Below are 246,520 nucleotides of genomic sequence, written 5' to 3'. Positions count from 1 at the left end.
CAGAACCCCTCTCTCATAAGCACAAGAATGAGAAATCATGTTGTTTGATCGTTTCATATCTGTGTATCAGCCCCAAAGCAGAGATGTTATTCTGGTGATACTCTGAGGTGGCACGGCCCACTCATTTACAACTTCCAGATTCTACTGCTGGGAGGGAATCCATATCAGCTCTATATAAGACTATATACAAAGTTGTCACTCATAATAAGGCTGGATGTGTTTTTATCCAACTGGATGTATTTAATATAATAATTATATTATCCAACTATAATACTTCCAAAGTCAATTATACCTACTTAAAATGACAGTACTTTGCCCTTTCCTACCCACCAGGCCCAAACGACAATGGCAAGCTACCAGCTAAGATGTATTTTAATATGGGTTTGATGGATTGAACAAGCCACATTGGCCAGAAAAGCACTGTCCCTACCCTAGATTCTTGCAGAGTAAATCCCACAACATGAGACATTGGTATCAGTGGTTCAGGGAAATTCTTCCATTGTATGAAACTTGTGTCCTCCTCCAGGGAAGTTTGTTCTAACTAACTAGTAGTCTAGTAATCTTGGCCCCTGCTCATTAAAATCCGTTGCCTGTCATTCTTCTGCTCATTTGTGAAGACAGTGTATTGAAGTCTGTGCTCGGCTCTCATCTTGTAAATAATGCTTAACATATACTTGTGTTTACATCGAGATCCAAAATAGTCCTGTTTCTGCAGTATTGCGTAGCCAATTTAAGCCTGTGCTTTTATATTTAAGAAACCAGAAACTGTGCCAAAGATCATGGAATAGTAAAACAAAATGCTCAGTACTGACCACCTGCACCTGAAATCTACAAGAGGACGATACCAAATGGTCATGTACACATAAAATATGGACCCATGATTCAATGTGAATTTTAACATTCAAATATCATGTTGTTGTTTAGGAAGTAAATATAAATACAGTTGAATCAGTAATTTATCTTGGGCTGAATGGTTCTACCCCCTTGGCAACCTGCTCTGATTTGAGGCACTGGAGTTGGCAGAGCCATTCGTGAACTGCAGGTCATCCTTATTTTGGAGTGAGTTTGTAACCAGCCTCTTAACACACTGTGCTGTTAACTCAAAAAGAGAACAATGTTCCATTTCAATCTCAATAAACATTTCCATCATTCTTTCCTCTCTGCCTTTTCCTTCCCTAACCTGTTCTTTTATCTCAAGCACTCCAATGGGTGTGGGAAGGGAGAGACCTGGTCAGTTGATAGTCACACGTGAAACATCTCATTGCCCTAGTAATTCCAGAGACTGCAGGAGGTCACAGGTTATATCTTACACTCCTTCGCATATCTCGTCCCATACCCCCAAGGCATAGTACAATACTGAGCACATAGTATTACTAAAAACAAACTGATATCTCACTGTACTTTTGATTTGCATTTCTCTAATGATTAATGATACTGATCATTCTTTCATGTGTTTGTTGGCAACCTGTGTATCTTCTTTGGGGAAATGTCTATTTAGGTCTTCTGCCCATCTTTGGATTGGGTTGTTTGTTTTTTTGATATTGAGCTGCATGAGCTGCTTGTAATTTTGGAGATTAATCCTTTGTCAGTTGCTTCATTTGCAACTATTTTCTCCCATTCTGAGGGTTGTCTTTTGGTCTTATTTATGGTATCCTTTGCTGTGCAAAAGCTTTTAAGTTTCATTAGGTCCCATTTGCTTATTTTTGTTTTTATTTCCATTTCTCTAGGAGGTGGGTCAAAAAGGATCTTGCTGTGATTTATGTCATAGAGTGTTCTGCCTATGTTTTCCTCTTAAGAGTTTTATAGTGTCTGGCCTTACATTTAGGTCTTTAATGCATTTTGAGTTTATTTTTGTGTATGGTGTTAGGGAGTGTTCTAATTTCATTCTTTTACATGTAGCTGTCCAGTTTTCCCAGCACCACTTATTGAAGAGGCTGTCTTTTGTCCAGTGTATATTCTTGCCTCCTTTATCAAAGATAAGGTGACCATATGTGTGTGGGTTTATCTCTGGGCTTTCTATCCTGTTCCATTGATCTATATTTCTGTTTTTGTGCCAGTACCATACTGTCTTGATTACTGCAGCTTTGTAGTATAGTCTGAAGCCCAGGAGCCTGATTCCTCCAGCTGTTTCTCTTTCTCACACCAGTCAGAATGACCATCATCAAAAAATCTACAAACAAGGCTTCCCTGGTGGTGCAGTGGTTGAGAGTCTGCCTGCCAATGCAGGGGACATGGGTTTGTGCCCCGGTCCGGGAGGATCCCACATGCCGCAGAGCGGCTAGGCCAGTGAGCCATGGCTGCTGAGCCTGCGCATCCGGAGCCTGTGCTCCACAACAGGAGAGGCCACAACAGTGAGAGGCGGGTGTACAGAAAAAAAAAAAAAAAAAAAAAAATCTAGAAACAATAAATGCTGGAGAGGGTGTGGAGAAAAGGGAACCCTCTTGCACTGTTGGTGGGTATGTACATTGATAAAGCCACTATGGAGAACAGTATGGAGGTTCCTTTAAAAACTAAAAATAGAACTACCATATGACTCAGCAATCCCACTACTGGGCATATACCCTGAGAAAACCCTAAATCAAAAAGAGTCATGTACCAAAATTTTCATTGCAGCTCTATTTACAATAGCCAGGACATGGAAGCAACCTAAGTGTCCATCAACAGATGAATGGATAAAGAAGATGTGGCACATATATACAGTGGAATATTACCCAGACATAAAAAGAAACAAAATTGAGTTATTTGTAGTGAGGTGGATGGACCTAGAGTCTGTCATACAGAATGAAGTAAGTCAGAGGAAAACAAATACCGTATGCTAACACATATATATGAATCTAAAAGAAAAAAAAATGGTGATGAAGAATCTAGGGGCAAGATCGGAATAAAGACACAGACCTACTAGAGAATGGACTTGAGGATACAGGGAGGGGAAGGGTAAGCTGGGACAAAGTGAGAGAGTAGCATGGACATATATACACTACTGAACGTAAAATAGATAGCTAGTGGGAAGCAACCGCATAGACCAGGAGATCAGCTCAGTGCTTTGTGACCACCTAGAGGAGTGGGATAGGGAAGGTGGGAAGGAGGGAGATGCAAGAGGGAGGGGATACAGGGATATATGTATATGTATAACTGATTCACTTTGTTATAAAGCAGAAACTAACACACCATTGTAAAGCAGTTATACTCCAATAAAGATGTTAAAAAAAAAACTGCACGCAAGTCTACAGAATCAGTTCAGTTAATTGTCAGAGCTGGGACCATATGACTCAATGAACAAAGGATGTCATCATTTGCCATTTGAACTCCTCTCATGCAAGGACAAACGAGCTTTCACGACAAGGAGTTCTCACCATGAATCCAGCACTGCCAGCAATGACACCTATTACACACAGTCTTTCCTGGAAATCGTCCCACTACAATAGGTGTGATATTTACCTCAGTTCAAGATATCAGTCTAAATAAGTGCCAGTTCCTGGAGGAAAAGGAACAGGGATATTGATTTTGGGGTGGGGGAAGGGGGGGTGGTTTCCTAAAAATGCTGTTTACAAACATAATATTCCAATGACAGGAAATGAGAGCAGAAAGCATCTCTTGTTGGCCTAAACAAGAAGTGGTTAACCTCGTCCCAACTCTTGTCAAGAGACCTTAGTTGCCCTGTCACTTTAGTGAAGAACTCTGAATTCATTTTTTTTCAAACCCTTGAGGTTGAATTATCCAGCATGCACCAGCCTCAGGGACAATCAGGTGACAACCAAGGGGTGGCAGAAACTAGCAGAAAGGTCATGAGGTTTGGAGACAGGACAGACCAGGGTTTGGAAATTGGCTCGGACACTCAGCTTTTCTGAACCTCAGTGTCCTCAGCAAAAAAAAAAAGGGGGGGGGGATGAGGGGAGGGGAATGTTTTCCTCAATAATTAATTGAGAGACAGGAGAGAAGATGGCGGAAGAGTAAGAACGCGGAGATCACCTTCCTCCCCATAAATACATCAGAAATACTTCTACACGTGGAACTGCTCCTATAGAACACCCACTGATCGCTGGCAGAAGACCTCAGACCTCCCAAAAGGCAAGAAACACCCCATGTACCTCGGTAGGGCAAAAGAAAAAAGAATAAACAGAGACAAAAGAATAGGGACGGGACCTGCACCAGTGGGAGGGAGCTGTGAAGGAGGAAAGGTTTCCACACACTAGAAGCCCCTTCGCGGGCGGAGACTGCGGGTGGTGGACAGGGGGAGCTTTGGGGCGGAGCCGCGGAGGCGAGCATAGCCACAGGGGTGTGGAGGGAAAAGCCGAGAGATTCCCGCAGAGGATGGGTGCCGACCAGCACTCACCAGCCCGAGAGGCTTGTCTTCTCACCTGCCGGGAAGGGCGGGGGCTGGAAGCTGAGGCTTGGGCTTAGGTCTGAAGCCAGGAGAGGACTGGGGTTGGCGGTGTGAACACAGCCTGAAGGGGTTAGTGCACCACGGTTAGATGGGAGGGAGTCTGGGAGAAGTCTGGAGCTGCCGAAGAGGCAAGAGACCTTTTCTTCCCTCTTTGCTTCCTGGGGCGCGAGGAGAGGGAATTAAGCGCGCTGAGTAAAGGAGCTCCAGAGATGGGTGTGAGCCGCGGACACCAGAGACGGGCATGAGACGCTAAGACTGCTGCTGCCACCACCAAGAGGACTGTGTGCGAGCACAGGTCACTCCCCACACCTCCCCTCCGGGGAGCCTGTGCAGCCCACCACTGCCAGGGTCCGGGGATACAGGGACAACTTCCCCGGTAGAACGCACGGCACGCCTCCGGCTGCTGCAATGTCACACCGGCCTCTGCCGCTGCAGGCTCACCCCGCACTCCGTACCCCTCCCTCCCCCTGCCTGAGTGAGCCAGAGCCCCCGAATCAGCTGCTCCTTTAACCCTGTCCTGTCTGAGCGAAGGGCAGACGCCCTCGGTCGACCTACTCGCAGAGGCGGGACCAAATCCAAAGCTGAACCCCGGGAGCTGTGCGAATAAAGAAGAGAAAGGGAAATCTCTCCCAGCAGCCTCAGGAGCAGCGGATTAAATCTCCACAATCAACTTGAAGTGCCCTACATCTGTGGAATACCTGAATAGGCAGCGAATCATCCCAGGTTGAGGAGGTGGACTTTGGGAACAAGATATATTATTTTCCCCTTTTTCTCTTTCTGTGTGTATGTGTGTGCTTCTGTGTGAGATTTTGTCTCTACAGCTTTGCTTTCACCATTTGTCTTAGGGTTCTGACTGTCCCGTTTTTTTTGTTTGTTTATGTACTTTTAAAAATCTGTCTTCTTAATAATTATTTTTTATTTTAATAATTATTTTATCCTACTTCATTTTACCTTTCTTTCTTCCTTTCTTCCTTCCTTCCTCCCTTCCTTCCTCGCTTCCTCTCTTCCTTCCTTCCTTCCTTCCTTCCTTTCTTTCCTATTTTTTCTCCCTTTTATTCTGAGCCATGTGGATGACAGGCTCCTGGTGCTCCAGCCAGGCATCAGGGCTGTGTCTCTGAGGTGGGAGAACCAACTTCAGGACAGTGGTCCACAAGAGACCTCCCAGCTCCATGTAATATCAAATGGCGAAAATCTCCCAGAGATCTCCATCTCAACACTAAGACCCAGCTTCACTCAACGACCAGCAAGCTACAGTGCTAGACACCCTATGCCCAACAACTATCAAGACAGGAACACAGCCCCATCCATTAGCAGAGAGGCTGCCTAAAATCATAATAAGGCTACAGACACCCCAAAACACACCCCCAGACGTGCACCTCCCCACCAGAAAGACAAGATACAGCATCATCCACCAGAACACGGCACTAGTCCCCTCAACCAGGAAACCTACTCAACCCACTGAACCAACCTTAGCCACTGGGGACAGACACCAAAAACAACGGGAACTACGAACCTGCAGCCTGCAAAAAGGAGACCCCAAACACAGTAAGATAAGCAAAATGAAAAGACAGAAAAACACACAGCAGATGAAGAAGCAAGGTAAAAGCCCACCAGACCTAACAAATGAAGAAGAAATAGGCAGTCTACCTGAAAAAGAATTCAGAATAATGATAGTAAAGATGATCCAAAATCTTGGAAATAGAATAGACAAAATGCAAGAAACATTTAACAAGGACCTAGAAGACATAAAGAGGAAGCAAGCAACGATGAGCAACACAATAAATGAAATTTCAAATACTCTAGATGGGATCAATAGCAGAATAACTGAGGCAGAAGAACGGATAAGTGACCTGTAAGATAAAATAGTGGAAATAACTACTGCAGAGCAGAATAAAGAAAAAAGAATGAAAAGAACTGAGGACAGTCACAGAGACCTCTGGGACAACATTAAACGCACCAACATTCGAATTATAGGGGTCCCAGAAGAGGAAGAGAAAAAGAAAGGGACTGAGAAAACATTTGAGGAGATTATAGTTGAAAACTTCCCTAATATGGGAAAGGAAATAGTCAACCAAGTCCAGGAAGCACAGAGAGTCCCATACAGGATAAATCCAAGGAGAAACATGCCAAGACACAAATTAATCAAACTATCAAAAATTAAATACAAAGAAAACATATTAAAAGCAGCAAGGGAAAAACAACAAATAACACATAAGAGAATCCCCATAAGGTTAACATCTGATCTTTCAGCAGACACTCTGCAACCAGAAGGGAGTGGCATGACATATTTAAAGTGATGAAGGAGAAAAACCTACAACCAAAATTACTCTACCCAGCAAGGATCTAATTCAGATTTGATGGAGAAATTAAAACCTTTACAGACAACCAAAAGCTGAGAGTTCAGCACCACCAAACCAGCTTTACAACAAATGCTAAAGCAATTTCTCTAGGCAAGAAACACAAGAGAAGGAAAAGACCTACAAGAACAAACCCAAAACAATTAAGTAAATGGTAATAGGAACATACATATCAATAATTACCTTACATGTAAATGGATTAAATGCTCCCACCAAAAGACACAGACTGGCTGAATGGATACAAAAATAAGACCCATATATATGCTGTCTACAAGAGACCCACTTCAGACCTAGGGACACATATGGACTGAAAGTGAGGGGATGGAAAAACATATTCCATGCAAATGGAAATCAGAAGAAAGCTGGAGTAGCAATTCTCATGTCAGACAAAATAGACTTTAAAATAAAGACTATTACAAGAGACAAAGAAGGACACTACTTCTTTGTCTTTTGTTAGGACACACTAATGATCAAGGGACCGATCCATGAAGAATATATAACAATTGTAAATATTTATGCAATATTTATAGGAGCACCTCAATACATAAGGCAAATACTAACAGCCATAAAAGGGGAAATTGACAGTAACACAATCATAGTAGGGGACTTTAATACCCCACTTCCACCAATGGACAGATCATACAAAATGAAAATAAATAAGGAAACAAGCTTTAAATGATACATTACAGAAGATGGACTTAATTGATATTTATAGGACATTCCATCCAAAAACAACAGAATACACATTTTTCTCAAGTGCTCATGGAACATTCTCCAGGACAGATCATATCTTGGGTCACAAATCTAGCCTTGGCAAATTTAAGAAAATTGAAATCGTATCAAGTATCTTTTCCGACCACAACGCTATGAGACTAGATATCAATTACAGGAAAAGATCTGTAAAAAATACAAACACATGGAGGCTAAACAATACACTACTTAATAATGAAGTGATCACTAAAGAAATCAAAGAGGAAATCAAAAAATACTTAGAAACAAATGACAATGGAGACACGACGACCCAAAACCTATGGGATGCAGCAAAAGCAGTTCTAGAGGGAAGTTTATAGCCATACAATCCTACCTTAAGAAACAGGAAACATCTTGAATAAACAACCTAACCTTGCACCTAAAGCAATTAGAGAAAGAAGAACAAAAAAAACCCAAATTTAGCAGAAGGAAAGAAATCATAAAGATCAGATCAGAAATAAATGAAAAAGAAATGAAGGAAATGATAGCAAATATCAATAAAACTAAAAGCTGGTTCTTTGAGAAGATAAACAAAATTGATAAACCATTAGCCAGACTCATCAAGAAAAAAAGGGAGAAGACTCAAATCAACAGAATTAGAAATGAAAAAGGAGATGTAACAATGGACACTGCAGAAATACAAAAGTTTATTAGAGATTACTACAAGCAACTGAATGCCAATAAAATGGACAACCTGGAAGAAATGGACAAATTCTTAGAAATGCACAATGTGCCAAGACCGAACCAGGAAGAAATAGAAAATACGAACAGACCAATCACAAGCACTGAAATTGAAACTGTGATTAAAAATCTTCCAACAAACGAAAGCCCAGGACCAGATGGCTTCACAGGCAAATTCTATCAAACATTTAGAGAAGAGCTAACACCTATCCTTCTCAAACTCTTCCAAAAGATAGCAGAGGGAGGAACACTCCCAAACTCATTCTATGAGGCCACCATCATCCTGATACCAAAACCAGACAAAGACGTCACAAAGAAAGAAAACTACAGGCCAATATCAATGATGAACATAGATGCAAAAATCCTCAACAGAATACTAGCAAACAGAATCCAACAGCACATTAAAAGGATCATACACCATGATCAAGTGGAGTTTATTCCAGGAATGCAACGATTCTTCAATATATGCAAATCAATCAATGTGATACACCATATCAACAAACTGAAGGGGAAAAAAACCATATGATCATCTCAATAGATGCAGAGAAAGCTTTTGACAAAATTCAACACCCATTTATGATAAAAACCCTGCAGAAAGCAGGCATAGAGGGAACTTTCCTCAACATAATAAAGGCCATATATGACAAACCCACAGCCAGCATTGTTCTCAATAGTGAAAAACTGAAACCATTTCCACTAAGATCAGGAACAAGACAAGGTTGCCCACTCTCACCACTCTTATTCAACATAGTTTTGGAAGTTCTAGCCACAGCAATCAGAGAAGAAAAAGAAATAAAAGGAATCCAAACAGGAAAAGAAGAAGTAAAGCTGTCACTGTTTGCAGATGACATGATACTATACATAGAGAATCCTAAGGATGCTACCAGAAAACTACCAGAGCTAATCAATGAATTTGGTAAAGTAGCAGGATACAAAATTAATGCACAGAAATCTCTGGCATTCTTATACACTAATGATGAAAAATCTGAGAGTGAAATTAAGAAAACACTCCCATTTACCATTGCAACAAAAAGAATAAAATATCTAGGAATAAACCTACCTAAGGAGACAAAAGACCTGTATGCAGAAAATTATAAGACACTGATGAAAGAAATTAAAGATGATACAAATAGATGGAGAGATATACCATGTTCTTGGATTGGATGAATCAACATTGTGAAAATGACTCTACTACCCAAAGCAATCTACAGATTCAGTGCAATCCCTATCAAACTACTACTGGCATTTTTTACAGAATTAGAACAAAAAATTTCACAATTTTGGGCTTCCCTGGTGGCTCAGTGGTTGAGAATCCGCCTGCCAATGCAGGGGACACGAGTTTGTGCCCCGGTCCAGGAAGATCCCACATGCCGTGGAGCGGCTGGGCCTGTGAGCCATGGCCACTGAGCCTGTGCATCCGGAGCCTGTGCTCCGCAAAGGGAGAGGCCATAACAGTGAGAGGCCCGCGTACCGCAAAAAAAAAAAAAAAAAAAAAATTCACAATTTGTATGGAAACACAAAAAACCCCGAATAGCCAAAGCAATCTTGAGAACAAAAAATGGAGCTGCAGGAATCAGGCTCCCTGATTTCAGACTATACTACAAAGCTACAGTAATCAAGACAGTATGGTACTGGCACAAAAACAGAAATATAGATCAATGGAACAGGATAGAAAGCCCAGAGATAAACCCACACACATATGGTCACCTTATCTTTGATAAAGGAGGCAAGAATATACACTGGACAAAAGACAGCCTCTTCAATAAGTGGTGCTGGGAAAACTGGACAGCTACATGTAAAAGTATGAAATTAGAACACTCCCTAACACCATACACAAAAATAAACTCAAAATGGGTTAAAGACCTACATGTAAGGCCAGACACTATCGAACTCTTAGAGGAAAACATAGGCAGAACACTCTATGACATAAATCATAGCAAGATCCTTTTTGACCCACCTCCTAGAGAAATGGAAATAAAAACAAAAATAAACAAATGGGACCTAATGAAATTTAAAAGCTTTTGCACAGCAAAGGATACCATAAGCAAGACCAAAAGACAACCCTCAGAATGGGAGAAAATATTTGCAAATGAAGCAACTGACAAAGGATTAATCTCCAAAATTTATAAGCAACTCATGCAGCTCAATAACAAAAAAAAACAAACAACCCAATCCAAAAATGGGCAGAAGACCTAAATAGACATTTCTCCAAAGAAGATACACAGGTTGCCAACAAACACATGAAAGAATGCTCAACATCATTAATCATTAGAGAAATGCAAATCAAAACTACAATGAGAAATCAACTCACACTGGTCAGAATGGCCATCATCAAAAACTCTAGAAACAATAAATGCTGGAGAGGGTGTGGAGAAAAGGGAACCCTCTTGCACTGCTGGTGGGAATGTACATTGATACAGCCACTATGGAGAACAGTATGGAGGTTCCTTAAAAAACTACAAATAGAACTACCATACGACCCAGCAATCCCACTACTGGGCATATACCCTGAGAAAACCATAGTTCAAAAAGAGTCAGGTACCAAAATGTTCACTGAAGCTCTATTTACAATAGCCAGGACATGGAAGCAACCTAAGTGTCCATCAACAGATGAATGGATAAAGAAGAAGTGGCACATATATACAATGGAATATTACTCAGCCATAAAAAGAAACGGAATTGAGTTATTTGTAGTGAGGTGGATGGACCTGGAGTCTGTCATACAGAGTGAAGTAAGTCAGAAGGAGAAAAACAAATACCGTATGCTAACACATATATATGTAATCTAAGAAAAAAATTGTCATGAAGAGACTAGGGGTAGGATGGGAATAAAACACAGACCTACTAGAGCATGGACTTGAGGATATGGGAAGGGGGAAGGGTAAGCTGTGACTGAGTGGCATGGACATATATACACTACAAAATGTAAAATAGATAGCTAGTGGGAAGCAGCCGCATAGCACAGGGAGATCAGCTCGGAGCTTTGTGACCACCTAGAGGGGTGAGATAGGGAGGATGGGAGGGACGGAGACGCAAGAGGGAAGAGATATGGGAACATATGTATATGTATAACTGATTCACTTTGTTATAAAGCAGAAACTAACACACCATTGTAAAACAGTTATACTCCAATAAAGATGTTAAAAAAATTAGTTGAGATGAGAATAATAACAGCTAACATTTACTGAGTGCTTGTTTTGTGCCAGGCACTGATTTGAAGGGCTTTATATGTGTCAACTCATTTACTTATAACAACAACATTATGAAATAGATGTTACCACTGACTCCATCTCACATAGACAGACACTGACGCACAAAAAATGGTTACGTTATTTGTCCACGTCACTCAGCCAGTAAATGGTAAACCAGGATTCAAATCCAGGTGCTCTCACTCCAGGGCCCTCAACCTTAACACCACCTACTAATGCCCTTGGGAAGCACTGGATACAGCACCTGGCAAACTAAGGCAGTAAATACAGGAATAAAAGAGAGAAAAAGATGGGGCAGGAAGAAGGAAAAAAACGTTTACTCCATTTCTCTCCTGGATTCCAGGTCTCCCAGAGTTAGTTTGTACGGTCTTTAGGAGACTGTAGTTCTCCCACAACCCTCAACGTTGCCCTTGTCCTGGCCTCCTCTGTGGAAGGACCTAGAATAATCCACTCCACACCCCCACCCAGGCTGAGCAAGTGACATACCTTGGCTGAGCCAAAAGCAGCTCCAGACAGTCACAAACCAAAGGCCCATCACATATGTTTCAGCTCTCCTACCTTAGAGCGAACTCTGTCCTGCCAGAAGTCTCCCTTCTTCCTCTTCATTTGAAAATCCTAATCCTGGAACCTGAGCCGCCTAGCAGCCCCCAGTGCCCCACACCATCTCTGGGCAGGCGTGGTGGCCCCCAGTGCTGCCATCTCAGAGCTCCTGGAATTGAGATGACACACAAAGCAAACGCTGCCACAGAACATGCTGTGTTCCTCCTGCGCACAGGGGCCTGGCGAGGCAGAGCCGTGGTCATCACAGAGAGCAAATAAATGAGCCCTGGCAGGTGATTCTCATGGTGAATGATGAGGAGAGTTGATATTACACTATGGGCTACAGGGTACTTTTAAGATAAAGATAAGAGAAAGTAAAGTACATAAATATACATTTAGGAATATAAAAATATATACTTACGGGGGTGCTGCAGGATCACTCTAAAAATACAGAAGCCCAAGGGGGAAATTTCGGACTGCTGAAGAAGCTCCGACAAGCCAGCCAGCCATTTGCACCACGGTAAAGCGCCTGTCCTAGGCATGACCCTGCTTTTGCCAAATTTCCTAATTTTGAAGGTGAAACCAAGCACAGGCTCTTTCCTCTGATGATCAAAGTAACTACTGCTTCCCCTAGGTCCCATGTGGAGGGGCCAGGGGAGCAGACCCAAGGAGCAGGAAGATTGCAGCTCCGCTCACTGTCAGCAGGGTTCCCACTCCATGGGAAGAGGGGACGGAGTTCTCTCCAAGACCTGCACGTCCCCAAGGAGTGCTGGGATGGGCCCCCCATTCAGGGAAGGACAGCAGTCCCGTCAGCCAGTACTAGCATGTTCACTGGTCACACATGGACTAGAGAGCACGTCCTTTCCTCGGGCTGCCCTCAGAGAGGTCAGAGGGCTCCTTTAATGGAACTAATCAAGAACAGCCATGACTATTAGTAAGAGCAGCCAGGCATTCAGGGGCTAGGTGAACTTGCATACATAATCCAGCAGTCCTCCCCCAATTATACATTTAAAACCGACCAACTTCTCTTATGTTAAACATATCATGTACACTCTCATTTTTAAAATCTTATTTATAATTCAGGGTCTATAGGCTTCAGCGAACTTTGGGTCAGTCAGGTGACAATAGGGAAATCGCCTTACTGTATGGTGGCTTTTGCTTGGAGGGCCCAGGCTCCACCAAGGAGATTTTCCCAGGAGCCTCTGTAAACCCAGACCCTGTGAAACACGTTTGTAAAATAAGGTCCAGGCTTTGATAGATCTGCAGCTGTGAAAGTCAAGAAAACAGTAATAAACTGAAGCAAGACAGGTGGGGATTTTTATTACATTTAATGACACAGATCTTCCCAAAGTAATCTGAACCCCACTACGTCACAAAATTATTCACATTTTTATATATTCCAAAAGCAAATCCTGCTGCAATCCTGGCCCCAATGTAACTCCTCAAAACTGAAATAACTCCTTGAGAAATAAAAAGATAAAATAGGAATAACTTAAACAATAGAGTTAGCAGATCAGAAAGCGAGCAAAAGGCAGATTGATTTGTGAAAGAAAAAAAAAAAGAAAAAGAAAAAAAGGAATGGGCATTTAAGATCTTATCCCTAAATTGAATTAAGGAGTTATGCTCAAACCATAAAAAAAGAAAAAAAGGACAATGAGTGTCACAGTGTGTATCTGAACAATAACTGCCACGGAATACCAATTCATTAGAACTCATTTCCTTCAGCTGCTTATATCCTTCCTAAGTGGCCCTTTTCTGAGAACTGTACCATAGTCTTAATGTAATACAGTATTTATTTATTATTGATGACTACTCAGACCTCAGAATAATAAACTGACAACTATAGTTTCAGACACACTGAGACCATACAAGCAGCTGTAATTTAAGCATATTGTCTGTCTTTCAAAGGTGGAATGCTTGTTGTGATATATACCTTTATTAGGCTGAAATTCTGAGAAGGGAATAAATTAATTTTGTTTTATTTTGGCTTTTGGACTTTTTTTCTCCTTTAATTTTTAATTTCGTTTTCTTAATTTACCTAATGAACCAATTCCTATGGTAATAATGAGAAAAGAAAACTTGATTCTCACTGAATCTTATAAAAACTGAAAGGGTTTTAGGGCATGGTAGAGGAAAACGCTCAGGTTATAGCATGAAGGAAAGACAAAGGTTTCCGTTTTCAACCCCTCTCTTCTCTGGGTCTGTAGACCCATGAAGACAAATGTCCACTTAAATCCAGCCCCATCCTCTTCTTGTTCCTCAAATTGAGTAAATATTTCATAAAGGCACCCTTCTACTAATTGTAAATCTGGTTTTGGCAGTCATTTCTGCCAAACTTAGTGTAGCTATTTCAGAGAAATATTTGAAGAAGGTTTTGTTCCTCATATAAATTTATTTAAGAATTGCTGGAAAAAAGGAGGGGTAGGTGACAGAAGGAGTGGTTTAAACTACAATCAAAAGAAATTAGCCTCTAAGAGATAAGAAAAAGAAATGAAAAAAAAAAAAAAAAAAAAAGAAATTAGCCTCCTCTTACAAATGTATCATAGAAATTAAACCTTTAAAGCAAGACCTGAATTCTCCAGAAGTAATGCTCCCTCTTCTTAGGTTTTCAGTTGATATCATGTAAATCAAGCCTAACACTAAAAAGCAAGCAAACAACCACAAAAAAACAGATTTACCAAAAATGTAAAATCAGGGTGACAGTCTTTTTCTAGAGGACATATCAGTTTATTCCTCTAGATAGCAGCTTCCTCGAGCTCATGGAAAATGTAAGAGGAAAGGGAAGGGACAGGAAGGGAAGGGAACGGAAATAGGTAGAGATGGGGGAGGGGTGAGGACAAGCGGAAAGGAGGAAAAAATGAGGAAGGAGGGAAAGAAAAGAACTTTTCAAGAACACATCCACTGCCAAAAATCAGGAACACCTGAAAAGGCATCTTGACATTTTCATCAGAATTTTAAGAAGTGCTTTCCAAACAAAAAAGCACCTGCCACCCAATTATTATTTTCGTTTTCAAGCTCAAAACAAGCATACAAACAAACTAAAACACAAATTTTCCACCTTGACAAGAAAACTTGAGCCCAAAACAGGAAACACTTTAATCAATGACTCTTACCTGGGTACAAAAGACTGTGTAGGTACAGGTTTGATTTAAAGGGGGTTAGACACTGGTGATTTGATACACAGAACAAAAACTGTTGTTCAATTGGCTTGATGAGTGAGCTCTTCATGATGCTCCTCCAGCTTTCATTCAGTCTCCCCTGTGAAATGTGAAGACACTTCATACACTACATGTGGTACTGAGAAAAAGGCAATCAATAAACACAACCAAGGAGAAGAAGATGATTTCCCTCTATCCAAATCTTGGCACATAGGAATGAGGCAATGTTAAGTTAGCAAAACAAACACTTGTGTGACCTTGGGCAAGTTACCTGGCCTCTTTGTATACTATCAGGATGATGACAGGCAGAGTATCTACCTACCTCTTAGTGTTACTCTGAGGAGTTAGTACAGTCCTTGGCACATAGTAAATGTGCAGAAACTGCTAGGTGTTATTGAGCCGAACTGTTAAACATGCCCAATTCAATTCTATTCCATGGAACAATTATTTTTGAGAGTGGAGGGGGTCAGTATAGGATTTGGGGGTGTTCTTAGTCCCCCATTCTCAAGGCATTGGCAGTCGACTGCAGAGATTCTCAGTGCTAAATGTGCATTAGAATCTCCTGAAGAATCTTTATAGAAATACCGATGCCAGGCACCACCAACAGAGAGTCCAATTAAGTTGGTCCAGAGTGGGGCCTGGGCATCAGTATTTTTCAGCACCCCCAGGTGATTCTAATGCTCACTGAGGATTGCTGACCCAGGAATTTTCCATGTGATTTGGCTGTATGGCCACTGCCTGTGTGGTCTGTCTGTTAGACTCTGCCAGGACCAGGAGCCCCTGGGATGAAGGGAGGTGTATCATTATCCATGTGCCAATCACCACAAGCCATCAAATGACAAATCCCTCCGAAGCTGGTGAGCAAATCAGAGAGGGAGGGCCTTGAGGTTGGAGCTTGGCATCTATAGGCTGGTTTGCTTTTTGCTTTGGTTGTAAGGGAGATGAAGGGGCCCCATGGGAGGAAGTAAAATGGCTCCCACCTGCCCAGCAGAGATGGTAAGGTTGGAAGCCATAGCAGCCCCTCCCTTTGGAGCTGGAGGCCAAGGAGCTATGACAGAATCAGAAACCGGCATTTTAATTCACTGCTGTCCTTTTCCTTTCCTTTTCTTAGTTTATTTCCTTTTTGCTATTCTTTAATTTTAGAGAAGTTTTTGGGCTACAGTTCTCGTCTGTGTCTGAGGACGTCTGGGCCTGGGTTCTTTGCCCTCCCTCGAGGTGGGAGCATTACAAGTGGACAAGCTCCTGCTGCAGGCTGGCCATGGCGGCGGCAGCTGGGATCACGGGAGCTGCTCACAGGGATGGAAGGGTCGGTGGGCCAGAGCTGGTGCCATCTTCTCAGTCTGCCATCCCTTTGCAGAGACCTCCCTCCAGTCCTCTGCCCTCTTCTTGGGAGAGTTTTCATAAGGAAAACCAATTACAATACAAGGCTGAAGGAACGAAGTCCTTAGTGGAGGCATGTGAAGGGGCGGAAGGCGGAGGGCCTGAGTCTGCCTGAGGGACCAGCAGGTTTCACAGAAGAGGCCTTGTAAGCCCAACCTTGAAAATGGAATCTCAGTGAGCACACACCAGACGTGGGCAATCAGCTCTTGATAAGGACGGTGACACCGAGGCAATCACACCTCACAGGAGAACCAGGGATAACGGGTGTGTGCGTGTGTGTGTGTGTGTGTATGTGTGCATGCTTATGGGACTTGTTTAATGGTAAAATTCATATAACCTAAAATTCACCATCTTAAAGTATACAAAGGATCATCTGTTTTATACCAAAAGTATCAAGGCCCAAACCATCCTGAGTAAGGAGAAACAGGTGTATTCCAACCCCTTCGACCCATCTCTTCCACACATTCCCTGGTCAGACAACTGGACTCATTGTTTCTGGTCCAAGCATCCCTAACTTAATCCCTAAGTGCTAAGAATCTACTTTTTCATTTCCCCTGAATCTTGAGATCACCAGGAAACCAGGAGAGGGAAAGATGATGAACAGTGAAAGAGCAGAAGTGCAGAAGGGAAGGACAAGCATTGGTGCTGTAAGCAGGAGAGTCCTTGAGAAGAACAGGGCAAGGGACATGGAGTGGAAACTCACTGGGTCTTCTGCCGAACGCTCCTCTCTGCTGCTGTCTACCCAGCCCATAGCTGTGACTGTCCCGTTTTAGCTGCCTGACCTTGCTTGTTTGGATCTTCCCTGGATTCACTGAGACAGCATCATTCTACTAAATGCCCTGTTTGCTTAAGACGAGTCAAAGTCACCTGGGTTCTTTACAACCATGAAAACTTTCACTGACACAGCCCTCCAGGACCCCTGCCTCACCAGTAATCCATGACCCAAATTGGGACAGGAAGAGAATGGTATGGAGAGCTTTCAGAGAAGGCCTATGAGCATATTCCAAACCACTGAGTGGGACATGTTACAAAGGAAACCTATTCACTAACACGGAATTTTTTTTCTTACCTTCTCTCTATCCCCTCACATCAGGGTCCACATATCTGCTGGTTCAGGGCTTTATGTGACTTAATGTTAGCCATGTTGAAATTCAACACAATTTGGCATTTGGTAATTACGTGGGCCACGTTCCCTAAGTGGTAATTAAGTGGGCTGTGTTCCGTATAATCACCTAATAAATGCCTAGATGACTATTTTGGCAACCAGAGATTATGTGGCCCAGCAGCCATCCTTTAATCTACCAAGCAGAACGTTCTAAAGTAGAAGCCTGCAAAATGGGAAATTACCGAGCTGTCCTCCACATTCCTCTGTGCTGAAGGCGGGAAGTCCTGGCCAGCCCTGGGCAAGGCGATGTGTGCCCTAAAGCATGAATGACCCTCAAACCAGAATTTCAGGAGCCTGACGACAGTGAAAACCTAGCACGTCATCCCACACTCCTTTATTGTTCAAAAAGATTCGTTAATTATCTTGATGTTGCTAGAATGAGGGACTACATGATACAACACCATAGGACCCTCTGGGGGATGTTCAAGGACAATGTCCATCGACTCTGCTTAGGTTCCAAAGGGCTCTGCTCTTTCTCCCCAGGGTTCTCCTATCACACACTCCAGTTTTGGAGAACAATGGAATGTAATGGTTAAAAGCATGGTCACTGAAGCCAGATCACCTGGGTTCAGACTGTAGCTGGGCCATTCACTAGCCATGTTACCTTCAGCAAGGCACTTAACCTCTCCTTGCCTCAGTTTCCCTATCTGTGAAATGGAACTGGTGATAGTACCTACTTCACAGAGTTGTTGTGATAATTAAATATTAATTCATTTAATACAAGTGAAGTATTCGGGCCAGTTCCTGGCACTCAGGAAGCACTTAATAAGGAAGAGCTATTCTTAGCTGGCCTGGGTAGGAAGGGAAAGAAGACAAAACCTGAGAAATGACGACAGCCCACAAAATGACGAACTTCTTACGACATATCTGAATTCCAGAGTTGCCTCATCACCTCATTCAACAGCCTCCCACAAAAAATATTTACTGAGCACCAACCACAGTGTAAAGTCAACTGACGCAAGGGTGGCGACAGAGTGGTGGGGGGAAGGAAGGCTCTTGTTCAGGGCACACACCTGGCATGTGTGGTGGAGTTCACCTAAGTTAAATGGGATCCCACTGTAATTCTGGCTGTAAAATAGTGATGAACAGTGAAATAGTAAAATAGTGAGCAGGATGGCAGAGTCCCTGACCTTGGGAAGGTGTCTTTCAAGTAGAAGGAGCAGACTTTTAAGCGATCAACCCACATAAAAATATAACAACACACTGTGTCATACTTTATGAAAGAAAACTGCAGAGGGCTAAAAAGGTGTACCTCAGAGCGGGAGGGGGTGTCATGGAAAGTCATGAGACCCAAAAGGTAAAGAGAAGTGACACATACAGGGTCAGGAAGAAGTATTCCAGTCAGAGAGCACATGCAAAGTCCCCACAGCCAGAAGGAGCTTGTGTTTGAGGAGCTGAAAGAGGGACCATTAGATAAGGGGAAAGGGGGAAGATACTAGAGGTAAGACTGCTGGCAGACCCGCATATGTGCTGTCTGAAGGAAGAATGTGGTTCTTATCTCCTCCTTGACTCCTGTTCGCCACATTTTCTAGGTACTTTATATTGTAGCAGGAAACTGAAATTATTTTAGCAAATCAACAAGAAGCACTTAAGCTGCTTACTTACATAGGACAGCAGTTTAAAAATATCTCTGTTCATGCACCGGATATTTCTTCAGAGGGTAGCTCGGTCTTTCAAGGATATTCTTTACTTCAGAGATGGAGTCTTTCTATATAACAAAAACAAATCCAGCAATTGCATTACTCATAATGTAATACAGATCAAGGATATCTGGATGTGTAGTTTTGCATTTAAGAGGTCTATGAATCCCATATATGCCATATATATTGTGTTCATGATACATGTGTGTATATAGATACTATTTCTTTTTTCCCCCTCCCTCCCTCCCTTTATCGCTCTTTTTCTTTCCTCTTCCTTCTTCTCTCCCACGCCCCCTCCCTCTTCCCTTTCTTCCTTTTTTTCTTTTTACATTTTAAAGGGATTCCCTTACTTGAAAAAACTACATATTAACAAAGCAAAGCAAATTACTTCGCAGACAGGCAGTAAAGTAATCCACGAGCTTGGTGATTAGGGTAATCAATATTCATTTAAATAATTCATTTCAATGCCAGCATTTAAATGTCAAGATGACCAATTCAACTACATGGTATAGTTAAATCCAAACAGAGGGGGCACTGTCAACCTTCTATTTGAATTTTTTTGAACTGGTGACAGGTCACAGCTAATGGCTGTACATCTGCAGTAGACAAAGTGCTGGGTTTATCTATCTATGGATGAGAAACACTCCCCTCACCCCCATAAAAGTCAAACAGTGAAAAACACCTTATTAACTTTGAGGAAAACTTTTTTCCATGTTGTGAGCTCATACAGACCACACACGTCCCTAGATTCTTCCCTGGACAGGGATTCCTGTCCAGAGTGGAAGGAAATGTGCTTCGGGCCAGTTGCACTGTCTTCTCTAAGTTCTTTGATAGGACCACGCTCCCTCTCACTGTAGGACCTCTGCTTGATGCGTGCTGTTCTCCAAAGTAGCTGCTACTCATCACTCAGATTGAAGCTCCACTGTCTCTTCCTCAGGGAAGCCTGCCCTGACTGCCAACCAAGTCAAATACTCCTTTTCATACACTCTCAGGATACCATGTAACCTCCTTGGTGAGCATCACAATTTTACATTTATTTCTGTGGTTACTTGATTAATGTCTGTCTCCCCTGCTAGACTGTGAGACCCAGTTCCCATATTATTTTGTCAGCAAAGATCTAATTCCATCAGAAGCCCTGACCTTGTTTAGGTGTTGCTGAGATCTGTGGGATGTCAGACAACTGCAGACCCTTTCGTGGATCTTCTTCCACATAGACTGGGACCCAGGGTGGAACCTGCTCAACAGAGTAAACAGGGTGGAGTATTATGCAACTGATAAAAAGGACACAGCATGCCTAACAATGAGGGTCGATATTTATAACTTAAAGGTGAGAAAAAAAGCAGCAACGTGCAAAATAGTGTGCATAGCATGGTTTCAATGTCTTTATTAAACCTAGGTATAGGAAAAGCACTGGGAATAAAAACAACCAAGATGTTAAAAATGGTGTGTGTCAGGGTGTGTGACTCTTTTCTTCTTTGTAATTTACTGTTTATTTTAGATATTTCTCTAAAGAACAAATCCTGCTTTTTTTTTTTTTTTTTTTTTTTTTTTTTTGCGATATGCGGGCCTCTCACTGTTGTGGCCTCTCCCATCGCGGAGCACAGGCTCCGGATGCGCAGGCTCAGCGGCCATGGCTCACGGGCCCAGCCGCTCCGCGGCACGTGGGATCTTCCCGGACCAGGGCACGAACCCGTGTCTCCTGCATCGGCAGGCGGACTCTCAACCACTGCGCCACCAGGGAAGCCCCCCTGCTTTTACTTTTAAAACATGTAACCCCAAAATTTTTAATACAAAATTTAATCCCAACTGTTTTCCACCACGGGGTATTTTATGTGTCATTTACTTTAGGCCACCCAGACCCAAACTTAACCACAGATCTTAGAGTGTCTTTCAGTTTCTCAAACAGGCTGCATTTCTCCCTTCCACAGGCACTTGCCAGCACTGCTCCCTCAGGTAGAATGCTGCTACCCCCAACCCCCATCCCTGCTCATGTTGAGTCCTACCTGCCGTAAGAGCTCAATTCAGTCATTGATTTCTCAGGAAGATCCTTCCTGTAGAGCAGTGGTCCCCAACCTTTTTGGCACTAGGGACCGGTTTTGTGGAAGACACTTTTTGGCACCGGGGTGGGGCGGGGGGGAGTTCAGGCGGCAATGCGAACGACGGGGAGGGGCAGATGAAACTTCGCTTTCTCTCGCTTGCCTGCCGCTCACCTCCTGCTGTGCGGCCCGGTTCCTAACAGGCCACAGACTGGTACCGGTATGTGGTGGCGGCGGGGGGGCGGGTGTTGGGGACCCCTGCTGTAGAGGAAGTGGGCTTCCCTATTTCATGCACTTGGAATCCATTCACGCCTCATTCACAGCACTTCCCCCAGTGGATATTTTGTCATTATTTGGTTAATGTCTGTCTCTCCTCCTAGACTGAAGTTGGGACTGAGCCTCTTGGGCTAATAGCTCATCTCAGGGCTTTGAATACCACAGTAGGAATTTAATATATATTTCTTGAGTGATTGAATTCATCCATTCATCCATTCATTTTGGGGAGGGAAGTGAGTACCAATTCTTAAGTTAAGGCAGAATTTCCAGTTTGATTATGGAAAGCACAGATATTGTTTTCTTAAAATGCCTAAAAATTTTAGCAATTTGGATAAAATCGTTCTCTTTAACTAATATACAGTAAACACTGGAAATGACAGAAACATGTGAGAATCAATCCAGTTGTTGTTATGGCCACCACACTAATGAGTCCCTGTGCAGTTGCCCCTCTGCTTGGTTTGGGACCCACATCCAGGCCACCCATCCTGGCTCCCTGTAACGAGCATGTACCCTCTGGTTTCCAGGGAGACAAGACCAAGAGAATGACTGGATCTACACAAATCCAATACCAACCCAGGAAAATGACTCACAGCAAATGAACGAACCATCTAAAGCACTGCCTATGTTTAAGAAAAGGCCAGGCACATCATTTCTACACTCCTCTTAAGAATTTTTAAGATGAAGGAATAGAAATAATTTGAAGCTATAAATGAAATTGGCATTTAAAAATAGCCACCACATGGACACTGCAAATGCTTTTTCATTGGTCTTGAGTAACCAGTGCCAGAATTATCTGTACACTTGTTACCCTTATTACTATATACAATCAACACTATATTTGAAGACCTCTGAGAATGATGAGTCAACAGGCAAGAGCAGTGCTCTGCCTTGATTATGGCCTTCTCCTTGTGCAGTGGGACGACTGCGGATGGATGCTGAAGGGATGTGACTCTATCCGGACACTGGAGCTAGGGAACTGGCTTGAGAGTGCTTCTCCCACGTTTGGGACTACCATTTCCCATGCTGCTACTTAAAAGGGTTTTCCACTTCCTCCATTAAAACCTTGGGCTGATTCTCACTCCAAAACTTTCCTCCCATCTCATCCTTGCAAACTTGGCCCTTGCTGATTTCCATATTAAGTCAGCAGAAACTCAAAATATTTCTCATGCACTTCTGTGATCTGAGCAGAGGGAGACTGGTCCCAGTGGCTCATGTGAAAAGAATGGTGAGTGAGGCAGAGCCTAAGCACTGGCAGTGAAACTATGCCCCTTATGGTTGACTACCAGAAATTCTTGAGCTTGACTTACAGAAGGAAAGGAAACAGCTTGTTAAAAAACCCCTCTTCTTACAAACTGCCTTTACTGATTAAGCTTCCTTTAGTTGTTTTTATTCTTTTTTCCCTTCTTTATTTGCATACCCTCCAAGCTTCACATAGCCTAGGGTAATATATCACAAGACTTCTTAACCGCCCCTATAGATAAAGCCTCTGACATCACAGGTCATTATAGTAATGGTGGGCTTAAGTTGTTTTACAAGAACGTGGAATTGGATCCTGTCTAGTTCAAGCTGGCTAAGACTGGTTGGGATAACTGACCCTAAAACTGTGTCTGCACAGTTATCTGATGAACAATTTTTTGACATCAGAGGGCCCAAAACTCCACCCTCAGATCATGCTAAGTACCTCCATCTTTGAACATGCATTCCATGATGAAGCATGTAACCCAGATATGCCTGGGCAAAGTACCAATTACTTCACCTTTTCTCTACCTCCAATCACATTTCCTCATGCCTAAGACCACCCTGCTTCTTTATGCCATAAATATCTCAAGCCCCTTGCCTTTGGGGAGGTGGATCTGAGACTTGTTCTCCCATCTCCTTACTTGGCTGCGTTGTGAATAAACTTTCTCTGCACCTCAGCATTTGGCTTGCTGTGCATAGGGCAAATGAACCTGGTTCGATGATAACAGTAACACCTAGTGTTCCAAGGGCTGCCTCTGTGAGGTCAATGGGGAATGGATTCTTCCACAGGGGCTACACTGAGGTCAATGGAGAATGGATTCTTCCCCAAGGATACAGAGGGATATCCTTTACTCAAAACAGCTGCCTTAAATATTATCTTCAGTGCCACTTCCCTGGAGGTTAAGGTGGCAAGCTCTCCTGGATGCCTGGAACTAAGAGGTTTCCCACAGTGCAGGACTTTCAGCGCTATAACCAGGACAGTCTTGGGCAAACCAGATAGCCTTTGTGTGACCATGTTATACTTTGTCACCTTATTTACAAATTCATAGTTTGATTAGTTCCAAACCTATCAGTTTAGAGTGACTCTGGACACAGAATTTGCTGACTCATCAGAGATAAATGATTAAAACTGGTCTGCAGCCAGAGTCATCATTCTACAGTCAATTGTGCTAATTCCTGTGAATGACTTGCAAAAGCTCCCCACTGCCTTCCAACTGAGGCCAAATTCCTTAGCTTGGTTTCCACAGGCCCCCTCAGACTCTCAGCCTTGGCACCCATTATTCCCCAAGGCTGCTCTAACTTCTAAAACCTGACAGCACCCCCTGCCTTCTCACCTTCCATCCCTCCCCTCCATGAACTATCACAATCCAATCCCCTCCCCTCTGGGCCCCCATGAAAATGCCACCTCCTCCATAAAACATTCCAGAGTACTTTCCTTCTCCTTTATACTCTGATAGCATTTGGTCTGTACTGTTCTCAAAGTTCTGCCTTGTAGAAAACTCTCTGTGTACATTTTTTTTTAACATCCTCTGCAAGTTCTCAGAGATCAGAAGAAATGTCTTAAATGTTAGCATTTCTATTCCAAGACTAGCAGGTTGACTATCAATCTTGTTTTCCTTCTGAGGCACTGTTCTTTTCCCTTGTGTCAGCAAGTATTTATTGAATGTCTACTAAGTGCCATGAATTGGTAACTGATTCTTCATGTATCTTTTTTAAAAACTGAGGTATAATTGGTGAGGCACACTTTTAACCACAGAGATTCTACATTCCCCTCCACACACCCAGTACTAATCTCAAGGATTCTGACTCAATATGAGGCAATTCTTCAGTGAGCCAGAGTTGAGAATTACTGTCCTGCTGCATAAAGATACTCAGGAAAGACTGGTTGAATGAATGCATAAACCATCTAACAAATTTATTTAAAAAGAAATGAGGCCTTCCTAGATCTCCTTCCTAATGGAATTAACCTCCTCCTGCTCTGCCTTTCCCTTACATTTCAATTATACTTCTGTTAAGTGCACATCATAATCCATCTCACATTTAGTGACATGGGGTGTGCCTGCCACCCCGTCTAGTGTGTGAGCCACTGGGAAGCAAGGATGTGTCACGATCACATACACTGCACATAATAGGTTCTCAGTACATGGATGCTCAATTCAGTCCCTCAGAAAAGCTTGCTATGCTGATTATAAGGAGTTTGGGTGATGTATGAAAACAAGGCACATGGGCAAAATCCATGAGCTTCTTCCAGTTCTGGCAGTAAAGAAGCACTTTGGGCTGTAAGAGGATGGATCTTTGATCACTAAACCCCTTTTACAGATGAGGAAACTAAGGTCTAAAAGGCTGAGTACTTGTGTGAGATCACAGCACTTGGAGACAGGTGAGCAGAGCTCAAGTGTCCTGACTACCAGTTGAAGGTTCCTCCCCTTCTCTGTTTAAAATAAATTCTAAGTCTTTACATCTGGGGTAACCCCCCACCTGCTCTGTCCACCTGTTAAGCTGCAGGCTGGTAGAAAGAGAAGAAGCCAGAAGGGAAGGGAGACCACGCCCAGAGAAGGGTGTATATGTGTCTCACCACCTGTCTCTGGGACCCAAGGCCAATTTTTAAAAATCTATGTTGTGTTATTTTCTTCCAACATAGTAACTAATCAAAGACTCACAATTACTTAGTAGATTTTATCAAAATATTTTACTTGGTTTCCTCAAGTCCATTTTAATATAAAGGTATTCTATCATTTCTGAAAAAGGTCTAAAAATGCATTGTCACTTTCTTATAATTCTTACTAAAATTTCAGTGCCACTTTTGTTCTGGGATATTTACTACAAGTCTCTGTTAGCAATTGTATTATTTTTATGTGGAGATTTCTTATTCTCATCACTAACAATGCAGAGAAAAGCAGACTGGCCTATCTTTCATTCAAAACAACTATCTTAAAAATATTATCTTTTGTGCTACTTCACTGGACTTGTGACCAACTGTCCTGGTTTGCCTGGGACCAAGAAGTTTCCCAGAATGCAGGACTGTCAGGGTTAAAATCAGAACAGCCTGGGGCAAACCGGATGGTTAGTCACATCAGCTGGGAGTACAGTTTGGAAAATAAAGGTTCCTGCTCTCAATCTCTGGCCTGCACTCCAGACATATGCAACTGTGGGTTTGTGTCTGTGTGTGTGACAATAATATAAACAAGCCAACAAACCATATCTAGAAAAAGAGAAAGAAAATACACCCATATGTTAATCATGCTTGTCTTTGGGTGGCAGGACTATAGGTGATTTTTTTTCACTACTTTTCATTTTTCTACAATTTCCAAACTTTCGATAGTGAGTTCTTTTATATTGGTGAAATCAAAAGCTTGAGTTCTAAAATATATGACAGATAATAATGGATACATAAATAGTACCTATGCCAAGTTAGCTGTCTGTCCCATTTTCAACAAGCATTCTGAGATATGCTTTCCAGGGTAAGAGAAAAGTCTCAATTCTTACTTTTGGGATTATTTTTCAAGGAATAATAATTTTTCATATCAAGGTGTCCCCAGCTGAATATTCCTAAGGAAGCAAACTGATGAAGTGACCTGACTTTACTCCTGCCAGACCAGAAGGCACTCTTCTAGCAAAGAGATGGGTGCTTGCTGCTGACCTTTCTCGGAGAAGGGGCTGATCCAGAAGAGGGCTGGGAGATCTGGAGTGCTGGGAGGTGGCAAATGAAGTTTCCCGGTAGAAATCGGCATGCCCTTGGTTACTGTAACTGGCCGAGGGCTTTCCAAACTTACTTGAATCTAACGATAATGGTGATTCATTCCTTAAAACAATCCGTTCATCTGGCTCTTTGATAACCTGAGTGACAATGTGCATTAATCTTTAGTTGTAGTTTTTGCTTTGGTTTGCTTAATTCAGAGCTGGGGGCCAGGTGGGACAGGGAAGAGAACTGGGGTCAAGATGATAGAATACCTGCCCCAGGGAACTCCTGCAAATAAAAGAGGGGTGGGAGTAGAGAAGACTAGAGACAAAATGCTCAGGAGTCAAGGGCAAGGAAAGATAACCAAAATTCTGTACATTTGGCATATATTCACAAGCCAAAATAAACTCATGCTCTGAGCTTTGGTTTGTGAGGATTGGAGATTATTGGGTTTGGGAAAGACATAATTTTTTAGACAAAATATTTAACTGCTATGGCAAAGGAAGCTCAGTGTACTCCATTTTCTTTGCATATATCCATTCTTATGTTGTAACATGGAAGTTTGCACCTTCACCTGCATAAACCAATCAAACTTTAAGAACAAGTGATTTACCACCTCTATATACAAAGGTATTCGATTAGAGAAAAGGTAATAAAATCCCTATTGATAAAAGTAGATATTGGGCCTACATACACCCTCACTGGTGATTCATCCTACAAATGAAAAGAGTTTATGTGAGGGGAATAAACCAACTAAAGCAAAGCAACTCAAGTTAAACTACAGCAATTCCATAAGCAGCATTAGCTAGAAATATACTTTCCACCACTTATGGGAGACAGCACAATAATTAACATTAGATAACTGGAAATAGATCAGTTTACAAATGCTACTTCTAAAATTACCTTTAAAAAAAATTACCTTTACTTTAGTTGCAAGTCTGTCAAGAGAAGAAGCTAGAAGAAAGAGGAACAGGTGTTTCAATGACTCATTATTACCAGTTACCCCTAAAGCTGCTGTTACATTTATTCCACAGCAGTACAAAAATATTACACAATGAATGAATTATCAGAGAACTTAAATGCTCCCTTGTAAATTATACCATCACCTTTAAGTCTTCCTGAAGTCACAGCAATTTATCTATTAGTTGTACTGTCCTCTTGAGGTCAACAATTAGGTTATATTAATGACAGCACGTATGGATACAGGAAGAGTAAATGGGAGTCTAAAGTGAAGCAATAAGTTCAGTAGCCCTTGGGAAGCCTGGAAAACTCTTATTTGCCCAGGTGCCCAGGGCCTAAAAGAAAGCCATTTGGCTCAATGTAAAATTCATACTCTCTGCCTCTTCTGGAATTCCCTTTATATTTGGTTTACATAAAATCCTACTTATGCAGAAACTCTTGAGTGTACTTGTCCAAGGTAGATACAAAAATGAATACATAAGAGCTTGGAAAAACAACACAGCAAAAGTGTAAATCATTATGATTACCCAAGTTATCATAATAAGTAAATAGACCTAATGCCAGAGAATGGTAAGAATTACTAGAAGTAATAAATACACACAGATAAAACCAAGAATAAATGGGATTTTTCCAGGTTGAAAAAAAATGCTTTTGAAATGAGTATTTGCAAGGCTATGCTAAGGCCACCGTGGCTTCCCCCAGCATGACTGGGGCTTAGGCAGTGACAAAGGACTGCTGATTCCCCAATGCCACTGGCAATAAGAAGGAAGATATAAAAAGGGATTTTTAAAAGCATGCTAATTGTCATATCCTCTGGGCATGCACATATGTGTGTGGGCATCTTATCCCAGAAGCTCTCTTCTACCCAACTCCCAGCTGAGGAGGGAATTAGTAATGCTAAGCCCCTTTTCAGCTATAACCATAAACCTGCCCTGTTGCCTAGGAACCCCCTTGTTACTGATTTTTGAATACTCCCTTTCACTGGGAGTTTGCCCTTGTTCCCTAGCTTCTCAAAGTGTAATCCATGGATCAGCTGCATCGGTTTCACCTGGAAGCTTGTTAGAAAAGGATTCCAGGCCCCACCCCAGCCTTACGGAATCAGAATCTGCACTTTAACAAGATCCACAGGTGATTCAAATGCACACTGAAGTTTGAGAAGCACTGTTTTATTCTACCTTAGGCCTGAATGAATGAGCTGACAGGTGACCTAAGGAAAAGTCTGGCTTGGAAGCTACAGTGATTCCAAGAATCTGAGCCCAGAGGGCTGAACGTCTTCTCTAAATGTAAGTATGCCAAAAACTTGGTGTGTGACCTGTACACACTCTGTAACCTCTCTGGAACCTTAGTTCTCCACCTGCCAGGATTAAGAAAGACAAAGGCTGAGACCAATGTGATATATGAGTCCCGTTGTAATTGAGCTAGCAACTGTCCTCCCTGGGAAAGGACATTTCCTGTTGCTTGATTTCACAGTAATGGGGAAGACAGTGCTGCTTTTATGGGCTACATGGGTGATTTTCAATCCAAAGGACTTAAATGTCAGAGGTGATGAAGCACTTTCTGCCTCAAACCCTGTCTTCTGTCCTTGGTTTGCTGCTGTAGAACAGTCACAGTGATTGAAGGCCACCGGCTTGAGTTACCACAAGAGAATGTGCAGCCCCTTAAAAGTATAAACCTTTCAGCCTAAGATAGGAAACCCTGTTGTCAGGGATGGTACAGGTCCAGTCTCACCAAGAGTCAAGAGAATGGGCCACCACCATCCCTTTCTAGCCTAAGAATTTTTATTAATTCAGGAATGATTGAAATTTCAATCATAAAGTAAAGGCCTCCCAGGGAGGCCTTAACCCAGTGCCTCTCAGTGTGTGATCCAGGGGCCTCCCCATGGGTCCCTAAGACCTTTCAGGAGCTCTGCAAGATCAAAACCGTTCTCCTAACTATATTAATCTCTCTTTCACTCTCTTTCTCTCATGACTATATAATGGAGTTTTCCAAAAGCTACATGATATGTCATTATGTCACCACTCTGATGGCTAATAGAATGTGTGCTTGTATATTCTTGTATTTTACAAATTTCTCAGTTTTAATTTCTAACACTAAATATTGATAGATATCATCTGCATACACAAAGTTCATTGGGGTCTTCAATAATACTTAATGCAAAAGGGTACTGAAATCTAAACGTTTGAGATCCCCTGCCTTAACCTCACTGCTTCAGACAAATTGCCTCTCCTCCTTGCTGACATGGAATCTTGTAAAGTAAGTGTTGCACCTCCTGATCGCCACCAATCACTGCTGCTTCCTATCCAGAGATATGGAGAGTCCTATACGTTAGCTATCAGTGGTGCCTTAGCAAGAAGATTGCACCAGGACAAGATGCTCCCTGCTTTTCCAGCCCAGCTAGGGAACAACCACAACCACAGCACACTCAGTGGTCACACTACTCAGAGCAGTCTCCTTCAACAGCCAGGGGAACTCTGAAAACAGCTTCTCAGCTAACTCTGCTCCTGGGAACTCCTTCCCTGGAAACTCCACAGCGGGAGGGCACCTGAGAATTAGGCCCTGAATTTCCAAAGAAACATGTGATTCCTCAGAATGAAAGAAGACTTAGAGGTAGGTAGGATGCATTCATTCCCACGAGGAAACTGTATAGGAATAACAAGAAACTCAAGTACCTCTTCTCTCTGGAAATGGAAAATTTGAAAAGTCAAATTTTGTTCTAGACTTCTGGGAATGATGCTCTGAACTGTTCTCACCAAAGGGCTTTGCACTATCCACCTGAAAGGAAAGGAAAGGAATGAGACTTGAACCCACTGTAGCTTGTATTACCCTCTCCTCATTACCTGTGATGCCTTTCTCCCCCTCAGTCACAGTCATGCAGGTGAGAAAAGAGGTTGGGAACAGATTAAATCACAGTCTCCAAGTATATAAAATGTTATACCCAGTAGGGAAACCTGTCTGTCCCTACCTTCACTGAGGTTAGAACACAAAGATATGGGCTAACACTAGGCACAAATCATATTCTAACCACTGGTAAGGCTCCAGTCCAGAAAACAGCAAGTGACATTTATCTCACATCCTTTTAGAACCAGACAGAGTTGCATGTTCCTAAACAGTCTGGGCAGTACTGGCCTAGGTGTGGTCCTCCCTAAAGACAAGGGATTTTCACAAGGTGACATTTCAGCCTTCCACATCCTCTTCCAGTCTGAGTGTCTATATCCTTGAAAAAAAGAATAGTGGTGACTGTATTATTTTCCTTAAGGTAACCATATTTTCCTACATTGGACAACATGATCTGCCAACATGTCAAAATACTTGAAATAGAGACTCTTCCAGAATATGTATGACATAGAGTTGCTGGAGTTTCTTTCTAACATTGTTTATTTGTGTTTGTTTTTTTTTAATTTCAAGAAAGCATGTTATAATATTACTCTTCAATCTACTTCAAGAAATACTTTGATTAGAATTTACAATCTTGACAACATCAGGTCCTCTACATTTTAATGCTGTTACTTAAACTTCAGATATCATCAGGAAATCTGGCTAAATAAAAGAGCACTTAGGAAAGAGCTTGGCACATTAGTAAAGACTGTATAAGAATTTGTTAAATAAAAGTATCAAGCAAGTTTTAATTCCCTAAGAAAACTTCGTAGATTTTAAGGTTATTTAGCCCATAATGGCATACACTAAAGTTGTATTTTATAAAAATTTATGTCAAATGATATAAATCAGACTCAATAAACTCAATTCAACAGTATCTGTATGAAGCCATGTTTAAAGAGTGGTTGCTAGATTTTGCCAGACATTTTTACCCAAGTCACCACGAAGAAAACAGCTATCCTGTACTTTCTAGCCAAACAACATCTCTGTTCTACCTACAAACCAACTCTATATCCAGTCATCTCAAAAGCACCTTGCCTTTGAGATTTACCATGCTTCATTTCTTGTGTCTAATGCACAAACATCATCACGGATAACTTTAAGTCAAATTATCAACTTGACAATAATATCAATAGTTAACATTCTGAAGAACAAGTCATGAACTAGAATGTGGAATGGTGTTCGTGAAAAATATGAACTAATACTGGAAGTGTTTTTAATGTAATATTAACTGTAAATATCAAGAAGCAAATCTGTATATACAGTATAATTACAACTTTGTGGGAAAAAATAAGGCATTATGAATACCAAAAAAAGGCAAAAGAAAATGTATCAAATTAAACAATGATTATATTATTCTGGTGAACCTGTGGGTAATTTTTGTCTTGAACTCTTCTACATTTTCCTTTACTTCTATAGTAGTCAAAAAATCTTGAGACTATGAGAACAAGTGTGATTAAATTTGCCTACTATTTCCTGAGGGCTAAATCTAAGATAACTTTAATTAACAGCTTTGACTATGGCACATCATTGCATCTTCCTGCAGACATATGTTTCCTGCTCTTAAAAGTGTGGCCATTAAGCAACATCCTCACTAAGAAAACTCAAACCAGTTTTCTTAAAACAGATGAGGCTTTGGTTTCAGATTGGTACAGAGTATATGCCAGCCTTTGATATGCATCTTCTACCACTGACAGTTCATTGATTTTTCTGGACAGGTTATCATATGTAGATAACACTCTCTATTAATAATTTTCAGAAATTAAAAATAGGGATGGCAGACATTTACTAAGCAAGTCTTCTGCATAAGACATCTTTACTGACAATGACTCTAGGAAGTGAACATAATTTAATCATAGCTGTCATTCAATTTGAATTTCCTCTATTTATTTACTTACCCATTTGTTTTCATGGTCCAACCTTCCTTTGTTCCACCCTCATTCACACACTCACCATTCCAAAGGACTGTGAAAAATACTTTTAGGCTCACGTGTCTTACTACAAATGGAGGTTTGCTTTCTCCAGGTAATTTGAAACTATCTCCAAGATTCAGTTGAGCTGGCTGGTCCTGAAAGAAACGCCTGGTGAAATATGGAGAGGGCGGCCTGGACTGCATGCCTTGGGGCAGTCTGTCGAGATTACTCTCCCTTGGTTTCATCATTATACTACTTAAGGGGAATTTTGGTCCATTTGATGTGGATAAAGGCCTTTGTGACTTACATCTTTCTTCCTGAAGACACAAAAAAGAAACAGTATTTTTAAAGAAGAAAACACAATCAGAATATAACTGTTTAACTGAACTTTAAGGTAGAAGATTGAACATCTCAGATTTATAAAACATGAACTTAAGGAAGGGCATTTTAAAATTTTTCTTCAGTTCAGGTTAGTATCACTAGTATATTTCAACTATTAGCAGTGAGATTTATTTGTATTATGAGAAAGTTGGAAAGTATCAGATACCCCCCCAATCCCATCATAGACAGATGATTGATAGATGTAGAAATATAGTGAGAGAGAGAGAGAGAGAGAGAGAATTTGGCATAAACTTAGGTCCAGCAATTTCACTTCAAGGTACTTATTATAAGGAAATAATTATGGCTATATGTATAGCTACAGAAATTCTTAGAACAGTTCAAAAATTAGAAACCAACTATATTGGTGAGTAAGCACTTTCCTTTCAGCTCCAAACCCACCTTTCTATTCTCTGCTTTATGATACTGGACCTGGCACTCTGCAAACCCCCTTCGGCTTTTCCAGCTCTTCTATTAGGCTCCACCACTAGAGGGCGCTAGAGGGAGACCGTAAGACTAGAGGAGGAGGAAGGGACGGGGGACTTCCAGTTTTGCATTCTGTTCCTGTCCGCATCACCCCAGCAACCATTCTTCACCTTGACAGCAGCAAATGGCTCCAGTTTATAGTTTTTTCCTACCATAATCCAAAACTAGCCTCACAGCACCAGGTGGCCAGAGCCCCTTGCTCAGAGATTTGAGTCTAGCCCCACGGGATCCTTCCTCCAAGCTCCTGGGACAGCAACAATGAGCAGTGTCCCTCCTTAGAGGTCTGAGTCCCAGCTCATCAGAGTCTCTCCTCTGAAATCATGAGGAAACACCCGGGAGGGCAGCCCCTCCCCACATGTCTGGGTGCCCTTTCTATGGGGTTTCTTCCTCCACTTCCTATGTTCTTGATGACCCAACCTCTTCCCTTTGTTCCCCCAACTCTAGAGGTGGAAGCTGCTTCCAGTAGTTACTATCTCCATCACTTCAGTGTTCCCCTTTTCCTTTCAGTCCTCCAACCCTTGTTTAGCCCTCTTTTTTTTTTTTTTACATTAAATCTTTCTGTTAAAGTAACAGGTATGGTTTGCTTTCCAGACTGGACCCTGACCGATATATCAGCTAAGCACCCAACAACAGAAAATGAATTGCCAAAAATTATGGTACTTCTGTATAATGGCATAGTATGAAGCCATGAAAAATTGCCTGGCTTAAGCATACTTAAGGACATGAGAACACGTTTATGACATTCAAAGTGAAAATATGATATGAAATAATATGCAGTGTAGTATGATCCTGATCTTCTAAAATTAAAACAATATGTGTATGTGTGTGTACAGAAGAATATATTTTAAAAAGTAGTCATGTTCATCTCTAGATAGTAAGAATAACAGGTAATTTTTATTTTTATTTTGTCTTTTTTTCTTATCTGTATTTTCTAATTGTATAAAATAAATGGGATACTTTTGTTACAGGAAAACAATGAAAGCTATTATTTTTAAAAGTTAACACTTAAAAAAGTTAATATAGGAAGACCTATATTAGGAGATTAAAACAAGATTAAAATGGTGGAGTGGAATAAAAAGAATAATAAACTGAAAAATCACTGTGCACACTTAAACAGATTGGAGAAAACAGTGGGTAAATAAGGAGAGACTAAAAAGCAGCTATTGCTTTCCTGAAAATTAACCACTGGTTTCCCATTTATGAGTTATGGTGCCCAGGGGATCGATGGATTTGCACAGATTAGTGACCCTTCTCATTCAGTACCTCTTAACCCAAAGCCCACATTTTCAAGGTATTTTCTAGGACTCCAGGTGAGGTCTACAAACTATATTCATTGATTCTCTATATCATCTTAGAAACGATTTTACATGGTTGCAAAATTATGGACAATAAGGTAAAACAAAAACAGAAAGAAATCAGGGTGAAGGAGAAATTAGTGCTGACAAGAGAGTAAAATGAAGGTAGTGCTCATGGATGTCCCAAGACCCTCACTGTTACCAAAGATGGCCCACAAATACAACTCTGAGTTTCAGCCTCAGCACAGGAAAGAAGGAAACACTACTGTTGATAAAATCAAGAGTAAAAGTCATGGAACAACAACAACAAAAGCTAACTAAATGACACATCAAGCTTGTGATCGTAGCTTCTGGATCATTCTGTTCCACCAATTATGCCATGATGAATACATGCCAAACATACTCACTCTAATGTGACAGGCTGAACAAACAGTTTGACTATGGAAATTCAAACCTAGCAATAAGTCTCCAGGTTTGTTTGTCCAGTTGCATCTAAACTTGGTAAACGGAGTTTAGGCTGAAATTTTTTTAATTTGTGGAGAAAATTTCTAACATTTCTATCACTGGATTCTCGATTATACTTACAAGAAATCTGTTTCTATGCAGAAACACACGTTCTCTGATGGCTGTCCTCGTAGAAAACTCTATTTTGGGAGCAATGCCCTGAAAATAAAACAGCATAAAAGAAACAAATAAAATGGAAAGAGGGTCTTTGCTCATCCTATCCTAACTTGAAATCATCCGAGAACCTAAATGCTCTTTTGTGTAGTTGGCATAATCTACACATATTATCTAAAATACATACATAACAAATATATATACAGTGAAATATTATTCAGCCTTTAAAAAGAAGAAGATCCTGCCATTTGTGATAACATAGAAGAAACCAGAGGACCCTATACTAAGTGAAATAAACCAGTCACAGAAAGGCAAATACTACATGTCTCACTTATATGTGGAATCTGAAACAAACTCATAGAAACAGCTAATAGAAAGCTGGTTGCCAGGAGCTGGAGGATGGAGGAAATGGGGAGACGTTAGTCAAAGGGTACAAAGTTTCAGTTAGGCAAGATGAACACATTCTAGAAGTGGAATGTACAGCAATGTGACAATAGTTAACAATACCATATTTTATATTTGAAATCTTCTAAAAGGGTGGATGTTCAGTGTTTTCACCACAAAAAAGAAAAGAAACAACAGTTTACAATGTTAAATGATGGATATGTTAATTAGCTTGATTGTGGGAATTCCCTGGCAGTCCAGTGGTTGGGACTTGGCACTTTCACTGTTGGGGCCCAGGTTCCATCCCTGGTCAGGGAACTAAGATCCCACAAGCCACACAGCACAGCCAAAAAAAAAAAAAAATTAGCTTGATTGTGGCAATTATTTTACAATGTATATACATATCAAAAATAAAGTTGTATACCTTAAATATATACAGGTTTTGTCAATCATACACCAACAAAGCTGAAAATAAAATACATACATAATAAGAATAGCTAAACACATATAATACTACATATTATGTGCCAGAGCCCAACCAAAGGGCTTTGCATATATTAACTCATCTAACCCTCACAATAACCGTGTGAGGTTGGTCCCAGTAGTATCTCCACTTTGTAGATGAGTGAGCTAAGGCACAGAGAATTTAGGCAACTTGTCCAGCTAGTACTGGCAGAGCTGGTAATTGAATCCAGGCATTCCGACTTGTGTCCCCACAGTTAGCTACTCTAATGGACCATTGAACTGAATGAGATTATCTAGGGGGAGGGATGGATAGAAGTTCTCCTTCCCTACCTACCTGCTTTGAAAACATGCTTGATAACTCATACAAAATATTTATATTCGTTTCCAAACTCTTCATTTTGTTTCATTGATCAATACTTCTTTTTCTGCTCAGTACCATCCTATCTAAAACATTGTGATACATACATATATATATACATACATACACATACATATACCCTATCCTACTTAATTCTCATAGTGCTATAAGGAAAGTACAATTATTAACATCAACCCATTTTATAAATGATAAAACTGAGAACTGGACAAAAACTTGAAACATCTCTAATGTTCTTCATAGGTGAATAAACTGTGGTATATCTATATAATGGAATCTACTAATAACAAGCAACAAGTTACTGATACACACAACTACATGGATGAATCTTAAAAACATTGTTCTAAGTGAAAGAAGCCAGTCTTGAGTGGTTACAGAAAATATGATTACATTTATGTGACATTCTCAAGAGGAAACAAAGTTTTAATGACGGAGAACAGATTAGTGGATTATGGCGGAAGATGTGTCTATAAAGAGATAACATGAGGGAGATTTGGGAAGTGATGGAACTGTTCCGTATCCTGATCATGATGGCGGTTTCACAAATCTATACATGTGTTAAATTCATAGAACTGATTATCAAAAAAAGTCAATTTTACTGTACATTTAAAAAATACAATTCTTTTTCTTTTTTTTTTTTTTTGCGGTACGCGGGCCTCTCACTGTTGTGGCCTCTCCCGTTGCGGAGCACAGGCTCCAGATGCGCAGGCTCAGTGGCCATGGCTCACGGGCCCAGCTGCTCTGCAGCATGTGGGATCCTCCCGGACTGGGGCACGAACCCGTGTCCCCCACATCGGCAGGCAGACTCTCAACCACTGCACCATCAGGGAAGCCCTATTTTTCTTTTAAAAAAACTGAGGCAGAAAGAGATATTAAGCAATTTTCCCAAGGTCACATGTCTTGTAAATGTCAAAACAGGGATAGGACTTGGAGCTGAATTACACTGTCTCCAATTGACACCATCCAGTCACCTGCAGCCCCTCTGAACATGACCCTTTGCTCTCCTCTCCCACAGAGAACACCACCTGGCCAGGTTCCCCTTTGTCCTGGGGGCACTTTCCCTTTCTTCTTGTTGCCCATCCAAACCCTACCTGTCTCTTGAAGACTGGCCTCACCCTCTTCCCTCTAGACACACCCATAGTGACTTCTCCCTCCAGTTGCTAACAGCTCATTTCACTTATATAATATACTCCAAGTACTCGCAAGAAGAATTTGCATCGGCCGAAGCCCTAGAGGGAAAAGAAACCAACATGCACTGCATGTTTAGACAGGTACCAGGTGCTCCTAGAGGCTTTCACATGTGCGATCTCATTTAATCCTCATACAACCTGTGTAGCAGACAATTGTATCCCACTTTAAATGTGAGGGAACAGGCTTGAAGAGGTTAGTCTGTCCAATGTCACACAGCTGGGGATCAGTAGAGCCAAGAGTTGAAACTCTGTTGGACAGCAAAACCCATCCTCTTTCCGTTACCTCAGCTACCTCTCAGGGGGCCTCATGGATAAACTAGTCAGCTTGATTCCTGTGCATTCATTCATTCCGATGCACATTCAGTCCTGTACATTCATCTTGTCTACAGAACAGGTCCTCACAGGCATAACCACCTCCTCAGCTCCCCTTCCTCTTTTTTTTTTTTTTGCCTCTAGAATGAGAGCCCAGTTGCTGCACAGAGTTGAATAATTGGGGTGGGGGGGCGGGGAGGTGGTGTTTCATAAAGAATGCACAATAACATGGCCGGCACAGCCTCACCTCCGGTTATCAAATCCAAAACCTCATGGGTGCGCAAAGTCCCAGGTCCCCAGCGGCCCAGCTGCCTGAGCCTGAACAAGTCATCTCTTAAGCCATGGACTGGTGTAGTCTTCTTAATGCCTCATGGAGAAGTAGTATTAACCCTTGAATGACAGTTTAATAAAAATATAACAGCTCACATTTATTGTGCACTTAACTATACACCAGATACTATGCTAAAGACTATACATATATTACCTCATTTAACCCTCCTAATAACCCTATAAGGGAAGAACTATTACCAGTCCCATTTTACAGATGAAGAAACTAAGGTAGACGGAGATTAAGTAATTTACCCAAAATCACACAGTCATTCAGTGACAAAACTGGGCTTGAACCCAGACCACCTGAGTCCACACTTAACTGCTATACATGAAGCTCCACTTTGCCAGGAGAAGAGGAGGAGGGTCCCCTACCAGTAAGGAATCCACAGCCTGTAACACCACCTTGTTCACCTATTTGACCTCCACTCCTGGCAGTGACTTCCAGACAATACGGAGGAAGGTATTTTTCATAGAAGTACTGATTTTAGCATAACAGTTTAGAGCTGAAATTTACAGGCTCTATCTCATGCAATCCCCTCAGCAATGGGATGGTGGTGATGATGGTTAGGTCAATAAATGGATTTAACAGTAGGATTTTCCTAGAATCACTGCACTAAAGAAAAATGGAAATTATTAACTAAAAATTAATAATTAAAAAATAATATTGTTTCCCCTTAATTTACAAATTCAGCCTTTACCTAACAAAAAAACAGATTTTATTCCCCTCCTCAGAATTCTTGACCTCAGCAGGAAAAGGAGGAAAAAAAGGCTGTTAGCGTAACAAGTGAAATGATATAAAATATGGAAGTACAAAGAAAAAGTCACATTTTATTGGAGGAAATAAATCTAATTCTTAATGAACTAATAAATGAAGTGAATGATTTGCCTGACCCGCACATGTCATTTATTCTCATATCCTACAACATTAATGAAAAGAAATTGGACCCTGGGCTGAAATAAACATGAGAGAATTAGCATCATGCAGTGACTGAGTGCAAACTTTGAAGCCCGACAGGCCAGCATGAGACTGCCTGCTCCATTGCTCACCAGGTCTGTGACTATGAGTACCTTTGATAAATTCTCCATGCCAGCTTCCCTATGCCTAAGATGAGGAAAATAATAGTAGCCACCTTGCAGGGTTAAGGAGGATTGAACGAGATAATCCATGTAAGGAGCTCAGCACAGTGCCTGGCATCTAGCGAGCATGTGAATGTCAGCTATTAGTAAAGCTTCAGCAATTGGTTTTATTTTGCTTTATAGAACATAGAGAAATTGAGCTCCTCTACCTTTTTACAAATTGTTTAAAATATACTTTCATTAACTTCATTGTAAGAATTGATACTTTACCTCTAATGCATGAAGATGTTTCCCTGCAGTTTTAAAGTTCTTTCACTTATGAGTGACTGAATTTATGAATAACTACAAACACAACTTCCTGTAGGTTCTTCTCCCTACTTATGTCCATAAAGTTAAACAAAGATAACATTTGGTAAAATATGAAAAGTGTATTTCTTCTTGTCTTGATACTTAGCTGGATACCAGCTCAGTGTTTGTAGATAGAATTTATTTAATAGAAAACTTGGGAAACCAAAGTTAATATAAAGAGTATCTCCCATCTAATTCTTACCAGTTTTTATCCCTTTTTGCTTCTGAAGAGCAAGATCCCAATAACTCAACATAATAAAGACAAGCATCTCACAAGTACCATGGGTGTAAGTGATACACAAAGAACATATCTGAGAAAAAAAAAGTGATGTCAGTGATATTCACCAAACCTTCAAAGATTATTGGAGGACTTAAAGTTATGCTCATTAGGAATTCAGATTAGGAGAACTTTTGATGAATGCTTGCTGTTTGAAGTATTAGAACTAGAAGTCCTGTCATCATAAACATCCTAGAAACAGGGGTCCTGCATGTTATGTATTCTGCACAGTACTCTCAACAAAATGGAGACAATAACACTTTATTAAATTATAATAATGGTGATTCACGGGGCAGTAACAGAAAAGTTGAGTATTAAGTATGCTTTTTATAATTCACAAGGATGTGGCCCTTAAAACAGACGTCATCCAAGTGACATAAAAGTAAAGAAAATTGTTAGAGTTTCTGCAGTGTTAAAAATCATCCCAGATAACATCAAAATGAATATTTTGAATTTGGGTTCAGGTAATGCCCCCAAAACAGTTAGATAATCTACTAAATAACTGCTGTATCTTTTAAGATCCTTCAATATCATCAGTCTGTGAACCTCTGACAGTTTCCCCTCCATTAAGTAGAGAAAATAATATCTATCTGCCTTGGCTGACTTAAGAACTTTTATGAGGAAAATAAGATATCACATGAAAAAACCCAAGCACAAAATAAATGAGAGGTAGCATTATTACTATCACTACTCTATTTTACTATTATTATTACTAAAACAATAGCTATGATTAAATAAACTGATATTAAATCTTTCAGTTAGTCTGCATTAAGAGGAGATGAAAAAACAGACACAGAAAACAAATTTATGGTTACCAGAGGGGAAAGGGGGTGGGGGAGGGATAAATTAGGAGTTTGAGATTAGCAGATACAAACTGCTACATATAGAATAGATAAACAACAAGGTCCTACTATATATAGCACAGGGAACTATATTCAATATCCTGTAATAGGGACTTCCCTGGTGGCGCAGTGGTTAAGAATCCCCCTGCCAATGCAGGGGACATGGGTTCGATCCCTGGTCCGGGAAGATCCCACATGCTGCAGAGCAACTAAGCCCGTGTGCCACAACTACTGAGCCTGCACTCTAGAGCCTGCGAGCCACAACTACTGAAGCCTGTGCGCCTAGAGCCCATGTTCCGCAACAAGAGAAGCCACCGCAATGAGAAGCACACACACTGCCATGAAGAGTGGCCCCCGCTCGCCACAAGTAGAGAAAGCCTATGCGTGGCAACGAAGACCCAACCCAGCAGATAATAAATAAAATTAATTAATTCAAAAAAATCCTGTAATAAACCATAATGGAAAAGAATCTGAAAAAGAATATATATAAATAATAACACATTATTATATATAATATATAAATAATAACATATTATTATATATAATATATATATAAAACTGAATTATATATATAAAACTGAATCACTTTGCTATACACCAGAAACTAACACAACATTGTAAATCAACTATATTTCAATAAAAAATTTTAAAATTAAAAAAAGAGGTGAAAGAAGCAACCTTTTTATAGCTATGTGATGGTGTGAATATGGCAGTGACTTAGAATGGTTAGATAAGACTCCCACATCTCATGCCTGACAGACCTCCATGGCTTACGTTATACAAGGATAAAAATCTGAACCAGTGGAAGACTTCTGTGCATGGATTCTGCAAATTCCTTTTTCTAAAGTTTAAATTCCCTATTTAACAGAAGAAGACTATGTAATGCTTAACTCTTTCGGAAAACCTTCTTGGTGATCTCTTCTGAGTGGCTGGAGAGATCAGGGAGCCAGTGCTGAGTTATGCAGTGAATTAAGACATGGGCAGCTGATGATTAATACCTATGTGATCCAGTTAATAACTTGGAGCCATGAGAAGCACAAAACTAAACTGATTTGGCTGCTCCCACCCTTGGTAGCAGTAGTAGTAGGAGCAAGGCAGGCTCGGCCGTGACCAGAAGGGATGTGTGCGTGTGTATGAATGTGCCTGCTCACTGGCCTGCAGTCACAAAGTGACGTTCTTAAGTATGCGAGGTCTCACAGCCTGAGACCTGACCACATTTGGGAGGGTGAAGGTGAGCTGTGCTGTTTCCTTTTTTTTTTCATGGTAAATTGAAATTTATTACTGGGAATGGTGGAATGGGTTAGTAAGTATAATTGAACTATACAGAGTGGTCGTTAAGCCTGGAGATAATAGATGTAGTGAAAAGTCATATCAACAAGCCATTTATTATGTATATCTCTGTTCCCAAGCCATCTGTATATTTCCATATTTTGAATGCTCATTAATAGTGAGGGAGAACACTGACCAGAGCTTTATCTCATTCTTGTTGATTTCTTGGGTGTAGTTGTGACACAGGGGTAAACTCACCAAAACATGGGTAATCCAAGGAAAGGATATGGGGCTGGAGATAACCACAGTCTTGGCAATCTTTTTCCCAATAACCAGGGGTGGTTGAGCTTAATTCTGAACTTTAAAATAATTTTTTTGTACTTAAGACCTTTTATATAATGAAAAATGCCTTGATCTGTATTCTTATAAATGGTGCTAAAATATGGTACTCCTACAGGAACCAGGGCAATCCACAGTAATGTTGGTTACTTCGAGTATATCGATGTGGGAAGAAAGCCAAAATGAATGTATTTAATGAAAAAAAAAAAGGACTCCCACATCTCAGATCAATAGTGGGAATCAGTATCATTTATTATTTTGAGTGGGGCATCTAATCAGGGCTGCTGAAGAGAACAACAGGAGCACTAACCAAGATGAAGAGATCTGTCCACAAACTGGTCCTGTCAGGAATAAAATGTTCAGGTCCCAAGAATTCCTCTCCCAACAGAAGCCCAGCTGGGCACAGATCACTTACCGGAAAACCTTCAGCTGTCTTCATGAGCACCTCCCTACACATCCCAGGGTGTGAAGGTGTCAGCCTGGGTTCAGGGAAGAGAAAGTCCCGTGTGTTTTCTTCATAGTAGGCCAACTCTTCCCACGCTAGAAACAAAGGAAAAAAGGCATAAGTAGATTTATGTTCTGAAAATGATGTATCTACCTCCCTGAGTATAACAAAATAAAAGCTTAGACAAGTGATGGCAGAGACGGCACTCAGATAAAAATAGACATTTTGATCACGGCACCTGTTACTCAAGAGGCAACGAATGACTTCTACTACTTTTTGTTTCATGCATAATTTTTAAAAGCCTTCCCAAGTCACTGCAGAGAAAAAGGCTATCTAAAGGGTTGCTCCACAAAATAGAACAAAAGGGAAAAATCTTTCCATCCATCTCTTTCCATCCAACATCGACAAATGTTTTCAAAGGACATACGAGGGCCAGGTCCTAGGGATAGAACAGGCAGACAATGCCCTGTTCACTCAAAGGTTACAGTGTAGACTAGGGTTCCACGTGTTCTGTGATGCAGGAATGTCAGTGTGCCAATGGCTCAGAGAACAGCCAGAGCTGTGGTTCTCAGCAGTACTGGTACCAAACCCAGGGACAATTTGGAAATTTGTGGAGAAATTTCACAGGCAGGAACCAAAGTTCAAGGTATCCTGAAATGCTCAAGACACTCCTGCATGACTTTTTAACATCCTACCAGACATTCTTTCAGGCAAGAAAACTTTTTATAGTTATCTGAGCCTGGAATCTAACTGTTATATATAAACACAAAGCATTTTTTTGTACAACTTAAAAATACACTGAATTTTCAGGAATGCAAGTACCATGTAAATTAAAGAACTGTACTTTGTTTGGATATTTACCAAGACCCTTTTGGCATTTTTTTGTGTGTGTGTGGTACGCGGGCCTCTCACTGTTGTGGCCTCTCCCGTTGCGGAGCACTGGCTCCGGACATGCAGGCTCAGTGGCCATGGCTCACGGGCCCAGCCGCTCCGCGGCATGTGGGATCTTCCCGGACCAGGGCACGAACCTGGGTCCCCTGCATCAGCAGGCGGACTCTCAACCACTGCACCACCAGGGAAGCCCCCCTTCTGGCATTTTGAAAATCATATCACATCCAAATATTACATTTTGCTCAACATTTACATCTTAGTATACATGTCATTTTATTTGATATCATTTTCCTTTGTATTTCTCCTTTATATTATGGCTGGAATACTATATATTTTTTGCAGTGACCTATATAATTGGTTATATTAACTGTGAATATTATTTAAGTATGGTAAAAGGGATAGTATGAAATACTCATTGCCAAAAGATCATCTTGGGTGTAATATGATTAAGAATCACTGAGCTAAAGGATGGAGAAGGTGCCTTCCACAAAACAGGTGCTACACAAGTGGTTTGGACCAAGAGTGGCCCCTGTACAGAGCACCACCAAAAAAGTAACTGTAGTCAGTGAGGTAGCTTTGATACTGACCAGGGTTCCTGGCCTTTGACTAGAGGCCAGATAAGAAACTCAGACAAGGCTTTATTGGGGCCCCTGCAACCTCAGGAGGGAGCAAAAACAAATAATGTTTTCCTTGCTTGCTCAGTCCCGGAGGTGGGGCGAGCTGGTTCCTTATAAGGGGGTGAGGGTAGAGGTGTGTCCAGGGATCAGGCCAGAGGGTGGCTTAGGTGTTTTGCCCACCCCTCCGGTGGGGTGTATTAAGTGCAGACGGCATGCCCAGCACCTTGCATTTGCTCCCTGACACCCTGTTTTTGCTCCAGGCTCTTCAGAAGTGGAAGGTTGGTTTTTTGGTCTCTTTGTCTCTTTTGTCCAGAATTTGCCCCAACTGCCCATGCACGCAGTTATTTTTAGTCCCATATAGTTTCTTTGTATTTTGTTGCTGGAGGATAGGTGTGTCCAGGTGCACGCATTGTAGCAAAGGGTCCCAGGTCCCAGCCTGTCTCAACTTTACTGTTTTGTGACTCCTCTTTTATTTGTCTGAAGAATTCTGATGAAGGTATATTTTGGTGCATCAACTGTAGAAAATAACTGACCTTACATGAAATAATATGATGGATTAATTTCTTCCGACTTATTCCATTTAATATGAATGTTTGGATTCTAACAAGGATCAAAGTGCAAAAAGAATGTGTTCTACATTTTTCATCATATTTCTTTCTCTTCTTCCCTTCTCAGACATGCTCCAGCCACAAAGGACTGATGATGTGTCTTTCCCTCCTCTGCTCTGCACTTCCTCAGCTTATGCTATTTCTTACAAAACATCCTTTCTTCCTTCCCATCCTGCTGAGATTCTATTCATCTCTCAAGTTTCACCTTAAGTGTCTTATAGTATCTCCAACATAACAGGTCCAAAATAGAACTCTTGACTTTTTTCCACAAATCAGCTCTCCCCTACCTTCCCATCAGAGGAACCAGTACTAGTTACTCAAGCCAAAAATCTAGGATTTATCCTTGATTCCACTCTTACTCCTTACATCAATCCATCAGCAAGTTCTGTTGACTATATCTCCAAAATAAATCTAAATTTTTTTCCCTTCTCTCTATTATTACAGCTGCCACCATGGTCCAAGCCCCCACCCTCCTCTCTCCTGGACTGCTGCCATGACCTCCTAGCTGGTCTCCCTGCTTCCATTCTTCCTGAACTCAAATCTATTCCCCACACACTGTGAGGTTACATCAGATTGTGACTTTCACCTGGTTAAACCTTCCAATAGGCTTGCCATCATATTAGAATAAAATCTAAGCATCTTATCCTAGCCTTTAAGACTCTGTATAATCAGGGGGCTTCCCTGGTGGCACAGTGGTTGAGAGTCGGCCTGCCGATGCAGGGGACACGGGTTCGTGCCCTGGTCCGGGAAGATCCCACATGCCGCGGAGCGGCTGGGCCCGTGAGCCATGGCCGCTGAGCCTGCGCGTCCGGAGCCTGTGCTCTGCAACGGGAGAGGCCGCAACAGTGAGAGGTCCGCGTACCGCAAAAAAAAAAAAAAAAAGACTGTATAATCAGGCCTCTAATCACCTCTCCTACTTCCTTTATTATCACTCTCCTCCTTGGTCATTCCATAGCATCCCTCCTGCCCTTCTTGCTGTCCCTCAAACACACCGAGGTCATCTCTACCTTAGAGATTTGTCCATCTTTAGACTTCCCTGGTGGCGCAGTGGTTAAGAATCTGCCTGCCAATGCAGGGGACATAGGTTCAACCCCTGGTCTGGGAAGATCCCACATGCCACAGAGCAACTAAGCCCGTGGGCCACAACTACTGAGCCTGCCCTCTAGAGCCTGCAAGCCACAACTACTGAGTCCGCATGCTGCAACTACTGAAGCCCGCCTAGAGCCCATGCTCCACAACAAGAGAAAACACCTCAATGAGAAACCCACACACTGCAACGAACAGTAGCCCTAGCTTGCCGCAACTAAAGTAAGCCTGTGTGCAGCAACAAAGAACCAATGCAGCAAAAAATAAAATAAATAAATAAATAAATTTATACATATATTTAAAAAAAGGTACTGGATTTAGGGCTCACTCTAAATCCAGGATAATCTCACCTTGAGATCCTTAACTTAATTGGCATCATACATTCAATGATCTGTGATAGCAGCCCAGCAATGCTCCCCACACTACACTGGTCTCCACAAACATCGTGTGTTTTCGATTGTATGTTCCTATTGGGAACAAACACCTGGTATGATGCTCTACACAGTGGGCTTTTCCTTTTTCCTTTCATATGTTTTTGGCTAGTTCTTGTCACTGCATCCAAAATGATAGCTATTACTTACTATTCCTACATTTAGCAAGAATTAAGATAAAAATGAGAGGTCCGAGAATTGGAAGTGAGTTATCTGCTATCTTTGGAATCACCGGAATAAAAAAGAAACTGAAATAGGGTTAGAGAAACAGAAGGCTGTGAAGCTTCTCAATTCTGTCTCTCTGGTTTGGTCATTTTCTAAAGATCCAAACTACCACCCAGTGTGAAAATGTCAGCACACCAAGGGGATGTTACAGCAAGAGCCTAGGTTATAAATAATAAATAAACATGTGCACAGGCTGAGCAAGTCTCATAAGCCAAGTAAAATGCCTGAAAGAGCTCGGTGTTCTTAATAGGCTAATGGCACAGACAGGGACATCGTCAATGCCATTAGTGAAAAACTTCTCCCTGAAAAAGGAAACAAATGAGACTTTAAGAGAAATAATAATTTTAATAACGATACCGGTTCTAGAAATATCTAACATTGAGAGAGCATATCAGAATTGACAGCTTGCTTCCCCATATGGAGTCTCACTTGATTCCTTTTTTACAGATAACTGAGGCTCTATGAGTTGAAAACACTTGTCATGATGCCAAATGGCAAAGTAGGAATTCAAAACCAGATCATCTGAGGCAGGAGTTCTTTCTTGCTGATGCCTAGTAAACATCACTACAAAGTATAAAATCAAGCTCTGGGGCTTCCCTGGTGGCGCAGTCATTAAGAATCCACCTGCCAATGCAGGGGACACGGGTTCGAGCCCTGGTCCGGGAAGATCATATGCTGTGGAGCAACTAAGCCCGTGAACCACAACTACTGAAGCCTGCGTGACTAGAGCCCGCGCTCCGCAACAAGAGAAGCCACCGCAATGAGAAGCCTGCGCACCACAACAAAGAGTAGCCCCCACTCACCGCAACTAAAAAACGCCTGCGAGCAGCAACGAAGACCCAACGCAGCCAAAAAATAAATTCATTAATTTAAAAAAATCAAGCTCTGATTCACGGAATGGGTGCCCACTAAAAAAGGGCACTTTACAGCTGGACTGAGCATTTTACAGCTGGACTGAATATACATGACTTATCCCAAAGTAGAAGTTTCTGTGTAAGAGTTCAATTAAAAAAAAAAAAAAGTACCAAGCTCACTGTCAAACAGAACTATGCTGCCCCCCTGTGTCTATTTGCTTTTTCCCATCTTTGTAAACTGAAGACCCAGAGGAGTCTTTATTACTTCTAAGCCAAATCACTGGATCTCTTCATTCTTTAGAAGTAAAATCATATGCAAATCTGAGGTACTTGTATCACAAACTTAATGGTTATAATATGTCTTTTGATTATAGTAAGTGTGTTTAAAAGTGCTATGAAAAAATATCAAATACAGTAATATCTACAACAAAATGAAAAGGTAACAATTCGGCCAACGAAGAATTGTTCCCTGAGAACCTAAATGTGGCCCATGTGACCCCAAAGCACAGTCCACTTGAGACTTTAAGCAAATCATTTTTAATTAATTAGCTAGTATCAAGAGCCAGCAGATCAAGGCGGTTCACCGCCGCCACTCTGTACCTGGTGCCACCGGCATACCACCAGGAAGTGGCACAGTGTAGGGCATTTTCTAAGTACACCTTCAATAAACATATGTTGGACAAATTAATGGATCAATCTGTAATGCATCTGAAGCTAAACAAAATTAATTATATCAAGCAATTCAAGTTTAATTCTGTAGGGCCTTAACTATACTTACACCCCTACTTCCCTATCGATACTTTTGAGCTTTAAGCTTTTTCGGCTGGCAATAAGATACTGGAATGTCGTCCCCCCCCCGGGCAGAAACCGTTCCGAGCAAACAGGTATGGCGGGGGATGAAACCTCGAGCAAACCAGTATGGCGGGTGATAAGAATGATTAAGCCAGAGTTTAAAGGTCGCCCTAGCCAACCATAACTCATGTGACTCAACCCCCCACCACAAAAACACGAAAATGTAAAGTAGGCATCCGACAGCTAACCAATCAAGGAACTAGAGCCAAGACCCCACTCCGGTAAATGTAAAGTAGGCATCCGACAGCCAACCAATCAAGGAAGTAGAGCCAAGTCCCCACTCCGGTCCAGGAACAAACAAACCAATGAGAAAAAAAACCCTTGATATATCCACACTTTGCATAATGAAAAATGAAAGCTATAAAATGTATGTGATTCCGCTTGGGGGGGTTCCTCTTCGGCCTCCTGCGTGAGGACCAAGGAACCCCGGTGCACCGGCTCCTAATAAACCTCTTGCGTGTTGCAGCGACTCTCGACTCTTGGCGGTTCTTGGGCGAGCTGGGATCCCTCAGAGACCGTTCAGGTCTAACAATTCCACTAAAATTACAATCTGAAACTGAAGGATTGTACACAAAAGGAAGACAAGTACAATACAGCCCCCACTTTGTAGCTGATTAACTTCTGAGTTATAACCTGTAAGCATGCACTCAGCTTCAATATTCTCCAGTCATCACAATTTTGAACTATTCTTGCAATCTTCTCACAGATGGATTTCCGGTCAAGTAAAAAAAAAAATGGCAGTCAAAAAAATACCAAATTTTTTAAAGTTGCAGGAAATATATATTCAACCTATATATATATATACATATATACATTAAATATACATATACTAAATATTATACATATTTAAATTTAGGTATATATATGTGACTTTGTGTTTGTGTATATGTCTATATATTTTAGAATTGGTTGAATATACTAAATGCATTATATATATTAAATGCATTATAAAAGGCCTAAGAAAGATATACAACAAATTGTTAATTGTAATTATTGTCAGAAGTTATTGATGAATGTGGCTTTTTACTTTTTATTTTATATTATTTTGTTACTTAAAATTTTTACAGTGAGAATATTTATTATAGATATTGGGTAATCTTTTTAAGTCACGAAAAATTAAATAAGATCAAAATGGTCCTGCTTCTATTTTGTTAGGATACTAAAATATAACTTGCCAGTCAACAGTGACATATGTTTGAACATAAAATTGGGTCAAATAAAAAACTTATGGAAGAAAACTCAATGCCCTGATTTTAGCCTGTGACTTTTAGGCTAAAAAATATTCAGTGAGAATTGCTGAAAGGCAGGTAGGATGCATGTCTGATCTTCCCTCTGTTCTGCCTACCTAAGGAAGCACTGACATATACAAGTGTGTCCATCCCGAGACCCAACGAGAGTGGGGTTCTTATCTGTTTTCAGGACATGCCTCTGCCAACAAACCAAGCAGCAGAAGAAAGAACTACAGACTCCTGGGTCCACTCCACTCCACTGGGGCCCTGACCTGCTCCAGAACAGCCACAGTAGGCAGGGCCATGATCCTCATAAAAGCCTCCACAGCCACCTCTGCTTTAGCTGAGGCATCTGCCAGACTCACCTTCCTTCTCCCATGCTTTCTTAAGAAAAAGAAAGTTTCACACAATAAAATATCAAAATAATGCAACAAAACAGGGGAAATACATATGTGTTAAGCATAATTGATTTAAAACTTTGCTAAAAATATCAGGAATTTATACCAAAATGCAATGTTAATATGCAGACGTCACTCCACAAGTAATCAAAGGACACTGACAGTCATACTATACAGAAGGAAAGAAAGAAAACAAATTATAATATGGGAAAATGGAAAATTTCTGAAGTAAATTTAAAATGTTAAGGTTGTCACAAATCATATCTAAAAAGAAGGGACCGGAAAATATGGTGAAATATATTTTAAAGAATTATTACACACTTTATAAACACAAAAAATCCAAATGATAGCATCCAGCATTAGCTAGGATATGGGAAACAGGCACTCTACAGTGCTGAATGCAGTAGAAATAATGGAAACTTGCTGGGGATCAGTTTACTCTCAGGTTATAAGATATGGTTCAATCTAGCAATTCTATTGTTTACAAATATATCAAGAGAAAAAATAATTGTTATAAATATATGAAAGACAAAGAAATCCTAATGCGCAACAATATCAATGTAAGATTGGTAATAACACTATGGAAAATACATAGCTATTGAAAATGACAAATAAGTTACCTACAGGTAACAATGTAGAGTGAAAAAGTAAAACCCCAAATATTATTTACAGACTTTTTATAGACCTATAGAAACACATAAGTAAATTCATGAAATTCTTCATGATACCAAAAATAATGCTTTTCGATCTGTTTTTAAAAATTACAATATAACAGTAACATAATTGGGGAAGATAGTAAGAGAAGAAAATGTATGTGACATTATTTATGTAAAAATTCCATATCCATGTGTTCTTGTAACCACAGAGAAATAGCAAGAAACATGTTCACCAAAATATAGATAAAGCTTTCCTCATCATTTTGGGATGCTTTTTACAAGTTAAAACTGTGAAGCTGGGAAGGGAAAGGGCAAAGCATATGGTAGCAAAGATCAGAAGAGTATTAGAAATGTTTCTGAGTTTTAGGTATCCTCTCTCTCTCTCTCACATACACACACACACACACACACACACACACACACACACACACAGAGACAGACTCTAAAATCACCAGATAATCAGCCACATTGAGAAACTCTGAGAAGTGGTGTCACCAGGCGGCAGTTCCTACTTGCTCTCACTAGCTCAGGTCTCTTGCATAATACAAAACAAAGTCATCACAGAACAGTTTCCTCCAAAAGTCCCATGATTCCAGCACAGAGGTCTAAAACTTTTTCTGCAAAGGGCCAGAGAATAAATATTTTAGACTTTGAAAGCCATATAGTCACAACTACTGAACCCTCATTCCAGCACAAAAGCAGCCATAAACAATACTTCTATGAATGAGCATGGATAAAACATCACAGACCATGAAATGTGAATTTCATATAATTTTCATGTATCAGTAAATATTCTTCTTCAAAAAAATTTCTTTCAAACCATTTAGAAATGTAAAACCCAAAGACAGTTTGGCAGTTCCTTAAAAAGTTAAACATGGAGTTACCATGTGACCCAGCGATTCCACTCCTAGGTATATACCCAAATACATACCCAAGAGAACAGAAAACACATATACACACAACTTGTACATGAATGTTCACAGAAGTGTTACTCATAATATCCAGAAGGGGAAACAACTCTAATGTCCATCAACTGATGAATGGATAAACAAAATTCGGCATATTCATATAAAAGAACATTATTTAATCATAAAAAGGAAGGAAGTACTGATATATGCTTCAACAAGGATGAACTTTGAAAACATTTTGCTAAGTGAAAGAAGCCAGACATAAAAGGGCACAAATTGTGATTCCATTTACATGAAATGTCCAGAATGAGGAAATCAATTAGAGATAGTAAGTAGATTAGTGGTGGCCAGGGGTTGCGAGGAGGAGGGAATGAGGAGTGACTGCTAATAAGTACAGGGTAATAAAAATTACCTTTTGGGGATAATAAAAATTCTAAAATCAGATAGTGGTGATGGTCACACAATCTTGTGAACATACTAAAAACAATTGAATTGTACACTTGAAAATGGTGAATTTTATAGTATATGAAGTAAATCTTAATTCTTAAAAATGTAGAAGCCATTCTTAACTCACAGGCCATACAAAAACAGACTGCAGGTTGGATTTGGCCTGGGGGCTGTCGTTTGCCAACCCTGTTCTAGCATCAACAGAGAAGATGGCTTTGGGTTTCACACACACACAAACACACACTCTCACTCACTCACTCACTCTACAAATTACGATGCGGCCAAAGGCAAACACTTGAAAGAAGCTGAGACAGGACTAAAAAAATTATTTGATGATTATTAGATAAAATTATGAAAAAATGGAAAGTCAAAGAACCTGTTTAAGCTATGCTTACTGCTTTTTCAAACCCATAAAGTTACTCTTCTGAAAGTGGGCAAAATTAAACAGACCGGTGGGGGTAAAAAGCATGTGTTATAAAAAGCACAGCTTTTAAATGCCAGTCCCCATTTTGCCATGCCAAAATCCTTTTAAAATTAAATTAAACTAATTTAGAAATTCATTTATTGGCACATTACCTGGAGGCACTAGCTGTATTAACTCAAACCTGGTTAGAAAGCCTAAAAAGGAAAAATGAGATATTAATACTTTAGAATACTGTCAGAGTTTTTCATTAATTACTAAGTTTAAAACTGCCATAACACCCCTTTTACATTACTACTACTGATAGTAAGTGGCATACCAACAATGATTCAGGTATTTCTAAACCCAGTAAATTGGGGGCATGGGGTGAGAATAACTGAGTTATAAACATAGCATTTTGTCTCCTGAAAAATATTGACAAAATATGATATTTTCTCTCTTAAAGATGTATTCATAAATCACGGAAATAACAATATACTACTTTTCATTTTAAAAATTCAAAATACAACTGTTATCCATTAACCTATAAAAGCTTATCTTGCTTAAAACAGTATGCTATATGACTATATAAATTAGACATAAAACAACATTTTTTTATATTTCCTGAGTTCAAAATATATTTAGAAATAGTGAGCCCGAAGAAGATATACAGATTGCCAACAAACACATGAAAGAATGCTCAAAATCACTAATCATTAGAGAAATGCAAATCAAGACTACAATGAGGTATCACCTCACACCGGTCAGAATGGCCATCATCAAAAAATCTACAAACAATAAATGCCGGATAGGGTGTAGAGAAAACGGAACCCTCTTGTACTGTTGGTGGGAATGTAAATTGATAGCCACTATGGAGAACAGTATGGAGGTTCCTTAAAAAACTAAAAATAGAACTATCATACGACCCAGCAATCCCACTACTGGACATATACCCTGAGAAAACCATAATTCAACAAGAGTCATGTACCACAATGTTCACTGCAGCTCTATTTACAATAGCAAGGACATGGAAGCAACCTAAGTGTCCATCAACAGATGAATGGATAAAGAAGATGTGGCACATATGTACAATGGAATACTCAGCCATAAAAAGAAATGAAATTGAGGTATTTGTAGTGAGGTGGATGGACCTAGAGTCTGTCATACACAGTGAAGTAAGTCAGAAAGAGAAAAACAAATACCTCATGCTAACACATATATATGGAATCTAAAAAAAAATAAAATAAAAATGTTCTGAAGAACCTAGGGGCAAGACAGGAATAAAGATGCAGATGTAGAGAATGGACTTGAGGACATGGGGAGGGGGAAGGGTAAGCTGAGATGAAGTGAGAGAGTGGCATGGACTTATATACACTACCAAATGTAAAATAGATAGCTAGTGGGAAGCAGCCACATAGCACAGGGAGAGCAGCTTGGTGCTTCGTGACCACCTAGAGGGGTGGGATAGGGAGGGTGGGAGGGAGACGCAAGACGGAGGGGATATGGGGATATATGTATAGATATAGCTGATTCATTTTGTTATAAAGCAGAAACTAACACACCATTGTAAAGCAATTATACTCCAATAAAGATATTAAAAAAAAATAGTGAGCCCATGTTCAATGTCTATAAGGCCAAGAATAAAATTTAAATATTAAAAGTAATTTAAAATACAAATGGTATAACAATAAACAATCAGTAAAGATAATTCCCACAAAATATTAGAAGTAAAAACATTTTAATATAGATAATAATAGTGATTATAGTTAATACTGTACTTGAAAGTTACTAAGAGAGTAGATCTTAAATGTTCTCACCACAGAAAAGAAATGGTAATTATGTGATGTGCTAGAGGTATAAGCTAACACTACTGTAATAATCATTTTGCAAACTATCTGAGTATCAAATCAACATGTTGTTACCTTAAACTTACACACTGTTGTATGTCAATTATATCCTCAAATGAAGCTGAAAAATATATATACAATAAAAGTAAAATTCTCCCTTTGTAGATTTATGAAAAACATGAATACATGAGGACAGAATTTTAAATGCCAAGAAACTTAAAAGCCAAGACACCCCATAATTTTGGGTTTTCCAAACAGGAAGAAGGACTATATCCTTTCCAACCATCACCCCAATGGTAATGTAAAGGGTTTAATCTACCTTAGTCTCTAAATTCCTTACACTCAATTAATTCTCACCACGTGTCCTGTCATGAATTGGAAGACTTAATATTGTTTAGATGGCAATATTTTCCAAACTGATCTACAGGTTCAATGCAATCTATCATCGCCTATCAACATCCTAGCTGGCTTCTTTGCAGAAACGGACAAGCTGATCCTAAAATTCGTATGGCAAACTAAGGGAACCCAAATAGCAAAAACAGGCTTGAAAAAGAAGAACTAAGTTGGAGGACTCACACTTCCTGATAAAACTTTCTATAAAGCTACAATAATCAAAATAGTGTGGCACTGGAATAATGATAAATTTATGAATAGATGGAATAGAATTGAGACCTCCCCACCCCCCAAAAAACACCTCATGTTTACAGTCAATTGATTTTCAAGAGGAGTGCCATGACCATTCAGTGGGGGAAAACTACTCTTAGTAACAATGGTGCTGTGACAACTGGATATCCAGATGCAAAAGAATGAAGTTGGACCCTTAGCTCATGCCATTTACAAAAGTCAACTCAATATATATTGTGGACTTAAATGTAAGAGCTAAAATGATAAAACTCTTAGAAGAAAATATAGACATAAATCTTTGACTTGAATTACACAATGGTTTCTTAGTTATGACATCAAAGGCAGAAGTAACAAAAGAAAAATAGATAAAATATAATTCATCAAAATTAAAAACTTTTGTGTTTCAGAGAACACCATTTAGAAAGCAAAAAGAGGGCTTCCCTGGTGGCGCAGTGGTTGAGAGTCCACCTGCCGATGCAGGGGACACAGGTTCGTGCCCCGGTCCAGGAAGATCCCACATGCCATGGAGCGGCTAGGCCCATGAGCCATGGCTGCTGAGCCTGCGCGTCTGGAGCCTGTGCTCCACAAAGGGAGAGTCCACAACAGTGAGAGGCCCGCGTACCACACACACACAAAAATAGTCCAAAGAATGGGAGAAAGTATTTGTCAATCATACATCTGATGTGAAAGTTATATCTATAATATATAAAGAACTTACAACTCAATAATAATAACCCAATTAAAATATAGGAAGAGGATCCGAATAGACACTTCTCCAAAGAAGATATACAAATGGCCAATAAGCACATGAAAAAATGCTCAACATCATTAGCTATCAGGGAAATGCAAATCAAACCCACGAGGTACCACTTCATATTCACAAGGATGGCTACCAATCAAAAGGATAAATAATAACAAGTGTTGGCCAGGATGTGGAGAAATCAAATCTCATATATTGCTGGTGGAACGTAAAATGATACAACTCCTGGTATAGTCTGGAAATTCCTCAAAAAATTAAACTGAGTTACCATATGACCCAGAAAGTCTACTCCTAGGCATACACCCAAGAGAAATAAAAACATGTTTACAAAAAAAACTTATACACAAATATTTATAGCAGCATTATTCATCATAGCACCAAAGCAAAAATAATCCAGATGTTCATCATCAGATGAATGGATAAACAAAATGTGGTTTTTCCATAAAATGGGACATTATTTGGACATAAAAAGAAGTGAAATCTTGACACATTCTATAGCAAGGAAAAATCTTGAAAACATTATGCTAAATGAAAGAATCCAGTTACAAATGACCACATATTATATAATTGCACATATATGAAATATCCAGAATAAGCAAATCTATAGAGGCAGAAAGATTAGTCAGTAGTTGCCTAGGGCTGGAAGGGATGAGGAAGAATGGGTATAGGGTTTCTTTCCGTGGTGATGAAAATGTTCTAAAATTGATTATCGTGATGGTTACACAACTCTGTTAAGATACAAAAACCATTTAATTGTAATAAACAGAATCATACCATCCAGTAAATGCCATATATATCTAAAAAAGGGTTTGTAATTGAATCAATGACATGATTGAAATTTTACACAGACTATCTTGAACATAAATATGGGGTGAATATGGAAGTATCACAACTTAGAAAATAGAATTTTACATCTGTGAATTACATATACACAATAGTCTCTCTCTCTTTTGTTGGGGGTGAAGGAGGGAGTACCTACTTTCTAAAATGTCTGCTACAGCTCCAGGATCTATTGCATTTTCAAATACCTGCAGGAAAAAAAATGGGGAAAATAAATCTTCAAAGTTTTATTAATATATACTTATAGAAAATCTAGATCATATTCTTCCAAATAATTAACACATGTCAAATCCAGCCATATAATATTTTAGGATTCAACAGGAGTACCTTTAATAGGTATGTGGTTAAAAGTTCAACAAATGACTATAGAATAAATGAATGAGAATTAACACAACACCAAGTACGAGAAAAATTTAAGTTAGCTGAATCTACCACATGTTCAAAACGCCATCTACTTGACCTAGCCCCACAGTTTGTTGTTAAAAGCACATCTGGCATCTACCTGAAAGAGTCTTGTTTGAGTACTTAGAAAAACATCCTGAATACAACAGATACTCATTACATGTTAACTGAATGAATGACTTCTCTTCCCAAGCAACTGGTTGTGCTAAAAAGGAACATAAATAAAAATTCTATGTGCAACACAAAAGAAAAGCTAAGTACTCAGCTAGACTCTCACAGAATCCAAAAATAACGAGAGAGCCTCATAAGTTTTAGGTGTATCATGAAGCACAAGAAAAACACTGTGATACCTGTCTACCCACAGCCAAATAGGTTTATTTTGTCCTTGAGATAAAAGGGCCTAGAGGACTGAAGTAAAGGCATAACATGACCCTCTCCCTGAACTCTAGAACCCTGTAAGAAACACAAGTTTTCAGCAGAGTTTGATTTCAGGCATTAAATTTCTGATTTAAATGGTGTTTAACCTTAAACATGATTAAAATCTGCTCTTGATCCAAAACCAGGTCTGCTTTAACTACAAACTGACTACAAAATGGAGGCTGTCCCCTGTAATCCATTTCTGTCTTACTTACTTGGATTTAACAAGCAAATGTGAGTGAGCTGGGGTTTTTTCCAAAATTATTTCAGTAATATTAGTTCATCCCTTCTCTTCATCCATGTCTAAGAATTTTCTCAAGGATGATCGAGGGGAATAAATGATCAACATGAATGGGGAATAAATGATCAACATGAACTGCTCAAACACAATGGCTCATACATTCTTTATGAGTCATTTCTTGTTTATCTGAATGCTTTAGAACATTGAATTCTGAATTATACAGAAGGTCCAAGGAGGAGAAAGTGTTTTCGCTACTCCCTGCAAGTATTTGCAGCTAGAGAATGGAACAGATACAAGAAAGCTAGAGCCAACTGGTAGAAAGCTTGAATATGAACTCAAACAGCTCACACAAGAAGGCAATTTTTCAAAATTTAAAATAAAGCATTTATTTAATTGCACTTTCTAAAATGAGAAATGGTCTGTGATATCTAGTAATCTCAAATACACAGCTTTGTGACATCTAGAGTGTGACTCTGAAACTCATTCTCCTCTTCTGCAAGTCAGGGAGCTTGGACTAGATGACCTCCAAAGTCATTTACAGATTAATTTACAGCTTCTACAATTTTACATCCTTGGGCTTCTTATAAAAAGATTTTTAAAGTCTTCTAGAGAAGCAAATTTACAATTGATAAAACTAATAAGGAAATTCTTGGGGGAAAAAAATAGACTGGATTTTCACCACCCACTTTTTAACCAAGACCAACATTGAAATGGTTAGAACTAGGTTCCTTTGGATTTGGACTGTATGTTCCAAGGTAATATCCATTTATTCCTCTCTTAACCAACCAGTTTGGAAGACTATTTAAATTAACAGGCTGACTCAGGATGAGAAAAACAAATACCGTATGCTAACTCATATATATGGAATCTAAAAAAAAAGAAAAATGGTTCTGATGAACCTAGGGGCAAGACAGGAATAAAGATGCAGATGTAGAGAATGGACTTGAGGACACAGGGAGGTGGAAGGGTAAGCTGGGACGAAGTGAGAGAGTAGCATGGACATATATACACTACCAAATGTAAAACAGATAGCTAGTGGGAAGCAGCCACATAGCACAGGGAGGTCAGCTCGGTGCTTTGTGACCACCTAGAGGGGTGGGATAGGGAGGGTGGGAGGGAGACGCAAGACGGAGGGGATATGGGGATATATATATACATATAGCTGATTCACTTTGTTATACAGCAGAAACTAACACAACATTGTAAAGCAATTATATTCCAATAAAGATGTTAAAAAAAGAAAAAAAGAAACCAAAGACAGCAGTGGAGGATGGATTAAAATGTATGATGGCAAGGGACCAAAGCCTTTGGAAATGATGCCATAAATGTGTATTTGATCATACACAAAGTAAGTAATGATCAATATTAAGTAATAAGGCACATTATAACTGAATTAACAGATGAGAATTTTTTGGTGTTGTTGCCCTATTGTATGTGTGTTTCTATGTTTTAAGAATTGTGTGGCTATAGTTTGCTCTCTCCCCACTCCTTACATAATACTTATATTTTATCACATCTATAAAGTGCATTAATTGAGGTAAAAATAAAACAAGGGAAACATAAAAAAAAAATGGTACTGATGAACCTAGTGGCAGGACAGGAATAAAGACACAGACATAGAGAATGAACTTAAGGACACGGTGGGGGCTGGGGAAGGGGAAGCTGGGACGAAGTGAGAGAGTATCATGGACATATATACACTACCAAATGTAAAATAGATAGCTAGTGGGAAGCACCTGCAAAGCACAGGGAGATCAGGTGCTTTGTGACCACCTAGATGGGTAGGATAGGGAGGGTGGGAGGGAGGCACAGGAGGGAGGGTGTATGGGGATATATGTATACATATAGCTGATTCACTTTGTTATACAGCAGAAACTAACACAACACTGTAAAGCAATTATACTCCAATAAAGATGTAAAAAATTAATTAATTAATGGGCTGTGATTTATAAAAATATTACACACAGCCCTAGCCCTTTCAAAAATTAATCCTCATCTCCTCTGCTACTCTGTTTGAAATAGACAGGTCATTTTCTGGGCACAACCATCCAGACCTTTGAAAGTGACAGGCCTTACCCTGAAACCTTCCCATTCTCATCCCCTCCCCAAAAGAACCATCTCAGTGATATTTTTTGGGACAAAATCATAGGCTTTTCAAGGTTAAAATTGATTCAATCTCTAAATTCCAAAACAAAAACTTCCAGAGATTCTCAGTGATTGCATAGTAATGAAATTAATGTTCCATTAAATATGAAAGTGGGAAGAGGGTTGGTAACGTTTTGGCTACTTATATTATGATCTCATTCACTGGAATGGAATTTAGCTTTTATCACTGCAGCTAAATAAACCAGATATGACCTAAGGAAACTCAGTAAATCCCAAAAGCCTTCTTGTTTTGTTACAGGATTTCAGATACAGGATTTAAGTAATTTGGTTAGTCTGGGGTATTTTTCTTAGTCTAAAAAAGTTTGTTTCTAAGGTCTGCTAGTTTATTGATAATCTCTGTCAGAATGTAACGCAGCTGCCTCTAACACCTCCAAGAACATTCAGAAAATGCTCTCTGTTCCAGTTAGAAAATGCCATGGGAGTTCCAAAAATAGAAAACATCTACCAGGGTACTTAGCACTAGTTTGACAGAACTTGGCTCAGATCTGGGATGCAAAAGCAAGTCCTCCAACTATTATTCTGCACTGTGCTGAGTTGCCTTCATGTAATTTTTTTTTTAAGAAAATTTACAAAATAACTTTATAAAAGCTGTGTTCTTTATAAGAACCACTAAATGATCCTCAGACAACAGAATGTGAATTTCTCAGCAATGAGAAAGTCAAGATCACCTTTTCAAACCTCATGCTCCGCTGAATCATAATAGGGAACACGGAAGGAAAGCAGTGTGTCTCCAGGTACTGATTCAGGAGGTAAACCCCAAGGAACACATCTTGCTTGCCAGGCAGACACACCCCTGGGCAAGAAATCTTAAAAACAAAGAAAAAAATAGAGAACAGGGTTTGCGTTTTGCTTTATAAAGGGTCTACTTCCCCTAACCTCCCACAAACAATGTCACATTTCCCTCACCACCGTAACCCTCACCCCTCTCCCATAGCACTACCCTCCCCTCTCCCCTCCTTGCTCAAACTGGAAATTCCAGTTTCCTCCCAAGTCTCCGCCAGGTGTCACAATCATCCTCTCGCTGGCTCCTCTCCCCGCCCCTCTAGGATGGCAGTGCGGAAGCGGAAGAGGCTGTAGGGCCGGGAAGCCTCTCCTTAGGCCGGCCGGGTCCTGCGGTCCGGGCCGCCTGCCGCGATGCCGAGCCCCCGGAGGAACGCCGAGGGCCGCCCTCTGGCCGCCTGCGCCCCGAGCAGCAGCGGCAGCCCGGCCCATGGCGGCGGCGGCAGGTTCGAGTTCCAGTCCCTGCTCTGCAGCCGCGCGCCGGGCGCCGACCCCACCTGCGCCCGGCTCCGCGCGTCCGAGAGCCCAGTGCACCGCCGCGGCTCGTTCCCCCTGGCCGGGGCGGGCTCCTCGCCGGCGCTCCCGTCCCCGTTGCCCGAGGAGGACCGCATGGACCTGAACCCGTCCTTCCTGGGCATCGCCCTGCGCTCCCTGCTGGCCATCGACCTGTGGCTGTCTAAGAAGCTGGGTGTGTGTGCGGGGGAGAGCTCATCCTGGGGCAGCGTGCGGCCCCTTATGAAATTGCTGGAGATCTCGGGACACGGCATCCTCTGGCTGCTGGGCACCCTCTACTGCCTGTCCAGGAGCGACAGCTGGGCCGGGCGAGAGGTGCTGATGAACCTGCTCTTCTCCCTGCTGTTGGACCTGCTGCTGGTGGCCCTGATCAAGGGGCTGGTCCGCAGGCGCCGCCCGGCCCACAACCAGATGGACATGTTTTTCACCCTTTCGGTGGACAAGTACTCCTTCCCTTCGGGCCATGCCACCAGGGCCGCCCTGGTGTCACGGTTCATCCTGAACCACCTAGTGCTGGCCGTTCCACTGCGGGTGCTGGTGGTACTGTGGGCCTTCATCTTGGGCCTCTCCAGGGTCATGCTGGGGCGGCACAATGTCACCGACGTGGCTTTTGGCTTTTTTCTGGGCTACATGCAGTACAGCATCGTGGACTATTGCTGGCTTTCACCGCACAATGCTCCAGTCCTCTTTGTACTGTGGAACCAACAGTGACACCATCTCATTCGTTATGGCACCTGATCTGAAAGTTTCCACACGTGATGATGCTGACATAAACCAGCAGCCATCCTGCTTGCCCCCCTAAGGATTTCAGGCTTCCTTTTGGGATGTCAGGTGTCCTACAATCTTGATGGGTTGCTAGGCTAGAGCACAGTGCTGACCATTACTGATGACAGCCATATTACAGAAAGCAAAAAAAAAACCTCCTCTATTATATACCTATTCAACAACTTTTTATATCTCCAGGACAACTGCAAAGAAACAAAGTTGAGGTGATTATAATATTGCTGCTTTTTAAAAGTTGACATCAGAAAATTTTGTTTTGTGTAATCCTGTAAGTCAACATATTACTTGTAAACTGAACTTTGAAACAACAAATCACCTTCATTCTGTAAATATACAGGCAGATGAGCCACATACTAATCCTAGTTCTTTTCCTGAGATAGATTTTAAACAGTACTTAAAGAGTTTAAGACATAGGTTTTTCTAACTTATCCTCTGAAGATCTGTTACCACAGTTGGGAAGATTTATTCTTAATCCTAATTTTCTTGGTATGCTTTTTTAGTTTTGTCTCTTCCATCTTTGCAGATCAGGTAGTGAGAAGAGAGGTTATAGTACATATCTTTCTCTCCTTTTCCTCTACCTCTTCAAAAGATCTTTAGAAAGATATTTATTTCCCACTAATATTGTCTTTCCGCATTCAGAGAACAAGCCAAGAACTTTCTTGAAGAAGACACACTTACAGGCGGGCATATTGACAGTGCCCATAGAAAAGGAAAGATGGGACTATGGCCCCATGCTTAATTCTTTTGACAGCAAACAGCATGGCATGGCAGAGGACAGAAAAGCGAAGCTGCTGAGGAGATCAAAGGAACTGAGAGTCTGGGGGTAGGCTCACTACATACTTCATCAGTGGACCAACATGGAAGAAGATGGGCCCTGCTGCCTACCATCTCTACTGAATAAAGAATAATGCTTCTTTAATGAGGTAATAAAATGTAAAAATAACTTGATTCTTTGCAATGCAAGAGCATAAGCTTTCAAATATATACCACAAGGATGACCCTGTATATTATAGTTTTTCATATGGAATTCCATTTCCCTGTATACAGCACACTTTAGGTAACACTTTAGGTAACAGTATTTAACTTGAAATTCATCAAGTGGAGCCTACCGCTATACCAGACACAAAGTATAACTCCTAAATTTCCATTTATATTGACCCTCACAATTAAAGCAGTTTATCGATGGTGCCTCCCCAAATCACAAGACCAAAATCCTCCAAATGCAGGGTGGACTCTGCTCATTATTCTTTGACCAGGAAAGATGGAAGAGGGTGTGTGCTTTAATGCTGCTCTGCCTGAAAATATGAACCTTTACATTACCTATGGAACTGGTGTCTTTAGATAATCTTAACAACCAATTATTTTGACATTTATAAACAGAAAGGATTATGGCATTTGATCTGTCATATAGAGATGTACATAGGAATCCGGAGAATGGCTGTGACAGGTAGGCTCTGATTGGGTGGAAGTGTGAACTTTCTGAGCATGAGAGGAACACTGAAAAAGGAATAGCTACTTTTAAAAATGAAGCAAAATTATTTGCATTTCCACAACATCCTGAACACAGACTACATCTTCACTTCCTGAATCAGCCAAACTGTGACACTCTGTGGTTTCCTTTATTGTTTAGCCTTAGAGAGATCCTTTATTTTAATTGCAGCAATATTCAGGCCAGATATTTGGAAGCAGTTTTTCCTCTTGCAGCATCTACAAGTCTGAATACTGGGAGATCAAAATTAGGCTCACCTCCTTTCTGGTTATTTTTCTGGAATTCCCTATCTTGGTTGCTGGGGCCTGAGTTTGCTGGCTTTTAAAGCACAGATCAATTCACCTGATTTTTTTTTAAGCATCCTAAGTACTGTAGAGTAAAAAAAACTGATTCCACTGTTAATTAATTGTACACTGAAGAATGCCTTTTAAAAATCAAAATAAAATTAACTAGTAATGTTGAATGAAGTGAGATGAAAACTTGTTTAATTTTTGCCTTAATGAGTAGTAAGACAGATTTATCACTCAACGTCTCAAGAATTCCTTCATCTTACTGCACAATTGTGAGAGGTCACAGCTGATATAGCACAATTGATACAGTCTGGTCCTATTTGCTGTCAGCAAAATCGATCAAATCCAGGAAATTTCCATCTTTGTTTCAGAGCTGCATGTAGGATGAAATCACAGCATTTGTCACTTGTATGGAGGCTAACCAGATTTTCCACAGCCATAACCTGTTGGTGTTCTGCTTATAATCCTGGCCAGTAGAGAAGCTCCTTATAGCTTTCAGGCAAAGCTGCATGACTGTCACCAACTACACATGGAAGGGTTGGAAAATGGAAGCTGAAATAAGGAATGACCAACCCCAAACAGGACCAATGGAGTCACTCTGCCACAGCACCTCAGTTAAGCAGGATTCAGTGGATAATTATTAAACAGTTGTTGATTGATCCCTTTTGGAATTAGCAAGCCAGAGCCATCTGTAGGGGAAGTATCTTAGAAAATACTTGATTGGTTTATAGAGGTGGCAAATTATCAGGGAAGTGATCTGGCTTTTTGAAATTAAAATCTTCCCTGGTTATTTAAAGAAGGGGCTTTTTAATCTTCACAAATCTGTATCCTGGAAAAGAAAAGAAAATCCTTCTTGGACTTAATGCAAGGTTATTTTAAAAGAACAGAAAAATTCCGGATAAAGCCAAGAAACAGCTAGGTTTGGGGGCAGGACGGGGGGTGGGGGCGGGAGGGGTGGGAAGAGGTTGAGTTGAACTAAAGGTTAGAAAGTAAGAAAACACCAATGTAGAGAATCTTAGGGACAGAGGTAGGATTAATGATATGTGGGGGGGGTGGGGCGAGGGCGTGGCGAAAACGACCCAGAACCATTTAAGAACCCTGGGGAAAGAGTCTGATTTGGGCCAAAGAGGAGAGGTTCGTCGATCTCTCTTACCGCCCGGATCTGCAGTTCCACCACCACCTCCAAAGGCATAGTTCCCTACGTGGGCGAAAGGACTGGAATGAAAAGATCCTTTTGCGCTGAGCCTTGGACCGATTTTTCTTAGTTTAACTCAATCCTTGCAGCAAATGTTCCCAGTAGTTTCCCCAGCTCCCCACTCCCCTGTACCCCCATCAATTCTCCCACCAGCCCAGGTCCCTCCCACCCGGACGGGTCTCATACAGCGCGAGCTGGAGCCAAGGTTTCCAGAAGGCTGAAGCGTCGCGTTGCTATGGACACTCAAACACGCAACCTTCCACCCTGGAACGCTTGTGAGGCCCCGGGCACCGCCGGAGTGTGAGCCTCCTGTGCTCCACTTGGAACGACACTGGCTTCCAGACTGTGCGCTAGCGGGAGAGAATGTCTTAGTGTATATGCCCTGGTGGCCGGATCACGAGATGCTAAGAGCCCTAGCTTCCTTTCCACCACGCTTTCCATCCACTCTCTTTAGGGCCCCAATCACTATGTTAAAATGTTTACAGTGTCAATTCTAAAAGTCGAATTGTGATCATAGCTCCCTTACGATGTAAGCCCTGCCCATTTTTAGTATCTATACGACCCCCAAGCCCTGGAAATTCTGTAACAATTACAATTAAAATAGTAGTATGTCCCTAAAGGTACTCTCATGCTTATAAAAATCATGCTTATGAAATGTTATGTCCTCATGTTTGGTTCAGAAAACATGCCCACTGTCAATAAGAAATGAAACGTGTGCTAATTAAAAATAAAAGGACAATTCCTAAAGAGGTTTAAAAGTTAACATATCCTGTTTTAGCCCCAATAGAAATATTTTTTCAGTCTCTTTACTGGGGTTTAGTTAACTTAAGGGAAGCATTGAATTACATTATCTCCCAATGGGTAGTTACAATAGTTGCCAAAGCCAGGGTTACACTGTAAAAACCGTCAGAGGTAGCAGGCAGGGCAAGAGTTCTTAACCAATAGAAGAAATTGCATTTTTTTTCCCATTCACTGTATTTAACAGACAAAAATGAAGGAATAGAGGAGGGAGTGGCTGCTTCTAGCCGATCAGAAAAATCTGGGAGGGCCAATGCTGTCTCTAAACAAAACAAATTTTATTGGAATTAGTCATTTATTACTAATATTTTGCATTGGAGATTTATGCAGTTGCAGAAATGTGAGTGCAGAAAGATGTCCTGACACAAGAATTAGGTATTAATTTTGGCAACTGGAGTGCCTTTCTCTGAAAGGGAAAAACTCTGTGATGAAGGAAGATGTACTATGTCCTTATCCAATCCTCAATGATCTGTCTGTCAGCATAGCAAGAGGCACACCAGTGGGTGCTTGGCTCCCTACAGTATCCAGAGCACTGATTTGTCAGCTCACAACTTGCTGGCACCCTTACTAATGCATTTATATACAGGGACAGGACCTGCCTTGACCCTTACAAGTATGTCATCAACACCAATGCTAAGACATCAAGGATAGTGACAACCAAAACATAAATAAATAAGTGGTCAGACATAATGGAAGGGAGGAATCAATCTTTATTGAGAACTTACAAAATGGTAGGGATATTATATATGCTAATTAACTTCATCCCCACAGTAACTCTTTCAGGGAGATATTACTATTCTTATTTACAGGTGCAGAATCTTATTTACAGGTGCAGACAGTCTTTTGTCCAATACCACACAACTAAAGGGAAGGAGCCACACTTGAATCCAGGTGTGCCCTACCATGTCTCTGCCATTGCAACACAGACAACCTATTGATTCCGAGACACAGTGTCCCATTCTATGCTCTTACTAGCCTTAACTGGACTCTCCTTGCTTAACTGAACTCTCCTTGATATAACTGGAATCTCCTTGCTTGGCTCCTAGGGCACAGCCCTTTTCTGGTTTCCCTTCAACTCTCTGGCCATTCTTCTATCTCTATTCATCCTCCTCTCCCTGGCTAAGCAGTGTTTCTAGTTCTTTCTTTTCCTCCCTCTATATCCTTTACCTAGAGTTTCATCCAATGTAGGTATGGATTAGCAAACGTATAAAGATTTACATATCCCACCCAAGCCTCTCTTATACTTTCCCAGACAAGGTAGAATCTCACTACTATTTATTTACACACACACACGTATTTCCTCTTTTTGGCAACTGTGACAATGTGACAATAGCAGTTTTACATTTGCTCCTGTGATTGTTGATTACTATTTGTCTCTATAAACTGTAAGCTCTGCATGGCTAAGAGTTTGTATCCTAAATACCTAGCAGAGTAGATGCTCAATAATTATTCTGAATAGATGTTAATTTCAGAGATGGTCAAGCCAGGCTATAGGGTTTAATGTAAGGACATGGGTAAGGGGAGGTCCCACCACTACAGTGCAAACTAAATAGGCAAAATGAGAAAGGTCCAAGCAGAGCTACTTCTGCTAGTTGGGCATGGGGGTATTAACTGAGTTGAAAGGAAATATTTACACTCTGTTAATTTCTCCCACCCCAGTCACCTGAGGCACTCAGCTGCCAGGGAGATGCAGAAGTTGGTACATATACTGTGCCTCTGGCCCATCTTGCAAAGATTGAGGCTGCCACCTCCACTGGAGGCCAAGCAAAGCCATTGGACTGTCACCACTTACAGAGATTGGCTTTATTACCAGTGTAGGTACCTGTGTAGGTGGCAGAAAACAAATCTCATTAAACAACTCTTAGTCCCAGAGTATTTCTGCAGTGCAGGCTGATCAGCAGTGACAACAGCATTGCAGAAATAACACATCAGTCATGCATCCTGCTCACATCCTGGCCACTGCCAAGAAAATGGTACATGTCCCAGATGGGGATTTTCCAAAGAGTTAATTATAATGAGCAAAGAACAAAATATTACAGATAATTATAGCTGAGATTTTCCTTTTATCTAAAAAAATATAGGACACTAAATTGTAAAGATTTCTTTTCAAATAACATTGGAAGGAGTATTCATATGAGGGGAGGACAATATATTTTAAAAAAAGGAATCACTAATGGCAGGGATATGGGAAAATACATTCATACATTGTTGGTAGGAGTGTAAATACATAAAGTGTATTAATTTTCTATGGCTACTATAACAAATTACCACAAACTTAATGGCTTAAAATAAGACAAATGTATAATTTTTGATTTTGTGGATCAGAAATCCAACAGAGATCTTTAAAATCAAAATGTGAGGGCTGCATTCCTTGTCTTTTCCATTTCCTTGCTTTTTCAGCTTCTAGGGGGCTGCCTTCATTCCTTGACTCATAGCTCCCTTCCTTCATCTTCAAAGCCAGCAACATTGAACCAACTCCTTTTCATGCTACCATCTCTCTGGTTCTTTTAAGGACCTTTGTAACCATATAGAGTCCACCAGATAATCCAGGATAATTTCCCTATTTTAAGGTCAGCTGATTCGAAACCTTAATTCCATCTTCAAGTTAATTTCTCTTTGCCATGAAAGGTAACATGTTCCCAGGTTCCAAGTATTAGGGCATGGGTATCTTTGGGGGCCATTATTCTGTCTACCACATATAGCTTCTCTGGAGAGCAACTTATTAATATCTATCACAATTTTTCATTTGACTCAGGAATTCCACTGCTAGGAATAGGTATATATGGGTATACTTTCACAAGTACAAAAAACATATGCTGCAGCAATATCTGTAGTTTAAAAAAATACAGGAAGGGGCTTCCCTGGTGGCGCAGTGGTTGAGAGTCCGCCTGCCGATGCAGGGGACACGGGTTCGTGCCCCGATCCGGGAAGATCCCATGTGCCGCTGAGCGGCTGGCTCCGTGAGCCATGGCCGCTGAGCCTGCGCGTCCGGAGCCTGCGCTCCGCAACGGGAGAGGCCACAGCGGTGAGAGGCCCACGTACCAGAAAAAAATAAAAATAAAAAAATAAAATAAAATAAAAAAATACAGGAAACCATCTAAATGTTCATTAAGTATGGTCAGGTTAAATCAATTATGGTTAAGCCTCAAGATGGAATAGTATGCAGCATGGGAAAAGAATAAAGCAGAGCTCTAAGTCCCAGCAGTAAAAACTCTCTAAAATATAGAGCTAAGAAAAAAAAAAGCATGGAACAAAAATGTGTAAACTGTGCTGCCATTTGGAAGAGACAGAGAATATGATATGGACATATATGCTTAGAATATTTCTGAAAGAAAAAACTAGAAACTGCTAATGGTGGATGCCTCTGGGGAAAGGACCTAGAGTAGAGACACAGAGAGAAAACTTACTTTTCATTGAATAGCCTTAGATACTTTTAAAATATTTTTGCAAGATATTTGCAATATTTGGTCTAAAAAGGAAAACAAATTAAAACAAGTATAAAATATAAAATAATAGAAAGGATAAATCTGGGAGGATAGGAAGGACCAGGAACTGGCTTCTTCAGCATTGGGGCTCCATCCTGTATACTGCATACTGTGAGAATATCCATGCAAGTGTGTCTGCTACTTTTGCTTCCAGTGCAGGGTGTCTTATCCTGTGACCCCTGGATGTGTCAGGGATCCTAAAGGCCCTGAAATGATAGGAAACCTTTCATGCATGTGCATATGTACATTTTTCTGGGAAGAGAGCCTGTAGTTTTCATTGGAGTCTGGAAGGGGTAGAGTTAGTCAAATCAGGTTTTGGAACCACTGTCCTGCCATCAGTTCCCAGCTATAGCGAAAAGAAGGGCCACCCACGTTAACTGACAATGAAGCAGATAAGGAAAGAGGGGTTCTTCTCTCCATCATATTCATGCCCACTTATTAGAGCCAGTTGTCTCTCCAACGGTAGCTGGATTCAATAATAAGTGAGAAAGATCTTCAAAGTCCTGTTCTAGGCCATTATTTTATGTCTGGACTCAGACTCATTTGTTAAGCCCTACAATCTTTTGTGCCAGTGAATTATTCATTAGCAAATGTGAATAACACCAGCAAACTGAGTTTCCAAAGCCAGTTGTTCATTAGGATTTGGGAGAAATGCCTGGGGGTGGGGGAACCTAAAGTACCTGAAACAATCTGGATTATTTCAGCCCTAAAGCAATGACAGATTACTAATTTTTAAGTGTAGATCCAGCCTCAAGACCCAGGAACTAATTGTGTTTTATGTTTGGCCTTCTTCAATGTCTTTCTCTGAAATGTTCTTTAACAGTATAGTTTCCTTAGAGTCTGATATATGGAGGAGAAAAGTTTACCTTTCTGACTTTTACTATAAATGTATAAAAGACCTCAATGAGCTATTTTGGGCTCTTTCCTTGGTTCTCAAAAACTGCATAAAGATGAAGTTTATATTTTGTTAAAATCACATCCTTTGGGGGAACTTCATATTAGAGGGATCAGGGTGTCACCATATGAACCCACTGATCAATCTTAACATCACTAAAGATGACATCACATGTCTTCTTCCTATGTGATTCATAGGAAGCACCTATGAAGCACTTTTGCCAAGAAAGTTGAAGTTGAATCTGAGCCACTAGAGCTGCACGATCTAGTAAGGTAGCCACATATGGCTATTTAAATTTAAATTAACTAAAACCAAATAAAATTTAAAATTCAGTTCCTCACTCACACTAGTCACCTGTAAAGTGCTCAATGGCCACAATGGCTAGTGGCTACTGTACTGGACAGTGCAAGTAGAATATTTCCATCATCACAGAAACATCTATTGAACAGTGTTGTTCTAGAGCTAACTTCACTTCATAGAGGATAGAGAAACATGTTAATGACACCAAAGAGACATATCTAGAATGTGAAACATTCTATAGGACAATTAACTTAGTTAGCCTGCAACAAGTCAAACCCTGCAAATTAAAAAAAAAAAAAAAAGGAGGCAGGGGAGGAGAAATGTTCTAGATTAAAAGATACAAGCCCTGACAACCAAATACAATATGTGGACTTTGTTCTAACCCTGATTCAGACAACCAACTTAAACAGAATATTTAACACTCTTGGGGAAATTTGATTATGGTTTGGGTATTAGATAATACCAAGCAATTAATTAATTAATCAAAATTAATTAATTTTGATAGGTATGATAATGTCCCTGTGTTTATGGAAGACAAATATCAACATTGTTTAGAGATGCACATTGAAGTAGTAGCAGAAATGATCTAATGCCTAAGATTTTGTTTCTAAATACTCCAGCAAATTAATAAAAGAAATGGATAAAGGAAATGTAGCAAAATCTTGATAAGTGTTGATCTGGGTGATGCACATACGGAGTTTACTATAATAATATACTTTTGTGTATTTAAAAATATTTATAATAACAATTTTAAAATCTTTAAGACATACTTAAATAAGAAAAGTAATCATATCCTTATGTAAACCTCATTCTGTCTTAAGATAGCCCATCAAGAGGATTCTTGGTGGCATCACTATGAATTCCTTTGACAGAAGCCTTACATACATTTGGGACTTCCCTGGTGGCACAGTGGTTAAGAATCCACCTGCCAATGCGGGGGACATGGGTTTGATGCCTAGTCCGGGAAGATCCCACATGCCACGGCGCAACTAAGCCTGTGCTCCACAACTACTGAGCCTGTGCTCTAGAGCCCACAAGCCACAACTACTCAAGCCAGTGTGCTGTGCTCCACAAGAGAAGCCACCGAAATGAGAAGCCCGCGCACTGCAACGGAGAGTAGACCCTGCTCGCTGCAACTAGAGAAAGCCCGCGCACAGCAACAAAGACCCAACGCAGCCAAAAAAAAAAATGTCTTACGTACATTTAAAGAAAAAATATGGTGGATCTATTCAACTCAAATTCAGATAACATAAGAAAATTACTGTGCTGTGTAATACTTTACAAGTAATTCAAAAAAAGCAGCAGTGTATTATAAGAACTGTGGTCTCTGTATGAATATCCAAAACAGGAGCTGGCAATTTGCGTATTTCTTTAAGCATACATACTTCTTGAGAATTTTCCCCAAGTATCAGGGATGCTTCCAGGGAAGGAATTAACTTGCAATTGAACATCTTTTAACAATCTTGAAGTCATCTGGGATCTGGACCCACACATGAAATCTATTTCACAAACTTATATCAGAGTTCATGAGTCGAACTCATGTTACTCTGGCTTCTGCTTTGACTGACTGGCATCTGTAGGCTCAAAACTTACTTAATGATACCACACAAAACCTTCCACAAGGACTGCCCTTGGGCATTCTGGACTACATACATAATGCATATCCTTCCATTTTAAAGTAATTTCTCTTCAGGAAAAATTAATTTGCTTCTTTGCATTTCAGCTGGCTAGTTCTATGTCCATGGGAGTAGTAGGATAACTACGACCCAAAGCAATTTCCAAGGCATTATATTATCCGATATAAGACAGCAGAAAAGAGTATGATTTAGTTCCAAGGCTTGTAAAAAGTGTCCACTGTACTTGGGCACAGGATTCAGGCCCCAAAGTCAGCCATGGCTAAGATGAGGCTACTTCTGATATCATTATATCCACCCTTTCTTCTCCTACCAAAATATAACTCTTCCCATTCCCGTTTTACCTTCTTCTGTGTGTAATCCTACACCTTTCCTTTTATCCTTGTTTCCATTCATTTGTTCCCTATTCATCGATTCAACACATATTATTGAGTACCTACTATGTGCTAGGTACCATTTTGGACCATGGAGGCACAAGAGTGAACAAGAAACAATCTATGCCCGTGTGGACCTTACATTCTAGTGGAGTAAGAAATAAAATAAATATGTGAACATAGATAATAACAGTATGATAAATGCTAGGGAGGAAATATCCAGGGGGGTGAGATAGAAAGTTACAGGTTAGAGGGAAGAACCTAATTTAGACCCAGTGGACAGGTCAGCCTCTTTAAGGGTATGACAGTTGATCTAAGATCTAAAAAGAAAAGCATGACCACTAACAAGACTTTTAAAGAACAAAGAGAAAAGATACCCAGGCAAAAAGGAGCAACAAATGTAAAGGGCCATGAGTCAGGAAAGAAATGGATATGTTTGAGGAACTGAAAGGAGGTCAATGAGCATACTAAGAGAAAACTGGGCAGGGGGTAGAGGAAGTTAAGAAATGACACTCAGGAGTTAGGCTGGCACTAGATGGCACAGTTATAGAAGAACTTTAACAGTTATGGAAGACAATGTGATTGCCTCCCTAAGAGCCATAAGCTCTCCTTCCTTACCAATGGAATCCCGGTTTTGTGCGGGTGGCAATGCATTTAGGTCCAGGGAATGAATCAATTTATTTAAGCCAGTTCTGGCCAATAATATATAAGGGGAAGTCACTGGAAGTTTCTGAGAAATGTTCTTCAAGTAGTAAAAAGCCACAAGTGAATAAAGCTGTTTTTGTCTCCTCTCCCTTCCTGCTTTAGCTGCTGTCATATTTTCTCCTATGGATTTCACTCTTCAACTCAAAAGGTTCAGGCACAGTGCTCCTCAACTTTTATTTGTAATTAGTTACTAAGGTATAACATATAGTCACTGGAAAACACTGTAACAGCATAATACAGGAAAACTAAGAGTAGAAAGTAAAGATGCTCAGACTTCCTTGGCAGTCTGGTGGTTATGACTCCCCACTTCCAATGCAAGGGGCATGTGTTCAATCCCTGGTCTGGGAACTAAGATCCCACATGCTGTGGGGTATGGCGAAAAAATTAAAAAAAAAAAGAAAGTAAAGATTCTCAGAAACTTTCCTCCCCAGACTTACCCACCAGGAGTAATCATTAATAATTCTTCTTTACTTTCCAGGAATTTTCTATCACATGCACACACACACACACACACACACACAGAATTGTTTTTACACAAATTGGATTAGTGTCTCTCGATAAACACAAATAGTTATATAAATATACATATAAGGAAGTAAGTTGCCTTTTTTTACTCACACTTTGGAGATATTTCTATATCAGCACAGTTATATATACTTCCCGCTTTTTGTTCCTTGCCACAAAAAAAAAAGAAAAAAGAAAAAAGCTGCAATAAACACCTTTGTGGATAAATCACTAGTTATTGATGCAAAAATAACTGTTGGATAATTTCCTGATAGTTAAATTGCCGAATCAAAGCAATTAAACCTCTGATACTGTCAGGTTACCCCTCCTGAAAGGTTACACAAATGACATTCTAACAGCATCTCCTCACACCTTGCCTACACTCAGTATCGACAAACTTTAAAAGACTGAAAAAATGGCGTCTCGTTATTTTTATTTGGGCCTCTAATTATGAGTAGGGCAGCAATGCCTGATTGTTAAACGTGCACGTTTTGAAGTCATACGCCCTGGGGTGATCCCACCTCTTTCCCTTAAAATGTGTGACCTTAGGCATGTTGGGGTCTATTTCTTCTTCTCAAAAAAGGGGATAATGAGAGCACAAATCTTTACTATTAAACGAGATAAGTAGAAATACACTGAAGTCCTTCCTACACATCCGCAATTAGTGGTACTGTATTTTAAATTTATTTTTAAATAACTTTTTAACTTTATTTTACACAGCAGGTTCTTATTAGTCATCCATTTTATATACATCAGTGTATACATGTCAATCCCAATCGCCCAATTCATCACACCCCCACCACCCCCACCACCACCACTTTCCCCCCTTGGTGTCCATACGTTTGTTCTCTACACCTGTGTCTCAATTTCTGCCCTGCAAACTGGTTCATCTGTACCATTTTTCTAGGTTCCACATATACGCGTTAATATACGATACTTGTTTTCCTCTTTCTGACTTACTTCACTCTGTATGACAGTCTCTAGATCCATTCACGTCTCAACAAATGACCCAATTTCGTTCCTTTTTACGGCTGAATAATATTCCATTGTATATATGGTACTGTATTTTTTAAAGTCCTGCTCCTTCCAGTACTTTATCTTTGGCTCTTCTTCCCAGCCAGGTTTCGCAGAATCCTCGTTGCTTGTAACTCAGAACAAAAGGAAAGTTGGCTCTGTTTTTAAAACTTCTCTCCACTTCAACTGTCCGCACTCTCACCCCCGCTTCAGAAACTGGTTTACATATCAGTAACGAGTACAGAAATGAGCTGCAGTTTTTAAACAATACGCAAAGTGGAGGACAACACTTGGTCCGAACACCTCCCGGCCCCTAGTACCCACCGTTTACTGCGTAGGAAACTCCAGACAAGTATTTAATACTACATGACCCTCAGCATCGTCGAGGGTAAAGTGGCAGCACTGAAAGGCTTCAGAAAAAGAAGTTTTAAACAGGAAATCATTCCAGACCCACCCCCTCCTCCCAGGCCCCGGGACGCACCTCCCACGGTCACGCCTTCCAATCCGGAAGTGACGTTCCAAGTGGAGTACGTCTTTTTCCGCCGTCTGTCGGTTGCGCGGCACAGGCTGGCGCCGGGCGTGCGTCGGCGTCGCGGCCGGCAGAGGGATTCTGGGTAACGGCCCCAGCCGGCTGGGGCGGCTGGCTCCGCGCAGTAGGTTCTGCTCACGCGAAGTCTGTTGTCAGTGGGGATTGTAGGGCCGGGGGGAGCCGGACATGGAGCAGCCGTGGCCGCCGCCAGGACCTTGGAGCCTCCCTCGGGCAGAAGGTGCGGCTGAGGAAGAGAGTGACTTGGACGTGTCCCCTGGTTCTCCTCGCTACCCGCAGCTGCCGGGAGGCGGCACCCAGGTGAGAAGGGGCCCGTGTTCTGCGGGGGCATGGGGAGGAGCCGTCACCAGGCCCCCAGAGCCCTCTGCCTCTGCGACCCTCTTCTGTGCCCTGTTCTGAGCCTCCATCTCTCCCTTCCCCCGCCCCCGACCCCCGCCCCCCAACCCCCAACCTCGGGCGTCGGGAGCCTGAAGCCATCCTATCACTTTGTAGCATCTACTGAGGTCTTCGAAGAGGGGTTGGCCATATAGCCCCAACCTTCACCTCCACGCACACCTTTTCACCTTGGCTAATTCCTCACCCTTGGAAGAAGTTTCTCCCCTCCATCCCGCTTCTGACGGTACCCAGATTTGGGACAGCTCACTCTATAACATTGACCCTTTGTCCTCTTGTGCCTGCTGTTATCCGAGCACTTTCTTTTGAAGGAACTAATATTTGTGCACAGTTGATGGGAACAGTGAATGGTTGTATTTCAGTAATGCACTGAGCTCCTGACATAAAGATTTCAGATCCAGTTTATTTCACTGACTTTTAACATCTGAGCAAATTCTGTAAACCTTGCTGTTGATGCTGGCGTAAATCTCGCCCATTCGCGTGACCATTTTCCCCTTACGTTTCTGATTTTAGTTTTGCTTCACACCACTTTTCAGTAAAAATATATAGGCACACGTTTGCCTTTTCCTTCAGACTTCTTCCTCAGATTCCTGCCGCTACTTGTGGTTTTCAGCCCAGCGTTCTTTCCTCTGAAACTTATCCAAATGTGATATACTGCCACTTAGGATTTTCTTAGTCCTATATTAGGGAGTGCTTAGGTACTCATATCACTTTGTCCCGGCTTTTCTCCTAACCTGAGTGTTTTCGCAGTATATTTCAGGATCACAGACTAAACACTAATATGTTCAATGAAATGAATTATAGGTATTTGCCTTCTAGGCTTCTTGCAAAATGGGGTCCCCCAGGGCTTAACTGAATTAAAACAGTTTTTCTCTAGACTCATCTTGCTAGCTCTTAATGAAAATGAGTGATTTAAATTGTTTGCCAATAAGTGTAGGGTCATCGATCCTATGCCCAGCTCACAGGGTTGGTTGGCTGCACAGAGAAAAATGCTGTTTCATAACCACAGACTGTACTTCGGCCAGCCAGTTACTGGGAAAGTACAAGACATTTTTTTAGGAGGACAGAATGAGAGTTGATAGGTTGGTAGTCACCCACTAATTATGGATCACTGGTGTCATCTTTATATACAAAATGTGTCATATAAGCACATAATGAATGTGTTACAGAGATAGAAAAAGAATGAACAGCAGCTGCCATTGTCAGTTTTGAAGGAGTATAGAGAGGATAGAAAGGTCTCAAGAATTTCACTGTATTGTGGTTGGATCTAAAGAGTAACTTAAGAGAAACTGATTTTTTAAAATAGCTGTATACTAATTTATATGCTTATTTAGCTGAAAGGAATTTTAGAAATGATTAGGCTTAAATCCTACATTAAAAGTGATTTCCCTGAGGCCATGTAGCTAGGCAGTGGCAGAATTAAAACTAGAATCCACTTCTGACACCTAATACAGTGTTTTTTCCCACCTATTGTACTGCCCATCCTGTGATGTAATGTAAAATTTTATTTGGCTGAAACTAACTTGGAATGACACTAAGATTTGCAAAATGATTTCTAATCCTAAGTTAGTTCATATGTTTATAACAAACCTACTTACTTGTCTTGCTGGATTTAAGTTTTAGAACTTAAATTTTGCTTTTGGAATATTTGGAAAGAATAAAATATTTAATTCAGTTTATAAGCATTTTATAATCTTTATAAAAACAGCCTTGGTGTAATTTTACCAAATATAGGGAACCTAGCTATATTAATGTCGTATGTGATGTATAGTTCTGAGATCCAATTAAATGCAGTTTGGAACTTAGAGATCCTGTTAGGGAATTTTTTTTATGTAAAGTTACATTAGTAGACCTTAATGCTAACAGTTCCTTTTTCAAATCTTTGTTTATTAAAATATAATCAATCATCTCAATACATGTTGGATAGTTTACTCAAATGCCCAAACATAGTCTGTGTAGTCTGTGCAGAAGAATATAAACATAAATCATTTTTAGAATTTAGAAATAAGATTTCTATGTTTGATTTGAGAGGTGATTTGAGAATTTGCTCCCACATAATTTGACAATGCAAGATATTTCCATTTGTCCTTACCTTTCTTAGTATTTCTTTGTCTTTTCTTACAAAATAAATTTTATAGCTTCATTTCTCTCCTCTTCCTCGTCCCTTCTTAAGCATAGCTAGTCTGCAGTTATTCTTAACCCTATTCTAAGGTAGCAAAAAGTAAAAATAAATACCTTACTTGGTTGGTTAGGACCAAGTGGTATCTGGGCTCCAAACCTGCTAAACAAGTAAAATATCTGAATAGCAAGTGTCCACATTCCCTCCAATAGAAATCTAAGTTTGCCTGAAGACTTAGCTAAAAAAGGAGCCTTGCATGCTACTTGCCTTAGAATTCCTTACCATGACTAGTCTGTTCCAAGAAGTTGAGTCGTTTATTCATCTAAGATTTATTGCATTCTAGCTGCTCAAGAAGCTGATAGTTAAACAGATAAGCACAGTATTGTGTGAAAACACCACTGTAGAAATATGCATAACTTGGGTGGAGAGGGACAGGGTAAGAGGGAAGGGACATGATGCTGGAATCTGGGATGGAGATAGGAGGTTTAGGGATGGGGGAGTTGCCACATTGAATGGGGTGGGGGGGGGTGGGAAGGGGATGTAAAGAATAAGCAAACAAGTAGAAGAGTGACTAGGACTGAGTCTAGAGAGATAATAGGAAGTGAGATATCATGAGGGACCATGCCGTGCCACAGAATTTATGCTTTATCCCAAGACTCTAAGAATGAGTAAAATTATCATATTTGTTTCTTGGAGAAATCACTCCAAGTCTAGAAGAGTAGAGAATGGGAATGGCTTGAAATGAGAAAGGCTGTATTTATATAATTAAAGTGTGAAATTACAAGGGCTCGAATAGTGATGCAGATAAGGGAATAGATTGGAGTAAAATTACTCTGAATACCTAGTTTGAAATTGATCTACATTTTGGCTAAGAAATCATAAAGAATGTGCCTTTAGCTTTTGTTTGATAGAACTGAGGAATATAAGAAATTAAACATCCATCACGATGCTTTACACGTGGTGATTCAATAAATGTTAAAAGTGGGCTTCCCTGGTGGCACAGTGGTTAAGAATCCACCTGCCAGTGCAGGGGACACAGGTTCGATCCCTGGTCCAGGAAGATCCCACATGCCACGGAGCAACTAAGCCCGTGTGCCACAACTACTGAAGCCTGTGTGCCAAGAGCCTGTGCTCTGCAATAAGAGAAGCCACCTCGATGAGAAGCCTGTGCACCGCAATGAAGAGTAGCCCCCGCTTGCCGCAACTAGAGATAGCCTGCGCGCAGCAACGAAGACTCAATGCAGCCAAAGATAAATAAATAAAATAAGTTTATTTAAAAAAATTTTTAAATAAATGTTAAAACTAATTACTGAGGCTTCCCTTGTGGCGCAGTGGTTGAGAGTCCGCCTGCCGATGCAAGGGACACGGGTTCGTGCCCCAGTCTAGGAAGATCCCACATGCCGCAGAGCGGTTAGGCCCGTGAACCATGGCCGCTGAGCCTGTGCGTCCGGAGCCTGTGCTCTGCAACGGGAGAGGCCACAACGGTGAGAGGTCCGTGTACTGCAAAAAAAAAAAAACCCAAAAAACTAATTACTATTGCTTTTTAGTAGAACAGAGTCACCACCTAATGGAACTTAGAAGCTTTTGCACAGCAAAGGAAACCATAAACAAGACGAAAAGACAACCCTCAGAATGGGAGAAAATATTTGCAAATGAAGCAACTGACAAAGGATTAATCTGCAAAATTTACAAGCCGCTCATGCAGCTCAATATCAAAAAACAAACAACCCAATCCAAAAATGGGCAGAAGACCTAAATAGACATTTCTCCAAAGAAGATATACAGATTGCCAACAAACACATGAAAGAATACTCAACATCATTAATCATTAGAGAACTGCAAATCAAAACTATAATGAGATACCCTCTCACACTGGTTAGAATGGCCATCATCAAAAAATCTACAAACAGTAAAAGCTGGAGAGGGTGTGGAGAAAAGGGAACCCTCTTGCACTGTTGGTGGGAATGTACATTGATACAGCCACTATGGAGAACAGTATGGAGGTTCCTTAAAAAACTAGAACTATCATATGACCCAGCAATCCCACTACTGGGTATATACCCTGAGAAAACCATAATTCAAAAAGAGTCATGTACCAAAATGTTCATTGCAGCTCTATTTACAGTAGCCAGGACATGGAAGCAACCTAAGTGTCCATCAGCAGATGAATGGATAAAGAAGATGTGGCACATATATACAATGGAATATTACTCAGCCATAAAAAGAAACGAAACTGAGTTATTTGTAGTGAGGTGGATGGACCTAGAGTCTGTCATACAGAGTGAAGTAAGTCAGAAAGAGAAAAACAAATACCTCATGCTAACACATACATATGGAATCTAAAAAAAAAGAAAAATGGTCATGAAGAACCGAGGGGCAAGATGGGAATAAAGATGCAGACGTACTAGAGAATGGACTTGAGGATGTGGGGAGGGGGAAGGGTAAGCTGGAACAAAATGAGAGAGTGGCATGGACAAATATACACTACCAAACATAAAATAGATAGCTAGTGGGAAGCAGCTGCATAACACAGGGAGATCAGCTCAGTGCTTTGTGACCACCTAGAGGGGTGAGATAGGGAGGGTGGGAGTGATGGAGACGCAAGAGGGAAGAGATATGGGAACATATGTATATGTATAACTGATTCACTTTGTTATAAAGCAGAACCTAACACACCATTGTAAAGCAATTATACTCCAGTAAAGATATTAAAAAAAAAGTCACCAGGGTGGACTAGTGACTTTTTTTCTTAAACAACTTTCTCTGTTTTGATTAGGATTAAGTTAAAGGTTATCCATCTGATGTAGTCAGTTTTAAATAGAAATTTCCAATAATAACAACTCAGATTACCAAGGATTGGGATAACACAGAAAGAAAATAGAAACCAAGAAGTGATTACTTCTAAATAAAAGGTTCTTTGAGTGAAGAACTTGCAAAGCAAAACTCTATAAAGGTCTGCTTTTCAGCATGTTGAGTGATAAGATGATGAACTAGATTTAAGCTTTTGCTCTCATTATTCTGTTTCAGGATTATGAAGACTATAAATCAAATGTTTGTTGAGGCCCCGCTGTATGCAGGACACTGTGCTAGTTGCCAGGCTTTTTGTTGCTGTTAGTTGTCAGGGGAGAGGCACAAATTAACAATGAAGCTTAGAGTCTAGTTGATGAAACAAGGTCTATAATATAAAACTCTTAACTGCAAACACAGAAGGCTGGATACCTATGTATGAAAAACATTGTACAGAAATCCTTGACTGATAGTAATTTGAACTGTGCTACATAAACATATCTGTTTTGTTGCCTTCTTCATTTCTTAAAAATACTGTTTTGTTTTTTAATCCAGATGTATAGCCATGGAATTGAAATGGCTTGCCAAAAGCAGAAAGAGTTTGTGAAGAGCTCTGTGGCGTGCAAATGGAATCTCGCTGAAGCTCAGCAGAAACTTGGTAGCTTAGCACTGCATAACTCTGAGTCCTTGGATCAGGAACATGCCAAAGCACAAACAGCAGTATCAGAACTGAGGCAACGGGAAGAAGAATGGCGGCAGAAAGAAGAGGCTCTAGTACAAAGAGAGAGAATGTGTCTGTGGAACATGGATGCCATTAGCAAGGATGTTTTTAATAAGGTACTCTCTTTTATTGGACCATAATGAAAGAAGGAAAGACTGAAGTGTTTTTACAAACCAGTTGTGCATATCTGTTAACAAAGCAACAGAATCCTGTAAACAGTATTCAATGTTGACAATTTAGGAAAGTGATTGTTACAGAAATGTGTTATCCCCAGTAGTGTCTAATGTGGGTAGTCCTTAATCCAGTTATATGGCTATAGCATAGCACACTGAATATAAGCATGGGTTCTGGAGTCAGACTGCCTCAAATCTCAACTTTGTCACAGGCTGGCTTTGTGACCTTGGGCAAGTCACTTCTCTAAGGCTCAGTTTCATCAACTATAAAGAGTGGGTATGAAAACTAAATAAGGTAACATCTTAAAAGGAGATAGCATGGGGCCTGGTATGTGGTAAAGCTCAGATGTTACCAGTGCTTTCTGATGTTGCTATGCTTATCAGCTTGCTTTCAATTTTGTAACACTAATGAATAGGTCCTGGTTTTATCAAATAAAACAAAGTCTCTCACTGTTATTTACCAGTATGTATTTAGTAAACCTCAGATAGTAATCTGGTCTTAGTGTTATAAGCATTATTGCTGAAAGGAGTAGTAAAATACTTATGCCAAGTTAGTAGTTTATTAAGAGCAGTCTTCTGTTTCTCACTGGATTACACACATAGACCTTATTCTTTTTTTTTTTTTTTTTTTTGCGGTACGCGGGCCTGTCACCGTTGTGGCCTCTCCCATTGCGGAGCACAGGCTCCGGACACGCAGGCTCAGTGGCCATGGCTCATGGGCCCAGCCGCTCTGCGGCATGTGGGATCTTCCCAGACCAGGGCACGAACTCTTGTCCCCTGCATTGGCAGGCGGACTCTCAACCACTGCGCCACCAGGAAAGCCCAGGCCTTATTCTTTGACTTTTGTATCTGAAAAAGAAGTGGGCAATAAAATAAAGTCATTTTCACCTAATGTCTAAAGTAGTACTCTTTCTATTTGTACTAAACTTAACTCTCAAGACTCAGGTATGGACTGCTCATTCTTGTTGAAGTCCGCATTCAGTTTATCTTTAACCATCATTATTCTCTAGACGTAGTGTGTAACACTACTTGTTTCTGCTCTGGCATCCACTCTCAACACTCCCCCCCCAAGCACCTTTAATTTCCTTCCCCTGGACTAGCTCTAATCCTGCTACAGCAATAAGTAATACACACAGGTAAATGTCTAGTACCACTAGCCCTATCAGTACTTCTTTCTTCAATGGAAATAAATTGTAAGAATACAACATGCTTCTTGTAAAAAACAAAAACATAAACCCGTAAAATAGAATAACAATGTCATATCTTTCTAGACTTTTTCTGTGATTGTACTAATTTATATTTATATATTTTTCTTTTCCCTCAACAGAATAATTCTTTAACTGAATGATTCGCTATCTCTGTATATATTGTTCTAAGGGATGTGTCATCTTAAGTATTACTTTATTTCTGGTTTGCATTTATACCCCAAAACTATTTAAAATAATTTTTTTATTCCAGAGGGAATTGTCAAAACAATGTTTCTTTGTTTATAAAGTTAATGTCTCTTCTGTTAACACAGTGGTCACAAAGAAAATATTTTTGTCTCTTCTTTTAATTGCTTTTTTTTTAAAGTTGGATTCTCACATAGTGTATATTTATACCACAAATTAATTAGGACTATCTTTATGTTCCAGTCATTTGCTCAAAATCGTACATTGATTTTGTCTGGGAGCTTGAGACTTGAGAGGACTGGTCTAGGTCTGCGCTGTCCTACTTGATAGCCACTAGCCACATGTGCTATTGAGCACTTGAAATGTGGCTAGTCCGAATTGAGATGTGCTGTAAGTGTAAAATACCCGCCAGATTCAGATGGCTTAATACCAAAAAAAGTAAAATATTCCATTAATAATTTTTTTGTGTTGCTTACATGTTGAAATGATAATATGTTGGATATGTTGGGTTAAATAGACGTGTTATTAATTTTATCTGTTTCTTTTGCTTTTTAATGTGGCTGATAAGAAACTTTAAATTACATTTGTGGCTTGGATTATATTTCTATTGGACAGTGCTGGTCTAGATGGAGAATATATAAAGGAAAAAAATGCTTTTATTTTGAAATTTATAAACTTGTGTGTTTCCTGATTGTAAACTGGCAGAGAGCTAGTTTTCAATTTTCATTTTTGGCAGTGATGATCTCAAGGTTTAAACGTGATCACATAATGTTCTGAGAAATTGTTCTGCCAGTTTTTCTGGCCAGATAAAATCTTCATCTTCATCTGTTTTATGACTTATTTAACTGAAATGAAGCACTTCCTTAATAGAAATTTGTACTTGATTTCAGAATCAAACTGTTTAGACTCTCCTAAGAAAAATTTACAGCAAAGGTCTGTTTTAGGTTTATGTCTTATCAAAAATTTTGTTGTAAATATACTCTATATGCTTTGAATTTCTGAGTTTGTTTCCAGCAAGAACTCCAAAGATTACAGTAGAGTTGCAATTATTTAATGGAAATGAATAATGCAAAACATAAATTATGCATGTAAAGGATCTTTCTATACCTGCCTTTGATAGGGAAATTCAGTTTTACAGAAAGGTTAATTCATTTGTTTTTCTCTGTTGATTTCTAAAATAATTGTATAATTTTTTACATATATATCACTTTATTTTTTTTTTTTTTTTTTTTTTTTTTTTTTTTTTAACATCTTTATTTGAGTATAACTGTTTTACAATAGTGGGTTAGTTTCTCCTTTACAACAAAGTGAATCAGTTATACATATACATATGTTCCCATAACTCTTCCCTCTTTTGTCACCCTCCCTCCCACCCTCCCTATCCCACCCCTCTAGGTGGTCACTAAGTACAGAGGTGAACTCCCTGTGCTATGCTGAAGCTATATATCACTTTAAATAAGACTAATGAAACTTCATTACAAGAAAATTTTAATTTTTAATAGAGTTTTACAGATGAATTTAATGATATGAGTTTACTACATCACCTTTTTATAGTGTCTATAAGAAGGATTGCTAGGCATTCAGTAAGTGAGAAAGAAAATCCAATTAGAATATAAAATCTGATTTTAACTTCAAAATTTTTTCTTAGAGTTTTATTAATCAAGATAAAAGAAAAGAAACAGAAGATGAAGATAAATCAGAATCATTTATGCAGAAACATGAGCAGAAAATCAGACATTTTGGTAAGTCTACTACTTGAGTTTCCTTCTTCTGTAATGTTTGGTATCATAAATATGTGTACAAAAGGTGGATTTATAAAATGGGGACCAAAAAGAAGACAAGTGACAAACTCCAGTTGCATAGCTACTTCTGGTACAGTTGTATAGCTCTTGTTTTAGACTTTTTTTTGGTCGTAAAAACATAGAGTGACAGAGTAAACTGAATTGTGAAGAGAAGCAAAATTCAGTCTATTATTATACAATCCTACCCTCTAAAACATGGTCTTTTTTACTACCTAGACTCTTCATTTCCCCACTAGTCTTTGCTTTTGTCTTTTTTCATCTTTTGCTTCCATTGTATCTGATTATTTTATGGTTGTAAGATTAGCGTTCATTTTTTTCAGGTTTTGGATATGATGCTATACAATTTATGCAGATCCTTCAACTGTTATTCATATAAATAATAAGTAATAGAATATAATTTATAATAAATAATAAGTAATAGAAATACATATACAAAGAACTGAAAAATAGTTTTCTCTGTTGGGGAAAAGCAGTGGGATGGGAGTTGATTTAAGTGAAGGCTTCCCAGAGGAGATAACATCTGAGTTAGATTATAAGGAACATCTAAGAGTTCTCCATGTAGATAAGGGAGGCAAGGCAACAGCATGTCCAAAGGCAGAGTCGGGAAACAGTATGCTATGTTCTAAGAATTATAAGCAGTGACAATACTGTTGAAAATGCTACTGGGAAGTATATATGTGTCAATTTGGTAAACATAGTTTTTATTTGGAGTATGTTACTAAGCTTTTTAAATGACATTTTGAGACCTTTTTCCTATTTGTGTTTCTCTCCCAAAGTATTTAGAATTTCATTCATCCTTATGTCAGTACAACAGATACTACTTTGGATTTTTTTCCTTTTATTGCAGTTTATTCATAGAATTATTTCATAAAGTTTATTCATAAAATTTATTAATTTTTCTCATACTTTTAATTTTAAAATAAATTTATTTATTTTTGGCTATGTTGGGTCTTCGTTGCTGCGTGTGGGCTTTCTCTAGTTGTGGCGAGTGGGGGCTACTCTTCGTTGTGGTGCACGGGCTTCTCACTGCAGTGGCTTCTCTTGTTGAGGAGCACGGGGTCTAGGCGCACAGTCTCCAGTAGTTGTGGCTCGCAGGCTCTAGAGCACAGGCTCAGTAGTTGTGGCGCACAGGCTTAGTTGCTCCATAGCATGTGGGATCTTCCCGGACTAGGGCTTGACCTGTGTCCCCTGCATTGGCAGGCAGATTCTTAACCACTGCGCCACCAGGGAAGCCCTCATACTTTTTATTTTTAACAAGTGAAATAAGTTATGTATTCTGTTTAATTCAAGAATAGTGTCTGAAGAAGTAAGCGAAGTTTATCTTTGCAAATATTATCATTCCAGTATTATTTATAATAGAAAAAATGGATATACAGTCATCCCTTGGGTAGATATTAAAATCTTTAAATAAGCGGAGCCCTGAATTATAAGAATAAAAAGCAAAAATTTTGTAAATGAAGCTTAGTTGTGATAATGTGAGTTGCAGCTCCCACCTACAGTCCTTACTTCCCAGGTGTGTTCTATAGGAAAAGGAGTACCATGTACTGATTACTCTTTCAGAGCATGGTGCATCTGGTAGAATAGCATCCCTCAAGGTGCTTTCACACAGCTAGCATTCTGTAGGCTAGTTGCTTTGGAGCCATGGGCAACCTAGTGCATGTAAAATAGTTCCCTCACTTTTGCTATAAACTGAGTGCTGTGGTCAGAAGGAATTTTATTTGGGAAAATATCCCTACCTCACTAGGTGTAGTAACCCACCTGGCACTATAATTATGTGGGTCTTCAATAAAACATTTCACTATTCTATAAAACCTACTGCTTCTGTGTAGTAATGTTCATAAGACCAGTGAATTTCATGAGCCTGTTGTCTTCATTTCTTTTGCTGTAAATTGAGTTTTGGGGTCAAGAAATAATGTGGTATGGGGAACATCTCATTTAGTAAGACCACAGATGCATTACTGGTAGAAGCATGGCAAAGAGGGAGGGCGATACCAGATCTCAAATGGTCTTGTTCATGTGAGGAACCACTGGTCCCTCCAAAATGAAACGGGACCAAGATTATCAACCTATTACTTGATGGTTGACTGGTCCTTCCAGCTTGATGGTTGGCTGGCCTCTCCAGTATTGAGGTTTCAGCACTGGTTTCTGCTACTGGTAAATTAGGTATTCAGTGGCTAACCTGGAACACCCTTGATGAAGAGATCCCATGCTGTTGAATCTCTGCATAATCTCAAATCTACCACCATGACTCCTTAGTTTATAAAATATTGTACAAACAATCAGATGGCTGAGGAAATATGTGACTAATAAACAGTTGTTTTGCCATTGCATGAGTGGGCTTCCATGTCTCATCCTGTAATACTAACCAGAGCCTTACTGTCTTCAAAGCCAACCAGACCTGATAGCCATTCCCAGATTCACATTGTGCCTGTTTCTTACTGGAAATACACTTGACTTTTCACTTTGGGCAAGATATCCTACTTGCCGCAGCCCATTGGATCCTCAGAAATGTTACTAAGGTAGCAGGCTCCCAAAATTTTCCTGTGTTTTTATTTCCCACTTTCTGGCCTGTTTGTTTGTATCGTACCGAGACAAATGGGATACCTGCTCCATCTTGCTCACCAAGTTCCATCAGAGTGCAGTAGACCGGTTTGCAGTCATGTGGGATGATGAGATAGTCAAAGTCTCTGGAGACTAAATTATGGCACAGAGTTGACAGAGAGACCTGAGGCAAGACAGTGTAAGTTTAATATTGTCCCACCTGGGTGGAAGCAAATGTTTCTGTAGTTGTGTGCTTGTTGTAATAAAGGAAAAAAAGGCATTTGTCAGAATAATGACTACATTGATATAATCCCTTGAAGTAAACACATTTGGAATAGCAGCTGTGATTAGAGCTTCTAGCTGGAGGCTTTCCAAACTTGGTTTGCATTCCAGACTCTTAGAAGACATGGGCCTAGAACATGGGAGGTTGTGAAGGGCTGCAAAGGCTTGACACTGTACTTCTTTGTGTTCTCATGCGTATGTATATTCTTCAGACTTCCTCCTAACTTTCCCTTAGGGTATTTTTTGGTATTTTTTGACTGTCCGTCTTTTTTTTTTTTTGCGGTACACGGGCCTCTCACTGTTGTGGCCTCTCCCATTGCGGAGCACAGGCACAGGCCACGCAGGCTCAGCGGCCGTGGCTCACGGGCCTAGCCATTCCGCGGCATGTGGGATCTTCCCGGACCGGGGCACGAACCTGTGTCCCCTGCATCAGCAGGCAGACTCTGAACCACTGTGCCACCAGGGGAGCCCTGACTGTCTTTCTTATATTGCTTTTATTACCCCTTGTAATTAGATGGAATTTACCATCTAATGATTAATGGTACAACCATGTAATGGAATACTGTGAAGTATTGATTATTTTTCCCCCATATTTATGTTTACTTATTAATTTAGTTAATTCATGTTTTATAAATATAAAATACCAATTTAGAAATAGAGTCTGTTTTCTTTTAAACTTCACAGAACAGTTTTCTTCAAAGTCATATGCATCTTTGACATTACTGTTTTTATGATGATCAGAGCTGATTTTTGATGATCTAACACAGTTTTTTTTGTTTGTTTGTTTGTTTTGTGGTACGCGGGCCTCTTACTGTGTGGCCTCTCCCGTTGCGGAGCACAGGCTCCGGACGCGCAGGCTCAGCGGCCATGGCTCACAGGCCCAGCCGCTTCACGGCATGTGGGATCTTCCTGGACCAGGGCACGAATCCGTGTCCCCTGCATCAGCAGGCGGACTCGCAACCACTGCGCCAGCAGGGAAGCCCTAACACAGTTTTTCATGGCACATCATCTTTTCACTTCCAACCAAAGTTAGCTGTGGTTCAGCATTTTTTTGAATCTGTGTGGGATGTTGCCACTGGAGATTTTGTTAAAAGCTGTAAATACTTACATAGATACTATGTTAGAATCAGTTGTGCTATAGGTGGATATTCAATCTCTTTGATGTAATCACATATATTGCTTTTCAAAAACACATCAGTATCCTATTTTTGAAAAACATTTAATAAAAGTACTCTTAGAACAAAATGTGTGAAGTGAAATGAGTAGGAAATTAATATGTATGGTATGATTCTAATTTTCTTTCTCTAAAAATCATTAAAAAATAAGCCAGAGGGAAATACATCAGAATGTTAACATTCATTCTCTCTTGTAAGCATTGCAGGTGGTTTTTATTTTCTGGATTTTTCAAATTCTTCACAATGAATATACTTTATTTTTGTAATCTGAAAAAGAAATATTTTTAAAGGGTTTATCCTAAGAATTCAAGGATGGCTTAACATTAGAAGACTCATTAATGTGATTCAGCATATTAACAGATTGCAGTAGCATAACCACAGGACTTAGTGATAAGCTTGATGTGGGAGGAATGGAAATGTCAGAAGAATCTCTGAAATGCCTGATTGGGTGACATGGACCTAGGAAGCAATGTAGATGGGCAGGGAGAGAAGAATGGGTTCAGTTTCAAATAAGATGAGTTTATGTGCAGGCATGTAGGTAGAAATAGCTGTCTGGTGGTAGGTGATTGGGAATACAGGAGATCTGGAGCTCAGGATATATTGAAAATAGGTCATATATCATTCATTAAGGAATTCACAACCTAGTTGGGAGGTTCTTGGTACATTGAGAAATTAAAATACTTAGTATAATTCAAAGGATTGAACTCTATCATTCTATCAGTATAATGCAAAAAAGAAAGGGAAATAAATTATGATGTGTATTTGGGGACCATTTTAGGAATCATTTGGAATATTGAGAGCTAAAGGGTGGATTGGGATTTAGACGTTCACCAGAAAAAAAAATATGGGTGAAGATACATAATTAAAACATTTTAATTTGTCAAAGTAAGGTTTTTCAAGCATTCAGAGAAGTTGGTTGGCTAGTTTAAATGACTAGATTATCCTTAACCAAAAGATTAGCTTAATATTTGATGGATGAATGAATGAATGAATTGTTCATATTGTGTTAATAATACCTAGTATTTATCAGGTGTTTACTTTCTGTCAGGTACTGTTTTAAGTGCTTTATATGTATTAACTCCTTTAGTCCTCACAAAAATCCTATGAGTTAGATGCTATTTTTAGCCCTCTTTTACACGTGGGGAAATGTAGGCACAGAGGTATAATAGAACTTGCCCAAGCTGTGGTAAGGCCAATACTTGAACCTAGGCAGTTTAGTCCTAGAGTCATCATGCTAGATTGTGTTACTCTTCATTTAACTTTAAGTTTCTTTATAAATTCCAAAGTAATATGTGTACTTTCAGGTATGTTCTGTTCCACTAAGCCATTGATTCTCTTGATATATTTTGTTCATAAAATTCCACACTTTTCCCACAGAGGTCTTAATGGACTACCTGTAATGTAACTTCTCAATTTCATAATAATTTAGTATGCATTTTTGAAATCAAGTATTGACAATTATTTTTCAGGTAAAGAAAAGCTATGGTCATCCTCAAGTGTTAATTTTGTCTCAGTTATTAAGTAGATAGTTTAAAACATTTAACGTTTAGTGACACCCTTCTTCATGGCCCCTACAAGTGTCACTAACCCGTTCGTATATTATCTTTCCTGGAAAAGAAACCAGAACGGATAGGAATTTGGTGCCTGAGTAAGTCACAGTGCTGCCCATGGAGAAGTAAACGGAGAAGCAGTGATCTCTCTGAATGGTTGATAGAGTTGAAAATATTCCCTCTTCAGAAGTGTAACAAAGCTAAGGCAAAATTGCTTTATAGGATTTATATTATGGCTTCAGGTATAAGAAATAGAATTATGCTTTCTTTAGATCTGACCCACAGAAATTATTAATTAGATTCTTTATATAATTTGAAAAGTAGTTTAAAGTAACTTAAATAATCATTGTTTCTCAGAATTTAAAATGACCATGTCACTGTATCCAAAGTGTTGGGGAAATAACTCTATAAAGCTTGTAAAACTCTTCATGAGAAAATGCTAAGATGTTTTTTTCCAATTTTTTAAATGAGGAAAAAAATCATTATTTTTAATTAATTTCCATGTGTTGCTGTGTATTTCTCAGTAAGACATTTGTCCTCAGTTTTGTTTTTACTTGTGTTCTGATGTGGAACTTCAGAAGTTCATTTTGTGTCTAGAGGAAAGATTTATTGCCAGACTATTGAGATAGCCTTATAAAATTTCCATGATGACTCAATGACTTTCTTGGTTGGATGAGTCTAAATAAAGCTCAACACTTTGCTGGTTCTGTTAATTACTTGGGTGGTATCAACTTTTTGACCAAATTTCGTAACTAATTTGGGTAAAGATGACAGTACACCTTTAGTAGTATTTGGACTGGTTTGGTATGTTGAAGCAAAATGGCAGCTATTTTCAAATATGCTTAACTAATTTTAAAAAGATTTTGTTTTCTATGTATAAACAGTCATCATGACTAAATGGTTAACATGACTAAAATGGTTAAAGTATATTTACTATTATAACACTTACTGGATTGGTTTTCTATGCTGTTGACATTTTACCATATTATCTTAGACATATTTTAATAAATTAGAAGAAATGTAGTTTTTCTGAATCTTTTATTAAGTCTTTGTTTGCTCAGTGTCGTTTCTTGAGGTTTTGCTTTCTTATGCATCATTCTAACAGAAAAATCTGTATTCTCTGAATAAATAATATTGAATCTCCTGAAATTATCTGTACTTACTTTAGCCTAGAATGACCAGCAGTCTCTGTTTGCCTGGGACTTCGGGCATTCCCCAGATGTACAACTTACGGCTTTAAACCAATCACCCTACTTTAGCCTGACATTATTTGAAATAAAGTTTACTATGAATTTTGAAAGCTATTTCCAATATGCTGGGTATTGCTTTATTATAGCTCTTCATTTGCTCTTTTACCATAACATACTGCTATGGTAATGTGAGTTGTCTTTAAAGAGAATCATTTTAAAATACCATTTCTTTGCTTACAAGAGGAAAGTATTTGACATTCATGGTTTAATTCTTTTTTTTTACAGGTATGTTAAGTCGATGGGATGATAGTCAGAGATTTTTGTCTGACCATCCATACCTTGTATGTGAAGAAACTGCTAAATATCTTATTTTATGGTGTTTTCATCTAGAAGCTGAACAGGTATCATGTGAAACTTGAATTTCTGGGAACCTTAGTGGAATTCTGATTTACTTTTTTGTTTTGTTTTTTTCCGTTACTTTAAATGAAAGTAGGAAGGTCATTAAATGAAATTATAATTTTGTTTTGTTTTGTTTTCACATCTACTTGAGCTTAATGTTGGAATTTTTTTTAGTTATTTCAGTTAGCACAGGGAAACTGGTTTCCATTGTGCTTCCCTGCCTCCCTGCCCCCTCACCTCTCTTGTTCCCATGTATTGATACTATAAACCTTTTTCTTTTTAACCTATTTAAAAATCATATTTTAAAAATCCAAATAGTAATCACAATATTAAATATATTTCTTATAATTTTAATCTGTTACTTTCAGAAGGGGGCTCTGATGGAACAAATAGCACATCAAGCAGTTGTAATGCAGTTTATTATGGAAATGGCCAAAAACTGTAATGTGGATCCAAGAGGATGTTTTCGCTTATTTTTCCAGAAAGCCAAAGTAAGTAGCTATTTGGTATTGTTAAATGGGAAGGTTAGATTTTAGCTGAGACCTCTTTTGTCCATACACATCAATGGAAGCCATCCAACCAGGATGCCACAGGCTAAATTCTGTAGATTTTATAAGGAAAAGAAAAATTATATTGCTGTTTTCATGCTAATATAGATTTAAAGGAGCTATATAAGAAGATCTACTATACAGCATGTATGTGAAATTGAGAGCCATTCACAGGAATGTATGTATTCAGGAAAATTAGAGGAATGGTTAAAAAAAAAAACCCTGTAGTACACAGAATATTATGCAGCCATCAAAATTATATTTATGAAAAAATTTTAATCTGAGAAAATGCTTTGCTATAAAGTCAAAAGAAGTGATACATGTTTATATATACAGGATGATGTCAGCTATATTAAAGAAAAATAGGTATGTCTAGAAAGATTAACATTTCACACTCAGTAAATTTACTAATTTAAATTATTACTATAATTTAAAAGTTGTACAAGTAGAGCAATAAGAATTCACATGCACTGACTGTAGGAGTATAAATTGGTATAACCACTTTGGAAAATTTCCTTGTAAAGCTGAACAAGACAAGTGCTTACAGCCAGAAATTCTCCTAGGTATATACCCTAGAGAAAAACGTCTCAACATGTGGTCCAGGGACACTTGTGGGTTTTCAAGACCCTTTCCATTAGTCCTGAGTCAAAACTATTTTCATAATAATACGAAGATGTTATTTGCCATTTTCACTCTCATTTTCTCATCAGTGTACAGCATAGATTGATACAGAAGCAGATGTGTGAATACAGCTATCTTCTGTTAAGCCAGACTTCTCACTAAATTGTTTGTTTTGGAAATATAGTTTAAAAAAATATATGTTATAAATGTTAACATGTAATGAGTTTGTTATTATATTTCAGTTAATGTTTATTTAATTCCTCAGTTTTAATTTCTAACACATAAGTATTGATAGATATAGCCCACATAAACAGGAACTCTTTAGGTTCCTCAGTAATTTTCAAGAGTATGAGGGAGTCCTGCGACTATAAAGTTTGAGAACTGCTGCCCTGGAGACACTCATGTATGTGCTTAATAGAATTGTTCATAATAGCAAAAAGTCTGGGAACAACCCAAATGTCTTTTAACAGTAGAATGAATAAATTGTGGTATATTCATTTGGTAATATACTAATCAGCATTGGCATGGATAAAAAGACAAGAAAGCAAAAAAAAAACCAAGTCTCAGAATGATATATCTGGTATCATTTTTAAAATTTTACATATTTTTTAAAGTTCAAAAACAAGCAGAACTAAATATATATATATATATATATATATATATTTAGAACTAAATATATTGTTGACGGATACATAAATTTTAAGCAGTAAAACAAGAGGCAAAGGAGTGATTAGGACAAGTTATAATAATGGTAACTTCAGAGAGAGATGGAATGCTGTTTGAAACTCATGTCTAAGATACTAGTAATGATCTTTTTTCTAATTTTTGTGGGTACATAGTGGGATTTTTGCCCAATAAATTGTACAAAAATATTTTACATGCTTTTTTGCATATATGATACATTTTAGCATACACAATTAGAAGTTAGAAGGAAATATACCAAAAGTTTAATTTTGATTATACTTGGGTGGTAGAATTATAAGTGATTTCCATTTTCTTTTTTTATATACTACAGTGAACATATTTCCTTTTATAAATAGAGAAAAACATTGTATTTTTAAAATAAAAAAAATTAGTGTGGCAGTAGTCCTACCTTCTACTTCTACTGTTAAAATAGGAAATTTTCTCAAAACAGTAGTTTTAATGAGTAAACAATTTTTTTAAAAAATAAACTTATTTATTTTTGGCTGTGTTGGTCTTCATCGCTGCGCGTGGGCTTTCTCTAGTCACAGTGAGTGGGGGCTACTCTTCATTGTGGAGTGCGGGCTTCTCATTGTGGTGGCTTCTATTGTTGCAGAGTACGGCTCTAGGTGCACAGGCTTCAGTAGTTGCAGCGCACAGGCTTCAGTAGTTGCAGCACACAGGCTCAGTAGTTGTGGCTCGCGGGCTCTAGAGCGCAGGCTCAGTAGTTGTGGCACCTGGGCTTAGTTGCTCCGCGGCATGTGGGATCTTCCCAGACCAGGGCTCGAACCCGTGTCCCCTGCATTGGCTGGCAGATTCTTAACCACTACACCACCAGGGAAGCCCTTAATGAATAAACGATTGAGTTGGTATTTTAGTTAGGCTTCTGATGACTATTCTTAATTTTCACTTGACACATAGGCACTAAAAAAAAATCATACTTTCTTTTTCATCTTACATTGATGGATATGTTTGAACTAGTGCTTAGTAAGATAAAGGAACATAATCAAACTATATGTATTCTTTGAAATTTACTTTGACAAAATCGAACTGAACAGCTCTGCAGTCTTAGATCTTAACATTGTGTTCTTAATAATTTTTTTTAATGAAGGAATAACTTTTCATGAGGTGCTTGCTTTGTGCCAGGTATTATTCTAGGCACTTTACATGGATTAAAACTCATTAAATCCTCATAACATTTTATAAGGATTTTTATTTCTTTTTTACAAATGAGGAAATCAGCATAGAGAAACTGAGCAAGTGACCCATAGGTTGCTTAATAGAACAAAAATCAATCAAGTCTCTCTAGATCTAAATCCCTAGGCCTTAGGCATGAAGTAAGGTCAGCAGTTGCGTCACTTGATTCCTTTAACAGTTTGCTACATAACCATTTCAGAAGGATTACTTTTGGATATGAAGGCTAACATTGCATGTATCTACACGAGTACCATATATTGACTAAAGTGAAATGCTATAATATAATTAAGGAAATGATTCCTAAATTCTTAAAAAGATAGAATGGCAGCACAGAACACTGTCTGCATTATTTGTATAGATATTGATGCTAGTAACTAATCCATAGGTTTTAATCCAGTTACACAACGTAAACTACATTAAAGAAAAAAATCGCACTGCAGACGAATGGGCCCATTGATATTCAGGAATGAGACTTTGACAAAATCTCTTCCACCACTTGAACTTAAATTCTGTGATCTATTGTGTAGGATGTGCTCTGTGTCATTTTTTAATCTGCAAAGGAAACGTTTATAATTGGAGCCTACTGCCAAAAGGATGTTTTGCATCAAAAATTTTGCTTATATACATCTTGGGAGAGAATTCCCTTCCCTCAATATAACTCATTGTACTTTTTTCTTTCCATATCTTGAAAAGAAGGTACTTCCTTAACTAAAACACTAAGGTATTTTCATAACGAAGTTGAATGTTGAGTTTAATTGGTTTTCATGGCTTTTACAAATAGGGATTTTAGGGCCAGAGAATTACTAGTAACAGGTAATAGTGTTCCCTCATTAATTGGTGGAGAATTCGAAGGTTTAAAGAATATCCCTTGGCTGTTGCTTGGCAGTGGGAAGAGGAGAGGAGAACGTGAGAGGTTAAATGAGGACTATTTTGGATCCTGTCAAGAATATAGATAAATCAAGAGAAATACGGAGGAAGCCTACCTTCTTTCATTTTTTTCGTGTGTATGTGTAAAGAGGGGTTGTTTCTTATTAGTTTGTTTTATTTTGCTGAAGCAGAGGGAAATGGAACAAACCAATCTTTAATATCCGTATAAAACAGGCAGTTTTCAGAAATCTGACAGAGATCTTGGTGGTTTCTACATTTAAACTATTCACCTCATCTTTACTTCTTCCACTTCAGGCCTAATATATGCTTGCTAGAGTTTACTGTGTGGTCTGGAAGTCTTGAAAAACAGTCTTTATTTTTTGTGTTTTCTAGGCAGAGGAAGAAGGTTATTTTGAAGCATTCAAAAATGAACTTGAAGCTTTCAAGTCAAGAGTAAGACTTTATTCTCAATCACCAAGTTTCCAACCTATAACAGTTCAGAATAATGTTCCCCATTCTGGTGTTGGATCTATAGGTTTATTAGAATCCTTACCACAGGTAAGTTGGAAAAGTAAATATTTATTTTATAAATGTATTAGTTCAGATAATTTTTGTTCTTTTGGACTTTTCTTCTTATACATTATATATGTGTGGTCATTTTAAATATTTTTGCCTCAAAAGATAACTCTTGGGCTTCCCTGGTGGCGCAGTGGTTGAGAGTCCGCCTGCCAATGCAGGGGACACGGGTTCGTGCCCCGGTCTGGGAAGATCCCACATGCCGCGGAGCGGCTGGGCCCGTGAGCTATGGCCACTGAGCCTGCGTGTCCGGAGCCTGTGCTCCGCAATGGGAGAGGCCACAACAGTGAGAGGCCCGCGTACCACACACACACACAAAAAACATAACTCTTGAGTTTCATCTCATGCCATGTTTTGGCATTAAATCTTGTTCATCTCTTAGGTATTTAGAGAGATACCAAATTCCACTCCTTTAAATACAGAAGGGATGAGGACCACCTAAGCATTCTTACGGGCAAGTGTTACCTATTCTCAATCATAAACTCAAGATGGCTCCTGAGGAACATCTCATTCTAAGTAGAACTATACTGTTAAGAATTTATTGAGATGAATTAGTTTCAAAGCATATGTCCAAGTAGCAACCAAGGTGATCTGTTGCATGAGTTTAGTAGTATTATCTTTTTGAATGTTGGTGTTGCCTACCAGATGTAACATTTTACTACAAATTAATGTAACTTATGCTAAGCTGTTCTTTATGGTAATATTGGCCAACTCTTTGAGCCCCTTGGAAATCTTCTATTAGAATAAGATAAAACCATGTCACTAGTGTGAAAGAATTTATGTCAAAGAGGAAGTTGGACCACTGGTCTGCCTGATTCTACTTAGGATTACAATTTTAAGTTATTAAAAGTTACTGCCCATTTTGGTTCTAGTAGCATTTAAATTGAACCAGTCATCTCTCATTTTCTCATTTTCAGGCCCTAAGATTTTAGGAACAGCTTTAGCCAGTTTAGCCTGTTGCCTACACAGTGAAAGGGAAGTCTCACTCAACAGGTAATGTGAGGAGAGCCCTGTATTTATTTTTAAATCTCAGAGTGGTAGAAATTGAGATTTCCAATATCTTGACCATATGTATCTATAATTTCACTATTCTGGTTATATGTATTGTAGGCCAAAGGGACAATTTAAGGAAAGCAATTGATCATATTCAACTCAGCCAAAAATATTATTTTCAAGGATAGAGTTAAGGTCCGATTTTTAAATAATTAGTAATGTTAACACTTAGTTAGACATGTAAGAAATATTCCCTCTCAATTTGTCCTACATATTACCGCTTAATGCTGTTTAAATAAAATGATAATTTTCTTTTCAGTTCTGTGAGAAATAGCCCATAGGGACGCAGTCTTTCCAAAGGAATTTTATGACTAAGTCTCTGTAAGTTCAACATATAAACCTCCTAAAACTAATGTGTTACATAACGAATGCAGAGGAAAAAAGACTTTTGAAGGATGTTGTTAATTCTAAATGTAAGAGGGAAAAGATAAGATTTCAGCTAGATCCACAGAAGCACTGTTATTTGAGAGAAGGATAGATGATAGATAGGATAAGATGAGAGACAACCTGAGGGACTAAGTTGTCAACTGAGAGGAGATTTGGAAGAAGAGCTTACCATAACAATAACATCCCATTTTTATTACGTCAGTTTATACCCTGCAAAACACTTTTACATGGTGTCTCATTTAATCTTCTCAAAAACCCTGTGACACATTTTCATTCATTTTATGGATGAATAAACTGAAGCTCCTGGAGGTTAAGTAATTTACCTGAAGTCAATACAGTGAGTGATGGAGCTAATATGCTAATCGTGGATTTCTGTTCTACTCCATTGCTCATTCATTCTCCTACATCAGGGGTGCTCAACTCCCGGGCCATTGACCGGTACCGGTCCAAGCCCTGTTAGGAACCGGGCCACACAGCAGGAGGTGAGCGGCGGGCAAGCAAAGCTTCATCTGCTGATCCCTGTTGCTTGTATTACCACCTGAACCATCCCCCCACCCCACCCCAGGCCAGTGGAAAAATTGTCTTTCACAAAAGTGGTCCCTGGTGCCAAAAAGGTTGGAGACCACTGACCTACATTATAGACTATTGTTGAATCATATGCTAGAAATAGGACAAGACACTCAGTTGTGTGCTTTTGGGAAGAACTGGTCTCCGGGACAAGACATGTGTTAAGTATGTTATTAGATGAGAATATAGGGTAATCATGGAATTTAAGTGTACATTAGGTTAGGTATATTGATTGCTTTTTGTTTTTTTAAGTCTCCTCATGATGATGTCTTCAGTTTTTAAGGAGGTGGGTAGATGAATTCTAGAGAATCTCTTTAGCCAGTTCTAAACTCAAAATTCTCCATGAAAACCTGGAGCCTAGTCTTAATAGAGAGTAATTGTAAGCTCTGTTCTGAAGGCCTTTGGAATTGGGCCTGGATGGTCAGAAAAGATCTTAGCACTCTGTTTCTTTGGAGAATGGGATAATGTAACAAGATTATTAATAATTTTTTATAAAACTTAAATTTGGATAACACTTTAGCTTTTAATCTTTTTTTAAATTGACAACAGTCTCGTGAAATAAGCCAAATACCATTATCCTTAGCTTTGAGAGAACTAAACCAAGGCCTCTTGGACAGAGAAATAAGTAACAGTTAACCTTAAGCTTATCCTGTATACTAGCTTTTAATGCTGTTAAATTTTGATGAATTATTTTCTCTTTGAGGATGGCATTATACTAAGTGGAAGAGGCAGGGTTAGAACTGAGGTCCAAAGTTATTTTAGTGTTCCAGACCTCAGTCAGTTATTTGTGCCACTTCCTTCATAAAAACCTGATTGAGAATAATCCAACTAACATCTGGCTTACTTTTTGACTTCTACAATAAAAGAATCACAAAGTAGGGCTTCCCTGGTGGCGCAGTGGTCGAGAGTCTGCCTGCTGATGCAGGGGACATGGGTTCGTGCCCCGGTCCAGGAGGATCCCACATGCTGCGGAGTGGCGAGGCCCCTGAGCCATGGCTGCTGAGCCTGCGCGTCCGGAGCCTGTGCTCCGCAATGGGAGAGGCCACAACAGTGAGAGGCCCGCGTACCGCAAAAAAAAAAAAAGAGAATCACAAAGTATTGTACTTTATTAAGGAGACCTTTTGAAAACCCTGCCTCCCTTTGGTATGGTCAGGTTTAAGATATCTATGCCCTGTGTGGACTATTTTCCTCATTGATGTTTATTAAATACAATAAACAGATGAAAGTAGGTGGTACAAAATAGAACTCTTAAGTACGAGCAGATATTCAGAACAACTGATAAAACTGAATTCTTGGGGAAGAATTTCCTAAAGTTCTAGGTTTTAAGGGCTTATGTCTCTATTCATGATGCCTTAATAATAATGGGTTTATTTTTGCATTTATTGAATAAGGTTTTCTGTTCCTAGTTTTAGAAATGAACAAATTAGAATATTTTTGAGTTCTTCTGTTTAAAAAATAAACAAAACCTAAATTAAACTGTTCTTTTGTTTTCAACTTTTTAAATACTAGTCTAAGTACCTTTCAAAAGATTAACAGTTTCTCACTTGGGTTTGTTTTAACCTTTGAGAAACCAAAATAGACTCTGAAGATAGCTATATTTACTTAGTAAATATATTTTTTCCTTATTCAAGTGTTTTTGTAATTTTAGTATTTACTGTTATAATTAGTAATCTTCATAATACATATAATACATTGTTGGCTTAAAGCCATGTTTATGTTTTAAATTATCAATAGCTATGTACACATAATCTTATGGAAGATATAGTCTTATATGATTAAATAATTAAAATTATACAGTTTTGTTAAACAGAGGGAAAAAGGTAGTGTTTATTACATTTCTATTTTTCACATACATCATTTTCTCTTTATCACATCTCTTTGGATTAAGTGGTAATAATCTATTTAATTTTTTTCTTTCTTTATCTTCTTGGGTTTCAACCCAAGTCTGACTTCAAAGCCCATCTTTTTTTCTGTTCTACTATACTGCAGAGAAATAGAGAATGCAAAACTGAATATGCAACTGCATATACTGGCATAAAACTGAGTATCATTCATTCATTCTTTTTTCTTTTCAGAATCCAGATTATCTTCAGTATTCTATCAGTACAGCTCTCTGCAGTTTAAACTCAGTGGTACATAAAGATGATGATGAACCCAAAATGATGGACACTGTATAATTTGGTTAAGACTGCTGAAGCCAAGTGCTATTTTGTTACAAGAAAGGAAGAACTTGGCTATTTTCTTGACACTTTTATGGGTGCTGCACTTTATTTTTGTTCGGTTTTTGATGGGAGGGAAAACAAAGAGTACTGAAATGTTTTGTAAAATTTTTTTCATGTGCTGCTAGGTTTTTTTTTTTCTCAAGAGAGGAGTGGTACCATATGTTGCAAGAAGTCAAACTGGACTTTTTTTTGGTTTTTTTAGCTACTAAATTTGCCTTTAATCTTATTGTTCTTAATTTTGGAATCAAAAGTATGAAAATCTGCACAAATGCAATGTTTACAAGAACTGGTTGATTCTAGGAGGCATCTGCTACAGTCTTTTTATATGGATATGTACATGTCCTACTCTACAAAAATGATTAAAGATAAAAATGTACTTGCATCCTATTGCTAACTTAGCTGTCAAATCTGGTGTTTCATCATATTAAAAGCAATAAATCAGTAGTTGATAATCTACTTTACTAAGTAAGCGGGGTGGTACAAATTAAAACAAAATCTTTCCCCTTAAAATAATATTACATTTGTTTTTACGGCACCATCAGTTAAATCCTTGACTATAATATCAAGTTTTATATAGACAATAAATTTACCCCTAAGTATTCTCAGAACTATATTCCTTAGTAGTTGATTTTACCCCGTTGACATTTTAATATTAGGGTTATATAGTGATATAAAAAGTGATAAAGTTAATACAGATTTTTTTTTTTTTACTGAGAGGAACTTCAATCTCACTCTTAATTTCTTTATTTGACATAGTCTGGGATCTCTCAGGGAGCAAGTTTTAAAAGAATACTAATGGCCTGTAAGAACAAATAGGGAAAAATAATCTGATTTTTAAAATTGTGGTTATTGTTTTACTCTGATGTGGCCCAAAGACTTTTTTCAAAAGGCAAGAGAAATCTTTTGGAGCTAACTACTTATTTGTAAGAATTTGGTGATCCTTATTGGTAATGATGGCTTTTACTACATTTGTCATTCCTCTCTTTGGCTCAGTTACCATGGAATGCTTCTGAGCTTTACTACTTCCTATATAACTCACTTTAAATATGCCAGGACATTTGATTATTCATTTTATTTGGAATGAGATGACAATGTTAATTATTCTGTCATTATTTGAGGATTAACCTTCTGACTTATAGGAACATGAGCTTTGATTTGAAACCAACGTAGTCTTTGGCTCAGTCCCATTGAGACTAGTAGCAAACATTTAGAAGGTGACTAAATGGGATTTGGACTACACGTCTCAATTTGAGAAGCCAGATAATGCCAAGGGACCCACATGGTGATCAGACCTGTTATCTTGGCCTCATTTGCACCTTGTTTTAACTAATCTGAGGTGATAAGGCACTTAGTACCCATAGAAATGGACTGGAATTATTGAATCTACGTATGTAACATCACAATCTTCCTGGTTTTAAGAATAAAGCTGTTTTGTGCTTTTGATATAAATACATACTCTATAATAAAACGTTTGACTAATTTATATGGTAGTATTCATCAGCCTGAATTTTTTTTTTAACCAATGACCTAGTTATAGAAGTTTTTTTGTTGTTGTTTGTTTTTTTCTGTTTTGCAGCAAGCTCTTGCTTTTTCCTTCCTATCAAATGGAGAATGAACATAGGAATAAAATCCCCAGTTTCACAGAAATGTAACTTGAACCATTACTTTCCATTCTTCTCACTTTTCCCCAGGATTTGCCTGTAAGCTTTAAAATTGTTTTGAATTTCATTTTGCCTTAGTTTAGAGGTATTAAAAAGTGAAGACTGGAAGGAGAGAAATTATCAAGAAACTGAGTAAACTATTCCAGAAGGATTTTTTGGCTTTTGTTTGCTAAAACAGAAGAACTATTTAAAATTTGACTATGTGTATTCTTTTACTTTCAAAGGGAAGTGTTGTATGTTTTCAGTGTGAAAGTGATTGGATTTATTTTGGGAACTACTGACTGATGCCATAATTTGCACTTAAAGACTATAACTTACAATTTAGCAGTACTATAGTACTCAACAATAAATGGACATCCTTTTTATTTTTCTTTATTTTGCTTTACTACTAAGAACTAACTCCTATTAGGAGAAATGTCTACTCTTTCTTAAATAATAACAGTATACTAAGCAAAGGAATAATTTATATTTCATGTTGCACAATTTTCTCCAAACTATACAAACCATGGAAAGTCCAAACAAATAAGTGAAACATCTTTGACATCGAACTATCAGAGATTATTTGATAAAAATCTTCCAATAAAAGATTTTCTAAAAATAGTTTTCACTATTCCATGTTAACTTGGTGTCATTTTATTAATGGTGGTGGAAATAATACTGATTTAAGATTATTCTCTAGGAGAGATAGATGAGTAACATTCTCATCCAATTGTACCATTAGTGGGCTCTTTCAAATATTGCCTAAAAGCTCACAATCTCCTGTAACTTCTCTCTAGGAAAATTGGGACTCTGTCTGCCTGGCATTCCTATTACCCTTTGACAAGTGAACTAAGATGGTGCCCAAAGAACATGAATATAGTTTAGTAAGTAGATTCACTTACAGGATGAAAACATTGTGGGTTTAGGCAAAGTGATCCTGAAGTTAATCTTGGCGTATTTTCAGAGAAAAATAAAAAGATGTCAGTTTACTGTTCTCAAAGTCAGTCATGTATTTCAGTTCTTAAATTGATGTGGGACAGAAATGTCCTGGTCTCAGTTGAGGGCCAGGCTTTTCACTTCATTGCTACTATATCATATGCATTTTAAAAGTCTATGCATTCATTTCCCATCTGTAGTGGACATGTCCAGGTCTTCTAAGAAGCTGACTCATCTAATAAGTATTTATTTGCTTGCTTACTATGTAAGCTCATTGGGGGGGAGGGTACAAAAATAAATAAAAGTTGATTATGAATTGCTTACCATCTAATAATGAAACCATTCTCATAAGCCTTGAAGAATTAGATTTAAGGTTTGATCTTTTCTAAGTATGAAAATAATTTTTTAAAACTCTCACATATTTCACTTGTTTCTTTAAATGGCATGATTTGTCATGCTATTTACTCTTCAAACACTTAGAGTCCTTTGGTAAAATATGACATCACCAGACTGATTTACACTTTGTCCTGCAATTTGACATGCATGATAGTTTAACTTTTTACTCAATGCTATACGGAAAAACGTGATCATTAGTGAGCTAAAGAAAAAAAAAAAGCTAGAGCTGGGTGTGGACTCTACAAAGCATATGGGCTTTCACCAGAAGCTTTAAACACAGCTAAACTATTCTGTGTTTAAAATTTTTATAACCTCTAAAATCAGAATCTTGAATTGCAAAGATAGGAAGGCTATTTCTGAAGTTTCCCAGTGTCTTGGATTATTTTCTTCTGTTAATGAAAAGACAACTTATAAACATGTTTTAAAATACAGATTTATTGCTGTTGGTTACAGTATTACAGCAATTTAATATAATCTGAGGTCTGTAATTACCATGATTTGTTGTTAACATAGGTAAGTTTTGTCACAAAGTATGAATGTCCAAAATATTTTGCTCAAATACCATTGTAAATAGCTGGAGGGGAAGCAGCTGTGGGGTAGGGTTTAGAAATCTGAACTATTTCAAATGGAATTAAATAAGATTTCTGGATGGTACTAACTGCCACTTTGCATTTCCCACAGCACATTCTGCTTATGAAAGGTGTACCAGAATAACTTGTGGTACTCTAGAAAATAAGGTAATGGGTTGAAGTCTTATTAACTTTTAACTAAGGCATAGTAGCTTCTGGCCATGGCATTCAACTCCATGTGATACATAAATCATAATAGTTATAGCAGAAAACAAATTCTTTTTGTAATAGTGCAGGCGTTTCCCAAAGTAATGGATGTTATGTGCAAAACTTTGGGTTGTTTTGGGAGTGGGGAGGGAATGATCACAGGAAGAAGGGTCTTAATTTTCATAGCTATGTTCTTCTATCCCTTTTTGATATCCACATCTCCTGAAGGTGTCAAGAACGCCAGTTATGGCTGCAGTACTATGGCAGGAGATAAAGTGTAAAATGAAACCAGCCTATGTACCTAAAACAGTACTGTTTTAAGACAATTATTATTTAGAAAGCAGACACTAATTCAGAAGCAAATGAGACATCAGGGCAGCAGAAGGGAAGGTGAGATAGAGTGGGCCCTGTGAATTACCAAAGACAAAGTAATATCCACAGTTCTAAATTTTCATTTAATTCTAATACACTGATATTAATGTATGTTTGATAATTCATAAGTTTAGTAGTTTCCAACATTTTTAGAATGCACATAATATTAACATTCAAATAAGGAATTAAAGGAAGTTTTGTGAAGGATGAAATATTTACCATCATACTTTTTTAAAGCCTTGGTACATTTTTGAAAGATCAATATTGAATTTTTAAAAATCTAAGAAGAGTAAGGTTTTTTTTCCCCACAAGATATGTAAGAATCGCTTGCTGGCATTTGTATTTTCAATGCCTAGAATAAAATGGGCCAAATTTTCAAAGGCAGTTAATAATTGCTTATATGATGACTTGTTTCATTTCATCTAGCACCAAGTAAGAGATTGAAGATATCGTCGGATTTCTCCTTCACCTCTCATTGCCCTGCTCTTCCTACCAGGCCACCGTTTAAGCACGCATCCCGGTGCCCCACTAAGGAATCAAATCATTTTCATTTAAAAATGGCTGCTCAGATTACATTCACCGGCAGAATTCTTCCCCATTAAGGTAGGACAGCAGTTAACACTAGCAGGTGTCAACTTCTTTGATTAGGAATAAAGAACTCTTCCAAGCAAAATCAGTTTCCTGTTTTTTTTTTTTTTAACATGTCATGTAAATCCTTTTAATTGCTACACCTTTACTCATTATGATTGTTATTTATGTCAAGGGAATTTTCCCCAGGCAAACATGATTGATTTCCTAATGAAAAAGTATGCTTATTTTACGTAGTGCCATGGGTTTTCTCTTATGCTTCTTTCTTTCTGTCTCTCTCGCTTTCTCTTTCTTTCTTTCTCTCTCTTTATTTGTTACTCATCAAGGGAGATCATACATGTGGATCAAAAAGAGAAACTGGCAAGTAGATCCTAAAGCACACATTTCTTAACCTGAGTAACACCTGAAAACATGAGTTTACATATTCTATTGAAAATTCAACTTTGGTGCTTTTGCAAGAACTTAAGATGTCAATTTCTAACAAATCATATCCCTCAGTACACAACTATTTTCAAAAGAAAATAAGTCATAGAAAAATATTTTCCTGTATGCTGCTAATCAATACATTTTTATAGCAAATTGAAAATCTGGAGTAAACTGAAAGTATGTTTAACAACAAAATATAGCATATATGGCTACTATAAGTTTCCTAGTGTAAAGTGTAAAAAAATAATAGACACCTCAATTAGAGTCAGGAGACCGGAAGGGGGAGCTCTCATGACTTGTGAAGATACTAGAGCCCAACAGAAGAAGACAGACTCTCCTTTCCTGGCAAGGACTCAGCCAATGAAAAGCCACGGACTCTTCATTTACTATAGCCCTCCCAACTTCCTTTTCCCTCTATAAAAGCATTCTCCTTCCCTTGCTGTGAGGAGGACTTGCACATGGCTCACCGTGGTTGCAGACCCCAAACTGCAATTATCTGCTGATCTCAAATAAACGCATGTTGCTGGAGAAATATCTGCCAGTCTATTTGTTTTAGGTCAATAAAAAGCAGCAGTGAATTTGCATTCTGCAACTAGTCTGTAAATCCCGTTGCTTTTTTTCTGGAATTCTGTAGACAGTGTCCCACAAAACTGTGTACCACAGTACTAGAGATCTCTTTTTTAGCATCAGTTTACACAAAAGCCTCTTACAAGACACTTTGCACAAGTGACATGGAATTTTTTTTTTTTTTTACTTTTCAAGAAAAATAAGGAAACTATCAACCACTCCTCTTCAGAACAAAACTTAGATTATTACCAACTGCTCTTTTAATTATGCTCAGTAATTTTCAAAAGTTTAGTTAGATATCTCTGATGTTTTTAAATTGTGCATCCATAGAAGATAACTGGGTAAAACACAATAGACATTTCAAAAGATGAATCTTCACATCTGACTCATTTGGCACATTCTTAATTTCCAGAATAAAATCAGCAGAAATAAAACACAATTTTCAAAGAATTTATACATGCCAGAGTCTTAGGACAATGAACTTCTAAATGCACAGACAAGGAGCTTCTGCTTGTCTTACTAGTTATACGCACTTTTCCTCAAGGAGTAACTGATGCTTTCTGGTTTATTTGTGGAACTTTTGTTTGTAGGAAAGCATATACATATGGCCAGATCTTGTTGGTTTCTGTTCCGGAGAATGTTTCCAACACCCCTTTTTTCCTAAGGATGAAAAAAACAAACAAACAAAAGACAGGTCTGACAGCATAAAAAAAAATCACAGGCCAATATCACTGATGAACACAGATGAAAAAATCCTCAAAAAAATATTAACCAAATTCAACAGTAAGGATCATATGCCATGATGAAGTGGGATTTATCCCAGGAATGCAAGGTTGGTTCAATACCTACAAATCAATGTGATACACCACATTAACAAATTGAAGAATAAAAATCATATGATTGTCTCAATACAGGAATAGCTTTGGACAAAATTAAACATCTATTTATGATAAAAATTCTCAACAAAATGGGTATGGTGGGAACATACCGCAATGTAATTAAGGCCATATATGACAAACCTACAGCCAACATCATACTCAATGGTGAAAAGCTGAAAGCATTTCCTCTAAGATCAGAAACAAGACAAGGATGCTCACTCTCACTGTTTTTATTGAATATAGTATTGGAAGTCCTAGCCACAGCAATCAGACAAGGGAGGTGGGGAAAGGAATCCAAATTGGAAAGGAAGAACTAAAACTCATTTTGCAGATGACGTGATTCTATATATAGAAAATCCTAAAGATACCACCAAAAAACTGTTAGAGCTAATAAATAAATTCAGTGAAGTTGTAGGATACAAAATTAATATATAGAATTGTTGCATTTTTTTAATATTTAAATTTTATTTTTTTATTCAGCAGGTTCTTATTAGTGATCTATTTTATACATATTAGTGTATACATGTCAATCCCAATCTCCCAATTCATCCCATCACCACTACCACCCCCACCACTTTCCCCCATTGGTGTCCATACGTTGTTCTCTACATCTGTGTCTATTTCTGCCCTGCAAACTGGTTCATCTGTACCATTTTTCTAGGTTCCACATATATGCATTAATATGCAATATTTTTCTCTTTCTGACTTACTTCACTCTGTATGACACTCTCTGGATCCATCCACGTCTCTACAAATGACCCAATTTCATTCCTTTTTATGGCTGAGTAATTAATATTCCATTGTATATATGTACCACATCTTCTTTATCCATTTGTCTGTCTATGAGCATTGAGGTTTCTTCTATGACCTGGCTATTGTAAATAGTGCTGCAATGAACACTGGGGTGCATGTGTCTTTTTGCATTATGGTTTTCTCTGGGTATATGCCCAGTAGTGGGATTGCTGGGTCATATGGTAATTCTGTTTTTAGTTTTTTAAAGAACCTCCATACTGTTCTCCATAGTGGCTGTATCAATTTACATTCCTACAAACAACAGTGCAAGAGGGTTCCCTTTTCTCCACACCCTCTCCAGCATTAGTTGTTTGTAGATTTTCTGATGATGCCCATTCTAACTGGTGTGAGGTGATACCTCACTGTAGTTTAGATTTGCATTTCTCTAATAATTAGTGATGTTGAGCAGCTTTTCATGTGCTTCTTGGCTATCTGTATCTCTTCTTTGGAGAAATGTCTATTTAGGTCTCTGCCCATTTCTTGATTGGGTTGTTTGTTTTTTTAATATTGAACTGCATGAACTGTTTATATATTTTGGAGATTAATTCTTTGTCCATTGATTCGTTTGCAAATATTTTCTCCCATTCTGAGGGTTGTCTTTTCGTCTTCTTTGTAGTTTCATTTGCTTTGCAAAAGCTTTTAAGTTTCATTAGGTCCCATTTGTTTATTTTTGTTTTTGTTTCCGTTACCCTCGGAGGTGAATTTAAAAAGATCTTGCTGTGATTTATGTAAAAGAGTGTTCTGCCTATGTTTTCCTCTAAGAGTTTTATAGTGTCCGGTCTTACATTTAGGTCCCTCATCCATTTTGAGTTTATTTTTGTGTATGGTGTTAGGGAGTGTTCTAATTTCATTCTTTTACATGTAGCTGGCCAGTTTTCCCAGCACCAATTATTGAAGAGACTGTCTTTTCTCCATTGTATATCTTTGCCTCCTTTATCATAGATTAGTTGACCATAGGTGCGTGGGTTTTTCTCTGGGCTTTCTATCCTCTTCCATTGATCTGTATTTCTGTTTTTGTGCCAGTACCATACTGTCTTGATGACTGTAGCTTTGTAGTATAGTCTGAAGTCAGGGAGTCTGATTCCTCCAGCTCCTTTTTTTTCCCTCAAGACTGCTTTGGCTATTCAGGATCTTTTGTGTCTCCATATAAATTTTAAGATTGTTTGTTCTAGTTCTGTAAAAAATGCCACTGGTAATTTGATAGGGATTGCACTGAATCTGTAGATTGCTTTGGGTAGTATGGTCATTTTCACAATATTGATTCTTCCAATCCAAGAACATGGTATATCTCTCCATCTGTTAGTGTCATCTTTGATTTCTTTCATCAGTGTCTTATAGCTTTCTGAGTACAGGTCTTTTACCTCCTTATGTAGGTTTATTCCTAGGTATTTTATTCTTTTTGTTGCATTGGTGAATGGGATTGTTTCCTTAATTTCTCTTTCTGATCTTTCATTGTTAGTGTATAGGAATGCAAGATATTTCTGTGCATAAATTTTGTATCCTGCAACTTTAAAAAATTCATTGATTAGCTCTGGTAGTTTTCTGGTGGCATCTTTAGGATTCTCTATGTATAGTATCATGTCATCTGCAAACAGCGATAGTTTAACTTCTTCTTTTCCAATTTGTATTCCTTTTATTTCTTTTTCTTCTCTGACTGCCATGGCGAGGACTTCCAAAACTATGTTGAATAACAGTGGTGAGAGTGGACATCCTTGTCTTGTTCCTGATCTTAGTGGAAATGCTTCCAGTTTTTCACCATTGAGAATGATGTTTGCTGCAGGTTTGTCATATATGGCCTTTATTATGTTGAGGTAGGTTTCCTCTATCCCCATTATCTGGAGAGTTTTTATCATAAATGAGTGTTGAATTTTGTCAAAAGCTCTTTCTACATCTATTGAGATGATCATATGGTTTTTATTCTTCAATTTGTTAATATGGTGTATCACATTGATTGATTTGCATATATTGAAGAATCCTTGCATCCCTGGGATAAATCCCACTTGATCATGGTGTATGATCCTTTTCATGTGTTGTTGGATTCTGTTTGCTAGTATTTTGTTGAGGATTTTTGCATCTATATTCATCAGTGATATTGGTCTGTAATTTTCTTTTTTTGTCGTATCTTTGTCTGGTTTTGGTATCAGGGTGATGGTGGCCTCATAGAATGAGTTTGGGAGTGTTCCTTCCTCCGCAATTTTTTGGAAGAGTTTGAGAAGGATGGGTGTTAGCTCTTCTCTAAATGTTTGATAGAATTCACCTGTGAAGCCATCTGGTCCTGGACTTTTGTTTGTTGGAAGATTTTTAATCACAATTTCATTACTTGTGATTGGTCTGTTCATATTTTCTATTTCTTCCTGGTTCAGTCTTGAAAAGTTATACCTTTCTAAGAATTTGTCCATTTTTTCCAGGTTGTCCATTTTATTGGCATAGAGTTGCTTGTCGTAGTCTCTTATGATGCTCTGTATTTCTGCGGTGTCTGTTGTAACTTCTCCTTTTTCATTTCTAATTTTATTGATCTGAGTCCTCTCCCTGTTTTTACAGAATTCTGTTGCATTTTTATACACTAATAAACTATCAGAGAAATTAAGAAAACAATCCCACTAACAATTGCATTAAAACAAAAACAAAACCCTGGGAATAAATCTAACCAAGGAGGTGAAAGAGCTGTACTCAGAAAACTATAAGGCACTGAAGAAGACACAAAAAAATAGAAAGATATACCATGTTCATGGATTGGAACAATATTTTTAAAGTGACGATACTACGCAAGGCAGTATACAGATTCAGCGTAATCCCTATCAAAATACCAATGGCATTTTTCATAGCACTAGAACAAATAATTCTGACATTTGCATGGATACACAAAAGACCCCGAATAGCTGAAACAATCTTGAGGAAGAACAGAGCTGAAGGCATCATGCTCCCTGACTTCAGACTATAATACAAAGCTACAGTAATCAAAACAGTATGATACTAGCACAAAACATAAATCAATGGAACTGAATAAGCAGCCCAGAAATAAACCTGCACTTGTATGGTCAATTAATCTATGACAAAGGAGGCAAGAATATACAATGGGGAGAAGACAGCCTCTTCAGTAAATGGTGTTGGAAAAGCTGGACAGCTACATGGAAAAGAATCAAACTGGATTACTCTCTCACAGCGTTTACACAAAATCAAGGAGGATTAAAGACTTAAATGTAAGACCTGAAGCCATAACACTCCTAGAAGAAAACAGAGGGAGTATGCTCTTTGAAATCAGTTTTAGCAATATATTTTTTTGGATCCGTCTCTTCAGGCAAGGGAAGCAAAAGCAAAAATAAACAAAGGGGGCTACATCAAACTAAAAAGTTTTTGCATAGCCAAGGAAACTATCAACAAAATGAAAAGGCAGCCTACTGAATGGGAGAAGATATTTGGAAATGATTTATCTGATAAGGGGTTAATATCCAAAATATACAAAGAACTTATACAACTCAACATCAAAAAAATAAACAATCTGATTAAAAAATGGGCAGAGGACCTGAACAGACATTTTTCTAAAGAAGATATACAGATGGCCAACAGACACGTGAAAAGATGTTCACCATAACTAATCATCAGGGAAATGCAAATCAAAAGCAAAATGAGATATCATCTCGCACCTATTAAAATGGCTTTTATCAAAAAAACAACAAATAACAAGTGTTAGTGAGGCTGTGGATAAAAGGGAACCATCATGCACTGTTGGTGGATATGAAAATTGGTGCAGCCACTATGAAAAACTGTATGGAGGTTCCTCAAAAAATTAAAAATAGGGGCTTCCATGGTGGCGCAGTGGTTGAGTCTGCCTGCCGATGCAGGGGACGCGGGTTCGTGCCCCGGTCTGGGAGGATCCCACATGCCGCAGAGCGGCTGGGCCCGTGAGCCATGGCCACTGGGCCTGCGCGTCCGGAGCCTGTGCTCCGCAATGGGAGAGGCCAGAACAGTGAGAGGCCCGTGTACCACACACACACAAAAAAAATTAAAAATAGAACTGCAATATGACCCAGCAATTCTACTTTTGGGCATTTATCCAAAGAAAACAAAAACACTAACTCAAAAAGCTATATGCACCTCCATGTTCATTGCAGCATTATTTATAATACCCAAGATATGGAAACAACCTAAGTGTCAGACGAATGCATAAAGAAGATGTAGTATATATATATATAATGGAATATTATTCAGCCATAAAAAGAATGAAATTTTGCCATTTGCAAAAACATAGATGCACCTAGAGGGTATTAAGCTAAGAGAAGTAAGTCAGAGAAATATAAATACTGTATGATTTCACTTGTGGAATCTAAAAAACAAAACAAATGAACAAACATAACAAAACAAAAACAGACTCAGATACAGAGAATAAATTGCTGGTTGCCAGAGGGGAGGGATACAGGGGAATAAGGGAAATAGGTGTGGGATATTAAGAGGTAGAAACTTTTGGTTATAAAATAAATGTCATGGGGATGTAAATACATCATAGGGAATATAGTCAGTAATATTGTAATAACTGTATGGTGACAGTAATGACTTATTGTGATAATTTTCTAATAAAAAACTATTGAATCACTATGCTGTACATCTGAAACTAATATAATATTATAAGTCAATTATACTTCAATTTTTAAAAAATGAAAGAAAAAAATCCCACAGGTCTCAGTTTTCCTAATGAGCTTTTCAAAATGATTCTTAAAAGATGAGAGTGTAGATTTAAGGGTGTCAGTAAGTATAGGTCTGTGTGATCAAGAGAGGAAGGCACTTGGCTGGGTGTTGGAAAACCTAGATTTTGGTTTCAGTTGTGCACTCTGGCTAACACAAATGGTCACTTTTAAGATGCACTTATCATTTTTTGAGCATGTGCTAAGTGCTAATAATTCATTTAATCCTCTTTAAAGCTCAAGTTTCCTTATTTTACTGATAAAACTACGTGTTAGGGATGTAAAGCAGTAACCCAAATCACCAAAATGGTAGGAGGTTTCCAAACACAGGTCCTGCCAAACACCAGAACATCCTTGGCTTTCTTTGTCTACTTACCCCTTTGCAAGACAGCTTTCTAATACTTGATTATCCTTCCTTCTTTCACTTCGTTTATTTTTTCTCTATGCTCTCCTTCTGCATTTTAGGGAAAAGGGAATTTTAAAACGTTGTTTTTATTGTGTTTCCTATTGGGTTTCTCTATTTCTCCCCAGGCAGATTTGTCTGGCTTGTTACCAGGCCAGCAGGCAAAGTTTATTCACTCCAGTTTCCTGGGGGTTCAATGGTGAGAAGTATTAGAATCCAGGGGCTGCTTTTCAAAACAGACAGATTCCTGCCAGAGATTCTGGCATTCCTCTCATTTACCCTCCTCCTCCAGCAACTCATATACACACTGGCTTAAAGGCTGCAGAAGAGCAAATGAAGAACTCTGGTTTATTACTTTCTGAAAACAGGATCTGTCATACTTCTGTAAACTTTTCACTAGATTTTAAGATGTTTCACTGGGAACAAAAGTATTCCTTTCTGGATACCTCATAAGATTTGCCAGTTAAGACTAAGTTAAATAATTCCCACTGTTTTCTTGGTAAGAAACACCTGCTAAAGCCCTCCTGCTTCTAAATTCACAGACATCTTGTAAAACTTTCAAGAGAACAAGCTTCTTGACTGTTGGAAGCCTCTTGAAGAGCCACCTTAAAGTCAAGCCAATGTCAGAAGTGGGTTAATTACTGAAGGAATGACTACAGGCACCTATTCAGTCCTAAAGCTGTGTACCTTGGACGAACATGTGTCACCTTAATTTCTACGCAATAAAATGGAGCCAGCTTCAGCTATTGGTCCTCTAAAAAGTAAGAGCATCATGTTGCTTGTAAACACAGACTTAATTACACTATCAGATGTCCCACAGCTGAGAAGAGTTTTGAGCAACAATACAACTGTCGTATTCGGTATTTTATTTTATTTGGAAGTTCAAATTTTTTTTAAATTTAATTTTTATTTTTTTAACACCTTTAATGGAGTATAACTGTTTTACAATAGTGTGTTAGTTTCTCCTTTACAACAAAGTGAATCAGTTATACATACACATATGTTCCCATATCTCTTCCCTCTTGCATCACCCTCCCTCCCACCCTCCCTATCCCACCCCTCTAGGTCGTCACAAAGCACAGAGGTGAACTCCTTGTGCTATGAGGCAGCTTCCCACCAGCTATCTAACTTACATTTGGTAGTGTGTATATGTCCCTGCCACTCTCTCACATCATCACAGCTTACCCTTCCCCCTCCCCATATCCTCAAGTCCATGCTCTAGTAGGTCTGTGTTTTATTCCCATCCTACCACTAATCTCTTCATGACATTTTTTTTTCTTAGATTCCATATATATGTGTTAGCATACGGTATTTGTTTTTCTCCTCTGACTTACTTCACTCTGTATGACAGACTCCAGGTCTATCCACCTCATTACAAATAACTCAGTTTCATTTCTTTTTATGGCTGAGTAATATTCCATTGTATATATGCGCCACATCTTCTTTATCCATTCATCTGTTGATATACCCACACACATATGGTCACCTTATCTTTGATAAAGGAGGGAAGGATATACAGTGGAGAAAAGACAGCCTCTTCAATAAGTGGTGCTGGGAAAACTGGACAGCTACCTGTAAAAGTATGAAATTAGAACACTCCCTAACACCACACACAAAAATAAACTCAAAATGCATTAAAGACCTAAATGTAAGGCCAGACACTATCAAACTCTTAGAGGAAAACACAGGCAGAACACTCTATGACATAAATCACAGCAAGATCCTTTTTGACCCATCTCCTAGAGAAATGGAAATAAAAACAAAAATAAACAAATGGGATCTAATGAAACTTAAAAGCTTTTGCACAGCAAAGGATACCATAAACAAGACCAAAAAACAACCCTCAGAATGGGAGAAAATATTTGCAAATGAAGCAACTGACAAAGGATTAATATCCAAAATTTATAAGCAACTCAGGCAGCTCAATAACAAAAAAACAAACAATCCAATCCAAAAATGGGCAGAAGAACTAAATAGACATTTCTCCAAAGAAGGTAGTCGGTATTTTAAAATAACAATGCAGACTCTCACTAAGGCTGCTGCAAATACCACTTTTAATTGTTGGTTAAGTCTATTCCTAGTTCTATGTGCAGGAGCTTAGAGGGAAATGCTTTGATTGATGGCAAGAGGTAGCAAAAGCAGAAGCGGAGAAAGACTAGGATACTTCCTGAAATAGGGACCTGGGCCATACACTTCATCTCTACAGTCTTCCCATATTCCCTTCCCACATTTTAGATAACTAGTCCCTACGGCCACTGTATTTCCACTGCATTCTGTTATTACCTCTGTTAATAGCCTCACACTGTTTTTATCTGCTCAGCATCAATGTGTTCTCCCTTCTTCTGGTTACTTTTGAATGAATAACAAACGCCTTTTAGGGAAACAACCTTTTCACCAAACTCAGTCTGTGAGATTCAGATGGTACTGTCCCTACTTCCCAGACTCAAGGATGGACATGATCAGAGCTAGTTAGTGCCAACTCCAGGACTTTTGCAGGCAAAGAGGCTCTCTTTTCTGCTGGGGTAGATAAACTGGTAGGAGGTGAGCTGGAATGTTGAGGTGCTCACACAGGGAAAGCCCACCTGAGATTGAAGCCAACATAAGGAAATGGAGTGACTGAGGCCTGATGACACTGTTTGAACACCTGGATCCAAACCATCTACCTTTGGACCCTTTGGTTACATGACCTTTTGCTTAAGCTAGGGTGAATTAGGTCTCTGATTCACATAAGCACGTGTCACACTGTATGATGAATGTTGTTTACCCAGCACTTTTCCTCATAAAGAAGGTGAGTTTCTTTGGGGCTGGCAGGGACTGGGTCTAATTATCTGTGTGGACCAGGGGCCTAGCTAGCACAGTGTCAACAGAGTAAATTATAATCGTTACCACTGAGTGATTTAACAGTGCCAGGACTGCTGTAAGTCTTTATAGGGGCTCTCTCACTTCACTCCTTTAACAACCCTATAAAGTGGGTACTATTTAATACTGCTCTGATTTTACAAATGAAGAATTTGTGGCACAGAAGTTGAAACACCTTGCCCAGGGCCACACAGCTGGTAATCTGCAGAGCCAGGCTCAATCAGTCACAAAATTATAGTAACAGCTACTCCCTTGTAATTTCACCCTCCAGAAATAACTATTAAAATAATTTGGAGACTACTGCTTCAGAATTCACTGCATAGTTACCCCATTACAACAACAACAATAATAGCTAATAATCATATAGTGCTTAATATGTGTCAGACACAATTCTAAGAGTTACACATATTAACTCCATCTTTCAACCCTCTAGTCTCATCCCCCTTTTACAGTGGAGAAAACAGAGCAAGAGGTTAAGGTCAAGTTAATAAATGGTGAGCTGGGATTTGAACTTTGGCACTCTGGCTCCAGAGTCTGTGCTGGCTCCACAGCACTGTGGCTCCACAGCACTGTCCTGTCCTAATGCTGAGTCATTTTTTAGTAAGTGAATGAATGAAAGGAAAGTGAATGTAATCAATCCTCTGTTAGGAGAGGGGAAGGCTGAGTAAAGAAACGGAATTGTTTCTTAGCCTGAGTCAATTATTAATTCAGTAGAGTTCCCATATTTGTGGTGGGATATGACTTCCCTTAAGAGTTAACAAAACTATGCTTGAATATAAACTTCTAAAGACTGTTTGGCAAATAAGTGATCTGAGGGTTATGTCCTTTGAGAGTCTTCTGTGCTGTAGTGCCCTCTATTGTCACAGGGAGTGGGCACCATTAGGTTTGCCTCCCCGGCATTCATTCCAGCCCTCCCTCCACTAGACAACAGAGTTTGGGTGAGACTGACCCACTCCCTGCTCTGGGTGTGGACCAATGAGTGTAATCTCTCCCACCCCAGTGACTGGTTCAGGAATGGGCAGTAACCTAGGCCTAGAATACAAAGCATTCCCTGACCACAGTGGCTGTTCAAGTTGGTTCAATCTAAGGCTTTTGTTCACTGGGGGGAAGGCAACCCCTCAGCCTTTCATAAAGAGAATGCTGTGGCTGTTCCTGGCAACCATGTGTAACTATGCAGGAAGCCTAAAGACAGAGCCAATACAAAACAGAGAGAAGAGCAAAATTCTGATCAAACCTAGGGACAAATGAAGCCCAAACTACCTTCTGGACTTCTCTGTTACACAAGCAAATAAATGTCCTTTATTATTTAAACCAATCTGAGTTGGATCTTCTGGTATTTTAGCACTTTGGCTATAAAGCATGGATAATCAGAAAATGATTTAGTGATTCATCATACAAGAGAAGTTGTGAAAAGTGACCAACTCACCGGTAGTATTCCAGGACGGGCTCTGTTTGGGCTTCGTAAGCCTTCAGTCTCTTGACCACCGTCTCTGGTCTATCATCCTCACGCTGAACGAGAGGCTCCCCAGTCAGATCATCAATGCCCTAAATGGGAGTTAGAAGATGCTGGCATCAAATATCATATTTTTGAAGGATATTTTTATAGGTAGTTAACTGATTTTTAAACAGACATCTATGCAAGCACCAAACAAAAATGTGTTTTTAAATAAATGCAATCAAATCCAAATCCAGGTCATTGCAACACAGAGCCATGAGATCCCACAATCATTTCCACAGTGTCAATCACCTTCTCTTTAGAGCAAAAGGTTTTCTAAGCAGCCTCTAGATAATTTTATATTATATATTATATTTATGTTATATATTATTATATATATTATATTAAAAACATATATATACAAAAAGATTCAGCTACAGACTGGGAATCTCAACTGCAAGCCCTAAATAACCCAAGGTGTCATTAATCTCTACTGCCCAAATTTCTAACACACTCCCTGGCACAGAGTAGGAAATCAATATATGCTTTTGAAGGAATATCAAACCCCCGTTGCTCCTGGGGATGCCTTTACTACCAAGCTGACTGGACTAGACCAGTTGACTACACCAAGTAACCTGAGAACATGGCCTCAGGAGTTTTGGTCATCCAAGGGTATCCAAGGTCATCTGTGAGTGCAAGAGGACTGGAGACAGTTGGCTACACGGAAGGCCAAGTCAGTTGCCCCCTAAATACTCACCATGGTTTTGGGAGGGTTGAATTCGATGTTGTAGACACGGCCGCTGCCTGGATGGATCCAGCGAGCAGTGACGCGTTGCTTGATGACCTCAAAGGGCACGTTCAGATTAATCACTGTGTCTATCTGATAAGCTCTATCCAGGGCTTCTGCCTGTGGAAGTGTCCTTGGAAAACCTTTAGAAAGTAAATTAAAAATGAACAAAGGAAGAAAGAGCCATGGGGAGAAAGGGATGAAGGAAGAAAATTAGTTAATATTGAGCAATCTGAACAAAAGCAATAACTCCAGGAAGGCTGATGGCAACCTTGTTGTAGTTGTAGGGCAACCGTGATAGTTTTATATGTCAACTTGTCCAGACCACAGGTTGCTCAGATATTTGGTCAAACAGTATTTTGGGTGTGTCTGTGAGGGTGTTTGGGGGTGAGATTAACACTTAAATCAGTTGACTGAGTAAAGCGGACTGTTATCCCTAATGTGTGTAGGCCTGGACAGAATAAAGTTGCTGGCCTCCCCAGAAGATAAAGGGGAATTCCTCCTGCCTGATGGCCTTGCAATTGGGACATGGCTTTTTCCTGCCTTTGAACTCAAACTCAAACATCACCTCTTCCTGGGTCTTATCTGCCTTCAGACTGGAACTACACCATCACACCACCAGCTCTCCTGGGACTCCAGGTTCCTGACTCGCTTTGAAGATTTTAGGGCTTGTCCACCTCCATAACTGTGTGAGAGAATTCCTTATAATAAACACCTCTCTCTAGAAACTAAAAATCAACATATCCTCAAGGATCCCGCCACACCTCTGGCTGGGGAATGTTTACAGCTGATTGTAAGTTACTCTCCAGCCTTCCTTCTTCCTTTTGTGATCCTCCCTTATCCTAAATATTCTCAAAAAGCAGGGAAGGAACAAAAAGTCATATCTGAAGGAGCTTAGAAATCATGCAGTCCACTTCCCTCTGTGCATTAAAAAAAAGAAGCAGGCCAGAGAAGATGACTGGCTCCCAAGGCCCCAGGGTGGCGAGGGGCAGCACTCAGGCCCCCTGACCACCATCCATGTCTGTAGCACATGAAATCCTCACTCTCCTGTCTGCACGCATCCTTTTGGGTAGCTGAAATGTTCTCAATATTCCACTTACCATCCAACAGCCAGCTATACTGGGTGAGATTTTTCAGCTCATGAAGGACCAACCGAGTCATGACATCGTCTGGGATGAGCTTCCCTTGGTCAATGAAAGTCTTGGCTAACACACCAATTTCTATAGCAGAGGCGGGAAAAAAGGCAAGTCAGCAAGTGCATCTATTCTACCCCATTCTAGGCCTCTAGGAAATTGGTTACCTAAAGACGCCCCCTGGATAACACACTCATTTGAAAATGTGCATCATCAACTTTTGTGATAAAAACAGAGATTACAAAATAATCTAAGCCTATTTCAAAATCTCCATTACATAAAAATAATGGAAAGCTATAAACCAATATGTTAGCAGTAGTCATCTCTGTGATAGAATTATGTTATCTTTTTTTTTTTTACATATTTTCACTTTTCTGTGTTTTTCTAAATTTTCTATGGGAAAAAAAATATATACTAACAAATTATTTTCTTTTTAAATAAGAAACTGAAATAGTCATTATTTTTGTTTTTTTGCGGTAGGCGGGCCTCTTACTGTTGTGGTCTCTCCCGTTGCGGAGCACAGGCTCCGGACACGCAGGCTCAGCGGCCATGGCTCACGGGCCCAGCCGCTCCGCGGCACGTGGGATCTTCCCGGACCAGGGCATGAACCCGTGTCCCCTGCATCGGCAGGCAGACTCTCAACCACTGCGCCACCAGGGAAACCCAATAGTCATTATTTTTAAGTGGCTCAGTTTAAGTGCCGGCAATCATGTTACTATAGAGATTTTTCTAATCCTCTAAAAGAGGTGCTGCTGTCACAATTCAGTTTTTGACTAGATCAGCACTGTGATCATGTTACATTTTTATTAATAAAATACCTGAAAAGAATTTATGAACAACTTTTAAATGTTACCTATAATTGTATGTCATTCTTACACAACAGTATTTTCATTTCCTCATCTCTTTCCAAACTATTTACACACATTCAGAATTTTTAATGCCACTGTAAAAACCTATGTACTTATAGTTTTGTGTTCTTTTTTCACTTAGCATCATTTTGTAAATACTTTTCAGTGATTTTATATAGTCATTTAGTCATTTTTGGTAACTAATACTCCATCAATATATATCTATGTTTGATAAAAATATACTCTTTTGGACTTCCTTTGTGGCACAGTGGTTAAGAATCCGCCTGCCAATGCAGGGGACACGGGTTCGAGCCCTGGTCCGGGAAGATCCCACATGCCGCGGAGCAACTAAGCTCTTGCACCGCAACTACTGAGCCTGCACACTAGAGCCCGTGAGCCACAACTACTGAAGCCCACATGCCGCAACTACAGAAACCCACACGCCCTAGAGCCCATGCTCTGCAACAAGAGAAGCCACCATAATGAGAAGCCCGAGCACAGCAACGAAGAGTAGCCCCTGTTCACCACAACTAGAGAAAGCCCACGTGCAGCAATGAAGACCTAACACAGCCAAAAAAAAAGTCTTCATGAAAAAACAAAACTCTAAAAAAAAAAAATTAAAAAATATATACTCTATCATGGCAATATATACTGTTGAACATTTAAATTTTTAAATTACTCTTGATTTTTCCCTACCACTTCTGCTTTTAAAGATCTTAACACTCTTTCTTTTTTCTTTCTTTTTTTTTTGGGGGGGGGCTTCTGAGTTATTTCTGATGGATAAATTATCAGGATTCAGAGATTAAACAGTCAAAGTTTATGACTGTTTTCATGGATACCAAGCGGGGAGAGGGGGTGGGATGAATTGGGAGATTGGGATTGACATATATACACTGCTATGTATAAAACAGATAACTAATGAGAACCTACTGTATAGCACAGGGAACTTTACTCAGTGCTCTGTGGTGACCTAAATGGGAGGGAAATCCAAAAAAGAGGGCATATATGTATACACATAGCTGATTCACTTTGCGGTATAGCAGAAAATAACACAACGTTGTGAAGCAACCATATTCCAATAAAATTTTTTTTTTAAGTTTATGACTGTTTTCATAATTCTTGGTATTGATTGACATACTGACTTCAGAACATATCCTAAATTGTCAAATTCATGAAACTTTAGATTTCTAACTAAGCACATTAACTACATAGAAATTGGCTGCCATTTGGCAGGTGTACTGCTTGGGTTTATAAACAGCATCTGGAAGAGGCCCTGTGTTTTGAAAGCGCCCAGGACTCTCTAAAATACTCTCTTGGAAAGGTCCACATACTTAATATGTGTGCACCTCTCTGTTGTCAGGGTTTTGACCACTGCTCTGGGGGACAAAGAGCTCAAACTCCGTATTGAGGAAAATTGTAATTCTCCAGGGCTGAGTCCCTAAAACTAGAATTGATCCCTCCCCTCCCCTCTCATTCTTCAGGCCAAGCCCTCAACTAATGGCAACAAATGGATTGAGATGATGGGATTAACTAATAAAGTACTTAATTTTATATTAAGTATAAGAATAGCCTTAAGAAAAGATGATCTGTTCTTGCCATTTCAACACTGTACCAGAGACTGTAGCCAGGGCAATGAGTCCAGAAAAAGAACAAAAGGCATCCAGAAAGGAAGAAGTAAAATTATCTCTATTTCCAGGTGACATGAACTTGTATTTAGAAAATCCTAAGGAATCTACTAAAAAACTATTAGAACTAACAAATGAGTTAAGCAAAGCTGCAAGGTACAAGATCAAAAGTATACAAAAATGAACAATATGAAAATGAAATTAAGAAAATTCCATTTACAGTTGTATCAAAAAGAATAAAAAACTTAGCAATATACTTTTTTTAAAAAGCACAAACCTGGTAATCTGAAAAACACAACATTGTTGAAAGAGATTAAAGAAGACCTAACTAAATGGAAAGATAGTTTATATTCGTGGATTAGAAAAGTTAATATTAAGATGGCAAGACTCCTTGAAAATATAGATTCAATGCAATCCTATCAAAATCCCAGCTGGTGTCTTTGTAGAAACTGACAAAATGACTATAAAATTCATATAGAAATGCAAGGTATCTAGAATAGCTCAAAACAATCTTGAAAAAGAAGAACAAAGTTGGAGGACACACACTTCGGATTTCAAAAGACTGTTTGTACTGGCATAAGGATAGACATAATGTTACTATGAATATTCATATATAAGTTTTTGTGTGAACACATGGAACAGAAATGAGAGCCCAGAAATAACCCCTCATATTTACAGTCAATTGATTTTCAACAAGGATACCAAGCCAATTCAATGGGGGAAGAAGTAGTCTTCTCAACAAGTGATGCTGGGACAACTGAATATCTATACACGAAAGAACAGGTTAGGTTAGGTGGGCCTCTACCTAACACTATATTAAAATATTAACTCGGGGGCTTCCCAGGTGGTGCAGTGGTTGAGAATCTGCCTACCAATGCAGGGGACACAGGTTCAAGCCCAGGTCTGGGAAGATCCCACTTGCCGCGGAGCAACTAGGCCCGTAAGCCACAACTGCTGAGCCTGCGTGTCTGTAGCCTGTGCTCTGCAACAAGAAAGGCCGCGAAAGTGAGAGGCCTGCGCACCACGATGAAAAGTGGCCCCCACTCGCTGCAGCTAGAGAAAGCCCTCGCATAGAAACGAAGACCCAACACAGCCAAAAATAAATAAATTAATTAATTTAAAAAAAATAACTCAATATGTATATCACAGACCTAAATGTAAGAGCTAAAACTACAAAACTCTTAACTAGACTTCATTAAAATTTAAAAATTTTATGCTTCAAAGAACACCATCACCAAAGTGAAAATCCAATCCACTGAATGTGAGAATATTCCTGTAAATCATATACCTAATAAGGAACTTTTATCTAGACTATCTAAAGAATTCTTACGACTCAGCATTTAAAAAGGAAATCCATTTTTTTTAAACGGGCAAAGGATCTGAATACAAAAAAACATATACGAATGGCCAATAAGCATGTAGAAAGATGCTCAACACCATTAGTCATTAGGGAAATAACAAATGGAAACCACAAGGAGATATCACTTCACACTCACCAGGATGGCTGTAATCAAAAAGACATAACAAAAAAAAAAGACATAAGTGTTGGCAAGAATGTTGAGAAATTGAAACCCTCATATATTGCTTGTGGGATTATAAATGGTATAGGCAATCTGGAAAACAGTGTGGCAGTTTTTCAAAGGTTTAAACAGAGTTACTACATGACGCAGCAATTCAACTCAGGAATATTTTCCAAGAGAAATAAAAACATAAGTTCACACGAAAACTTATATGTGAATGTTCACAGCAACATTATTCACAATAGCCATAAAGTGAAAACAATCCAAATCTTCATCAAATGACAAGTGGGTAAATAAAATGTGGAATATCCATACAAAATTATATTGTTTAGCCATAAAAAGAAGTGAAGTACTGATACATGTTGCAAAGTGTATGAACTTTTTTTTTTGGCTGCATTGGGTCCTTGTTGCTGTGCACAGGTTTTCTCCAGTAGTGGCGAGCGGGGACTACTCTTCATTGTGGTGCGTGGGCTTCTCATTGCTGTGGCTTCTCTTTGTTGTGGAGCAAAGGCTCTAGGCACACAGGCTCAAGTAGTTGTGCAACACGGGCTCAGCAGTTGTGGCATACAGGCTCAGTAGTTGTGGCACATGGGCTTAGTTGCTCCGCAGCATGTGGGATCTTCCCGGACCAGGGCTCGAACCCATGTCCCCTGCATTGGCAGGTGGATTCTTAACCACTGCACCACCAGGGAAGCCCCAAAGTGTATGAACTTTGAAAACATGCTAAGTGGAAAAAGCCAGACACAAAAAACCACGTATTACATCACACCATTTATATGAAATGTTCAGAGTAGGCAAATCTAGAGAGACAGAAGGAAGATCAGTGGTTGTACAGGGCTGGGAGCATTGGGGGAAAATGGAGAGTGACTACTAATGGGAATAGGGTGTCTTGTTGGGGTGATAAAAATGTTTTAAAATTGACTGTGGTGATGGTTGCACAACTCTGAATGTAATTTTAAAAAAACACTGATTCATAGTTTAAGAGGGTTAATTTTATGTAATGTGAATTATATCTCAATAAAGATTATTTTTTTTAAGTAGGACTTCCTTGGTGGCACAGTGGTTGAGAATCCACCTGCCAATGCAGGGGACACGGGTTCGTGCCCCGGTCCGGGAGGATCCCACGTGCCGCGGACCGGCTGGGCCCGTGAGCCATGGCCGCTGAACCGGTGCATCCGGAACCTGTGCTCCGCAACGGGAGAGGCCACAACAGTGAGAGGCCCGCGTACCACAAAAAAAAAAATAAATAAAAAAATAAAATAAAATAAAAATAAAAACATGTTGAAACAAAATAAAATAAAACTAGGAAAACAACAGGAATGAGTCAAATGATAGCTTTACACCCAATCACGGGCTTAAAAAAAAAAACTTTCTCAAATAATAAAGACTGAGTCAACATAGTGGTTACCTCTGGGGGGGGCAGGAAGGAAATGTGATGGGTAGGCACATATGGGGACCCTGAAAGTACTGGTTTTCTGTCTGATGGTAGGTAACTGGGTGTTCATTTTATTCTTCTTCTAACCATCAAAGAAATTATAATACTTTCATGCATGAGATATTTCACAAGAATTATACTGAAAATCAAAACATCCCTTGACCCTGGTCCTCCCTCCAACCATCACTCAATCTGACTCCTCTTCAGTGAAGCACCTAGAAAGAATTCCCATTCCAGGTCTATATTCCTCCCCTTCCCACTGTGCTTCAGGATAGAATCTCAACTCAAGAACTGTGTAAAGGTCCAAGTGGGTCTGGCCTCATCTTATCTCTCCCCCACCTACCTCCCCACCGTTTCTACCCCACCCTCAAACCATGGCCCCAGCAAGGAGCTCCACATACTCTGGGTCCTCCTAGCCTTTGCACAAGCCTCTTTCTCCTCTCTGTTGCCTGATAAGCTCTCACTCATCTTTCAAGATACATCTTAAAGGGTCCTTCATGATGAGGTGTCCCTCAACCTCCAAGGCAACCAAAAGTTCCTCCTCTGGACTTCCATAATGTCACAGACTTACCTCTGTTTGAGCACTTATCACACTGCTGAAACTACCTGTTTATATGTTGGTATGGACTGCATTGTGTCCCTTAAAATCCATATGTTGAAGCCCTGACCCCCAATGTGGCTGTATTTAGAAATGGGGCCTTTAAGGAGGTAATTAAGGTTAAATGAGGTCATAAAGGGGAACTTTAATTCAATATGATTGGTGTCCTTACAAGAAGAGGAAGAGGAAAGACCACATGAGGACCCAGTGAGAAGGTGGCCATTTGCAAGCCAGGAAGAAAGGCTACACCAGAAACCAACCCTGCTGTCACTTTGATCTTGGACTTCTAGCCTCCAGAACTATGAGAAAATAAATTTCTATTGTTTAAGTCACCCAGTCTGTGCTATTCTGTTATGGCAGCCTGAGCAGACTTACGGCCATCGGCCTGTCCATGTTCCAACTGTGAGCACCTGCAATGAAATATATTTGTCTCTGTATCTCCAGTACCCAGCACACACTGGGTGCTTGACAAATCCATGGATGGATGAATGGATGGATAGCTGGAGATATGAGCTGCCTGGATTATCCTGGATTCTTTTTTTTTCCAATACATTTTTATTTATTTATTTTTGGCTGCGTTGGGTCTCTGTTGCTGCGCATGGGCTTTCTCTAGTTGTGGCAAGTGGGGGCTACTCTTTGTTGCAGTGCATGAGCTTCTCATTGCAGTGGCTTCTCCTGTTGCAGAGCATGGGCTCTAGGCTCGTGGGCTTCAGTAGTTGTGACTCGTGGGCTCTAGAGCGCAGGCTTAGTTGCTCCGTGGCATGTGGGATCTTCCTGGACCAGGGCTCGAACCCATGTCCCCTGCATTGGCAGGCGGATTCTTAACCACTTAACCAGGGAGGTCCCTATCCTGGATTCTAGCCATGGAATTTTAGAAAGGCCTAACTTACCTTGTTAGAAAAAAAGAAATGGAGCAATCCTCACAGAAAGCAATATTGCTAAAGGTAGAAAACTGTATTTACAGTTTACTATCACTTATGTAAAAAAGAAAAGAACAGAGGGAAGAATAGGTAAACTCTGGGTTGTATGTGCATGAAATAGCTCTGAAAGGATTTTTTCACTAAATGTCCTTTTAAATTTTTTGGAATTCAAAACCGTGTAAATGTATTGTCTATTTTCAATACAAATCAAAATTTTTGCCATTACAAAAATAATTTGCTCTGTCAATATCATTCTAATTAGGCACATCTACGCTGCCTGTGTGTACATACAGAAGTTTTGTTAGACATACAGAAACTTGGGAGCTGATAGAGGCTTTGAGGATTACCTTCTGAGTTCAACTTCCCCAACTTACAAATGAGAACAAATGAGATTCAAAAGGGGTAGCCATCTAGTCCAGAATTATGTCTTTGAGAAGCACTAAGCTGCAGTGCAGTTTCTCAAACTTTGGGCAATCCCATGGCAACCTTACAATTTCTGCCATAGCTGAACTATTATTTACTATATAATTTTCTTTAAAGTGACTCAGCTTTTTAATTTAAAAAAATTTTATTTATTTATTTATTGGCTGCGCTGGGTCTTCGTTGCTGTGTGCAGGCTTTCTCTACTTGCTGCAAGTGGGGGCCACTCTTTGTTGCGGTGCATGGGCTCTAGGCACGTGGGCTTCAGTAGTTGAATCACATGGGCTCAGTAGTTGTGGCTCGTGGGCTCTTGAGTGCAAGCTCAGTATTGTGGCACACGGGCTTATGTGCTCCGCAGCATGTGGGATCTTCCTGGACTAGGGATATTGAACCTGTGTTCCCTGCATTGGCAGGCAGATTCTTAACCACTGGGCCACAGGGAAGTCCAGCTTTTTAATTTAATGAGCTATAATGTTCACAAAATTAAAGGGTTGGTGTGCTAGTTATCATTTTTCAAATACACTTTGAAATAAAAAATTGTATTGATTTTTTATTTGCATTTAATTTTTGAGAAAAATTTTTGAGAAATTTTTTTGTCTACCTAAAATTATCTCATGAACCTCAATTTTGGAAATGCTGCATAATGGAGAGAGTAATTTAATTGGCATACAAGGAGACCTCGGTGTCCACTTTTGTCTCCCAGTGACTGCTTTTTATTATTATTCTTTAACGTCTCCTGAACTCGGTTTCCTCATCTCTAAATGAGAAGGTTGGACTAATGATAAAGGGGCAGACTCAAGTTTCCTGACTACAGGGTTCAGTGGTGGTCTACAGTTAACTACAGGTTTGCTACAGTCAACAGGTTCCCACATATTTCCAGTGTCTTTATCGCATCTGCTGGGATGATTTTAAACTTTAGCTATAAAATACAGCCATGGGTTATATAATACAGCATCATCATGAAATGGTGGTTGGAAAGTAAATTGGCACCATCCTTCCTTAGCATATTTGATGGTACTGTATTTATAGAAATTCAACACTAGGGAATTTATTTGAAGCAAATACGTGGAGATGCTGCCAAATGTTCGTGTACAAGGATAGTCATAACAGTATTAATTATAACAAAGAATGGTTAACCACGTAAGTGTATAATAATAGGAAAATGTTTCAATTAATAATTGTGCAATCTTGATGAAATTAAAAGACTGCTTAGTGATGTGTGAACATGCCCACATAAGTGTGAAAAAAGGTATCTAAGCAATCATTTAGACTATAACAAGTCTGCAAAGACATACAAATGCAACAGAGAAAAAAAGAGAGGGACTTCCCTGGTGGTCCAGTGGTAAATCTGCCTTCCAATGCAGGGGATACAGGTTCAATCCAGGTCAGAGAACTGAGATACCACATGCCATGGGGCAACTAAGCCTGCACACCACAACTACTGAGCTTGCGTGCCCTAGAGCCTGCATGCCACAACTAGAGAAGAGAAAACATGCACGCCACAACTAGACAGAAGTCCGTGCACCCCAAGGAAGAGCTTGTGCTGCAAAGAAAGATCCTGCATGCCTCAACGAAGATCTCACGTGCCGCAACTAAGACCCGACACAGCCAAAATTAATAAATAACATAAATAAATATACATTAAAAAAAACAAAAAAAAAGAAAAAGAAAAAGGAGAATGAAAAAAAAACAATGTAAGAAAAAGCACCAAAGAGTTAATTATAATTGTCTCTGGGTGGTAGAACTCTACAGAACTTTATTTTATTTTATTTTTATTTTTTATTTTATTTTATTTTTTGGTGGTATGCGGGCCTCTCACTGTTGTGGCCTCTCCCGTTGCGGAGCACAGGCTCCGGAAGCACAGGCCCAGCGGCCATGGCTCACGGGCCCAGCCGCTCCGCAGCATGTGGGATCTTCCCGGACCGGGGCATGAACCCGTGTCCCCTGCATCCGCAGGCGGATTCTCAACCAGGGAAGCCCAAGCAGTATTTTTTAAATAAAAGGTTACACCTCTCCTTTGGCTCTGATCCTGGGGGAAATAACCAATCCATTCACAAATATTTTTTGAGAATACAGTCTTAGTCCTGAGATACAGAACATCTGTAATAACAATCTCATGACACCTCCCTCAATTCCATTTTCTGTTTTCTTTGTTAAAGAATTGCCTGTAGAGACTCCAGAAAGAGCAGGCGTCTAAGGCAGGCTGCGCATCTTTCCCAGTGATCCTCTCCTCCCTCCCTTTAGCCTCTCTTTTCATGTTGTGGAGTCAGGAAGAGGATGGCGGGCTTGTCATGGGATGTTAAGGATAAACAACGAGGGTTGTTTCTTAATTTAAAATAAAAGTTTACTTAATTTGCTTTAAATTTAATTTTTTCAATGTTTTGTGTTTTCCCAAGTTAACATATCTTTAACTCTCCACTGAAGGTGTTCTCTAACACGCAATTATGCCTCACTGCTGAGGTATTTTTCAGAGAATTGCTTAAGTATTCTTTACTCCTTCCCACTTTGAATAACCTTGCCCCAAGCAGGTGCAGTACTGGGGATTGTTTATTGTTACCTAATGCAGTATGTTGCATCAAGAACACTACGAAGTGAGCCAAACAGTTTAACCTTCTGAAGTTTAATACTTTATGATTTTTTTAAAGAGCAATGTTAGAAGAGAAAAATAAAAGTAGTAATTCACCAGATTAGGTGATAAACCAAAGAACTCCATGAGACAAGCGAATGTCAGCATTCTGAAACAAACAAACAAAAAACCCACCTAGAAATTACCTATATAACCCATCAATAGGGGATCGGTTAAATAAACCATGGCAGATCGAGCAAATAGATACCTATACAAATGTTAAATAATGAAATGGATTTCTGTGTTTTTGTGTGGAAAAATATCCTAGATATAGTGAAAACACACTGCGCAGAACACATATTTAGCAGGATTACATACTGCATAAAACAAGGGATATACGTATACCCTGTATGTGCTTATACACAAATACAGATTTCTAAAAGCAAGCACAGGACACTGCTCCCCTCTGAAGAATGAGACTGAGGCAGGGAATGAGAGAGTTTTACTTTTAATATAATGTACTTCCATCCTGTTTCCAATCTTTTACCTTGTGCAAAGGGTTAGTCCTAATTTTTAAAAAGAGCTTCAAAATGACTTTGTTTTGGAAAGTAAAGGTCAACACTTTTGAGAGGAAAAAAAACACCTTGCTGTTACTTTTGGAAAACAGCTTTCTTAAGATATTATTTACACAAGATAAAATCCACCCATCATAAAGTGTACAGTTTGTTGACTAGATTTCATGCTGAGTTGCAAGATTTTTTTTGGCATGATAAACAAAACAATCTTTCAGATAACCATGCACAAGAACAGCTTTCGTGTTCTTGTGATCTAAACCAATTTTGTAACAGCAACGAGGGTAAATAATACTTGGCCTTCAGATTATGCGGGAAAGGTCAAAACCAGAAAATTCCATAGCGTTTAACAAACAAACAAAAAGTTAAGAAAGAAAGCGCTGGGCTTCCATGCTGGCACAGTGGTTAAGAATCCGCCTGCTAATGCAGGGGACAGGGGTTCAAGCCCTGGTCCGGGAAGATCCCACATTCCGCAGAGCAACTAAGCCTGTGCGCCACTACTGGGCCTGCGCTCTAGAGCCCGCGAGCCACAACTACTGAGCCCACACGCTGCAACTACTGAAGCCCGCGCACCTAGAGCCGGTGCTCCCCAAGAGAAGCCACTGCAATGAGAAGCCCGAGCACCGCAACAAAGAATAGTAACTAGAGAAAACCAGGGCGCAGCAACGAAGACCCAACAGAGCCAAAAATAAATAAATTTATAAAACAAGAAAGAAAAAGAAAGAGAGCTCTAACAGTTCTCCAAGTGCAAGGGCGGGCAGAGAATAAGCCAAACACAGTTCATGGACCCTTAGGAGCAGCTGCGACTGGGGCTGGACATACCTCTCAAAGCTATGTGGTTTTCCTTAATCTTTGAGCTTCGAATGTGCCCTAACTTCTTAGTGCCTTCCCTCAATAACCCACCTGAAGCTATCCACAGAGGCCACAGGTTTCGGGGAACAGTAGCTCAGCAGCAGCTCGAGGTCTTCCCACCCCCGGGCGGCAATTGGGAGATGCTGCGCCCGCACCCCTGGACCCGCATTCCTGGGACCCACTTCCCGAGCCCCGGTCCCTCCGCCCACAAATCCCTACCGGGACGACAGCGCACAGCCACCCCTCCCGCCCGGACTCCCACCTGTGCCCCGAAGCATATTGTCTCGGAGCAGGTCCCCGCTGGAGAGGTGCTTCAGCTCGAAGTGTTTGGTGATGCGCGAGGACACGGTGCCCTTGCCGGAGCCCGGCGCCCCCATGATAGCTGCGCGCACTAGCCGCGCAGACGCCCCCATGGCCGCCGAGAGAGGCCGGGGCCGCGCGGACAGTGGGGCTTCGGCCTGGCTGCGCGCCCACCCGCTCCGCGGGCCGGGGCCGGCCGGCCGGCAGTGCTGCAAGAAAGCTACGGCCTCCGCGCCCAGGCGCTCCCGGAAGTGAGGCGACAGCCTCCCGGCCAGCCCCACCCACACCCCGCCGGGCTGCCGCGCCCGCCCCTGGCGACCCGGGAAACCCCCCCTCCCCCGCGCCGGGCCCCGCCCGGCCCGCTCAAGCCGCGCCCCGTCGGCACTCCAGCAGCGACCCTTGCGAGCCCTCCGCCACCCCACATAGCCCGCGGCCCTCCGCGCCTCCTCCCCATCCGCCAGCTCCCCCCACATCCCCTTTGCTTTCCTCCGCCTCTGCGGGCCCTCCTCCGTGATCCCTGAATGCCCCCCACTTCCCTCAGATCCACACCTCGCACCTGTCAGTGCCCCGCCCCGTCCCGCCCAGTCCCAGCGGATCGACCGCGCCCGCCCGGGGCCCCTCCCAACCCCAGCGCTGTCCTCCGCGCGGCTCCTACTTGCTGCCCCCTCGCCACCACCCGTGCCCCTCGGCTCCCTGGGTCGTCAGAGGTCCCCCCCTCTCCTCTTCCCAAGCCCACAGTTCCCTCCCCTCCCTTCCCCTCTCCTCTGCTGCTGAGCGACTCTTCCTGCTCCCTTGCTTTCTCACGCAGGCCGTTAAGGTACGTTTGTCTAGTTAGAGTCCCAGTGGGTGGCAGTGAACCAAAAGGGCCTTCCTCCTCATTTCATAGAAGAGGAATCCCAGTTGAAAATGAGTGAGGTGCTCTAAGTCACAGGTCTCTTGAGGGGTGTCTCTTACTTCCCAGGATCACACTTTCGGATTCAAAAGGAACTGTTGCTTTTACGCAGACGAGCCTAAAAGTACTGGCTCCTCCTCAGGCTCCACTGTTTGTATTGATGCCATAAATATTTATTCAGTAAAATTCCTGCTCCTTGGATTTGAAAGTCTAGTGGTGGAAGCAGGTCATAACAAGGAAACATAAATGAGCAAGGTAATTTGAGATAGTACTATGAACAAAATAAAATACAATGTGTAGAGGGAGGCTGTCTTAGATTGGGTGATCAGTAAAGCTTTGAAGAAATGGCATTTGCTCTTAGCACTGAATGGGAAGGTGGAAGGAGAGGGACAAAGTCAAGGGGAAAGGGCCCCAACATGGAATGTTTGTCATTTTCCAGGAATAGAAACACAAGATAAACATTTCCTACCTATTTCCTCTGTAAAATGGTCATGGAAGATTAGTATGGAGTTGTTAAAATAATGTGTGTAATGCCAGCTACAGGGTAAGTGTTCAATATTACATTAAAGTCATCTACTATTATTATCATTTCTTTGCGGAAGGTCACTATGCTACTAAGGCAGAGAGAAGGCTCTGTGAAAATAAACACAGTTCCATCCTCCTCAGAAGTTGCCGAATGAGAGGCCCAAAACTGCTTTCAATTTAAAAGATAGAAATTATTTCAGAGTGAGGTGGTAAGGGAAATCTTGCTCCCCAGTGAATCTGAGCTGGGTGAGTGGATGGGGGGATTTAATATGTAGACAGTGCTGTACTTGGAAAGAAATTTAGTAGCTCGTACATATTTATTTATTACTAAGAATGAAAGAATGAAAATAAATGAATTAAGCATTCAACTCATATAGTTAGAAAAAAGACATCAAAATAACCCATGGAAAGCAGAGGAAGGGATTAAGTAAAGAAAAAGAACATAAATGAAAGGATCAGAGAACTTAAGAAACAGAACTAACAAAAGAATGAAAAGGTCTGGACAAGTACAAGTTATGAAACACTAGAGAACTAGGTGCATAGAGAGTCCTTCTAATCTCCAAAGCTGGGAACACTTGAGGGTTTAGCTGCAAAAGAAACCTGAAAGAAAATCCTGGGAATATTTGGCTTAGAAAGAAAACAAACAAAATAGGGGAGGAATCATCCCATCACTGGGGAGGAAAAGCTGAGTGTTGTGGTCACATCAGCAGGCCCCACAAAATGCCAACTAACTGCAGCTTTGCTAAAGTTTGTGGATTATGAATGAGGAATGAATGAGTAACTGCCAAACTGAGAAATCTCCTGGCAGCTGGGCTTAGTACAGTCATTGGGCCATTCACACACATTTGTATGGGCTGGTTCTTCACCCTTGAACTTGCCCCAGTGGTAAAGACACTGAGCTCAAATAATACATTAATACAACGGAAAGTGTGAGTCAAAAAGAGATTTAAAAATGCTTGTATGTTGGGGCTTACCCTTTAGGATTCCTGAAGAGGCCAGATCCAAAGAAGTCTGAGAGAAGACCCTGTGGAGAGAGGGCTAGTGATCTGAGTCGGTCCAGCCATTCCAGCTGAGCTGCCAGTTGTAGCCACAGGACTGAACCCAGGGGTAGGTGGATTAGAGAGTGGAGAAAGAATTTCTCCCTGAGCTACTAGAAAAATAGAACTGTCATTACCTGAGATTGGAAAAACTGTAGGAGAAACAGGTTTGGGGAGAATATCAGTGTTGTTTTGGGTGAGTTAAGTTGGAGATGTCTTTGGGACATCCACAGGAATTGATAAGGAAGCAGTTAGATGTACAAATTTTGACTACATAGTAGAGGTCCAGGCTGGAGATATAAAATCTGGGAGTTGCTGATATATTTAAATTCATGAGCTAGTACAAAGTCACTTAGGGAGTGAGTTTAGACGAGAGGAGAAGAGGTCTGAAATCTGAGTTCTGGGGTTCGCCAGCATTTTGGGATGAGGAGGAAACACTGAAGGAGCCTGAGAGGAGAGGCAAGTTAATTAGGAAGAAAACAGGTGAGTGCAGTATCTTGGAAGTCGATGGAATGTGTTTCAAGAAGGAGAGAGTGATTAAATGAGTCAGATTCTGCTGATAGGACTGAGAACTGACTGAAATTATTTCTAAGCATTAAAAAAATTATTTTTCATTTACAATGCATAGATGAAAATATCAGAGGATAGTTTTGCCAAGAATCCCATAGCTATTCAACAACTGTATTAGTAATTTCGAAAAATGTTAGGTGAAATATAGAAAATGCTTTCTCTGAGAGGGAATTCTCAGAGTAGAATTCAAACTGTCCAGAACAAGGATATTAGAGAAAAAAGAAAGAGAAGATCTAGACAAAAGTAGGGGAAGAGGGACTTCCCTGGTGGCGCAGTGGTTGAGAGTCCGCCTGCCGATGCAGGGGACACGGGTTCGTGCCCCGGTCTGGGAAGATCCCACATGCTGCGGAGCGGCTGGGCCCGTGAGCCATGGCCGCTGAGCCTGAGCGTCCGGAGCCTGTGCCCCGCAACGGGAGAGGCCACAACAGTGAGAGGCCCGCGTACCGCAAAAAAAAAAAAAAAAAAAAAAAGTAGGGGAAGAGAACAGAGGAGGCACAAAGAAATGAAAAATAAAGGGCTCTATTTAACAGCCCTTGAAAGAGCTGTATGAAAAGATGTTAAATCATACTTATGACAAAGGAAATGCAAATTAAAACCATAGTGAGATACTATTTCTCAACTATTAGATTGGCAAAAATCTAAGTTTGACAATGTAATGTGTTGACAAGGTAGTGAGGAAACAGGCATTCATATTTTGCTAGTGGGAATACAAAAATTGTACATCCATGGAGAGAGAAATTTGGCAATATCTAGCAAAATTTCATATATGTGCACTTGTCAATCCAGAAATTCCATTTCTAAGAATCTAACCTAAAGATACACTAGCAAAAATACAAACAGATATATACATAGGGTTGTTCAATGAACACTATTTGTAATAGCAAAAGAGTGGAAACAATCCCAGAATGGTCAAATAAATGAGGATCCACTCACATATTGGAATACTACGCAGCTGTAAAAGCAAATGAGAAATATCTCTATAGAGTGCTATGGCATGATTGCCAGTGAAAATAAGGCAAGGAGGCAAAGCTGAAGGTTATATACTACCACTTAACCAGAGTGAGGAGGAAGATATGAATATATCTTTATGTTTTAGAAAAATAGAAACAATTTAAAAAAATAAAACAAATTAAAAATTTTGTTTTATTTAAACAAACAAAAACTGATTACCTCTAGGGGAAGGAAGGAATGGAGCAGAAGGAAGGAATGGGGCAGATGGAGGTCAGACTTCTCTGTACTTTGGTTTATACCAGTGACTTTGTTAAGTATGTAGCAAGACTTACTTTTTTTTAATGTTTCCACAAGCAAGCCTTAAAAGTTAAAGGCAAAATGAAACAAATGAACATGGCTGTGTAATGACTTGGTTCTATTTTTATAAATTGCTACTGCTTTTTGACTAGCTTGCAGAAATCTGAGTTGCTTCCTTTGCTACTGAGGTAACGCATGTTCTGAAGTTTTATCTTGGAATTTTCCATACCATCTCACATAGCTCACCTAGTCGTTCCTGCCAGGTGACAAATACTGTAACTTGGCCATAGAACAAACCTCCTCACCATTTTGTCCTAGCCTGAGGCATTGCTTGTCCTTTGGGACAAAACCACTCCTATCAGAGCACTGACTCCCCTCCAGAGAGGAGACGCTGTGTTATTCCCCTAATAACACCTTGTCGGTTCTGAAGTTGTGGTCCATCCAGGGCATTTCTGTCCCAGGACCCAGGGATAGGGTAATCATATGCCCCTGAGGATAATCCTCCTCCTTGAAATTCAAGAGTTTTCTGGGTCACAGGATTTGGAGTTGCACACAGCTAAATTTGACTCTCACAAGCTGAGGGACCTTGAGCAAAGTAATTAACCTCTCTTAGCTTCAGTTGCCTCATTTATGAAATAGGGGGAGGGTGATATTATCCTATGGGGTCGTTGTGAGATTTAAATAGGATCATGTACATAAAATGCCAGGCGTATGCTAGGTGCTGCTTCTCTTCTCCTTGCTCTGCTTCCCTCTTCTTTCCCACCTTCTTTTCATTCAGTCTTCCCTCCACCCTTTTCTTCATTAAACAAAATAAATTAGACTAGGAAACTTTTAAGGTTCTTCTCAAACTCTGAGGTCCTTAGAACTATTGATGAAGTGCAGTGCATTCAGATGGAGGCTTGGCCACTAGAATTAGAAATTCAAAGATAAATGTAGTAGAAATGTGGGTGTAGAGGTCAATGGTGATTTTTAAGTGAAGAGGCATTTAGGGGTTAAAAGCACAGAGGAATGGGTTTCTTGGTGAAAATACTTTAGTCCCAATAATATTATAAATTGTGCAGATTTGTCCAAGGGAAGAGAGGAAGTAGGGAAATAAGGGAAGGACAGAAGGAAAGAGAAAAATTGTAAGGAAAGGAGGAGGTTAAAATTTTAAAGTCAGATAACAACAAGTGTGGGTGAAAATATGGAGAAATCTGAGTTTTCATGCACTGCTGTTGGAAATGTAAAATGATTCAGTCACTTTGGAAAACAGCCTGATAATTCTCAAACAATTAAACATAGAGTTATCATATAACCCAATTTCACTCCTAGGTGTACACTCAAGAAAATGGAAAACATATGTCCACACAAAAACTTGTACATAATAGCCAAAAGGTGGAAACATTTCAAATGTCCATCGATGGATGAATGGATAAATGAAATATAATATATTCATACAATGAAACTTTATTTGGCCATAAAAAGGAATAAAGTACTGATACATGCTATAACATGGATGAACCTTGAAAACACTATACTAAGTGAAAGAAGCCACATATTATACAGGTCCATTTATATGTAAGTCCAGAGTAGGGAAATCTTTAGAGACAGAAAGTAGATTAGTAGTGTTTGGGGCTGGGGAATATGGGGAACAAGGAGGATTGGATGGTAATAACTAAAGGGTACAGAGTTTCTTTTTGAGGTATGAAAATATTCTAAAATGGACTGTAGTGATGGTTGCACACCTTTGTGAATATATTAAAAACCACTGAAGTGTACACTTTAAATGAGTGAATTGTATGATGTGTGAAATATATCTCAATAGCCATTTTAAAAAATCAATCAATATAATTCACCATATTATCAAATTAAAAAGAAAAACCATATATTATCTCAATAGAGGCAAAAAATCATAAAGTTCAACACCCATTTATGATTAAAAACTCAGAAAACTAGGAATAGATGGGAACCATCTCAATCTGATAAAGGGCATTTATAAAAAACCTAAGCTAACATCACAGTTAATGGTGAATGTATTTTCCCAAATGTGGGGAACAAGACCAAGATATCTGCTCTCATCGTGTCTCTTTAACAGTGTTCTGGAGCTCCTAGACAGTGCAGTAAAGCAAGGAAGATTGAAAAGGAAGAAACAAAACTGTCTTATTCACAAATGAGCATGTATATAAAAAGTCATAAGGAATCTACAAAAAAGCTACTAGAACTAATGTGTTCTGGATTCAAAGTCAAATACAAAGCAACATTGGTATCTCTACACACTAGAAACAGACAATTGCAAATAAAAAGTTTTTAAGATGCCATTTGTAATAACATCAAAAAATATTTGGGGCTAAATCTAACAAATTGAATATGAGAACTGAATATTGAAAACTACTCATTTTGGAGAAAAATTATAGACTATCTAAATAAATGGAAAGACATACTATGTTTATGCATCAAAACACTCAGTTTGGTTACAATCTCAGTTCTCTCCAAATCATCTATAGATACAACATAGTCTCAATCACAATCTCAGCAGGGTGTTTTTAAAAATAAAAATTAACAAGCTGATTTTAAAATTTGTAGAAATAAAAGGAACCTAGATTAGCCAATACAATTTTGAGAAAGAACAAAAATGGAGAACTTTACCTGATTTCAAGACTTACTATAAGGCTGCAGTATTTAAGACAGTGTGGTGTTGATGTAAAGATAGGTATACGGATCAATGGAACAGAATAGAGTCCAGAAATAGACTCATACATAGGGTCAATTCATTTTTGACAGAGGAGAAAAAGATAGTCTTTTTAACAATGTTGCTGGAATAATAGGATATCCACATGGAAAAACATAAACTCAATTCTTACCTCATGCCATATGCCATAGTTAACTCAGAATGGATCATAGACCTCCATGTAAAAGTTTAAAATGTTAAAACTTCTACAAGAAACCTAAGAGAAAATCTTTGTGACTTTTGCTTAGGCAAAGATTTCTTAGATAGGACACAAAAAGAATGAACCATAAAAGAAAAACATTATAAACTGGAGTTTAACCAAAATTAAAAACTTATGCTCTTTGAAAAACAATGTTTAGAGAATGTAAAGGCAAAACATACACTAGGAGAAAATCTTTGCAAAATATGTATCTAATAAAAGGCTTGTATCTAAGATATGTAAAGACCTCTTACAACTCAATAATAACAAAACACACAACCTGATAACAAAATGGGCAAAAAATTTGAACAAATACTTCATCAAAGAAGCTACATGGTTAAAAAACAGGCATATGAAAAGATGCGTAATATCACTGGTCATCAGGAAAATGTAAAATAAAACCATAATGAGATACCAGTGTATACCACCAGAACAGCTAAAATATTAAAAACCAGGTCACACCAAATATTGAAGAGGATTTGGGATAACTACAACTCTCATACATTGCTGATGTGAATACAAAATGGTACAACCACTCTGGAAAAGTTGGGCAGTTTCTTGTAAAGTTAAATGCACACCTACCAAAAAAACCAAGCAGTCTCTCTCCTAGGCATTTACTCAAAAGAAATATAAACATATTTCCAGCATTAATCTGCCAGGGTGCTGTAACAAAATACCATAGACTGAGTGGCTTAAGTATTTTATTTTCGGGCTTCCCTGGTGGCGCAGTGGTTGAGAGTCCGCCTGCCGATGCAGGGGACACGGGTTCGTGCCCCGGTCCGGGAAGATCCCACATGCCGCGGAGCGGCTGGGCCCGTGAGCCATGGCCGCTGAGCCTGCGTGTGCGGAGCCTGTGCTCCGCAACGGGAGAGACCACAACAGTGAGAGGCCCGCGTACCACAAAAAACAAACAAACAAATATTTTATTTTCTTACAGCTCTGAAGGCTGGAATTCCAAGATCTAGGTGTCATTAGGATTGGTGTCTGGTGAGAGCTCTCTTCCTGGGCTGCCGATGGCCACTTTCTCACAGCATCCTCACGTGGCCTCTTTTCTGTGTGTGCATGCCATCATAACGGATGTGACATGTTGATTTTTTTTACTTTTCTGTTTCATTTGAAAACAATTTTAATGAGCATATATAATTTTTACCCCAAAAAATCACCTTAAAAAAACTCCCAACAAATCCCATCTAATACGTCACCTTAAAAAAAAGGGACAGGGCTTCCCTGATGGCACAGTGGTTAACAATCCTCCTGCCAATGTAGGGGACACAGGTTCGAGCCCTGGTCTGGGAAGATCCCACATGCCACGGAACAACTAAGCCACTGAGCCACAACTACTGAGCCTGTGCTCTAGAGCCTATGAACCACAACTACTGAAGCCCGCGTGCCTAGAGCCCATGCTCAGCAACAAGAGAAGCCACCACAGTGAGAAGCCTGCACACTGCAACCAAGAGTAGCCCCCACTTGCCACAGCTAGAGAAACAGAGAAAGCCTGCGCACAGCACCAAAGACCCAACGCAGCCAAAAATAAATAAATTTATTATTTTTTTAAAAAGTGGATTTTCTTCAGCTTTTTAAAACTTTATTGAAGTATAATTGATGACATCATGCTTTTATTATTCATGAATTAGATTCATTTTAATCCAATTAGCATTTACTGATGTTCTAGGAATGTAGCAGCAGTGAACGCAGCAAAACCTCTATACTCAAGGAGTTTTCCTTCCAGTATGTGGAAGGGAAAGAGGATAGTAATGAGTACAGTGAAAAAAATAAAGAAGAAGAATAATAAAGCAAAGGAAAATTTAAATCTGCAGGCAATTCTTTTAAATATCACTATCTCTTCAGTGAATATTTGCAATATCTGCCTCATCAAGTACTCTACAACAGAATGAAGTGACAAAGAATGAAGTGCAAAGAAGAGCTGGGTCCTAGTCCTGCCTCAGTCACTCATTAGCTCTGTAAACTTCGGCAGGTACTTGACCTTTCTGGCCCTCACTCTCAACAGTAAAATGGAGATCACGCCTGTCCCAGAGTGGTGGTGAGGCTCTTACTTAGGATCTTAGTGATGTGAGCACGTTTTATCATTATGTAAACAAAGGCTCTGTCTCCAAATTATCTCTTTAGGCAAAACTTGTGATTTGAGATTGAAATTCTCTTTCTCTTTATTCCCTACCACCCCCATTTTTGACTCAAGGTTTTAAAGATTGCTATTAAAAGACAAACGTCTTTTAAGATAGCACATTAAGATACTATCACCTAAAATATATTTATTATAAAACAGATTTATTAAAAAATAACTTTTCAAAAGTTATTCAAGTTAGTCTAAGCAGCAGAACTGTGATGCCTCAGGGTACAGTGAGATTGGGGTTTGGATATGGTGGGAAGTCCCTCAAGAACAACCTGGTTCCTGGTTCTTGGTGCTTTTAAAGAAAACCCCTAGACAGAAAGGTGAGTGGAAGGACCCTCAAGACAAACCCTGACCATCTTTGCAGTTTTGCTTTGGGCTTGTGGTTCACTTGTCCGGAGAACAATGCAGGATAGGTGGATAAGCAGGTGAAGACTATCTCTCAGCAAGCACTAATTGATGAGCTAAAAAGACATGAGATTAACTCTGTCAGAATCGAATCTGTCCTAAACATCTCACAGATTTCCTCCAGAAAAGGCCCACAGTGATGAATGGAGCTCAGCAGTGGGGTAAGAAATTATCACAGGTCAGGTGGAGAATTCTAAGCTGCTCTGAAGATCCTGTGCCCAGACTAAGCCAAATTGAGGGATGGGAGAGTGGTGACGAAAGAAACCAGGAGGAAAGTTGTAAAGAAGCTGATGATGGGAACCTGAGATAGGGGTAACCTGTAATGCCTGAGGCTCCAAATCCTCACTCTGGATGAAGGCTGCCCCTCAGTCATGTGTTGCAGTTCCTGAGACACACAGAAGGAGGCACCATTCCTGAATTATTCCTCCTGCTCCAACCCCCCAGTAATGAAGCTCCTAGTGATAGGACTTATCACTTATATTTCATTTTACAGTTATATGAGCACTTTCTCATTTGGTCCTTATAACTAGGTGATAATTAGAGGCTGGTTCTCTTATCCCCATTTTACAGATGGAAAACTGAGAGTCAGCCATTTTAAGTGAATTTTCAATGTCAGACAATTAGGAGGCAGAGCTAGTCTTTCAACCCCTGACCCAGTGCCCTTCCCACTCTGCTGTCTAGAGTAAAGGAGGATTGTCAAATACAGCTGAGAAATGGAGCTGTATTTTTTTTTATTCTTTTTTAAAAAAATATTTCATTTATTTTTTTATTTTTGGCTGTGTCGGGTCTTCGTTGCTCTGTGCGGGCTTTCTCTAGTCATGGCGAGCAGGGGCTACTCTTCATTGTAGTGCGTGGGCTTCTCATGTGGTGGCTTCTCTTGTTGTGGAGCATAGGCTCTAGGCACACAGACTTCAGTAGTTGTGGCACGTGGGCCCAGTAGTTGTGGCTCGCAAGCTCTAGAGCGCAGGCTCAGTAGTTGTGGCGCATGGGATTAGTTGCTGCATGGCATGTGGGCAAATGGATTGTTAAATACAAGAGCTCCTGACAAAGGGAAAGAAGACCCACTCTAGTAGCCAACCTATGCAGAGAATGGCTTTGGGAACAGTGCTGCTCTTAGGAGAGTTGGAGGTCAAGTTGAGCTCACCCCCAGGTTTCAAACATACAGTTAAATTTAGCTTTGTTGGGTCATTCTGTGGTCAGGGCCATGAGTTGAGCTTGGTCAAGGGGAAGGAAGGGTATAAGCAGAAGTGGGTTGGGCATCTGCCACTTTTCCGGCTCAGTGCCTCTCTTCTGTGTACATGAAGACACCCAAAGTAACCCCTCGGTGGCTACCACTTGGGAAGCCTTTAAAATGATTACTCTTGACAAAGGCTGAAAAGGCCTGTTATATTGTCAGAGATCTAGGATGCCTAGGCAGCCTCTGCTTGCAAGGATCCTAGTGCAGAGACACAAGAGTCTCTGAAACAGTGTAAAAGTTTGGCCAGAAAATGTTTTCCCACATCAGTGTATTAGTTTGCAATTGTTACCATAATGCTCTGTAACAACAACACTCATAGCTTAGTGACACACAACCAGAAACATTTGTTTTCTTGCTCACAAGTCTACAGGTTGGCTAGGTCCCCTCTGGGTTAAGCCTGCTCCCTGGTCTTCATCATTCCAGGCCCAGTGGCTAACAAGGTCATGGTTGGTGAATGGCATAAGCACAAAAGAGCAAGCCAAACCTCACAAGCACCTTTAAAGCCTCTGCTTGTGTCACAGTGTCACTAATACTGCACTGGCCAGAGCAAGTCATGGATGCCAAACAGGGGGATATACTCTAGCCTAGTGCACAGTCCTTTAGCAAAGGACATGAATGTAAAATTCTAAAACATGGAGAGAATGAAGCATTGGGAGCAATGACCCAATGTTACCACAATTAGTAATCTGGCAATAAATATTATTATGAATAATATATAAAAAGTAATAAAACAATAGCTAACATCTACTGAGTCTTATTAAGTGTTGGGCACTTTTGTTAAGTACCTTGCATGTATTAACTCATTTAATCCTCACAACAACCATTTGAGGTAGATACTAATTCGATCTGTATTTAACAGACGAAACAACCAAGGCTTAAGGAAGGGGTTAAGGAAGTATTAAGATCACACAGTAAACAGTGGAGGAGGGCAGTGACAATTATATTAGAAAGGGACACTGTCCATTTCCTCTCTCCCTTTTGTGTCTCTCCTACTCTTCCCTGCCCCTCCCCAACCCTGTCCCTCCCTTTCTGTGCCTTGTCTTGGGAAATGACATCTGTTCACCCAGACCAGAACCCTTAGTGTCATCCTTGGACCCCTCTCACCTGCTCCCTGCCCCGTGTGTCAGCCATTAGGTTCTACTGTCTGTACCTTCTTAACTCCTCCTGATCTGCTCCCTCCTATTCATCCTCTACCATTGCTTCCACTCACAGCCCTGCCACTTCTTTCCCAAGGGATGCCCTGCTTTTAGTCCTGCACCCTGAGTTTGCTGCCAGAGGGATTTTTGCAAAATGCAGATCTGGCCAAGTCATTCTCCTGCTTAAAAAGTTTCTGTATTCCCTGGAGCTTTTAGGATAAACTTAGCCTAGTATTCCAGGCCTTTCATTTTCTGACACTCTGTCACACTTCAAACTAGTTTCCCACACTACCTGAAGTCCCATGAAGTTTCATGACCTTTTGCCTTTGCATATACTGCCCTCTGCCTGGATCCTCTGCTCCCCTTCTTCAACTCATCAAATCCTATGTATCTAGAGTCTTACCTTTCGGAAAGCCTTCTCCAATCTATTCCCTATGCTAATTAGACAACTTTTTTCTGTGCCTCCAGTAGACCCTGCCATAGTATGTGGCTTTTACTAGGCTACATTTCAATATTAGATTCCACTGCCTGCTTCTCCATCATTAGTTTTTCTCAGAATATAATTCGTGGGCCCCCTGCTTCAGAATCACCTGGGAAGTTTGTTGAAAATTCAGGTTCCTGGGTCCTATCTCGGTTCCACCAACTCAAAATCTTCACAGGGTAGAGACCAGGAGTCTGCATTTAGAAATTTCCTGAGAAGATTCTGACTTGTGCCAGGATCCTGACCACACTAGACAAAACAGCGGCCATGCTTTCTTGTACTTCTAGCATCTAGCATAGTGCCTGGCACAAAGTAGGCACACAATGAATATGTTCCGAATGAATGAGTGAAATGGGCGGCACTGGTCAAGGCAACACAAATATAAAGCAAACATTCGGCTACTGCAATTCCAGATACCAGCAGATGGCGCTGTGACGACATATATGCTTTTACACCGGGGTTGGGGGGTGGGAGGAGGAAGATGGGAAATTTTGTTTTACAGGAATTCAAGACTAGACTGCTGAGTAATTGAATTTATTTTTTCCTACCCAGTTTGTCTACCATCGTCCCACTTGCATGAATAAATTGCTTTCTGAAGGCATGAAGGCTTAGACAAGAAAAACAAGTGGAAAGAGGCCGGTCACAGAAAGCTGAGCAGGTAATGAAAGAGAAGGGAAGGATATTCTAATTACCCCTATTCCATCCTCCTGATGGAAAGCTGCTCCCAGGGAGCGCTAAGTGTTGTGAAATTACCTAAAGCATTCAAAAGAATAAGCCATTTCAGGAAGAGGGTGGAGCCATCCTGTAATTCTGTTAGTCATCCACGTTTCCTTTACAGTCTGTCAAATGCCTATGTGAATAACCTTTTAAAATCGTTTCCCTTGCAATGCAACGTCTGAAAGCCTGAGTCTTCCTCCTGGGCTGAATACTTGATTCTCCCGAGATGTTGGAAGTGAGCCTCACAGTCTAGAAGCCAGGGGCCCCATAGCCCACTCTGGCTTCCCCTTTCAGCCTCCCCTCTCGACCCCCAGGGGCATCCACGTGCACAGAACTGATAGGGCTGGCATGGGGCCCTGGGAAGACTATCAGGCAGGGCCAGAGCTAGAGGCTGAGCTGTTTTCCTCCCAGCACGGAGCTTTCCGCCGCCGGAGGCCCTCGGCAGGGAGAGGGGCGGGGTAAGGGCTTCTGCCCGAGGCCTTCCGCAGGGAGGACGGCTGGGGAGGGGCTTCCCAGCGCTCTGCAAAGGGAGAGGAGCGTTAGACACGATAGACGCAAAGACAGAGAAGCAGAACCCCTGCCCTCAGCGCAGTCTCAGTCTTATTGGGAAGGCACAATTTAAAGGCATTACAGTAATTTCGACACGGTGGAAAGAACTTTCAAGTTTTGAGTGACCCAGCACAAACTAGATGGAAGTGCTTAAAAGGAATGAGAGAATATACAGTTTCCCTTTCTCTTTCTTTTTACTACTTGAACTGTCAAGTTCAAAACTCATTAGGTGGGGAGCTAAGCAAGTTGGGACTTCCTGGCTGCCTCCTGCTCGCAGCAGCAGGCGGTAGCATCCTCCCAGATCCCCCACGTGGGTTTGGTTGTCAGGCCCACAGCCACCTTTGGATGGGGCCAGTGGCCCCGGAGGTTGGAGAGCACCAAGAAGGAGAGTGTCAGGTGGCAGATGTTCTTGTCTTTGTCCAGTGTCCCCTCCCCCAAACTGGGAGGAAGGGCATGTCTGGGCCCAAGGGAGCTGTCCCCTGGAAGCAGCAGAGCCAAGTCTGCCCCAGCTGTGGACAGCACCGATGGTCTCTGGCCAGAGTGAGCCCTGGGCCTCAGGGAACATGTTTTACAGATTCTGGGCAGCCTGAGTGGTAAACGCAGCAGCACTACCAGTAATCTTTCTCTCCAGGAAGTCCAGGGTCTTGCCCTGGTGGTTGAGCTGAGAGTAAGCAGCTGGGGGAAGGTTTCACGGGCTGCACAACACAACACGTGATGCATCAAGGGAGGCAGATCTGGCTCATGTTGTCCAGGGAGGGCTGCCTGGACAAGGGCAGGAGGCCAGCCAGCCAGAGGCCCTATCCACACTGGCCAACGATGCCAGGACTCAGCCTCAGGACGGCTGTGGGCCAGTGAAGGGCTGACATTGACTCTCTCTGCTCATAGCAGGGAGAGCACATCCTCCAGATCAGAGAGAGGAAGATAACCTTCCTCCTGATAAACAGGGAATTGTGGAGAGCAATGCTTCCTCCTGGAAGGGATCCTACCCTTGGAAGGTTGTGAGGGAGGAGCTCCCCTTCTATTCCACAGGCAGTCTAGAGAGGGTGGCCCTGCTGGATGTGGGAGCCTTTAGAGAAATCTTTCCTTAAGCCAGGGGAGGGTTAGGAGCAGGTGCTGCAGGGGAAGAACTTTGACCAGATTCTTCCTGCCCTGGAGGCTGTAGAAGAGAAACTCACCACTCTGTCAAAGCTGCCCTGGGCTGGGTCCCCAGCTGGGATAAGGATCAGCCACTGGCTGCCCAGAGGATTGGGTTCTGTCTGGGAGATCTGGGTTTAAGGGATGGAGTCACAGGAGGCTGTTCCCCGGTGGCTGTTACTACTGTGATCCTAGGGCTGGTTCCTCCATCTTCTTAGATGGTTGAGTAGCTGCAACATGGAACTTCTTATTTTAATCCCCAAATCCACTCTTCTTTCATATTCCTCATCTCAGAACTGGTACCACCATCTGCCAAATTGTTTAAACCAGAGAGCTAGACATGATCTTTGATTCAGACCTTCCCTTTCATATCAAATCTGTTAGCAAGTCCTATCATTTCCACTTCTTAATCTCTACTATGACCACTTCCCTCTCTCTCGACTGCCACCACAATAATCCAAACCATTGTCATCTGCTGCCCAGACCATGGGAGGAGCCTCTTGGTTGGTCTCCCCACTTCCTCTTTCAGCAACCCCCTGCCCCCAATCAGTAGACCCTCCCTGTGATTCTTGGGCGCCCTGGTCATTTCCTTCAGAGCATCCGTCACAAGTTGCACGCTTATCTTGTCATGCACTTTATTGTCTGTCTCCCCCACTAGATGCAGCACCAGGGGGCAGGGAATCTTGTCTGTTAAATGCATCCTTGTATCCTTTCTGCCTAGCACAATGCTTGTCACAGAGTGAATAGCTTTAAAATGAATAACATTAGGTCAAATAGTTTAGATTTTTGTCAATAAACAATGAGGAGCTATCACACAGTTCAGAAAAAGTACCGGTAAAATATAAGGACGTGTTGGGGGAATAATGGAGGCAGCTGGATGGACATTAACGTGAACCCTCTTACTAACATGTTTCCCGTTGATGAGGCCTAGTGTGGTGTCAAGATAGAATTCTAGACAGTTTAAAGGAGAGTTCTTTTTTTCCCCCAGTTTTATTGAGAAATAATTGACACACATCACTGTATAAGTTTAAGGTGTACAGCATGATAGTTTTATTTACATATGTTGTGAAATGATAACTAAAATAGGTTTGGCTAACACCCATCTTCTAATAAAGATACAATTTTAAAAAGAAGAAAAGAATAAAGGAAAAACTTTTTCTTCTTGTGATGAGATAAAGGGAGAATTTCTATCTTTGTGAATATGTTGGGAAGAAAAGAGAGAGGCATTGATGCTGTAAGTCTGATGAACCAGAAAAATAACATTACTTCATCTCTTAAAAAGAAAAAGGATGGGACTTCCCTGGTGGTGCAGTGGTTAAGAATCTGCCTGCCAATGCAGGGGACACGGGTTCAAGCTCTGATCTGGGAAGATCCCACACGCTGAGGACCAGCTAAGCCCATGAGCCACAACTACTGAGCCCACGTGTCACAACTACTGAAGCCTGTGCACCTGCTCCACAACAAGAGAAGCTATCGCAATGAGAGGCCCGCGCAGGGCAATGAAGAGTAGCCCCCGCTCACCGCAACTAGAGAAAGCCTGCGTGCAGCAACGAAGACCCAAAGCAGCCAAAAATAAATAAATTAATAATAATTAAAAAAAACTGAAAAAAAAAAAAAGATTTTTTCCATGACTGGAAAAAAACCTCAGATTTGAGTGGAAGAGTTCAGTTTTAGACATGTTGAGTTTGAAATGACTATAAGTATTTCTTATGGGCCATTGAAAACAACCAAACTGGGAAACTTCTTTGACAGTTTAGTCAGCTGTGAAGTAGTCATCGGGTTTATTAAATTAAGGAATTACAATAATTATTTAATTCTAGCAGAAAGGAGAGAGTTAAAACTTGAATATTATGAATCCTGTGTTTAAGGACACAAATAATTTTGTGCCATAATTTTGTTACATAAAACATGACCATTAATAGGTATGCTGTTGTCTCTTGAATGTGGAAAGATTTTATTGTATGAGTACCTGTCACATACAATTTAATCTCTACTTATGTATATTTTTTCGTGTTTTCCAGGTTTTTTGACAATGTATAGTATTTTATAAATCAGGAAAAAAGTAGGAAACATTTTTTTAACTAAAAAATAAAGACTCACTGTATCTACTTCTGAATGAATATCTTTGGGGTGAGCACTTGCCTTTATACACCAAACATACGTAAATACAGAAGTTACTAAATGTACCCAGAACTCACTGGAGATCTCCCTCCAAGAAGTATACTCATGTTGATGTTTCTTGGAATTCCCTGCAGCTGGTTTCCCTTCTCTGGTTATAGACAGCTTTGGTCCCCAAAATCAATGGGCTGGAATTATGCAATAAGCCCATTGTTCCAGTACTTCTCCCTGAAGGCAAAATTCAGGGATTTGTCCTTTTTTTATTATTCTAGTCCCAGACCTAAGTACTAGCTCTTCTACTCTGTGTGGTTTTGATCTCTTAGAGGACTGTCACAGCAAAAGTGTCTTTTACGGGTTTTACTGTGGAAGGGCTTCCAATTCTGCAGCTACCAGCTTGGGAAGGTGGCAGTGGGGAATGGGGAGGAGCAGGCAGGGGAAGTGAGTAGAGACTAGTGCATGTCAAATTCAGAGTCCTCTTGGTTATTAGACTGAAGAACGGTCCAGAGGTGAGGGACTGGGAAAGAGAATGGTCTGGAAATAATGACATTGAGGAACAGTGCAAATGAGCTATTAATTCCTGCAGTGTTGAAATAGCAAAACCCTGGAAATTGTTATGGATTGTTTAATAAAATGACCCATCCACACAAAGCAAGTTGTAAAGAGAAATGAGAAATAACTCTATGTATTGCTGTGGAGTGATTTCTAACATATATTTGTCGGTTGAAAACCGACATGAAGAAAATTCCGTGTGATACGGTACTGCTTATCTAAGAAAGCTGAAGGGAGAGGGAATAAAATTATATTTTACAAAATAAGGATAAACTGAAAACTTAAAAAAAAATCAGTCTTTTATAGGAGGGAGGGAAGGGACAGCGTAGAAAAGATGGAGGTAGTAGCTACAGTTTTCTGTATATACAATGTTTTATATATTTTATATAATTGTGAAACAAAGTTAAATTTTTTTTTAAATCCCTAAAACTTGGAAGCAAAATGAAACAAATTAGCATAAATCTATATTGAGTAGACGGCACAACTACACAGAGCGGAACTATTCAAGACTTTTAAAACACAGTAAATTCACTATACATCCTTCCTGGAGTATACTCTGGGGACAAAAATATATTGTAAACTCTTTTCTGTAACTGTATTGTTGGTGTTAGTATTGTTGTTCTGAGACTAGTTTTGTGTTTTGTGGGATAAAGCAAGTGAGTAATTATGTTGGGGTCCTTGGGAACCAAGGTTTTTTTGCAATGGGAACAAAGAGACATAAATGTAAGAACAATGAAGTTAAATACCTTGAATCCTGAATTTGAATGGGAAGTGCCACTATGAATTCACTGTATATTTTGTCTTAAAAAAGAAAAGGTATTTCTCTGCCTTGCCTACTGAAAAAGCCTAGAAACAAGGACAAAGTAGCAAAGAGTGCCCAGATTATGGCCTCTGATTCCCACTAAAAGAAGTCAGAGTTTCTTGGGGAAATGGTTGATTCCAGATTAGAGACAGAAAATATACAAGTTGAGGCTGGAACATCATCTCATCCAAGAAAGCAAGGAAGTCATCAGGATACACTTGAATAATGCAAAAATCCTCAGCAACCAAGTTGAAAAGTCACATCTTGGAGAGGAGATAATTTGAACATTATTAAGAATATTAACTGCAATGAATTGAAACACATAAAATATGTTTAAATTAATGAGCTCATAAAGGCTCACACACCCCCAAATCCCCAGTGGACTCCTTTGAAGAACTCATTATTTTGAAAATTGGTAGATAAATGAAAAGGAACAAACACACATCTTACCTTTCCTCTATAAACTGCACCTCAGGTAACCAAATAGTGGATGAGAGTAAGTTTCTTTTTATGGAAATATTTGAGATGATAAATGAAAAATAAATAATTGAATTTGAATATTACCATTTTGCAACCTCTGATGAATTAATGGAAGTAGGCAATACTCATTAATGGCTGCCAACAGGCAAAAAGAAGAGACATCTAGACATTACATGCCTTATGACAGAAGTGCACATCCTACCTGTAAAGTATGCCTCCTGTTCCATAGCCCTCTCCAAATTTGAACCTGAATCTTCTGAGTCGTCCAATATCAGTTACTCCTAGGAGACATTTAGCAACATCTGGAGATTGTTTTTGGTTGTCACAATTGGGAGAGGGAGTGCTATTGGTGTCTAGTGGTTAGAGGCCAGGATTGCTGCTAAACATTCTACACCACATAAGATAGCTACCTACAATGAAGAAATATTTGGCCCAAAATGTCAATAGTGAGAAAAATGAGCCTGGGGAAACCCACTTGAGGTCAAAAAATCAATTTATATACAATTATATATATTGTGAACAGAGGAACATATCAAATGACATCTTAGGGCTGCAATCGACAAAATCCAGATTGTGGGAAACTCTACATAAAAGACAATCAAGGGCTTTCTTGGTGGCGCAGTGGTTGAGAGTCCGCCTGCCGATGCAGGGGACACGGGTTCGTGCCCCGGTCCGGGAAGATCCCACGTGCCGCGGAGCAGCTGGGCCCGTGAGCCATGGCCGCTGAGCCTGCGCGTCCGGAGCCTGTGCTCTGCAACGGGAAAGGCCACAACAGTGAGAGGCCCGCGTACCACAAAAAGAAAAAAAAAAGACAATCAAAGTAGTTCCTTCAGCAAAGAAATTGCAAGGAAGAGGGGAGAGAGAGAGAGAGAGAGAAATGAGGAACCATTAAATTAAAAGAGACCTATGAAACAAATCAAGCAATTGATCCTGATTCAAACAAACTAAACAAATTTTAAAACCTTTGAATATTTGACAATATTAAGAAATTATCCTTTTAGGTGTTGTAAAGGTATTTGTTTATGGTTTTTTAAAATAGATTTATTTATTTATTTTATTTTTGCCTGCGTTGGGTCTTCATTGCTATGTGCAGGCTTTCTCTAGTTGTGGCGAACGGGGCTACTCTTCGTTGCAATGTGCTGGCTTCTCATTGCGATGGCTTCTCTTGTTGCAGAGCATGGGCTCTAGGCACGCGGGCTTCTGTAGTTGTGTTTCACAGGCTCTAGAGCACAGGTTTAGTAGTTGTGGCACACGTGCTTAGTTGCTCCATGGCATGTGGGATCTTCCCAGACCAGGGCTCGAACCCATGTCCCCTGCTTTGGCAGGCAGATTCTTAACCACTGTGCCACCAGGGAAGCCCCCTCCAGGCAGTTTTGATGCATGATAAAGTTTGAGAACCATTGTTTTAGACAGTTTGAATTTATTGATTTAGGCTAGCCATGTGTGTTTTAATTAATTATAGTCACACTTATTAAACACCTACTAGGTGCTAAGCACTGGGCATACAATGATAAGACGATTTCTGCCTTAAGTGATAGGACACAGTCCTCACACTCACTGGATCACAAAGTATTGTTAGGTAGGCTGCCACATAAACAGGTTTCAAGAGGTTATAAGAGCATATATATGGGGGCTTCCCTGGTGGCACAGTGGTTAAGAATCTGCCTGCCAATGCAGGGGACATGGGTTCGAGCCCTGGTCTGGGAAGATCCCACATGCCGTGGAGCAACTAAGTCCGTGCGCCACAACTACTGAGCCTGTGCTCTAGAGTCCGCAAGCCACAGCTATTGAAGCCCACGTGCCACAACTACTGAAGCCTGTGCGTCGAGCCCGTGCTCCACAACAAGAGAAGCCAGCACAATGAGAAGCCCACACAATGCAACAAAGACTAGCCCCCGCTCACCGCAACTAGAGGAAGTCCACATGCAGCAACAAAGACCCAATGCAGCCAAAAATAAATAAATTAATTAATAATAATAAAAAAGACGGTATATATGCAGAAATGTACTTGTGAATAGTTATTGTGGGAGCCCAAAGGAGGAGCACTGGACACAAACATTCATCCTAAAATTGGAGTGGTGTAAGCATTAGTTCCAGGCTGAGGTGAGAAAAAGCCCATTGAACCATTATGATTTGAATAAAGGAGACGATGAGCTAGCAGAGTGGGTAGAAGTGTGGTGTTCAGTAACTTTCTTTATGGACTGGGAAGAATCTGTTTCTACTCTGGCCCCCAAATCCACTACTGAGCCAAGTACACTTTTATCATTATTAAAGTGGAAGTATTTGTGGAAGTGATTACAAAGGTATATGTCATTTATCATTTAGTGTGAAAGAAAAATCTATGAGCAGATTTTAAAAAATTGTAATGGACGATTTTGAAAATAAACAAAAGTAGAGAGAACTGTATTATAAACCCCTATGTACTCACAACCCAACTTTTGAGGTAGTTGGTGTGAGGACCAAATGAGATCATGTGTGTAGAGCCTTTAGCATATAGCCTTAGTCTCAGTAGGCTTTCAGTAATGGCTTGTGCACCAGTCAGGGTTCAATCAAAAAAGCAGAACCACTCACTAGAGGTTTATTGTAGGGATCTGACCTTATGCTATAGTGGAGGCTGGTTTCACAGTCTGTATGAGGCTGTCATCTTTGCTCCTGGTGATAGAGCCCAAAGTCAGCAGGATCAGCTGGAACCTGCATCAGTCTCTCACTGACTCCAAGCCTCTGACTCCAGTGATGGGAGTGACCGGCAGAAGATGGTGTCCTTTGTCGTGGAGGTAGATATACAGCTGGCCTAGGAGTCGGAGTTGCTAAGTAGGATCAGGTGGAAGCTGGAGGAGCTTTGGGCCTGGCTGCTGCTCCATGCCAACAAGGTAAGTACGTGAGCTGCAAGAGAGCCTGGCACCCTGAAGTGACCTTTCAAACATAAAAAATGTGGCTGTGACTTCACATTTGCCTTTGAAATCTCATGCACGATGTTTCTTGTGGTTTGCTAACCCAAAATTATGCAGGGAAGGGGATTCGGGGATATGTAGTTTCATTATGCATTACTGTGTAACAAACTACCCCTGAACCCATAGCTTAAAATAGTAACAATCATTTATTTAGCTCAATTTGGGCAGGCCTCAGTGAGGATAGCTCATCTGTGCTCCATATGGTGTCAGCTAGGGTGGCTCCAAAGACTTGTCAGAGGCTGGCTGGGGACTGGAATCATCTGAAGGCTTCCTCACTCCCATGTCTGGCAGCTGATGCTGTCAGCTGGAACAGCTGGCACTAAATCTTTGTGGTCTCTCTGGCATGGCAGCTTCATGGTAGCCAGACTTCTTATTAGAGGTTCAGGGTTCTGAAGATATGAGATGAGAGAGACAGTCAGACAGACAGTGACAGAAAGGCAAAGTTTTTATTCTGGTTCTGCCATTTATTAGTGATGTCACTTTAAACAAGTCATTTATTCTCTCTGAACCTCAGTTCTCAAATATTAAAAATCAGAACTTATATTGGAGTTGCCCTGAAGAAGACCCTGAGGCAATAATTTGAGTGAAAGTAGTTTATTTGAGAATTAATCCCACGAAATATCAGAAGGGAGCTAGGAAGGATACGGGGAAGGGAAGGAAGCCAGTAAAAGGTACTTAAGCAAGTAACCCCTGTAGGCCAGCGGTCCCCAACCTTTTTGGCACCAGGAACCGGTTTCGAGGAAGACAATTTTTCCACGGAGGAGGGTTGGTTCAGGCGTTAATGCGAGCGGCGCTGAGCTGCAGATGAAGCTTTGCTCGCTAACCTGCCGTTCACCTCCTGCTGTGCGGCCCTGTTCGTAATGGGTCTCGGACCATTACCGGGGTTGGGGACCCCTGCTGTAGGCAACTGAAGATCAAAATCTCTGGGGGTCCCTGGGGAAACGCTGTAGAATCTATGTCTCAGAGCTATCTCACCCAAAGTTTAAGGGCGCTGGGATTATTTATACATCATCCCCCATCAGCCATTTGTTGAGGACTCTGGGGTGGGGGGGCGGGGCATTAATTCCCCAGCACCTTTGCCCTGCTGAGTTCCATACAGGTGGGAAAAACCCTCAGACAAAGAGATCTAGGTGCTGTTAGAGGAAAATTAAGCAGGTTTGCACTGAAAATATAAGAGCTGAAGGGATATGAACAGGGCACAGACAGGGGTTGCTACAGAAGATATTAGTTGTTTTTTAAGGTTGTTGAGTAATTAAGATGAGATGATATACAAAACATCCACTCCTGGTGTGATGGTTCCTCTCCTTGCTTTGGCATCCTCCACAGCAGGATTCAAGGGAGGCCCTCAGAAGTCCTGGAGCTTTCAATACTGTCAACTTCCTAAAAGAAGTCTCAAGAAATGGCAATAATGTGCATGGATTACCCACCTCCCTCAATGAACTTCAGGGCTGATTCTGTTAAATTCTACATACACCTCTAATAACCTGTCACCCTATAGGAGTTCAGACCTTCCAGTGGTTCCTCATAACTCAGTCTTACCCACATAACGCTAGCCACCTTCTTTAATCTTACTCAAGCTCTGACCCCTTCCAGAATCCCCTCTTCCCCCATGTGTTCTGGAACTCATGATCTGGTGACATTGTCCAAGAATCGCTACAAACCAACCGTATTATGGTATTGGACTCCCAAGTTTGTAAACATTTTATAGATAACTGCGTTATCTTTGAAGGTTTTTGAGCAGAGGAGTGACATAATCCAATCTTTGGGAAGCTTTTGGTGTGCAGGATTAGAAGAGGATGGGAAAGAGGGAAGAGCTCTGTGTGTGTGTGTGTGTGTGTGTGTGTGTGTGTATAAGTTATTACAACTATCCATTTTAAGGCATGCAAAATGGGAGGACCTGACTTGGCAAAAAGCACAGTGGCTGTAAAGGGAAGCCACTGATGTGAAAAGGGTAAAGCTTGGTGTCTCATAAGTAATGGCCTGGTGTCGGAAGACTGGTTCCTGTGCATGCTGCCACTGCCAGCCTTGCAATGTTCCTCGAGTCTTCCCCCAAGTGTAGGGCGGGAATGGCACTACCTCTCAGGATTACAGCGGGCGCAAGGGGACAGGGCCGGCTGCGCGCTCAGCACGGTGTCAGCAACAGGGTAAAGCGCGCCAATCCTGTTTTCTATTAAGAAAAAGGTGGGGGAGCTAATAGCATACACATCCCAGAGGTGGCCGTAAGTAGTGAGGCTAAGTACCGGGCATGTAGGAGGAACTCAACCCCAGTCCATCGCCTCCCCTTAGCCCCACGCGGGGAAAGACCCCACGGAAACTGGTGGGGAAGGCGTGCTCCAGCGCCTCCGCTCCCAGGCCGCTCCCCCGTCCCGCGCTCCTCCAGCCAAGCGCTGTTGCCGGGGCCGGGGCACCGCCCAGCTCCAGCGCAGGCCAATGGTAGCGTGGCCCGGGCACCGCCTAGCCCCAGTGCAGGCCTATAGCGGTGCGTCCAGGGCACCGCCCTGATCCTGCACCAGCCAATAGCGGAGTGGCTCGGTGCGGGGTCCGCCCCCAGCCGGGCCGGGAGGCGGAGAGGCGGTCACCGGCTCCGCCCCACTCCCCTCTGACCCGGTGTATCGTCTCTCTCCCTTCCTGTTCCAAACCACGTGGACGCGCCTGGGGCTGCGGGGCTGCGGGAGGGAGCCCGGGCCGCCACTGCCGCTGTCGCCGTCGCCGCTGTCGCCTTGATATCCGCGCCTGTCCGAAGTCGTCTCGCCCCGGCCGCCCGCGCCGTTGCTGAGGGCGTGCACATGGCGACCCAGGCGCACTCCCTCAGCTACGCGGGCTGCAACTTCTTGCGCCAGCGTCTGGTCCTGTCTACTCTGAGCGGGCGCCCTGTCAAAATCCGAAAGATTCGGGCCAGAGACGACAACCCCGGCCTCCGAGGTAACTCCGGGGCGGGCAGCGCGCAGGGTGGGCGTGGGGCGCGAAGAGAGACCTCGCTGGTGCCCTGGGGGCCGGCGCACAAGGAGCCTCCGGGGCGCGTTGGGGAGGGCTCATCGCGTGTCGCCCCCATACCCGAACGAACGCGCCGGAGGCTGTGTGGTAGGCGGGGCCGCGCACCGGGGGCTGAGCTATTCTGCGCTTGGCGCTCGGCGTCTCCCGGGAGCTGGTAGTAAACAGCTACACGTTTTCCAGCATTACGTGTGGCAACATATCCCAGCTATCGCCCCCTCGCTTGTCTTGAGTCCCTCTTGCTCTCGCTGTAAACCTCGCAATGGAGAAAAACAGTTTGTTGGACCGAAATATGGTGAATGGGCAGATGTAAAGATGGAAGGAGATTTGGAGCGAAAAATACCGCTGGTTGGTTTTGTCCCCTGTCCCAAAACAGGTCTCAGAAGCAGCTGCCCCCTCGGACACCACTGGCTGTCCCTGTCCGTCATGATTTCTCGGCTGCCCTCGCACATCTCCTTGGGTGTGGATTAAATAATTTTTAAAAATTCTGTGGTTTTTTTCAGCAGTGGCTGTGATTGATTTGTGCAGGACAGGAGCTTTGAGATAAAATTTTAACAATCATGGATCTAATTGCCTTGACTTTAGTAAAGGATTGGTGACAAGCGCTAAACTATAGGCTTCCAAGCTCTCTTTTTGCCCTGCGAAGGTGGATAGATGAAAAATAAGGCCCCATTTAAACCCATATGAAGTTGAATTGTCTCTGAGTTTCAACTGGCCCCCTGGAATGACTCATATATTTAGAAGCTTCTGTCTGGTTATCCCAAATTGGGAAAATCAGTTCAAGAAAAGAAAGGAAAAACCTATCTGCAAATTGAAGGAGGAGAGGGTTTGTGGTTGGTCCTCAAAGCTTTCTGGGCCCTGTTGATGTGTTTAATTTTGCACTGGCTCCTGTACTAGGTGGCCAGCCTATTTCATCATCAGTCTGAATGCATCTTCTGGATGGTTACATTTCTGCTTCTCTTGAATGGTGATTGGTTGCACATAAGTGGAAAATGCCATGTCATTGATGGAGATAGAAGATTAGGAAGGAAAGAATCAGATGAACCTCTGTACCATGGAGAGGAACCAGGTGACAGTAACAAAGGCTTGTGTTGGTATATGATTATTACTGCCCTCACTGTACTGCTCAAAAACACTGAAGAAGTTGAGGGACCCCTAGCATGCTTTATGCTAGGTGCTCTTCCTCTCAACATTCCTTGCCTTTATTTTGAGTCTGGCCCTTGGACAAAGCAATTGCTTGACTGCTCTACTCTGTGGCATTCCCAGCCAACTCTCCCCTTGACCCCTAAATTAGCCTAGAGAACTCACCACTAGCTGGATGTGGTGAGAAGACAGGCTTCTACTTCTATGGAACACTGGGGATAGCTTTTTTTTAAAAAGAGAAATAGAAGTACTTTAGCCTGGAGACCTGCAATTTCTAATGGAAATATAGTGCCCATAAGATACAATTTAGTGATGTTTCCCTTTCTCCCGCGTGCACTGTTCGTGAGCATCTCTTCACTGCCACACACATGAACGGGGCTTGGCCACTTGGCATTTTCCTGAAAAGATGCCAGACTCTGGTACCTGGGGAAGGTAGTACTGGTTGGCACATATGCTGGTATTTTATGTGGAACACTATGTATAGTCTTATTTGCCTTACCTTATTAATATACTAGGGGGGAAAAAAGAGACCCCTAATTTAGACTTCCTTGGCTGGATTCAAGGCCTCAGGAACACTATAGACATTTGCTTAATTTCTAAAGAGGGAACTGAGATATATGAATATACATGTGTTCATAGACATATATATGTGTCTTTGTGTACATACCCAAGTGTAAGTAAGTATAAGTGTATATACATGCACACATATACATAAATACATGTAGCCCCTGACACATGATATGTGATCATAGTGAAACGAGTCTGGTAGCTTGATTGGACATGTAGCCAACGGACTGTCTTATCTGTCATATCCCTTTCTGACTCTTCCTGACTCAGGTTCTGAGAGTTGGAAAAAACTCAGCATTTGCAATAAAATCTTCAGCTCAAGTGCAAGAATTATATCTCCTGAAGGTGCTTGCTTAAATATCCCCTCTGGTGTGAGCTCTGGAGGATGGGGATGGTGCCTCTGAAACAGTCATTCAGAAAAGGTTTATTGAGCCCCAGAATGTGCAAGGCTTTGTGGAGGTGTAAATGCGAGAAGCTAGTTGCCCCATTCTGGAGGAGCTTTCTAAGCAAGAGCTGAGAGAGTAGCCTGAGTACTTTGAAGTAGGAAGTTGTAAAGGGGCTCAGCAGAGTTAGAGCAAAGGCTTCCCCTGAGGTTATGAAGGAAGGCTCTCTGGATTTTCTGATCTGAACGGATAGGATTGAGATGGTGGCTGTAGGAATCATTGTTGGTGAAAGAAACAGCTTTTAAGTCAAAAAGTTCTTCATTTCCTTTATTATGTGGCGGTAAAATCTCCATTTGTCATGGTCGTAGTAGCTTGGGAGTTAAGAGCTTGAGCTCAGTTAGAGCTCAGTTTGAGATGGGGTTCTGCTTTTGCTATTAGCTGCTGGACCTCCTGAGCCTCAGTATTTTCATCTGTGAAGTGGGACCAATACTACTGACTTCAGAGGGTTATTGTGAGGATTAAATAATATTTGAAAGTGCACTCAACAGTGCCTGGTGTGTAGGAAGAATAGATGTGAGCTGGTTTTATTATTATGTAACTTCTGTCCACTGGTATAGTTCTATTCTCTGGCATTTGAAATCTTTTCCTGCTTCTATATGGAAACTTTTCAAATATTTAAAGAGAATTATGTCTTTTCTCTTTTCTTTTCAGTCTAAAGGTTTCCTTTTAGGTGATGGCTTCCAAATATTTGTGTGTTATATGTATAATGTAGTGGTTCTTAACCAGGGGCAGTTTTGTTCCCCATGAGATATTTGGCAGTGTTTGGAGACATTTTTGGCTGTCACAACTGGGAGGCTGCTCCTGGCACCTCCTGGGTGGAGCCCAGGGATGCCGCTAAACATCCTACAGTGCACTGGACAGCTCCCCACAAAAAGAAGTATTCTGTCCAGAATATCAGCGCTGATGTTGAAAAACCCTGGTCTAATAGACTTAATTATTAACCTTTTTCTTTTCCTCGTATCCCTAATGGTTGGGAATAGCAGCATGAGGTACTAAGAAAACTGCATAAAGATTCAGAAGGGGAGAAGACACAGGTCAAACTCTGTGACTTCTGGCAGATTTGTTAATCTCTTAAATAAAACTGCCTCCTTTGAAAGAGGAATTGTAAAGAATGAGAAGAATTTGAATCCCAAAGAAAGATGATCCTGGAATGGTTTTTATTAATTATGCAGCCACATGTGTAATTTTTACTTCACTCTTGAGGAACATGAAGGATTATATTGTCTCATTAGACTCTTTCCATCAGTGAGGAGGAAAGAAATATTTTTTTGTTGCTGTTTTACTGAAGGTAAAAAAAGGCAAGACATAGTTAAGTAAGATAGCTGGTGAAGTTGAATATCCAGTCAGTGACAGAGGCGGAAACAAAAGGCAGCCAGCTCCAGCCTGGAAGGCCTGTTCTCCCATCTGACTGCTTGGTGGACTTGAGTGTTCCTCAGATTATAAAGCAGCTGTCCAAAGTGCTTCTGTTTCTGGGTTTCAGGAGGACTGTATCTTGCAGGGTTCACTTGAGTTAGCATTTTCTGGATAAGGTGAGGTCCATATGGAAAGAATTCCACAAGAATGATAATTTTTTAAAGTGGGAATACAGAAATGATGGACTTGGGCAAGAGCCCTGGTTTAGCAGTTAGGACGCGGGACTGCTGCTACCCAAGTCCCTGAATAGGTCACATGACTAAGCCTCACTGTGAAACTGGAGAGAGGAGTTATTTGGTCTTAAGCAGATGAGATTCTGAAAAAGGAGGGATAAGTGGAATTTTAATGAAAAGAATCCTTTAAAATGTGCCGAGGAAACATACCACATAGAGATCCTTAAAGGTAAAATATCTTTTGACAAACTGATACATTGTTTGGGGGATAAATCTGGCTGTTCATAAATTGGATCTTCTAAAAGGAGGATTGTAAGGGAAAACTATTTTTATCCTCTACTTTCAATACTTATGACACCAGATGTGTGGGTTTTTCTCACCACTCCAAATAATTCTCCAATTCTCAGTGGATGTTCACTGGTGTCCTACAAATTTAACTCAATTCTGACACTGTCTCGGTGGTGATAGCATCAAATCCCACAGGTTAAGGGCTCAATCCCACAAGACTCCCCTCCACCCCCTCAGGTGCCAGTCACAAGTCCCAGTCGTAAGTCCAAGTCACTCATACCTTTGGTTTCCCAGACCCCCTCCTGGGGTCTGATAATTTGCTAAAATTATGTCTCATGAAGCTCAGGGAAACATTTACTTACCTTTACCAGTTTACAATAAAGGATATTATAAAAGATACACATGAACAGCCAGATGAAGAGGTACATAGGGCCAGGTTCAGAAGGGTCCTGAAATAGGAGCTTCTGTCCTTGTGGAATGGGGTTTTGTTACTCTCCCAGAATGTGGATTTTTTTTTTTTTTTTTTTTTTTTTGCGTTTCGCGGGCCTCTCACTGTTGTGGCCTCTCCTGTTGCGGAGCACACGCTCCGGACGTGCAGGCTCAGCGGCCATGGCTCACGGGCCCAGCCGCTCCGTGGCATGTGGGATCTTCCCGGACCGGGGCACGAACCCGTGTCTCCTGCATCAGCAGGAGGACTCTCAACCACTGCGCCACCAGGGAAACCCTTTTTCCCTTTTTTTTTTTTTTTTTTTTTTTTTTTTAAACCAACCTGGAAGTTCTCCCTTGTTCAAGAGTTTTTATAGGGCTTAATCTCTAGGCACACCTCCACACCCCGCCCCACCCTGCAGAAGTCAGTGAGTAGGACTGAAAGTTCTAACCCTCTAATCATTTGGTTTTTCTGGTGATCGGCCCCATCCTGAGGCTGTCTAGGGGCTCCACCCTAAGTCAACTCATAGCATAAACTCAGGTATGCTCAAAAGGGCCTCTGTATATGAATAACTTTAAAGAGACTCCTGTGGCTCTGGAACTTTCAGGGGGTTTAGGAGCTCTGTGCCAGGAACAAAGACCAAATACATTTCTTGTTATACCACAAGGATGCACCTGTACTTTATTTCAGTATTGTTTGGGACTCAAAGTTGTTGATAACTAGAATTGGGTAGAGCATGGACTTGAGGATATGGGGAGGGGGAAGGGTAAGCAGTGACGAAGTGAGAGAATGGCAGGGACATATATACACTACCAAATGTAAATTAGATAGCTAGTGGGAAGCTGCCACATAGCACAGGGAGATCACCTCTGTGCTTTGTGACCACCTAGAGGGGTGGGATAGGGAGGGTGGGAGAGAGGGTGATGCAAGAGGGAAGAGATATGGGAACATATGTATATGTATAACTGATTCACTTTGTTGTAAAGGAAAAACTAACACACTATTGTAAAACAGTTATACTCCAATAAAGATGTAAAAAAAAAAAAAAAACAGAAGTAGAATCACAGATGTAGAAAACAAGCTTATGGTTACCAGGTGGAGGGAGTAGATGTACTTTTGATGTATTTATTGAGGAAGGAGCTCCATGTCCTCCGACTCTGCCACCTTGAGTCCTGCCTCCTTTCCTATGGTCTTTCTGAGCATTGTCAATGCTGATGCATATAGCACTGTTCATTCATTTAGGCTGCTAAACAGTATTCTACTGTGTGAAAATACCACACTTAATGTATCTGTTATCCAGCTGATGAAAACTTAAGTTGTTTTCAGTTTTTCTTTCTTAAAAACAATGCTTCAATAGATTTGTGCCTAGAAGTGAAAAAAAAAAAAGAATTGGGGGAGGCCTGACGACTATACTAATGATAAGAGTAGATTTTATATTCCTACCAGCAATGTAGGAATGATTCAGTTTCTCTGCATTCTTGCCAGCATTTGGTGTTGTCACTATTTTTAATTTTAGCCATTCTGATTAGTGTGTAGTGCCATCTTCTTGTTTAATTTGCATATTCCTGATGGCTAATGATATTGAACAACTTTTCATGTCTTTTGCCATTTTCTAGTAAGATATTTTTCTTTTTCTATTAGATTTTGAGAGTTCTTTACATATTCTAGTCCTTTGTCAAATATGTGGTTTCCTACTATTTTATCCCACTCTATGGCTTGTCTTTTTATCCTCTTAACATGGTCTTTTGCAGAGGGAAAGTTTTAATGAAATAGAATTTATCAAAGTTTTCTTTTATTGCTTGTGCTTTTGGTGTTAAGAACTGTTTGCCTAGCCCTAGATCCTGAAGATTTTCTTTTTTTTCCTAAAAGTTTTATAGTTTGACATTTTATATTTAAGTTAATTTTTTTGTATGAGGTTTAAAACTTAGGTCGATGTTCATTTTTTTTGCCTATGGATGTCCAACTGCTCTAGCACCCTTTGTGGAAATGGCTATCTTTCTGCCATTTAATCACTTTTGCACCTTTATAATAAACCAGTTGGGCATACTGTGTGGGTCTCTTTTTGGGTTCTCTGTTCTGTTCCACTGATCTATATGTCTGTCCCTTTGTCAGTACCACACTGTCTCGATTACTATATAAATAAAATAAATTTTGAATTTGGGTAGGCTGATCCCTCCAACGTTATTCTTATTTTTCATGATTGTTTTAGCTGTTCTAGTTCCTTTGCCTTTTCATATAAAGTTTAGAATAATCTTGTCTTCATCTATACAAAAAAATCTTGTTAGGATTTGACAGGAGCTGTGTTAAACCTATATGATAACTTAGGGAGGGTTATCATCTTTACTGTATTTGAGTCTTCCAATTCATAAACATAGTATATCTCTCCATTTATTTAGATCTTTGTTTTCTTTCATCAGCATTGTGTAGTTTTTAGCATATAAGTCCTGTACATGTTTTGTTAATTTACACCTAAATGTCTCACTTTTTTGAGCAATTGTAAATGGTATCTTATTTTAAATTTTGGTCTCCATGTGTTTTTTGGTAGTATATAGAAATACAATTCATTTTTTTTTTGGATATTTATCTTGTGTCCTGCAACCTTGCTGAATTTACTTACAAGTTCTTTTTTGGGGGGCTGCATTGGGTCTTTGTTGCTGCGTGCAGGCTTTCTGTAGTTGTGGTGAGCAGGGGATACTCTTTGTTGCAGTGTGTGGGCTTCTCATTGTGGTGGCTTCTCTTGTTGTGGAGCATGGGCTCTAGGAGCGCAGGCTTCAGTAGTTGCAGTGCATGGGCTCAGTAGTTGTGGCACACGGGCTTAGTTGCTCCATGGCATGTGGGATCTTCCTGGACCAGGGATCAAACCTGTGTCCCCTGCATTGGCAAGCAGATTCTCAACCACTGTGCCACCAGGGAAGTCCCCTACTTAAAAGTTCTAAGTGTGTGTTTTTGCTGTTGTTGTTGTTAGACTCTTTGGGATTTTTTGTGTAAACAGTCATGTCATCTGCAAATAGGAACAGTTTTATTTCTTCTTTTCTGAACTTTATGCCTTTTATTTCCCACTTACTGCAGTGGGTAGGACTTCTAGCACTATGTTAAATAAAAGTCATGAGGGCAAGCTTCCTTACCTTGTTCCCTTTCTTAAGGAGAAAGTGTCCACTGTTTTGCCACAAAGTATAATGTTAGCTGTATATTTTTTTAGATGTTTTTTATAAAGTTGAGGGAATTCCCTTCTATTCCTATTTTTCTAAGATTTTTTTTTGTGTGTGTGTGAATGAGTGTTGTTATTTTGTCAAATGCTTTTTCTGCACCAATTGATGTGATCATGTGATTGTTCTTCTTTAGTCTGTTAATATGGTATATTGCATGGATTGATTTTCAAATATTGAAGTGGCCTTGCATTCCTGGAATAAACCCCACTTGTTCATGGTGTGTAATTCTTTTTCTGTATTGCTGGATTTTATTTGCTAACATTTTGTTAAGGATTTTTGGTATATATTCATAAGTTATACTGATTTGTAGTTTTCTTTTTTGTACTTTGTCTGGTTTTGGTATTTTAAACTAAAATAATACTAGCTTAAAATGAATTGGAAACAGTTTCCTTTTGGTCTTCTAAAAGAGATTGTGTAGAATTGATTTTAGTGCTTTAAACATTTGGTAGAATTCTCCAATGAAACTATAAAGGCCTAGAGATATCTTTTTGGGGAGCTTTAAAAAATATGCTTTCAATTTCCCGAATGGTGATAGGGCTATTTAAATTATCCATTTCATTTGATGAGTTGTGGTAGTTTGTGTTTTTTGGAGAAGTGGTTCATTTCATCTAAATTGTTTTATATATGTAGAGTTCATAGTATTCCCTTATTATCCTTTTGATGTCTGCAGGATCTGTAGTGATATTCCCTGTTTTCCTGATGTTGATGATTTGTGTCTTTTTTTTTTTTTTTCAGTCTTGCTAGATGTTTGTCATGTTATTTATCTTTTTAAAGAGCCATCTGTTTCACTGATTTTTCTCTATTTTTCTGTTTTCAATTTCATCTGTTTCTGCTATTTTTATTATTTCCTTCACTTCCTTTGGATTTATTTTGTGCTTTTTCTAAGTTGAGGTGAGACAGATTATTGGAAACCTTTTCTCTTTTCTAATGTAGGCATTTAGTGCAATAAACTTACCTCTCAAGACTGCTTTAGCTGTGTCCCACAAATTTTGATATGTCATGTTTTAATTTTCATTCAGTTCAATGTGTTTTTTTCTTGCCTTTAAGACTTCCTCTTTGATCCATGGATTATTTATAAGTGTGTTGTTTAACTTCCAAGTGTGGGTATATTTTCCAGTTATCATTTTGTTATTGATTTCAGTTTGATTTCATTGTGTTTGGAGAACATGCTCTGTATTCATTTCAATTACTTTAAATTTGTTGATATTTTTTAATGGCCCAAGATTTGGTCTATCTTGGTGTATGTTCCATCGGCTCTTGGAAAGAATGTATATTCTGCTGTTGTGAGTTGGGTATTTTCTAAATGTTGATTGGATCCTGTTGGTTGATGGCATAGTTGAGTTCTCCTTTCAGTTTGAACAGTTTTAGTTTTATATATTTTGCACCTTCATTGTTTGGTGCATTCAGTCTTGCTCTGTCTTCTTGGTGGATTGGCCCTTTTATTATTATGTAATGTCCTGCCGCATCTTTAGTAATTTCCTGAGGTGGAGGAAATTCTCTAGTGCTTTAGGGTTAGAGAAAGGTTAGGTTAGAGAAAGGAAAGGACTAGAACTAAAGAAATTGGATACAAATAGGAAACTTGAAGGTGGTAAAAACAGCATAAATCAGAGAAATAAGTTGCCCTTTGTTGATTTCACTTCTTTTACAGGTTTTTACATAAGCAAAATAAAATGTCTAGGAAAATTTGAAGGTATGGGGCAAAAAAGTAACCTTCAGTGATGGTTATTGTACGTAAAGCAGCAGTAAAAATTTTTTTGTGCAATAGTCTAGCATATTTCTACTTCTGTGGGATAGAGTTCTAGATGTGGAATTGGCAGGTCAAAAATTACGCTTTAAAAAAAATGGGAATGTGGGGTCAAATCAAAGTGTGTGTTTTGCTTAATTGGTAAGATAGCCTTTCCCTTAATTGTTATTTCTTCCTTTTAGTGACGCTGTGTTTTTTAAAGATATATTTAATCACATTTCTAGTATCATGGTAAACTTGAGAGATGATTGGGTTTCTTTGCTTTTCTCATATTTTAAAAGAAGTTATTACTTTGAACTTGATTTTTAAAAATAAACTTATCAAATTATACTACACATTAAGAAAAGTGCACAAGCTTAATGAATTGATGAATTATGACTAAGTGGATATACCCAGGTAGCCATTATGCATGTCAAGAAACAAAACATGACCCGCAACCCACAAAACCCCTCTCAAGCTTGCTTCCAGTCACACCATTTCCTCCCATCCCCAGCGTAAACATTAAATTGACGTTTACACCATAGATTAGGTTTCTAAAATATTAACCATGGTTTATATAGGTGGAGTCATAGAGTACGTATTTAGTGTGTGTCTGGCTTTAATTCTGTATTGTGTTTGTGAGATACATGTTTGTTGTAGCAGCAGCAATAGTTTGTGGATTTTCATTGCTGTGTCATGATACTACATTTTATTAATACATCACAATTTACGTACTCTATGTTTAAATAACTTCATCAGTGCTCCTTTCTGTTTATTACTTGATAAATTTTCGCATTCCCTTTGTTTTGGGTTGATCTTTTGGTGCCTTTTTAAAAATTTGTTTTATCGGTTTTGATTTGTTATCTTTTTACATAACCATCCATTTTAATTCCAAATGTGTCAATAAATAATAGAGAATAGTCTACCATAAAAGCTCTCAATCTTTTGTATTAATTATATTTTTTATTTTATTAATTCACATTTTCTTTCCTTTACAAATGAATGAGGCTATTGATTTGTGTTGTAGTTTTTTCAATGAATTAGCTTGATTTTTTCTGCTATATTTTCCATTTTGTTTATCTCTTCCTTTGAGATTATTATTGTCATTGATTTTTTGGCTTGAAATTTTGTTCCATTTCTAAAATCTCAGTTCATTGTTCTCTTGCTTTTCTTTTTATTAATTACTAAAGTGTTTAGAGTGGTAAGTTTTTCTTTTGTAGACTCCCATATATTTTGATAAAATTGTATGTCTCTTTAATATTTTTCTTGACCTATTCATAATTTAGGAAAGATGTTATGTAAATATTTCTTTAAGTTAAAATATAATTTATTATCTATCACATTATGCATAATTACATAAAATACGTAAAGTTTATATGTACCTTATTTTCAAGTGAGCAGACATCTTTTAATTTATTCTCAGACTTGGGTATATGTTTGTAATTTCTACCTTTTTGGATTTAATGATGAAAATAATGACTCCTAATTTCATGTGTTAATAGTTTGCTGTCTTACCTTTTAGTTATCTCTAATAAAATTGAAATCACACTGTACATATTGCTTAAAATTTTTTTCCTTAATATAGTGTGAACATTTCCCTGTGTAATTAAGCAGTTTTTAAAAAAATAATGGTTATATTGTATTATAAATATCTTTCATAGGCTATTTAATGAGAGCATTGTTTATTGGCTCTTTAAATTGTTACAATACCTTTATTTGTATTTTTCAATTTAATTTTTATGTATTTTTTAAAAACACATACACATGACATGAAATTCAAAGGGAACAAAATGGTTTACAAAGTCTGTCTCTGTTTGTCTGTCTGTCTCTTTCCCAGTGTTCTTTCCCTGTGAAGCAAACAGTGTCGTTGGTTTGTTGTGTTTCTTTTCAGGGCTGTTTTTCCCATAAATAAGCAAGTACACACTTTTTCCTTTCTCAAAGACCATCTGCATCTTACTTTTTTCCCACTCAGTATACTATGGAGATGTTTCATATCAGTATATAAAAAAACCTTATTAATTTTATAGCAGCAGAGTGTTCTGGTATGTAGATGTGTGATAATTTATTTAAGCAGACTAATATTTCTAGAATTTGAGTTGTGTTACAATACTTTTAAGTGAAACTGCTTACTGAGATTTGCTCCTTGTTTTTAAAGTATAGATCTTTAGATTGTATTCCTTCCCTTGCTCCCCTTCTTGGAGACATGGTTTTGCATTTCTTAGTGAGGAGTGGGTCGGGTTGATGACCACCACTAAGGGTTCTAGAAGTTACCAGCCCCTTTAAAGAAATGATGAGTTCACTTCTTTGGGGGCTAGGGAAGCGGGGAGGGCAGTAGGTATGGGAGTTAGTATTTAAGAAATCCTGAAACTGATGGTCCTGATAGTACAGATTTGTTTAAAATATGAAATACAATAACATTAAAAATTAATAAGATGTAAAACTAGTCTTATAGGATTATAAAATGAACATCTGTGTGATCCCATCCAGGTCAAGAAATAGAACATTGTGCACACCTGTGTGCCTCTTTCATTCAGCACTCCCTTCCCTGCCCCTAATGGTAGCCAGTCTCCTGACCATTATGGTCTTCATGTTGATTCTCTTTCTAGCTGTGTAACCTAATTATGTATTCCTAAACCATCCAGTAAAATTGTGCTTGTGCTTATTTGGGGGATTTTTTCCCCCTAATGTTGTTAGATATCTGACGTTCTGTACCCTTAGGAGCAGTCTTGAAGAAGTGAAGGGGCAAGGAATCCTATACATCTTGTCTTAATGAAGTTTGAGACTTCAATCTGACTATTATTAGGTGAACTTGAGATCTTTTTCATACCAGGTGATGGAGCTATATCTTCACTGTTACCAGGATTCTGGAACTAGCTCTGGGTTGGTTCTTTGAAGTACTGCTTCTGAAGCACCTGTTTACTGTGACCAGGGGATGGTCCTGCCTGGAGGTCTCTTTAGGTGCCCATTCTCTTCCTACTCATGTTCCTCTGCTGGGCGTTTTTAATTGTGTTCATGCTCAAGAGCCACTGTGGATTACAAAAAAAAAAAAAAAAAAAGCAGAAAAAAACTACTTCTAAAGTAATTTTGTTTTCTTTTCTTTCCTAATCTGTAAAAGCTATGGAGTTGATCATCTTGGGCTTTATTCATAAATGCTTGTTCCTTGCACTGTGAAAGCTTGAGCAAATCAAGGGTTTTCCTTTTTTGTGCAGAATACCTTGCATTTTCTGTAAACATAAGTAGAAAGTGGCATTGTATTATATAGATCATGCCTACTTTTTAAAAATATAGAATATTCTCTATAAAAAGACCATGAAATCATTTCTAGTTCGATTTTGTAGTTGAGTTACTTTTGAACTTTTGTGTTGCTACTTATACCACAACCTAATACACATAAAAGTATATGTAAAACTGAGACTAAAATTTCATAAACAGCACCCTTACTATGTAACTCTCATATTGTTTATTCTGTCCTAATTTCATTAAAAATAAATGTAGACTGGGAACTTATTAAATCATCTGCAGAGTCCTTCAGTTAAATCACTGCCTACATTTGAAAGGTACCATGATTTTCTAGAGGAAGAGGTTGACTGTGAGGATTAAACTGAGTTATGGTGTGGTTCAGAGCATGGAGTTTGGAGAAAGGCAGGCTTGGGTTCAAATCCTGCCTCTGCCACTTGCCAGTTGTTTAACCAGGGCAAGCTAGAGGGCATTCTTGGGCCTCAGCCTTCTGTAAAATGGGAAACACTTCCTGCTTACTGGTTATAAGGATTACATAGGTAAGCATTAATACACAGCTGCTGTTATTAGCCATTATGTCTTTTTTCAGGACTTTAGGGAGTTTCTCTGACTTCTGGCCCAGTGCTCTGTGTACAGATTGCAGAATCTGCTATGACAGGAGTTATGGGACAGTGTTAAGTAACAGAACAGGTAGATGGGAATTGCTTAGTCGATCTGCTTCACCCTTTGGGATCAGTTTAGGTGACTTCTAAGGTCTGTGCTCTCAAACTCTGCTAGTCTATTATAGGAGTAGGAACTGCCTGAAAGCGTCAGGCAGTCACCATGCCTTCAGTGCAGAAGACTTGGTCTTCCTTGTCCCCGTTCATGGGAGGGAGGTTGAAGCTAAAGCCTGTGTGTGTGTCTGTGTGTGTGTGTGTGTGTGTGTGTGTGTAAAATCTACCGAGGAGGACAGAGGACGTTTAATCCTGAGTCTTCACTCTACCTCTTCCCATATTTCACATTTAAAATCTACCCTACCCCACCTTGTAAAGAATAACCAGCTTTTATATTCTAGATAACAATTTATTCATAAAAGTAACAGAAGCAAATTTACACATTAAAATTTAAACAAGAAGACTAAATTCATATAAAATCCTACTATGAAGAGAAACCTATTTATTAACATTTTGTATTTTTTCTTCCAGTCATTTTTCATGCATTAACAAGGTGGCAGTAATACTGTATATTCAGGCACCTTTGTAATAAAATTAAAAACTGAACTGATTAGATAGCTTCTAGATCAGTAAACGATAGAGGAAAGGAGCCAGGGATGCTTTGTTGAATGGGAGAGACGGTAACCTTTTACTGCCTCTGAGACTGACGTGTGGTCCTCGATTTAATTTTCCTTGTGAGGTATTCTGTGGCAAGTAAGAATTTGAGTTTAAAACTCTTTCCTACTTTCTGTTCTTTCTCCCTTATTTGGCACACACTCCTGCGGTCAGAAGGACAGGTGGGTGTTGTTCTGCTAAAATTAATATCCCATTAGATTGCTGGTAGAGTTGCTATTTTTTGGTGGAATACAAAAACGGAGTTGTTTCTAATAGTTCTACTAAACATATATATACTAGTCAGTGCTTTTCAACTGCTTCAGATTCCTTAGCCAGTGAGCCACCCAGGTCCTGAGAAGAACCCAGGTATGATGCGGGAAGTAACCTACCCTGCACTGCAGTACTTGAATGGGATGTGCTCTGGAAATGGTGACCTAACATGAGGCCAATCTGTTTCCTTTTCACCCCACAGATTTTGAAGCCAGCTTCATTAGGCTGTTGGACAAAATAACTAATGGTTCTCGAATTGAAATAAACCAAACAGGTAAGCTCCTTTTCTTCCCATTCCTTAAAGCACCTACATGTAATACTTAAATATTCCTCTGTTATTCACTCTTTTTGATGGTATAGATATTGTATTTGGATGGAAAGACCTGGTTTCCTATCTGTGATAGAATTGTCTGGAGATAGTATGTGAAATCTGTCAATTTAAGGAGAATACACTTGATTTAAGTAAGTTAGAAGGGTGAATATTTCAGATCAACTGACGAGCACCTCTTCTTTTTAAACAATAAATTTTTTTTTTTTTTTTTTTTTGCGGTACGCGGGCCTCTCACTTGTTGTGACCTCTCCCGTTGCAGAGCACAGGCTCTGGACGCGCAGGCTCAGCGGCCATGGCTCACGGGCCTAGCCACTCCGCGGCATGTGGGATCTTCCCAGATCGAGGCACGAACCCGCACCCCCTGCATCGGCAGGTGGACTCTCAACCACTGCGCCACCAGGGGAGACCTGTCTGAGTGGTTTTTTTTTTTTTTTTTTTTTTTAAATAAAATTATAATTTATTCATGGCTGCATTGGGTCTTCGTTGCTGCACGCGGGCTTTCTTTAGCTGTGGCGAGCAGGGGCTACTCTTCGTTGTGGTGTGCGGGCTTCTCATTGTGGTGGCTTCTCTTGTTGCGGAGCAGGGGCTCTAGGTGCGCGGGCTTCAGTAGTTGTGACACACAGACTCAGTAGTTGTGGCTCATGGGCTCAGTTGCTCTGCAGCATGTGGGATCTTCCTGGACCAGGGTTCAATCCTGTGTCCCCTGGATTGGCTGGTGGATTCTTAACCACTGCGCCACCAGGGAAGCCCCCTAGAAACTCTTATCTACATTGTTAGTCGATCATGGCAAGCATCCTTTGGCTCCATTTACTATGTGCTTTTTGCTCATATATTCAACAAAGGAAACTGAACTTTTCTGTGTTTTGGCTCTCTTAAGAAAGAAGACAAGCTTGACTTCATAAGTGGCCATGGGACTTGTTGATCTGTAGCAGGTTTCAGGCATAAAACATCAGATGCCCTTTGCAAGCTATGATTCCCTTAGTCTTCTTGGCTCGTTTACTTTGAAATTGCTGGGGATTTTTTTCAGCTATTTTTATTGGTGATTCAGAGGGCAGGTAATTCTATTCTTTTCTGGTCATATCTGCAACTTAGGTTGAGAAGTAAGACATTTACATGATCCTGCTTCCACCTCATGTGTCTGTCCCCGCTCCCCCCACCCCAGAAGCCTTCATTTTGACGATCTGGTCATTTGGTTAATTTGCAGGCATAACAGATTTGCAGAGTTTAGTGGTTATAGAGTCTCTTCTGGGGGGAGGGAGGAGAGATTTTTGACCTAAAAGAAAGATTGTTTTGTGACTTTAATAGTATTTAGAATAATTGATGTAGAGTTTTTCCCACTTTGATCAGAATATGATTCTGATTGTGATGGCTGGGATTTTGGTTTTTAATATAGTAAAACCTATATTTATTTTATGAAACTCCCAAGAGCTGCTTTTCTTTTGGTGACTGAACATAGTTCCTTCCTCTAATGTTAAATTTCTTTATTGGTAAATTGTGCCAGAAGACATTGGCCAAAGATTATAAGCATCAAAAATACTGTGTTCACTTATTCATACTCCCTGAATCATCTATTTTATTTGGTTCTTCCTCTAATATGTAAACCTAGTAAGAAACTTTTTAGATGATGTGAATATTTGAAAGAATAAATAAAAGTAACAAAGAGTTTCCACTAAAGCTGTTCAATAATTTTAGCCATTTCCATTTGTTACTATTAAATTAAAATAACTACTATTAATGGAAGAAAGTGCCATAAAGTACTTGCCTTCTCTAGGTACCCTATTTGGTGAGTGTGGTATATGGGGAATTTCATTTCCTGGGCCTAAAAGAAGCTGATTGCTGGCATGATGATTTCAGAACATCACTTATAGACCCCACATCAGCACAGTCTGAGAGTGTGCTGTCGGGAGACTAGGGTGCCTGTTAGGATATCTCCTCTGTGCCCTGCCACGGCTTTGGCAGTTCAGATGGCTCAGGGAGGGGTTTAATTTATTACTGTTTATTGAATTACACTCACAGTTTATTATTGTTACAGGGGCTTGACAGTAATGAGTCAGCTTTTGGAGTGAAGTATGTAGACTCTTAGGAATGGCATTTTGAACTCTCTTGGATGCCCTTGCCAGACTTTCCCCTTGGGACGTATTGCCTTCGTTGCCTTTGTGACACTAAGTTTTTTTTTCTGCTGACTTTCTTTTCTCCGGTGTAAGGAACCACCTTATATTATCAGCCTGGCCTCTTGTATGGTGGGTCTGTGGAACATGACTGCAGCATCCTTCGCAGCATTGGGTATTATCTGGAAAGTCTTCTCTGCCTGGCTCCATTTATGAAGCACCCGCTGAGAATAGTTCTGCGAGGAGTGACCAATGACCAGGTGGACCCTTCGGTGAGTAATGAGGCCATACCAAGATGTGAGTTTTATTTGTCTTTTGTCACAACCCAACTTTTGAGAAACCAGTTCCTGATAATGCACAGGTGTATTGTAGAGAGTGTTTGTTTTGTTATTTACCTAGAAATTTAGAGGTTGATCACTCCAGGAGGGAGATGAGCCAAGACTCATAATCACCACATTCAGTCACGATGGTTAATGTTTGTCAAGGTGCCTTTCATTGTCATGTCTAAGAACCTTCAGAACAGATGCTTGCCGTCTCATCATGGTTGACATGAAATATAACTCTGTTGGCTGAAGTGCATGAGAGTGGAGTTTTCAAAAGGTCGTGTGATGGTTGAGGTTGGAAGGCAGCAGACCGACATTTTAGGCCGAGAATAGCATCTCCTTGGCATTGCTGCAGCATGATCTGGACTCAGGCTTCAGCCATATACTTTAGGACTTCCTTCTGAGAAGAGTCTGCAGGTGTAGAAAAAGGGCACAAGGGCAGGGAAGGTGTATATGAGCGTTGCTAGTTTTGGGGCACCAGCACACTTCTTATTAAGCGTGCTAATTTTCCTGCCTGTATAGGGAGGATAACTTAATATACAGATAGAGTAGTCATTGTGGCTACCACAGCTGTCTTTTTTTTTTTTTTTTTTTTTCGGTATGCGGGCCTCTCACTGTTGTGGCCTCTCCCGTTGCGGAGCACAGGCTCCGGACGCACAGGCCCAGCGGCCACGGCTCACGGGCTTAGTTGCTCCGCGGCATGTGGGATCTTCCCGGACCAGGGCACGAACCCCTGTCCCCTGCATCGGCAGGTGGATTCTCAACCACTGCGCCACCAGGGAAGCCCCACAGCTGTCTTAATGCCAGTCTGGGATGGGTTTGCTTTGTATGCATGTGGGAAGGTGGAGTAGAAGGTGAGGGAGATTGATTAGAGCAGGCCTGCCTTAGGCCTCTTGTAGTGGGGCAACGATCCCTCCCTTCGGCTGCTCTGCTGTGCAGAGAAGCTGTCTTCAAGCCGAGGGCCATGATGTGAAGTTCCGACTGAGGATGCTTATCTTCACCTCTGCAGACATTGGACCAAGACCACTGAAGGGGTTGCCTTCCCTAACCAGGGAAGACCAATTAGGTGGTGCAGTTAGTCCCAAAGTAGGGACTGCTGGTATTCACCAGGACACTGACTAGGGTATAAACACAGCTAATATGTTCTTAGGCATTAAGAGAATTATTCCCCAATTCTTGAATTCAGGTGCATAAACTCTTCTCAGGATCCTGAGTACAGTGCAAGATCTGAAATTCTTAGCTGTATATGAATGTTGCATAAACTGTTTAGAATTTTAAAGTAATTTCAAATGATTGCTTTTTTCCAGAAGATTCTAGGAAACGGGTCCTTCAGTTAAAAGTATGAGAGGAGATCTCTACCATTTCCGATTGGGAGGGGGAGGGGGAGGTGCCTTGAATGTTGGGAAAAGGCCCTGAAGCAGAAAGGAGACGCTGGCACTGTGTGTCCCAGTTTTGTTCTCTTTCTGTAATTGCCAGTGATCTTAAAAGCTTTTATCACTGGCAGGATTAAAATTTACATATTAACAGTGACAAAAATTAATTGATGAATTCCCTAGAAAGGGTACTTAATTCTTTTTTTTGCAGAGTATTAAAAAACTTTTTTTGTTTGTTTGTTTTCACATGCCACGGGACTTTCTGCTTTTGCTAGCTGCATGACTAAAATGACCTTGGTTAGTACCTGGCTCCAGCCCAGGATAAAATAAATACATCTAATCGTGGATAAAGAGTAACTTCTTCAACCTGTGGCTTCTTCATCTTGAACTTTCTTTTTAATGTGTGGTTTCCCCATCAGTTTATGTCCACATCTACTGTCTGCACATAAGGATGAATTCGATGAGTTCTGCCCATAGGGAACGTGGTCTCATAGGGTAGACAGCTGTGAACACAGCTAGGGAGGCTACAAGGCTGAATACCTCTGGGCTCTGGTAGAAGCACAAGCAAAGTGCTGAGGGCTAGGGAGGGCTTTCTGGAGGAAGGGAAGCCCCAGAATCAGTCATGGTTTTAGGAAGATAACTATGGAGGTTGAGAGAAGGATGAATTGCAGAGGTGTCAACTAATTTGAACATTATGCGGAGGGAAGTGGAAGGGTAGGGACAGATATGAAGGGCGGTGTGGAGGGAGGGACTTCATAACTCGGTAACTACTTGGAGATGGGATAGGAGGAGGGGGTCATAAATAACTCCATGATTTCTGTCCTGGTTGACTTGAAGGATAGTGATCAGAAAGAGGAAAATGGTGGTGGGGTGATGGATGATGTGTTTGATTTTGGTCCTATTTCCTGAGATATTGGTGGGACATCCCTAGGGGGTATCCAGTTGAAAGTTGGAAATTATTGTCTGGAGCCTCCGAGATAGGTCATCAGAATATTACCTACTGACATTTCACTCCCTAGGGGATGGAGATTGACCAGTGCCGAGGCTGAACACTGGCGGCTTTTTGGCTCAGTTAATCTGACAGGTGTTTTTCCTTTGGCCTGTACAGTGTGCTGGTAGTGGTGGTGGTGTGTGTATCTGAATTGGTTGTTCATGTTTGAAACCCCAGAGTTTACATGGTAGTAGGTTGGTGTGGCAGCACTGGATGGCTATTTCTCCACAACAGCCATCTGTTGGAGCTGAGTAGCACCTGCCCTCTTTGGACGAGGCATGAGATCTTCAGTTGGAAACAGGTCTTAGCTGACCTCATCATTCATTTAACTTCCCTTTTTGGCCTCTGGGGGCAGTAGAATTTTGGCCCCATGGTTCCAGGGACTGAGAATAATAAAGAAGAGGAATGAGTGTGTAACGTGTGAGTGGGGGGAAGAGAAGCTGCAGACAGTGACTGTGGAGATAGAAGTATTTGGAGGAGCCAAGCAGGAGTTGAATTCTGAGAAGCCAGGGATGATCCAAGCGTCAATCTTTGCAGGAGTTGAGTTGGAATTGGGCAGGGAGATTCGGCAGTGAGAAGTTTTATTGACCTTTGAGAGAGCAGTGCCATTGGAATGCAAGGGCAGGCACAGGTTCAGAATGAGTAGGAAATAGAACCATGGAAGGTTAGGAGATTCTTCCAGAAGTTAGATAGGATGATCCAGAAGTTAGATAGGATGATTCCTTAAGAGCTGAGGTTGGGAATTTTTTTTTTTTTTTCTTTATTGGAGTATAATTGTTTTACAATAGTGTGTTAGTTTTTCCTTTACAACAAACTGAATCAGTTATACATATACATATGTTCCCATATCTCTTCCCTCTTGCATCACCCTCTCTCCCACCCTCCCTATCCCACCCCTCTAGGTGGTCACAAAGCACAGAGGTGATCTCCCTGTGCTATGCAGCAGCTTCCCACTAGCTATCTAATTTACATTTGATAGTGTATATATGTCCCTGCCACTCTCTCACTTCGTCACAGCCCACCCTTCCCCCTCCCCATATCCTCAAGTCCATGCTCGAGTAAGTCTGTGTTTCACTCCCGTCCTACCACTAATCTCTTCATGACACCTTTTTCCCTTAGAGTCCATATATATGTGTTAGCATATGGTATTTGTTTTTCTCCTTCTGACTTACTTCACTCTGTATGACAGACTCCAGGTCCATCCACCTCATTATAAATAACTCAGTTTCATTTCTTTTTATGGCTGAGTAATATTCCATTGTATATATGTGCCACATCTTCTTTATCCATTCATCTGTTGATGGACACTTAGGTTGCTTCCATGTCCTGGCTATTGTAAATAGAGCTGCAATGAACATTTTGGTACATGAGTCTTTCTGAATTATGGTTTTCTCAGGGTATATGCCCAGTAGTGGGATTGCTGGGTCGTATGGTAGTTCTATTTGTAGTTTTTTAAGGAACCTCCATACTGTTCTCCATAGCGGCTATATCAATTTACATTCCCACCAGCAGTGCAAGAGGGTTCCCTTTTCTCCACACCCTCTCCAGCATTTATTGTTTCTAGAGTTTTTGATGATGGCCAATCTGACCGGTGTGAGATGATATCTCATTGTAGTTTTGATTTGCATTTCTCTAATGATTAATGAGGTTGAGCATTCTTTCATGTGTTTGTTAGCAATCTGTATATCTTCTTTGGAGAAATGTCTATTTAGTTCTTCTGCCCATTTTTGGATTGGGTTGTTTGTTTTTTTGTTATTGAGCTGCATGAGTTGCTTATAAATTTTGGAAATTAATCCTTTGTCAGTTGCTTCATTTGCAAATATTTTCTCCCATTCTGAGGGTTGTCTTTTGGTCTTGTTTATGGTATCCTTTGCTGTGCAAAAGCTTTTAAGTTTCATTAGGTCCCATTTGTTTATTTGTGTTTTTATTTCCATTTCTCTAGGAGATGGGTCAAAAAGGATCTTGCTGTGATTTATGTCGTATAGTGTTCTGCCTATGTTTTCCTCTAAGAGTTTGATAGTGTCTGGCCTTACATTTAGGTCTTTAACCCATTTTGAGTTTATTTTTGTGTGTGGTGTTAGGGATTGTTCTAATTTCATACTTTTACATGTAGCTGTCCAGTTTTCCCAGCACCACTTATTGAAGAGGCTGTCTTTTCTCCACTGTATATCCTTCCTTCCTTTATCAAAGATAAGGTGACCGTATGTGTGTGGGTTTATCTCTGGGCTCTCTATCCTGTTCCATTGATCTATATTTCTGTTTTTGTGCCAGTACCATATTGTCTTGATTACTGTAGCCTTGTAGTAGAGTCTGAAGTCAGGGAGCCTAATTCCTCCAGCTCCATTTCTCGTTCTCAAGATTGCTTTGGCTATTCGGGGTCTTTTGTGTTTCCATACAAATTGTGAAATTTTTTGTTCTAGTTCTGTAAAAAATGCCAGTGGTAATTTGATAGGGATTGCATTGAATCGGTAGATTGCTTTGGGTAGTATAGTCATTTTCACAATGTTGATTCTTCCAATCCAAGAACATGGTATATTTCTCCACCTATTTGTATCATCTTTAATTTCTTTCATCAGTGTCTTATAGTTTTCTGCATACAAGTCTTTTGTCTCCTTAGGTAGGTTTATTCCTAGATATTTTATTCTTTTTGTTGAAATGGTAAATGGGAGTGTTTTCTTAATTTCACTCTCAGATTGTTCATCATTAGTGTATAAGAATGCCAGAGATTTCTGTGCATTAATTTTGTATCCTGCAACTTTACCAAATTCATTGATTAGCTCTAGTAGTTTTCTGGTAGCATCCTTAGGATTCTCTATGTATAGTGTCATGTCATCTGCAAACAGTGACAGCTTTACTTCTTCTTTTCCTATTTGGATTCCTTTTATTTCTTTTTCTTCTCTGATGCTGTGGCTAGAACTTCCAAAACTATGTTGAATAAGAGTGGTGAGAGTGGGCAACCTTGTCTTGTTCCTGATCTTAGTGGAAATGGTTTCAGTTTTTCACCATTGAGAACGATGCTAGCTGTGGGTTTGTCATATATGGCCTTTATTATGTTGAGGAAAGTTCCCTGTATGCCTACTTTCTGCAAGGTTTTTATCATAAATGAGTGTTGAATTTTGTCAAAAGCTTTCTCTGCATCTATTGAGATGATCATATGGTTTTTCTCCTTCAGTTTGTTGATATGGTGTATCACGTTGATTGATTTGCGTATATTGAAGAATCCTTGCATTCCTGGGATAAACCCCACTTGATCATGGTGTATGATCCTTTTAATGTGCTGTTGGATTCTGTTTGCTAATATTTTGTTGAGGATTTTTGCATCTATGTTCATCAGTGATATTGGCCTTAGTTTTCTTTCTTTGTGACGTCTTTGTCTGGTTTTGGTATCAGGGTGATGGTGGCCTCATAGAATGAGTTTGGGAGTGTTCCTCCCTCTGCTATCTGTTTGAAGAGTTTGAGAAGGATAGGTGTTAGCTCTTCTCTAAATGTTTGATAGAATTCGCCTGTGAAGCCACCTGGTCCTGGGTTTTTGTTTGCTGGAAGATTTTTAATCACAGTTTCAATTTCAGTGCTTGTGATTGGTCTGTTCATATTTTCTATTTCTTCCTGGTTCAGTCTCGGCTGGTTGTGCATTTCTAAGAATTTGTCCATTTCTTCCAGGTTGTCCATTTTATTGGCATACAGTTGCTTGTAGTAATCTCTAATAATCTTTTGTATTTCTGCAGTGTCAGTTGTTACATCTCCTTTTTCATTTCTAATTCTATTGATTTGAGTCTTCTCCCTTTTATTCTTGATGAGTCTGGCTAATGGTTTATCAATTTTATTTATCTTCTCAAAGAACCAGCTTTTAGTTTTATTGATCTTTGCTATTGTTTCCTTCACTTCTTTTTCATTTATTTCTGATCTGATCTTTATGATTTCTTTCCTTCTGCTAAATTTGGGGGTTTTTTGTTCTTCTTTCTCTAATTGCTTTAAGTTAGGTTGTTTATTCGAGATGTTTCCTGTTTCTTAAGGTATGATTGTATTGCTATAAACTTGCCTCTTAGAACTGCTTTTGCTGTATCCCATAGGTTTTGGGTCGTTGTGTCTCCATTGTCATTTGTTTCTAAGTATTTTTTGATTTCCTCTTTGATTTCTTCAGTGATCACTTCGTTATTAAGTAGTGTATTGTTTAGCCTCCATGTGTTTGTATTTTTTACAGATCTTTTCCTATAATTGATATCTAGTCTCATAGCGTTGTGGTCGGAAAAGATACTTGATACGATTTCAATTTTCTTAAATTTGCCAAGGCTAGATTTGTGACCCAATATATGATCAATCCTGGAGAATGTTCCATGAGCACTTGAGAAAAATGTGTATTCTGTTGTTTTTGGATGGAATGTCCTATAAATATCAATTAAGTCCATCTTGTGTAATGTATCATTTAAAGCTTGTGTTTCCTTATTTATTTTCATTTTGGATCATCTGTCCATTGGTGAAAGTGGGGTGTTAAAGTCCCCCATTATAATTGTGTTACTGTCGATTTCCCCTTTTAAGGCTGTTAGTATTTGCCTTATGTATTGAGGTGCTCCTATGTTGGGAGCATAAATATTTACAATTGTTATATCTTCTTCATGGATCTATCCCTTGATCATTATGTAGTGTCCTTCTTTGTCTCTTGTAATAGTCTTTATTTTAAAGTCTATTTTGTCTGATATGAGAATTGCTACTCCAGCTTTCTTCTGATTTCCATTTGCATGGAATATCTTTTTCCATCCCCTTACTTTCAGTCTGTATGTGTCCCTAGGTCTGAAGTGGGTCTCTTGTAGACAGCATATATATGGGTCTTGTTTTTGTATCCATTCAGCCAGTCTGTGTCTTTTGGTGGGAGCATTTAATCCATTTACATTTAAGGTAATTATCGATACGTATGTTCCTATTACCACTTACTTAATTGTTTCAGGTTGTTCTTGTAGGTCTTTTCCTTCTCTTGTGTTTCTTGCCTAGAGAAGTTCCTTTAGGATTTGTTGTAGAGCTGGTTTGGTGGTGCTGAACTCTCTCAGCTTTTGCTTGTCTGTAAAGGTTTTAATTTCTCCATCAAATCTGAATGAGATCCTTGCTGGGTAGAGCAATCTTGGTTGTAGGTTTTTTTCCTTCATCACTTTAAATATGTCCTGCCACTCCCTTCTGGCTTGTTTCTGCTGAAAGATCAGATGTTAATCTTATGGGGATTCCCTTGTGTGTTATTTGTTGTTTTTCCCTTGCTGCTTTTAATATGTTTTCTTTGTATTTAATTTTTGACAGTTTGATTATTATGTGTCTTGGCGTGTTTCTCTTTGGGTTTATCCTGTATGGAACTCTCTGTGCTTCCTGGACTTAATTGATTATATCCTTTCCTATATTAGGGAAGTTTTCAACTATAATCTCTTCAAACATTTTCTCAGTCCCTTTCTTTTTCTCTTCTTCTTCTGGGACCCCTATAATTCGAATGTTGGTGCATTTAATGTTGTCCCAGAGGTCTCTGAGACTGTCCTCAGTTCTTTTCATTCTTTTTTCTTTCTTCTGCTCTGCAGTAGTTATTTCCACTATTTTATCTTCCAGGTCACTTATCCGTCCTTCTGCCTCAGTTATTCTGCTATTGATCCCATCTAGAGTATTTTTCATTTCATTTATTGTGTTGCTCATCGTTTCTTGCTTCCTCTTTATTTCTTCTAGGTCCCTGTTAACTGTTTCTTGCAAATTGTCTATTCTATTTCCAAGATTTTGCATCATCTTCACCATCATTATTCTAAATTCTCTTTCAGGTAGATTGGCTATTACCTCTTCATCTGTTAGGTCTGGTGTGTTTTTATCTTGCTCCTTCATCTGTTGTGTGTTTTTCTGTCTTCTCATTTCGCTTATCTTACTGTGTTTGGGGTCTCCTTTTTGCACGCTGCAGGTTCGTAGTTCCTGTTGTTTTTGGTGGCTGTCCCCAGTGGCTAAGGTTGGTTCAGTGGGTTGAGTAGATTCCCTGGTTGGGGGGACTAGTGCCTCTGTTCTGGTGGATGAGGCTGGATCTTGTCTTTCTGGTGGGCAGGTCCTCGTCTGGTGGTGTGTTTGGGGATGTTGGTAACCTTATTATGATTTTAGGCAGCCTCTCTGCTAATGGATGGGGCTGTAGACCTGTCTTGTTCTTTGTTGGGGATAGGGTGTCCAGCACTGTTCTTTGCTGGTCCTTGATTGAAGCTGAGTCTTGGTGTTGAGATGGAGATCTCTGGGAGATTTTCGCCGTCTGATATTACGTGGAGCTGGGAGGTCTCTTGTGGACTAGTGTCTTGAGGTTGGTTCTCCCACCTCAGGGACACCGCCCTGGTGCCTGGCTGGGGCGCCAAGAACCTTTAATCCACACGGCTCAAAATAAAAGGTAGAATAAATAGAAAGGAAAGAAAAGGAAGGAAGGAGGGAGGGAGGGAAGGAAGGAAGAAAGGAAGGAAGAAATGAAGGAAGGAAGCAAGAAAGGAAGGAAGGAAGGTGCAGAGGAAGAAAGGGAGGAAGGAAGAGAGGAAGGGAGGAAAGAAGGGGGGAAGGAAGGAAGAAAGGAGGGAAGGAGGGAAGAAAGGAAGGAAGAAAGGAAGAAAGAAAGGGAGAAGACAGAGTAGTATAAAGTATAGTTATTAAAATAAAAAATAATTATTAAGAAGAAAAATTTCCTTTAAAAAAAAAAAAAAACAGAAAAATGGGTCGGTCTAACCCTAGGACAAATGGTGAAAGGAAAGCTATACAGACAAAATCTCACACAGCAGCACACACATACACACTCACAAAAAGAAAAAAAAGGGGGAAATAATAGTATATCTTGCTCCCAAAGTCCACCTCCTCAACTTGGGATGATTCGTTGTCTATTCAGGTTTTCAACAGATGCAGGGCACTTAAAGTTGATTGTGGAGCTTTAATCCGCCGCTTCTGAGGCTGCTGGGAGAGACCTCCCCCTCTCCTCTCTGTTCGCACAGCTCCTGGGGTTCAGCTTTGGACTTGGTCCCGCCTCTGCGTGTAGGTTGTCCGAGGGCGACTGCCCTTCGCTCAGACAGGACGATGTTAAAGGAGCAGTTGATTCGGGGGCTCCAGCTTACTCAGGCTGGGGGGAGGGAGTGGCACGGGGGCGGGGTGAGTCCGCGGCGGCAGAGGCCGACGTGACGCTGCACAGGCCCAAGGCGCACCGTGCGTTTTCCCGGGGAAGCTGTCCCTGGATCTCGGGACCCCGGCAGTGGCGGACTGCACGGGCTCCCGGGAGGGCCGGTGTGGAGAGTGACCTGTGCTCACACACAGGCCTCTTGGTGGTGGCAGCAGCAACCTTAGCGTCCGACACCCGTCTCTACTGTCCGTGCCGACAGCCGCGGCTTGCGCCCGTTTCTGGAGTTCCTCTATGCGGTGCTCTTAATCCCCTCACCTCACACCCGAGGAAGCAAAGAGGCAAGAAAAAGTCTCTTGTCTCTTCGGCAGCTCCGCGCCCGCTTCTGGGGCTCCTTTAAGCGGCGCGCTTAATCCCCTCTCCTCGCGCCCAGGCAGCAAAGAGGGAGGAAGAGGTCTCTTGCCTCTTCGTCAGCTCCAGACTTCTCCCGAACTCCCTCCCGGCCAGCCGTGGCGCACTAGCCCCCTTCAAGCTGTCTTCACTCTGCCAACTCCAGACCTTTCGCTGGGATCCGACTGAAGCCCGAGCCTCAGCTCCCGGCCCCGCCCGCCCCGGCGGGCGAGCAGACAAGCCTCTCGGGCTGGTGAGTGCCGGTCGGCACCGATCCTCTGCGGGAATCTCTCCGCTTTGCCCTCCGCACCCCTGTGGCTGAGCTGTCCTCCGCGGCTCCGGAGCTTCCCCCTCCGGCGCCCGCAGTCTCCGCCCGCGAAGGGGCCTCTAGTGTGTGGGAGTCTTTCCTCCTTCACGGCTCCCTCCCACTGGCGTAGGTCCCGTCCCTATTCTTTTGTCCCTGTTTATTCTTTTTTCTTTTGCCCTACCCAGATATGTGGGGAGTTTCTTGCCTTTTTGGAGGTCTGAGGTCTTCTGCCAGCGTTCGGTGGGTGTTCTATAGGAGAAGTTCCACGTGTAGATGTATTTCTGATGTCTCTGTGAGGAGGAAGATCTCCGCGTCTTACTCTTCCGCCATCTTTAAGCCGTCTCCGGGAATTTTTAAACGAACGAAACTTGAACTTGTTTGTAGGCTGAGGCGAAGGTGTAATGGAGAAGGAAAGAGTTGAAATAAAAAGAGTAGGGGGATTTAATAAGGGTAGCTCTGCAGACATCCAACAAGGATGAGAGTTGAAAGCAGCAGTGAAAGCAGCGGTATGTGCCGTATAAAGGAGTAGGGACATTTTTCCTTGGAGGCAAAAAGATAGGAAATGGGGAGAAATTTTGAGAAGAAAACTTCTAGGAGGTCTCCTTTGAATCTCGGTGATTTGATATTAGAGCCCCCAGTAGATATTTACTGGTACCAACAGCTGGCCAATTGGTGTATGAAGAGTCCATTCTTTTTCAGTACTGTCCTGAAAGGGTAAAGAAGTCTACTGTGTGCTGGGCACTGTTCTAGGTGTACTTATGTCTCTATCCATATTTATTTGATTTGTGAGGTGAGGTAGGTGTTCTTATCACTGTTTCAGACAAGGGAACTGAAGAGCAGGTTGCTTCCCTTTTTCTATTTGGTGTGGTCTGATCATATTTCTTACCTGTTGATTGACTGACCGGACTGTAAGGGTGACACCTTTGCCCTGAGGTTCTACTTGGGTCAGACTTTTGCCTTTTCTCTCTGAGCAGAGTCACAGCTCAGTTTCCGTTAAGCAAAACCTACAGACCACCCTCGCCCTGCTAGAACCAGTGTGCGGAGCCAGTGGAGCTGTGGAACTTGTCCAGTCCAGCCCCTCTTTATACAGCAGGAAGCCAAGGCCCTGGGGAGGTAATGTCCAGATCTCAGAGCTGGTAAGAGGCAGAGTGGGGCTTCAGCCCACAACTGCTTTTCCAGCCATTGTCACACCAAACCGAGTTGCCTGCCTTCCACGTCAGATGGAGAGTGACTTAGGAGCCAGGACCACATCTGGAGTTACACTTGGGCTCCTGGCTGACCCTCAGAGTCAGTTTGACCTCATCCTTTATGACTCCAGGTGTAAGTAGGATGACCTGAAGGGATGTTCTGTTCTCTTGCTCTTCTCTTCCCCAGAAGAGCTGGAGGCTGCCTAGTTCCAGGAGTCATGTGGGCAAGAGTGCCCTGCATCCTTGCAGCCCTCACGTTTTCCAGAATCTGGCTTGGCTTTCACCCCACCTGCCCTAACACTAGCCTAGACTGTGGTTCTGGCATTCCCAAATGCATATTTTAAGTTTGTGGGTGGGTGTAGCTTTAATATTTAATTGAAATGAGCTCATCTTTCATGAATTTTCCCGGTAACTGCTTCTGCCCCACCTGATCCATGCTGAACATGTTCCTAGGCTTCACAGGTCATTGCTACCTCTGGTTAATTTTCTGATATGAGAATATTTAGCTGGGGCGCATTCTCTGCTGTAAAGCCTTGCTGGAGTATCATTCTATTAACTCTTAGCACGTTAGAGTTGGCAGCAACTCGGAGACAGGCAGGCTGAGCTCCTTACCTTAGAGACAAGGAAACTTAGACAGTTGAGATTTTCTTGTTTGAGGCCACGCAGCTAACTGGAGACAGAGCCTGGGCCACGATCAGGGCTTTTCCCTGCAGCCTCTGCTTGTGCCCTCAGCGCTTCCTGCTATAGAGTCAGCCCCCGCAGGGCTGAGAAACATCTCTTGTTCCATTGGGAACAAGCAAGGGATTGCTGTTCTTTCGCAAGCTGCCATTGATTTGAATGTCACCTTATCCTCTATGAGCAATCCACAAATGAACAAGGAAGGAGTTTTGATTGAGGAGGAGATAACAGTTACACTTGGCACTGTCTTGTCATCAACTGTGGATGCTGTCATTGCACTTTGGGGTTTGTGTTGCTTCGTGCAGTTTGAGGCTGTCCTTCCCCCGAGGCTCTCACTGCCTTGTAGAATCACCACCTTTAAATGCCTTTGTGGTGGGTGTCAGTAGGATTCTTAGGTAGGACTCTTAGGTTGAATAGTTCATTTGGTTTGCTTTAGTCTCGAATGCCACCAGCTCTAAACATTAAACAGTCATGTTGGAAAAAGATACTAAAACAGGTGATTTTCTTGCATAGTGTCTATACCTATTAAGACTGAGCACAGGTCTCTGTTTTCTGTATGAGCCCAGCAGTTTCTTGGTGCTTTTTGCCTGATGCACGTGATGCTCATGATGACTCATAAGGTAGGTGTATGATATTGTAAATGTGGGAAAGGGGCCCACAGGAACCAGTGGCTTATAAAGTCACAGTCTGTACTCGGGAGCAGAGCCGGCCCACACCCTCAGTTGTAAGCCAGCCTTTTTTCTCTTTACTAGACTGCTTCATCTACTTGAAGGCTAAGTAAGCCTTCACCTGCTTCGCGGGCTCTTTCTTCTTTCCATCTCTCAAGGTTTAACTAAGCTTTTTTTTTTCTGCAATAATTCTACAGGTTGATGTTCTTAAGGCAACAGCGCTCCCTCTATTGAAACAGTTTGGGATTGATGGTGACTCGTTTGAGCTAAAGGTAAGAATGTACAAATTGTTAGTGGTATATATCAGTGTGAAAGATTTTCTTACCAACTCATTGGAGGAGCTATATGCCTCACGTGTGTGTGGCACATTTGCAGTCGCCATTTATTAGAAGACCCACAGGATTCATTAACCAAACATTGCAGACTTTGAGCTGAAAGGGACCCTTTAGTAATGACAGGAGTAGCCAGCAGTTATATTGCACTTACTTCGTGGTAGGAGATGTTGTAAGCATTCTACATGTATTAACTCCTTGGCTCATAACAACTCAGCTGATAAGTAGTAGAGCCAGGATTCTGACCATGCTGCCTCTCTGATCTACATCATTTATCTTAATTTGTGTCCAGAGTCTCCCAACATGAATGTCCCTGAGAATTTTTAGTACATTACTTTCAAAACTTAGTCGAAGTAATTTAAGCATCTGTTTGTTTGCTCTTTAAGGGAATTACATCAATCCAGTGTGATAACACTGGATATCTTAAGCTGTTTAACATCTTTATTTTTTAAAATGATGTTTTTAAACAAGGAAAATGACTTCATTTTTATTTAATAATGTAGAGTTTTGATAGATAGTTAATTCCAGAGGAGAAAAGGGTTCCTGATGGTTAAGAAGTGGGATAAACTGATGAACTAGGCCAGTCCCTCATTTTAAGGTTGAAGAAACAGGTTCTGGTGGTGAAGTGGCCTGTCTGGCTTTGACTGGGACATGCAGGCTCTGTGTCCACTGCTCTTTCTGACACACCACACAGTCTCCTTGCTTAGCACATGCCCCCGTGGAGCTAACATCAGGTGCTGGTCATCTTGAAAGGATTGACAAGTTGTGTATGAAAGAGCTTGCTGCTTTCTAATGGTGGTTTTCATTCTTGGTGTAAACCAGCCAGGTTGGGTGTCATCCACTCTACTGAACCCTCACCGCTTCTTTCTCACTTGGTGCAGATTGTGCGACGGGGAATGCTCCCTGGGGGAGGAGGTGAAGTGTTTTTCTCATGTCCTGTAAGGAAAGTCCTGAAGCCCATTCAGCTCACGGATCCAGGAAAGATCAAACGTATCAGAGGAATGGCGTATCCTTTGCATTTGCTTCAGATTTCTTATTTTTTTCTTGCCTCCCTAAGATAAGAATAACTCATAACAATTTACTTCTTCCCAGGGTTATTTACATTTTAGACAACAATCTTGGAAAAGTCTTAACAACTAATTTATAATTATTGGCTGAGATAGAATATTTTATTACCTGCCTCACCATAACTAGATTGACTGATTGACTCATTTATTTTTTCAGTTAACACTTAAGCAAACAGCTCCAGTGTATGTGACACTATACTGAGGGCTTTGACTTGGGGGCCACCAATGTATTGCAGTTCCTCCCTCAGAAGAGCTTATCATCTGGTGAAGAAAGCAAATATACGAACACATAATTCTGCTATAATGTGTAAAGTGACATAGATGATATGCAGTGGGTTGGGGGAGCTAAGAGTAAAGAGTAGCAAATTTGTCAGGAATATGTGGGAGGAATGAATAATAATGAATAACATCTGCCATTTATTAAGTGCTTACTCTGCGTGCACTTTGATAATTTTTATACTTAATTTATTTTTATTTATTTTTTAAAAACCACTTTATTGGGCTTCCCTGGTGGCTCAGTGGTTGAGAGTCCGCCTGCCGATGCAGGGGACACGGGTTCATGCCCCGGTCCGGGAAGATCCCACACGCCGCGGAGCGGCTGGGCCCATGAGCCATGGCTGCTGAGCCTGCGCGTCCGGAGCCTGTGCTGCTCAAGGGAGGGGCCACAACAGTGAGAGGCCTGCGTACCACAAAAAACAACAACAACAAAAAAACCCCACTTTATTGAGGTGTGATTGACATACAAAAAGCTGTATTTATTTAATGTGTACAACTTGATGAGTTTGGAGATACGTATATACCTGTGAAACCATCAACATGATCAGTGCCATAAACATATCTATCACTTCCAAAAGTTTCTTTTCACCCTCTTTATTATTTTACATTTTTAAAATTTTAATTATTTTGTGATAAGAACACTTAACATAAGATCTACCCTTCTAGCAAATTTTTAAGTATAGAATACAGTCATTACAGTGTACAGTAGGTCTCTAGGACTTATTTAGATTCCTTATATAAATGGGATCATGTAGTATTTGTTCTTCTTTGTCTGGTTTATTTCATTTAGCATAATGTCCTCCACGTTCACCCATGTTGTCACAAAGGACAGCATTTCCTTTTCTTTTTTTTTTTTTGCAGTACGCGGGCCTCTCACTGTTGCGGCCTCTCCCATTGCGGAGCACAGGCTCCGGACGCGCAAGCTCCGCAGCCATGGCTCACGGGCCCAGCTGCTCCGCAGCACGTGGGATTCTCCTGGACCGGGGCACAAACGCGTGTCCCCTGCATCGGCAGGCAGACTCTCAACCACTGTGCCACCAGGGAAGCCCGCATTTCCCTTTTTTAAGGCTGAATAATATTCCATTGCATGCAAATATCACATTTTCTTTATCCATTTGTCTGTCAATGGACATGTAGGTTGCTTTCATGCCTTGGCTATTGTGAATAATGCTGAAAAGAGTATGGAAATGTGTGTATATTTCTTTTAGATCCTGATTTCAATTCCTTTAGATATACATCCAGAAGTGGCATTCCTGGACCAAATGGTTAGTTCTATTTTTAATTTCTTAAGGAATCGCCATACTGTTTTCCATAGTGGCTACACCAACCTATATTCCCACTAACAGTGTACAAGGATTCCCTTTTCTCGCCAACACCTGTTATTTATTTCTGGATAATAGCCATCCTAATGGGGTGAGGTGATATCTCAGTATGGTTTTGATTTGTAGTTCCCTGGTGATTAGTGACTGTTGAATACCTTTCCATGTTTCTGTTGGCCATTTGTATGTCTTTTTGGGAGAAATGTCTATTCAGGTCTTTTGCCCATTTTTAAATTGGGTTGTTTGTTTATTTTGCTACTGAGTTGTATGAGTGTCTTATATTTGGGTATTAATCATATATATGAATTTCAGACATTTTCTCTCATTACATAGGTTGCCTTTTCACTTTGTTGTTTCTTTTGCCTGTGTTTTGGTATTCAAGAAATCGTTGCCAAAGCTAAAAATTTTCCCCACTATGTTTTCTTGTAATTTTACAGTTTCAAGTCTTACGTTTGTCTTTAGTCCATTTTGAGTCCATCTTTGTATTTGGTGTAAGATGAGTCCAATTTCATTCTTTTGCATGTAGGTATCCAGTTCTCCCTACACTGTTTATTGAAGAGAATATCCTTTCACCATTGTATATTCTTGGCATCCTAGTTGAAGATCAGGTGACCAGATATGCGTAGGTTTATTTCTGGGCTCTCTGTTCTGTCCTATTGGTCTATATGTCTGTTTTTATGCCAATGACATGCTGTTTTGATTTTTGTAGCTTTGTAACATGTTTTGAAATCAGGACCTGTGATGCCTCCAGCTTTATTCTTCTTGCTCAGAATTGCTTTGGCTATTTGGAGTCCTTTTTGGTTCCTTGTAAATTTTAGGATTGTTTTTTCTATTTTTATTAAAAAGAACTTTGGGATTTTGATAGGGATTGCATTGAATCTGCAGATTGCTTTGGAAAATATGGACATTTTAACAACAATTCTTCCAACTCATGAACATGGACTGTCTTTCCATTTAAAAAGTCTTTTAAAATGTCTTTCATCAATGTTTTATAGTTTTTAGTGTATAAGTCTTCAGCTTCCTTGGTGAAGTTTATTCCTAAGTGTTTAGGTTTTTTTTTAATGCTATTGTAAATAGGATTGTTTCCTTGATTTTCTTTGCAGGTAGTTTGTTGTTAATGTGTAGAAATGCAACTGATTTTTGTATGTTGATTTTGTATCCTGCAACTTTATTGAATTCATTTATTAGTTCTAATAGTTTTTCTTTTTTTAAATCCATTCTTTAGGGTTTCTACAGATAAGATTATGTCATCTGCAAACAGATAATTTTACTTTTTCCTTTCCATTTCGGATGCCTTTTCTTTCTTTTTCTTGCCTTATTACTCTGTCTAGGACTTCTAGTACTATGTTGAATAGGAGTGGCAAGAGTGGGCATCCTTGCTTTGTTCTAAATCTTATAGGAGAAACTTTCAGTTTTCACCATTAAAGACGATGTTAGCTGTGGGCTTTTCATATATCGTCTTTATTGTGTTGAGGTAAGTTTCTTCCATGCTTAATTTGTTGAGAGTTTTTATCATGAAAGAATGTTAAATTTTGTCAAATGCTTTTTCTGCAACTATTGAGACAATGATGTAATTCTTATCCTTCATTCTGTGAATGTGGTATATCACATTGATTGATTTGCATTTGTTGAACCATTCTTGCATCCCAGGGATAAATGCCAGTCCATCATGTTGTATGATCCTTTTAATGTGCTGTTGAATTCAGCTTACTAATATTTGTTGAGGTTTTTTACATCCATGTTCATCAGAGATATTGGCCTATAGTTTTCGCTTCTTGTATTGTCTTTGTCTGGCTTTGGTGATGCTAGTCCTGCAAAACGAGTTTGGAAGTTTTTCCTGATTGATTTTTTAGAAGTTGAAGGATTTGTGTTAATTCTTCTTTAAATGTTTGGCAGAATTCATCAGTGGATACATCTGCTGAAGCCATCTGGTCCTGGGCTTTTCTTTGTTGGGAAGTTTTTGATTACTGACTTAGTCTCCTTACATGTAATTGGTCTGTTCAAGCTCTCTGTTCTTGATTCAGACTTGATAGGTATTAGGTTTATTCATTTCTTCTAGGTTGTGCGATTTGTTGGCATATAATCATTCATAATAGTCCCTTGTGATCTTTTTCAATTTCTGTGGCATCAGTTGTAATGTTTCCTTTCATTTCTGATTTTACTTATTTGAGTCTTCTCTTAGTCTAGCTAAAGGTTTGTCAATTTTGTTTATCTTTTCAAAAACTCCAGTGTTTTGTTGATTTTTTTCCTATCGTTTTTCTATTTTATTTATATCTACTCTGATCTTCTGCTAACTTTGAATGTGGTTTTTTCTTTTTCTAGTGTAGTTAGGCTGTTTATTTGAGATCTTTCTTCTTTTATAGAAAGAATGTAAGCACTTACCACTATAAAATTCCTTCTCAGTATTCCTTTTGTTGCATTTCATAAATTTTGGTTTGTTCTGTTTTCATTTGTCTCAAGATATGTTCTAATTTCCCTTTTTGATTTCTCTGACCCAATATTTGTTCAGAAGCCTGTTTCTAATTTTCATGTATTTGAATTTTCCCATTTTCTTGCTGTTATTGATATCTAATTTCATTCCATTGTGGTTGGAAAAGATACTTGGGGGTGATTTCATCCTTCTTAAGTCTGTTGAGACTTTGTTTTGTGACCTACCATGTGATCCTGGAGAATGTTCCATGTGTGCTTGAGAAGAACGTGTATTCTGCTACTGGTGGCTGGATGTTCTGTATATGTCTGTTGGTTCTCTTTGGTTTATAGTGTTCAAGTCTGCTGTTTCCTTACTGATTTTCTTTCTGGTTGTTCTATCCATTATTGAAAGTGGGGTACTGAAGTCTCTTATTATTATTGCATTGCTGTCTATTTCTCCATTCAGATTTGTGGATGTTTGCTTTATATATTTAGGTGGTCCAATGTTGAGTGCATATATTTATAACTATTATATCTTCTGGTTCAATTGACCCTTTTATTGTTATATAATAACCTTTGTCTCTAGTGACTTTGAAGTCTTTTTTGGCTTAAAGTCTATTTTGTTTGATATAAGTATAGTCACCCCTGCTCTCCTTTGGTTACCATTTGCATGGAATATCTTTTTCCGTGCCTTCACTTTCAACCTATTTATGTCCTTATATCAAAAGTGAGTCTCTTGTGAACAGCATATAGTTGGATCTTCTTTTATCCATTCAGCTACTCTATTTCTTTTGATTGTGGAGTTTAATACATTTATATTTTATATACTTTATTCTTAAGCCTCAAAGTGAGTTTGAATTCTCTTATAAGCTGTTTTGTAGATGGGGAAACTGAGGCTTCAAAAGGAATTTGCTCCCACGTCACATTGCTAGTAATGGTAGAGCTGGGATTTGAACCCTGTCTCTGTTAAAAGTCTAGGCTTTTAACATCTGCTTTTTCCTATAGAGAGGGCAGGGAATTTGGACTGAGCCTTGAAGAATAAAGGCTTGTAAAGTGGGGCAAAGAAGGTGGAGTTCTTCAGGCAGAAATGTGGGCCTGTGTGGAAGGAGCAGTGCACAGTGGTTCTGGGGAGTGGCAGGCAACGTGGTGTGGCCTGAATGCAGGTCAGTCAAGGGTGTTTGGTAGTAGAAGATGGGACAAAAAGTTGGGGCAGGAGCCTGTAAAGGTGGGAGGCTGTGCCGAGGAGTCAACCTTCATTCAGAGTCGGTAATTTTCTTTTGGAGAGAGAATTTTGAACATCAAGCAGATAATTCTGGTGGTACGGAAAGAACTTTTGGCTATTTTTGGCTCGTTGTAGAAATTTTGGTAGGTACAAGTTAAAACAAACAAACAAACAAACAAAAAACCACCTAATCACCTGATGGCAATCACTTAGAGGCAAAGATAGTGGGGAATTATCATGCCCTAAAGAGAGCTGGTGAGGGTAGTGACTGGGGGACAGGTGAGGGCTGCTAGTTTATGGAGGTCCTAGAGGCAGGATGGACAGGATGCAGCAATCACTTGGGTCTGTGCTAGAGAAACAGGGAATCCTTGAGTGTGACTTTGATGTTTCTCACTTATGCACCTGAATAGACATATTTGTTCAGATAGAAGCTACAAATGTTTGGGGTGGGGTGTGGCCGTGTGGGTGGTGGTGAAGATAAGTTTAGTTTTATTCATGTTGGGTTTGGTGGTTCCAGGTAGGTAAGTGGATAAGTCTATAAAGGACTTATTAGAAGTTAGGAATGTAGAACGGTAAGTGAGGGGCAAGGAGAGCTAGAAATGAAAGGTTTGGAGTCAGGTGCCATGTAGAAGGCAGGGAGGAGGGTGGAACTGTGAGAGGTCACTAAGACTTGAAAACAAAAGCAAAGTAAGTGCTCCCAGGAAGGAAAACTAGGGAAAATCAGAGAGTTGAGAGGAGAATAAGGAAATCAAATAACTATATTTCATTTTAAAAAAATACATAAAAATTAAAAAAAATTTTTTTTAAACTACCATCTCTCACTAATCAGACTGGTAAAAAGCTAAAGTTTGACATCATATTCTGTTGAAAGGCTGGTGGGAAGGTGAGACAGTATAACCCCTATGGTTAAGAATTTGACAATATCTGGCAAAATTCCCAGAAATCAGGGAAGCTGTCAAAGTCTACTACAGTCATGTCAACTCGACACAGAAGCCAACTTGAAGAGGCTCCTACTAGCCAAAGGTGGGACAATCCAACCACCAATAGGGACAATTACAGTCAATTGAAACACATTAAATAAGTTTACATCCACAAATTTATTATGATACTTAAAAAAATAAACCTTTATTCATCACACTTGGAAATCAACTCATTCTTTTGAAAATTGGTAGACAAGCATTCTGCTTTTCCTGTACAAACTGATGAAGGGAAGGTGGTGAGGGAAAGTCTGTGTATATCAGGGATGTTAACTCTTTGTTTATGAATAAATTGCACATCGTTTTTTTCTAAAAAAAGGAAAAAAAGAAAATGTAGCTTCTTGGAAGGCCACCCAGGTCAGTGCCTTAGAAGGGCTCAGAGGAGTCAGCATTAGGATGGGGAGCAAGCTGAGGGACTCACAGCAGGCTGCCACTGATACCCCTGCGAGCTCTTTCCAGAGGGTGGTAGAGGCAGAGGCCAGATAACCAGTTCTAGATTGCAGGGTGATGGAGGGAAATGGTGAAGAGCAGAGGCCACTCTTTCAAGAACCTTGACACGAAAGAGAATAGAAAGAAAGATAAGGTGGTAACTTGAGGAAGAGAATTGAGAAGATTCCCTTCCTTTTTAACAAAAAGATTGGTGATGATTTGAGTATTTTTGTAGGTTGGGTAAAGTAGATTTATATATGAGAGAGGGAGACTGATAAAGCAAGGTAACAAGGTGATTAAAGTATAGGTACTAGAGTCACACAGATGTGGATTCTAACTGGCTTTGCCACTCACTGGTGGAAATGTTTGGCCCCAAGCCTTGGTTGACACATTTATCATTGGGCCCGCTTACGACTACTGTATGGGGCTGTAAAGAAGGTTAAATGAGGTAATAGACGTATGGTACAAGACACTGGGGTGGTATATAAGTAAGTGTTTGGTAAGTTGTGGCTGCTGTTATTTTTGTTATTGTTTGAGAGGGGATGGATTGAAAATGGCAGGTATATGGTAAGGATGGAGCAGTCTGACGATGATTGGAAGCCAGTGGGAGGAGTTTTCAATTTTACTGAGTTAGGGTGGGTTCTAGGATAAGGGGGTCAGCACGGGTATATAAGCGCATGTAACAGGGGTGGTAAAGATGTGCTGTCACAGTGGCATAGGGGCCTCTATTGGGGGTGGGGTGCCCATAGGGACATAGTAACTAAAGATAAGAAAAAGGCTGTGGGACTTCAATAAGGGCTCAGCTGAAGTGAAATGTTATCATGGTGCCAGCTGCATGGCCGTGGGTCCAGCAGCAGTTGGCAGCCTAGAAGGAGAAGTAGAGGAGGCAAGAGGGCCATTTTCATCCAGGGCTGGGTATGGATTGACACGGTGTGTGGGTTCTGCAGAAGGACGGGTTAGAGGGCATATTGGTGAGCGTGGCATTGTAGTGACGGCCAGTGCGCTCCTTACTGAGTAATGCAGCAGGGGCTCACCAGCCTGGAGAAGGCACCTGGTCATGGGTTTGGAATCCTTAGCAGGTTTAATGGAAGTAGATATGTGTGCTGTGTAGAAGAACAAGAAATTATGTTTAGGGAACTGTGTTTTGGGGTTTCACATATTAAGAGTGGTAGAAGGGCTTCCCTGGTGGCGTAGTGGTTGAGAGTCCGCCTGCCGATGCAGGGGATGCGGGTTCGTGCCCTGGTCTGGGAGGATCCCACGTGCCGCGGAGCGGCTGGGCCCGTGAGCCGTGGCCGCTGGGCCTGCTCGTCCGGAGCCTGTGCTCTGCAATGGGAGAGGCCACAACAGTGAGAGGCCCACCTAGCACCCCCACCAAAAAAAAAAAAAAAGAGTGGTAGAATTCTAGGTGCCAACAAGATCTGGGTGAGGGCAAGTGTTAGAGGTGGGGTGGGGTGGGGGCTGATGGGGTTGGATGTGGCTTTCCTGGTGGGAATTTGACAGAGTGGGGTGGACCAGGATGTATGCTTCTTGGGGTGATAGGGGCTTAAAGTCAAATTTTGTATTTCTCAGGAGGTTTTGGGGTGGTCCTTCTTGGAGGAAAAGAAGTATGGAGTGGACTAACTTTTCAGAGGCCTTGACTAGATTGAACAGTGAGTGGTGAGGGCACGGTATGGGGGCGTGGCATAGCCACAGGGCAGAGAGAGCCATTGATGAGATAAAAGATCAAACTTGGGGTACTACCTGAAGTTCTTTGTAGGCGTCATCAAGAGCAGAGGAATTTATAACAAAGCTGCTTCCATGGATTATGGATCAAGACCTGTGTATATGAGGAGAGAGTGGGGGAGAAATGGTTCCTGTCCTTGGGAGGCCCCAGGTTGATGGACACTTCCATTGATGTCCCAAGGTAATGTTCAACTCTCAAGTTCTCCGATTCAGAGGAGGTAGAAACAGGTTATAGAGAAATGGAAATGTGATGTGAGTAAGTGGGTTTTTTTTTTTTTTTTTTTTAATATGCCTGTTCTGCTTGACCCATGTCAGTTACTTATAGCTCAACCTCATTCTCATTAACATTGTATTTCACTATGTAAAGAATTCCAAATTAAACCCTGTTGATGGCCATTGGGATGTCTTCTGTTTTTCACTGTTGCCAAAAATGCTGCAGTTAATGGCCTTGTACATGGAGTCCTACACACTCTCAGGACTATTTAGGTTTGTTTTTTCTCTTTTGAGATTTGTTTCCTCAGTGCTATGTCATGGCAGTGAACTCTGCTTGGAATCAATTCTCTCTAGTTTGGAAATGTGATTTCCAGCATGCGCTCTGTTTGTTTACCACAGTCGTGTGGTAACAACATGGGTTTCACAGAGGCAGTTACACTGGGATCCCACCTGTACTCGCTGTACCGGGTGTGCAAAAGCCTTATGAGAGTTTTGAAGCCTTTGATGAAGACGGCGGGAAACGGGGTTATATAGTGTCTCACATAAAAGCTGAAAGAGCTGTTGTGCCCCGAGCACCTGGGGTGCAACATTGTTCCTCCCCGGCTTCTCTCTGGTGTTCTTCGAGCCTTCCCTGTGTAGACTCTGAGCCAGAAGGATGCCGGTGAGGTCCCAAGCCCCTCACCTTCCTTGAGGCTGGGGGTAGGACACCTGAACCCTGCCCGATACAGCCCCAACTCCTAAGCCTTCCTCTGAACTCCCCAGGAGAGTTGACACAGCGCCCTTGCCCAGATCCCTGTCTGCAAACCAAACGTTCCAGCCACTGGTCTGCAAAGCTGCCTATTTCTCAAACACCTCAAAGGAATGTGGGTTTGAATTGAGATCACCTTCTTGGCCAGCTTTGGAGCCTGGGAAAAAAGAGCTGTCTTTGGAAAAAGCTTTAGCTGGTTTTGTGGTTTGTTACTTGCAAGGCTGGTTAATGGTTGGGCTAAGCTTGGAGGTTGTATTCCCCATAGGAGGGCTCGATCTGGGAGAACTAGCCCCACTCTCCACTCTCCGGTGTGTTTGTGGTTTTAACTGGGCTCCCCGCTGCCCCCTTCCACCCCCCACCCCGACCCCCCAGCCCACCCACCACAGCAGAGTGCATCTCTCTGACTGATTGTCCAGGGACTGGGAGGGAGCTGGTGTTGTTCCTGCCAGCAGCTGTGACTGGACAGTGCGGTTGCCTTTTATTTACTGCCACCCACTCTCATTCTCCCCCTGCCTGAGAGAGAAAGGAACACTGTGTTTTAGTTTTGTGATGCTGTCCCAGTAGCTCATGACTGGGTACATAAGAGTTAAGTGAAGAAGCTGGAGTAGAGGCAGAAGAGGGGTGTAAGGTAGAATTTGTTGGACAATCTGGTTTCCTTTCTCTAACTATAGGGAAGGTACTTAGAGAATCAGTCTCTTTCTTTGTACACACACACACACACGCACACGCACACATACACACACACACACACACACACACACACACAGACCCCTTAGCTTTCTCCGACTTATAACACCAGGGAGGATGAAGGGCAGGAGTTCCATGTGGGCTGTAGCCATGAACTTGTCTTTCTTGTATATGAGTTCTCAGTGTGGTACTCATAAATGGCCTTCAGGACATTCACCACCCCCCAAAATTGTCTGCAAAATTGTGTGTTCACGTTTCTTGAGAGAGGGTTCGTAGCTTTCATTAGATTCCCAGAGAGCTCTCTTACTCCTGAGAGGAAGGAACGTCTGCTTTAGGATTTGAATCTTGGACTACCAGTAGGAAAAGCAATAGTTGACATCCACTAGGCTCCGACCACACACCAGGCACCGCTGAGCACTTTACGTGCATTACTTCATTTGAGCCTCCAGATCCTGTGAGGAGAGTATTATGATTATCCTTTTCTTACTGATGAAGAGGTGAAGGCACCAAGAATAGCACATTAGTCCCAGAATGATGCAGTTTGCTGGAGCTGACACTTAACACAGATAATCTGATTCTAGAACCCTTAGCCAATCATGGTAGGGCCTCCATGCCAAGCCAGATAGCTCCATAATGACTCTGGGATGCAGCCGGCTTTAAAGTCCCTTTCCTTCTTTACTCCGCTGCCTGAATTCTAGTATATGCTTCCACTGGCCCTCATTAGCACTGTTGTTAGCCACCTGGTTTCCACATCCCTGGAAGGGTGGGGGAAGAAGGTTGTCTCTGGGAATTTGGATCTGTTTAATTTTGAATCTTAGTTCCGTGACCCAGCTGTCCTAAGTTTGAGCCCTGGAACCAGGAGTCTGTGGCGCTTGCCTCAGGGTTACCGTGAGCATAAAATAAGATGATCGTGTACCTGAAAGAACTTTGGAAGACATGAATGCTGTGGGCTTATGTGTCAGGATAACGACATCTGTATATTCCCACAGAGAGTGGGCAGCTTCAGGCCTCAGAAGGATAGCACCCTCCTGGTCCAAAGGGTATGAGACCTGGGACTGTTTGTCTAAGCTGCCTGTGGTCAAAAGTACATTCTGGACAGAAGAGGTGGTGATGTAACTGGGCTCTGTGTGTGTATTGAAAAATCCCTCTTTGCTCTTTCCTCATTTTGGGTTTGTCCTTTGAGTCAAGTCAAATATTTATCAAGCATTTCTGAGTACAAAAGTAGTGTATTAGAGACTTGTGAGGGATACAGAAGTAGAGCCCCTTTCCTTATGGAGTGTGCGGTCTCATCGAAGAGCAAGGACAGCATGAGTGTATACGAAGGGAGACGTGTGGTAAGTTCAAGTGCAGGCCACAGTCGCTGCTGCCCGGAGGATTTCAGGAGAGGGGGGAACTCTGGGTTGAAGAATGAAGGCAGGCAGATCAGGCTGAAGGATTTAAACACTTTGGTTGATGGAGCTGGGGGTGGTGGTGTCGGTTTGGGGATGAACACCGAGCAGACTAGGGGGTCCAATCTCAAGATCTGGGAGGGCCCAGAGTTACTGGGAGATTCTCCTTAGCATGAGGAAGCTGGATCTTTTGTGGATGTTCAGGATGGGGAGCCAGATGCCAGTCAGATTCTTTGCTCAGTCTCTGAGCATATTGTTTGTGCAGCTCAAATGAAAATTAAATGTGTTATTGACAGTAATTTTCGAACAGTTGGGCTAGGCTGGGCAGACTACACACCTTGTTTTCCCTGTTGGACTTGCTGCATGGGGTTTGGATCAGAGTAGTGGGAATATCACATGTTGTTACTTCTCTGTTTTTGGTAGCCTCTCATCCCACATACACAGCTGCCCCTTGACTGTACAGTGAACATCGGAAGTGCTTAGTACATACTTACTTTTTATTTGGTAGGTGGAATTGGGGAGAGCCAGGCTCTGTAACAAAGTCTAATTTTAGGTAATAGTTTCCACTTTCTTAAGCCTCACCCATTTCATTTGAGTTACTAATATCTTTCTCCTTTCTTTCTGAGGGTGCCCTGTTGTAAAAGTGCGAATTACCAATATTTTGACCACAGGGTAGCAGTTGTGAGGAGCCTGTATCATCCATAAATAGAATCATCGACACTTTTAAATAACTGAAAATAGGCTCCTAAGTTAAACACAAAAACCTGTTTATACCTTTATAAACAGCCCCACTATGCTCTTTCGCTAATGTTTTTCTGCCTTTCCTGTCAGCCTACCAGGGGGTGGATTGGGTCACACAGGGGCCCAGGTCAGTCCCAGTGTGGTGTCTGTTCTGGCTTTAGGTTCCTAAGAGAAAGACTCAATGGTTACAGCAGTGGGGATGGTCAGAGAATACTTCAGAGGGAGCCTGGCTCATGCCCTACAGGGGGCAATTGCCTTTACTTGTTCCAAAATTGAGGTGAACCATTTCTAGGGGAGGAGGGATGGGTAGGCAGTCTAGAGCAGGGTTGACAGCTTTTCTTTTATACTTTCCAAGTGTCTATATTGTTTAGATGTTTTTCACCAAGGGCTTTTCATAACAATACAAAAAAATTATATAATAATACAATAATAATAAAAAGAATAATGTAAAAATTAAGTTATGGTACCACAAAGTTAAGTAATTAAATACAGGTGGAGAATAGAATGGATTAGAAGTCCCAGTTTGTTATGACAGTTGCACAAATATTTGCTAGCTTTATGACTGACTTTTCTCTGTTGTGGAGTCCAAGCAGAATGACACCCTTAACTCCAGGTTGAAGGTATTCGGTACGCGTATCACCTCAGATGGCAAACCGGATTGTGGATTCTGCGAGGAGCATTCTCAACAAGTTTATACCCGATATCTATATTTACACAGACCACATGAAAGGAGTCAACTCTGGGAGGTAAGTGTCTGTGCATTTTTAGAGCCTAATTCCCTAGCCACCCTAGCCTTTGTCATACTCCTGGTCTGATTGAAGCTGAAGTTGCCAGCTCTGAGGTTGGGCAGCCAGAGGAAGAATGATTCAGTTTTTTTCCTTCCAACTTACCGCCATTATCGCCAACAGGCATCTTTTGAGCACCTATCACGTGGAAAGCGTCACAGTGCCCAACGCTGGGTGATGAGGGGTTGAGACGCCAGCCTAGGGGAATTAAAGCCCAGCTATTAATAAACAGTGCCGCAAGCTTTAAATCCCATCTGTCCTCTGTTCCCACAAAAAATTAAAGTAAACAAGTTCTTCCATCCTGTGTAAATAACAGTTTAGGGGAAAAAAATCCTTTGTCGGTTTAAGTGCCAGTCGGCTTCTCTCTCCATCAAAGGGGAAAAACACCCCTAGAGCCAAAGAAAGTTGTTATTGCAGATTTGAGTTTGGTTTAGTTAGAGCCTTTGCAGAAGACCTTACTTTAGAAAATAAAAAGTTAGTGATGATCTGTGTAATGAAAATACCTGTTTTAGGCTTTAGTTGTGTATTTAGAAACCAACGAGTTAGGGAAGCAATTAAAACCTAATTTTTTATTATGAAAATGTTAAGTATACAGAAGAGTTGAAAGGATAATACAGCGAACACTTGTATATTCCTACTACATGTAGTTAACAATGAATATTTTGCCAAATTTGCTTTCCTTGTGTGTGGGTTTTCTTTGTTTTTGCCTAACCATTTCAATGTGAATGACAGTATCTTTACACTTTGAATCTGAAGTTTTCAGGTTGTGTCTTCTACAAATAAGAACATCAGAGACTGACTGTTGTGGGATAAAAAATCAGTTTTCTCCTAAGTTGTACCACAGCTCATCCTTTTTCATAGCTCTTCTGTTTGAGCTTTCTTTAAGTTCAGAAAAAGAAGGAAAAAGAGGGTAAAGGAGGGGTGAGTGTGTTATGGGATCTCAGACCTTCATGAGGCCCAAGGGAAAGATGAAGGTGACTTCAGAAATGCAGTGGTGGCTCATAGTCCAGAGCAACAGAGGTGGTGATGTCAGAGGTTAGAGTTGGGAAAGGGTTTGTGTACAGAGCTGGCCCTTTTTCTGGGAGTTGGAAAGGTCAGTGATGGTCCCAAACCTTTGGTGTATTGCTCAAATACCATCAGTGTTTTCCTCATTCTTAATGTGGGAGTGATAATAACTGCATCCCTAGGTTACTGTAAAGATGAAAAGGTCACATATGTAAGCCACCAATGCAATGCCTGGCACATAGTAGGTGCTACAGAAATGGTAGCTGCTAATGCCGTTATTTCCTTTTTCTTCTCTTCTTGGCCACAGGCCTGGAATTATGTGTCAGCTGTTTTCTGGAGAGAGGGGATTACGAGGGATCGGGGAGGATAGGTAGCAGTAGCAGCTGTCTGAATGGCCTGACTCGATAGTGCCTTGTCGTCCGGCCTCTCACTCTACAAAGAAGCAGAGCAGACCTGAAGGCCATGCTGCCTCCAGCTAGAGTGTGGCTTTTTATAATGCCATTGACTCAGCGGACCCTAGTGCTGGTCAAGGCCCATACTTGCTAATAATGAGTAGGAAGCTCACACGTGGATGGAGATGTGGGCATAATGTAGCCTTGTGGGTTATCAACTTCAAGCTCCACTTTAAAACTTACCTCTAAAACCAATGCATGATGTTAAGTTTGTGTTCCGTTTTCTAAATCTCAAGCTACAGCTGACAAATGCTGATCTTCCTTCTCCATTATGAAATTATAAAGTCGTGGGTAGGTATTTTCCTCTTCTAATTCAGTGAAGTATCCATGTAAGTTAGGCTTATTGAAGTCTGGGAGTGAGAGTTATGTGTGGCCATGGCCTGGAACCTTGGTGGCCAGCAATTTTTGGTGGGCTGTGTCAGCTCTTTGACCAGTGTGGTCCCATTTTGATTCTCACAGTCATGACTTTTTGAAAAATCTAGTCCCTCACCAGTTGGAAAGTTTTGGAGGCTGTCATTTGCAAACTGTACCAATGTGCATCTTCAGTGAGGTCACTTGGTGATCAACTACGTTGTCAGCATAACTTGAAATAGGCCTGATAATACACATACCCCAGATTGGGGGGTGGGGGGCGATTGGCGTAGAGTACATAGAGCTTAATATGTTATTGTGTTGTTTTCTGTAAAACAAATACAATATCAAATGGAATGGTCTTGATTAAATATAAAGTTCATTGCAATAAGTACACACGCCTCAAAAATTTCACATGGATGGAAAAGTTTAGAAGTTCTTAGGAAATGCAGATAAGTGGGTTAGAGCAGTGATGGTGGCTTATCTCCTGGTTCTTCCTCCCTGCATTTTCTCCTCTTCATTTTGGCATGCCACTGCCTCCCTCTACTGATGAGCTGGGTGCCCAGTCCCTCCTCCTGGTCAAGTGACTAATCGGCAACTTGAGATTGTGCTTTAAATGTCGCATGATGATGCTGGGTGGTACAGTGTTATATTGTTAAGCATGACTCAGAGTGCCCTGGAACCGGCATTTTCACTGCACCCTCTTCCCTTGGCAGGTGTTATTAATCCTTGGCTACATAGACAATCACTTTTTTTTTTAAAGAAATTAAGGACTGACCAGTATAGTTCTTCCCTATTGTGAGCTCGTGTATAGTACATTTGAAACATAAATTTTATGCATAGTTTTTCTGAAACAAATATTTTGGCTGGTTTTGTGCTAGATGCATAGAAAGTGCTTCATGAATATGTATGTTGGATTGTGTTAAAGGAGGCTTTATTAAAGCTGTATTGTGCTTGCATGTGGAGTGTACTGCTGGGAAGTAGGTATAGTCGACCCTGGAACAACGCTAGGGTTAGGTGTGCTGACCTTCCCCTCAGTCAGAGGCCTGCGTGGGACTTAACGCTGTTGACCCTCCATATCCTCGGTTCCTCCACATCCTCGGATTCAACCAACTTAGGATCATGCAGTACTGTAGTATGTATTTAGTGAAAAAAGTCTAGGGCTTCCCTAGTGTGCAGTGGTTGAGAGTCCGCCTGCCGATGCAGGAGACACGGGTTCGCGCCCCGGTCCGGGAAGATCCCACATGCCGTGGAGCGGCTGGGCCCGTGAGCCATGGCCGCTGAGCCTGCGCGTCCGGAGCCTGTGCTCCACAACGGGAGAGGCCACAGCAGTGAGAGGCCCACGTACCGCAAAAAGAAAAGAAAACAAAACAAAAAGTCTATAAGTGGACCTGTGCCGTTCAAACCCTTGTTGTTCAAGGGTCAACTGTGTGTGTGTTTAAGAGGCACTGGGCAAGGTAGACATGAGTGTCAAATCCGGAAATTTTGAGGAGAGATGCTTGATTTTATTGTTTGTGGACTGATTTTGTTTTGCATCAAACTGGTTGTCACTAAGCCTCGTGAGAGCAGGGACTCCTGTGCTTACCATGGCGCCCCAGTTCCCGGGTCTGTGGAAGCTTTCCCCCAAATGTTTGTTGGATGTACACGTACATGAGTCGTTTGTGGTACTGGACAGGAAGGGTGTTAGGGTCTGGCTGTTGGTGGTTGAAACACACAGGTGAGAACATGGTGCTGGCTTGTTGATTATATTAAGTGAATTCTGAGTTAGAGATGTCCCTTGGGGACAAAAACATAAAGGTGTGCCTTCTCTAAGCCCTTTCTCCTCGTGTGGTATTTCTCACCACAGAGGAACAGCCTGCTGTTTACAGGAGAGCTGTAATCAGATGGTCTCCAGGCTGCTTGTACTTCTGGGCTGGTTGTGACTCAGGGCTGAGTGAGTGCTGTGGTGGAGAACTTGCGTCAGCTTTGGAGTCTGGAAGATCTGTGTTTGAAGCGCATCTCAGTCTGTTTCTAGCTGTATGGACTTGGTGCAGGTCACTTGATTTGTCCATTTCCTCAGCTGTAAGGTGGGGATGGTATTATTTACTCTGCAGAATAGTGTCGAGCCCCTACCTCAGAAACTAGGGGCTCTATATGTTGATTGTTACAAACTCTCACAGCAGGATCTTTTACAATGTAGTGAGTGGGGAAAGGTAAGGGAGAGCTAGGGGAAGGGAGGGCTAAAAAGTAAAGCAATGCAAATTTGCATCACCTTTGGTTCTGTCACATGTGTGCCCTTACTGTGTCATGTATATGTCCAGTGTGAGCTGGGAGGGACTATAATAAGACCTGATGTGACCAGACAGAATGCCATCAAAAAGTTGTTTGTCTTCTCTTTTTACTGGTGAATGTGAACCCCACTTCATATGCTACTCAGTGTCTGTGCCTTTGAATCTCCAGGTCTCCGGGCTTTGGACTGTGGCTGGTGGCTGAGACCACGAACGGCACCTTCCTCAGCGCTGAACTGGTCTCCAACCATCAGGGCCAGGGGGCAGCGGTGCTTCCTGAGGACCTCGGCAGGAACTGTGCCAAGCTGCTGCTAGAAGAAATCCATAGGGTATGTCCTCCGCTTCTGCAGGTCTGGGAGAGGAGCCATCAGGCAGCAGTTCTTTGTCATTTTTATTCGTTAGCAACTTTCTTCCTCTTTTAAGGGCTTCATTCAAAGAGTTAGCCTTTTCCTACCCTTTAGACAGTTTAACATTAACTAGCTTAATGGATTAGCTAAACTAGTCAGTGAGCAGAGGCCCAGCCCCACTGGTTTGTTAAATATGGCAGGTAAGGTTTTTTTAAAATATAAATTTATTTATTTATTTTAAATGTTTGGCTGCATTGGGTCTTCATTGCTGCACGCAGGCTTTCTCTAATTGCGGCGAGCGGGCGCTGCTCTTCGTTGCCGTGCCCAGGCTTCTCATTGCAGTGGCTTCTCTTGTTGCAGAGCACAGGCTCTAGGTGCATGGGCTTCAGTAGTTGTGGCATGTGGGCTCAGTAGTTGTGGCTCGTGGATACCAGAGCACAGGCTCAGTAGCTGTGGCATACAGGCTTAGTTGCTCCGCGGCATGTGGGATCTTCCCGGACCAGGGATCGAACCCATATCCCCTGCATTGGCAGGCGGATTCTTAACCACTGCACCACCAGGGAAGTCCTGGCAGATAGGTTTTAATGATCGGGAGGGCAGAGAACTGGAACAGAGTCATACAGGAGAGAGAAGGTGAAAAATGAAGCAGGTTAGGCAGTGACTGGCCAATTGAAGAGCACACACACCCCCGGAGCAAAGCAGGGACCGTCTCTCAGCCCCATGTCGTTGCCATAGGGGGATGGGGGCTCATTCTTTTCAGATTTTTCAAGAGAAGCTGGAATCCTGGATTTGTGTGTGACACTTAATTCAGATAGAAAACAGTGTCAACAGGCTCGATTTTGTAGGATGCTTGGGAGCACATAGAAGAGTGTCTAGGGAAGGCCAGCCTGTGTCAGAGCACAGTAGGAGCTTGGGAAGAGGGGACAAAGAAAAGGTGACACGATGATGAAGACAAGACTGCACTGATTACCATTTTGCTTCTGCTGCCCTACTGGTGGGACATGGCTTAGACCAGTCTGGCCAAGCTTGTCCCCTCAGTTGCCACAGTCCTTTTTCTCTGTTGATCCATAAGAGCAACATGCACATATGTACACACACACTTTACTCTGTTTCCCAGGGACAGCTGAGGCGACCCAAAATAAGCAAGGAGGAAATTGGAAGAGAAAGAAAGATGATGGCAGGAGAAATAAGATAAGCTGCCTGAAAATTCTTTCTTTAAGATCCCGTATACTTGGTTAGAGGAGAGTCACAAACCTGTCTCCAAGATTTCTGTTAGTCTGCACCTCAGGAAGGTGAAACCTTTTCCTTGACATGCAGAATCCAGGACAGACTCCAGGGATGATAAGTCCTCTGCTGTGGATGCACACTGGGGCCCACATTCTTAAAATTGTCTTTTTTCTCCAGCTGAAAAGCCTTTCATCTCCGTACTACCTGTGTATTTATTCTCAGTTATTAGACATCTCTGTGGTTCTTTCCTGAAGCCTTCTAGGAAGTTTTGCTCTGTTTAAAGTCGCAAAAATCACACGTGAGCCCAGTAAAATAAAATCAGTAAGGCTGGTACAGTGGTGATTTTGTTCTTTAATTCTTCCTTTTGCCACTGTAATTTATTAATCAGTGTGGCAAGGTGATGCCTGGGTCATGGGTATTGATCCCTGCACAGGCCTCACTAAGGAAAACAGCTTATTGCCACAGTCTACTCCCCTGATCAAAGTCAGCATTTTTGAAAATATCTCATTGGTCACAAGGTGGTACAAGTAGGAATGAACTGTTTCAAAGTTCATTAAAATTTCCAGCTTATTTAGTGTCTATCTAATTAAATGGAAGACAAAGAACCTATAACTGTGTCCTCAGTAGAGGGACCCCATTGCCTCTACTCACCATTCAGCTAGGAAATAGTGGAGGAAGGAAATAGTCTATCACAAGAAATCCCTCTGAGTGAGGAAATATCTTCTCATAATTCTTGAGCAGTCAAGATCTGGCCTCAGCTTTTTCAATGCAAAGTCTTTCCAATGTTTGATGCTAAATTTAGTGATTTTTGAAAGATGGGTAGTCACTAAAATTTGGGAGTAAATGGAGTAAATGACCAAGAGGTTGCCCTGCCAGTTACTCAGTTCAGGAGGTTTGTCATCTAGATATTTGTGAAGAAAGACTGCTGGAGACACGTGGGTCCCTCAGCTGCTATTGACTCGTGCAGGTTTCCCTGCCTTGGTCCTGGGGTGGCTGGCAGGCCTTCTCTCTGACTGTGGGGACACATCCGTCTCTTTCCAGTGGACCTGGGAGATTTGGATGTATCCCATTACAGGATAGCCCAGTGGGAGCCCCCAGACATAGCTGGAATATGGGTTTTGTATCACCGTAAATGGCAGAGTAAAAGCCTCAGGGTGAAAGCACAGTCCACCAGTCCCCAAGAGCGAAAATATGCAATCTGGATTAGGTTATTTTATTTTACTTTTTCTTTACTCTAGTTAAGTTCTGCTTTAAACCGTTCAGTAGTAGCTGGACTGAGTTTTTTGTTTTAAGTAAGTCATTAAGAAAACTTCTTTTGTGTATGTCTATGATCTTTAATTGCTAAAAGGATGAAAATGCATGTAGTTTTTATAATAATTCTTTGTAAGTCTGTGATGTGACATGGTTTAAATAAGTAATAAAAATCCATCCCCTTTGGTACTGTTTATTTTTGCCAAAGTTTTAATCCTCTGATCTAATTCCTCTTGTTCCATTTCTGTCTCATCAGTTACCAAGCCCTCTTGATTCTGTCCCAGGCTTTCTGGAACTGCCCTTTCCTATCCTTCTCTCTGCCCCCATCTACCACTCTCCTCCCTTCCATTCCCCCCTCCCCCAATATAGGTACTGGCTCTCCCTACTTGCAGAGGGGAAATCCTTTCCATACCCTCTTCAGCATCCTCTTCAGCCTAAATCTCCCCCTAAAGCTGCCATCTGATCTTTGTACTCCTGTGTGCGGAGACCTTCACCAGCTTCTCACTTCCCCCAAACCCATGGCCCAGTTAGAAAAGCCCTACCTCAGTCTGCCTACTCCACCTTATCCCTGCAGTTCCGCATACTTCTCTGTGGAGAGCAGACAGCCACTCTCAGGCTGGCCTCCTGGCTGGTCCTTGCCGGCCCTGGGTTGTATCTCCCACAGCCTCCTGCTCTTCCTCCCTCTCCAAACCCTGCTCATCGTTCCAGGGCCAGCTCAAGGCCCCACCTCCCCAAAGCCTCCCTCTGGTGCCAGGGGAGTGACAACCCCTCTCGCACCACCTTGGCAGTCCCGGTTGGTGAGCACAGCCCCCAGCTGCTGCGTAACTTCGTCTTCACCTTCACTTGTTACTGGTTCCTGCTCATATTTCGTCTTTGTAATGAGATTGAAGCTACTTTGCACAAGGCTTGTGTCCTGCTGTCTGGGTGGCCCCACCACTTCCTCTGTCGTATCCTGTACACAGACCCTAATACATTTACTGCAGTAAAATCAATTGAGAATAGCAGCATAGCGCTAGAAAGCAGAGACTGAAGAGAACAGTTTAATTTTAGGCAATCTTATGAAAAGGAGCAAGTTCTAAAACAGATAGTTTTGTTATATCTTCTTATATTAATATATTTTGTTATATATTCTTTTATTCTTCATAGGTCAGGTTTTCCATTTAGATGGAAATATATGTGCTGGAACTCCTCTTGTCCTAAAATTTGCTAAATGAGATAAGTATTGTCCTTTATTAACTCAGGTAGGTTAGGAAGAGCAGTAGATTGCATAAAGGCTGGCAGTAGGATCCGCTTCTGATTTTCCTACTCCATTGTCCTCATTGAAGTCTAACAGCAGAGAATGAGTGTCTGTACCTGAGAATCGATTTATTCCCTACCCTATGTGCATTAAAAAAGGAGAAAGGTGTACCCACATAAGCAGCAGTGGGTGACCACTTATCTCATTCCAAGTCTGGGAAAATCTAGCCTTGAACAGTGATGTGCTGTGGTTAGAAACTGGATTTCTCGTTGTGAAATATGCCAAATATGTAGACATTCAAGGTCATCCTGCTTTCAGTATGTACAGTGTAAATTTAAATTGTTTTAAATAAAGTTATCCCAGAGAGGATGATCTGAAATAAAGACATTCTTTAAGGCACAAATGGAAACAGCAGTAATGCATGCATCAAGCAGAAGCAAAATGGCTTAAGTGGTTGAAAAATACGAGAATGAAAGAAGAAAGGCAACCAAAGCAGTTGTACTTCAGGAGAAAGTTTTTGGGTTTTTTTTTTTTTTGCTGTACGCGGGCCTCTCACTGTTGTAGCTTCTCCTGTTGTGGAGCACAGGCTCCGGACGCACAGGCTCAGCAGCCATGGCTCATGGGCCCAGCCGCTCCGCGGCATGTGGGATCTTCCCGGACCGGGGCACGAACCCGCGTCCCCTGCATCGGCAGGCGGACTCTCAACCACTGTGCCACCAGGGAAGCCCAGGAGAAAGTTTTTGAAGAGAATTTTGTCCTGCTTATTGATTTGGAAGAACAGGGAAAATGGGGGAAAATAATGCATAAATAATAAGAATGGAGGGATCTGGTCTGAACAGTTCTCCAGTTCTAAGGCACACAGGAAGAGTTAAAGAGGGGAATCTAATGTGACATGGCAGGCAGTTTCTGAATGTAATTGAATGTGTTGTAGGTAAGACCCTTGAAAGGGAAAGGTCCTCTCATGTCAGATTAGCTCTGGTGTTCTATGACAGATTAAATAAGTAGAAATGTCATTCACTTAACCCTTGGTAATTAACTATACATTGCCTATAAATGATTATGCTTTTTTACTTATATGTCCTGCTATGGCTTTAATTACGAAGGGAAAGTTTCATTTTTCACTAGATATACCTCAGTAAAGTTAAATGTCTGTTCATTCTGATAGTCTCAGCTCTTAAAATTGTTTTGATTAACTGTTAGTTTAACCCCCTACAGTTACTTGATATGAGGATAACTCTTTAAAAGACACTTATTCTGTTTTATTATTGCTTGAAGTTTGCCGTCTGCTCTTCTGTGGTTCTGATACTCTGGGCATCGGTGTCTGTTTTTTTTTCCCTCTGTTTTGTTGGTTTCCCATTATCTGGTTTGGTACAATGGTTAATCCTTAAAGTGTTTGTGTTTACAGGGTGGATGTGTGGACTCGACCAACCAAAGCCTGGCTCTGTTACTCATGACCCTTGGACAGCAGGACGTTTCCAAAGTCCTTCTCGGACCGCTCTCTCCCTATACGTGAGTTGTTTTCTTTCATCCTCCTTATGCTGTCCAGTTTAATCCTCCAGTGGAACAAAATGATGAGCGCTGTCCTGTTCCCACCTGATTATGCTGATCCTTAAATGAGCTGGAGCTTGTCGCTTTCATCTGGTGTTTAACAAGGATTTTGCTTTCCTTTCTTTCCTGCAGTTTCTTCCTTCCCATCTGTCATTTCTGTGTCATTAAAACTACATGATCAATACTAGACAGTTATGTCTGTGCTTTAGATATTGTTTCCATTTTGGAGGTAAACTCCTGCTTCTGTTATAGCTTGGGTTTTATTGTTAGTTTTTAAAAATCCTCTTTTTCCTAGCTTTAGCAAAAAGGACTGCCTTTTTGTCCAAGAGGCAAAGTTCATAGTAACACCACTGGACTAGGAGGGAAATGCAGAGGTGAGTTTGAGGCCATGAGATGTTATCAGAAGTTGACTGTTGGGGTATTAAAGCAGGCATTCTGCAAAAAAGAGCAGATCTTCAGAAGACTTGAATTCTAAACAGCACAGTGAAAGAAGTACTCCTGTTGATAGTCAGTGATGTTGCTGTGAAACAGCCTGTTTGAGCACTGACATCTCTGTACATGTGTCTGTATACTTGAAGATCATTCTATGGCCACCTGTGGGTGGGAAACTGGCAGGGGGAATGGGCCTTGGGTTCGAGGAAATATTCAGGTAGATATGAGACTGAACTGTCCTTTTTCGGTTATCATGGTACCGATGCTGTATATCTGAAAGGTACAGTACTGTGATAACTGAAGAATGGTGGTGCCATCACATTGAGAAAGGGGCCAACACTGTAGAGGGGGCAGTGTACCATTGGAACCCGGAGCTGGGAGTATAGAGACCAGGAGATTCTTTTGGAGGCTTTTTTTTTTTTTCTGTAAGTTGGTGGTGGAAGGCTTTTTGGAACAAGGAAATGGAAGAGAATACATTGTTAGCATTGTGGGAAGACTGAAAGCAGGAAACTGGTAAGGACCACATTATCTCCCGATAACTTGTGTAAGGTATTTCACAGGAGACGAAACCTGAAATTGAGTAATCCGAAGTGGCATGCTAACATCAGGAATCAACATTGCCGAGAGAGACTTTGTAGTTAAGGCACTTGGAGAGGAGGTGAGGGCTGGGAGCACAGCACCTTAAGTGTAGAGATTGACTTCCTAGTGAGTTTGCTGGAAGTGGCTGACAGCTGTGTGGCCGCCACAGCACCCTTCACCCTCTTAGCTGGTCTCATGGCTGCTGCTTTCCCAGCCTTGGCTTCAGGACAGCAGAAGGCCTGGCTGCTCACACAGCATGAGGCGGTGTCTAGAAATGTGTGTGGTCGTGGGGCCTGGGGTTTGGCAGAACATTATGTGAAAAATGGAATGTATATTTTTATTTTTCCTTGACACTTTTTTTTTTTTTTCTTTTAGAGATTTTTTTTTCAGTTTGGCTACAGGGCCTTGTATACTCTTTTTAAGTCAGCAAACTCTGTGGAGACCGTCAAGATGTGACTGGACATTTTTTAAAGTTCCTGTGTCCTTGACACACCCCCTCAACAAACATTAATTACAGTGTCTTGTCTTCCAGAAACCTTGCCTAAAATTACACATCTCCTGGGAAAACAAAGTGGTCTTCTCTGAATGGAGCTTTACAGGAGTGGGACAAATGGCAAAATTTTGTGTTTTCAGCCCTGGGGCTGGGACTTGCAGGACAGTCTTCTTCTGGATTACCTGTCCCCGGCCCCCGCCAGGGCTTCCTGCAAGTGAGGCGGCCAGGGGCTTGGAAAGGGCAGCCTCCCTTCTTTCAGTAAGTTAGCACAAGGGAGGAGGAGGGAGTTTCTTTTTGAAAGCTGTATCTGTTTGGGACCCTTCTTGCCTATAATCATTGTGGAAAGCTCTAGAAGCCCAAAGAGATGAAGGGCAAAGGTGGGAAGAAATAGGCGTGCTCCAGGACAGGCAAAATTATCATCATGCGTTTGCATACAGTTAAGGGTGAAAAGGACAGAATCCACAGTCAGGATGATCATGGTGAGGGAACAGCTTATCCTAGTTGGATTCAAGACCTTTGGAGACCATAATATCACACGTATTTTTATGTGCAATTAAAATCATAAAAATCTGCTTTCTGTAACCTCAGATTTCTAAAGAAAACCAGAAGCAAGACCCTCCTTGGTTTAAAGAAATGTATTTTTTCTGGCAGTTTGCATGTTTTGATTTGTATAAATAGCTTTTTAAATGTCTATTTACAGAGCACTGGGATTAAGCAGGATAGTGTTTTCTAGCAGTGTTGCTTTCAAACCCTTTCTGGAAAATAAGGATCTTTCTGTTTTTCCCCTTTCCACTTCCCTCTGTTTTACTGCAGGACGTGGCTGGTAATGGTTTTCTGTGTTATTTGAGAAAGTAAGTCTATATGTGTGAAATTCTTTGGGAAGGCCAGAGAGTTTTTTTTTTTTTTCAGTAGAATAAAATAGTATTGGATAACATGATGGTATGTGGAGAATCTATTTCTTTTCAATTTGCTGAGTTTTAGGTGGTTTACAATTAGTGACGGTGGTTCTACTTTCCCCTCAAAAAACTTAACGTTACAGTTTAAGGATGATTTATTCTTTATTTGAAAGTAGGAGTGTATATCAACGAGCATCTTAATTAGCACTTTCAGAAATTGTTTATGATCAGAGACTGCAGTGATCGGAACTTTCCGCGTTCTGCCAGTGCACAGGTATTGGAGTCCAGCCTATCTGGATTTCAGTTCTGGCTCTACCTTGCAGCACTGGGATACCATGGACAAGGTCTTTGGCATCTCTGAGCCTCAGTTTCATCCACAGAGAAAGTGAATGGTCCTGAAGTCATGGGCTTGTGAAGGTGGAGCGAGGCTTAAATGAGGTCGGGCACTTAGCTCTCCCAGCAGTGCGGTGTGCCTGGCAGAGCTCCATCAGTGCTGGACACACATGGATATCCAGTCTCCTGTGAAGTTCACTTTGAACACCAGGAGACCTGGTAAACTTGCTTTGGGTAGCCTCAGGCCTGAAGTCGGCTGTAAATCGTCTGCTCAGCTATCTAAATCTGTATCCACTAATTTTTATTTTTATTTTTCTTAAAGATTTTTTTAAATTTTATTTATTTATTTATTATTTTAAAAAGTTTTTGGCTGTGTTGGGTCTTCGTAGCTGCACGTGGGCTTTCTCTAGTTGCGGCGAGCAGGGGCTACTTTGTTGCAGTGCGTGGGCTTCTCATTGTGGTGGCTTCTCTTGTTGTGGAGCATGGGCTTTAGGCCCGCAGGCTTCAGTAGTTGTGGTGCATGGGCTTCAGTAGTTGTGGCTTGTGGGCTCTAGAGCCAAGGCTCAGTAGTTGCGGCACACGGGCTTAGTTGCCCCACGGCCTGTGGGATCTTCCCGGACCAGGGCTTGAACCCGTGTCCCCTGCATCGGCAGGCAGATTCTTAATCACCGCGCCACCAGGGAAGTCCCTGTATCCACTAATATTTAAATTTATGACTAACTTCCTGCAGTTACATTACTAAACAAACTACACACATCTTATTTACTGTTCCTGAGAATTCTGTTAAGTGGATGTTTATTTAACAATAGTTAACAGTGTTCGCTGTGGGCCAGATGTTGTTTTACGTACTTTACAAACACGAACTCTTTCAGGTTTCATGGTAACCGCACAAGGGTGGTAAAGTGATGAAGGCAGCTACACTCCATTTTACTGGTGAACTGATTGAGACACAGAGTGGTCAAGTTGTGTGCCCAGGGTCACACAGTCAGCAGCTGGGGTTTGGACTCTGACGTCTCATCCAGAGTGCATGCTTCCCTGACCCACTGTGATATTTAGTAAAAGCTGGGATTTCACACATGTTATTGGACTCCAGGCACCTCCCTGCCTGAGCCCTGCTGTATCTTTTCAGAATCCTCGTTTCAAATTGTCATAAAATGATCTCCTTCTGTCTTTCATTGGAAGTCTAAAATAAACTACGTAACTTTGTTTTATTCTAGTTTTAATAAATGACCTGTTTTCACTTTTGTGATGTGCTGGGGAGCGAGAGCCCAGGGTCCTTGTCAAACATGGACTGATCGGGGTAGTTGGCTCACCCAGTGTGTAGCACAGTGATATGAAGATCAATGAGAAGCTGCTCTTTGGGTTCAGTTGCCCAACTCCTCTCTGGGAGCCAGCACAGCACACGCCACCTTACATCTGGGAAATGGTTTAAATGCTGCAAAGCTCAGTCTCCTTTATTATGCTCTTTGAGCTGCAGGACATATTTGGCATATGGTAAAACAAGTGATATCCTTACTTTTCAGATGACAAAGAGGTCAATCACCTGCTCATAGTGAGTTCTTGGCTGACCTTGGCCTGGGATCCATGTCTCCTGAGAGTGCAGCCAGCCTGGCTCTCTGTTTCCTGCTGCCTTTATAACAGAGTTTAATTACTTCATTCCTGGAGCAGAGGTCAGCTGGTCTTTGGGAAAACAGCTCTTCGGCAGAAAGAGTACCACCGATATATTTAAAAGATGCCATGTAGTGACAACAGGGGGCTCTGTTGAGCAGATTCTCTTCCCACCCCCAGATCTTCCATCCCCTCAATTTGCAGAGCAACTCCTTAGATATGAGAGGTAGGCGACCCCAGTGTCCAAGTGGCTTGGTGGAGCAGGAGGCGGGACCCTCTGTTGTGGTTTGTTGTTGTAGAGCCGCCAGAGAGAGCGTGTCATGATCCCCATCAGCACCATGCTCTAGCAGCCTTCAGAGGGAGACCTGGTATGAGGGGCTGTATTTTAAGGGGCAGGGCCGGGCAACCTGGAAAGTTCCAGGCAGTTGGGATCCAATGGGCAGATGACTGTGAGCCCAGTGGCCTTCACCTGTTGACCAACAATGGTGGTGGGAACAGCTCTTGGAAAATACACAGGAAAAATTACCTCTCTGCTCCAGGATTCTCTGAAACCTGCTTGTCAGATGGACTGGAGACGTTCATGAAAAGTAGGTTGTTGGTGGTTTTTTGTTTTTTGATTAAAAAAATAAATACATCACTTTGTTCTGGGAGAAGAAAGCTCACTAAGGATACTTCTCATAAGTCAGGAGTCCCAGTTGCCTAAAAGGGTTAGTCTGAAAATCTTCCAGTCACACTGTTGCGGGGATTATCTGTAGAGGAGCAGAGCTGCCCTTGGTGTCCCAGGGGCGCCTCTTCTGCCTGGCTCTGTGGCCGGGGGACTGTGTCTAGAAAGTGTGGGTCTACTGTATGGTGTTTGGAAGAGAAAGAAAGGGGAGCGGTGCCGCATGGGGCTGTGGAAAGGGACATGGACCGGCCCTGGACCTGACTTTGTTCAACTGCATGTAGATGTGGGTGAGTTTACTCTGTTTGGTTTTCATTTTCTTAAGGATACTGTTAGTATTTCATATCGCCTGAGGTTATTTCTCAGCTTCTGAGCATGGTTGCTTTTTGGTGTCCCAGCCACAGGAGACTTAGGGAGAATGGGGCTGGTGGTGGAGGGCATCGTGAAATGTACCTTAACTCAGTCCTTACACAGTCTTCCTGAGACAGGCTGAAGGGTTGGCAGAACATTATGTAAAAAGTGGAAATGACTTTGCTTTTTCTAACGATTCCAAAGGCTACAAATACCCCAAAGCTGCAACTATGCAGGCCTGCACACTCAAGCCTGTGTTTCTCCCCTCCATCTCCAAGAGATCAGAGGGAGGCTGCGGCCTCTTAGGAATTCTGCCAGCTGGGGAGGGAGTCTGGTTTTTCCAGCACAGTTGAATGATTCAGGGTGAAGTATGAAGTAGGCTGGGGAGGCTCTGGAAGCAGAGCGTGCCTTGGGCCTGTATTAGAACTGAGGCAGCAGCGAGAGAGAACAGGCTGTTTCCTCCTGAGAATGCAGACAAGTGGGTGAGATGGCTGGCTTTTTCTGCATTGCTGCCAGCCGGAAGCTATGCCCACAGATGTGGACTGTTTATCTATGGGGTTTTTTGATGTGTTTGTTTTCTTTCTTTCCTAGGGCAGGGTTAGGGAGGTTGTGAGGCTGGGACAGAACAAAAACCTGAAAATTTCAGTTGGTTAGTAAAATGGGAAAGCCAGCAGGGGAAGAATTAACTTCCCTTAATTGCTAAGAATGTTGAAGTCATTTCTCAAAAGTATCCCTAAACCCTAACCTCCACATTCTGTTGGGTGCCCCATTCCTGAGTGCCTTATATATTAGTGCCTAGCAGGTGTAATGGGTTAAGGGCATTGCCCCGGAGGTGCTTATATAATTTACCAAGAGCGGGGTGAGGGCAATTGTGAGACAGTTATACATGAGCATTTCATTAGACTCCATAAACAGAGCCAAGAATGCTATGGAAACCCAGAGGGGTTACTGGCTAAAGAAGGCTTCGTAGAATAGGTGGCAAATGGGATGTTATTTTAAAGATGGAGATGAAATAGCACAATCCAAGGTGGAAGAGGGAGCAAAGAAGTGAGGAATTTTTCTGTGAGCATGCAGCCATCACCGGGACTCCTACTGTCCAGGCTAGTTACTGTTCCATCTCTTAGCCCATCTCAGGCAGACAGGATGCGGAATTGTTCAGACTTTCTTTTCCCCTTTTTGCCTTTTCCTCCTTTGACAAGATTAACTAGGATAAAGGGACAGGAGAGTGTGGAAAATGTGTTGCGGTAGTCTTTATACTTAGTTTGGTATATACTGTGTGAGGACAGGAGCCATGTATCAGTTCTTTTTTTTTTTTTTAAACTTCACAAATAAAATAGTTTTTTCTTTTTTCTTTTTTTTTTTTTTTGGAGTATGCGGGCCTCTCACTGTTGTGGCCTCTCCCTTTGTGGAGCACAGGCTCCGGACGCGCAGGCCCAGCGGCCACGGCTCACGGGCCCAGCCGCTCCGCGGCATGTGGGATCTTCCCGGACCGGGGCATGAACCCGTGTCCCCTGCATCGGCAGGCGGATTCTCAACCACTGCGCCACCAGGGAAGCCCTTCTTTTTTGTTGTTGTTGTTGTTTTTTTTTAAATAGTTATTTTAAGCAACTTTATTGAGATATAATTCACATACCACACAGTTTACCTATTTAAAGTGTGTACAATTCAGTGGGTTTTTAGTATATTCACAAAGTTGTGTAAATGTAACCACAGTCTAATTTTAGAACATTTCCACAACCCCGGAAAGAAACTCTTTTGCCCATTCACAGTTGTTCCTGATTCCTCTCACTCCCCCCAGCCCTAGGCACCTCCTAATCTGCTTTCTGTCACTATAATAGATTTGCCTGTTCTGTCCAATTCATACAGACTCAAACATTATGCGGTTCTTTGTGACTGGCTTTGTTTCACTTAGAATGTTTTCAGGGTTCATCCATATTGTAGCATGTATTAGTACTTCATTCCTTTTTATGGCTGAATAATATTCCATTGTACAGATAAACCATCTTTTGTTTATCCATTCGTCAATTGATGGCCATTTGAGTTGTTTGTACTTTTTGACTATTATGAATAGTGCTCTTATGAACATTTGTGTACAAGTTTTTGTGTGGATGTATGTTTTCATTTTTCTTGTGTATATACCTTAGGGTGGACTTGCTGGATCATATGGTAACTAACTGCTTGTTTAACATTTTGAGGAATTGCCAGACTGTTTTCCACAGTGGTGGTACCATTTTACATTCTACCAGCAGTGTTTGAGGGTTCCAATTTCTCCACATCCTCACCCACACTCTTGTTATCTTTTATTTATTTATTTATTTATTTTGCGGTACGTGGGCCTCTCACTGTTGTGGCCACTCCTGCCACGTAGCACAGGCCCTGGATGTGCAGGCTTAGTGGCCACGGCTCATGGGCCCAGCCGCTCTGCGACATGCGGGATCCTCCCGGACCGGGGCACGAACCTGTATCCCCTGCATCGACAGGCGGACTCTCAACCACTGTGCCACCAGGGAAGCCAATTATCTTTTTTTTTTTTGATTGTAGCCTTTCTGTTGGTTTTGATTTGCATTTCCCTAGTAACTAATGATGTTGAGTATCGTTTCATGAGGTTATTACTATGTGCATATCTTCTTTAGAGAAATGTCTATTCAGATCCTTTGCTCATTTTAAAATTAGGTTATTTGTTTTTTTTATTATTGAGTTGTATGAGTTCTTTATATGTTCCAGATACCAGACCCTTATCAGATAAATGATTTGCAGATATTTTCTACCATTCTGGGGGTTGTCTTTCCACTTTCTTGATAGTGTTCAGAAAAGATTTTAATTTTGATGAAGTTCAGTTAATCCATTTTTTCTTTTATCACTCTGCTTTTTTTTTCTAATTGTTTTTTTTTTTTTTTTGAAAGAAACCTTAATTATTTGCTGTGTTGGGTCTTGGTTTCTGTGTGAGGGCCTTCTCTAGTTGCGGCAAGCGGGGGCCACTCTTCATCGCGGCCTCTCTTGTCACGGAGCACAGGCTCCAGACGCACAGGCTCAGCAGTTGTGGCTCACGGGCCTAGTTGCTCCGCACCATGTGGGATCCTCCCAGACCAGGGCTCGAATCTGTGTCCCCTGCATTAGCAGGCAGATTCTCAGCCACTGTGCCACCAGGGAAGCCCTATCACTCTGCTTTTGATGCTGTATCTAAGAAATCATTGCTTAACCCAAGATCATGAAGATTTACTCCTGTGTTTTCTTCTGTGAGATTCATAGCTTTATCTCTTCCATGTAGGTCTTTGATCCGTTTTGAGTTAATTTTTGTGTGTGATGTGAGGAAAGGGTCCAGCTTCATTCTTTTGCGTGTGAAGTTGTTACAACACCATTTGTTGAGATTATTCTTTCCTCTTTGAATTATCTTGGTACCTTTTTGAAAATCAGTTGACCACGAGTATGTGGGCTTATTTCTTGACTCTCAATTCTGTTCCATTGATCTGCATGTCAGGATAAGTATTTTGAAAGCTCCTTGGGTGATTCCATTTACATTCTGGGTGAGAACTGTTTGGATGGTTTGATTGGGAGGCAGCACAACACAGGTTGCTGAACTACTTCATTAAAGATGTGCAGATCACCTGTTCTTAACTAAACCAGTGTTTCGCAAACTGGACTGGTAAGAATCACCAGGGAGGATTCTGGCCCCTGTGCCCTGGGGAGACATGGCCTGGTAAGGGGTGAGGAGGGGGCCTGTGATTCTGGGCTCTTCCACGTGGACACTTCCTCTCCACCAGTTGCCAGTTGATTGAAACCTTCAGGAATCTGCTTGTTAAATGAACTCTCCAGGTGAGTCCTATCGTCATTCAAGCTGGGTTGATGCTGAATCTGCTAGGCCAGACCAGTACCATGGTCCTTCCACGGAATTGCTGTTCCCAAGGTACTCTTGGGGTGAAGGCATCGCTCTGTCTTAAGGGAGATGACTAGAAAGAGCCCCTTGAATCTCCTCTGCATGTTTACTGTGAGCACTTCTCTGGCCACCTTATTTAGTATTGCCTTCTGCCATATACACACAATTATTTTATACCTACATTTCCTTCTCATCTGCCTTGTTTACTTTATTTAAATTTCTGACTATGGAGGAAGTATATATATATTTCAAGGATTAGATTGAAAGCTTCATGAGAGAAGGGATTTTTGGTTGACTGCAATATCTCCAGCATGAAGAACAGTGCCTGGCACATAGTAGGCACTCAATAAATACTTGTTGAATGAATGAAAGGGCTGTCGGGATTGAACAATGGAGAGAGACTTCTCTCTTTCAGCATCAGCAGCAGTCACTCTGCTTGATTTTAATCTCATGATACTGTGACTCATTAAAGCATGTGTTTCTCTCTCTGCATGAGCCTCTTGAAGATTAATGCCATATTCATGTCCATTCTAATGCATGTGTAGGACTAACCACTAACCTTTTTCTTTATTTAATTTGTCTTATGTTGTGTGCATTGCTGCAAGCTGTTTAAAATCATCTTTGGAATGTGGCAGGCTGTAAATAAATGCTCTTTAATCAGGATTGATAGAAGTTCTTAATTTCAGTTATTCCTCCTGATCTGCTGGGAAATTAAAAGCTTCAGTTCTAGGCTGGAGAAGAATTTTTTAAAAACCGAATTCCTCTTTCATTTCTCCCTCCCTTTTTTAAATTTTTATTTTTATTTTTTAGGATAGAATTTTTGCGGCATTTGAAGAGCTTTTTCCAGATTATGTTTAAAATTGAAACCAAGCCATGTGGTGAAGAACTCAAGGGAGGGGATAAAGTGCTGATGACTTGTGTTGGCATTGGCTTCTCCAACCTCAGCAAGACCCTCAAGTGACACTGTCACAAGATGAAAGGCCCCAAGGCCTCTAGACACAGCAGAAGCTTCCAAGGAACCAAAGGGACCAAGTTCATCCAGGACAGGATGGCCTCTTATATTAAGGACTTATAAAATTTTCCATTTAGAAACCCTCAGGATATCCGAATAAAAGACATTTCTCTATCTTGTGGTTTCTAGCCATTTCTCCAAGGCAGACACTCCTCAGGAGGCCTAGTCATGATGGGAGCTCCCTTGGCTTACCTGGATGAAGAGTGTGCCTTCAGGATACAGTCGTGCTGCTAGAACAACATCACAACTGCATTTCAGCAATGCTTCCTCGGCCCACATCCCCACGTTTCTGTCATATGGCTATTTTTCCAGACCTGTGGAGTTACTGTTCGTTCGTTCTGCAAGGAATGACCTCTCTGAACCTTGGTTTCTATGTAGGGATTAAATGAGATAATATGGGTGGAAGCCCTTTATGAGTAGTGCAGTGTTATGCAAATGTCAGAAATTGGTGTAGTAGACTATTTTATCCCTTGTCTTCTGAGTGGACTGCTATCTTGGAGACATACTGCTCCCCATCTGGTTCACTGTATGTGGATTTTGGGGAGGATGAGTGACTAGGGAGAGCAGGGATCTAACTAAAGTTATTGGATGTTTTCTGTATCTCAGGTGTGCTATGTGTTTTCTCATTTTATTCCCACAATAGTCCAGTGATGGAGATTTTATTATCTCCACAAGAAAAATTTAAAAAGGGTATTTTGTTCTTTTGAAATTGATAATGTAAAAATAGTAGATCTCCTGATTTTAAAGATCTAAGTGGGGCTTCCCTGGTGGCGCAGTGGTTGAGAATCCGCCTGCCGATACAGGGGACACGGGTTCGTGCCCCGGTCTGGGAAGATCCCACATGCCGCGGAGCGGCTGGGCCCGTGAGCCATGGCCACTGAGCCTGCGTGTCTGGAGCCTGTGCTCCTCAATGGGAGAGGCCACAACAGTGAGAGGCCCGCGTACCCCACACAAAATAAATAAATAAAAGATCTAAGTGTAATAGTGTCAGAGTCTAGAATTTCACCCTACTTGCAAGCTAATAAGTTAGATTATTACTGTTTCATGGATGCTAGCAGAAGAAATGGATATCTCAGGTCAGAGACAAAGAACTTTATTACTCAGAGCACAGCAAGCAGCATGAGCTTCATGTTTGTATTGGTTTCTTTCTCCCCAAGTCTCATACTGGTGATGTGTAGGGGCTGCAGGTAGATTCCATGCATGCCGGGGTTTACATCAGAGCCAAGGAACATGCACACTTGGGCACTCCACCTCGTACAGCAAGCCTGCTCTTTGTTCCAGATGGGGACATTACTTCACCCCTCAAGATTGCTTGCTATGAGCACATGATGAGAAAGTGTCGTGGTAAAGGCCTCCCCAGCAAGAATGTGCAGGAACACTCAGGACCTGTGGTGGTTTCGTCTGCCACTAATAGAGGCTACGTGTGGTGTGTGTAAGGGGTCAGAAATGGTAGAAGGGGAAATATCTGATTTCTTTCTATTACGATTCTAAATGGTGTTTTCCACCTAGGGTGGGCTTTTGAAGTAAGGAAAAGTCTTTACCTCCCCAGTTCTCTTGCTACCCTTTTCTTTTTCAGTAAGAGGGGTCCAGAAGGAGTCTGTGCTCTCATGTCTGGGGGTGTGGGAGGATGCGGAGGTGAAGGGCCAACACTGAAGGAGGTCAGGCCATTTTGAACTGTGGCTCTCTACTTACTGAGAGCTCTACGTAGTGTGTTAGATTTCTGTTGCTGCGTAACAAATTACCATAGACTTATCAACATAAAAGAATACCATTTATCATCTCACAGTTGTGTAGGTCAGAGGTCTTGGTAGGTTCGCTTGGGTTCTCTGGCTAGGGCCTCAGAAGGCTGATGTCAAGGTGTTAGCCAGGCTGGGCTCTGGGCAAGAATATGCTTCCAACTGCATTCAGGTTGTTGGCAGAATTCAGGTGGTGGGACTGGGGTCCCTGTTTCTGGCTGTCAGCTGGGGACAATTAGCTTATAGAGCCTGCCTGCATTCCTTGCAACTTGGTTCCCTCCATCTTTAAGCCAACAACAATGCACTGAATCCTTCTGTGGCATTGAATCTTCGTCATGCTTGAATCTGACTTCTTGTGATACCAGGGTAATCTCCTTACCTTAAGGTCATCTGATTACAGCAGTACCTAGATTAGTGTTTGAATAGCCAGGACCCAGGACTGTTGGACATCTGAGAATTCTGCCTGCCACACATACTGCAGTTTTATTTACTGCTGCTGACGTTTGAATCCAAATCTGCCCATGCTCAGATACAGAACTAAGGGACCATGGAGCTTTGGCTGTGTCCTGCAGGGGCTTCCTGTCCCTCAGGACAAGCTCTGGAAATGGTACTGTTGGTCAGTTTAGGGTGGCATGTGGACTCCAGGCAGATCATTGCAAGCAGTAGAAGGGACATGTGCCCCTCTCTGCTGTAAACACGGAAGTGTCCCAGCCCTCATCTGGCACAGCTGCTTCTGGAGTGGTAGTGGTGATGCTATTGCCAATAGGAGGACAAATTTAATATTTATTTAAACAGCCTATTGCCAGCCCCTTCTCAGGTGCCCAAGAGAAGCAATTGCACTCCTTGGGCAGAAGTTGCTGGTACATCTTAGTGATATTCCACTCCTTCATTCTCTGCCTTATTCTTAGCTTAGGTCCTGATTGGTTCAGCTACCCCCGGTGCAGTTTGATGGGAGATTCCAGCATTTGGGGCTTGGCTTTCTATCTTGACCTGTCTACTCCTCTCTGCTGACAGAGACAGACCACTCTGAATTCAGCGAGACTAGTGATTTTTTTTTTTTTTAAAGGCATATTTGGGGCTCATGGCAGAATCACAGCCTTTGCCTTCCTGTCATGTACCAGGCCCTGCTTCTGTCTTTCACCGTCCTTCTCTGTGAACACCAGCCAGCGTCCCTCCATCATGATCATCTACCATCTTCATCAAGACAGTTGATAAGGGTAGGGGGAAGCTGGGGTATTGCAACATGACGTGCCGATGGGGAAAGAGCAGTTGGAGGCACTGCTGACATCCAGATTGCCCTCCGAGGGCAGCTGAACCTCGTGGTTTGTTTGTATGTCTTATCTTTTCTGATAAAAAGTGGTGAAGGACATCACTGATTACAGACCCAACCAAAAAGCCCCAAAACTTAGGTTGCACCGTGGTGCCTGTCCTCACTGTCATGCTACAATGAAAGATCGTGAGGTGGCCATTCTGCTAGGTCTTTTGTGTTTGCAGGCTCCTAGGTGAGGCCAGTGCTGGCAGTTAGTTTCGTGGTGACTGAGTGGAAGTGTTGAGGGTGTTAAAAGGCAGGGAAGGAAGTAGCAGATTGGAGTAGAGGAGGCCTGTGGAAGTGGACAAAATTGAAGGTAGGTAGAGAAAAGGAAACACCAGGAAACTAAGGGACTGCTTCAGTTTTAACCATGCCCAAGATGGGGGTGGGATTCACCTGGGTGAAGTGAGGGGACCAAGGCAGGGTGCAGAAGTGGATTTTTCCAGGGTATTGGTCACGGTGGGAGGATTAGAATGTGGCGTTCCACTGACTTTACCTGTTGGTGTTTTGCTGGAGACGTGTGGATGTGCTGGTGGGCAATTTTAGCCAGTCTGTGGTGAATGGGAAAGCAGCACCGCAGCCTGTGTGCCCAGCCTGGACCTCTGTTGTTCCTCACCTGACTCCAGAATAGGGGGGAAGTAACTTGCGTTTAGTCAGAGTTTCCATGTTTAGACCACCTGGCCTGTTCTTTAGAAGTGACTAATAGTTAATAGGAATGTCAGTAGGCAAGCTGGGTCTTTCTGTACTCTAGCTGGCTAGGTCTAAGAAGCCATGTGAGGGACTTCCCTGGTGGTCCAGTGGCTAAGTCTCCGCACTCCCAATGCAGGGGGTCTGGGTTCAATCCCTGGTCAGGGAACAAGATCCCACATGCTGCAACTGAAGATCCCGCATGCCACAAGTGAAGATCCTGCATGCTGCAACTAAGACCCAGCGCAGCCAAATAAATAAATAAATAAACACTAAAAAAGAAAGAAGCCATTTGAGTGGGACAATTTATCCGTGCTTGGCATCTTACAGAGGCCAAGCCAAATCACTCCTTTACCCAAGCAAATAAAAACTGTCATTTTGTCAGGGGCCACCTGCGTCTGGGGCTCCTCTAATTCCATGTCTCATTTGGCCCTTAACAGTCAGATAGCCTGACCCCATCCCCAAGGCACAGGCCTTGGGTCAGCACCTGTGGATGGACCAGGGCAGAGTTATTTTGACACATGGGCCACTTCCTGTCTTCCTGGTTCTTCTGATACTGGTGGCTCTGGATGTGGATCCTACTCTGCTGACACCCTTCTGTTGAGTCTGCAGGGGAGGTGATGCTGATCTCATGAGCTAAGTAGCCTAGCTTGTTTTCTGGCCCAGTTCAGCTACTAACCAGTTGTAATGGGATAAATAATTCACCTCCCCACACTTGGTTTCCTCTGGGAAATCGGGGTGGATGTGTGAGATGGTGCCCCCAAAACCAGAAAGATGGGCATCATTGCCTCCTCCACTCCTCCCCCATCATTATATTTGTTCACTTGGGGTGGCAGATAGGTTAGTTGGCGTGAGTATTTTTATTTTAAACATGAAGATGTTTCTGAGGTCTCAGGACACTCTTTATTCGTGTGTTTCTTCCCTATTCCCAACCCTCTTAAAGAGCTTTACTTCAAAAATTTCAGACTGATTAATTTGTTAATAATTTCTGCCGTGATTTGGGAAATCATATATTCAAACTGATGACGGCAGGTGAATTTCTAGAAATTAGAGACCAACTTAAATGAACAAGCCCAGCAATGACCAACATTGCCCAGCAATGGCAACTTCATGTGTCTACTCTGTGAATACCCTGTCACCACAGCCGTGAGGGTACTGGGCCTGCTGCCAGACTCATCGGTGGCTGTTTGGGTAACTGGTCTTGTCTTGGGAGTAGATGCTGCCCCAAAGGAAGGGGAATGGCAGAGGCAGCTTCCTGTTCCTGCTGCGTCTGTGGATGGTAGGACATTCCTGAAGACATCTCTTTATAGTCTTCAAGGGAAGTTATTGGTGGGGATTGCATATTTTGAAATGGTGCCTGGCTTGCTGCTTGCAGGGATCCAATTTCAGATCATGACAACTGACCTCAGGCGGTTTTAAATGCTGAGTGTACTTGGCTCCCATACTTCCTACATTCTCTCTCCGTGCTCTGTTTCCACCTCTCTGCTCTTTTACCCGTTAGGCAATTAAAGCCATCGTGCCTAAGATCTGTAAGTTTTGAAGAACCAATGGAAAGGCTTGCAAAAAAAAAAAAAAAAAAAAAAAATGGCTCCAAATTACAGAAAAAACAGAAAAAATAATTAAATATCCACAAAATGAAACATTTCCAAACTTAAAACATTGAGAACAGTATAGTTGAGAGTTTCTTCACAAGTATTCCCAAGCATATGCAATGATTGCAAGGAATCATTGCTAATCATGTATTAAATGGGTTGCTGGTCAACCGAGCAATTTAAAAGGCAAAATTATAAAGAGCCTTTCAGAAATTTGGCATGTGGCTACATTTTAATACGTGCGGTTTGGCGACGCTGTCATAAGAGGCCTAGAAAGTAAAACCGCATAAGCGGTTTTAGCTTAGCCCCCCTCCCAGAGCCACCTCTGCAATCTTAGTGCCTCAGCAGTTCCTGAGGGACCCGCCCCGACGGGCCCCCACCCCCCCACTATATGTTCTCATGCACCCCTGGGTGCCTCCCCTGTCTTCACACTTCACACACTCAGTTGTTGCTTAATTCTCCTCTGTGTTAACCTATTATGGTGTGGAACAGATTGATCTTTTGAAGTTTGGTGTGGCTATGATTTTAAAGTTATTTTTGAAAGCCTTTATTTAAAAAAAAGATGAATTCAGTCATTTGTGAGGAAAGATTTTGGTTTCTTGAGTTTCACTGCAGAAGTAACACAGGATTAGGAATGAGACCTATGTTTGCATCTTAACTGTTTGGTAGACACATGGCATCAGGCAGATCCTCTGCCTCATTTGTAAAATAGGAAATAGCTGCCATCCACCCTGGTATCGACAGGATTTATTAAATGTAGTGGTTATGTATTAAATGGATTCCTTTTAGCTGTTAACCCCCTGATGAGGATTCAAAGCAGTCTTTTACCTAACAGGTTAATGTCTCCATGAGTCATAGGGTTTACCTTTACTTCTGGTACTTGGATGGACTCAGCCAGAAGACCAGAGGCAAGATATAGCACTTGTACATGGGTTGAGGTCAAACTGCCCCATGACAGATGTTACAGAGTTGAAAAGAGGTCTACAGGCATCTCTGTGAAGTTCATGTTCCAACAGGACCCATCTAGTCAGGGTGAAGTGAGCAGGCAGGTGGCCTCAGGGCTGTCAGCCTAGAGCTACTGTGTCTGCCAAACCAAACTGAGGAGCTCCAGTGTCATCAGGCCACAGTGTAGCCTATGACTACCATGTAAGCAACTGCTTGTCGTCAGAATTCAACTGTCTCCCATCTCCCAGTTCTGTTTTCGGTGTCTCTCCCTTCTCCAGCAGGCATTCTCTTTAATATTCAATTTTCTCAGCAACCCTCGCAGACAGATTCTCTCTACCCAATATTTTTTTTAGAAATCCCCCAGAATTGTGTCTCCCTCTGTTGACTCCAGAATGCTTTGATTGACCAGATCTGGGTCCTCTTCCCATCCCTGGAGTGGTAGGGATGTCGGCCTCACGCAAATTGTGTGGATTGAGAGGAGCAGGAAAAGTGATTCCCAAAGGAAAATCTGAATGCTTTTACAAAGAAGTGAATGTACACTGGGAAGGCAGAAATGAAGTTGTCCACTATAGACTACATAACCTAATTCCCTGAATACTCTTGAAAGGATATCCTACAATACTGCCTGCCCACCACCATCTTTCACCATCCAAAATCTTCCAGGATTATGGTATAGAATTGGGTGGACAAGGATGAATTCAGTTCAACACATGTTGCCTGACAAAGGCAAGACTATTGTATCCAGAAGGCCAAAGTTAATATGGACACTGGGCAAAAGTTTATTATTTTAGCCAGTGGGCTAGAAGGGTGATAACACAGAGGGAGGAGAAATGGCAGTGACCAGTTGGGTGTCGGAGCACCAAGTGGGTTGTGGACCAGGAGGAAAGGTAAGGGCCAGCCTAAAGGAAAGAGGGGTCCCTGTGCAATGTCCATTGATCGTGGTTCTGTCTGTCTCAGCCTCTGGAAAGACAGATTCAGGAGTGGGGAGGAAGATCGGGACTTTTTTTCCATTGCCAGGAATACAAGAATTAAAATGATGACAACAACAATGACGTAAAAAGCTACCCCTGGAAGAGCACTGAAGACATATACAAGGGATGACAGGAATTAGGATGGGGGCATGATAAGTATTTCTATTATTTTCAAATAATTTGCACTATTTTGTTTTCATAGTTATATACCTGTTTCTATGTATGTATATGTTTACTTATATTAAGAATCTCAGGTACAACTCCTGTGATCTTCCATCAGCTCCAAGGCAAATAAGCATCAAGCATCTCCTTTGTCCGACACCTCTGTACCTTCCCTTAAACACACACACACACACACACACACACACGCACACATAAGCAACTTACCTGTGATGTGGCTGGGGCCTGTGAAAGGAAGTGCCACAGATGGAGAGGAATCTCAAGTCCAAGGCCTGCTCATGATGCTACCTAAGTGGCTTACTTGTACCTTGCTTCTCGTCAGGATTCTGGGTCAGAGCACTATGCTTCACCTCTAAATTAGATCACATTAGATCTGCTGTAGTGCTTCCCAGAGCATGTTCTGTGGTACACTATCATCATGGGATGCTTTCCCTGAAAAGCACTTAGTAGAGGTGTAGACAGTTCTGTAATCTCTAGCCCAGGTTTGGAGGTCACAACGTGCACTAACATAGCAGAAGCTCTGAGAAGTCCTGTACCTGAAATTCTTCCTTTAGCCTACTGCTTTTCAAACTGACTTGAACATAGACCTTTACATACCCTACTCGCCCCCCACACAAGTATTACATGTAGTGCCCTTATTCTGCAGATCATACTTTGGGGGTACTTGCTCTAGTAGGATTTTTTAGGAAAGTATAAACTCTTCCATTGTTGACGGGAGTATTTGTAAGAAGCCAAGCAGTTGTAGGGAACCTGGTGACTAACCCTTTCCCCACCTTACAGCACCAACATGCGCACACAGGAGCTCCAGATCGCTAGCTCCACCCAGTCCCATACCATCTTTCCTTCTTGTCTGGGCTTCTGGGAATTACAGTGGTCAGGTATGTGGTTAGACTGGGATTTTTTTGTGTGTCATGTGATAAATTACAGTGTCTCCAGTTTCTTGAGAGTCACACTGACTGTTCTTTCCTTCTTGGCTCAGAACCTTAACATGTTAGTAGAACCCACTTGAGCTCTCAGCAAGAAGGGGTCAGAAGATGTGTGTAGAAGTTCTACTGACTTGGGGGTTCAGGGAGAGGGCCAGAGCCTTCTGGAGGCTTAGCCCAAGTCTTGGTAATAGGGAGAAACCCTTGGGAAGGGAGCACCACGGAGAAAAGGTTGGCCATACTGTTAGGCCAAGCCTGAGCCCCCAAACATGTGGATTTTCAGAACTCTGACCTGGGCACCATTTGTCAGCAGCTGTCACCAAGATGTGAAGACAGGGCCCTCAAGGCAGTGAACCTGGGAATGGGGAGAGGAATTGGGCTTTTTAAATCGGCATTTTAAAAGATACATTGCACTTAAAACAAGCCCCTACCGGCCCTGCTCCTCTGCTGACGGGCTTTCCAGGAAAGAGCCTGCCTGGAGACTCCGAGTGTCTTTAAAATGTAGAACTTAAGTGGGTGCTTTTTAAAGCTGTTGTTGCTGTACATCAAGGAAAAGCTTTTGCAGCTCTTGACAACCTGAGTGGGTACTATCTGCAGTTCTGAGGTTTGTCTTTTGGGAGTTCGGAAGGTGAAATAGCAGCAAAGGTTCAGTCAGCCCTGAACATGATCCAGGTTAGGAAAGAACAAAGCAAACTTGAACTGTTCACCCACCTGAGAGGAAGAAGAGTGCAAGTGGGAGTTGGAAAACAGCCAAACCTCTGATGGAGGGCGTGAGTGGGGAGTGCCTTAATTAACACTAACAAGAAAACAGCCTTGGTACAACAGGGAGGGCTGCTGGGAGAACAGCAGGGGTCAGTCCCTCAGGGGCTGTCCTACTTGTCTCATCTGTTTGCCCCTGAACTGAGGGGACTGAACACCAAATTCCTAATACTCTTGTGCGACTCCTTTACCAAATGTTAAGAACTACTGCTATTATGAATAATTTACAAATTCATGTTAAAGCAACACTGAATTCATACTTACTCCATGAAGTGCTTTCTCAATCAACAAATTCTATCTTTTAGAAACAGGTCTGTCTGTGAAAATTTTAGATGTTTAAAAGAGGCCCTCATACTTTCTTGAAAAGGGTGGAATGACTGTTGTATGTAATTATTTTCTGCCCAGTAGTAGTCTCCTGTTGGTTACCTATCTTGGTCATGTGATTGTTCTGGAATGTTTTGGAATGTTTGAACTTCTTGACACAAACCTTGGCTGTCTGCTTGTGTCTGGGGGAGGAGTAGGTTAGGAGAGAGAGGCAGAGGGAAGACTGGAGGTCAGTTCAGTTATTCAGCTATTCTCAATAATCATTCAAAGAGATGAAGTTCCATTTGGCATCACAATCTGCTGATACTAAAATGTTTCCAAGCTCAGCCTCCTTGCTTCGAGATGAAGAAAGTGTTGCTTTCTTCCCTCAGAATGTTTTCTTCCACAAAGTAGCAGCCTTCCAAGGTGGCAAGTGTTCAGATTTCCTTGACTCACAATTGTCACTCCTTTATGGATTTCAAAACACTTCCACGAACGTTATCTCATTTCATCCTCACAGGAACATATATTTAGGTTTAAAGACGCTATGAGACTTATTAATCAAGTTCACATGGTTAGTGGAGAAACTGGAACATGAACACAAAGCTTTTGGTTCCATTAGCTCCAAACCATGACATACATGTGTCTCTAGCAGGTCATACCTCTATGCCCTTTCAAATCGGTATTCTTAAATATTTGTCCAGATTTAGAGTTGAAGTGATAACAGAAATAACTCCTGTGAAGAAAGGTTAGAAAAGCAGAATGCTAGAGGTAGCATCCCAGTTTTTTAAACATCTCAGCAAAACTAAAGCCCTGCTTTATCATCTTTGCAGCCCAAGCATTCCCCTTGGAAGTTATATTAGTCAGGATTTTCAGGATTTTTTTTTTTTTTTTTAGCATAAGGGACTGAAAACAAATAGGGTTAGGAAAAAAATGGGAATGTGTTGATCATTTAAAGGTAAAGTCCAGGGAAGTATCTCACTTTGGGCATAGCTGGATCCATGGGCTTGAATGATGTCATCAAAACCCATCACTTTAGCTCCATATCTCTGTTCTTTTTCCCCTTATTTCATTCTCCATCAGGGTCTTCTCACTGACTGTGGCAAGAGGCTGTCAGTTCTTTGCTTATGTCCTATCCTTTCAGCAGCCCCAACAGAAAGAATCTCCCTAACAGTTCCCAGCAGTGTCCCCAAAGAGTTGATCATCATGGAATTGACTTGGGTCACTTGCCCAACCAGAAATCACTTACTATATATAACCAGGGGGATTTGCTGCTCTTATTGGCCACTCCTGGGTCAGATGCCAATTCCTACAGCCAGATGGCATCAAGCCATGTGGGAGTCAAGCTCCCATACCATTTGCACTGAGAGTGGGGGAGGTGATTCCCCAAGGAAAGTATTGCTTCTGGTGCCAAAAGACAAGAAGATGGATACTTGGCAGGCCAAGGCAAATATGCACTATAGAAACGTTCTTCTGTCCCCTTTAACACCCAGAAGCTTTTTGGTATATTCCTTTAAACATTCAGGGTGCTCCCTAAGCAGAGTGCTGATCAATACAATTTTCTCCTTTGTCAGTTGCTTCATTTGCAACTATTTTCTCCCATTCTGAGGGTTGTCTTTTGGTCTTGTTTATGGTATCCTTTGCTGTGCAAAAGCTTTTAAGTTTCATTAGGTCCCGTTTGTTTATTTTTGTTTTTATTTCCATTTCTCTAGGAGGTGGGTCAAAAAGGATCTTGCTGTGATTTATGTCATAGAGTGTTCTGCCTAAGTTTTCCTCTAAGAGTTTGATAGCCTTACATTTAGGTCTTTAACCCGTTTTGAGTTTATTTTTGTGTATGGTGTTAGGGAGTGTTCTAATTTCATACTTTTACAGGTAGCTGTCCAGTTTTCCCAGCACCACTTATTGAAGAGGCTGTCTTTTGTCCAATGTATATTCTTGCCTCCTTTATCAAAGATAAGGTGACCATATGTGTGTGGGTTTATCTCTGGGCTTTCTATCCTGTTCCATTGATCTGTATTTCTGTTTTTGTGCCAGTACCATACTGTCTTGATTACTGTAGCTTTGTAGTATAGTCTGAAGTCAGGGAGCCTGATTCCTCCAGCTCCATTTTTCGTTCTCAAGATTGTTTTGGCTATTCGGGGTCTTCTGTGTTTCCATAGAAATTGTGAAATTTTTTGTTCTAGCTCTGTAAAAAATGCCGGTGGTAGTTTGATAGGGATTGCATTGAATCTGTAGATTGCTTTGGGTAGTAGAGTCATTTTCACAATGTTGATTCTTCCAATCCAAGAACATGGTATATCTCTCCATCTATTTGTATCATCTGTTCATTGCAGCTCTATTTACAATAGCCAGGACATGGAAGCAACCTAAGTGTCCATCAACAGATGAATGGATAAAGAAGATGGGGCACATATATACAATGGAATATTACTCAGCCATAAAAAGAAATGAAACTGAGTTATTTGTAGTGGGGTGGATGGACCTGGAGTCTCTCATACAGAGTGAAGTGAGTCAGAAGGAGAAAAACAAATACCGTATGCTAAAACATATATTTGGAATCTAAGAAAAAACATGTCATGAAGAGGCTAGGGGTAGGATGGGAATAAAACACAGATCTACTAGAGCATGGACTTGAGGATATGGGGAGCGGGAAGGGTAAACTGTGACGAAGTGAGAGAGTGGCATGGACATGTATACACTACCAAACGTAGGGTGGATGGCTAGTGGGAAGCAGCCGCATAGCACAGGGAGATCAGCTCAGTGCTTTGTGACCACCTAGAGGGCTGGGATAGGGAGGGTGGGAGGGAGGGAGACGCAAGAGGGAAGAGATATGGGAACATATGTATATATATAACTGATTCACTTTGTTGTAAGGCAGAAACTAACACACCATTGTAAAGCAATTATATTCCAATAAAGATGTTAAAAAATACAATTTTCTCTATTCCATTACATTATAGATTAGTTCCCTGGGCATCTTACCAACTAGCTTCCTCTTATTCCACCTCTGTCTTTACCAGGTGAGGAAGTTGGAGAGCAGAGGGACTCAGCCAGGACTGGGCACAGTTTAGATCAGATCCTGGCCCTAGACCATTGCCTGCTGGAACTAGCAAGCACCGCTGGCTCTGCCACTTGGGCAGCCCAGCAGAATAGCCTCCTTTGTCCCACAACCCACCTGGGTTCTGCTAGGACCTGAGGTTGGTGTGGGCTGTAGCTGTTTGAAGAGATATACAGACTTAGAAATTAAGCCATCCAGGCCTGAGGTAATCGCAGCCTACTTAAGGCTCTGCAATGGGTGGGTCAGTGTGCTCACTGCAGTGGACTCTATCATTCAAAATATGTGCATTGATTTAGTTAAAGGAGTCCCCCAACAGAAACCATGTGGGAGGAAACATACTAGGTGTTACTAGGAGTAGCCTAGGCTTGTAAGATTGGGGAGGGGACTTTCACTTTTTTCTTTATCTCTTCTCTGTTGTCAAAGTGATTTAGGAGGAGGCACCAAGCCATAGTAGGACATCTGGGGGAATCCCGTTTGGCCCTGAGCACAATGTTTGAGGAAAACTGGCAAAGTACCTCTGATGGGAACTGGGTGGGACCTGGGGGTTGGAGAGAAGACTCGGGACCCAAACATGAGTCTGTCACAGACCCAGAACAGTGAAGGTCTTCAAAGGATAAGGACTTTCTGTGGCAGTGACCCTGCTAGGAAATGTACTTGGTCCACTGGACCTAACACTGTCAAGACCCTCTTGGCTGGTGGGCATGATGATGATCATTGCCCCACCAGCCTGGCCTCCTCCCTTCTGGGCAATTTACAAGGTATAAGAGAAAGATAATTGCTAAGCCAGCCACACGCAGATTTTTACCTAAAGGGGAATTTGCCCAGCTTCTTGGTAAGGCTTTACTCCCAATGACTTTAGACTTGTTCCTGTCCTCATATGTGTCCTGAAATGATAAAGATTTGCCATTGCTGAGGACATCCGACATCTAGCATAATAAAGTGTAAATCCTATAGGCAACAGAAGGTTTCCTAAATATTTATAACACAGAGCTTCTCTGTTTAAATAAGGGTCTCACCTTCACAGATGATTACTTTGGGAAGATCCTGTTCATTTACATAAGCAGGGGTGCCCTTCACGCCATTGCCTGAGTGTCTGGTGGCTCCAGCTATATTTGGGACTTTCCTTCTTGCTCTTCTCTCCCTCTGCTGATTGCTTCTCAAAAAGGGCCTGGTTCTATCCCCACCTTTACCTCATCCTTCTCTTGTACCAAGTGAAACCTGCAGAGGCCAGACTGGCAGTGGCCATGGATGTATCCTTTTGAATCACTTGTACATCTAAGGATGCTGGTAATTCTGGACCACTGAGTTTTTTCTTATAGAGTCTACAGGAAAGAAAGAGATGGCAAAGGGGGATAAAACTGAGTCATTTTTTTCTTTCCAGTTTCGTCTTATCAACTGTAAGCAAACCCTTTAGCAAAACACAAAAGAGATGTACCTGGAGTAAAGTGAAACTCTAAATTTTCTTGGGGTGGGCACTAGAAGGAGATGCCCAGATGGGTGGGGGTGGGGCACAGGAGTCTGAAAGCAAGCTGGGGACAGAGCAGCTGATCAAACTGCTACTGTGCCCCTTGGGGGATTAAATTTTCACTGGGCCTACACTGGTGCATGGCATGGTGTGGGAGTGGGTTGTCTTTAAGGATCATTCCACCTTCAAGATTTGACACACTTTTAAGTGGTATATCCAAAACTGAAAGCAATGCAAAAAAAAAAAAAAAAATCCCAGATCCAGGATTTTATATCTGCTCCCCAAGACAATCTCCATTGAAGAACCATCTCTGGTGGCCTTGGAGACCCCAGCCTTTCTCAAGCTGGTGAAGAACTTGGTGTGGTGTGATCCTCTCCCATAGCGCTTTCATCCCTACACCCAGAGATTTCTAAAAGCTGAGGGCTCAGGTTGGGCTCACAGGTGAGTGAAGAGAAGAGTACGGGCTGGACAGGGCCCCTGAGTCATGGACAGGTCTGGGGTGGGGTGAGGGAAAGAGAGAAGAGGCTGCTGGTCACTGACAGTGCCTGGAAGAGACATTCTCTGCATTGTGCAGAGAAGCCTGACCTGTACTCACTTACTGCCTATGGGGTCTCAGTCACCAAAACCCATCTGGATTAAAGGACAAGAATAGCTTTATCTACTCCTTAGAGCTGACCTCACTTGAATACTAAATCAATAGATGACAATTTAATGGAGCTGTTGCTGGGAATCAAGTATCTGACATCTCCTAGGAGGAGTTTTTTTTTTTCTAAAGCCACAACTTGCTCCTTGTTGTTCTTTAGGTTATTCTCTTTCAGTAGGAAAGTGGCTTCCCACTCTCTCCCCTCCATGCTCCCACCCTTTGATGAGGCTTGAAAATGCACTCAACAGCTGCTCCCACAATTAGCTGGAAGGGCCCATAGTGTCCAGGACAGGGGGTCCTCTCAACTTATAGAGTGAGGACTTAGCAAATGAGGGAGGAGATTATTGTCTTTTCAGAAGAAAACCTCTAGAGGAGAAGTATTTTGATACCAGTTCATCTTCTGAATCTCTCTCCAGCTCTCTAAGACTCCACCTCCAGTAGAGCCACGTGGCTCTCAGCATGGTGCCTTTCATCTCCATCTTCCGTTAGTTTGCTGTGGAGAACAGGCAGTCAAGCTGGGTCTTCTCTCTGTTTGTCTCTCCTAGAAACAGAGATGCCAGGATTCGTACTTGCTTCACTTCTTGTCTAGCCTTCCACTCCTCTCCCTTTCTTGTGCCCTGGGAGGTAGTGTTGGAGTGTGGGGCTGGCTGTTGGGAATAGAGAAGGACAAGCCCCATGTTCTCCAGGATGGTTACCAGACACACTGCCCAGACAAAGTCTGGGAATGGGGCCTTGGGTGCCAGCTGTTGTGGGTGCCTGGCTCACTGCTGGCTCTGCCAAGGCACGTGGTTCTCATCCTCTCTGTATTCCCACCTTGCAGCCAGTCAATAAACGCCCTCTTCCGCAGATGCTTGCGTCCCTCAAAACTGGGCTCTGAACCCAGTTCCCCTGGAGATGAACCTAGGCCACCCTATCAGAATTTTCATCTAGCCTTTCAGTTTCCCTAGAGCAAAAAGAAACTGAGAGGGGAGTAGTGGAATAGGAAGGTGGTCTAAGGACAGTTGTTCTGACCTAAATAAAATTACATCCTTGATGGGAGGCAGCGAGTGCAGCACCTTCTGTACCTGCGACCATCACCCAAACAGTGTGTCATGGTTTGGGGACTGGCTTAGTTTCCTAGGGCTGCTGCAACAAAGTAGCACAAATTAGGTGGCTTAAAATAACAGAAACTTATTGCCAACCAATAACCAATCTTATTGGCAGATTTGGTTACTTCTGAGAGTTCTGAGGGGAAAATCCGTTCCATGCCTCTCTCCTAGCTCTGGTGGCCCTAGGCATTCCTCAGCTTGTAGATGCATCACTCCAATCCTCGAGGCATCTTCACATGTCATGCTCTCTGGTTTCTGTCTTCACATGGCCATCTTCTTATAAGGGCACCAGTCTTAATGGATTCGGGGCCCACCCTACTGCAGTGTGACCACATCTTAACCGATTACATCTTCAGTGACTGTAATGCCAGATAAGGTCACATTCTGAGGTACTGGAGTAGGACTTCAACATATCTTTTTTTTGGGGGGGGTTGTTGGGGGAGAACACAGTTCAACCCATAACAGAAACCAAAGGCTGTTGGATCTGCAGCAAGTGGACTGGAAGGAGTTATGGGGTTGGGAGCCCCTGCCAAAATAATGGTCTTTTTAATTCTATAGGGACAGTTTTCTAAACTCCAAGACTTCATAAAACCTTGTATTTGCTTATATTGCTCCTTTAATTAGGATTTTGGAGGCAAGTTAATAGAAATGAACTTATATGGGTCAGGACTGTTTGGATTGCAAGTGATGGAAACCCGATTCTAGTTGGCTTAAACAAAGAAATAAATATGTTAACTTACATGACCAGAAAATCTAGGAATGGATCTGGTTTCAGTCAGGATAGAGTCTAAGGTTCAATGTTTCAGAGGTCCCTCTCTCTCTCTCTCTCTCTCTCTCTCTCTCTCTCTCTCTCTCTCTCTCTCTCTCCCTTCATCTCTTGGGTTTGGCTTGTTTCTGCTGGGTGTCATTCTGCAGACAGGGCCTCTTCACAAAGAAGGTAAAATGGTGGCTGAGTCCCAAATGCACATCATCTCAGTTTAGCCACCTCAGCAGAAAGAATTTCTCTTTCCAACTCCCTGTATCAATCCTGGGGAAGACATTTATTGGCCTTCCTTGGGTCATGTGCCCATACACCAACCAATCATTGTGGTCAGGCAGATAGGGTGCCTTGACTGGCCACCCTAGATCATGTGCTTACCCTTGAGGGGAGTATCCATGATGGTTTATCCTACTGGAACCTCATGAAAATTGGGGGAGGAATTCCCCAGGGAAATCCAAAGGCGGGGGGGGGGAAACACATTGTTAGACAAACACAATACCTGCTACAATCCACTGTATAATTCAAGCTAGCTTAAAGGAAAAAGGGAATTTATTAAAAGGATATAGAGGTGTCTTGTGGAATGTAAGGGCAGGCATACAGCTGGCCTTAGGGCCAGGGCCGAGGCAGCTTCATTCTGCCAATATATTTCATTTTTCTCTCTCTGAAGTCCTCCTTCCTTTGCTTAGTCTACCCAGTGGGAAGAAAGTGGTTTCCCTACAACCTCCCAGTTTTTATCTCCTTCATTCCAGGAGCTAGCCTAGTTTAAAATTCCCAAGGAATAAAATCTGATTGGCTCAGCTTGAGTCAATTCCCACCCTCAAACCAATCAATTATGCTCTGGGGGTTGGGGGAGGGGAGGTCATACCCTAGAAACATGGTATACACAGAGGAAGAAGGGCCAGTAAATTCCCAACATATGTCAGTTAATCTTCGAAGAGTATACGAGGTCCCTAGAATCATCCTAAAGATCATTTATTCTAAGACTCATTTTGCAGATGAAGAAATGGAAGCCCCAAAAGGTTAAAGACTCAAGATGTCATACATACACACAGAAGCCAGATAATGTTTTGGCTAGATCATGACTAGTGCGCAGGTCCCAGAACTTGCATTCCAAGTTTTTCTACAACATCATGTTTAGGCTTAATAAGTCCCATCATTCTAGTCCATAGAGAAAAGCGAGAACAGCAAATAAAACCAAAGATGCACACAAAACAATGGCAAACAGGAAACTTGCCTTTGCTTCTTCAGAGTCCTTGCTCTTGCTGTCCCTTCTGCCTGCCCCTCTCACATCCGACCCTTGGCTTACTTGATTCCTACCCGTCTTTCAAAACTCTGCTCAGCCATGACTTGCAGATGGATATTCTCTTGACCTCTCAAACCTGGTCAGTTCCTACCCTGTTTTATGTTTTCATAGTACTTCTGTTCAGTCCTTCTTTTGTCATTGAATAATTTGTTAGGAAGTTCTGTGTAATTTTTTCAGTGGGTGCCTGCCCTTGAGTTACAGGTGCTATAGGAACTAAGACTACGTAATATCCTGTGTTCAGCAAAATGCTTCAATGGTAGGTGTGTGATGAATATTTTTCAGGAAAACCATAAAGAATGAGAAGAGAAAAACAAGAAAAAGGGAGCCTCTACCTCTACCTTTTCTCTAGGAGGAAAGTGTGCTTCTGAGGAGCTTCAGAAGAGGTAAGGGAATTTTCTGGGACCCTCTAAGCTGTGATAAGCACTGACTTTGCTTTGGGTGGAAACTGTGGGTGCTTCTATTTCCTTGTAAATTAAAATCCTTTAAAAGGTACAATCACACAAAGAGTACAGTTTATTTGATTTTTTTGAATCTGTTCTTTTTAAATGGGTACTTATAGCCATAAAGCGTGCCACCAGAAACTGGTTAATTTTTTTCAAACCCTGTGGTGCCTAATGTCTCACGTAGTCCTCTTAGCAGCAGCCTCCTGAGGTGTGGGTGACAACTACCAGACACGGTACCTGCAAGGGTGGACAAGGAAGCTGAGAACCAATAGGACTAGTTTCTGGTCTTACTCTGAGGCTAAGACAAAAACTGCACCTGAATCTAATCTCTCAGCCCAGTGGCCCCAGGACCTCTGGACTCTGCCATCTGCCCATCACAACTGCCAGGATCTTATTTTTTTATCTTGAGCATTGTCAACCTGCAGATTTAAATAGGCACATTGGTCCTGAGCTGAATGCACCTCCACAAAGACCTAAGGTTGCCCTGGCTGATGCTTTTCCAATAACGGTATGAGCATGTATTAGTTCATTTCTTCATTTATAAAAATTCATTGAGTACCTGCTATGTGCCAGGCACTGAGCTAGGGACCAGAGATACAATAATGAACGAGATACACAAATGTTGCTCTAATTGAGCTTACATCTAGTGTGGGAGCGGCATATTAAGTAATTATAAATTATTCAATTACAATTGTGAAAGTGGTTCCAAGGAAAAAGTACAAGGGGAAATACAGTAGGGAACCCACCTTAATCTGAGGCATGGTTGTGAGGGAAAGAGTAGTGTGAGATTAGGCCAGAAAACCAGGTGCACACCAGATCACAGGGGCCTTGTTGGTTAAGCTTTTCAAGGGCCTACAATTTAATCCCAAATACAAGGAGAAGCCATTGGAGGGAAGTGATATGATCTGATTTGCAAACTTAAAAGATTTCAAAGTCCCCATGGAGAAGGGACTGTAGCAGGCTAAGAGCTGATGTGAGAGACCACGTGAGAAGGCTGTTGGGCAAGGTTGGCTGAGATCCAGCCAAACTACTTTAGGGCATTTGGCCTCCCTTCTGCCCAGCCCAGGTCTGGTGCCCTTTGGCTCCTTTACCAGTCTCTAGTTCAGAGATCTGTCGCTAAGGCAGCATGTTTGGCTTCACCTGGTGGCAATAGCACAAGCCATGGCAAGTTAGGCAGGAAAGAATGAGCTTGGTTGACATTTTTCAAGAGAAGCGTGTATTTGCACCACACACCTAGGCTTTCATGGATTCTTACATCTAGTCCAATGATATATCCAGCAGAAGGAGATTTAGAACAAGGAATGAGGTGCTTACAAAATCATTGAAAGGGCTGAAGGAGAGGAAGCCACTTGGCTTTTGGTGTCAAGGTCATTCCACTGCAGCTGAGATGAAGATGTCTGCTGACCTGTCAGTCTGCCCCTGTTGTCTGTTAGGCTGTCACTGTTGTCACTGCCTCCCACCAACAGTGGAGTGTGGAGTCTGGCCCCTGCCAGCACTCCCACTTGTCAGAGCCCATTTATTGACCTGAAGCTCCATGGAAAGATAGCAAAGTGGAATTGCCTTCTTTCCACTTTCCAGATCTCTCATGAATGCACCTAAGTGGCAGAACCAATTCACACCCAGAAGCCTAGCTCTGAGGATACCAAGGAAATATGTTCTCCGCTTTCCAACTTCTCCATATAGGAGATAGAGTTTGAGAAAGCCAATTTAAGTATCCAGCCTGGAAGGCAGGCCAAATCTGCATGATTTCTGCCATCTCTTTTTTAAATTGAGGTATAATTTTCAAATAAAAATGCATAGGTTTTGGGTGTACAGTTTGATGTTTTGACAGATGCATGCATTCATGTATCCTACACCCCAATCAAGATACAGAACATTTCTATCATGCCAGCCTGTTCCCTTATGCCTCTTTTCAGTCAGTCCTTCCCACTTCCCACTCAGAGGTGATCACTACTCTAATTTCATTAATTTGTTTTGTCTGATAGTCACAAATCAATATTGCCTGTTCTGAGACTTAAAATAGATAAAACCATGCAATATGTATTCTTCTGTGTCTGGCTTCTTTTGCTCAAAATAATATCTGAGAGATTCAACCATGTTAATGTAACAGTAGTTCTGTCCATTTTAGTGCTTAGAAGTATTCCATTGTATGAATATATCATAGGCGTTCACCAGTTGATGTATGTTGACATTGTTTCCAGTTTGGACTATTATAAAAATAGCTGCTTAAGACTTTTTACAAAATAAACGTGCCTGGTATTTCTGATGCAAGTGGACCACATTTTGAGAAATACTGCTCTAATGCAGAAAACTGATGGTTAGAAAGGTTAAGTAAATCGTCCAAAGCCTTGTAGTCAAGAAGCCCTTGATGCCAGAGCCCAGGTTCTTCCTTCTTGCAGAATAGACCTTAGCATAACAGGGAGACCTTCAGGACTGAAATGGAATTCTTCCATGACAGAGTCAGAGAAAGGCCTTGAAAATAGGCATATGTTTCAGTTATCAACTGCTGCATAACAAAACAACCAAAACTTTGGCTTAAACAATAATTATTTTTTATGATTTTGTGGCAAGGCTGGGAGGTTCCTCTATTGGTCTTACCTGGGCTCTCCTGTGGCTGCATTTAGCTGGGAGGACCACTCGATGCTGGGCTCAGCTGGGCTTCTCTCTCCAGGAGCTTTCATCCTCAAGAAGTCTGGACCAGGCTTCCCCACATGGCAGTGGCAGTATTCCAAGAGACAAAGCTGCAATGCTTATCAAGCCTGTGTTTGCATCGTGTTTGATAATGTCCACTGGCCAAAACCAAGTCACATGGCCAAGCTCAGTTTCAATGTGGGAGGGAGCTATCCTGGGGAATGGTGTGATTCTTTGGGGATCATTAATGTAACGGTCTATCATAGCCTGGAAATTTATGTTTCAGAGGCAGTGGGGAGCTAGAGAGGGTAGAACTAGGGAGTTAATAATAGAGGATTAAAGAAAATTTCAATGGAGTCAGAAAAGGTCAAAAGAAGTACTCTATGAAGGAAGGGCCAGTGTTCTTCCTAGTCATCTCTGTGACCCCCACAGCACTCAAGGCAGAGTTTGAGACATGGTAGGCGCTCAGGAATATTTTCTAAATTGAGTCAAAGTATCTTTGATACACTGGGGTGTTAGAACCTAGAGGAAGAATGGCTAAATGATAATGCACCAAAAGAAGCCAGACTTCTTTTTTGAATTGAAGTATAGTTGCTGTACAATACTATATAAGTTACCAGTGTACAATATAGTGATTCAGAATTTTAAAGGTTACACTCCATTTATAGTTATTATAAAATATTCTATATTCCCCGTGTTGTATAGTATATCCTTGTAGCTTATTTTATACCTAATAGTTTTTACCTCTTACTCCCCTATCCCTATATTACCCCTACCCCCTTCCCTCTTCACACTGGTAACCACTAGTTTCTTCACTATATCTGTGAGTCTGAGAAGCCAGACTTCTTAAGCACAGAAGGACAAGTGCTAACAGGAGAAAAAATTAAAACTGTGAAATGAAGACAGACATGATAGAGAACATGCACACAAACTTGTTCCATAAACAAACTGTACGTCCACCATTTCAACCAATATTTATTATTCCTAGATGCTATGCAAAGGACTGGAGCTGTGTTTCTCAAAATGTGGGTCACCAGAGCATGTGGTATACACCCATATAGTTGGTTAGAAATGGCTGAGAGAGGTATCTAAGTGGATAGGGCTAAGATAATGTTCTTTGTTCATGATCTTTCCAGAACTTGTAGGGGGATCTGGAAGTCACTGTCCACCCCAACAGGGGACAGCAGATACGTGTGCCCTAACCATACCATCTTACTCTTATCACTTCAATGCAGGACAGAACTTTCAACTGCCAGCACCTGAATGTTCTGTCTGAGGGCTTTCTGTGGCCATTCCTCAGCCAAAGACTAACAGATGTTGGCGTAGAATATTAAAATGAAACTAATTATTAATTATAAATCTACAGAGAGGCAAAGAGTGCCTATTATTCCACTAATCAAAATACAAGTTCTGGGCTTCCCCGGTGGCGCAGTGGTTGGGAGTCTGCCTGCTGATGCAGGGGACACGGTTTCGTGCCCTGGTCCAGGAGGATCCCACGTGCCGCGGAGCGGCTGGGCCTGTGAGCCATGGCCGCTGAGCCTGTGTGTCTGGAGCCTGTGCTCTGCAACGGGAGAGGCCACAGCAGTGAGACGCCCAAGTACTGCAAAAACAAAAACAAAAACAAAAAACAAAAAACAAACAAGTTCTGCTGAAAATACAAAATACTACAGTCTTGCTAATGTTCTTCCACTCAGAAAAGTTCAATGAAGATTAAGAACCACCTCCTTCCTTGCATTTCTGAAACTGCTTCCAAGCTAGTCTTCTGGCTCCAATCTTGTTTTCCTCCAACCCACTTTCTGCACGAGTGACCTTTGAAATATAAACATGATCGTTAAGCTTTGTGAGAACAGAAATGATGTCTGTCATTCTCTACTGTAACTTCAGTACCTAGCAATGCCTGCCCATAGTGGGTACCCAGTAAATATTTATTGACTAGATATTATTGGAAACTTCCAACTCATGAACAGATTATATCCCAAACAATTTCTCTTGTAAGGAGGTCCTTTGGAATTTGGAACACGTTTGGCCTTACAAAGATAGGTGGTTTTTAGCTTGTCAGACTAGCTTATAAAAACCATGTTCACCCATGATGTAGCTTAACCCTAGTCCTAGCTTTCCTGGTTCCTTTGAGCAGGAGAGCATACAATGAAGGAGGAAAGAAGAAGAAATGAAAGAAGGATAGGCCTTATGAGTCATTTGGAATTGGATAAATTATCATTAACATCTTCCTTTTTCACACTTCCACTTTTGCACTTCTCTGTCACTGTATGAATGCCTTCGCTGCATCTGTTCCCCACCAGGCACTCCCCCAGCTACAGCAACCCTCCCTCACCCAGGGTCCTCTTACTCCTCACACTGCCAATCACAGTTCTATCCCCTGAGTGCAAGTCATTTCAGGTATTAAGAGGAAAGTGGCCTGATTGAGCAAATTCATGTTCCAGATGAATGTTTAATAGTTCTGTAACCTTCCTAGAAATATTTCCAATTTTCTAAAATCAGATTACATTAAATCAATCTCTAGCGGAATTCACTCTAACAAGATAAAATGAAAAAAAATATGGTGAAAAATATTTTGGAGCATGTATATTCTCACCAACTCTTAAGCCTTTTTTCAGATTCTCCCCTTAGGGCTAGCTATCTGTATTATTCGGGATTGTCATAACTTTGTGTGCTTTAAAGATCCCTCCCTGCCTCTTAACCCCCATGCCTGTTCCCACAGGCCGGGTTGGGGAGGGGACATTTGAGTGAACACAGCCACAAGTGGGATGGTCTATAAAGTGGAGCCTTATTCATTGGCATCCCTGATGGCTTTGCCCAGCAGTGTGCACCTTTGACATCACTCTGCCTGTGGGAACACTAGAACCAAGCCTAACATCAAACTGTGGTCAGTACTCAAAGAGCAGAAACAGGGACAATGGGAGGTAACTTCTAACTGGACAGTCTGGGGTTTTCCATCCTAACATTTGTATCCTCTTTAATTCTGTGTTATTCAAATACATTTATATTTGGCCATGGCAAAGAACTCTGTGACCAGGGGATTTCTGCTTTTACAGCTATAGGGAAGAAATTGGATTAGAAAGCATCAAAGTAATATTTACCCAACGTCACACAGCTATTTAGAGGAGAGCACTCTTTCTACCTCCTAATCTTATGTTATTTTGTTCAAAAGTAGATGCTTCATATCACTTAAAAGATAAGGGTTCACTTAATAAGCTTGAAGTTTAGCTTTTCACTCTTGAGTCAGAGAAAAATAATAAATTTATATTTGCAGCTTTTTCCCATTGGGCTGAGATAGCATTTCTCAAAGTATGTTGTTCCACTGAACACTAGTTAATTTTAAAAAGGGTTTCAAATACAAAATTCTACTGTCTGCCATCTTACAGACTTATAATACACATTAACATATTAAAGGTTCTGGGAAGTCCTGCGACAAATAAAATCAAAGTTTGTTGAAATCAGCAGCCCCCAAATGTATTTGGTTAAGAATTACCTTCCTTCCATCCTCCCTCCCTTCCTTCCTTCTTTCCCATAAAACAGGATTATCAAGTAATACACTTTGGGAAATACTGGATTGAGGTAAACAGAATCAAAAATCAATCTACAGCAGGCCAATAATTTTCTTCTGAGATCAAGAACTTTCTTATTGCTTTGGCTGTGTCTGTACTGTGAACAGCATGACCAAATGATAACACTGAGGTGTATAGTCAATTTGTATCCTTTGTAAGACTTTGTATCCTTTGTAAGACTTTGACTTAACTTAGGATATCTATATGCTGTCCTTTCATTGCATAAAAGACTCCTTGGTGGGTGGTGAACGGGTGTAGGTAAGGCAGATCAGCAGGTGAGATGTGTTTCTGTTGCTTTATGGTAAGTTTTGAAATTCAGTAGTTGAAGTCCTCCAACTTTGTTTTGCTTTTTTTTCTTCAAAATTATCTTGGCTATTCTAGAATTTTTTTCATTTGCATATACATTTTGAAATTAGATTGTCAATTTCTGCAAAATATAAGCCTGGTAGGATTTTGATTGTGATTACATTGACTCTGTTGGTCAATTTGGGGAGGGCTGATGCCTTAAGGATACTGTGTTTTCCAATCCATGAACATGGTTGTCATATTGTGGTATAATAAATATTTACTTGCTGTCTGACCTCCCAGGAGGGGAGAGGAACTGGAGATTGAGTTAATCACCAATGGCCAATGATTTAATCAATTATGCCTATTTAGTGGCATAAAAACCCCTCAACTAAGGGGTTTAGAGAGCTTCCAGGTTGGTGAACACATCCATGTGCCAGGAGGGTGGCACACCCCACCTCCCTGGGGACAGAACTCCTGTACTAGGGTCCCTTCTGGCTCTCAACCTATTTACCTCTTCATCTGGCTGTCTATTTGTATCCTTTATAACATTCTTTACAATAAACTGGTAATAGTAAGTAAAGTGCTTTCCTGAGTTCTGGGAGCCATTGTAAATTATCAAACCTAAGGAGGGCTTCAAGGGGAACGACCAATTTATAGCAAGTTGGTCAGAAGTAGGGGAGGCCTGGGACTCTGATTAGTGTCTGAAGTGGGGGTAGACTGAGCCATAACCAATTTATAGCAAGTTGGTCAGAAGTAGGGGAGGCCTGGGACTCTGATTAGTGTCTGAAGTGGGGGTAGACTGAGCCATAAGCTGTGGTGTCTGATGCTAACTCTGGGTATTTAGTGTCAGAATTGAAGTGAATCATTGGATACCCAGTTGGTGTCTGAAGAGTTGGAGAATTGGTTGTTGGTGTGGAAACAAACCAATACACCCTCCTTTCTTCTGACTTAGTGCTTGAGTGATTTCATCTACTCCAGTGACTTCATCTATCATCTATATGCTTATTCCTCTCAACCTTTCATCTCTAGTCCATATCTCACTCCTGAGATCTAAATATATGTATCCAACTAACCACCTACTTGATATCTTCACTTAAGACAGATTCCAAACAGATCAGCTGAAGCTAGAAGAGAGACTTTTAGCTACAGTTCACTGAGGGAGAGGCAGATTTGACATGGAGTTCAGCTAAGTTAATTTATAAAATAAACAAATCAGCACAATTCAGAGGAATATAGCAGAATAAAGAGCCTCTACAATGTTCATAGTGTCCACGTAAAATCCAAAAATTTTAGATGCATAGGAAATGTTATTCCATACTCAAGAAACAAAGAGAATCAATGAAGACTAACCTTAAAATACTCAGATGTTGGATTTGGAAAATAAATGTTTAAAAGCAGCTATTATAACTATTATAAGAACAAATAGAGACATGAAAATATGCTCATTATATCATATATAATGATGTATATGCTCAAAATCTCATTAGAAAAATAGAAATTATAAAATAAAATAAAATGGAACTTCTAGAACTAATAAATGCAATATCTTAAATAAAAATTTACTGGAAATATTAATAGCAGAATAGAGATAGCAGAAGTCAGTTAACTTGAAGATACAGCAAATGTCAGACACCAGGGTGAAACTGGTAAACAATGAGGCTCATCTGGGTAGATGTCCAGTAGTATAGACTTCAGGTGCAGTATGATCAGGGCTTTCAATCCATTTCTCTTCAACTGTCTTGGCTCTTTCTTCTCATATGTTTGTCTGTCCTGAGGCTGGTTTCCCTCATGGTTACAAGATGGACGCCAATAATAACTACAGCTTCTTTTCACATTCAGCAGGTAAGTGACACTGGTCTCTCTTCAAGCCAAGAAAGAATTTTCCCAGAAGTTCTTCAGCAACCGTCTACTTGTGTCTTATTAGCTGAAAGTCAATCATATACTCATTCCTGAACCAATCACTGGTTGGCTTATACTAATAATTAGTTCACCTCTGGGGTCACAAGTTATGCATGAGGAAGGAGTAGATACCTGAACAAAACTGAGGTTCAGTTAGAAATGATGAAGGGGAGAACAACGATGGATTCCGGCAAGACAACTGACAATATCCACTTCCCTGTGCCTTATTTTTCTTGTTCATGAAAGAGTGATAACGATCATACCTGCTTCAGAGGACTGATGTGAGGATTAAAAATGCAAGTCCTCAGTACATGGCCCAGCACATAGTAAGACCTTAATAGATGTTAGCTATATTCATAATCAGTGTTTGTTTGTGTGGTTTCTGTCTTTGGTATCATGCCCAGAAAGGTCCTTCCCTTCCTAATATGATATATTCACTCATATTTCCTTTGATGGTCTTATGTTTTACATTTAAATCTTTTTCAAATTTTATTTTATTGTGGTAAGAACATTTAACATGAAATCCACCCTCTTAAATTTTTAATTTTATGGTACAGTATTGTTAACTTAGGTACAATGTTGTACAGCAGATCTCTAGGGTTTATTCATTTTGTTTAACTGAAACTTTATACCCACTGATTAGCATCTCCCCATTTCTTCCTCCCCCAGCCCCTGGCAACCACCATTGCACTCTATGATTCTATGAATTTGACTATTTTAGATACCTCATTCAAATGGAATCATGCAGTATTTGTCCTTCTGTGGCTGGCATGTTTCACTTACCATAA

The 246,520-nt window shown here is 41.0% G+C and overlaps 5 protein-coding genes and 1 long non-coding RNA gene across 15 annotated transcripts; 4 read left to right on the top strand and 2 right to left on the bottom strand.

Moving 5' to 3' along the window:
* Positions 1 to 14,984: 14,984 nt before the first annotated feature.
* Positions 14,985 to 74,791, bottom strand: SPATA6L (spermatogenesis associated 6 like). 7 transcript variants are annotated; one of them, XM_067041586.1, is made up of 17 exons: positions 74,277 to 74,785; positions 73,431 to 73,485; positions 67,083 to 67,241; positions 64,808 to 64,971; positions 64,580 to 64,624; positions 60,240 to 60,377; positions 56,485 to 56,533; positions 52,451 to 52,492; positions 42,643 to 42,767; positions 34,986 to 35,063; positions 32,328 to 32,558; positions 30,124 to 30,226; positions 27,414 to 27,448; positions 26,456 to 26,652; positions 20,405 to 20,498; positions 19,230 to 19,332; positions 14,985 to 15,179 (listed from the first exon to the last, which is right to left on the bottom strand). In XM_067041586.1, the coding sequence occupies exons 5-16, from the start codon at positions 64,616 to 64,618 to the stop codon at positions 19,243 to 19,245; spliced, it is 1,221 nt and encodes a 406-aa protein (XP_066897687.1). In that variant the 5' UTR covers positions 64,619 to 64,624; positions 64,808 to 64,971; positions 67,083 to 67,241; positions 73,431 to 73,485; positions 74,277 to 74,785; the 3' UTR covers positions 14,985 to 15,179; positions 19,230 to 19,242. The 7 variants fall into 7 exon arrangements, with proteins under 7 accessions (XP_066897687.1, XP_066897688.1, XP_066897691.1 ...); XM_067041587.1 differs by lacking the exon at positions 67,083 to 67,241; XM_067041590.1 differs by lacking the exon at positions 67,083 to 67,241 and having other exon boundaries at positions 74,655 to 74,690.
* PLPP6 (phospholipid phosphatase 6) lies at positions 60,609 to 63,599 on the top strand. The gene has a single exon (XM_067041593.1). It carries the CDS (start codon positions 60,706 to 60,708, stop codon positions 61,573 to 61,575), a length of 870 nt encoding a protein of 289 aa, XP_066897694.1. The 5' UTR covers positions 60,609 to 60,705; the 3' UTR covers positions 61,576 to 63,599.
* Positions 74,792 to 74,855: 64 nt separating the features above from the next.
* Positions 74,856 to 101,602, top strand: CDC37L1 (cell division cycle 37 like 1, HSP90 cochaperone). The gene is made up of 7 exons (XM_059071912.2): positions 74,856 to 75,177; positions 80,732 to 81,013; positions 84,110 to 84,203; positions 91,287 to 91,402; positions 91,769 to 91,891; positions 95,708 to 95,872; positions 99,973 to 101,602. Exons 1-7 carry the CDS (start codon positions 75,046 to 75,048, stop codon positions 100,072 to 100,074), a joined length of 1,014 nt encoding a protein of 337 aa, XP_058927895.1. The 5' UTR covers positions 74,856 to 75,045; the 3' UTR covers positions 100,075 to 101,602.
* A 1,905-nt stretch (positions 101,603 to 103,507) lies between these two features.
* Positions 103,508 to 130,762, bottom strand: AK3 (adenylate kinase 3). 2 transcript variants are annotated; one of them, XM_059071926.2, is made up of 5 exons: positions 130,405 to 130,762; positions 118,754 to 118,873; positions 117,624 to 117,796; positions 116,858 to 116,976; positions 103,508 to 106,480 (listed from the first exon to the last, which is right to left on the bottom strand). In XM_059071926.2, exons 1-5 carry the CDS (start codon positions 130,553 to 130,555, stop codon positions 106,360 to 106,362), a joined length of 684 nt encoding a protein of 227 aa, XP_058927909.1. In that variant the 5' UTR covers positions 130,556 to 130,762; the 3' UTR covers positions 103,508 to 106,359. The 2 variants fall into 2 exon arrangements, with proteins under 2 accessions (XP_058927909.1, XP_066897685.1); XM_067041584.1 differs by lacking the exon at positions 103,508 to 106,480 and adding an exon at positions 113,827 to 114,144 and having other exon boundaries at positions 130,405 to 130,694.
* Positions 130,763 to 130,776: 14 nt separating this feature from the next.
* Positions 130,777 to 148,173, top strand: LOC131761308 (uncharacterized). 2 transcript variants are annotated; one of them, XR_010841973.1, is made up of 3 exons: positions 130,777 to 131,259; positions 143,563 to 143,668; positions 146,750 to 148,173. It is a non-coding gene; the product is annotated as an uncharacterized lncRNA (long non-coding RNA). The 2 variants fall into 2 exon arrangements; XR_010841974.1 differs by lacking the exon at positions 130,777 to 131,259 and adding an exon at positions 132,875 to 132,966 and having other exon boundaries at positions 146,750 to 147,317.
* A 6,680-nt stretch (positions 148,174 to 154,853) lies between these two features.
* RCL1 (RNA terminal phosphate cyclase like 1) lies at positions 154,854 to 219,783 on the top strand. Of its 2 annotated transcripts, XM_059071907.2 has the most exons (10): positions 154,947 to 155,232; positions 169,704 to 169,775; positions 172,037 to 172,212; positions 185,142 to 185,216; positions 186,158 to 186,282; positions 199,095 to 199,220; positions 203,507 to 203,663; positions 208,802 to 208,905; positions 211,262 to 211,299; positions 218,982 to 219,783. In XM_059071907.2, exons 1-9 carry the CDS (start codon positions 155,097 to 155,099, stop codon positions 211,293 to 211,295), a joined length of 1,005 nt encoding a protein of 334 aa, XP_058927890.1. In that variant the 5' UTR covers positions 154,947 to 155,096; the 3' UTR covers positions 211,296 to 211,299; positions 218,982 to 219,783. The 2 variants fall into 2 exon arrangements, with proteins under 2 accessions (XP_058927885.1, XP_058927890.1); XM_059071902.2 differs by lacking the exon at positions 211,262 to 211,299 and having other exon boundaries at positions 154,854 to 155,232.
* The last annotated feature ends 26,737 nt before the right edge of the window (positions 219,784 to 246,520 follow it).

The sequence above is a fragment of the Kogia breviceps genome, chromosome 8, assembly GCF_026419965.1.
Source record: "Kogia breviceps isolate mKogBre1 chromosome 8, mKogBre1 haplotype 1, whole genome shotgun sequence".
Taxonomy (NCBI): Eukaryota; Metazoa; Chordata; class Mammalia; order Artiodactyla; family Physeteridae; genus Kogia; species Kogia breviceps.
The sequence above is the reverse complement of the archived record's forward strand: the minus strand, read 5'-3'. Positions and strand labels throughout refer to the sequence as shown.

Bases quoted from the DNA above. Each gene is read 5' to 3' on its own strand.
- RCL1 (XM_059071902.2), top strand. From the start codon at position 155,097: ATGGCGACCCAGGCGCACTCCCTCAGCTACGCGGGCTGCAACTTCTTG. The intron at 155,233-169,703 runs GTAACTCCGGGG...TTCACCCCACAG, and splicing joins CGACAACCCCGGCCTCCGAG to ATTTTGAAGCCAGCTTCATT. The intron at 199,221-203,506 runs GTAAGTGTCTGT...TTGAATCTCCAG, and splicing joins AAAGGAGTCAACTCTGGGAG to GTCTCCGGGCTTTGGACTGT.
- PLPP6 (XM_067041593.1), top strand. From the start codon at position 60,706: ATGCCGAGCCCCCGGAGGAACGCCGAGGGCCGCCCTCTGGCCGCCTGC.
- SPATA6L (XM_067041586.1), bottom strand. From the start codon at position 64,618: ATGCCTTTGGAGGTGGTGGTGGAACTGCAGATCCGGGCG. The intron at 52,493-56,484 runs GTAGGTACTCCC...TTTCCTTTTTAG, and splicing joins TGTAGCAGACATTTTAGAAA to GCTTTCTAACCAGGTTTGAG. The intron at 26,653-27,413 runs GTAATTTTTTTT...ATTGTCACTCAG, and splicing joins GACTTGCAACTAAAGTAAAG to GTTATCAAAGAGCCAGATGA.
- AK3 (XM_059071926.2), bottom strand. From the start codon at position 130,555: ATGGGGGCGTCTGCGCGGCTAGTGCGCGCAGCTATCATGGGGGCGCCG. The intron at 116,977-117,623 runs GTGAGTATTTAG...ACTCCCATTTAG, and splicing joins TCAACCCTCCCAAAACCATG to GGCATTGATGATCTGACTGG. The intron at 106,481-116,857 runs GTGAGTTGGTCA...TTTCATCCTTAG, and splicing joins CCCGTCCTGGAATACTACCG to GAAAAAAGGGGTGTTGGAAA.
- CDC37L1 (XM_059071912.2), top strand. From the start codon at position 75,046: ATGGAGCAGCCGTGGCCGCCGCCAGGACCTTGGAGCCTCCCTCGGGCA. The intron at 75,178-80,731 runs GTGAGAAGGGGC...TTTTTAATCCAG, and splicing joins TGCCGGGAGGCGGCACCCAG to ATGTATAGCCATGGAATTGA. The intron at 81,014-84,109 runs GTACTCTCTTTT...ATTTTTTCTTAG, and splicing joins GCAAGGATGTTTTTAATAAG to AGTTTTATTAATCAAGATAA.